The 224,095-nt window shown below is 56.6% G+C and overlaps 20 protein-coding genes across 39 annotated transcripts; 14 read left to right on the top strand and 6 right to left on the bottom strand.

The window, feature by feature from the left end:
- The first annotated feature begins 255 nt into the window (after window positions 1-255).
- Window positions 256-1,593, top strand: C2CD4C (C2 calcium dependent domain containing 4C). The gene has a single exon (XM_061356063.1). It carries the CDS (start codon window positions 332-334, stop codon window positions 1,571-1,573), a length of 1,242 nt encoding a protein of 413 aa, XP_061212047.1. The 5' UTR covers window positions 256-331; the 3' UTR covers window positions 1,574-1,593.
- A 16,035-nt stretch (window positions 1,594-17,628) lies between these two features.
- On the top strand, window positions 17,629-30,234 carry MIER2 (MIER family member 2). Of its 7 annotated transcripts, XM_061356053.1 has the most exons (14): window positions 17,662-17,716; window positions 20,569-20,688; window positions 21,207-21,294; window positions 21,822-21,973; window positions 22,346-22,531; window positions 23,148-23,271; window positions 23,897-24,006; window positions 24,650-24,719; window positions 25,856-26,022; window positions 26,709-26,790; window positions 26,891-26,985; window positions 27,753-27,880; window positions 28,789-28,925; window positions 29,588-30,234. In XM_061356053.1, the coding sequence occupies exons 4-14, from the start codon at window positions 21,830-21,832 to the stop codon at window positions 30,055-30,057; spliced, it is 1,713 nt and encodes a 570-aa protein (XP_061212037.1). In that variant the 5' UTR covers window positions 17,662-17,716; window positions 20,569-20,688; window positions 21,207-21,294; window positions 21,822-21,829; the 3' UTR covers window positions 30,058-30,234. The 7 variants fall into 7 exon arrangements, with proteins under 7 accessions (XP_061212036.1, XP_061212035.1, XP_061212033.1 ...); XM_061356052.1 differs by lacking the exon at window positions 20,569-20,688 and having other exon boundaries at window positions 17,629-17,716; window positions 22,406-22,531; window positions 25,871-26,022; XM_061356051.1 differs by lacking the exon at window positions 20,569-20,688 and having other exon boundaries at window positions 17,629-17,716; window positions 22,406-22,531.
- A 3,883-nt stretch (window positions 30,235-34,117) lies between these two features.
- On the top strand, window positions 34,118-37,671 carry PLPP2 (phospholipid phosphatase 2). Its single transcript, XM_061356047.1, has 6 exons — window positions 34,118-34,289; window positions 36,314-36,465; window positions 36,696-36,973; window positions 37,044-37,101; window positions 37,188-37,364; window positions 37,456-37,671. Exons 1-6 carry the CDS (start codon window positions 34,238-34,240, stop codon window positions 37,591-37,593), a joined length of 855 nt encoding a protein of 284 aa, XP_061212031.1. The 5' UTR covers window positions 34,118-34,237; the 3' UTR covers window positions 37,594-37,671.
- A 6,408-nt stretch (window positions 37,672-44,079) lies between these two features.
- On the top strand, window positions 44,080-56,706 carry LOC133213653 (transducin-like enhancer protein 1). Of its 8 annotated transcripts, none has more exons than XR_009725855.1 (21): window positions 44,080-44,215; window positions 44,511-44,633; window positions 44,977-45,125; window positions 45,706-45,769; window positions 46,181-46,225; window positions 49,732-49,794; window positions 49,983-50,057; window positions 50,734-50,929; window positions 51,225-51,241; window positions 51,495-51,599; window positions 51,740-51,784; window positions 51,978-52,133; window positions 52,333-52,465; window positions 52,547-52,722; window positions 52,798-52,874; window positions 53,498-53,747; window positions 55,068-55,315; window positions 55,423-55,566; window positions 55,641-55,791; window positions 55,982-56,058; window positions 56,366-56,706. XR_009725855.1 is itself a non-coding variant. In XM_061356057.1 (21 exons), exons 2-21 carry the CDS (start codon window positions 44,610-44,612, stop codon window positions 56,471-56,473), a joined length of 2,274 nt encoding a protein of 757 aa, XP_061212041.1. In that variant the 5' UTR covers window positions 44,080-44,215; window positions 44,511-44,609; the 3' UTR covers window positions 56,474-56,706. The 8 variants fall into 8 exon arrangements, 7 of the variants coding, with proteins under 7 accessions (XP_061212041.1, XP_061212040.1, XP_061212045.1 ...); XM_061356057.1 differs by having other exon boundaries at window positions 49,983-50,024; window positions 55,419-55,566; XM_061356056.1 differs by having other exon boundaries at window positions 55,419-55,566.
- Window positions 56,707-66,293: 9,587 nt separating this feature from the next.
- TLE5 (TLE family member 5, transcriptional modulator) lies at window positions 66,294-71,349 on the bottom strand. 2 transcript variants are annotated; one of them, XM_061356083.1, is made up of 7 exons: window positions 71,243-71,349; window positions 70,895-70,992; window positions 69,913-69,976; window positions 68,213-68,257; window positions 67,880-67,942; window positions 67,018-67,092; window positions 66,294-66,549 (listed from the first exon to the last, which is right to left on the bottom strand). In XM_061356083.1, the coding sequence occupies exons 1-7, from the start codon at window positions 71,267-71,269 to the stop codon at window positions 66,331-66,333; spliced, it is 591 nt and encodes a 196-aa protein (XP_061212067.1). In that variant the 5' UTR covers window positions 71,270-71,349; the 3' UTR covers window positions 66,294-66,330. The 2 variants fall into 2 exon arrangements, with proteins under 2 accessions (XP_061212067.1, XP_061212066.1); XM_061356082.1 differs by having other exon boundaries at window positions 66,296-66,552.
- A 7,630-nt stretch (window positions 71,350-78,979) lies between these two features.
- On the top strand, window positions 78,980-92,093 carry GNA11 (G protein subunit alpha 11). Its single transcript, XM_061356080.1, has 7 exons — window positions 78,980-79,205; window positions 83,468-83,652; window positions 83,883-84,037; window positions 84,934-85,062; window positions 85,766-85,895; window positions 86,737-86,890; window positions 87,752-92,093. The coding sequence occupies exons 1-7, from the start codon at window positions 79,070-79,072 to the stop codon at window positions 87,940-87,942; spliced, it is 1,080 nt and encodes a 359-aa protein (XP_061212064.1). The 5' UTR covers window positions 78,980-79,069; the 3' UTR covers window positions 87,943-92,093.
- A 2,641-nt stretch (window positions 92,094-94,734) lies between these two features.
- On the bottom strand, window positions 94,735-96,485 carry LOC133213706 (cathepsin G-like). Its single transcript, XM_061356129.1, has 5 exons — window positions 96,414-96,485; window positions 96,184-96,331; window positions 95,723-95,864; window positions 95,403-95,636; window positions 94,735-94,881 (listed from the first exon to the last, which is right to left on the bottom strand). The coding sequence occupies exons 1-5, from the start codon at window positions 96,475-96,477 to the stop codon at window positions 94,744-94,746; spliced, it is 726 nt and encodes a 241-aa protein (XP_061212113.1). The 5' UTR covers window positions 96,478-96,485; the 3' UTR covers window positions 94,735-94,743.
- Window positions 96,486-98,500: 2,015 nt separating this feature from the next.
- On the bottom strand, window positions 98,501-99,849 carry LOC133213705 (mast cell protease 1A-like). Its single transcript, XM_061356128.1, has 5 exons — window positions 99,760-99,849; window positions 99,551-99,683; window positions 99,318-99,453; window positions 98,937-99,188; window positions 98,501-98,728 (listed from the first exon to the last, which is right to left on the bottom strand). Exons 1-5 carry the CDS (start codon window positions 99,836-99,838, stop codon window positions 98,597-98,599), a joined length of 732 nt encoding a protein of 243 aa, XP_061212112.1. The 5' UTR covers window positions 99,839-99,849; the 3' UTR covers window positions 98,501-98,596.
- Window positions 99,850-104,826: 4,977 nt separating this feature from the next.
- S1PR4 (sphingosine-1-phosphate receptor 4) lies at window positions 104,827-106,011 on the top strand. Its single transcript, XM_061355725.1, has one exon. It carries the CDS (start codon window positions 104,827-104,829, stop codon window positions 106,003-106,005), a length of 1,179 nt encoding a protein of 392 aa, XP_061211709.1. The 3' UTR covers window positions 106,006-106,011.
- Window positions 106,012-107,599: 1,588 nt separating this feature from the next.
- NCLN (nicalin) lies at window positions 107,600-115,699 on the top strand. Of its 4 annotated transcripts, none has more exons than XM_061356075.1 (16): window positions 107,600-107,870; window positions 109,389-109,579; window positions 109,792-109,936; window positions 110,552-110,646; window positions 110,863-110,943; window positions 111,082-111,185; window positions 111,283-111,371; window positions 111,524-111,663; window positions 112,229-112,407; window positions 112,568-112,655; window positions 112,739-112,777; window positions 112,881-113,044; window positions 113,618-113,671; window positions 113,753-113,831; window positions 114,513-114,612; window positions 114,810-115,036. In XM_061356075.1, the coding sequence occupies exons 1-15, from the start codon at window positions 107,687-107,689 to the stop codon at window positions 114,570-114,572; spliced, it is 1,692 nt and encodes a 563-aa protein (XP_061212059.1). In that variant the 5' UTR covers window positions 107,600-107,686; the 3' UTR covers window positions 114,573-114,612; window positions 114,810-115,036. The 4 variants fall into 4 exon arrangements, with proteins under 4 accessions (XP_061212059.1, XP_061212061.1, XP_061212058.1 ...); XM_061356074.1 differs by lacking the exon at window positions 114,810-115,036 and adding an exon at window positions 115,071-115,699 and having other exon boundaries at window positions 107,601-107,870; XM_061356077.1 differs by having other exon boundaries at window positions 112,884-113,044; window positions 114,513-115,036.
- A 2,481-nt stretch (window positions 115,700-118,180) lies between these two features.
- Window positions 118,181-120,277, top strand: LOC133213668 (activated RNA polymerase II transcriptional coactivator p15-like). The gene is made up of 4 exons (XM_061356084.1): window positions 118,181-118,269; window positions 118,381-118,497; window positions 118,672-118,780; window positions 119,848-120,277. Exons 1-4 carry the CDS (start codon window positions 118,195-118,197, stop codon window positions 119,925-119,927), a joined length of 381 nt encoding a protein of 126 aa, XP_061212068.1. The 5' UTR covers window positions 118,181-118,194; the 3' UTR covers window positions 119,928-120,277.
- Window positions 120,278-124,189: 3,912 nt separating this feature from the next.
- Window positions 124,190-145,776, top strand: CELF5 (CUGBP Elav-like family member 5). Of its 2 annotated transcripts, none has more exons than XM_061356079.1 (13): window positions 124,190-124,498; window positions 129,895-129,977; window positions 135,979-136,027; window positions 138,532-138,660; window positions 139,070-139,149; window positions 139,803-139,949; window positions 142,422-142,566; window positions 142,985-143,131; window positions 143,529-143,591; window positions 143,670-143,753; window positions 144,111-144,254; window positions 144,341-144,505; window positions 144,997-145,776. In XM_061356079.1, exons 1-12 carry the CDS (start codon window positions 124,216-124,218, stop codon window positions 144,466-144,468), a joined length of 1,482 nt encoding a protein of 493 aa, XP_061212063.1. In that variant the 5' UTR covers window positions 124,190-124,215; the 3' UTR covers window positions 144,469-144,505; window positions 144,997-145,776. The 2 variants fall into 2 exon arrangements, with proteins under 2 accessions (XP_061212063.1, XP_061212062.1); XM_061356078.1 differs by having other exon boundaries at window positions 135,979-136,030.
- A 1,800-nt stretch (window positions 145,777-147,576) lies between these two features.
- On the bottom strand, window positions 147,577-153,021 carry HSD11B1L (hydroxysteroid 11-beta dehydrogenase 1 like). Its single transcript, XM_061356081.1, has 8 exons — window positions 152,887-153,021; window positions 151,094-151,272; window positions 150,661-150,791; window positions 149,970-150,081; window positions 149,635-149,726; window positions 149,200-149,293; window positions 148,283-148,448; window positions 147,577-148,049 (listed from the first exon to the last, which is right to left on the bottom strand). The coding sequence occupies exons 2-8, from the start codon at window positions 151,188-151,190 to the stop codon at window positions 147,878-147,880; spliced, it is 864 nt and encodes a 287-aa protein (XP_061212065.1). The 5' UTR covers window positions 151,191-151,272; window positions 152,887-153,021; the 3' UTR covers window positions 147,577-147,877.
- Window positions 153,022-153,025: 4 nt separating this feature from the next.
- Window positions 153,026-155,311, top strand: MICOS13 (mitochondrial contact site and cristae organizing system subunit 13). The gene is made up of 4 exons (XM_061356085.1): window positions 153,026-153,151; window positions 153,999-154,155; window positions 154,531-154,582; window positions 155,110-155,311. The coding sequence occupies exons 1-4, from the start codon at window positions 153,123-153,125 to the stop codon at window positions 155,205-155,207; spliced, it is 336 nt and encodes a 111-aa protein (XP_061212069.1). The 5' UTR covers window positions 153,026-153,122; the 3' UTR covers window positions 155,208-155,311.
- An 851-nt stretch (window positions 155,312-156,162) lies between these two features.
- On the bottom strand, window positions 156,163-167,698 carry LOC133213661 (scaffold attachment factor B1-like). Of its 2 annotated transcripts, XM_061356072.1 has the most exons (21): window positions 167,381-167,698; window positions 166,131-166,218; window positions 165,862-165,926; window positions 165,573-165,779; window positions 165,113-165,175; window positions 164,543-164,570; window positions 163,134-163,632; window positions 162,653-162,702; window positions 161,026-161,126; window positions 160,288-160,437; window positions 160,116-160,192; window positions 159,859-159,998; window positions 159,473-159,564; window positions 158,999-159,105; window positions 158,588-158,881; window positions 158,204-158,341; window positions 157,710-157,752; window positions 157,197-157,318; window positions 156,973-157,085; window positions 156,812-156,863; window positions 156,163-156,527 (listed from the first exon to the last, which is right to left on the bottom strand). In XM_061356072.1, the coding sequence occupies exons 1-21, from the start codon at window positions 167,567-167,569 to the stop codon at window positions 156,398-156,400; spliced, it is 2,748 nt and encodes a 915-aa protein (XP_061212056.1). In that variant the 5' UTR covers window positions 167,570-167,698; the 3' UTR covers window positions 156,163-156,397. The 2 variants fall into 2 exon arrangements, with proteins under 2 accessions (XP_061212056.1, XP_061212055.1); XM_061356071.1 differs by lacking the exons at window positions 165,113-165,175; window positions 165,862-165,926; window positions 166,131-166,218; window positions 167,381-167,698 and having other exon boundaries at window positions 165,573-165,801.
- A 75-nt stretch (window positions 167,699-167,773) lies between these two features.
- Window positions 167,774-182,438, top strand: LOC133213672 (scaffold attachment factor B1-like). The gene is given in 22 exon segments (XM_061356087.1): window positions 167,774-167,801; window positions 167,803-168,105; window positions 168,895-168,982; window positions 170,576-170,640; window positions 170,729-171,007; window positions 172,107-172,169; window positions 172,927-172,954; window positions 173,911-174,409; window positions 174,845-174,894; window positions 175,471-175,571; window positions 176,053-176,202; window positions 176,296-176,396; window positions 176,857-176,993; window positions 177,129-177,217; window positions 177,744-177,880; window positions 178,459-178,752; window positions 179,255-179,392; window positions 180,114-180,153; window positions 180,656-180,768; window positions 181,444-181,550; window positions 181,778-181,844; window positions 182,056-182,438. Coding segments are annotated over 22 exon segments (2,994 nt in total). The 5' UTR covers window positions 167,774-167,783; the 3' UTR covers window positions 182,183-182,438.
- A 1,456-nt stretch (window positions 182,439-183,894) lies between these two features.
- Window positions 183,895-185,220, top strand: LOC133213671 (cocaine- and amphetamine-regulated transcript protein-like). The gene is made up of 3 exons (XM_061356086.1): window positions 183,895-184,285; window positions 184,816-184,899; window positions 184,992-185,220. Exons 1-3 carry the CDS (start codon window positions 184,160-184,162, stop codon window positions 185,097-185,099), a joined length of 318 nt encoding a protein of 105 aa, XP_061212070.1. The 5' UTR covers window positions 183,895-184,159; the 3' UTR covers window positions 185,100-185,220.
- Window positions 185,221-186,070: 850 nt separating this feature from the next.
- MAP1S (microtubule associated protein 1S) lies at window positions 186,071-192,951 on the top strand. The gene is made up of 7 exons (XM_061355724.1): window positions 186,071-186,197; window positions 187,424-187,525; window positions 187,909-187,991; window positions 188,615-188,755; window positions 188,929-192,097; window positions 192,186-192,403; window positions 192,487-192,951. Exons 1-7 carry the CDS (start codon window positions 186,071-186,073, stop codon window positions 192,640-192,642), a joined length of 3,996 nt encoding a protein of 1,331 aa, XP_061211708.1. The 3' UTR covers window positions 192,643-192,951.
- Window positions 192,952-196,014: 3,063 nt separating this feature from the next.
- FCHO1 (FCH and mu domain containing endocytic adaptor 1) lies at window positions 196,015-205,171 on the top strand. The gene is made up of 28 exons (XM_061356089.1): window positions 196,015-196,148; window positions 196,601-196,693; window positions 197,276-197,367; window positions 197,446-197,520; window positions 197,626-197,767; window positions 197,851-198,003; window positions 198,105-198,209; window positions 198,482-198,580; window positions 198,661-198,757; window positions 198,851-198,895; window positions 198,994-199,066; window positions 199,145-199,166; window positions 199,246-199,300; window positions 199,387-199,565; window positions 199,649-199,673; window positions 199,763-199,825; window positions 199,919-199,961; window positions 200,074-200,165; window positions 200,265-200,840; window positions 201,696-201,814; window positions 201,905-202,010; window positions 202,090-202,201; window positions 202,287-202,442; window positions 203,232-203,364; window positions 203,455-203,654; window positions 204,191-204,255; window positions 204,336-204,500; window positions 204,936-205,171. The coding sequence occupies exons 2-28, from the start codon at window positions 196,667-196,669 to the stop codon at window positions 204,956-204,958; spliced, it is 3,042 nt and encodes a 1,013-aa protein (XP_061212073.1). The 5' UTR covers window positions 196,015-196,148; window positions 196,601-196,666; the 3' UTR covers window positions 204,959-205,171.
- Window positions 205,172-210,343: 5,172 nt separating this feature from the next.
- On the bottom strand, window positions 210,344-217,786 carry MEX3D (mex-3 RNA binding family member D). Its single transcript, XM_061356046.1, has 2 exons — window positions 217,259-217,786; window positions 210,344-211,624 (listed from the first exon to the last, which is right to left on the bottom strand). The coding sequence occupies exons 1-2, from the start codon at window positions 217,764-217,766 to the stop codon at window positions 210,366-210,368; spliced, it is 1,767 nt and encodes a 588-aa protein (XP_061212030.1). The 5' UTR covers window positions 217,767-217,786; the 3' UTR covers window positions 210,344-210,365.
- Window positions 217,787-224,095: the final 6,309 nt, after the last annotated feature.

Genomic DNA, 224,095 nt, shown 5'->3' with positions numbered 1-224,095 from the left:
CGGCGGCGGCTCCGCTCCAGGTGCGGCGGCTCCGGCAACTTCCCGGTCCCGGCGGCGGCGTCGCTCGCTCGCTCGCTCGCTCCCTCGGTTCGCTCCGGTTCCCCGCGCCCTGTCCCGCAGCGGCTCCCCGGTGCGCCGCGGCCGCTCCGTCCCATTGCGTCCCATCGGCGCTACCGGTTCCTTCCCCGTCTCTTCCCGTCCCCTTCCCGTCGGCGGCGCCGGTTCCCCCCCCCATTTGTCCCCCGGTGCCCGCTGGTCGCTCTTCGGGCCGCCGGTCCCCGGTGACGCCGTTCCCCTCCGGTCTCTTGCAGCCCCGCAGCCAAGCAGCAACATGTGGCTCCTGGAGCGGCTGCGCGGCGTGGCCGAGAACGGGTCCCGTGGCGCGGGGCCGGAGGATTCCCCCCGCGGCTCCCGCTACAGCAACGTCCTCACCCCCGACAAGATCCCCGACTTCTTCATCCCGCCCAAGCTGAGCGCGGCGCCCGCTGAGGCCGAGGGCTCCGAGCCCCCCGCGACGCCCACCCTGGGTCCCTCGGCCTCGGAGCAGGACCTGGCCGGGCGCAAGCCCCCTCGCAGCCCCCGGGCCTCCAGCCGTCCCCGTGCCCGCCACATCATCCAGATCGAGAGCGCCGAGGACTGGACAGCCGAGGGGGGCTTCGGCACCAACGTGGACCCGCAGGCGCAGACGGCCATGTCGCTGCCTTATGTACCCAAGGCTCAGACCTCCTACGGCTTCGCCACGCTGGTGGAGAGCCCCCACACGCGGCGCAAGGAGTCCCTGTTCCACAGCGAGCACAGCAGCCTCTGCCCCTCGCCGGCCACCTCGCCCAGTGCCCAGCGCAGAGCCAAGCTCAACGGGGACAGCGGTCCCCGGGGTCCCGCAGACCTGGGTGCAGCCCTCATGCACCCCGGGCGCTACTTCAGCGGCGGCGAGAGCGACACCGGCTCCTCGGCCGAGTCCTCGCCCTTCGGCTCCCCGCTGCTGTCCCGCTCCGTGTCCCTGCTGAAGATCTTCAGCCAGGAGAGCCAGTCCAAGATGATCAAGCTGAAGCACTCGGTGGCCCGCAACAGCTCCTTATCCACCGACGACAGCTCCGCCGACACCAGCCCCAGCGCCCAGCGCCGCTCCCGCAGCGCCCCGGCAGGGACGCAGCCTCCGACCGCGCTGCTGCCGTTGGATGCTCCGCGGGGCCGGGATCGGGAGCAGAGCCTGAGGCTGAGCCGCGGTGGGAGCCTGCGCTTGGCCGCTGAGTACGACCCCTCCAACGCCCGCCTGCGTGTGCGGCTCGTCTCCGCCGAGGACCTCTACGATGCTCTGGTCGATGTGCGCAGCATCAACTGCTGCGTCTCGCTGTGCCTCAACCCCGGGAAGCTGCAGAAGCAGCGCAGCACCATCGTCAAGAACAGCCGCAACCCCGTCTTCAACGAGGACTTCTTCTTCGATGGGCTGGGCCTCGGCCACGCCAGGAAGATGTCCCTGAAGCTCAAGGTGGTCAACAAAGGCAGCAGCCTTAAGCGGGACACGCTGCTGGGGGAGAAGGAGCTGCCGCTCACCACCCTCCTGGCCTTGTAGGTGCTTGCTGCAGCCCCGGAGGGAGCGCTGACCCCCTGCCCTGCTGGAGGTGTGTGGGTCCCCATGGGGATGGTGGCACTGCCAGGGGCTCTGCCAGCTGCATCCCTCCTTCAGCAGGGCAGGCAGAGCCCCTGCTCCCCCCACCCTGCTCCCTCCTGGAGTCCTGCTATAAGCAGGGAGCCACCATCCTGTCTCCATCAGGAAGGATGGAGGCCACCTCCCAGGCTCTGCCCTCCCTGGTGCCCGCACTCTGCAGCTGGCCAGCACGATGCTTGGAGGTGGGTAGGTCTCTGTAGCATACGACCAAAGCCCCAGCTCCTGCAGTCAGGTGATCACATCGATCTCAGCTTTAACTTAAGACAAGTTTCCAGTCTTGGGAAGCACGGGGGTGACCCAGGAGCCGGCTGAGGGAGGGATGAGCCCGGTTTGAGGCTTCTGAGCCCTTCCTGGGCTCTTTCCCAGCCCTGAGGGCCTGCAGATGTGCGAGTTGCCTTGGTCCGACACCTGCAGCCTCCCGGGACACCCTCCCTGTGTCCCGTCCCCCCCCCAGCAGCATCCCTGCTGCTGATCCCTGCAGGAAACTGCTCACGGGGCTGCCCAAACCCAGGAGCGGCCGGATCCTGCTCGTGCGCATCCCTACCTGCAGGAGGGTGATGCCAGGAGGGTACCACTGGGGCTGGATGATGCTTCCCCTCCATCCCCTGTGGGGCTAAGGGGTGTCAGCACCCACCGGGCAGGAGGGATGTGTCCCATGGGGCCACAAAGCTGCTGCGTGCAGTGGGACCTGCAGGGCTCTGCAGTATCCCTTTGGTCCCCATCAAATGCTCCCATCCTTTCCCATCCCGGCTGGAGGCACCGGGAGCCTTGTTGTTGCTTGGTGTGGTGCTCCCTGGCCTCGGGCTCTGCATGTCCCAATGGAAGGGAGCAGGATCCGCAGCGCTCCCATCCCTGCCTGTTGCAACACGCGTGGACACCCGCACACACGTGTCCCTCGGTGTTAACCTCTGTCGCCGGCAGTTGATGTTCCTTCCTTGTCCTTTGCAGCAGATGGCACGTTTCAGTGTTGGCTATTTATATCCCAGGCTGATCTTTCCCTGCCTGTAAATACATTGCAGGTACTCGAGGCATGGTTCTGGTAGCGCCGTGTTTGCATGTTGGGGGGTGTGTGTGTGTATTTGGGGTGATCGTGGCTGTTTGTTGAGCTTGTGGCTGAAAATAACCCGTGTAGGAGGGAAGGGAGCAGACGCCTTCCTCCTCCATGGGGAAGCTCCCACCTGAGGCATCCCACCATAGCCCAGGAGCCAACATGGGGAGAGCCCTGACCCCCGAGTGCCGTGGGGGGCCCTGGGGGCAAGAAGGGGACCCTGCTGCTGCCGACGGCTCTGTGCATGTCCCATTGGGATGCTGTGGTCCCCAGGGGTCTTGCATCCCCATGAGGCTGATGGGACCCAGGGGAAGGGAAACAGGAGCTGGGCAAAGTTTTTGGTGCCCTATGAGAGGGGTTGGGGGTGATGCACCCCCACGGCAGAGCCTTTGGCTTTGGGGAAGGGGGATGCTGAGAGCAGGGTCCTGGGATGCTCCTCAGGTTGGGGCTGGCCCTGGGGGAGACCCAAGGGCCCGGGGCTTGTGCTGTTGTCCCCATGCCCCCCCCACCCCGGGCTCAAGTGGCCATCACAGAGCCCTGGGCTGTGCTGCTGCAATGTGGGAGCTGGGGCTATGGCCTGGCTGGGTATTTCCTCCCTTGTAGCTCTTTTCTACTGTTCCTGCTTTGATATTTCTGTGGCTGGATTTAATGATGCATTTTTGGAGTGGAAAACATCAATACGTCTCTATTGATATACCTGGCTGGAATGGTTCTTTACAGATGATTCCCCCTTTTTAGTGCAATAAAGTCATTTCTAACACAGATGCTGCTGTTGCTCAGGCTCCTGGTTTCCTCCCAAAGATGTTCCCTTCCCTTTTCACTGCCGTGGATGTGGAGTCCCCCCCATCCCTGTTAAATCCCTGTCTCCTTGTGCTGGGGAAGCGGAGCTGCACCTCTGGGGCTGCCATGGGGCAATGACAGCGCTTCCCCATGTCGCTGCCCTTTCCCAGCAGGCTCCATGTGCTTCCAAAGCTCTTTCCCGATCAGCCGTGGGGTGAGGTGGAAGCAGCTCTCCCTGGGGAGAAGTGGGAATGTGGGGAAAGGGGCTGTTGTGGACATTGCCTGTGTGGGGATAGGGAGAGACCCTTCCCATGAGCATCCTTCCTCCTCCTCGGCTGTGCTGGTGATGAAGGATGTGATGCTGGGTTTGGGCTGTGGTGCCGCCCTTGGGGTTGCTCTTTGGGAGGCAGCTGAGCTCTGACCCCATGGCAGAGCAGGGCTGGAAGTGATCCCTGCTGCTTCCCATCTCCACAGCCCATTGTCCCTCCAAACCCTGGATTGGTGTGAAAACCAACCCGATGCTATGGAGCATCCGACGCTATGGAGCATCCAATGCTATGGAGATCCCCGATTCTCCATAGCACAAGGACTGTGTGTGTCGAACGAGCTGCTCCCGGGGCATCCATTGGCCCATCTCCCTCCCCTGCCCCGGCTGTCAGCATTCCCATTGCCCTGGGATTCTTTATCCCCACTTCCCTGTGCTTTTAACCCCCTGAAGAAGAGAGGGAGGCTCTTTTGTTCACTAAATGCCATTCTTCTGCTTTCTCCTCTAATAATCTGTCACTGTGGGGAGGAATCAAAGGCCGGGAGCACCAAAACAGCTCCTCCTGCCCCCACAGGGGTAGGGGAGGCAGCGTTTGGCAGGTACCAGGCTTCTCAGCCCTGCTTTTTCTAGAGGTGTAAAGCAGCAGCAGCCCCTCGTGAGCCGAGGCTGATGAAGTTGGTGCTGAACCCAAGAGGATGGGGTCAGCCTCAACGCACGCAAAGTGCCTGGGAAGTGTTCAACAGGGAAAGCGCTTGGAAGCAGCCAGAGCTGGGGAGTGAAAGGGGCATCTTGTGGGGGCAGATTTAACTCTGAATTTGTAATGGATTCATTGTGGGATGGAAACGCAGCTGCTTCCCAAGCTGGGGTCAGGCTGGGATGAGCCTCTCCCCTGGGAGCTGGCTGGGAGGGAGCAGGGGGATACAGCCCCTCCACACAACACAGCCCCACTGAGGGATGCTCCAGCCCTGGGAGCCTGCCCATGGCCGGGGTTTGTCTCCATGGACCCGGACCTGCAGGATCCCTGCAGGAAACTGAGGCAGAGGATGCGGAGGAGCCGGTGGCAGCCGCGCATTCACCTGGGTTGATGCACACACGGAGCTGGGCTATTTTTAGTCCCTGTTTTTCCACAACGGGAAGGACTCAACTTGAGAGAACATTGCCTGGAGCTCGCTCAGCAGCGGTGGGAGGCACAGGAGGGGCTCAGGGTTCAGACACAGCCGGGCTGCGAAGCAGGAATGGGGCTCCCCACGGTGTCCCCACAGAAGGACCCCAATCCCCAGTGGGTCCCCACAGTGGCTCTATCCCCACTCCAGGTTTTGGTGCTGTTGAGGTTGAGGGAGCCCCGATTCCCGGCTCCCCCCCCTGTATTCCCAGCCTGCCCGTATCCATGTGTTGCCCCCCCACCTCCCCACCCCACCCCTTGCGACCCAGCTGCCGATTTACCGGTTTGGTCAGAAAAAGCATCTTCCCGTTGCCTGGCAACGCTCGGCCGCCTGGTCCAGCGCCGGGGGCGGGCTCCGTGGTGGTGGTGGTGGGTTTATGGGGGGGCTCCTCCTCACCTGCAGCCCTCACCGGGGCTGTTCGGGGCTGGTGATGGGCACGGTGCATGTGAAGCGGCAGCAGCAGGGTTTGCATTGCCAATGCTGGGGGGGCTGCGTGATGGCATTTGGGGGGGTGCCATCACCCCTCATTGTGCTCCCAAGGCAGCAAACCCAGCAGCAACCTGTTGCCTTCCTGCAGGACGAGATACAGGTTGGTGAATGGGTGTTTGTTGCTATCAGATGGGACAGGGTGACAAAAAACTGGGTTCCTCTTGGAGCGAGACCCCTGCATCCATCACCCCCCCAACCTCCCGGGGCAGTGATGGGGGACCGGTGACTGTGGTGTGGTGGCCATTGCCACCAGGAGTTGTGCTGTGCCGTGGGGGTCCTGTGCTGGAGCTCTGGGATGTGGCCCTGGACAGCCAGCGTTGGCCGTTGGGATGTGCTGGGAAGCAGTGTGAATGCCCTGGCTGCAGGAGAGCATCGGCCTCCCTTGGTCTCCTCCTTGGCTTTATTGTGAGCATTTATCTTCCATGGCAGTGTGTCTGGTTTAAAGCAGAGAGAAGAGACTCCCACTGCTCCAGGGAGGAAAACAGAACTTAATTGAATCCCACAATCCCTCATAGTCACATCAGGCGTGAGAGGAAGCCGGAGGAGAGCGATTCCCATTCCCCCTTGTGCTCCCATGCCCATCCAGGGGATATGGACCCCCTCCCACCCCCGGGCCGGCAGCAGGGACAACCTTCGGCTCCTCCTTGGTGGGTCTGTAGAAGCCATGGGGTGGAAGCAGCAGCTCCGGGGTATCCCCAGGGCTCTGCCTGTCACCGCCAGCCCCGGGGCACCCGTTTCGCTTTGCTCTCCTGCTTTGAGGCTGCCAATCCAACAAGAACCTGGGGCTAGATCCTGCCTCCGCAGCCAGGGAACAGCGGGGAGAGGATGGGAAGTCAAAGACATTCACGCAAACCCCTGGAGCTGCGTGGCTCCGAGGATGGATGAGTGCGAGGGCAGACGCTGCCCTGCAGGGTGAGGGATGTCTCCCTGCCTCTGCTCGCTGGCTCCGGTGCCCTGCTCCTCGCTAGAGCTCCGAACGCTGCCTTTCAAACGTTCGCAAAATGCCCCCAAAAGCATCAAACAGGCCCAGGTGGGAGGCAAAGAGAAACGGCACAAACAAAGCAGACGGGAGGATGCGTTAAACGCCAGCAGCCGCCGGCAAACACGCGAGTACAGCGCAGGCGGCGTTCGGGGCCACGGGCTGTGCCCAAGGGCTGGCTCCTGTGCGAGGTGGGGGGCGTTCGGGATGTGTCATGGGGAACCCCTGCAGCACGGCGTTGGGAAGGGCTGGGAGATACTCTGGATGCAGGAGCGGGGTGCGAGGCCGGGTTGGGACCGCCTCTGCCATCGCAGGCCGGTGATGCTGGACACAGCGCAAGGGAGCTCGCCTGGCATTGCCATGGAAATGGAGATAATGGAGCGGGGAGGGCCGGGAGCTCCGGCAGCCGCAGCTTGACAGGGAGATGCCTCCGGCCACCATCATCTGCCGGAGCAGCGCCGAGAGTTCCAGCTCAGTGCCCATCACAACACATCCCCTGCCTGGATGGCAGCAAACACGTCCCTGCGGCGGGTGAAGCCCTCAGCCCCCCCTTGTACCCAAGACAACGGCAGAGGTTGCATCGGGCAGCCCCTAAAAACGCCTATTGAAACCCTCCAACGTCCCCGCTGCCAGGTTGGGCTGAATTCGCATCCGCAGCTCCCGATCCAATGCAATTGCCAGCTGAGATTGCTGTAATCACTAATCTTATCAAGCACATCAGTGTGGAGTGAGAGCACCGCAATTAGCACGGGCAGGAGCCGCAGGTGAGCTGCTGCTCGGGGAGTATTTATGTCACTTGTGCCAGGGGAGGATGTGCTTGATTGATGCTTGCTGGGGCTGAGCTTTATCCACCCCGGGCAGAATGGGATGAGGCAACGCCAGAGCCATGGGGCTCTGCAGGAAGCCGGCTTCTGCTGGGGAAGGATTTGCCTTTCCTGTTCCCCCATCACCAAAACCCCCGAAGAAGAGGGTGAAGAGTCCTTGAGCAGCGCTGCTGTGCCTCGGCTTGGCACAGGTGGTGAATACCAGCCTTAATCCTGGCTTTCCTGGTGCCATCACTCCTGGCTCCATCCCAGCCCTGCTTGGGTCCCCCTCACTGAGCTGATGGAGATTTGGTGGCCTGATCCCCAGCAAAGCATCTCCCTCTGCAAGGCCATGGGGGAGGCAGCTCCTGCTCCCCATCCTCCTACAGGCAGCACAGTGGGGACTCATTGGTGTGCACCCCCCACCCAGTGTGAGCACCCACATTACAAGGCCCCAGAGGAGCTGTGCTGGGGGCACTGTGTCCCCCAAACCCAGCAGATGGGTATGAACCTGCTCTTGATGCACAATCTCTTCCCTTCCCACCAGCACTGGTTGGCATTGGGTGCTGGGAGCTGCTTTGGCACTGGGACCATTCGCTGGGTGCCATGGGCAGCTCCATGCCCATGCTGGCAAAGCCCAGAGAGCAGGACCAGGATCGGGCTGGATGTGGCTCATTTAAGGGGGGGCTCAGCCCTGGGTACCACTGATGCCAAAGAGTGGTGCAGGGAGGCGGGGGGTGCTCGGGCATCCCCAGGAGCATCACTGATCCCTGCGCATGCGGGTACCCCCCCGATGGCACGCGTTTGGGGGTGTCGGGGTCCCCCCCCTCGCTGCAGCTGCAGCGGCTTTAGGGTGGTGTTGCACGGGCACCTACCAAAAGCTTCTCACTTTGCCACCCCCAGCCGTCTGTCGCTGCTGACACTCCCTGACAGGAATAAACTCCAGCACCCACCATATGTTTGCTGCTTCTGCTGCCTGCGCTCACTTGTTACTATATATTTCCAACGCCTCTGTTGGTCCCCAGTGGTGATGGGGTTGGGATGCTGGGCTGTGGGGCCAGCGGAGCTTCTGGCATCCTTGCGGCAGATGGGGCTGTGGAGGAGCTGATGTGCTCTGTAGGGAGCCGGAGGTTTCCGTATGGGTCTGGTGGCTCTGGGGCTGGGCAGAGCTCAGCACACCCGAGCTGGAGATGGTACCTGGAGCTGATGGCATGAGCTGTATCATAAGTCTTTCACTGGGATGGGGACATGAGCCTGTGTGATGGCTCTGGGTTGTGCCCACAGGATGGTCCCAAAGGAAAACAGCATTCCAGTGTCTGAAGGGGGCTATGAGGATGCTGGAGAGGGGCTCTTCATCAGAGGCTGTAGTGATAGGACAACGGGTGATGGGTTCAGACTGAAACAGAGGAAGTTCAGGTTGAATATAAGGCAGAAGCTCTTCCCTGTGAGGGTGCTGAGGCGCTGGCACAGGGTGCCCAGAGAAGTGGCGAATGCGACATCCCTGGCATCCCACATCCCACATCCCATGCAGAGCTTTAATTGAACCATGCAGCCTTGACTCCTGGTTTGAATTGCAGCCTAAGGAGGCTGGGGCAGCAGGAGAGGAAAACACGGAGCTGCAAGGAAACACCTGGGGAAAGAAAAGAGCAGTTACTGGTGACTGATGTGTCCGGGGCTCTGTCCTTATGTGCCACAGCACCAGCAGAGGGGAGCTCTTCCCCGCACTTGGCAAGCGGAGCCATGCGGAGCAGGGTGAGGGGAACGGATCCTTCCTGGGCCCGTGCTGCTTCCGTGTTATTGTTAACCCCTGGTGCACAAAAGCTGCCCCTTTCCCCCCATTCCAGAGGGGATTTTGCCTGTTTGCACAGGCAGGGTCATAGAATCCCAGCCTGGTTTGGGTTGAAGGGACCTTAAAGCTCCTCCAGCTCCAACCCCTGCCACGGGCAGGGACCCCTTCCACTGGAGCAGCTCCAAGCCCCTGTGTCCAACCTGGCCTTGAGCACTGCCAGGGATGGGGCAGCCACAGCTTCTCTGGGCACCCTGTGCCAGCGCCTCAGCACCCTCACAGGGAAGAGCTTCTGCCTAAGAGCTCAGCTCAGTCTCCCCTCGGGCAGGTTCAAGCCATTCCCCTTGGCCTGTCCCTACAGGCCCTTGTCCCAAGCCCCTCTCCAGGTTTCCTGCAGCCCCTTTAGGCACTGGAGCTGCTCTAAGGTCTCCCCTTCAGGAGCCTTCTCTTCTCCAGGCTGCCCCAGCCCAGCTCTCTCAGCCTGGCTCCAGAGCAGAGCTGCTCCAGCCCTCGCAGCATCAGCATGGATGGGGCAGGGGAGCGAGGATGCAGATGTGGGGCTGGGGACAGGGATACCCCAGCACAGCTCAGCACCATCCTGCTCTCTGCCATCGGGGTGTCCCTGTGGTCAATCACGCAGCTCGGATGTGCTGCCTGGGCTTGTCCTCCCTACAGCACAGGCTGGGATCTCACTCCTGAACTCATTGACTTTGAGCATCTTGGAAACCGGTGCTTGCAAACAAGCCAGGAGGAACAGCAGCAAACAAGCCCGGCCTCAGGAATGCGGCCTCATCCCACACTTTGGATCCCCCCCGTTCTCCCCCTTCCCTCCTTTGCCAAAGGGATTGAAGCTGCTGTAATAAAACCAGGGAAGAAAGCAAGCTGTAGCCCCCACCTTGACGCAGGCACCATGGCAACTGGATCAAGGGGACACCTGTACATTTCCATTCCAGGCTCCCACTATCTCAATAGGCAGAGCAGCACTAATTAGAATCCCAGCATCAGCAGCAGGAAAGGAGGGAAGGAGCCCGGGAGCAGGGCACTGGGGTTCAGAGCACACCAGCACTGATGGGCACCGGGGGATTCTGCCTAAGAGCTCATCTCCATCTCCCCTCGGGCAGGTTAAAGCCATTCCCCTTCTCCTGTCCCTATAGGCCCTTGTCCAAAGGCTCTCTCCGGGTTTCCTGTAGCAGGGCTGGATCCTGCTGCGGTGCCTGCATGGCCCTGGCACTGCCTGCACCATCCAGGGAGCTCCTGCATCCACCCCCATTCCCCCCATCATCCAGGCAGGCCCCAGCATCCTCATGCACATCTCCTGGGCTGGTCCAGCACTGATGGTGTCCAGGAGCCACGCTCCTTGGGGATTGGGCTGGATTGGGTGGTTTTAACCATTTCCCCATGTTCTCCCACTGGGCATGTGACCCTCGGCAGGCATTGAGCCACCATCTCCCTCTGGTTGGTGATGGATGGGTCTCAAATCACTCCTGGCCTGAGGCAAAAGCATGGGCTCACACCAGGAGGGATGGCTGGGGCCGGAGCCGGGTGATTCTCCCAGGAGGCTGCTTGTTTTCTCCATCCAAGCCATGGAGGATGCTCAGCAGGAGCCGTTGTTCCTCCTCCTCCTCCTCTTCACCCATCCCCGTGTGCTGAGGGATGCTCCATCCCCAGCCAAGCCCTGCCACGGGGCTGCAGCACCAGGGGCCGGGCGAGCGCCCTCATCCCCATCCCCATCCCCATCCCCATCCTCAACTTTGGGGAGAAGAAAATTCCTTGTTTCCATGGGAACCAGAGCAAGGAAAGTTTCTGGGGCTGCAGCTGGGATCGTGCCCGGGGGCAGGGGGGAGAGGGGTTTGGACCCGCATCTCCCCCCTTGGGGTGCCCCATTCCCACCTCCTGCACCCCGAGGTGCAGGGGAGCACCGGAGCTCCTCACCCCCCCGCTGCGGGGCTGTGTCAGGAGCCGTCTGACATCAGCTGAGCCGCGGCCATGGCTCCGATCTGCTCCTCTCCCCCGAGGCGAAAGCTGCTGCTGGGGGAGCGGGGAAGGGCTCCGGCAGCATCAGCATCGCTGTGTGTGGGGCTGGAGGGTCCCAGCAGCACCGGGCCCTCCTCACCGGGCCCTCCCATCACTCAGCAACCGGTTGGCAGGGCCTGGATGTCGGCAGGGGCAGAGATTTGGGGCAGCTTTAGGGGTTTCCTTCCTCCTTTATAACTCCTGACTCTGGGACACTCAGGATGCAGGGAGCAAGGGCAGCAGCTCCCTGTGGAAGGGGCATCAGGACCCCTCTGAGCAGCTGCCTCCCCCCTCCAGGGACATCCATCCTTCTGCATCCCTCCCTTTGCCACTGGGTACCAGGTGAATCCCATCTCCCTCCTTTGCCCCCAGGTGTTTGGAGTGGATTTGGGAGCAGGATGTGAGGAGCACAGCGGGCACCCCACACCTTGTGGGTCCTTGGGATGCTTCTGGGGCTTCCTGCTGGTCCCCAGGGCACCACCACCCTCTGCAGCCCCACAGGATGAGGCCAGGACCCCCGACACCCCCCATATCCCCTCCCCAGACCTTGGAGATTGCCTGGAGCAGGGGGTTAATGACGCATCCAGACAGAGCCTGACCTTTCCACCTTCCAGCTTCACCTGCAGCTCCCTTTTCCCTGCCATTATCTGCATGGGTGCCTGTGGATTTCATTTCCATATTCATGGTGCTTTAATGACCATGTAATATCTTTATGTTCTGCAATTAAATGTGAAATCTTTCTTTTGTGGGGTGTCCCCCCCTTCTGCAGATCAGCATCTGCACAGGATCATTTGTGGCATCTGAGCAGAGAAAGGGGAGGCTGGGCAGGAGGGAGACTGGGATTGATGAAGCCTCAGAGAGCAGCTCCACCACCAAACGTCCTCCTTGCCATTGAAACCAATGAGGGTTGGGAGGGAGCAGCTCTGGGCCACCCTTTGGGGCAGCTCCTGTGGCTTTTGGAGTGACTTGAAGCCATGGAAGCACAAACGTGAACACACAGGGCTCAAAATGGGCAGCAAGATCCAAAGCGTGACTGAAGCGCTGCTGGTGTCACTGTGGGTGCAGAAGGGTCCTGTGCCCCATCCCACCCCAATGGGACCCCCAGAGCCTCTCCATGCAGTGTGTTGGTCTGTCCATCCCCCATCAGGCAGCCCTGGGATGGAAAGGTTGCCTGGAGCAGGGCAGGGAGATGGAGATGGAGAGCTCATTCCAGCTCCTATCGCTCCATCTCCATTCCCAGAGCTAATGGGCATCTCTGCCGGCTGCGCCATCCCCTCCCTGGGACCCTAATTGGGTTTCAGCCCTGCGAGATGGATGGGGCTGGGCGGAGAGCAGAGCAAGGAGGAAGAGGAGGAGGCAGACACAGATCCCCCCCCCCTTGCCCTCCATCACCTCCTGCCCCTCTGCGTGCCCATGGGGAGCCCTTGTGTGAGGTGTCTCCCATCACATCATGGGGTGGCTGTTGGGGACGGGCAGGGCATCCCCAGGGAGCAGAGCTGGGCTGTACCCAGCGGGTGGGTGGTGATGCTGAAGCCCCCCCCCTTCCTTTCCCCCCAAGCTCTATGTGGCTCCTCTCAGCCTCCCCCTCCTTTTCCCTCGGTCCTTTTGAAGCTGCAGCTGTGAACAAGATGTTTGTGAGGCTGAGGCGCATTGAATAAAGATGGGGCTGCAAAACACCTTCTCCCGGGGCTGCCGGCTGGGAAGGGCAGCGCTGAATTCATTGGGAATGCTGCCAGGCGCTGCGGGAGCCTCAGCCCGGGCAGTTGGAGCAACACGTGCTGACACCCCACAGACATGTGTGACAGCCCGTGTCCACCCCCTGAGCACATGCGTGTGCATGGGGGGCAGCCACATGTCCCATCAGGCCACAAGTGCCTGCAGTGACACACGTGAGGGACCCTTGTCCATCCTGCACCCATCCCACAGGTCCTGGGGGGGGCTCCTGGGATGTGAGGATGGATGCAAGATGTGAGGATGGAGCAGGGCAGGGTGGTCAGGATGCTCCTTCCCAGTGCCATCACTGCATCCCACTGCTCCACAAGGATGCAGGGCTTCCTCACCCCCATAAGGATGACAGGCACCAGGATGAATGAGTCCCTCATCAGCACTGCTTCATTCAGCTCCCTCTTGGAGTCAGCAGCTCAGGGTACCACATGGCAGCATCCGAGCTGTGCCCATGGCAGCATCCAAGCTGTGCCCATGGCAGCAGGGCCAAGGGGGTGCTCAGAGCACTTTGTCCTCAGTCTGTATTTCAAACCCAGAACCTTCCCTGGGTGCAGGATTGATCCCATCAACCCCACAGCAAAGGGGCCATGGGGGAGGCTGCAGTGTGGGGTGGTCAAGAGGGTACCCCATGGTGAAAGACCATGACTTGGTGCAGGAGGGGCTTTGTGTTGCTTTGCTGTTCCCTTGGCTCCAGCTCCAGGCATTCCCACACCAGCAGAGTGTGCTCGGAGGAAGCAACCATTCCCTGTCCCCAAATCACTGCTATCCCGGTGCTGGCCTTGTGGGAATGTTGACATCTGGAGATGGATTTGCCATCCCAGTGCCACCGCACACTTGGCAGACACGAGGAGCTGCAAAGCCTTCACTTGCCTGTTGGAACTGTCACATCCCAGCTTCCTGCCTGTACCCGCGATGCCAGCCCGTATTCCAGCACCTGGGATGGCTGTTACCTGACCTGCAGGGCTAATCCCTTAGGGCTGCACTGGAATTCCCAGTCCCATGGCAACGCCATCAAATCAGCTTGTCAGGATGGGATTGGAGGTGAATTTGGAAAGCTAGAGGTTGCTGCAGGAGGGAGGGAAAAGGAAATAGTGCCCATTTGGGATGCTATGCTCCATTTGGGATGCTATGCTCCATTTGGGATGCTATGCTCCATTTGGGATGCTATGCTCCATTTGGGATGCTATGCTCCATTTGGGATGCTGATGCAGGCACGGTTGTTATGGGAGCTGTGAGACAGGAGGCATCCAGGGTCTCTGCTCCACATGTCGCCTCCCCAACACCTTGTAACAGTTGGAAAGATGGATCTTGGACTTGGACCAGGCTTCCACGTCAGGGCTGTAGTGGCTGAGGAGGAGAGGATCAGTAACAAGTGGATTGAGCATCACAGCGGCATTCCCTCCAGGAAGCCCATCCCTGCATCACAACCAGGAGTGAATGACTACCCCTGGAGAGTCATCACCTCGGTCAAGGGTCTTTGGGCACTGGTGCTGATATCACCATCAGGGACAGAAGCTTCTCTTATGCTTGTAGCTGTTGCACTTCATAGGAGTTCCCAAAATGCTTCCTGTATGATCTGTTTTGACAAGGGCTGTAGGGACAGGACAAGGGGAATGGCTTTAAGGTCCCATCCAACCCAAACCAGGCTGCGATTCCATGAGGTTGGTGGCACCTCAACCCCTCCACCCTCTCAAGTGGCCATGCTGGGATGGACAGAACCTGCACAAGGGCTGCACAGACCATACGTGTTCAATGAGCAGCTCACAGTGCTGGGGTGGGGGGGTCCCGAGGAGCTGGCACGTTCCAAAGCATAGAGGCTGTTGGAAAACCTGAAGCAGCAGGTTATTTGTGAGGAGCAGAGCTCCATCTAGCATCCATGGAAACTGATGCTTCTCCACAGCTCCATTGAGAGCTACTTGAAATGGCCAAAGCTGTTCTCCTATCTGTTCACAGCCTCAACCGACAGGAAACTTAAGTGTTTCTTTACAGCCAAAGCTTGTACACACAGCTCTCACCTCCTCTGCATCGCCAGCATCCTTCGTGCCTCCAGCAGGACGTGTTTGGACACAAACCCCCACTTTCCCAAGGCAGGGTTAGTCCTTTCCCAATCCTGCTATAGGGCTTTTTTTCCCTTTCAAAGCTGCTTTTTGAACCCATGTAAGCCTTTACTCGTATCTCCAGTCCCTTGTGGCTGCGCTGTATCCAGTGGATAGGTCTTTGCTGTTTTGTCTCCAGGCTGTAAAGCTGTTCCAGGAAGCATCATTGCTTACCAGGTACAGCCCAGGAGGGCAAGGCTGATGTGGTTTAGAGGCAAAGCAACCCTGGTTTTGGGCAAAGTCCCTTCATCCTTCTATGCTTTGTTGTCTTTGCCCACAGAGCAGCAGTTGTAAACTGGGGAGCATCACAACATCAGTGGCAGGCAGATGGAGAGCTCCAGTCACCAGCATCCCAACCCCTGCTTGGGGTTTAAAGGCCTTTGAGAAGCTCAACATCAACATCAGGCAGCAGAATGGGTACAGGCAGTGGGGCTGAGCTGCTGCCCCCTTCCCCACTGTGCTGGGGTGCCCCTGGCTGGGTGCTGGGTGCTGGGTGCATCCCTTCCTTCCTCACTGACCTTGGGCTCTGCAGGGCTGCTGCTCTCATCTTCTCACTCCTCAATGTGGCTGCAAAACTGCTCAGGGCTTCTTTATCCCTCCCTTCCTCAATCTTATCCCAGAGGTGCTTCCACCATCGCGGATGGGCTCAGCCTTGGTCAGTGGTGGCTCTGCCTTGGACCTGGCTTTATGGGTTTTATGGGATGCAGGGAAGCTTTGAGCAGCTACACACAGAAGCCACCCTTGAACCCATGGGCTGCCTGAGCTGCTTCCCACATCCCATAGGGAAGCTCCCGGAGCAAACTGCAAACAAAAGACCTGAGAATCCATGCCCATTCCTGGTCCTGAGGCAAAGCCTTCCTGCTTTTTGTGGGGGGCAAAAGACCTGGGAGGCAGGCAGGAAGCAGCCCTGAAAGGGAACTATTGGAATGGAATAAAGAGCATCTGCAACGTGTTAGTCCTTTGAGAAGGGAATAAAGGGCTGCTGAAGTGCGCTGGGGCAGGGCTCAAGGGCCACCACTTCAGAAGCACTTGAGGATGCTTTGCTTCCCAAGCTCAAAAGCCTGAGTGAAACCGGGTGCGGAGGCTGCTCCTGGGGAAAGGAGCTTGGGAATCCTCCCTGGGCACAGCTCTATGGGGGCATCACTGCTGTGGGACAGAGCTGCATCGACTTGAGCTGAGTGAGCATAGAACCAGGGAATGGGTTGGGTTGGAAGGGACCTTAAAGCTCATCCAGTCCCAACCCCTGCCACGGGCAGGGACCCCTTCCACTGGAGCAGCTTGCTCCAAGCCCCTGTGTCCAACCTGGCCTTGAGCACTGCCAGGGATGGGGCAGCCACAGCTTCTCTGGGCACCCTGTGCCAGCGCCTCAGCACCCTCACAGGGAAGAGCTTCTGCCTAAGAGCTCAGCTCAGTCTCCCCTCGGGCAGGTTCAAGCCATTCCCCTTGGCCTGTCCCTACAGGCCCTTGTCCCAAGCCCCTCTCCAGGTTCCCTGCAGCCCCTTGGGGCACTGGGAGCGGTGTCACAGGCGTGCGCTGCTAGGTTGTGCTCAGCAGCCCTTCAACAGCACAGCCCCAGCCGCTGGTGCCAGTGCATCCCTGGGGCTCCGGGGCACGGCCATGGTGCAGAGCCAGCATCCTGGGGCTCCAACCCCAATTCCCCCCTTCCCTCCCGCTAACTGGGATCCAGCAGCTGCTGAGCAACACACAGGGCCACTGACTGCTTCCTGCAGAGTGCAGCTTGGCGAGCAACTGACTCCGTGATCAATTGACTCCAGTGATCAATTGACTCCAGTAATAGATTGACTCTGGTGATCAATTGATTCTGGTGATCAATTGATTCTGGTGATCCATTGACTGATGATTGATTAACTCTGGTGATCACTGACTCTGGTGATCGATTAACTCTGGTAATCGATTGACTCTGGTGATCAATTGATTCTGGTGATTGATTGAGTCCAGCAATCGATTGACTCTGGTGATCGATTAACCCTGGTGATCAATTGACTCTGGTGATCAACTGACTCTGGTGATCAGTTGATGTCGGTGATCAACTGACTCTGGTGATCAATTGATGTCAGTGATCAATTAAATCTGGTGATCAATTGACCCCAGTGATCGATTGATTCTGGTGGTTGATTCTGGTGATCGACTGATTCCAGTGATCGATTAACCCTGGTGATCAATTGATTCTGGTGATTGATTTATTCCGGTGATCAATTGATTCCAGTGATCGATTGACTCCGGTGATCAACAGCCTCTGGTGATTGATTGACTCCGGTGATCAACAGACTCTGGTGATTAATTGATTCTGGTGATCAACTGACTCCAGTGATCTATTGACTCCGGTGATCAATTGACAGATGATCAACTGACTGATGATCAATTGACTCCGGTGATCAATTGACTCCGGTGATCAATTGACTGATGATCGATTGACTCCAGTGATCAATTGACTCTGGTGATCGATTGACTGATGATCGATTGACTCCAGTGATCAATTGACTCTGGTGATCGATTGACTGATGATCGATTGACTGATGATCTATTGACTCCAGTGATCAATTGACTCCGGTGATCGATTGACTGATGATCGATTGACTCCACTGATCAATTGACTCAAGCTCTGGCTGCGGGCACCGCTCCTCCCTCCGGCTCCGTCTCCGGGGCCGCTCCCTCGGTGTCACCGCCCCGGGGCCGTTCCGGGGCCTCCCCTCCCTCCGCGGCCTCCCCTCCCGGCCCCGCCCCGCCACCGGCTCCGCTTGGCCCCTGACCCCTGACCCGGCCCCGCGCCGCCGCGCCCCCCGGCGCTCCCCCGCCCTCGCGGCGCCGCAGCCAATGAGCGGCGGCCGCCTCATCCGGGGCCTGAGCCCCGCTGCCGCTCGCGCTCGGCCATGGCGGAGGTGAGTGAGGAGCAGCCGGTGCGCTCGTGATGGGCCTCGGGCCTCCCCCGGCGGAACCCGGAGCCCCGGCACCCCCCCGGCCCCGGTACCCCCGAGCCCCGGTACTCTCCGGGCCCTTCAACCCCAGGCACTCCCAGGCCTGCATCCGGGCGCCGCGAGGGGTCCGGGTGCTGCGGCCGCGGGGGGCACTGGGACCAACCGTGGCCGGGCGGAGGCCAACGGCCAGGGGAAGGGGCCTGGGCGGGACCAACGGCCGAGCCTGGGGAGCAGCCGCGGGGCTGCCCGGGCCAGGCCTGCGGGAGCGGGGCCGGAGGGATGCGGGTGGGTCTGCGGGGTTACGGGGATGGAGCAGAGCCCCGAGGATTTAGCCCGGTGCAGTGGGATGGGAGGCGGGGGCTGAGGGCTGATGGAAGGGGGCTCAGGAGGGTTGGAGGTGAATGATGGGGCCTGAGCAGTTGAAGAGTGCTGCTGGCCAGGACATAGGAGCAGGAAAGGCTTTGGGAATGGTTTGAGTGCTGGGAGAGGGAGACCCACCTTGAGAGGGGGTCCCACAGTGGTGTTTGCTGGGTACATCGTGCTGAAACACTGCTGCCATCGCTCCACTGCGCTCCGGCTGCTGATGCTGTCCCCATCACATCTTGCCACGTCCTTGAGATATCCCCACCCTGTTGTAATGGTCGTGGTGGCACATCGTGGTTCACTTCTATCATGAGATCCTTGTGGTGACCACGCCGTAGGAAGAGGACACTGGGAGAGATTGAGATTTCACTATCAGGGTGTTCCAGCACTGTGAGGAGGAAGGTGCCATCTGGTCTTTCATCTATTTGCTCTTCTTAGGGAGATGCAGGAGCTGCTGGTGTCCCACAGATGAGGTTGGAGTATCTGCAGCAGTGTGTGATTGGGACACAGGTTTTCCTGAGCTGTGTCTCTTGTCCTGTGTTTGTTTGCTTGTTCAGGTGCAGGATGAACCCGTTTCCATCCGTTTCACTTCCCTCTGGCTACAGCTGGAGTTTGTAGAGAAGGGACCCATGTCAAGTAGTAGGGGAAAGGCAAAGGAACAAGGAAGGCTTCTCACTGGGTTTGAAATCGGGGTTAAAGTAGCTCAGGGAGCCATGGGAGTTATTGAAGATGTAGCACTGGAAAGGGAAACCTGCTCTCTTCTTCTTTGCTTCCTTGTGAGGGTGGTTTCAACCTGTAGGTGTTGGGCTTGGTGATCCTTATGGATCCCTTCCAACTTGGGGTACTCCATGACTCTCTGCAAGATGTTCTCTGGTAGTGCTCTGGAGAAACCCAGTTTGCACACATACCTGAGAAACAGAGATTGGCACTGCCCAAAATGAATGGAATTCACCCCTGCGCCCTTCCCTGCTGACCAACCTTGCCACCAGCCAGAAGAGCATCTCCACCTGGACCAGGAACTCCTGACCTGGAGGTCCCCACCAGCACCTCAGTGTCTTTCTGCCCTGTGTAACGCTGTTGCATGTTCCATTTCCTATGTGATACCTGGATTTGAAGCATTGGACTGCAGCTCCTCACCTTCAAACAGGACAGCTCCACATCCCCTGGCTTCAGGAGTCAATGGGACTGGGAATATTCTCTCTGGCATCGCTCATGTTTTGAAGCCAGACCTGTCTTTCTCCCCTGCTCCTTTGACTTGTTTCTGTTGGCCTCTGTCTTTGTAAACCATCAGAAGGCTCATTAAGATCAACACCTCTTTACATCTGGGGGTGGAGTGGGCTATTGGTCACTTATTTCTCCTCTTCTCATCCCAAATCTGGTGGTGCTGGTTATTTCATGGCAACTCCAGCTCAGAGCAGCTCCCACTTGCCCTAATGCTGCGGTACTACTTTGGGGAAATAAACTGCTGAGTTGTGACCCTGTCATACTGCCTTTCACTCTTCATTCCAGCACCTGATTGTTAATATAAGATCTCATCGCTCCTGAAGGATTCTTGACATCCTTTCAAGCTGGCCCAGCCACTGTGACAGATTCAGGCTTTGCTTTCAGAGGCCTTTACGTGCAGCTCCTTATCGATCCCTGTGTGAAGGAGGTGCAATCCATTGACACAAAGATGAGGGTTTCAGGAAAGATCACTGGTTTTGTGCTTGGTCGTGGTCCAGCAGAGCCCAAAAAAGAGGCACTGCTACTTCCTTGAGTTCCAAAGCTGTTGCCTGGTATGAGCATGCTCCAAATGGAGCCTGTCTGAATCCTTTCCATCCCCTTCTCCTTTCATGATCCCATAAACTCCTTGCTTTTCTTTCAGCGACCACCTCTGGGCTCTGCCTGCAGCTACAGTGGTCTCCAGTGGGGTTCTCATGCCTGGGGACAGTAATCTGCAGCATTGAACCAGAAGCATCCTCTTTTCCCTGGTCCTGGTAGGAGAGGGAGCAGGAATTCCACAGCTGCTTCGCACATCCTTCTCCTTCCTCCTTCTTGAGCCTTCTTTCTATGGCAATCTCTTTCCAGGCCAGCCATCGTCTTAGTGATAATTAGACCTAAAAACCAGCTGCCTCTGTTGCTATGGAATTTGCAGTGTATGTGTTGGTACCTGAAGGCTCCAACTCCAGACCCAAAGTCTGGGGTAGCTTTTCTGGTGTACTCTTTGCTTTATTGTTAGAGGATGCATTTTGGTGTGAGGCTGGGCTGTGCTTTCACTTGTAAGAGCCTCATGGTGTAGCACTGTAGATGTCCTGGCTCCCACTGAGGAGCGCCAGTGCATGGCTGTGGTTGTTAATGGCTGAGGATCATAAACTGATGTCAGTGGTGACTGAGGGACTGTGATTCTCTTCTGCAGTTGGATGCTCTCAGTCACCCATAGGCCCTGGTTAATCCCCTGCTTGCTCCCTACCTAGGCTGAGCTTGATGAACAGCATTTCCATGCACAGCAGCCCAAGCAGCAGCAGATTCTTTGCCAGGCCTCAGCTCATTCTGCTCCCTGAACTTCTGACCAAGCACTGAATGCCAGAAAGCAGGTGCCTGTTCTCAGTATCTACTTGTCTCGCCTTTTCCCGTCTCACCTGGACCATCCCCAGTCCTCCCAGGCTCCTTTGTTGCCTACTCAGCACTAAATCTCTGTACTCACCCCTTGGAGCCTTCTGGATGTGGTGAGGAGTTAGGCAGAAGCCAGTGAGCTGTGGCTGCCTCCAATGGGGCAGCTCCTAAAAATGCTGCCTTCAGACAAGCATCATGTGTGCATTTAGAATAAGGGTCCAAGTAATCCTGTGAGGGAAGATGTAAGCCAGAAAGATCTTAAACTGGTCAGAGGAGAAATAGTTAATGCAGTGCTGAAGATAAAGTGGAAACAGCTCCATACACAGAGATCAAGGGGAAGGTGATGGAGCTGGGGGGGAGCTGTGAGATACACTTGAGCTCGTGCTGCCCATGTGGGTTTTGTTATCTTTGGCTTTGGGATGACATGAGCTGCATTGCCTGGCGGGGTCAGCTTTGAGGAGATGTCTCAGGTGTGTCTTTCTCTTCTCTTCTCTTCAAGGCCTCGGTTGGGCGGCAGAGCCCCAGGGTGGTGCCGTACCCAGCGCACAGCCTATGTCCTGCAGAGCCTGCCCTTCAGACTGCAGCAGGTACCTGTGGTTTAAGTCTGTGTCTGTCTGTTGGCCCCGTTTCCAGAGGAGACAGAGCTCCTGTGCTCAGCCTGTCTGTTCCCTTCTCCTTCTGCCATCTTCCAAACCTGTCAGTGGACTCCCGTGCCATTTGACAGGGAATATTAGAGATGCCAATGCTCCTGTAAGTGCCCATTTGCCCATTCTTGCTATAAGGGGTGATTATCCTCAGACCATCCTGGGTGAAGGAAAGGCTGCCCCAGCCATTCACATGTTGTGACACCAGGGAATCCAGTTGGGACAGGCACACAAATACCCCGAAACCCCTCAGCTTTCAGTCACTTGTGGACTTGAATGTGTGGAGAACCCAGCTTTGTAATGTGGCTCTCCTGGAGTGACTTCAGAGTTGGTGCTCCCCAGCCCCTTTCTACCTCATCTCCTCTGTGTTATGGCTGCACACACACAAGAAGGGATCATCCCAAGCTTTGTTGCAGCTGCACATTTGGTCCAGGGTGGTGCTAGCATCCAACTTCTTTTAATCCCTGCAGTTGTGTCCATGGGCTCAGCTGATCATCGACTGAACTTAGCAGAGATCCTTTCACAGAACTATGGTGTACGGGAAGAAAGGGAGGAGGAAGATGATACTCAGGAGAAGCAGAAATCTTTAGAAGAGCTGGAGAAGAGCTTCAGTGCCTCTCAGGTAAAGGCAGCGAGGGAGGGGAAGAGGGGTTTGGGTTTGCTTTTGGATTTGCTTTGCTTCCTCTGTGCTGTCTGGCATCTCTTCACCAGCATGGAATCTAGTATAAAAACTAAAGATAATGATTTGATAGTATGTAATAAATGCAAAACAATTAAATGTAACATAGAGATATAAAAAGAAACATACTTTTTAATGCCCTTGGCTGGGGTAAAAGCTTCTGGCTTCTCCCCACCCCTGAGAAGAGCAGGTTATGGTGGGTCCTGTTAGGCCTCAGTGCCTCATTCCTTACACAGCATGACCCGAGGCGGTTCAGAGCCCCCAGAAGAGCAGAGGTGCCTTGACTGCCTCTGCATATCTCTGTGTTCACTGCAGCTGGTGTTGTGCTCGGTGATTGTTCCCTTCCTGATGAAGCTTTGTCCTCCTCTCGCTCAGAGCAGTGAAATGCCATTTGAGGAGCTGCTTGCACTTTATGGCTATGAGGCATCTGATCACATCTCGGAGCAGGACAGTGAGAGCAATGATATTACTCCAAATCTCCCAGATATGACTCTGGATAAGGTAAGAGCAGCTCTCTGCTTGGTGTGTGCTCTTGGTGCTGTTGGTTACTGGGCTGTCTGGAGGTTGAGGCATACAGGAGCTCTTTTCAGCTGGGGTTCAACTGATGCCAAGGGAAGGGGCCTGCCTAGGTCTGGTGTCCCAGTGAGGAATGCCAGCAGCAGCAATGTGAACATAAAGAGTTTAGAGGAGAGAGCTGTTTAAAAAGACCACTGTAAAAACTCTTTATGGAACCTGGGTTACAAGTCTGGGCACACAGATGTGGCTCTGGAGAATCAGGGAGGGTTTGTACCTTGCCAGGTGAAGATGTGGCTCCTCTTCTAGCTACAGTCTATGGAAAGCTCTTTTTCTCCTTCCATCAACTATCTGCTGTGAGGGGAGCTCTACAGAAAGGGCTACTTGCTCGTCCTCTCTCTGGCTTCCATGGGAAGCCACTCTTGACACTTGTAAAAGAGCTTCTAAGGAAAATAATCTGGGTGTGGTGGGGAGAGTGAGGGAGCATCTGTCTTTGGGGTTTGAATTGGCCGGGAATGTTTTACTCTAGGCCTCATACCCCCCCCACCCCTCCTCTATTTTCTTCATTTAAACATATTTTTCACTTTCTTGTTGTTGTTAAAAGGAACAAATAGCGAAGGATTTGCTTTCAGGGGAAGAAGAGGAGGAGACACAGTCTTCAGCTGACGACCTGACGCCATCCGTCACATCGCACGATGCATCGGACCTATTCCCAAACCAGCCTGGCTGTATGTGTCCCTGATTTCTAAGTAATTGGGGTTTCTTGCTTAGATGTCATGTGCAGCGTAGAGCAAGAAGGGATTGCTTTCTTTTATCACTCAGTTTCTTGGCATCAGTTTCTCCACTTTCCTTCTGGGGGCTGCAGATAACCAAACCTGAGTGCCAATGGTGCTAAGGAGTGTTGGTGAAGATGTGATAGAGTGGAGATGAGGGATAATTGCTTTTGGGTGTAACTCATACCATCGAGAAAGTGAGAACTGCTTTGCTACCTGCTGTGATTGCAGTCTGAGAGATCAGCCCTTGATCTGACATCTCTAGAAGTGAATAAATGCAGTAGTATGAGTGGTGTGATATATTGTGGCAGTTCCTACATATGGGAAGCCGAAGTGCAGAGAGGGAGACTTGGCACAAAGTGGTCTTATCCCGTCTGCTACCCTGCAGAATGAAGGAGCCTGAGCCCCCCAAGTTGGTCAGCAGCACCCATGTAGCAAGGGGGCAAATCCTTGTATTTAAACAGGGTAAGTTGTCACTGTGGATCCTGGTGAAAGTAGCTTTAGGACAGAAAATGAAGGGGAGGGAACATAGAGCAGTAGGGGGTGGAAATAACTATAGGTGTTTTCCTTTCCCACAAAGCAAACAACTTCCTTGCTGATGAAGACAAAGAGCCCTGCTCATCTCCATGTGCTTCCTCCATGGCTGAGGATTCGGAGGAGGATTCCATCCCATCCAATGAGTGTAAGAAGGTAAATGATTGGGGCACGTTGGGAAGGGGAGCCAGTGCGTGGATCTGAGGAAAACGTGACACCAAAACCAAGGAATTCTATCTCTTTTCTTTTTCCTTAGCACCTTGTATTGTGTGAAAGGTGGCAGCAGATGTGGGTTACAAGAGGTACTTTTAATCCAATCTTGAAACCTGCATCTGAAGTTATCTTCTGCTTCAGCTATGGCAAATGCTGCTGTGCCTTGGCAAATGAAAACTGCAGCCTGTAGCCCTATAAAGGTGAAAAGCTGTGCAATATTCCCAGCAGGATTTACAGAGGGGGCAGCACCATAGGAAAGAGAGGAGCAGACTTCCAAATACATCCTAGTTGTGAGGGTTGCAGGAGAGCTTCTGCATGACTTTATCTCCAGCTGAGCTGCTTGCCATATATCTTCACCATTAAAACTATGTAAATGCCTCCAGTCCCCACAGTACCATCTTGTTGGTAGTAAATCTTCTTAGTTAGCCTATAAAATACTCAGGGTTCCCTAGAACAGTGACAGGGGGGATTACTGATACATAAAGCAGCCTCATAGTGTTCCAGCCCCTAAATCATGAAGTGCGCCTCTGGGCCTGCGTGGAGCCTTTTCCATTTCCATTTACCAGCATCTCTGGTGATGTTTCAGGAGATCATGGTTGGACCTCAGTACCAAGCCACTGTTCCTATCCTCCACTTGAACAGGCATGGGGAAAAAGGTAAGAACCTGCTTTCTGTGCCCTGTTTGGATGGAGGGCTGCTGTATTTGGGGGGCCTTCATTTGGAGGTTGTGTCTGATAACCAGGGTGATACCAGCAGCAGCTTGTGGGGTTTCTGAATGAGGTAGCTGACAGAAAGCCCCGTCTGCAGAAATCCCTTGTTTCCTCTTTAGGTCTTTTATCCTTGCAGACTGAGCAGATAAGTTCCAGGGGATAAAAGTGATCTGTTTTGCAGGGCCTGTTTCACATTTACCTGTACAACTCTCAGAAGGTTTCCATGTATCAGTACTCTAGCCTTCTGTATTGAGAGCACAGATTTAGTGTGTGTTTTCCATGTTTGCATCAATGAAATGAAAGTAAACTGATAGCAGATCTCAGTGGGGACCTCTGTGCTCTGTCAAGTGCCTCTGACCTGATTTTAGTGATTTTACAGGGCAGAAGGGTTGGTTCCTTTGCCTGTAGAAACCAGTTCAGTCCAGGAAGTGCTGGTGTTTTCATTTGAGTAGAAAAATCTCAGCATTTCTGGTGGTTTCCTATTGCAGAACCTTTTCTTCTTGCTTCCTCTATGCTGTCACTTCACTTCAGCATCTCTCTGCATTCTTGTGTGCTGTGTTCTCATGTAGAAAGAGCTTTGAAAGCTGAAAGGGGCAAGAATTACTTGGTGGTCGTGTGTGCTCCTGCTATTCTGTGTGGGTGAAGCAGCTCCTGGAGGACTGTTACAAGCTGTTAGGGGGACATGCAGCTTTCCAGCTGCCTAGTTCTGTGTGTAGGACAGGGTTTGAGCCTAAGCCAGGGTTGTAGCTCAAAGCTGCCTTCAGCTCCCACTCCTCTTGTTTACTGCATGCAGGAAAAGACACCTTAGAACTTAGGGGTTTATAATAATGAATCAAAGCAACAAGCTTTGGTAACAAAATCCTTATCAACCAACTCTTCTGAAGAAGTGGAAGCCTGTGCTAGGGCTTCAGAAGAGGTATAGGGAGCATTAAGCATCTCCACCTCCTGTATTCCCAGCGATGGTTGCCATCCCTAGTGCCAGGCTGTGGGACCAAGCCCAGGTTTCCTCCCTCCTTCTCTCTCTCCTGTGCAGACCGTTCCTGAAAAGCAGTGGAATTCTCTGTTTGATTATCTTATTTCAGTGCTTTTTCTGTTAGCCTATGAGAATGAAGATCAGCTGCTGTGGGACCCAAACATCCTCCCTGAGAGAGAGGTGGAGGAGTTCCTGTACCGCGCAGTGAAGCGGCAGTGGGACGAGGTGTCCAGCAGCAGCCTGCCAGAAGGAGAGATGGTGAAGGACAATGAGCAGGTAAGTATGGGGCTTCCTGCAGGGATCCTCTGTTCCTGATTCATAGAACCATGGAATCCCAGAGTGGTTTGGGTTGGAAGGAGCCTTAAAGCCCCTTGCCACGGGCAGGGCCCCCTTCCACTGGAGCAGCTTGCTCCAAGCCTCTGTGTCCAACCTGGCCTTGAGCACTGCCAGGGATGGGGCAGCCACAGCTTCTCTGGGCACCCTGTGCCACAGGCCTGCCTGCCTCAGTGCTGTACCCCCAGCGCAGTCACAGGTGATGTGACATGCATGTAACAGGCTGGGTACTGTTTTAACTGTGTTCTCCCAGTCTCCCAAACCCAGAGCTTGCAGCAGGGTCACCTTTTTGGCTCTGTCCTCTAGAACGGTGTCTGATTCTTCTGTGAAGCCAGCAGAAGATCAAACATTTGGCTAAGAAACGAGAGCAGTTGTGTTTCCTCTGGTTAGCCAGGTTAGATTCTCACCCTAAGTCTGCAGGGGGGCAGAGGCACCCCAGAGACCTGCAGAGCTGCAGTCCTAGGGTTTGTGATCCTGTGCCTCCAAAAGTGGAATCATCTCTGATGGACACAGTGGGGTTAATGGCAAAGTGGCTCCTGGGAAAAACAGCTGACAAAGGTGAGGCTTGAGCAGGTTGGTTTGGGATGTCTTGCTCAGGTACATGCTGGGATCTTTTCCTTCTCTTTTAGGCTTTGTACGAGCTGGTTAAATGCAACTTCAATGCAGAAGAGGCACTGCGGAGGCTACGGTTCAACGTGAAGGTCATCAGAGGTGAGAACCCCCTTGCTTGGGGTCTGCCCCAGACACTGAGGCCTGTGTAGAGTCTAGAACGAGCTCCATCTCCTCCACTTCCACTTTCTCTCTGCTCTAGATGAGCTTTGTGCCTGGAGCGAGGAAGAATGTAGGAATTTTGAGCATGGCTTCAGGGTCCATGGGAAAAACTTCCACCTTATCCAGGCAAACAAGGTAAGGACATTCCCCACCGCATCCCACTAAGACGGAGGAAAGGAGGCACGTGCCTTGGCACCAGAGGTATGTAACGAGCCTCAGTTAATGCAGGAAGTTCAGGACTGCTGAGTTCCCATCCCAGGCTTTGTGTTGACTCATGCTATAGCAGGTGATGGGCTGTTCACTGCCCTGCTCTGCCTTATTTTCCAGGTGGGAGAAGTCACAAACACCACTGACCTGCATGAGTGATGTCAGTTAATTACTGATTAGCCCTTTCTGGAGTCTCAAAAGTTCTTTCCAAACTCTCAGCCCTTGCAGTGCTTCTGTGAATGAGTGAGTTGAGCATGTGGATGTTTTGTAAAGTCCCCTGGGGTCCTCTAGAACCAAAGATGCTGTTGTAGGGAAGAGCTGGGCCCCAGGACATACGCTGCTGTGCTGGGAGTTGGCAGAACCAGAGAGTCCAGTTCTACTGCTGATTAATTGTGGGCATGTTGATGCTGGCCAGTGAAAATGGATGCAGGTTTGCTCTCTTGATGGTAAACGTGCTGCTGGAAGCGCAGGGATGCCCTGCACCAACACTGGGCTCTGCAAGAACAACCGTGCGCTGTGGGGAGCCCTTTCTCAGGGCCATGGAAAGCTCACTTTGTGCTGCTGTTGGGACAGCTTAGATGTGTCCATAGTGCTAGAAATGACTGGAATGCACTGGAATTTTTCCTCTGCTGCTTAAATGGGAGGCTGCTCCTTGCTCCATGCCTGGAATTCTCACTGGGATCTCTTCCCCTCAGGTCCGTACCCGGTCAGTGGGCGAGTGCGTGGAGTATTACTACATGTGGAAAAAGTCGGAGCGTTACGACTACTTCACTCAGCAGACACGTTTAGGAAGGAAGAAGTACGTCCTCCACCCTGGAGCCACGTGCGTGGAATATTCTCACCCTAAACTTAGTAATTCTAAGCTCCCCGTGAAGATTCCTGCTGCAGAGCACCTCCGCTTGCTTCTCTAGAAGGTTGCTGGGGTGGGAGTGGGGAGGGATGCGCTGGATGCTCCCCCTGCAAGTGTGGGGAGGGGAGAGGAAGCAATGAGTTGCTTGGTTGGGCTCTTTGGGTGTCAGAAACCACTTTGCATTCAAGGCAAACAGAAGCCCCCAAGTGAAGGGCAAGGGCAGGGATTAGGGAAGGCAGCTTTTGAAGTGCAAAGTTACCATTTCTGGTGGTTTGGAACCTGAATTTGTTCCTTTCCCTGCTGCCACCCTTGGAGGCGAATTCCTCGCTTGGAAATGCATGCAGGTAGGGAGGGCGCTGGGCAGAGAGGCAGAAACTGAAACGTTTGAAAGGTCAAACTGAAGTATTTCAGTTGAATGCATTAAATCCATAGATGAAGTCTTAGATACTCACTTTTTATTGTGATGCAAGACAGGAAAATAGCTGGAATCCCAAATCCCTCCAGGATGGGAATGTATGTTCCCATCACTTCCCTTTGCTGGCACACCAGCATTGCCACAAGCCACCCAAGGGTTCCCTTTAGGAAAGCCTTTGACCATCTATTTCCCTTTGGAAGGGGCTGAGGCTCAGAGCTCCGATTGGGAAAGCTGCGAAGCCCCTTCAGGTTTCTCCCAGGCTGATCTTGGCCACCCTGAGCTACCTTCAGTCATCTCAGTGCTGTTTAAACTGGGCTCTGCACACCAAGGAGGGATGGACATTGGTTCCAGTGATGTCTTTACAGTCCTGTTGCTTTCTTTGTTGCTGGGTTGTGATCCCAGCCCCGTTTTCCCTGCCTGCATCCCCACTGGCAGGGGTGGCAGTGCTGTCTGTCTGTCTCCACAGGGATTACACCGACAATGACTTGGATGGGGGTGAAGTTGAAAACTCCACTCGTCCTCGGAGCTCCCCCCCCATTCCCTCTGGAACTGGCTGCCTGGATTCCCACTTCAGTCAAGACCAGATAGCAATAGAGAGCACAGGTAATGTCCTTTATCTTCTCTCTGCCATGGGGATAACTCATCTCCCTCACTCAGGGGGTCTGTGCTGCGTTTGCCTTTCTCCCATTGCCATTATGGAGCCGTTGCTCTTCTCCCCACACCTTGCCAATGGGTTCAGTTTGCCCTGTGCCAAAGAGTAGAGCTTGGTATGAGCAGAGAAGACTTTGGCTCTACCTTGACCAGTAGTGACTGAAAACTGCTCCAGAGGCTGATTTATGGCACCAGGAATTGGGCTGTACCTGGCACTGCTTCCAGAGGGACCTGGCTGTGAGCAGCCACACAGGGAGTCCCAGATGGGTTCATTCCCTCATTGTCCCGCTGCAGATGAGGCCTTTGTGTAGGCATCTCGCAGGGGCTGCCAGCATGAGGGGATAGACTTCAGATTTGCTTTATCTTGGAGTGTCTCTGAGATTCCCTTTAATTTCCATAGAAACACTGCTGGCCTCCCATCTGCTGGCTGCATCTTGCCCTCCTTTGGCCCTGGGTGGCTGTAATAAACCTTTGTGCCAGCAAACAAATACTGATGGGATTTAGGCGGGTTTGAAGTGGAAGCTTGGACTCACTGCAGCTTTTTGTCCCTTATCCCTTCCCCTTTCTCCCTCCCTATCTCTTGTCTGCCTGTCCCCTCCCTATGGGATGCACAGAGCCCCTGAGCGTGGAGAGCACTGCCTGCAGCCTGGGCAGCATGAGCGAGTCGGGGCAGGGCTACGAGTGCAGCACTCCTTCAGAGACCAACTGCTCCTTCGACCCCCAGGAAGAGCCATCCTCAGGCACCCCCTCGGCTCCCTGCCCTCGCCACCCCACAACCAGCACCGAGCCGCGGCTCTTCCCTCTGCCCCCGGCGGCCCCAGCACAGGCAGAGAAGCAGGAGCCATTGCAGAGCTCTGCTGGGACACTAAGCATGGACTTCCCTCTCCCTGCAGACATTAAGGAGGCTTTGCCTTTAATCGCTGGCCCTGTGGATTTGGACAGAGAGCCAGAGGTGGCCCCTGCGCAAGTGTCCTTATCGGTCACAGAGTTTGGCCTCATCGGCATCGGAGATGTAAATACTTTCCTGAGTGCTCACCAGGCTTGTCCAGCTCCTGTGGCTCGGTCAGAGCCTTTGTCACAGTGAAAAGCTCCACTCACGGACTTGTCACAGAGCCAACAAGGACATTGAGCTGACTGACTGAAATCCGGGAGCTTCCACTGTTCCACAGGGACAGTTTGGAGCTGTTGGTCAGAACCCGTCTTTCCATCCTCCTTGATCCAAGTGAAACCAAACACCTTTCTGCTCCAGTGTGTTCTGACACCAGCCCCCAAAGCTGGTGGCTGGCTGTGGTGAGGGGGGGGAGATCACTCACCCCCTCTTGCCTTGACCCTGTGTCACCCCAGGTAATGCCAGGCTCAGAGAGTCCCTGCCTTGGGACAGGGGAAGTGGCCTTGGCCCCAGAGATGCTTTGAGAGCAGGGATGTGTCACCGGTGCCATGGGGACGAGGGGTGCAGGATGCAGTCTGCAGGTCCAAGAGCTTAGGACATGCCCAGGGAGCACGTTCCAAGGGACAGGCATGGCCATGCCAGAGGAGGAGGATGAGGAGCCTTCGCCCTTCACCCACAGGTAGTGTGTTGCAGTGGAATCATCCTGCCCATTCCCATTGTGGGTCCTGGCACCCTGATGGTGATCTCTGCCTGCTGCTGTGTGTTCCTGCAGGTGGGATGCAGCTGGAGGCCGGCCTCAGGTCCTGGCAAAGGGATCCTGTGTGGGCTTAAGTCTTTCTCACCTCCCCTTGCAGGGAATTGTCCTGGGAGGAAAGGGAGTTTCTAGACACCCCCCCAGAGTTGTGCTGCTTCGGTGCTCAGTGATGAAGGACTTGGTCCTTGTGAGTGCTGCAGGGCAGGAGGGGAACATGCAGATGGAAAGGTCTGGAACTTCCCAGTTCATGCAGCCATCTCAGCTGTGGGAGGAGGAGGAGGGCACCAAGTGTAGGACCCTGGTGCCAGCATGGAATCGCAGGCAGGAGAGAGCATCCCTGCCCCTTCCTGCAGCACAGGGAAAGCTGTTTTCCAAGAGGAAAGTCCCTCTTTACTGCCATTAGCAGTGGCCAGGGAGGTGACAGGGCTGTGCTGGAGGCCGGAGCCACTTCGCTTCCCGGGTGTGTTCCAGGGCTTGGGTTTGCCCCTGGCTTCAATGCACGTGTTCTCCTTCCCCTTTTATCCATGCGGGAATGCTGTCCGGCTGGCGCAGACCTTCCCTCCTCCGCTTGTTTTCCACATTTGGGAAGGGGTTGAGGTTTTGTGCTCGGTGTCATTGAGCCCTTTGAGCTACCATCAGTGGGTCTGGACTGTGACTAAACCCATTAACCCGCATCCTGCTGTCGCCAGCCCTTGGGAGGTGATGCTCAGCCCCGCAGGGGAAGGGATGACAGCATCACACCTTGTGGCTCCTCTTCCAAGCCCCAGGCTGGTTTAATGGCAGGGCTTTGGGGTGAGGGGTGCTGAGCTCCATCCATCACCGTGTGATAACCGGGCTCAAGGGGAAGGCAAACACATGGAACCACCCGGCTCTGAATCCTCTTTCCTGGCTGGAGAGGAAGCTCCTTGGAGGAAGAGGAGCAGAGGGGAGGGCCAGGCCTCTCTGCCAGCCACAAACAGGCTTAAGTTTTCCCAATCCCTTCTTTCTTTGGTTCATTTCAAGGCCTCCCGAGGCAGGGATCCCTTATTTATGTTCTCCAGTGCTGTTTACAGTCGCATGGGCTCCTTCACCACCGGGGCCCTGCTTTTCCCACCCATCTTCCAAGGGAGAGGAGGGCAGGAAAGGGCTGGGGAAGAAGAAGCAGGGGTTTGGTGGGGTTTTCTTTCTCCTTTACAAAGCACATTCACTTTGAGCCACTCCTGCTGCTGGACTCATTCCCCCCCCCAACCCCTACACTGTGAAGTGAAACTGCCTTGAAGCCCCCTCACCGCTATTTATTTAATTAAACCCCTCATTTGAAAGTGAGCAGGAGCCTCTTGTGCTGTCGGAGCTGCAGAGAAGCAAGAAGAGGATCCTCACCTCGGCCTCATCCTGCCCTGGGGCTGTTGGCCGTTCAGCGTGGAGGGCAGGAGGCTTTGATGCTCATACAGGTGCCCTGGTTCCTTTGGAGAGCCTGTGGTTGTGGTAAGAGGAGGAGGGACTCATCCCTCCATCCCTCCCTCATTGGCTTCAGCCAGAAACAACATCCAGCATTCCTGCTGCTGCTCCTCTGTGTGTTGCTCCCCATAAAGCTTCCCTTCTCCAGCTCTTGCCCAGGGCTTTGGGGGTGATGGCAGCTTCCATCTCCATCCCTCAGCTGGAAAACCAGCAGGAAAAGGGCTTTGGGAGCTCTCCTGGCTCTGTGTTTCCCCAGAAGCAGCCCTGGGAGCAATGGGTCCCTGTCCTTTGTCTCATCGCATCCTCTAAAGGCCCTTCTGGCCCTGGAAGGTGCAGGACCAGCGGGACCAAACCCCCCACCATCACCACTGCATCCTGCGGGGACGCTGCGGGAGCGGCGCTTCGACGGCAGAGGGGGCACCGGCACCGGGACCGGCTCCTTTCCGGGGCACCGGACATCGGATCCCGCTGCAGTTGCAGCCCCGCAGAGCGGAGCATCCGCATCCCCCGGGATGGGTGCAGGACCCCACGGGAAGCACAAGAGGAGTTGATGGTTCCCTAATGGATAGGGGCCAAGTGCCAGCTACACCCCCCCCCCCCTCCGGCCCTGCAGGGCTCAACCCCTGCTCAGCACCACACAACTGAGCTGGGATCATGGGGCTGGGCTCTTCCGGGGTGTTTCCAGCAGCCCCAGCACGCTATAGGGCAAAGTCCTGCCCATGGTGCTGCTCCATGAGGCCACTCCATGGGCACGGGAGCTGCTGGCTTATTTTGCCCCTCTCTGCCCTGCTGCAGCAAGGGGCCTGCAGTATGGGGTTGTGTGACCCCATTGGGCAGCATCCTGTCCTCACTGAGACCCCAAAACAGCCTGGTGGGAGGCTCAGCACAGCCAAGGCCTGCTGGGGGCTGCGATGGGGGTGAGCTCAGTGTGGGAGGAGGCTGTGTTAAACCCTGCATCCTCCCCACCCAGGGCATAGCTTGGGCACCCCACAGTGCCATCAGGCCCCTTGCCTCTAGCATCCCCCCCAGCATCTTCTCCAGCATCCCCTCCAGCATCCCTTCCTGCATTCCCTTCTGCATTCCCCCCAGCATCCCCTCCTGTATCCACTTCTGCATCCCCTCCAGCATCCTCTCCTGCATCCTCCCCTGCATTCCCCCCAGCATCCCCTCCTGTATCCACTTCTGCATCCCCTCCAGCATCCTCTCCTGTATCCTCCCCTGCATTCCCCCCAGCATCCCCTCCTGTATCCACTTCTGCATCCCCTCCAGCATCCTCTCCTGTATCCTCCCCTGCATTCCCCCCAGCATCCTGCTTCTTTCCTGCCCTGGAGCTCTTCCCCTCCCACCCCTAGGACCCGGGGCCCACAGGCCCACACATGGGGTTGGAGCAGAGCAGGGAGACCCCAGCAAGCAGCTCTTGGCCCTCTCCTTTAATCCCACAGCACCTCAGAGCGTTTCCAGCTCCGTTGCTTCCCCCCACAGCCCCAGAGCCTGCCCCACACCCCCAGACCAGCCCCATGGCTCCAGGTGGGTGCTTTCCCTGTTATTTGTTTCCTTCCGTTCCTGATTGAGCCTCGGGCCTGGAGCAAAAGAGTTCCGGCTGCCCCCAATCCCACCGGGGACCCGTGTTTGACCCTTTGCTCCCATCCCTGCTCTGCCACATCCCAGCAGTGGGATCCGGCACCGCCTGAGCCTTGGGGAAGCGTTGTCCCACGTCCCAGGGGTCGGATCCTGCCTTAAAACAGGAGCTCTTCCAGAGGGAAAAACCGGGCCTGGGCCAGCCCCGCAATCCCCCCCGCGGCCCCGCCTTCTTCCACTCTCGGTTTTCCCTTTTTCCCCCCATTTTTCCCCCATTTTCCCTCGGGAAAGGAGCCCACAAGCGGCCTCACCCCCTCCCTCCCATCCCCGTTCCTCGGGGGCAACCGGAGGTACCGGGGGGGGGGAGTCCCCATCTCCCCACACCTGCCCCAGCCCCTCCGCAACCCGCGGGCGGGGGCAACCGAGCGGAGCTGCCGGTGCCGCCCCGTCCCGCCCCAGCCGCGCTCCGCTCCGCCCCTCCCCGTCCCGTCCCGTCCCGTCCCATCCCGTCCGCCCGGACTTTACCTCCCGGTCGGGCCCGGCTCCGTTCCGGGCCATGTGAGGAGAGGAGCGGGGCCGGGCCGCGGGGCCGTCACCGGCAGCGCGATGGAGCGCAGGAAAGTGTTCGTGGTGCTCGACGTGCTCTGCCTGGCGGTCGGTGAGGGCTCGGGACCGGCGGACCCCGGACACCCCCCAACTCCTTTCCCCGACCCCTTCCCTCCGGTGGGGCTGTACCGGGTGGGGGGGGGGTGTCTGAGTGCCCCCGGTACCGGTGCTGCACCTGAGCGGCCCCACCGGCGCCGTTTCCCTTCCGCGGCGGGCACCGGGCCCTACCCCCGGAGCTGCGGGGCCCCGTCGGGGATCGCAGCGCTTGGAGCGGGCGAGGGGGGTTAGCGTCGAACCGGGGGTTGGGAGCGGCGAGCGGAGGGGTCCCGCGGCGCTGGCCCCGTTCCCCTCGGCCGTTGCCCCAAGGGGGGGGGGGGGGGGGGTCCAACCGCCCGTTTCTAAACCGGGGAAGCTGCGAATGGAACCGGGTTAAAAATGAAGGCCCCGGTCGTAATTCCGGCCTCAAGGCGCGGGCCGGGAGCTGGGAGCCGGGGGGGGGCGGTCCTGGGTTTGTTTGGGTCCCGTTTCCCTGCTCTTGTTTTCCGGGAAGCGTTTGTGGAGGCTGGGATTGAGCAGGGAGGGACTCGGGGTCTGATCCGAGCCGCGGGGGGTGCTTGAGGTGGGTGAGGAGGAGGCTGCAAGGGGGGGACCCATGCGCATCCATCCATCCATCCATCCACATACATACACATACATACATATATATACATACATATGCATACATACATATACATTCATACATACATATACACATATACATACATGTACACACACATACACGCATACATACATATGCACACATACACATCCATCCATACAGATACATACACACACATATACATACATATACCTACATGCACACATACATACATACACACACACATATACACATACACACATACATACACACACACATACATAAACACATACACGTACACGTATACACATACACACACATACAAACATACACACATATACACACGCATACATATATACATACACACATACACATACATACATATACCTACCTACATACACATACACACGTATACATACACACATACAGATACATACACACACATACATATACATACATACACGTACATACACACACATACATATACACATACATACACATACACACATACATACACACACATACATACACACACACACATACACACATACAGATACACATACACACATACACATGTACACACACATACATACATACGTACACGCACATGCATACACACACACATACATACATACATACACACATACACATACGTACATACATACACACACATACATACATACATATACATACACACATACATACATACACACATACATACACATACATACATACACACGCACACACACACACACCGGGGCTTGGTCCCGGTGGCTCCGCCCGTTTATTCCCGTTTCCCCGGGGGGGGGGGGTGGTGTTGGTGCGGGCGGGGCCAAAGGTGCTTGTTCCCGGGACACGGTGGAACCAGGGGAGCCGGAAGCCGCTGGGAAAGGCGGAACCGGGATCGGAGCCCGGCCTCAGGAGGGGCCGAGCATCCCCAGGAGGTTCCTCTTTGATGGGCACGGATGGGGCAGACCCCCCCCTCCCCTTCAAACCACGCTGATGCCGGGGACCAACCCATCCCAACCGGTTGCAGCATCCCTCCAGAGCCCGGAGAGCATCAGGGGATAACGGAATCCTCACCCCCCCTCATCTCCAGGCATTGGCTCCCCTGGGAGCCGATGTGAGGGTCCCGCTGCTCTGAGAGCCTCTCCTCGGTTCTAACGAGCTGCATCCTCCTGGGCTCCTGGAAGACCCTGAGCAATGGGGAGGAGAGGGCACAACATCAGCACCAGGGAGCTGTGGGGCAGCCCTGTGGGTGCCCCGCCGCCATCTCCCGTGGTATCTGGGCGCCTCAGGCAGCTGTGGGCTGTGATAGGGCTCTATCAGCATCAGGGCGAGTCCTCCTGGCCCTGGGGTGCGGGTGGCTCCGGATGGTGTCCCCTAGGGGGTGCCTGTCTGTGTCCCCCCCAACTCCTCACCTCTCCTCTGCCTTGCAGCGTCTCTGCCCTTCATCATCCTGACGCTGGTGAACTCCCCGTACAAACGGGGCTTCTACTGCAACGACGACTCCATCCGCTACCCCTATAAGGCAGACACCATCACCCACGGCCTCATGGCCGGGGTCACCATCACCTGCACCGTTGTCATCGTAAGGAAGCATCATCCCCTTCCCTCTTAGGGGTGGGATGCTCCCATTGGTGTTACCCAGGAGCAGGGGCCCAGTGCACCCAATTGAGACCCCAATTGGGCCCTTGGGTCAGGAGCTCCCTTGGGACCTTCATCCCTGCAGGGAGCGGGAGGCACTGGGAGCATCCCATACCCATGGTGCTGGGGAACTGCTTGGTACCCCCAAAGCCCCTCAACCCTTGTCCTTTGCAGCTCTCATCAGGGGAGCTGTACCTGGTCTACACCGAGCGCCTCTATTCCAAGTCGGAATTCAACAACTACCTGGCTGCCCTATACAAGGTGGTGGGGACCTTCCTCTTTGGGGGGGCCATCAGCCAGTCCCTCACTGACCTGGCCAAGTACATGATCGGCCGCCTCCGGCCCAACTTCCTGGCTGTCTGCAATCCCGACTGGTCCAAGGTGAACTGCTCCATCTACGTGCAGCTGGAAAACGTCTGCCAAGGGGACAGCAGGAACGTCACCGAGTCCAGGTGAGTTGTGGGGCTGGGGGATAACGATGCTCTCCTGCCATGGGGCCTCACCATGCCTTTTGCCCCATAGGTTGTCCTTCTACTCGGGCCACTCTTCCTTTGGGATGTACTGCATGATGTTCCTGGCGGTAAGTGCCCCCATGGACCCTGTCCCCCTCACTCCCAGTTGCCCCCATACACACACTGGGTGACGGCTCCCCAATTCCCTATGCAGCTCTATGTGCAAGCCCGGCTGGTGGGGAAGTGGGCCCGGCTGCTGCGTCCCACCATCCAGTTCTTCCTCATCACCTTCGCCATCTACGTGGGCTACACCAGGGTGTCCGACTACAAGCACCACTGGAGCGATGTGCTGGTGGGGCTGCTCCAAGGGGCTCTCATTGCCGTCCTCATTGTGAGTGTCCCCCTTGCCCCCCCAAAACACCCTGATGCTCCATGGGATGCAGCGGTCCCCAAGCATCTCCTTCCCGATGCTCTCATCCCAGGTCCGATACGTATCCGACTTCTTCAAGCAGCGTCCCCCTCAGCCGAGTGATGGGAAGGACCCAGAGCGCAAACCCAGCCTCCCACTCACCATGAGCGACCCCGACCGCAATCACTACAGCTACCGGGGCGCACCGTGAGCCGCGCTCCGCACCGGGCTCCCTATGGAACACCGGCTCCCTATGGAACACTGGCTCCCTATGGAACACCGGCTCCCTATGGAACACTGGCTCCCTATGGAACACTGGCTCCCTATGGAACACCGGCTCCCTATGGAACACTGGCTCCCTATGGAACACCGGCTCCCTATGGAACACTGTCTCCGGTGCCGCTTGCTGCCGCAGGTACCTGCGGGTTATCCCTGCCTATCCCCACTCCCGGTGTTCTCCATGCCCATGGTACCCCTGTGCTGGCTGGGGCCCAGTGATCCCAGCATCCTGCCTGCGGGAAGGGAGCTCCTTGGTTCCCTATGGGTCTGAGTCACGCTCCAAAGCTTCCATCCCGGCTTTCCATGCGCGGGGAGGGGAAGGGAGGCACATGGGATGGATTTATCGGGCTGGCAAATGGCACGGAGCGAAGAGCAAACTCCTCGGGAAGCCTGAGCTTGCCTGGGCTGTTATCCCTTGTCCAATGATCCAGCCTCATGAGCACAAGGAGGGCGGCTGCAAGGATTAAAGCAATCCAGACCTCTCTCTGTTCCCTGATTCCCTTGGAAAGCAGCGCTGGTTTCCAGTGTGTGAGCGCAGGGAGCATGGGAAGGGCTTTTCCCACTTCCTGATGCTGGGAGCAAGGGATTCTTGCACTCACCGTGCTTGGGGATGCTCCAGCCTTTGTCTCTGCTGCAGCTTCAGCTGATGCTTTAGGGGGTAGCGGGGGGGGAAAGGAGAAGCTTTCTGTGGTAAAGGGAAACCGATGGGGATGTGGGATTCCGAGCACCTCAGGAAGGACGGGAATGGGCCACGGAGCGGGTCCCAGTGCAGCTCTGGAGCCTTTTCCTTTATTCCACACGTTTTCACGATGTGTTTTGATACAAAAGTGCGTTTTCTAAATGAGATCATCCTTAAAGAATGTCCGTGTCAGGCCTGGTCTCTTCCCCCATGGATGCTCCCGGCCTTGGGGTGGATGGATGGGGCTGAAGGGAGTCTGCAGAGCCCCATTCCCATGGGAATGCTGGTCCCATGGGAGCAGCATCCCCCTGAGCTCCTTGCTCACGGTGCCCCCATGCGCTGCTGCCTTCGAGAGGCTTCTCCTTTGCTCGGCCGAGCCTTGGAGAGGTGGGAAGAGAGCAGGATCCAGGCTCCATCCCGGCTGGTCCCATCCCTGCTCCCGGGAGCCTCCGGCATTCCCGGCTCCGCAGCGAAGGGGGAAGGGAAGGGAAGGGAAGGGAAGGGAAGGGAAGGGAAGGGAAGGGAAGGGCAGGGAAGGGAAGGGAAGGGAAGGGAAGGGAAGGGAAGGGAAGGGAAGGGAAGGGAAGGGAAGGGAAGGGAAGGGAAGGGAAGGGAAGGGAAGGGAAGGGAAGGGAGAAGCTCTTGGAAAAAGTGACGGGTTTGTGCCTGCAGCTCCCTTGGCTGCTCCGGCAGCGCAAGGACAGAGCCTTGGCATGGGATAGGGATAGGGATGGGGATGGTGGCAGCAGCAGGAGCGGAGCCAGGGGCCTTTCAATGGGCGGCATTGGGAGGCAGCGCCAGGCTTGAGGGTGAGCTGAGGCTCCTCCATTGCCCCCATGTCACCCGCTATGGCACTGGGAATGCTGTCAGCTCCTTCCATCCCGGGTTCTGCAGGGTACCAGGGAACACTGGGCTCAGCTCTGCCTCTGGAACCTCTCACTGATGCTGCTGAGCGTGGGTGACTCCAGTCTGGACAAGCCCTTTGCGGATGCTGCTTTGCTCCTGCTCCCCACAACGGGATCCTTCCCCCTTTCCCAGCCCTGCAGGCTCTGGGGTTAACATCTGATGGTGTCAAACAAAGCCAGGGGGGATGAAGCAGGAATCGCAACCAAAGGTTTGGGAAGGAGCAGCGGCTCCTGGAATTGGGAGCAGGAGGCACAGCCGGGGCTCCCTTTCCCCCTTTATCCTGGGCTTTGGTGCTCAGCAGCTGCCCCAGCTCCTGGCACGGTCCCACCGGCTCCTCTGTGCAGCCAGGAACGTGCCTGTTCCCTTCCCTTGAGATCTGATTTCACCCCTTTGGATGCGGCTCTGGAAAAACCAGCTGGGCCACAATGCTGCAGTGTGCAGCTCCCAAGGGCAGGGCAGGCTTGGAGCCGAGGGAGCGCGGCTGCTCCTTCCCGGATGGATGCACGGTACCAGCCATGGGAAAGGGGCTGAGACCGGATCAAACTCGTGGCGTGCCGAGCCCGGTGTCACCTGCACTTGGTGGTGGGATGCAGTGCCCCGTGTGGACTCGATCCATAGGGATCCCTGATGCTATGATCCCAGGCTGCTCCTCTCACATTCCAGCCCTGGGTTGTGACTGCGGTGCCCAAAGCCCTTTGTAGCCTGCTCTGTAGGAGCCACGGCTCCCATCCTGCCTGGGACCTGCTCCCCAGCGGCACCAGCTCCATCCCAAGGCTCCTCCTTCCCAAGCCGGGCTCCGGCTCCGGCTCCGGCTCCAGCCCCGCTCGGAGGGGCCCTGCGCTGCCTCCCCCAGCCGGTGCCTCCCTCCTTGTGCCACGCAGCATCCTCCTCCCTGCTCCCTGGCACCCGGTGCTCCCCCATGGGCCCTGTCCCGGTCCCCTGGCTCCAGCCCCGGCTTTCTCCTTGCTTGTTGGCTCCGTGCCCCGGCCCCTCGCTTCCCGGTGCCCGCTTCCAGGGGCGGGCAGAGGCAGTGCCAGGAAGGATGTTACTCATCCCATAAACATCCCGTTCCCTGGCCCAAGGCCCCGGGAGGAGGCCGCAGCACAGCCGGGGCCGGGGATGGGAAGTGCCCCCAGGGGCCGGTGCCCGTGGTCCGGAGCCGGGCGGCGGCAGAGGGCGGCAGGAGCCCGGTGGAGCCCGCTCCGCTCCCGGCGCTCCTCGCAGGCCTGGACCCGGTGCTGCTCCTCCTCCTCCTCCTTCTGCTTCTCCTCCTCTCCTCTTTCTCGTCCTTTTGCTCCTGCTCCTCCCTCTCCTTTCGCCTTCTCCTCCTTCCCTTTTGCCTTCTCCTGCTCCTTCTCCCCCCTTTCCTCCTCCTCCGATCCCATCAGTGCCGCCTTCCCCCCGCTTTAATCCATGATTCCTATCAAACGCGGCGGGTGCAGCCGCCTCCTTTGATCTGGCTGCGGAAGGGAAGGAGGGGGCAGAGGAGGAATTAAGCAGTGAGGGCAGGAGGAAGGGAGAAGGGGAAACCCTCCCGTGGGAGGTGGTGCAGGAGGTGCCTCTTTATCAGGCAAGACCTGGCCCAGGTCAATGTCCCAGGGAGTGAGCAGGGCCACATCCTGCTTTGGGTCTGGGGCTGGGATGGAGCTGGGACTGGAGATGGAGCTGGGAATGGAGCTGGGGATGGGGAAGGAGCTGGGGATGGAGATGGAGCTGGGAATGGAGATGGAGCTGGGGAAGGAGCTGGAACTGGGGAAGGAGCTGGGAATGGAGAAGGAACTGGGAACGCGGATGGAGCTGGGAATGGGGATGGAGCTGGGGATGGGCATGGAGCTGGGGATGGGGAGGGAGCTGGGGATGGAGCTGGGGCTGGGAATGGAGCTGAGGATGGGGAAGGAGCTGGAACTGGGGAAGGAGCTGGGGATGGAGATGGAGCTGGGGCTGGGGAAGGAGCTGGGGATGGAGATGGAGCTGGGGATGGGGATGGGGAAGGAGCTGGGACTGGGGAAGGAGCTGGGGAGGGAGCTGGGACTGGGAATGGAGCTGGGGATGGGGAAGGAGCTGGGGATGGGGAAGGAGCTGGGGATGGGGAGGGAGCTGGGAATGGAGCTGGGGATGGGGAAGGAGCTGGAACTGGGGAAGGAGCTGATGGAGCAGATGGAGCTGGGGATGGAGCTGGGGATGGGGATGGAACTGGAGCTGGGGCTGGAACTTTGGGATGGAACTGGGGCTGAAGTTGTGGTTGAAGCTGGACCTGAAACTGGGATGGAGATGGAGTCAAGGATGGAGCCGGAGCTGGGGATGGAGCTGGGGAAGGGAATGGGACTGGAATTGGAGCTGGAGCTGCAGATGGAGCTGGGGATGGAGCTGGAGCTGGGGATGGAGATGGAGCTGGGAATGGGACTGGAGCTGGGAATGGGACTGGAGCTGGGGATGGGCCTGGAAATGGGGCTGGAGCTGGGGATGGGAATGGGCCCAGAGCTGGGGGATGGAGCTGGAGCTGGGGCTGGAGCTGGGTCTGAGGCTGAGGCTGGGCCTGGGCCTGGTTCTGGCTGCCCTGCAGGACCAGCAGCCGCGGTGGCAGCGGCACTGGGAGCTCTCCCCCCCGCACAGCCCGGGCCCTGCTCTGGCACCAGGCGCTGGAGCCGGGCCCGGAGGCGCAGCCAGAGGGGGATGAGCAGCGCTTTGCTTCCCTGCGCTGCCAGGGCCGGGGCCGTGCTCCCTGCAGACGTTGGCTGTGGGATGCTGGATGCTCCCCCCCTGGCTCTGCGCATTCCCGGCCCCCTTTCCTAGGGCATTCCCAGCAAACCCTCTCTGGGATCACTGTGACAAGAGACCTGGAGAGGGGCTTGGGACAAGGGATGCAGGGACAAGCCAAGGGGAATGGCTTGAACCTGCCCGAGGGGAGACTGAGCTGAGCTCTTAGGCAGAAGCTCTTCCCTGTGAGGGTGCTGAGGCGCTGGCACAAGCACGGGAATGGTTGTGCTGGATGGTGCCATCAGAGCCCTGTTTCCAGGATGGGATGGAGGAGCTGATGTGGAGCATCAGTCTGCCTTTTGGTCTTTGATTTCCCTCTTTATCCCTTACCATGACCTTGGCCAAATGCTTTCTCCTCCCTTTGGGATTTATGGCCCTTTTCCAGAGCGGATCCATTCTGGCCACCAAAATAGACCTTGTGCTCTTATTCCATTTGAATACATAAGAAGGGCTGGAGATGGTTCTGCTGCTGCTCCCCCCAGCCCCAACCTCCCTCCCTCCCCAGAGCACAAACCTCTGTGTGGCTGGTGCAGAGCCAGGAGTGGGTGCAGCGAGGGCAGGGGCATTCCCAGCCTTTTCCAGCTCTGGAATTGGGGCTTTCCCATGTTTGCCAAGGGGTTTATTATGGTTCTGCTCTGCTATTAGGGCCTGGAGGTGAGCTGTGCTCACTGCCCATGGCTTCTTGGTCCCTGTATCCTGATGGTGATGGGGATCCAGGGACCCAGCCCAGCCCCTTGGGGCTCATTGGGGCTGCAAAAATCAAACACCCAAATGGGATCAGTCCCGTTGCTGCTTTCCCTCCCCATCGCCCCGATGCGGTTCCTGCTTCTCTGCCTGTGTATTCCAGGATAATTCGCTTCCTGATGGATTTTCCCTTTCCTGTTACATGTGCAGAGCCCAGTTCCTGCTCTGGGCAAGCGGTGGGTGCAGGAAGGTGATGCCAGGGGTGCATCGAGCACCAGCTTGTGGCCAGTATCAGTGTCCCTATGGGCGAGCACCACCAGAGCCAAGGGCTGCGGTTGTTCTGCCTCCTGCTTGCGGGAGAGGCTTTGCCCACCCTCGGTGTCTGCGCATGGATGGGTCCAGAGGGGGCTGGACCACGAGGACCACGGGGATGGAGCCAGGAGCGGGACATTTCCCTTCTCGAGGCTTGAGGGGGAGGAAGAGGAGGAGGAAAAGCCAGAAATCCCATTGGAAACCCCAGTTCCCATTGGAATCCCCAATTCCCATTGGAATCTCATTGGAAACCCCCGAATGTGGGTTTGGGGATGGACACAAGGTGGGGGGGGGGGGGTCGGGGGTGGCCGGACTGCATTGGGGATGGGGGATGCTGAGGCCTTTGCTGGTGAGAGATGGGGGGGTCCCTCATGGGGGGTTCACTTATAGAGGGTCCCTTATGGGGGGTGTCACTTATAGGGGGGTCCCTTATGGGGGGTGTCACTTATAGGGTGTCCCTTAAGGGGGGGTTCCTCATAGGGGGGTCATTTATGGGGGGTCCCTCATGGGGGGGTCCCTTATGGGGTGGGGGTTCCTTATGGGAGGGTCCCTCATGAGGGGGGTCACTTATGGGGGAGGTCCCTTATGGGGGGGTTCCTTATTTAGGGGGGGTCACTTATAGGGGGCGTCCCTTATGGGGGGGGTCCCTCATGGTCTGGGGGGCTCATTAGAGGTTGGGGGGGGTATGGGGGCTCTGGGGGTCCCTCACTGTGGATGCTACCGGTAACGTGGGACCCCCCCCGTGACCCCGCGGTCCCCTCAGGGTCCCCCGGTCCCCGCCGGCCCCGCAGGGGTTAAATCCCCTCTGCCCTCCCGCGCCGCCTCCTCTTTGGCTGCTCGGCCTCCCTTAGATTGACACTTCCCTCGGCGGCAGGGCCAGGCTGACCAATAAGAACGCGGCTCCTCGCGACCCCACGTGGGGGCGCGCCGCTCCCGCGGTGCTCCCATTGGCTGCCGGCGGGGCGATCGCCCGCACGGGCCAGGCCCCACGTGGAGCTGGCGCTGGCGCTCGTTCATTGATCGCGCTCCGCAGAGCGGCTGCCGCGGGAGGGGCGGGGCGGGGCGGGGCGGGGGCTCGGGCTCGGCTCGGCTCGGCTCGGCTCGGGTTCGGACTCGGGTTCGGCTCGGCTCGGCTCGGTCCTGCTCGGCTCCGCTCGGCCCGGCCCGGCCCGCCCCGCCGCAGGGGTGCGCGCCTGGGTCCGGGTCCATCAGCGCGGTGAGTCCCGTCCGTCCCGTCCCATCCCATCCCATCCCGTCCCGTCCCGTCCCATCCCGGTTCGGTGCCCGTAGCCGGACCGGGCCCGCCCTGCCCCTGGGCTCCCTGCGGCCGGGGTCTGGCCCCACTCGGGGCGGCGGAGCCTGCCCCGCAGCCGTCCCTGCTGCGGGGCTATTGTCTGCGCCGTGCGGGAGGGCGAGGGCCTGGGGTGAGGGCGGGGGGAGCCGAGCGGGGTTCCGAAGGGGTGCACGGAACCGGAGCCCTGCGGTGATGACTCCCGGTGTCTCTCTCGCAGGGGCTGATCCGGAGGTGAGAAGCATCCCCAGGCCCCATCCTGAGGCTGCGGTGGGGCCCGGAGCAGCCAAAGGGGTCCTGGGCCTGTTCGGTGCCGACGATGTTCCCGCAGAACCGGCCCCCGGTGAGCCCGCACCTCGGCCTCGTCCCCCCCCTGAGCCCCGGGCAGGGCCTGAGCTCGACTCGGGTCGGGACAAACCGGCTTTGGGCCCTAAAAGTTGTGCTCCGCGGTCCGGTGCCTCATCCCAAAGTGATGCCGAGCCCCGGCGCTGTCGGGTCTGGGTCCCATGGAGCCAGATGGGGATGGCTCTGGGGCTCTATGGTGCCAAAGGCGGAGCAGGGCTGCCCTGGGCAGGGACTTCTGCTCCCCCATTACTCCTGCCCTTGTTGCCCAAAGCCCCCCTCAGGGACTCGGCAACCTCTCAGGGCCACCACCGGTGACCAGCGGGGTCCCCTCCTGTGCCCAGGCCCATCTCCAGGCACCCTCCGCTGCCTCGGGAGCCGCCGTGGCCGCCAGCGCCATCCCCAGCACCCCGCAGTCCCTCAAGCTGACTTACCCGGAGACCCTGGACCGCATCAAGGAGGAATTCCAGTTCCTGCAGAACCAATACCACAGGTGAGGAGCGACCGGAGCTCGGGGGGCTCTGGTGGTGCTGGGCCCATCACCGGTGCTGGTGAGAGCCGGGCTCCCCACGGCGCTGGGCATCAGAGGACCAAGCACCACCATGGTCCCTTGAAGTGATGCTGTTTGAGGGAGAAACTCGGCCTCCTCCTGCCGAAAGCCCCGGGATGAGGGTGCTGGCTTCCAGGGCTCCATTCCCCCCGGGATCACCTCCCCTTCCTTGCACCAGTGCCGGGCAGAGCAAGGTTTGAAACGCAGCTCGGCTTTGCGGCTCGCTCCATTTGGGAAGCAGATGCTGGGGAGGGGGTTAAAACTCCGTGCGGATTGCTTCCTGACGCCTGGATTCCCTTTGCTGTCCATCTCCTCTTTATCATCCCCTTCCCAATCCTCTTTTCAGGTGGTTTCCTGGGCTTGTGCTGGGAGATTGGGACTGAAGCTGGGAGCAGGAGGCTGAAGCACATGGGGCACTGGGGGGGCTGTGCTCTGTCCAGCTTGGGATACCTTGTCTGGAAGGTCGGGGGGGGGGGGTTCCTCTCCCTCCTTCCCTCTTTCTTTCTTCTCTTTATTTTTACAGCTTGAAGTTAGAATGTGAGAAGCTGGCAACGGAGAAAACCGAAATCCAGCGTCATTATGTCATGGTCAGTGCGCTCCACCTGAGGGCAGGAGGGTGCTGGGGGTGTCTCCTCCGACCCATCAAAGGATACACGGCCCCGGGATGCTTTGCCTTCGGGTTGTGTGGCCAGGCCTGGAGCTGCGGTTCTTGCGGCTCTTGTTGGGTGTTCTTCATCCCCCAAAGCAAGCAGATGGTGGTGGTGGATCCATTCCCGTGCTGGTTGTTTCCTTTCCCATGGGCAATAAAGGGGAGGATCGCGTCCATTCCGCAGCCATGTGCTGGAGGGACCTGGGGACCATGTTCTCCTGCTGGCCTGGCCACAGCACAGGCATCCATGGCCAGGCTGAGCCTGTGTGCCAGCGCTGGAGAGGGTTTTGTGGCTGTGATTCCCCTGGGCTCTCCATCCAATGCTGACGCTGCCTTTTCTCTCTCGCAGTACTATGAGATGTCCTACGGCCTCAACATCGAGATGCACAAGCAGGTGAGGCTGGGTGGGATGGGAGCATCACCCTGGCTCTGTCATCCCAGCTTTGTCATCCCTGTCCCCATCTTGCTCTCTGGGCCCTTCAGGGTCCTCCATTCCCATGTGAAGTTGCTCCCTGCTGTAACCCAGGGGAAGCTGGATCCCTCCTCCATGCTTCAGGAGCTCTACATCATGTCCTTGGCCTGTCTCCTTAGCTCTCTGCTCGCTGGGTCCAGGCTGCATGGCCCTGGCTGGGTCTCCCCATGCACTTGTTGTGGTGCAAGACTCGCGCATCACCTTGTGAGCAGCCACCTGGGGACCACTGTGAGGGATGCAGGGTGATGAGGAGCACCCCGAGGTGGGAAGGAGGAGGCTCGGGGCTGCACATCCCCCCCCTTGCTGCCTCCCCATCCATCCCTCTTTCCTCCCTCCCTCCCTCCCGCTGCGCCGCGCTCCGGGTCACCAGCTGCTCGGAGACAGAAGGTTTCTTCTCATCTATTTTTAAAGAGGCTGCGGAGGAGCCGGGCGAGGCGCGCTGCAGCCATGGCCTCCTTCCATCCATCCTTCCCTCCCTTCCTTCCCTCCCATCCATCCATCCATCCATCCATCCCCTCCCATCCTTCCCATCCCACCCTGTGCCCAACGCCAACTGTTGCGCGGTAGCACGGCACTGGGATGCTGGTCCCTGTTCCCCCATTCCAGGCTGATGGTTGGGTGATGATAAAGGATGAGGAGGATGAGGATGAGGAGGAGGTGTGAAGCTGCCCTTGTGAGCAGCAATGCTGAGGGTCGCCTCATCCCAGTGCCCCCTTCCCGGAGGCCTCCCTGCTCCCCTCATCCGCCTGCTGGGATTGATTCTGCCATGGAATGGTGCGGGTGCGGGTGCGGGTGCGGGCCCCAAGTGCTGCCCTTTCACAAGGGCCCCTAATTCTGCTCCAGCAGCCAGCGGCCATTGCGGGAACACCGGGAGCCGCCGGTTCCCCCCCATCCCCGCGGTGGCAAGGTCGGGTCTCTGCGTTTCCTCCCTTTGCCCCACATCCAGCGCTGCTGCCCCTATGGGCACGGGCAGGGCTCCTGAGCACCCTTAGTGAAGGCATCGCGGTGCCGTGGTCCCCTCACAGCATCCCCCGGTGATGCAGCGCTTGCCCCGGTGTGGGGCTGGGGCTGGCTGCGGTGGGGCAGCATCAGGCAGGGAACGAGCAGGAGCTGTTGGCGTTTTGATGGTGGTGGCTCTGCTTTTAGCACGGGGAAAGGGCTCGTAGCTCTTCATAAAACCACCTCCCCGATGAGCCCGGCCTTGGGCTCGCTCGCCCCGAGGCGGAGGGGAGGTGGCGGCGCTGGGAGAAGGAAGGGGGGGGGCCGCAAACAGCGCGATCGTTTTTCATGCTGAGAGCGTTAAAGTGCCAGTAAATTGCACATTAACGAGTGCGAGTGAATTGGAGGCAGCTCTCCCCAAGGAGCTGCTGCCCATCAGTGCATTAGGGAAGAGAATCCATCACTGCCGGCCCCGGGAGACAGCTAAATCCTTCCTAGAACTGCCGGCTGCCAAATCTCCTTTCCCTCCCCTTCCCTTTCTTTCTTTTCTCTCTGTTTCCCCTCCCTGGGAAGGGGAAGCGAGGGCGGGTGTGGGATTGCTGCTGCTCAGTGTGGGGCTGGGAAATGCAGGTCGGTGGCTGCTCTAGGTGGGGGTACCGGGGTCTGTGTCCCCATCCTGGCCATGCTCCTGCGGTGCCGGCCCGGTCCTGGTGGGAAGATGCAGGGTCAGCTCCATCCTTGGCTGTTGGGTTTTCCAGCCTCTGGTCTCATCATGGGGCTGACAATAGGGTTCAGGCTCGACCCTCTCCTCTCATCCAGGGCTGGCTCCGTATCGGTTCCGTCCTGCCTACAGGGATGATGCAGGGATTGATGCCTGCGTCTGGGGGAGAGCTGCGGGTCTCTGCCCCTCTCTGGCAGAGGTGAAGACCCCCAACGGGCACCCCGCAGCCCTAGGGATGTGCTTGCGGGGCCAGGGATGATGTAAAGCCTCTGCTGTCCCCTCTGCCGGGCTGTGGGGTGCAGTGGGAGCACGGCACAGCATGGAACGCTGCCGCTCTCCCTCCCCTCTGCTCGCGGTGTGCTCCTGATTGCCGGTGGCACTCGAGTGCTGCAGGAATCAGCAGCTCTATGGAGAGCATCTCTCCAGGCTTCCTGCCGGCCGGGAGGGCAGCAATTACCGGGCCCGGTGCCGGTGGGAGGGCGGAGGTGAGACCCCGGGGGGCTCGCCTGGGTCGGTGCCGTGGGGCTCCATGGCCTTGGCGAGAAGGAGGCTGAAGCCCTCAGGGTGGGGATGGAGGATGCTGGAGGGATGGCATCAGGAAGGGCCCCCCAGGGGGTTTCTGCTCCTCGGTGCGGGGAATGAGCACCAGCGCCTAAGGTCGTATTAGAGGGGTTTATGAACGTGTAAAACACAGCGGCTGCTGAGGTGGGGATGGGAGGGGGTGTCCTGCAGTGCGGGGCAGCTCTGCCCTCAACCTGATGGGTGCTGCATCTCTCACTGCACCTCTGACTGCATCTCTGCATCTCACTGCATCTCTCACTGCATCTCTCACTGCATCTCTGCATCTCTCCATCTCACTGCATCTCTCACTGCATTTCTGCATCTCACTGCATCTCTGCATCTCACTGCATCTCTCACTGCACCTCTGACTGCACCTCTGCATCTCACTGCATCTCTGACTGCATCTTTCCATGTCACTGCATCTCTCACTGCATCTCTGCATCTCACTGCATCTCTGCATCTCACTGCATCTCTCACTGCATCTCTGACTGCATCTCTGCATCTCACTGCATCTCTCACTGCATCTTTCCATCTCACTGCATCTCTGCATCTCACTGCATCTCTGCATCTCACTGCATCTCTCACTGCATCTCTCACTGCATCTCTGCATCTCACTGCATCTCTGACTGCATCTTTCCATCTCACTGCATCTCTGCATCTCACTGCATCTCTGCATCTCTGCATCTCACTGCATCTCTGACTGCATCTTTCCATCTCACTGCATCTCTCACTGCATTTCTGCATCTCACTGCATCTCTGCATCTCACTGCATCTCTGACTGCATCTCTGCATCTCACTGCATCTCTCACTGCATCTCTGACTGCATCTCTGCATCTCACTGCATCTCTGACTGCATCTTTCCATCTCACTGCATCTCTCACTGCATCTCTGCATCTCACTGCATCTCTGCATCTCACTGCATCTCTCACTGCATCTCTCACTGCATCTCTGCATCTCACTGCATCTCTGACTGCATCTTTCCATCTCACTGCATCTCTGCATCTCACTGCATCTCTGCATCTCTGCATCTCACTGCATCTCTGACTGCATCTTTCCATCTCACTGCATCTCTCACTGCATCTCTGCATCTCACTGCATCTCTCTGCAACTCTCACTGCATCTCTGACTGCATCTCTGCATCTCACTGCATCTCTCACTGCATCTCTGCATCTCACTGCATCTCTCACTGCATCTCTTCTCCCATCAGACGGAGATCGCAAAGCGCCTCAACGTGATCTGCGCCCAGCTCATCCCGTTCCTGTCACAGGAGGTGGGTAACCCTCAGCCCCCAACTGGGCATGTGGAGACCTCCATTGGGGCACAGGGAGCATCCCTCCAAGGGGCCTCGGGCCCTGCGCATTGGGCCGGGCTGGGGGGCCCTGGTTTTGCCCCGTTCCATGCGGAATCCCCGCTGGGGGCCGCGGCATCACCCGGTGCCACGCTCTCCTCTCCCCGCAGCACCAGCAGCAGGTCGTCCAGGCCGTGGAGCGAGCGAAGCAGGTGACTATGACCGACCTGAACGCGGCGCTCGGGGTACGTCAACCCTCTCTGCCCACCCCATCCCACGGGCACCGCTGCTTCCCGTGCTCCCCTATAGGGACACGCACCCCAGCACCCCTCGTGCTGCCTCCTTCTGTGGCTCTGGCAGGGATGGGGACATGGCCATAGAATCCCAGCCTGGTTTGGGTTGAAGGGAGCTTAAAGCTCATCCAGTGCCACGGGCAGGGACCCCTTCCACTGGAGCAGCTCCAAGCCCCTGTGTCCAACCTGGCCTTGAGCACTGCCAGGGATGGGGCAGCCGCAGCTCCTCTGGGCACCCTGTGCCAGCGCCTCAGCACCCTCACAGGGAAGAGCTTCTGCCTAAGAGCTCAGCTCAGTCTCCCCTCGGGCAGGTTCAAGCCATTCCCCTTGGCCTGTCCCAGGATGCTGCTGCAGCGGTGTCAGAGCAGGGCACTTGGGTGACACGCTGTGTGTCACTGTGGCTTGGGTTGGGGGGCTGTCACCCCCATCCCCATACCCCAGTTATCCCCTCCAAAACACAATGCATGGGTACGGGTAGGGTTCCCTGTCCATATGGATACAGGTAGGGTCCCCCATGCACCCCAGTAGCTCCTGTCACAGCTGGGAGGTAGCAGCAGGAAGGATGCTGAGAGCCCAACCTCCATCCTGATGTGTTCCTTCGGCTCCACTCTCTCCCTCTCCTCCCCAGCACCAGCTCCAGACCCAGCACCTCTCCCACCACGCTCCCCCCATCCCTCTGACCCCCCATCCCTCCGGGATGCAGCCCACCGGCCTCACCGGCATCAGCACCGCCTCGGGGCTGCTGGCGCTATCGGGGGCACTGGGGGCCCAGGCCCAGCTCCTGGCCAAAGATGACCGAGGAGCCCATGACACCGAGCCCAGGGGTGAGTCTGGGGGGGGGGGATGAGACTGGGGTGACCCTGCTGGGAATGGCTGCTGCTGGGCCCTGGGGTGCCACCAGGGCTTGTCCGTCCATACCATGGGGCTCTTGAATGGGCTGGTGGAGTCAGGGGCTTGGTGGCCATGAGGGGTTTGGGATGAATATGGGGGGGGGTCATCCCTGCTTGGGGGCCATGAGCACCCCAGGAGGAGCTTTCTGGGGGGCTCATGGCAGTGGCACAGTGTGTCCCTCCTTCCTTCCTCCCTCCTCTTCATCCTCCTGCTGTGCCACGGCGACAGAGCGAGACCCCGGCCCCGTAAGTGCCTTTTCCTTCTCTCGCACCATCCTCCTCCATCCGGGATGCTGGGAGCTGGTGGCCATGGAGGGGATGGGGTCCCGCTCCCCATCCAAGTCCCTGCTGCTGGGGACCCCTTCCCCGTGTCACAAGGGCAAACCACGCTGTGTCCCCTCCTTGCTCCATTGGCAGCAGTGAAGCCCAAGCTGGGGGCTCTGCATGCCCTAGGAGCCAGCTCATGTCCCCTAACCCTATGTGCGTGTCCCCATCCCAGAGCTCCCTGGCACTCCCCAATGGGGATCGGGCACGAACCATCTCCGAGTACCTGAGCAGCAGCAAGAAGAGGAAAGTGGAGGAGAAGGACTTCGGGACGGACTACGTGAGCCTGGGGCTGGGGGGGAACGGGGTGGCCTCATCCCCATGGATGTGTGTGCGGAGCCATCCGTGCCCCCAGCGCATCCCAAGCAGGCGCTGGGGTGACCTCGGTCCCTTTGGCTCCAATCGGCCCTTGTGTTGCAGGGCAGCGACGCAGACAAAAGCGAAGACAACCTGGTGGTGGATGAGGTCAGTGCTGGGATGGGGCTGGCACTGGGATGTGCTGCTGGTCCCTCTCCCCAGACTGGGGGCTAATGGGCTGCTAAAGGTGGAGGTGGGCAGCATTGGGCCCCCCATTCACGCTGATGGTAGTGATGAGCCCCAGGCTCCCTCTTGCCTGTGGGTACCCCTGCCTGTCCTGCTGACCCCCCTTTCCCTACAGGACCCCTCTTCCCCACACAGCGTCCACTCCTACTCATCCCGGGAGAACGGGGTGGAGAAGGTCCCTGTGGGGAGGAAAGAGGCCGCACCGCTCAGCCCCACTTCCATGGCCTCCTCCAGCAGCGCATCCCCATCCCGGAGCAAGGATGTGCCCACGGTACGTGTTCACTTGGGGGATGTCCCTGTGATCCCACTGCTGCACAGGGCTCCACCTCCAGACCCATGGGGTGAAGGCAGCGCTGGGTTTCCTGCTCTGTTCCATCCCATGTCCCATCGAGCTGACCCTGTGGGGTTGGAACACCCATGGAGACCCCCATCTGTAGTGTGATCATCACATCTTCCCCTTCTGTTTGCAGGGGGACAAGGCAGGGACACCCAGCCTCAAGTCCAGCACCCCCACATCCCAGGGGGATGCCACAGCCCCGGGCTCCAGTGGTACCCAGCAGTTTCGCCCCACAACCACTGCCAAGACCCCCGTGGACCCATTGGGTGAGCTTGGCCGGGATGGGGACCCGGGTGGGTGGCTCCAAGCTCCATCCTCTTCCCTTCATCCTGCATCTCCCCCCACAGCCCTGAGCCTGAGGAACCCTCTGGGGGTGCAGAGCCCCTACTCGGCCGCCTTCGGCATGGCCCATGCAGCCGTTAACGGGGACATGGCCGGGACCGGACCCTACGCCAGCCTCCACCTCATGTCCCCACAGCTCAATGGGGCCGCAGCCACCGGCAGCTACGGGCGCTCTCCCCTGGTGCGTGAGCCCCTTTGCTATGGGGTTGTGGGGGGCCGTGGGGTGCGAGCTGCTCTGACCTGCTGTCCCCTCCAGGTGGGATACGATCCCCATCCCCACATGCGCGTCCCAGGGCTGGCGGCTGGAATGCAAGTGGGGACATCAGGGAAACCGTGAGTGGGGCTGGGGGTCAGCAGGGGATGGGGTGCCCAGGGCTGGCAGGGAGCATGGGATGGGATGGGGTGGAAGGGACCTTAAAGCTCATCCAATGCCATGGGCAGGGACCCCTTCCACTGGAGCAGCTCCAAGCCCCTGTGTCCAACCTGGCCTTGAGCACTGCCAGGGATGGGGCAGCCACAGCTTCTCTGGGCACCCTGTGCCAGCGCCTCAGCACCCTCACAGGGAAGAGCTTCTGCCTAAGAGCTCAGCTCAGTCTCCCCTCGGGCAGGTTCAAGCCATTCCCCTTGCCCTGTCCCTACAGGCCCTTGTCCCAAGCCCCTCTCCAGCTTTCCTGCAGCCCCTTTAGGCACTGGAGCTGCTCTAAGGTCTCCCCTTCAGGAGCCTTCTCTTCTCCAGGCTGCCCCAGCCCAGCTCTCTCAGCCTGGCTCCAGAGCAGAGCTGCTCCAGCCCTCGCAGCATCTCCATGGATGCTCCCATTGGAGCTATTCTGGAGCAAGAGCCTCCTGCCCTGTGCCCAACCAGGCTGCTCCCAAACCACCCTGCCCGTACCCAACATAGCCCTGGCTGCTCCATGCACACCCCTGGGCTGGTTCTCACCATCCCTCTCCCTTTCCAGCGCCTACTCCTTCCACGTCAGCGCCGATGGGCAGATGCAGCCGGTGCCGTTCCCCCCGGATGCCCTGCTCGGCTCCGGCATCCCCCGGCACGCGCGGCAGCTCCATGCCCTGAGCCATGGGGAAGTGGTTTGTGCCGTCACCATCAGCAACTCCACCAGGCACGTCTACACCGGCGGCAAGGGCTGCGTCAAGGTGTGGGACGTGGGGCAGCCGGGCACCAAGACGGCCGTGGCTCAGCTCGACTGCTTGGTAAGGATGTGCCACCATGGATGGGCTCCCTGCATTGAGGATGGGGGGGGTTTGGAGCATCATTTGTGACCCTGTTTCTAACTGGGGTGGTTGTGGATGATGGCTCCATGCTGCCGGTGCTGCGCTGCCCAGGCTGTTCCGAGCATCCCAAGCTCTTGGGGGGGCTTTTCCATCGCCACCGCTTGGCACTGCTGCATCTCACACTGTCAACCCTCCCTATGGATGGTTCCTACAGGCTGGGGCATCACTTGGGTTCAGCTCTGTTCTGTTTCTGCCTGCATGGGTCTGGCTGGATGGAGAGAGATGGGATCCCTTGTAGGAATAAATCATAGGATGGTTTAGGCTGGAAAAAGACCTTTAAGCTCATCATAGAATAGTTTGGGTTGGAAGGGGCCTTCAAAGGTCATCTGCTCCACCCCCTCTGCAATGAACAGGGACATCTTCAACTAGATCAGGTTGCCTGGAACCACATCTGGCCTGGCCTTGAGTGTCTCCAGGGGTGAAGACATTCACATCCATCACCTCTCCAACCACTGAGCCAGCACAGTGGGGACATGGGTAAACCATGTCCCTAAATGCCACCACCACTAAACCATGGCCCCGATCCCTTCAGGGGTGGTGACTCCACCACTGCCTTTTGCAGCCTCTCCCAGTGCTTCCCAACCCTTTGGCTGAGGAAATTTGCCCTAAGATCCCATTTAAACCTCTCCTGATGCAACCTGAGGCTGTTTCCTCTTGTTCTAGGAGGGTTCTTTAGTAGGTGTGGGGACTTGGCCACTGTTGCCCTGGCCCTTGAGGTCCCCTCAGTGGCTGTCTCAAGAGCTGGCAGCTTCCTGAGGTTTCCTCATGTTGGGAATGCCGGTGCCAATCCCAGCACAGCCATCAGCAGGGGGGCTTTTTAACCTGGCTTCTTTGAGGTTTGTTTTCAATGGATTTGGGAATCCCTGTGCCCGCTATGAAGGGCCCAAACCCAAACCCTCCCCTCCACTTGCTGGCCTTGGGCAGCCTGACGAATGTTATTCCTGGATGGTGCTGACCTTGAAGATCCCCATGCATAAACAAGGAAGTGACTGAGTCATGATCATTTCCAGCTGCATCCAAAGTTCAGGAACGGGGGGGGAAATGATGGTTTAGTGCTCGGAGCCATTGGAGCTGCAGCAGCCGCATCTTTCAGGGATGCTGCGGGTGATGGTCCCTAAGGACATGGAATGATTTGGGATGGAAAGGACCTTAAGGTCACCCCTGTTCTGACATCTGGGATGGGTGCAGAAGGGCTGGAAGGGAAAAGGGGATAACGGGGTCCTGCCTCTTGCACCCCAGAACCGCGACAACTACATCCGCTCCTGCAAGCTGCTGCCCGATGGCCGCAGCCTCATCGTGGGGGGGGAAGCCAGCACCCTCTCCATCTGGGACCTGGCGGCCCCTACACCCCGCATCAAGGCCGAGCTCACCTCCTCTGCCCCTGCTTGCTACGCCCTGGCCATCAGCCCCGACGCCAAGGTCTGCTTCTCCTGCTGCAGCGACGGCAACATCGTGGTGTGGGACCTGCAGAACCAGACCCTGGTCCGGTGAGCGCGGTGCTGGGATGGGGGGCACAGGGCACACACAAAGCACTGTTGGCAGCCGTGTCCTCACCTGCTCCCTGCCCTGTTTCCAAACCCTCTTTCCCAGGCAGTTTCAAGGCCACACGGATGGAGCCAGCTGCATCGACATCTCCAATGATGGCACCAAGCTGTGGACCGGGGGGCTGGATAACACAGTGCGGTGCTGGGACCTGCGTGAGGGACGTCAGCTCCAGCAGCACGACTTCAGCTCCCAGGTAAAGGAATGGGGCTTGAACCAAGAGCCCCATTGGGATAATCAGGACCTTCCTGACCCTGCTTTCCACCCCAGATCTTCTCCTTGGGCTATTGCCCCACGGGGGAGTGGTTGGCGGTGGGGATGGAGAGCAGCAACGTGGAGATCCTGCACGTCACCAAACCGGACAAGTACCAACTGCACCTGCATGAGAGCTGCGTCCTCTCCCTCAAATTCGCCTCCTGTGGTAGGCATGGATCCTTCAGGCTTGGATTTGGGACCTTGGGATGGGTCTCCTCTCCCAGATGCATTTGATGGGGGCAAAGTCTGGCTCCGTGTGTGGATGCCAGTATTGGTTGGGAGAAGGGGTGTTCTGGAGCAACCCCTATGGTAGTGATGCTGGGATGATCCTTTTGATCCCTTCTGTCCTCCCATAGGGAAGTGGTTCGTGAGCACGGGGAAGGACAATCTGCTCAATGCTTGGAGGACGCCCTATGGAGCCAGCATCTTCCAGGTATGGGAAGGTTGCTCTAAATGTACATAGTAATATAGAGAGAGCTATAGGGAAGTATATAGCAATGTATTAGCAGTCAGAGCATCATGGAATGGTTCAGGTTGGAAGGGACCTTAAAGCTCATCCAATGCCACGGGCAGGGACCCCTTCCACTGGAGCATCTCCAAGCCCCTGTGTCCAACCTGGCCTTGAGCAGTGTCAGGGATGGGGCACCCAGTAACCAACGTGCTCCCTGTGGGGTTCCCCATGACGGGGCCAGGTCCTTGCTCTCTGTTTCCTCTTCTCCCTCCCTTCTCCCTTCTCCCAGTCCAAGGAAACCTCGTCCGTCCTCAGCTGCGACGTCTCCACCGATGACCAGTTCATCGTCACCGGCTCCGGGGACAAGAAGGCCACAGTCTATGAGGTCATCTACTGAGAGCAGGAGGTGCCAGGCAGACACACGGACACCCCATGGATGCACGGATAGATGGGGAGGGGGGGGCTCTGCCTGCCCTGCTCCTGCCTTCCCAAAGCGGATCCGGGCCAACCGAGGCGGAGGAGCGTGGCCAGGGCTGGAGGTGGCCCCGGGCCGGTGTCACACAGGGCTGGGTGATGGCAATGGGGACTTGCTCCTTGGTTTGGGCTCTGTTTGTTGAATGGGGGGACCTGGGGGGGGGGGGTATTAAGGATTTTTTGGGTTTATTTGGGGGTTTTTTAGTTTATTTTTTCACTTTTGGGGGGTTATTTTGGTGGGGGTTGGTTGGGGAGGCACTGGGGCCATGGGCTCCATCCTCAGCACCCTTGGGGGAGCCTCCTGGGCTGTATTTAATAATAAAAGCAAGCAAAAGCAGAGCTCTGCCTGGTCCTGAGCAGCTCCCTTGATGCTGCATGGCCAAGGGATGGAGCCAGGAGGGGATGGAGCCAGGAGAGGATGGAGCCAGGGCTGGGGAGGCTCTGCCATGGCAGGAAAAGCTGCTTCATCACTGGATCCCCAACTCCCCTTCCCAGCCCATTGCCCCATGGGGCAGCACTGGTTGGGGACCCCTGTTCCATGATGGGGTGTGATGGGAGCTTCTGTTCCCCCCACCACAAGGGCTCCTGCACTCCAGTTCCATGGGCTTCAAGGGGTAGGGATGCACAGCTCTGGGATGGCAGGGATGCTCCATGCCAGGATGGCAGGGATGCATTGCTCCAGGGATGCATTGCTCCAGGATGATGTTTCAATCTGGGCTTTGGGCTGGTGCTTAGACAGGAGAAAAGGAATAAAAGAAAGAAATAAAGGAAAATCAATTCTCTGAGCATCCCCAGGGAATTCTGCAGGCAGCTGCATGGAAAATACCTGCAGAGCCCGGCTGCTGCCTGGCAGATGATTCACATCCCACCGAGGGCATGGAGCTGGGTACCAAACATCCAGTGCAGACGTCTCCTCGCCCTCCTTTGGGATGGATGGACCACAAAGGAACCCAGAGCCACATTCCCAGCCCCGCTGCCCACCCCTGGTCCCTACCAGCCTCTGGTCCTTCTTCTTGATGGGTGTCATGCTCTGATTGGAGGGGATGGATACAGGATTCCCAGGCATCTCCCAGATGCTGGGTTCCAAGGGGGGGTCCTGGGGGAAGAAGGGGTCTCTGGGGAGTGGGAAGCCTATTCCCTCTGCACAAGGGCAGGAATTCCAGCTCCAGCACAGGCAGGGAGCTGAGGAAGGGCCTCTTGGCAGCCCCTCACCAGCATTCCAAAGGCACGGCCACCCACCAGGAATCACACACTCCATTAGGGCTGGGATCTTTATCACCATCATTACACCAAGGAGCAGTTTTAGAGGGGCTGTTATGTGCAAATCCTGGTGTTCCTTCCAGTGCTTGGATTCCTTTGGGAAGTGGCAAAGGACAAAATGGATCAAATCCCAATCACGTGCGGTGATTCCAGGGGAGGAAAAGAGATGCTCCCAAAACCAAGAATAGCTGGGGCTGGGATCTGCTGCGGTGGCCAGGGAAGGCTGTACTGGGAATGCCTGGAATTCCGCACTGGGACACGGGCAGGAGCTTGGTGTGCTCATATTAAAGCTGCTCTAAGGCTAAGCACTGTATGGGATAGCCTGTGAGCTCTCCCGCAAAGGCAGCCCAGCATTCCTGCCTGTTCCTGCCACCTCCATGTGCACAAGCTGCCAGCCCGGCTCCCTGGGGCTCTCATCCCAGCTTATCAACCTCTCCATATGGGATGTGCCGGGAAAAGGGGCTGAAAAGGGATTGTGAGGCAGAGCCAAGCCTGCGGCTGGCAAAGCTGAGCCCTGGCTGGCATCAATCCACTGCTGGCGCATGGTCCAGGAGGATGCTCCTGCCCAGAGCCTCATGGTCCAAGGCTGGACCAAGGGGAAGGGGATGGAAATCACATCCCATTGTCCATGGGCAGTGTGGATTCTCTGCTGTCTAAGGGGGGGATGAGCACATGGGTTGTCCTTGGGGAATCTCTATCTGCTGTGCTTTGGAATCTCTTCCCTGCATGTAGCAGTGGAGGGAATGAGCCATCCACCCATCCAAGACATCCCGAATAACACCCACCCTCTTTCCTTAGGAAGCCACCTCCAAAGCCCTGCTTGGAAGCCCTCTGAGGCTTTCACATGGACAACAACAGGGATCCCACTCTGGGAAGATGGGCCAGGAGTCTGCTGCAAACCTGGGCACTTGGGGATAGTTTTCACTCCTATGGATCACATCAGCATTGGGAGAGAACAAACTGGTCCCAGTCTCATTTCCCCTGGGAAAGGGGATGGAAAGGGATGTGGTGCCTTGCACTCAGCACCGCATCTCTGCTCCACACCATGGATGTGACTGTGGCCACAGCACCAGGGATTAACCCACCTTATTCTGGGGGGCTTGGCACCCTCCAGCCCTGTGGGGGGGATCTGTGCCCAGGGGATCTGCTGCTGGAAGCACACCAGGAGCAGCCAGAACAGCCCCTGGAGGAGCCTGCATAGGAGCATCACTGCAGCTGCTGCATCCCTGCCCATTCCGGGTCCATGGAGCCAGCAGCCAGGCTGGGCTGCGGAGTTAACTCAGCCCAGGAGCATCCCGAGCGCTGCTTTAATGATGGTTAAATATTGATGCTGTTTGTAAAGCACTCCGTGATCCTGAGAGGAGGCGGCACCCGTCAGGATGAGGGATGAGGAATGACGAGGCACTGCCGGGCCCTGCATCCTCAGTTCCTTTTAGGGGTCCCACAGGGGCTCGGAGCAGCATCTCCCCTTGGCTCCAGGCATCTGATCTCTGCTTGGTGTAAACCTTGGTGAGACGGGGACCTGGGTGCAGGGATCTGGGAATGTCATTCCCAGTGTCATTCCCACGCTGGGGACATGGAGAAGCACCAGGAAACAGGGACAGCAGGATTCCCTCCCATGCACCTCTGGGATGTCTGCCCTGCATCTTCTCCCCCTTACTTCAGTTGTCCCCATCCAGGTCCTTGGTGGCCACCAGTGTCCCCAGAGGGGCTGGAGCCACCTGGGTGCAGATGGCACTCGGCCTCTTGGCAATCCCTGCCTGCAAGAGGAAACCGGTATCACCATGGAGGGATGGGAACGGCTCCGAGCCCCATCCCATCCCCTCCATCCAATCCCCCCTCCCCAGCACCTCTATGGAGGAGCCCAGAGCTCCCACCTCAGTGTAAATCCCTGTGCATCCTGATGGGATTTCCCAAGCTGCTGCCAAGGGAGGCCCCTGCCCACGGACCCCCCCAAATCGGCTTTCGGCTCCCACCCCCAGCGCATGGGAGGGATCCCGACTCCTGAATCCCTCGGTGGATCCCGGCCAAGCCGAGGTCTGGGAGCTGTCAGTGCTGTCCCAGCCCATGCTGGCTTTGTGGGCTGGCAGGGAAGGAACGGAGCCACCAGCGCTGGCCACGGGCCACCAGCACCGCTTGCTCCCTTCTGCGCATCCAACCCAGAGCCAAGAGGGATGCGAATGGATTCAGCTCCCCCCCTTCATCACCCTGAGCTCCCAAAGCAGGGAATCCCAATCTCATCCCTCTGCTTTGTGTAGGGGGGCAACAGCACCCAAGGGGACCTGCACCCACACAGAGCTGGGAGCTGGACATGGGATGAGCTCCTCAAGCCCTTTGGCCATCACCTCTTCAAGCACTTATCACCCCGTGGGCAGAATCCTGCATCCGCATGGCTTGGGATACCCCTGGATCGCAGTCCTGGGGGGGGCAGTGCCAGCCCTGGATCCCAAACCCAGCTCCGGGTCACAGCCCCAGCGGAGCTGGGATATAGGGATGGCAGGAATGCGCTGTCGGGGCTCCAGGCCTCTCTCCCTGTTAACAAAAGGAGCAAGCTCGGAGGGGCTGAGCCAGCTGGAGGAACATGGCAGTTGACTTGGCACTTTGTCAGGCACTGCTCCAAACTAATTTCCCTGGCAGCGAGCCCGCGATGACGGGATTGATAACTCTGGAGAGGGAAAGCAAATTAACGCTGGAACAAAAGGGGAAGCAGGAAAAGGGTGAACTCCCCCCCCCCCCACCCTCGGCTCCGGGAGAGGGAAAGGGGATTAAGGAGAAAGAAAAGAGAAAGACAATTCCTTTGCCTCTGGGCTCCAGCTCCTGCTGTTTCCTCCAGGCTCACTCCTGCTTCTGGCGCCCCAGGGAGCTGCTTAACATCATAGAATCATGGAATGGGTTTGGGTTGGAAGGGACCTTAAAGCTCCTCCAGCTCCAACCCCAACCCCTTCCACTGGAGCAGCTTGCTCCAAGCCCCTGTGTCCAACCTGGCCTTGAGCACTGCCGGGGATGGGGCAGCCACAGCTTCTCTGGGCACCCTGTGCCAGCGCCTCAGCACCCTCACAGGGAAGAGCTTCTGCCTAAGAGCTCAGCTCAGTCTCCCCTCGGGCAGGTTCAAGCCATTCCCCTTGGCCTGTCCCTACAGGCCCTTGTCCCAAGCCCCTCTCCAGCTTTCCTGCAGCCCCTTTAGGCACTGGAGCTGCTCTAAGGTCTCTTGCCCAAACCATGGTGTTGTCCCCTTTGGGGGACCCAAACCCCTGTGGCTTTTGGTCCCCATTCCCACTGTGTCCCCCCCATGTCAACCTTCACCCAGCTCAATGGACAACACAAACTGGGGTGGTTTCCCCTTGGGACCCTCACTCAGGACCTGCCACCCCAATTCCCAGCTTCACACCACCCCTCTGCCCATTCCCTCACACCAGAACCCCCTTTTCCAAGTTCTCCTGCCCCAGTTCTCCCTCTGTGCTGGGTCCCATGCACCCCATCCTGCCCGGACACCCCATTCACCCCTGTTCTCTGGAAGCCCACCCCGGTCACCCCATCCCTTGCTCTCACCCAAATGGGGGGTTCTCCACCCACAGCCCTGCTCCACCCGCCCCTCAGCTGTGGCATTGAGCCTGCAGGGACTGGAATTCCTCCTTGATGTTATCGCAGCTTCCCAGGATCGGGAATTCGAAGGGATTGAGGCTGCGCCTCCACCATCTCCATGCTCCCGCCTGCTCCCGGTGTGTACCAGGAGCCATCCCTAAGGAATCATCCCGAGTGCCCTGGTCCCCGGAGCTCCACGGGCGATACCGGACACGGCGGGAGGGTGGGGGCAGCCCTGGAGCTGTGACCGAACGGAACCGACCGGGCTCTGTTCGCATTCCCGGGGCTCCCCCTCGCACCGGGACCACCCCTCCCGCCCGTCCGGAGCGGAGCCGGAGAGGGAGCATCTGCATTACCCCAGGAGTGGCACCGGCAGCCGGCGGGGCCATGGGGACCACAACCGAGAGGGGGACACGGGGCGCTGGACGCGGGGGTGCACCGGGACCGGCACCGGTACTGGGACTGGGACCGGGAATGGGACTGGGACTGGGACTGGAACTGGGATCGGGACCGGGTCCGGGACTGGGACTGGGACCGAGACCGAGACCGAGACCGAGACCGAGACCGGGAATGGGACCGGGACTGGGACTGGGACTGGGACTGGGACTGAGACCGGGAATGGGAATGGGACCGGGACCGGGCGGGATGTGGGAGGGACCACCTTGGTTGTGGGCGGGGCCTCGTCGGACGTGGGCGGGGCTTCACTGGGTGTGGGCGTGGCCCCGCCCCCTCTCTGTATCTTAATCATCCTCACGACCCTCAGCTGCGACGGCCCCTCCTGCCATTGGCTGGCTCTCCAGCAGCGCTAACCAATCGCCCTGCGGCGTTCCCACATGGGCTCGTGACGCCTCGCCCTTGGAAGGCCAATGACAAGCGAGCGGAGGCACCGCGGGGCACGCTGGGAGTTGTAGTTCGCTACCGGTGGCTCCGGGACCGGCGGCCTCTGCCCGGGTCCTGCCGCCCGGTATCGCCGGGGCCCGCGGGGCTGGAGCCGGTTCCTTGCTGCGGGCCCGGGCCGGGGCGGGCGGCGGGGCCGGGATCCCGGGGCGGGGCCGGGAGGGAGCGGAGCGGGTGAACTACGCTGCCCACAAGGCCTTGCGGCTGCCACTCAAAGTAACGTGGGGCGGTGGAGCCCGGCGGCGGCTCCGGGGTCCGTCCGAACCCACACGGTTATAAGCGGGCAACGGGACCGTCTCCATCCCCCATAGCGTCCGTGGCTATTCCCAAGCTCCAGCGCCATCACCTCGGTGTGAAACCTCCCCTTCCCGTCCGTGTAACCTGCGCTAGGGCTGAAGCCTGGAGCTCTGCTTTAAGTGGGTTTCCCCTCATCGGGTTGGGGTTTACTTAAGGAAAGCGGCTTCATTCCCAAGCTGGAGCCGTTCCAGCTCGTGTTTCGAGGGAAGGAGGCGCTGCAATGACCGGTTCCCTGCCCCAGGAGCTCCAGGTAAACCCGGAACAGGCACCTCGGGAATGATGGAAGCCGCACACGTCTTCATCACCCTCCGTTAATGATTGACGGGGGCCCTGGAGCGGGACGGGCTCTAACCCAGAGGTGAATGCGCTGGGGCTGAGGAGGAAGGAGCCAGGGTTAACCCCTTGCAGCCCCAGGCTGCAGCGAGGGGAGCGGGTCCCGCTCCTCCCTTGGGATGCAGGGATCTCCAGGATGCTCAGCCCCGGGCTCCACCGCTCCCTTGAGCCCCAGGGGATGCGGGTTTTTGAAATCAGTGCCAGGAGCGAGAGGCGAGGGCTGGGAACAGCCCCTTCTGCTGATAACCAACCCAAACCCCAGGCTTCGGGATGCCCGGGAGCGCCGTTTGAACCCACAGCCAAGGAAAACAGGGATCAAGCCCGAGGATTCCACCCCTCGGGTCCTTCCTTCCTGGGGCACTGGGACACAGCACCCTGAGCTCTGTGCTGCGGGGCCAGGAGATGACCGCGATGCTTCAAACCCATCCCGTTTCCAGCTTGAATGAGAAGCCTTGAACTCGCTGGAGCTCAGTTCCTGGCACCAGCATCAATGTCCCTGGGTATTTACACCAGCAGCTGGCACAAACAGGAGCTTTCTCCTGCCTGGAGCCTGGCCTGGAACGAACACGAGCTGGGAAAGGAAAGGCAGGGAAGGGATTGGCAACGAGGCAGCAAAAGCCGAGCCAAAGCTGTCCAGGGACCAAACCCAGGTCCCAGCCTCGGTCTCCCCATCACCATTGGGGGGACAGCACCCACAGAAGGGCCACGGGAGCCCTTGGAGCAGGGGGTGGTCTCTGGCTCTGCCTTCGATCCGGGTGTTGGCTCCTGTTTGCACTTCCCAGCTCTGAGTGGGCTTGAATTATTGATGCCTCTTTTAGCTTTTATCTGGCGCTGACTGCAGGCAGGGGCTCGGCGTTCCTGCATTAGTGATGGATTGGGAAGGAGGCCCCCGCTCCGCAGCATTCCTGGCTCGAAGGCTCGGCCATTGTCTCAAGGAAAGCTGAAAACTGAGCAGGGAGGGGGATGCGGCGGGGTTTATCCTATGGGATAGGAACCTCCTTCACTCAGTGAAGAGCCGGCGCCGGCTCCCCTCGGATGCAGGTTGATGACCCCCAAACAGGTGGAAAAGAGGAAAACATGGGAATGAGCAGAGGTTTGCCAAGCCCAGGGCAGCTGGAAGCAGGAATCGCTGCCAAACGCAGGCTAAATGCTGGGCTGCTCTGAGGGATGCTGATGGTCAGGGTCCTGCCCTCCATCCCCATCTTCTCCATCCCCATTCAATGAGCCAGGGTTTTGCTGTGTGTTTCCAAGGCTCCCGGTGCCAGGAGAGCTGATTCCCAGCCCTCTTCCCATCCTGTATCCCACACAAGGATCAAGAGTTTCTCTGCAGGAATCAGGCTGAAACCACCCAAAGAACGGAGCTTTGGAGGGTCCACATCACCCACCAGCACCAAGCGCTTGTTCCTCGTTCTCCCATAGGAAAGAGCCAGAGCAGGGGCAAGGAGCAGCCCCAGCCCAAAGGGTTTCCACCAGGAACCTGCTCACCCAGCACCCCCGAGGCCCTTGGAGCAGCTGCAGGACCATGGGATCTGGATTGGATCATGTGGGTGAGGTATCCCAGGTGGGATAACGGGAGCGTTGCCCATAGGCTCTGTAACCCATCCAAAGCCACAGCAGGGCTGTGCCAGGCCTGGATCGAGCCTCCCACCATCCCCTCCATCCCCACTTTGCACCAGGGAAGGTGTTGCAGGTGTTTGTGCACCTCGCCCCATAGACCCACAGCATCACCCCAGGGACAGAGCCTGCCCCAGCCCTGAGCTGGTTCAGCAAATCCCATTAAATCCCAACCTCGGGGCTCATCCTGATGCATGCACGGTGGCCACTGCTCCCCTTCTGGCTCTCACCAGGGTCCCATTGGTGTCACTGAGACCCCTGCAATGGTTGCTTCCCAAGGGAAGGATCTTTTCCCACTCCATCTGGTCTGGGAGATGCACAGGGATGCTGTTACCAGGCTCTAATGCTGGAGAGCCAATTCCATCACAGCAATCCCAGCCCTAGGGCACCACGGGTCAGATATTCCAGAGGGACCTCAGCATCCACAGGGAAAATGAACCCATAGAGCAGAGATGGGCAGCCCACAGGGCCCATTCCATGCATTACCAAAGCACAGTGCTCCTGCTCCAGCCTTCCTTGCTCTTTATCCAGAGAACTCCAGGACCCTTTTGCCATCACCTCCAGCTTGTTCTGGCTATGCCCAGGGATTCCTCCTTGCCCTGGCTCTGTCAGAGTCCAGCCAAAGCCCTAGCATGGGTACAGAGCTCCATGAGGATGCTGTAGCGTTCCAGAGCGGGATGCAGGCAATGAAGATGCGCTTTGTTCTGAAGCCAGAACCAGAGGTACCAACTTAACCCCCCTCCTATGGCGACCCCAAGTCCAAGGTTTCCTGCTCTCCCACCGCCATTCCCATGCGGAGGAGCAGGAAACCCCTCAAAGCCACCCCATAGGTGACAAGAAAGCAGAGCTTTAAACCAACCTTCTTATTTCTTTATTTGAAAGGCACAGCTTGTACGTCCTCGATACAGCATCTTCAGGTTCCTCTTATTACAGGTGATGAAACACAAAAAGCAAACCGAGATCTTCCTAAAGGACTATATACAAACCCCAGGCCCTCACCTCAGCTAATTCTTCCCTCTGGTTTCGTTCCATTGGTGGGGTGTTTAGAAGAGATGCTAACACATGGAGACCAGAACAGAGAAAAGCCACTGCATCCTCTACACAGGGATGGGGAGGAGGGACCAGGATGGACTCCAGTTCTGCCTGCACCCCCCCAACCCTGAGCCCCCCTTGGAGCTGGGTGCTGTTCCCAAAGGGAAGCGGATGGTGGAGGCTCCATCACCAGCCCCGAGGCCAAGGAGCAGCCGAGGAGCAATCCCATGGGAAGGGTTAAGAACGGATCCATGCAGAACAGCAAGGTGCCGGCCTGGAGTTAGTGCAGGAGGAGCATGGAGGGAGAGGGGGGGGAGCGATGCGACGAGATCAAGAGCGCTTGGGCAAGGAGGAGATGGGATCGGGGCAGGGAATTGTGCAGCTCAAGGGGCAGCTTTAAATACCACGGAGGGGAGAGAGCAGAGGGGAGCCACTAAGGAGCAGGGATGCAGCTCCGGAGCAGCCCAAGCCAGGCTGTGGCTTGGCAATAGGGATAAGGGAAGCCAGGCTGGGCGCAGGGAGAGCACGATCGGCCACACGGTCACTGCTACGGCTGCGGGGATGGGGATGGGGGACATCATCCCCAAGGCTCTGCTTCCAATGGGAAGAGGCCTGGAAAAGCTGCCACCAAACCCCCCCCCATCCCTCCCCTTCCCCGGCTTTTGCTGCACAGCAACTAGAGAGAGATACTGCATCTTGCATTAACCCGCCTCCCCCCCCCACCCCACAACCAAACCCCCCCCAACCCCAGCCCCCTTGGTCGCTCTAATCCGACTTCTCCCCATCGTCGTCTTGGTGGGCGTCCCCATCGTGGCCGTTCTTGTCCTCCTTGGAGAGATGAGCTTGGGAGCCCAGGGCCGACAGCGAGAGCAGCCCCGTGCCGGCGCTGACAGCGGGGAGCGCCGGCGGCTGCAGCCCCACGGGCAGCGGGGTCAGGGGCAGAGCGAGGGCTTGGAGCTGCGAGAGCTGATGGGCTTGAAGCTGCTGCTGTAGGGAACGAGGGGCAAGGCAGGGAGAGAGCAGAAGGGGCATCGTCATTTGGGAGCGCACTCGGAGGCAGGGATGGGGATGCTGGAGGGAGGCTGAGCCAGGCTGGAAGCTCATTCAGGGGCCTGGCGAGCAGCAGAGCCTCCATGGAGAAGGGGAAAAGGAGATTCCCGAGGCTCTGGGGCAGCAGGACATCTGGCCTCAGTGCTCCAAGGATGCAGTTAAAGCCCTTGGGAACAGATGGTGTTCGCAAACCCAAAGCTCCTCTACTTGCATCCCGCTGGGATGGAGGCTCCGGTACCCACATCCTAACACACCGGCTCAGCGCATCCCTTCCTCATCCATGCAGCACCGCACGTGGAGCGGCCCGTTCCTATCTCCCACCTCCCCTGCTCAGCTCTGTCCCAGCACCCCAAGGCACCGATTCCCATCCCTCCAAACCCAAGCTAAACATGCATCACGTACACGGATGATGGAGTTCAGTTCTGGTGCTGTGACCTGCTTGGCCCGTTCGATGGCCCCCAGGACTTGCTGCTGATGCTGTAGGTGAGGAGAAAACAGAGGGATTCGGGATCAGTTCCAGTGGGAACAGGGAAGGAGAACCCAGGTCTGACACACACAAGGTGATGCAGAGCGAACAGTGAGCCCTAAACCCAGCAGCTCTTGGGAAGCTCCCGAATCCTTGGGACACATCCTGGGTGCAGGCAGGAAAAGCAGCTCTAGCACACACTTTAAAGGGCAACTGCCCTTGCTCATCCGGGAGCACAAGGTCTCCAAGCTCCAAGCCTGTCCATCACACTCCAGCAAGTGGATTCTGGTTCCCAACAAGTGGATTCTGGTTCCCAACAAGTTGATTCTGGTTCCCAACAAGTGGATTTTGGTTCCCAACAAGTGGATTTTGGTTCCCAACAAGTGGATTTTGGTTCCCAACAAGTGGATTCTGGTTCCCAACAAGTGGATTTTGGTTCCCAACAAGTGGATTCTGGTTCCCAACAAGTGGATTTTTGCTTCCCAACAAGTGGATTTTTGCTTCACAACAAGTGGATTTTTGCTTCCCAACAAGTGGATTTTTGCTTCCCAACTTGGCAGCAGGACAGGGCTAGGGGAAGGGTTTGCATTACGATGCAAAAGGCTTCGTTGTGGCTTTGCTGTCAGGCGGCTCTGATGGGATCCGCAAGCCACTGCATCCTTCCCAAGCACAGGAAAACCACAGCCTGGCCCCAGCCCTGGAGCTGCTCAAAGGCCTCCAGGCCTTGAATCCGTCCCCATGCAGGGCTGAGAGCAAGGGCTGAGGTTTCCCATCCCAATCCCAAGGCCCAGGACTCACCTCTTGGGACAGGTAGGGCAGGACCTGAGCGCAGATCCCATTTAGCCTCTTGACGATTTCAGCCTGGAAGGTGGCAGCAGCAGAGAGGAAAAGCATCAGGAGATGCTCAGCATCGCCTGCCCCAACTTCCCCATCCCCACAAGCTGTGGCTGCCCCATCCCTGGCAGTGCTCAAGGCCAGGTTGGACACAGGGGCTTGGAGCAAGCTGCTCTAGTGGAAGGGGGCCCTTCCTCCAATGGGATACCCCTGGAGTGACTGAGGGCAAAGCAGAGCAGCCAATTCCCACCCCTTCCCCTTGGAATTCGAGCACTTGGAAACGCCTCTCCCCCCTACCTGTTTGTGCATTTCAATATTGAGCCCGTAGGACATCTCATAGTACTGCAGAGCGGGAGAGAACAAGAGAAGCTGTTAAACCTCTACCAGGTGAAGCAGCTCCATAGAGCACTGCTGGAAACTGCCACTGCTTTCCCAAGCAAGGTGTGCTACAACGGCTGAGCAAGGCTCAGGGCTCCATAAACTTCCATATCCACAGCCAAAAGAGGCAGTTGGACTCCATGAGCTTTGCCTGGCCAGCATCCTAAAGCCCATGTGGCTGCTTCAGCAGCAAACGGAAGGGATCACAACCAGGCTTCACCAGTACAAGCAGCACATCCAGCTGCACACAGCTCCGGATGCTTGGGAAGAAGCCCTATGGAACACCCCCCCCCGAAACCACACCATATCCAATAGATCCCACCCAGACCCCCATCCCTGCACAGCAGCAACAGGCAGCTCCAGAGCAATCCCTTGGCAGAAGAAGCTAATTCCTGACCCCTGGAAGAAGCTGGTTGAAGGCTGATGCTTGAGAGCGTTTCGACATCGCCTCCCCTTAGCCTGCAGGCTGCAAGCCTGATGCTTCCAAAGGGAAGGAAAACCCCACATTTCATTTGAGGAGAAGGATGCTGCTGGGTTGGTACCAATGCCATAAGCCTGGAAGCACCTGGTTCGGCATCTCCCTGATCCCAGCCTGCTCTCACCCCGCTGCTGGCTCTCTCTAGGCCTCTTTGCATCCTGGAGACGGAGCAGGAAGCAGGAGCCCGACCCCCTAATAGTGACTTATTCAAGCAGAGCAGCTGGAGCAGGATCCCTCCTCTCTGCTTCCCGTCATTCCCTGGGATGGGAAACGGCGGCTCCGGCTCAGCCCCGCAGGATGAGGCAGGAGCTGCTGCACCTGCAGAGCCCCCAGCGCTGCACAAGGAGCTGCAGCCCTTCCCTTCTGCTGCTGCTGGTACCCGAGCCCATGCTGGGGACTCCCCACCTGAGCTGAGCATCCATGCGAGGCCCAGGAGCAATCGCTTCCCTGTTAATCCACAAGGAAAGCTGTGACCACTTCTCATCCCCAGCCCCAAGCAACCCTTGCTCCCCATAGCCTGAGTCCAGCCATGCAGGAGGACGGAAGGACCAACTCCATCATTCCTGGTTTGCAAGTCCTAACACCGCTCCAAAGAGCATCTTTCTACTCCTTATCTCTTCCTTCCAGCAGCAAGTGGGCACCAGCTCATCCCTATGGACAGTATCACACCTCCTGGGAGCTCCTTGATGGGAATAGAGCAGCTTGGCATCCCTTCCTCTCCTACAAGGGCTCTTCCATGCACAGGAGCCCAGAGATGCTACCCTTTCCTGGCAGATTTATCCTTGGATCATGGCTAATCCTTATCACACCTTATCAAACACAGGCCACGACTCCCCTGGAGCCCTGGACCTGCAGCTCCTTCTGGTGCTTGCATGCTCTCACTTCCCCCAATCCATAGGGACTAAGGCCAAGGACCACCCCCCATCACCATCACAGAGCAGTCAGCTTCCCAATCCCATTCCCTGGGTGCTTCCCTGCACTTCAAGCCCACAAAACACAGGGAAAGCCCCATTTGGAGCCAAGTCAGACCTCGAAACCTGGAACTCCATTGGGCAAAGGCTCCGTGCCCATGTGGATACAGGCACCAGCATCCCACTGTGTGTCCCCCTCCCATACCCATAGCACCGGGGCCGGTCCTCACCATGACGTAGTGACGCTGCATCTCGGATTTCTCGCTGGCCAGTTTGTCACATTCCAACTTCAAGCTGGAAAAGCCAGAAAAGAGTCAGGAACCCAGAGCCAGGAGGCGAGAGGCATTGATGGCCACAGAGCAGCTGCTTCCTGGCTGCTCTATGGGGTGGGCAGAGCCAGGCCGTGCCTGCGATGCTCCCACTACAGCCCCACTGAGATGAGCTCAGGAGAAGCAGCACGAGGTTATCCACGGCCGGACACCATCCTCTCCCTCCCCATTCCAAGCAAATCCAGTGGTGGGAAGCAGAAAACTGGGCACAAGCCAGCCCAGGAAGGGGTTTGCCTTTCCTCAACTGGCAGCTGGGGACAGCTTCTGGCACGGGCCTGCCTGCAGCACTCAAAAGGATGCTCCGGTCCAACTTCCAAAGCAAAGGCAGATCCGTTTGGGAATGGTGGGAGGGATCCATCCAGGAGAAAGGATTCCCCCCCCCCCCGTTCTTCACACCCTTCAGGAAAGTGCTGCTGCTCCCAATGTTTTATGAGGCTCGGGCCGGGGTTTTCTGTTTCCAACCAGAAACAGCTTCACCTACACAAAACCTGCTTCTTCCCGAGCGGATTAAGTCCAGGAAGGTGGAGGGTGTGGGATGGCCTCCCCTTCCCAGCGGGAATGCTCCTTGGGCTCCTCCACTGGCACTGGGAACACCAGGAAACAGCCATTTCCCAGCAGTTTCAGTGCTGGAATGACACCGCGGCAGAGCCGGTTGCGGGTCAGCAGCGGGATTCCCACACATATCCCCCCCCTAGGAGAGCGTTTGGATCCCAGCGCTCCCTCTTAGCACCAGGAATGGCAGCCAGCGAGGAGAGCCTGGGCCGAGGATGCGGAGGGGAGGATGCTCGCTCTCCCGTGTGGATGCGCCTGACCCCGTGCTACGGGCACCGCATCCCTCATCCCGCATCCGAGACCGGGGCAGAGCGGCGCGGAGGGCACGTACCTGTGGTACTGGGCCTGCAGGAGCTGGAACTCGTCCTTGATGCGGTCGCAGGAGTCGGAGGTTGTGAACTTGAGCTGCTGCGGCAGGTGAGAGGAGCCCTGCAACGACCGGACACAGCGCTCAGCGCCGGGGCCGCACCGACGGACCCCCCCTCCCTTTCCTTCCCCTCCATCCATCCATCCATCCATCCATCCATCCCCACATCCCCGCCCCGCGCTCAGGCCCGCAACGCGCCCAAGGTCACCGATGGGGCCTCCCCGTCGGTACCGGCCATGGGGCGACCCCCGAGGGGTCCCGTTGTGTGTCCCCGTTCCCCCCCCCCGCGGTGCCCGGTCCCCGGCCCCGTACCGAGTGCCGGCTTTGTGGAAACATCATGTCAGGCTGCGGAGCGGCCCGGTCCCGCTCCCCGCTCCCCGCCCCGTTGGCCCCGGTGCCCGCTCCGCTTCGTTCCCCTCCGCCTCCGCCGCCTTTGTCCGCGCCGGGCCCGCGGCCGTCCCGGCCGCCCCGTTCGCCCCTCGCCGCTCCCGCCGCCGGCGCCTATTGTCTAATGGCGGCTGCGGCTCCGGCTCCGTCCTGCGGCTGCTCGGCACCACCTGCAGCCGCCGCCGCCTCCCCGGCCCGGGCGGGCCCACGGCCGCTCCCGCCCCCGTCGGTCCCCGCCCCCGTCGTGGCACCGGCACCGGGGCCGTGCAACCGGACGGGGCCTTTCCCCCCCGCTTCCCTGCTCCTCTGCTCCTCGGGTCCTTCCTCGCTGCAGGGGTCGGGGCTCGGTCCCACTGAGGCCCCCCCCCCCCCCCCAACCAAGGCCTTGGGGGTGATGCTGGGATGGAGCGGGGTTACCGGTACCGGTACCGTTGGGCCAGCCAGGGGAGAGAATCGCGGTGCCTGCATCCCGGCATCGTTAGAGGGAAGGGGAAGCTCCAGTGTGAATGGAGCCGCTGCTCCGGTTCCTCAAACCCTGATGTGACACCGCAGGACCCGAACTGTTCCATGTGGGATTCACCATCCGAGGTGGCTGGGAATCCATCTGCAACCGGCCCCAAGCAAACCTCCTGTCTCCCAACAGAGAATGAGGCCAAGCTCTGCCCTAAACCCAGTGCCTGAGGAGCGCTTGGTGTCCTGGGGGATCAACCGCATCCCTACGGAGAGCAGGGAGCTGGGGATTTAACCACAAAGTCATCGCTGGAAGGACTCTGTGGCCTCCTTCAAGCCACACACGCAACCAGGGCAGAGCTGAGGCAGGATCGGATCCTTGGACACCAGCCTGGGAATAACGGGCAGGAAGCGGGTTGGCACATGGGGAGATGCTCAGCGCCTCTCCTGGTTCAGAAGCACCCCCAGTTGTGGTGCTGGTGGCTGGGCCTGGCCTCAGCATCAGGGTGAGGGTGCTGAGGCGCTGGCACAGGGTGCCCAGAGAAGCTGTGGCTGCCCCATCCCTGGCAGTGCTCAAGGCCAGGTTGGACACAGGGGCTTGGAGCTGCTCCAGTGGAAGGGGTCCCTGCCCGTGGCATTGGATGAGCTTTAAGGTCTCTTCCAACCCAAACGATTCCATGATTCCATGATTTTATAACTCACGGTTGCTCCCTTCCAAGCAGGAAATGAAATGTTCCTTTATTGGCTTTTATGGTGGCTACAAAATGTTCCATTTTCTCCTTTTTTTTGGTTGTTGTTGTTTCTCTTTTTTTTTCTCCTTCCTTTCTTCCAGGAAATGCTCTAATTTATGGGATAATCTTGGCAAATCCCAATCCAGGGGAACACAAACTCGCTTGTGCCTTGTAAATGACTCTTTAATGTCTGTCTCCAGTCTGTGTGTGAAGAAGGGGGAGTTTAACTTCCCTGAGCACGGCCTGAGCACAGCAAACCACACATGGAGGAGCATCCCTAACTCCCCTTGGTCCAAGGGCTTGGTGCTGGAGGCTGGAAAGGGTCCCCAGCACAGGACAAGCAGGATATGGGGTTGGAGGAGCCACTTGCACCTCTCCCATGGGATCCTGCTGGGAATTGACCCACCAGGGAGGAAGGTGCTGTGCCTTTAGCATCACTGCAAGGCGCTCTGGTACCCATGGGGAGCTGCAATGTGCTTGCTGGCCTCCCCTAACCAGAGCTTCCCCACACTGAGTGTTGCCTTCCACCATGTCCTGAGTGTGCCCAGTTGGAAGCAGGAGGTGCAGGGCTGGAGCATTCCCATGTTCCTACATCCCATGACATCCATGTCACACTCCCCAGGTCCCCTGGGCACTGGTGACCTGCAACAGGGATGTTATATTCAGCCTTGCTAATGGAGCAATGGGCTGTCCAATGGGCCCCAGCAGGAAGGGCTCATCCAGGGATGTCTCAATGAGCCCGGAGCAACTTCCCATCGTTCCCAAAGGGAGCAGTTCAACAGAGGGGCCCCAAATAAAGCTGTTTCATGAAGAGCCTTTGTAATGGTTCAGCTCTATCCCATGTAACAGCGCTGGTGCAAGACAGATGCTTCTCTGAAGCTCTGGACTGAGTCATCTCAATGGCAAGGTAGGCTCTGAGATCCTGCTTTTATCCTGGGAATAAGGGCTCTTTTACCTGGAATTAAAGAGGAATCAAGCCAAAACGACAGGACCTCATGGAGGTGTCAATGGCTCCTCCTTGGCCTCTCAGTGATGGGCTGGATGCTGTGGACTCTTTCCAGTCCCACCAACCTCATCCAACCTCAGCTGCCATCCACCCACCAGCTCCTAACAAAGCCCATCCCTATGGAAAGCCCTCTCCAGGCATCTGGGAGGTGTTTTATGAGGCACAGAGCTTGCTGTTAGCCCCATGCCACACCACTGATGCTTCTCCCCTTCCAGCTTCCCCGTTTTCCCAGCCCAGCTTCCCTGGCAATGCTGAGCTCCAGCTCCCTGCCCCATCCAGAGCAGCTCCGGTGGGAGCTGAGGCCACGCTGGCCCTTATCAGCCCTCTTATCAGAGGGATTATTGGCTTTTTATATTAAACCTTCTCCAGATAGCCTAATGCAATCGACCGTGCGCCTGGCAAGGGCTGTGATTTATAGGCCATGTGTCTCTATGGTCTTCCCTTCACATAGAGGCTGTTTCCTCCTCTTCCTCCCCACCGCCACATCCAGCCAGGCAAATCCTCCTGCTGTAAGGAGAAGCTGGAGTCTTCCCCACATTCCAGGCTGCCCCATGGAGGAAAGATCCCCCCATGGCACTGAGCCCATGCAGGTGGATGAGTGCCCAGGTAGGGGATGTCCTTAAGACACTGGTGGTGACAGCAGTGCTGGTGGCTGCATCCGTGTCCCCTGGCATGCTTCCCCCTGTCCATTGCCACTTCTCCCACCTCCTCCTTGCAGGTGGGTGCTGCATCCCTCAGGGACACACAGTGAGGCACAGCCTGTGCCTGTGGGCAGAAAGAGCCTTGCTCCAAGGAAAAGCCATGCTCCAGGCAGGCTTTTTACAGCGGGTGCAGCATTCCCAGCCTCTGATCCCGTCTCAGCAGGGATGTGAAAGGCTCCGTTCCTCTCCTTCCCCTCTGGTTCGGCTGCAGACCCATGAGGGGTGATTCTCCCCCTTTCTCCCAGGCAAAGCACAAGGAGCAGCGGTTCATGCTCCAAGCAGGAAACAGGAAAGGGATTCTGCAGCTGGAATTGCCTCTCCTGGGCTAGGACTGGGCTGGCATCAAGCTCCAGGGAAGGAATAGAGAAACAGGGAGCTTGGAGCTAGAGCAGGTCCAGGGGAATCCAGACCTTGTCCAGGAGCAGGAGTTGAATCCCTGAATCCCTCTGCAAACCAGACAGAGCCTGATGGTGATCCTAGGGGCTGGGATGAGCAGAGAGGCTTCTGCCCCAGGCCTGCCATGGCAAGGCCTCCCACCTCTCTCCTGTTTTCCTTGCTGGACAAAGAGATCAATCTGAAGGTCAAAGGGATCATCCAGGCTTTCCTCCTGCCTAATACAAGGCGGATAATCCCTCCTGATGACCCTACATCCCATTCCTGCTGCCCCTGGGCAGGATCAGTGCTGGTCTGCAGGACGGGAGCTCCAGCAAAGGAATATTGCCATGAGTGCAGAGGTTTGCAGTGACTCCAGAATGGGAAGATGGATTGAGATTGCTGCACCCTGCAGAGCCTGCACTCAGCATTCCAGGTAGGAGGAATATTTCTTCCTGACCTCAATTTAGGTCAAAACAGCGGAGAATGAGGATTGATGGCACGAGGAGACTGCGTCTGGGTCCTTTTGCAGCTCATAGGTACTCCTGTAGTGCCTCCTGTGGCCTCCTGGGAAGCATTTACCTCCAGTCCTGGATCCAGCCCCAGTATAAGGATGTGGAGCTGGTGGAGCGAGGCCAGAGGAGGCCATGGAGATGCTGCGAGGGCTGGAGCAGCTCTGCTCTGGAGCCAGGCTGAGAGAGCTGGGCTGGGGCAGCCTGGAGAAGAGAAGGCTCCTGAAGGGGAGACCTGAGAGCAGCTCCAGTGCCTAAAGGGGCTGCAGGAAAGCTGGAGAGGGGCTTGGGACAAGGGCCTGTAGGGACAGGGCAAGGGGAATGGCTTGAACCTGCCCGAGGGGAGACTGAGCTGAGCTCTTAGGCAGAAGCTCTTCCCTGTGAGGGTGCTGAGGCGCTGGCACAGGGTGCCCAGAGAAGCTGTGGCTGCCCCATCCCTGGCAGTGCTCAAGGCCAGGTTGGACACAGGGGCTTGGAGCTGCTCCAGTGGAAGGGGTCCCTGCTTGTGGTAGGGGTTGGAGCTGGAAGAGCTTTAAGCTCCCTTCCAACCCAAACCAATCTGGGACCTATGATTCCCAGACCAGGATCTGCAGCATGGGGAAGGGGATGACAGAGCTGGTCCTGGTTTACACAAGGTTCTCACTGCTCACACTTCACTGGTATGAAGGTGCTTTCATGTATTAAACAATACATCCCTTTCCTTTCCCTTCCTGTGAGAGCTGGGATGGCAAGCACTGCCCATGCACTGCCCAGGGTTGTGTTAAGCAGTGGCAGGGCCCCATCCTGACCTGCTCCCCTTGGCTCTGGAGGAGAAAGAGGTGCTGGAACTGGCAGCACCTCTGGCTTGCAGTGCCCTCCTGTGGGAGGTGAGGCTGCTGTGGGTGCTCCATGCTGGGGCTGATGGAGGTGAGTGCTGGAAGCTGTCCTCCTTGGAGCACATCCTCTCTGGGCCTGGGTTGTGCTCTCAGCAGCAACAAGCCATGGACTCCTCCAAGAGATCCTTCTCTGCTGCTGGGGTCCCAGGGCTGCAGGACCATCAGCAGGGCTCCAGGGAGGATGGACAGCATCCCCTGGCACTGGAACAGAGCTGCTTTGCCTTGCTTTAGGCCTTCAGCACCAGGAATTAACATGGGGCCATCTCCAGCAAATCCACAGAGCATCCTGACCCCCTCTTGCTGCCCCTCTGCAGCACATCCCTCTGTGGGGGTGTGCGTGCAGCTCAACCGGGTGCCCAAAGCACCTGGTTTCTGCAGCAGGATGGCATCAGTTCTCTCTGTCTGCTTGCAAGATGCTTTTCTTTAGGTAAGGAAAAGTGAGGGAGCAGCTGCAGCAAACTGCAGCTGGCTTCTCCCTGCTCCAAGCAGCTTTTCCATGAGGGCAGGAAGGGAAGGAGCAGACAGAGCATTGCTGCTTGGAGACCACCAGCTCTGTCATTCCTACCTCCACAGAGCAGGATTCATTAGAGCTGAGGCCTGGCAGTACAAGCCAATTGGTCCAGAGGCTGGATGCAGATGTTGTTCCTCCTTTTCCTATGGCAACCAGTGCAGGAGCTTCTGGCCTTTAGGTTTTGCTGCTGCTCAAGGGAAGAGAACCCAAACAACAGCCCCTGGCACATAGCACCTTGTGGTGCAAAGCAGCCTGGCAATCCTGGTTGGTAACTCCTGAGCCAGGATCTATCTTGCACTCACAGCCTGAGGACAGGGAAGGAGGTGAAGTGACTTGCTTAAAGCCAGAGCAGTGTGGTAGGAACCAAAGGCTTCCTGCTTCCTTCAGCACCATTCCTGGCTGGAGTTCCAAAGGGTGACTTGGAGTCATCTGCCAGAGGAACAAGTCCTTCACCAGAGATCAGTAAGGAGACAGGGGTCTGAGGCATGGGATACCTGGAAGAGAAAGCAGGAGAAGGGAAGAATGGAAGGGAATTGATGCTAGGAAAAGCCAAACTATGGCGAGACCACTGGAAAAAGGAGTGAGAATCTTCTGTTCATTGAGGCCAAGAGCTGAGGGGAGCAGCACTGGTAGAAGAGCAGGAGGAATCGCAGTGGGAAACAGCCTCCTGCTTGGGAGCATCTCGTGTCTGTGTCTCCATCAGGCTGCCATGGGGTAGGGACCGGCAGGTAACCAGGGAGACAGGGATGTAACAGCTCTGTCCTGCTGCTGTCAGCGGTTACACACAGAGCTCCAGGCAGAACAGGCAAGGATAAGGGGAGTGACCGCAGCCAGACCAGGCAGTGATGGAGCGGGGCATCCATACGGGCTCCAAAACACCTGCAAACAGCAGAGCTGGGGTGAACATCGGCATTAAGGAAACTGAAAACAAGACAAAGAAACAACACCAGATGGAGCAAGGGGAAAGTGGGAAGAGACTTCTCCTTTGGGACCTTTTGTACATCAGTTTTAACTTGCCACAGAGGTCTTGCTTTGCCTCTTCCCCTCCTCCTGGACCAGCAGGGACCCTGGTGTCCATCCAAAGGGATGGTGCAGTGTGTGGATATGGCCATGGTAAAAGAGAATCTATGGAACTTCTGCAATTCCATCTTTCTGCATGGGGAGGGCACTGGGTCCACAGTGTCTGTCAGCACTTCCTGCTCTGTGGGTGATGCCTGACTGAAGGAACACGGTCCTGGGGTGACTGGGATACAGGGCTGGGGCTCGGTTGGTCCTGTTTGAGCCCCCCAGTTCTGGAGGGCTGTGGGATGAACTGAGGTTGGGAACCAGCCTGTACAGGTGGAAGACAGGAGACAGAGGTCCCGAGTGTGTCTTCTGCTGGGGTATGGTTGGGTTCCTCATGAAGGTAAAGCAGCAAGGATGGATGCATGGATGGATACATGGATGGATGCATGGATGGATGCATGGATGGATACACGGATGGATACACAGATGGATGCATAGATGGATGCATGGATGGATACATGGATGGATGCATGGATGGATACATGGATGGATGCATGGATGGATGCATGGATGGATGCATGGATGGATACATGGATGGATACATGGATGGATGCATGGGTGGATACATGGATGGATGCATGGATGCCATGGCTTGGGCTGACATCAGGCTGCCTCGGGGCTACCTGCCACAGGGCCCTGCTAAGCAGCAATGTGGACACCGCGGCTAAAGGCAGCGTTGAGACCGCGCATGGAGCGACGGGAACAGGCCCGGAGGCGGCTCCCGGAGCTGCGGGGCCGGATTCAGAGGCGGCCCGGGGCCCGCCGGGCACTTCCCCCGCTGCCGCAGCCGTGGGCGGGCGGGGCCTGGCGGGGCCTGCGCCCGGGGTGGGCGCTGCCCTGAGCCGGGCCGGGGGTGCCGGGCGGCGGCCGGCGGAGGGAGCCGCGGCCCCGCGGGGTGAGGTGGGGCCGGGCCGGGAAGAGCCGCGGTGCCCGCTCCGCGCTCGGCCTGTGGAGAGAGGCCGCGGCCCGCCATAGCCGCCTGGCCGCCCCGCCCCGCCCCGGTCCGCCACCGTCCCACAATGCCCAGCGGCCCCCGCCCCGCTCTGGGAACGCGGGTCCGAGCGCCCCCCCTCCGCCTCCCCCATGCCCGGCCAACCAAACTTGCGCTCCGGTTGGCTGCGGCGCCCCGCCCCGCCGGCTTAGTCCCGCCCCCGCGGCACTCCGCGCTCTGCCATTGGCTGAGCGGATGTCAGTCAGCGCTTGTTTTCGGCGGCAGCGGGTTGGGTTGCGCCGGCTCGTCGCTGGCTCGGCGGGGCCGTGTGAGGAGGGAGCGGCGGCCGCAGCCGGGCGAGGGCAGCGCGGAGGGGGCCGGCGGCGGTGGCGGCGCTAGGCCCGGCCGCACGTAGTCGGATCCGGATCCGAGGCCGGGGCCGGGCCGGGCCGCGCCGGCGCGGCGGAGGGCGGGGGGGGGGGGCCGGGAAGGGGGCGCGGGGCCGGGCCGCGCTCCCGGCCGTGCGGAGGCCGGTGGTCGGTGCCCCGGGGGGGTGGGGGGGGTGGGCGGGCGGGGGAGGCCCGGCCTCGGCGCCACCATGACTCTGGAGTCCATGATGGCCTGTTGCCTGAGCGACGAGGTGAAGGAGTCGAAGCGCATCAACGCCGAGATCGAGAAGCAGTTGCGGAGGGACAAGCGCGACGCCCGCCGCGAGCTGAAGCTGCTGCTGCTGGGTGAGAAGCGCCGGGCCCGGCCTGACCGCGTCAAGTGGGCCTGGGCCCTGCTCCGGCCGCGGTGGCTTGACAGGTCCCGGTGGCCGCGCCTGGGCGGTGGTTGTTGGAGGGGGGGGGTGGCTGGGGTTGCCCCCCCACTCGGTGTGTGTGTGGGTTGGGGGGGGATGTGTTTTTGGCTGCCCTTTGTGTGGGTTTTGCGGCGCGTTCGGTGTCCAAATGGTGTTTGACATCGGGAGGAACTGTGAGGGTGAACTCATACAATTGATATCGGGAGGGATTTCGGCTCTCCAAGATGGGTGTGTGTGGAAATGGGCTCGAGGAAGTGCTTCCCGTAGCCGGCCTTTTATCAGCGGGCAGGATCCAGGGATGGAGTTGATGCTTTTCGGTATCCATAGAACCATGGAATGGGTTGTGTTGGAAAGGACCTTAAAGCTCGTTCTGTTCCAGCCCCCTTGCCATGGGCAGGGACACCTTCCACTGGAGCAGGTTGCTCCAAGCCGCATCCAACCTGGCCTTGAACAGTGCCAGGGATGGGGCAGCCACAGCTTCTCTTCCTAGGGAAGAATTTCCAGGCCTTCGGTGAATGTGTGTGGAAAAATCGGCTTCCAGCTCCTAAAGCACAGAATCCCCCTTGCACCACCCAGGGAGGGCTGGTGGGGTTGGGAGCTTGGGGGAGTGGATCTGAAGAGAAACAAAGCCCAGGAGAGCTGTGTCTGAGGAGGAAATGGCTCTGGTGCTCTTTGGAGGTAGAAATCACCTGTGCAGTGATAAGGGTGTAGGTGTGAGGTGGAAATGGAGTGGTGGTGCAGATGGATAAATAACTGTTCCACGTTGAAGTAAGGGTTATAGTGATGGGGGATCAGTTCCAAGAGCAACCAGCTAAGATTTGAGGCGTTTAGGTCCTCTTTCAGCAATGAGTTTGATGTCTGGGGAGCCCTCCCATTTGGACTTGTGTTTCAGTTTTCATGGCTGCTGTGATGTAGTGTTGCTTGTGCATGTGTCCTGCTTTGTGTCTGAAATACCCCGTCGTCTCGAGCTGAACCATGGAGCAGATCTGGATTGAGCTTATTGGGGTCTGGTGGGAGCTACCTATTGAGGTAGGCTGGGTTGGGAATGATCCCTGGGGGAACAAATAGCCCACTTGATGGGAATGAAGTGAGGCTGGGGCTGCCTCTGGAGGGCTGCCATTGTTGTGGCGTGGCAATGAAGGGAAGGCCAGGGCTTTCCTTCTCCCCCTGAATCCTCGGTGGTTAACGTGTTGCTGTGCTTCAGGTGAAGGGTAATAGCCAGGGCTTGATGTCTGTGCTCTGCAGAGCTGCTGGGGCAGCTGCTGTAAGCCATCGGGTACATGGCTTCCATGTGTCTCCTGCTTCCTGACAGCGGTCCCGCAGAAGCAGCCGTTTCAAAATAGGTTGGCACTATAGGATAGATCTGGGTTAAGAAGATCCCACTGGATCTAAAGATTTCACTTTAGGAATGATCCCAATTGCTCAAGAATCCTTTCTGCTTTTCTGCAAGATGCAGCTCTGGGCCATTCAGCATCAGATTTGCAGAACAAAAGCTCTATAGGAGGTGGTTAATATTGAATGAGCAACGTTCCTGGTTCTGGGATGTGTCTGCTGGGTGCTTTGCACTGGAGACAGCACAATTCCCACCTTCACTCGTGGCAGGTAGTGAGTGTTCTCCCTCCTTGACGTAACTGTGCTTCCAGGGGTTTCTTTCTTGCTATTACGTGGAGCTCTTCCATCCACCACTGTTAGGGATGGTGTTAGTGAGAGGCCTCTCCCAAACCCTCAAGATTCCAGAGGGAATTTCTGCCTCCCAGCAACTTCATTCATTTTCCTTGTCACTTCGTTCAATGACAGTTTGGTGGTTGAAGCCTAAACCAGAGCACTGGGGTGAGGGCCAACAGTGGGAATTGCTGATGCACCAGGTAGTAAGAACTCTGCTTTCAAGGGGTTGGACATTGCCCTCTGGTATAAGGTGGTTGTTCCTCTTTGTACTGGGTGGAGAGGGGGGGTTCAGCGTGTTGACTGAAGAATGAACCTCCAAGTGCCAGTCAGGGGTTGTTCCCAATGCAGGGTGAACTGTTGCTTTCCCCCCTTTGACAGGTGAAATGGGGAATTCACATTGCCTCAACGTTAGCAGATGCAATAAGGTTACTGTGCTCTGCAAAACCTCGGCTGGGTGAGAGCAAAAAGCACCTTTAACCCAAAACCCAACCCCAAAGATGGGTGCTGGTGGATGACAGGAGAAATCTGGGTTTGAGCTCTGGGCTGAGTGGCTGGTGCTGAGGTTTCTCATAGGTTTGTGCTATCAGAATGCTTTGAAGCACAATGTCTTGTCTTCCCCCCCCACTTTTGGTCGCTGTGGTAAGCACCGAGGAAGCATTTCTCACCACAGTGAGAGAAACCACAAAAGATTTCAGTTTCCATTTCCCCTCTCCCATATTATGGGATAGCTTTGTGTTTGAGAGCCTTTGCTGCCTGTTAATGGTATTTCTAATGTTCATTCCTCTCCTTGCTGATGGGATTCTGTCACATCTCGGCTATGGGGGGAGCTGATTTGGTTTAAATGGGCTTTTTCTGGTTCCATGCTCCCTGCTCTTATGGGAGCATATTTATATGTTTGCCTTTTAGCCTCGCACTATAAACAGGAGTAACTGAGAATCTACCTCTGAGTAACTGTGGAGTGTGATGAATGACATCCAGGCTTCATACAGCAAGTCCCTGCTGTGAGGATACCTGATGGTGAAAGGACTTGTTGCTTATGGGATAGGATTTAGTTTTTGCTCTCTGTGAGTTGGGCCCCTGTATTAAAGAGTTTTTTTTTGTGTATATATTCTGTATATGGATAGCAAAGGTTTAGAAGACTGATAAAAGTACTTGAGAGAAGCATCCATAGTGGATGTTTAAGCTGTTGGCTGTGGATGCCTTCCACTGGAGCAGCTTGCTCCAAGCCCCTGTGTCCAACCTGGCCTTGAGCACTGCCAGGGATGGGGCAGCCACAGCTTCTCTGGGCACCCTGTGCCAGCGCCTCAGCACCCTCACAGGGAAGAGCTTCTGCCTAAGAGCTCAGCTCAGTCTCCCCTCGGGCAGGTTCAAGCCATTCCCCTTGGCCTGTCCCTACAGGCCCTTCTCCAGGTTCCCCTTTAGGCACTGGGAGCTGCTCTAAGGTCTCCCTGGAATCATGACTCTAACCAGGCCATGTATCAGCATCGATACTTTACCTGCTGATGGGTTTTCTCTCATACTTACGGTGTTAGAAAGTTCCTCCCCTATCTCTTTATCTCCTCTGTTGGCCTTCACGTGTTCAGCAACACTTCTCCGGGGCCATAAATGTAGGAGTGGGAGGACCTACGTCGCTGAGCGTGCAGGAAACAGCGACTGGGCCAGGCTGAGTGTGCTGTGTCTTTCCCTCCTGTGTGCTCTAAGTCCTCGTGTCCCTGGGGCAGCAAACCCATGGTAGAAGGAACTGGTAAGCCCTGCTGAGCAGCCTGCAGTCTGTAAGGCCTTAAGACCCAGTGCATAGAGCTGTGAGCAGCATCCTCCTTTGCTCTCCCCTCGTGTTAACTCTGTAATGCCCGGAGGGCACAAGCACTTGTAGAGGTATCTTGCCCAGTGATGATTATCATTTCAGCCCAAGCATCCTGTTTGCACAGCAGTTTGGGATGCTGAGCAGATCCCCTTCCGTAGCTGCTCCCATCAGCCGGAGAATCCCGTTGTTTCTTGAGCTCCTTTCTCCTTTAGACCTGATTTATTTCAGTTGTGTGCAGAGAAAAGCCACGTTTTCTGGAAGATCAAGAGCATTTTGTGCCAAACCCCAGCGAAACGCCCGAGCAAACGGGCCTCCCCTCAGCCTCTCCATTGGCAGCATCACCAATTGTGGAGCGCGCTGCTGGGATCGGAGCATCTTACTGGAGTATCTGGGAATAGGTCAGGTGTGACGGACCAGGGCCTTTTGACGCAGAACGGGTGGGAGGAGCTGTAACGTGAGAGGTGGAAGAAGAACCAGAGCTGCTTGTGAAGGCTGCTCCGAAGGACAAGATGTCTTCCTGTGCTCTAAGCTTCATGGTAGGGATGAGCTGGACCAGCCAGAGTGGCCTTGAGGATCCTGGGAAGCAGCTCTAACAGTGCTTGGAAGCTGTGTGTGCTTGGGTAGAGCAAGTGGAGCTTTGGGGTGTGATGGGATGGATGTTAGATGCTTTCTTCCTCAGCAAACCTTGCTCCTGATGGCTCTTAACTGTCTCTTGCATTCCATAGGCACTGGGGAGAGTGGAAAGAGCACGTTCATTAAGCAGATGCGTATCATTCATGGCTCAGGCTACTCTGAAGAGGACAAAAAAGGCTTCACCAAGCTGGTGTACCAGAACATCTTCACTGCCATGCAGTCTATGATCAGGGCCATGGAAACCCTGAAGATTCTGTACAAATATGAACAGAACAAGGTAAGTAGCTCCCACTTTTTGCACGTATCTTTAGGCACTTCTAGGGCTTGACTCCAAAGTTCCTGTTCCCTTGTGTCCTTCTGCATGGCAGTCTTTCCCATAGATGTTGTGTGCTCAAGGACTGCTTCTTAGGACATTTTGGCCTCTCTATGACCAATAGCCCCTGCTTTTGACCCCTGACAACACCCCCTTTTGAACTTCTCTTTCTATCTTTCCTCTTCAACCTCCAGGCCAATGCAGTGCTGATCCGGGAAGTGGATGTAGAAAAGGTCATGACATTTGAGCAGCCCTATGTAAGTGCAATTAAAACATTGTGGAATGACCCTGGAATCCAAGAGTGTTATGACAGGAGAAGAGAATATCAGCTTTCTGACTCAGCTAAATAGTAAGTACCTACTCACTGGTAGATGGGAGTGATGCTCTAACAAATAATACCTGTCCAGTTGTTTAATGGAAGCCTAGAGTTGGTTCCAGAGAGCAGGAATACTGCTGTGGATTTCCCTGTGTTATTTAAAGTACCTTCTCTCGGTTTCCCTGACGTGGGTGAGTCTTGCTGGTGCTTTAGACAAGCTGCACAGCCTCTGCTGGCCACGTGGATTGGGATAAAAGCTGTAGGCACATGAGAAAGGCAGAAATATCTTTAGGAAAAGTGAAGCTGAAAGAGCAGTGGGAGCAGGAACTTGGGAACTTGTTTGAATCTGGCTCCACAAGGCCAAGAGCTGCACTAGAGAAGCTGTGTTTGTTTTGGGGGTAGATACAGATCTGGAAATTCCTCACCATTTCCTACTTTTCCTAAGGTAAAGGATAAGATGGGTTGTGGGGGGTGATACAGGCACATCTGCTTCTGGATCTGCCTGAGTCTTGAATCAATACCTTACACCATCTAGCGTGGCCCTGGCACTTAGGTAGCAGAAGTGTTGCTCTCTCTTCAGGTTTGTCCTTTGGTCTACATGGATTTGTAACTTACTGGTGGCTGGTTTGGCAGATGACATAGGTTTGCTTGTTACTAAATAGAAAACCTCAGATGAGACTTAATTCTCAACCATAAGCATCCCTGAACTTCAGCTTTCTCTGCCTGCCACACTCCTTTGCTGTCCTTGCTCTTGTTTCTCCCCGAAGCAGATGGCTGGTGAATTACTGCTCCCCAAAGATTTATTCCCATATTTGAAGTGATTCAGGTGACTTTTGCTTTTCTTGTTGAGCCAGGGAAAGCCTCAAGGGGTTGAAATATGTGTCTTTATGTGCTGTAACCTCGGGCAATATGTCTTTCCCTTCCTGTAGCTATCTCAGCGATGTGGATCGTATCGCTACCCCAGGATATCTACCAACTCAGCAAGATGTGCTACGGGTTCGAGTTCCTACAACTGGGATCATAGAGTACCCCTTTGACCTAGAGAATATTATCTTCAGGTACTGAAGGTGTATTCATGTTACAACTGAACTCAGAGAGGGGAGAGATGGCTTCAGGATTGCTTTAGAGTGGCCTGGTGCTTGAGTGGATGTATGTGGTGTGATGTTCTGAAGCATCTGCTGAAGGCTGCTCCTGCCATGGGGATGGTGTAACGTGTTCTTCTGATGAAGGGAAAGCTCCAAGCTGTGGAACAGAATCAGTGACACTTAAAGCCCAACTAACCATCTTGCAGGGATCTTGGGAGGGATTGTGTTGCATGTGAGGAGTGAACTGGTGAGAGCTTAAGCCACCGAGGGGATGGGGGAAGGCTTGGCCTGGGAGTGAAATGTATTTGCCTTTAAGAACGCTGAGCTCAACCAACCTTGACCAGTTATTTCTCCTTCAAAAAGAGACCACTTCTGGTGCAGAAATCCTTCAGAGGTGGTTTTCTGTGTCCTTGTGTTCTCAGGATGACACCAAAGCTCACTGCCTATGCTGGCTGCAGCACCAGGTGGCATTTGGTGGCCATCCTGTCAGTTGGATGTATTTCTGGAGCAGGGTGGTTTGTAAACCTGAGGGTTTTGTTAGCAAGCACATATTCCATCCCCATGCCAAGTTAAACTGAGTGGTAAAGAGCTACGATGCTTCTCATCATATGCTGGTCCTGTTCAGCTAGGGAACTGCAGCCACTTCTGTGCTACTATGTGTGTTTCTCTTCCTCAGAATGGTGGATGTTGGAGGGCAAAGATCGGAACGAAGGAAGTGGATCCATTGCTTTGAAAATGTGACTTCCATCATGTTTTTAGTAGCACTTAGTGAATATGACCAAGTTCTGGTGGAATCTGATAACGAGGTAAGCCAAAAAATGGGAACCCAACAGGAAGGTGCAAAGAAAAGACGAACATCTTTAGCTTCTGAGGCTGGTACCAAAGTGGGATTAGCATCTGTTGCTGGTTTTGGTCTTCTGTTCATCCTGTTGCAAAGGGGACATGAGCCTTGGTAGGTCATGATGTCCCTGAGGATAGAGAATGTGTGGAGCATTTGGATCATCAGGAACTTCTCGAGTAATCCTGAAATACTGTGAAATTGCTGAGTTCTGTGTATCACAGTAGGTTAGAGATTGGAAGGGACCTCAAAAGATCATCTAGTCCAATCCCCCTGCCGGAGCAGGAACACCTAGATAAGGTTACACAGGAACGTGTCCAGGCGGGTTTGAATGTCTCCAGGGGTGGGGCCTGGGAATGCTCCTAAACCCCCTCCATTCCTCCTTTCCACACTGAGTGACTCCGTGCTGTGACTGCTGCCTTTTTAGATAGTGCCTGCTCTCTTTGAAGGTGTGACACTGAATCTTTACACTTGCTAAGAGACTAAAAAATGCCATTAGGTAACAGCAGTTACTCCTTTTTTACAGACAAAACATGTCCACAGAGTCCTCTCACATGACTCTCACAGCATAAAATGACTGTTAAGGCTTTTGATCTCAATGGTTTGCCAATTAAATGAAGCTGGAATCCATTAGATCTTCCATTTCCTTTCTATTTACTGGTGCAGCTTGAGCCAGAGCCTACCTGGAGCCAAAGGATTCTGCATCCAGTATCCAAGATTCTGGATTGCTGCAGATTGGAGTGCAGGCAGCAGAAAAGCATCTCAGTGTGCTCCTTTGTGGAAACAAGGCTTTCTCTTCTCTCTTTCAGAACCGGATGGAAGAGAGCAAAGCCCTCTTTCGAACCATTATCACTTACCCATGGTTCCAAAACTCTTCTGTTATCCTCTTTCTCAACAAGAAAGATCTGTTGGAAGACAAGATCCTTTATTCCCACCTTGTCGACTATTTCCCGGAGTTTGATGGTGAGTGGTTTTCAAGGAGGAACGTTCTTATCTAGAAGAAGGGGTTGGAGGTGGTTTGGACAGAATTGTGTTGGGTTTTGAAAGATACCTCAGCCCTAGAGATGGGCAAAACATCTGAATTGGGGAAGGAATAGCTAGAGCAAGGAGAAGATGGCACCAAAGTAGCTTAATCCTATGGAGGTAACTGGAATCTGATGGAATGCGCCTCTGCTAGATGAAGAATGACTCCTCCTGCCCTCAGGATGTGCTTCAGGGTGTTATGGAAGTCTGGCTTTCCTACCTGTGTGCTTGTGCAGAAAGCCAGTTCATAAACCCCATTCGCTGGTGTACTGGGCACTTCAGTCCTGTAGTCAGGGGGTGATGTGAGGCCTTGTTTTAAGAAACTGCCTGGTCCAATACCCAGCTTGTTCAAATGAGGGTGCTGCAGATCTCAGTAGTGAATTGTGACTCATGTGCCATCTGCAGCTGTGGTCAGCCAGGGTTGATGTGAAGCAGAGAAACTGCTCTTGGCAGCAGAACTCCTCAGCCTAAATCATGCTTCAGGCTCTACAGTTGAGTTCATTTAAAGCTGGCTGGTAACATCTGCCCAGGGCTTTAGATCCCCACAGGGTAGATTGAGATGAGCTGTTCCCTGTGAGGGTGCTGGGACACTGGAATGGGTTGAACAGAGAAGCTGTGGCTACCCCATCCTTGGTAATGCTCAAGGCCAAGTTTGATGGGGCTTGGAGCAAGCTGCTCTAGTGGAAGGTGCCCCTGCCCATGGCAGGGGGTTGGAAGTGGCTGAGCTTTCAGGTCCCTTCCAACCCACCCCAGTGTGGGGTCGCTGGGTCAGTGGGTAACTGGTGTCTCTGTTCGCTGCAGGCCCGCAGAGGGATGCGCAGGCAGCCCGGGAGTTCATTCTCAAGATGTTTGTGGATTTAAATCCCGACAGCGATAAAATCATCTATTCCCACTTCACATGTGCCACAGACACGGAAAACATCCGTTTCGTCTTCGCAGCTGTCAAGGACACCATCCTACAGCTCAACCTGAAGGAATACAACCTGGTTTGACCCCGCTCTGCTCTCAGCCCCGTCGAGAGGCTTCGTTGGGAAGAAAAGACAAAACAAGAAAGTTTCCAGACAACAGGAAAACCACAAAAGTTTTAATTCCTTTTTTTTTTTTAATTTGTTTTATTTTTTTTTCCTTTTTTTTTGGGTTTTTTTTTTGATGATGTAATGATTGCAAATTGTCTGACCTGTGGAGTGGCACGTGCTCAGTGTTACCCTGGAGTCTCATGTCTCTGTCCACAGAGTAGCTGATTTCCTATTTTAACAAGATCGCTTTTCTTTCACAAGTTAACGGGGATATGCCTCATCTCTTCAGCACCTTGCTTACTTCTTACGTTCTGCCAACTTAAAGCAGCCTCATCTTGAGCTTTCCTTCGTTGCTTCGCCACTTTTTGCCTCCCCCTGCCCCTTTCCTCCCCCCCCCGTTTTCATTCCCATGGTATATATATAAATATATATATAAAAACAACCCCCAACTTTCCAGCTGAGATTGTGCATTCACTGGACTGTGGGAGTGCAGAATGCTACTGGGCCCTTTGCCTTGTGCTATGGGTGCCTCTGGTGTCAGTTGTTAACCCTGCTTGCTTCTTGCCCTTCCCTTTCCCTTCCCCAGGACACGCTCCATGGTTCACTGTGATGAAACGTTGGGGAGGAGCAATTGCTCTCCAACCATTGTGCAAAAAAGAAACCCCACACAAGAAAAAGGCCAACCACAACCACCACCACCACCACCACCAAAAGCCATCACTTTGCCATTCTTGATATGTTCTAGTTTTGAGTTATTTTGTTTCTTTATCAATGATAAAAGGTATGGAGACTGTGATTATTATTTTTTTTTTAAATTATTGATGTTCTATACATAGTTTGCTACGTGTTGCTGTATTTTGTTCATGGACTACAAATGATGGAAGCTCTTGGAGCAATAGCTGCTGAGCCTGGGGAAGTGCCTGACTGTAATTGTTCTTTCGTTTTCTCTGTTTTCTTTAGGTTTGAATTTTAGGTTTGCTTTTCCTTTTGGTTTCTCACACACATCCCCACATCCTCCCCCTCCCCACACACCACAAGGGCTCCATTTGCAGAGGGCAGACTTAGGTCTTGGCGAGTAGACAGCGGTGGTGTGTGACATGGAGCGGCTTCTGCGGGCAGCGCAGCCCCAAAGCGCGCCGAGGAGTTGTGGCATTCCAGCATCACGCTTGGATGGGAAATCTCTCTAGTCTCGTGCCACCCTTGAGTTCTTTTCTTGCTGCTAGTAGCAAACAAGCCTTGATTATTGTTCTGTGCCAGTGTGTTCAATTGACTGTGTAAGAATTCCTTGGTCCTGTCCAGCTCGTAGGTTCATAGGAAGGACCAGAGTTGGTTCGTGACCAACTTTGGGATGGAGGGAGGATTCTTACTTGAAAAGCTTGAGGATGGAGGAGGAGGAGCAGTTCTCCCTCTCCTCTTTATGCATTCCCCATAGGCACATGCTGCTGGGTTTCTCTTGAGAGGAGTAGGGATCCTCGTTGGAAGACTTGCACACAACCTTGCTCCAGGGGGATGTGTGCTGTGTCGTGGCGCGGTGGGAGCAGGGAGCTCTGCTGTGCTGGTAGCAGGAGAGCAGAGAGCAGGCTTTGCTGGTGCAGGGTGGAAGGTAGAGCAGCAGCAGTTGTGGATTCTAGATGCCAAATGGAACTCCACTGAGCGGATTGATGTGAAGCCTTTGCACATCGCAGAGCTGAGGCAAGTGAACGGATGTGCTGCCGAGCTGCTGCCAGCCTGGAAAGTAACTGCAGTGGCAAGGAGCAGGGATAGGAAGCAGGGAAACCTGCCCCACCGCTGGCTATGTGTTGTTTAGCATCATCAATGCTTCTCTTTCAATTCCAACCAGTAGCATCGGGTCCAAATTCTCTGGCTCAAGCAGGTTGCCCCCGTGAAGGCCTGAAGGTGAAGACATGAGCTGCACTGTTGAAGGGGGCTGTTGATATTTTGTCTCTTTTGTAGACAGAGCACTACATCAGTGTTTTGCACATGTAAGAGTCAATCTTAACTGTCTGAGATGCTTTGATCCAGAACACTACAGTAGGGAGGGACAGCGTTGTTGTTTCTAGGTCCCTCTTGTGAGGGAAGCCTCTGATGTCTCAGAGCACTACAGGAGAAAGGAAGCTCTGCTCAGAGCCATGAGAGAGCTCGAGGTGGAGCAGTAGCCATGGGACCAACAGTTGAAGAGCCAGTGTGGCTGAGCAGTGATGCTGGGGGGAAGCGCAGCATCTCTTTAGAGTAGCCACGCTCTGGCCTGCATGGAACACTTGGGAGGAAGGAGAGGGATTCCCATGTGTCAGACAGCTTTGCATCAATTTTACTGCTTGGTTTTCTTTTTTGTCTTTATGCCAAAACGATCCATTTTGTAGAAACTGTCCTATAAAGAGGAATTTATAATCATCCGGGTGTATTCGAAGCGCTGCTCAGCCCAAGCAGATGGCAGCAGCAGCCTCTTCTGTGATCCTCTTGGAGATGGTTCACACTACAGCTATTGCCAGCCCAAAGCTGGCGCTGAGAGACACAGGTTCTTGGGAATAACTTCCCAGAAGTTCTTTCCCAAGGTGAATGATGGTGGTACTGCCACTTGAATCAGAAACTCCTTGGGTTTGTATCCTCCCCTTCTTGAAGTGCTGCTGCCCTGGCACAGGAGGAGGGAGTTTGGCTTCTGTCTCTTGCAGAAGGACTCTGTTGTGTGGGAGCTGTTGAGGCTGTGGGCACGAGGAGTTAGGGAGGGGTGAGTACCTTGCTGAGCAACTCCTTGGTGTAGCTGTTGGCCTGGTGACTGACTTGGCATGGTGGTTACTGCAGAGGGAAGGGGAGAACGTTCCGCGATGGCTCTTAGGAGTTCTGAACCCTCCTTTGGAATGAGGCAGGGAATGGGTCAGCCTCATGTGTGTGTGATCCAGAGTTGGCCATGGGCTGTGTTCCATGTGAGGACATCCCACTTTTGGCTTGTCTGAGCACGAGGGAGCTCGTGTGCCTCTGGCTTGGCCAGCGCCGCGTTGGTACCGCGCTGGTTCGCATCTCTCTTGGCTGGTCCTTTGGCAAAGGCCTGCCCTAGTAAAAGTGCCAAGCCCGAAACCAAATTTGCCTCTTTTCCCCCTTTTTCCATAAGCGAGGCCAGTTGGAATGTTCCACAGGTTGAGACCTTCAGGAAAGAGGTGGAATTGGGTTCTTTGGGGGGATAACCTCGCATCTTGAGCCCGCGGATATGGTCTCTGGGCCAACCTCTGCTCTTTGCTCTGCTGAAGAAACCAACTTTGAAACGTGAGGTGAGGAGCATCCCGCTTTTCCTTCTGCCATTCCAGATGGATTGGAGCAACAGCCCCTTCCCGCTTCAGCGTGTCACATAGCTCCTTGCCCTTCTCCCATCTCACGGAGGTGGATTCCTTGGTTTCTTGTTGCTTCCTCGCAGTTGTCGGCCTTGCCTTCCACTCTGGGTTTTCTTCATGTGTTTTCTTGGTTTTTAAAAAAGAAAAAGGAAAAAAAAAAAGAGAAAAAATGTAAAAAAGTAAAAAAAAAAAAGGTTAAAACCCCCACTTCTATATATATATAAAAATATATCTAGAGTACTTGCCGAGTGTGCTGCCCGTTGTGTCGTTCTGTACAGAGCCCAGGTCGTGAGAGTCCAGCCGAGATCCAGTGTGTTCTGCAGCACCCAGTTATTGAAGAGTATGGTTCGTGCCAATGCCCCTTCTTTAGTAGTGCCAGAGACTCTTGCCAAGTGCCAATGTGGTGGAACTTCTTCGGTTAGACTTGTACCTTCTCATTGCAGACCATTTCACCATTAGCCTCTTGAAAAGGAGCCTCTCTCCGACGCTGTTTTTAAACCTTGTCCTTTGCAGTGCATGTATTGTTGTGCGTGTTGGGGTGGGAGGGAGGGCAGAGGGGAGGGGAAAGGAGTTGCTGAATAAGATACCCACTGTCCGGATCTGTTCAGGCTCCAAAGTGTCTCATTCCAGTCCAGGAGTGGGTTTGTTTCTTGCAATGATCCCATTCCGACTGCTGGGCAACAACCCCCTTAGGGCAGAAATCTCGGATGGAAAAACAAACAAAAAACCACCATGGATTTTCATATCTTTCTCCTGAAATAAAATTCTCTGTTTGAAATTGGAATAAATTTTGTTCCTAAAAGCCCTGCTGCTCCTGGATTGTGTTTCTTCATTCCTTTCTTTTCTGCTTGGCTCCAATAGGACCACTGTGGGACCTGCAGCTTGTTGAGGCTCAAAGCCCTGCTTGGAAAACCAGGATTCAGCCATAAAACAAAGTGGTTTGGTCACTAGAAGGTAACATATAGAGTATCTCCATACAGCACCGATGTGTGCTCAGGGGATGACTCGGATTTGAAGCTGTGGGGACTGAGTTTTCCAGGATTTGGGAGCAGAATTGCTCAGTGGAGTTGTTAGACTGCCTCTTCCTGTAGTGTTCTCCCAGGGTATCCATTCCCAATAGGAGGAATGTGGGAAGGAACCCTGCTTCCAGTCTTGCCTGTTAGCAACACAGACTGAAGCATGGACCGCTGCTCAATCCATCCCTTCAGGAGCCTGGGGGATGCAGGCTTGCGGTGGTGTTTTGACAACGGGGTGTCCCGGGATGGAGTTCCTGGAGTTTCATCCTCCTTCCCTAGGGTCATTCCCCAGGAATTCCAGCTGAAATCATTTGGGACAGGCGAGATGCTTGAATGTCCTTGTGTTTGCAGGAAGCTGCAGCCAGAGGAACCTGAGCTTCATCTCCAGCCATGGAAGACCCCCTCCAGCACTTCCACTTGGCAGGTACCTGTCCCCTTGCTCCAAGCCTTCTCCTTGCACAGGGGGAAGGCCCTGGGAGCTCGATGTCCTGCTGGGAATGCTTTATCCCAGCTGTGGTTGGGGGGCTCTTGGGAAAAGCAGCTTTGGAACATCCTGCATCACACTCACCTACACCAGCCCCTGTGGGCTCCAGGTGGGAGCAAGCTGCTCTAGTGGAAGGTGTCCTTGTCCATGGCAGGGGGTTGGAACTGGAGGAGCTTTAAGGTCCTTCCCAATACAAACCAGGCTGGGATTTGGGCTGGGAAAGCATCTGGATAAGGCCAAAGTGGGTGAGGATGTGGCTGGCGGCTCTTCTGCACCGCCCCAATGGGTGCTGTTCCCTGCTCCCAGCCACCACTGCTGCTCCCTTCATCTGGGCTCTGGATCTATAGCTCCTGGCCATGGAAATAAAGGGTGTTGGTAGGAAGCATCCAAAAAGCAGGTCCCTCCTGCTCTGCTGGTTCATGGAGACCTTCAGTGAGGCTCTTGGTGAAGAAGAAGGGGGGTGTCAGATGGGAGCATCCTTGGGAAGCTTCACACCAGCTTCCCAGTGTTTGCTTCAGAGCAGCCTGAATGGTGGGAAGAGCCTTGGGGAACGAGCTGCCGTTCCCAGTTTAGCCACCAGTTCACTTCCAGCCTGCAGATGGGGCTTTGCCTCTAAAGGGCTTGGTTTGGATCGTTTCAGCAAGGTAGGGCCTTGAAGAACACGTCCTGTTGGTAACCCATAGAGGGCATTGTGGGCATGGAAACCCACGGCACCAACCTGAGCATCCCCAGCTGGTCCCCAGTAACTTTGCTCATAGCTTTTCCTACCTATGGGAACGACTGGGAGGAGTTTGGAATGACTGGGATTGGCAAGTACCTGCTCTCTTAATCCCTTTGGTCTGGGGTTTTGCCCCCAGAATCATGGTACATGGGTGGAAGGGACCTCAAGGATCATCTGGTCCAACCTCACCAGGCTCAGCGTGACCTATACTGCACCGTGCCCAGCTGAATGGGGATGTCCAACACTGGGGAATGCAGCACTTCCCTTAGGAGGTGATTCTAGTGCTGGTTGTTCCCATAGTGAACTGTGTTCCTCTTGGGTCCACTCGCAATCTTCCATCTTCATTGTGTCCATTGGAATACGGGAACGTGGTGCCTGAGCCCTCAGCTCTCTCAGCCTTTCCTCTTGGCTTTCCAGGCCTTGGATCAGCTTCGTGGCCCTGCTCCCAGTTTATGGGTCCCCAGTGAGCTCCTCCCTCCCTCTCTCTGGTGCTCCAATACCCAGTGATCCCTGGAAGCTTTTGGGGGGGATGCTTCTGTCCTTCACTGCTGCCATTGAATCCCAGCCTGGTTTGGGTTGAAGGGACCTTAAATCTCCTCCAGCTCCAACCCGTGCCAAGGGGAAGGAACCCCTTCCACTGGAGCAGCTTGCTCCGAGCCCAACCTGGACCCTGCTTTAAGGGAGCCTGAGGGAGAGGAGGCCACGAGGCTTTCCTTGCCCCATAACCAGGTTTTACCCCTATTCGGGCGCAGGGCAGACCCTCCCGCCTTGGGCTGGAGCTGTTGGAGCAGAGGAAGCATCCGAGGGAATTCCAAACCACAGCAAGGAGAGAGGCTCTCCGAGGCAGACACCATTTATTGGTTCATGTGTTCTCCCCCCACTGCAGCTACAACAGGAGGGGAGGAAGCAGGCAGTGGGGTGCAGAGGTTGGGCATGGGAGCTGCAGGAGTGAAGCAGGAGCTGAGATTGGGGCAAAGCATCCCCAGGCAATGATGTCCTAAAGGCAACGGGCAAGGAGGAGGCTGCTCTTTGGATCCCCCCCTTCTTTCCTTCCCCAAGAGCCCCCAGGGCTGCTTCACCTCACCCAGAGCTTGAAGGAAGGGGAAATGGGAGCGGGATGCGGTGGGAGCCACGGTTTGGCTTTGGCAGGGAGGAATCCCAGCTGTGTCCATAAGGAACAGTGGAAGGTGCTTCCTAGGGAGGAGGGAAGGAGGAGCAGGAGCAGGAGCAGGGTCACGCTGACTTAATGATGCTGTTGATCCAGGTCCGGAAAGGAGCAATGTGTGTGTAGAACCCGGGCAGGTGTTGGTGCCGGTAGGAGAAGATGCCGTAGGCTTTGTTGTTGCAGACCAGTGGGTCCCCAGCATCACCCTGGGAAGAGGAGGAGGGGAAATCACTGCTTTGTATGGGGTTTCCCCTAGGAAATGGGGTCTTTGCATCTGCAAAGAGGGAGGCTGCAGAGCTGCTCCAGCTTGGAGCCCTCTGGAAGGGACCAGTTAAAGCATCCCTTTTGCCCTTCTGCGCCTGCAGAGCACCATAGGATGGTTGGGATTTGATGATGGGAAAGGTCTTTTCCAACCTGGTGGGTTCTGTGCTCAGATGCACTCAGATCAATGAGGACATTTAGAGCAAACCCCTCTTTGCTGCGGGGAAAACCAGGATCCCCTCTGCTTCACCATGGGCTGAGCACAACGTGATGCCTGCGGTCAGCAGGACCATGAGGGGCTGAGCCTTGGAGAGCAAGACCCTTGTGCCAGGATAGCGGGAGAGGGATGCGGGAGAGGGATGCGGGAGAGGGATGCAGGAGAAGGGAGCCCGGATGGGGATGGAGGAACAGGACAAGAAGCAGCGCTTGCAGATGGTACCCAAAGTGCTTTAGCCCAGGGACTGACCTTCTTGGGCCACGTGGAGGATTCATTGCGGGCACAGATGAGGTTCTGGGCCAGCCCAGGGTCCAAGTTCAAGCAATCCCTTGGCTTGACGATGGTGACACAGACTTGGTGCAGGGTGGCCGTGGCCGTCGTGTGGCTCCAGCCCTTGACGCTGCACTTGGTACCCCCGAGCTCCTTGTCCATGTCGAAGGAGATGGTCCTGACGTGGTGGTTGGTGGTGGGGTTGCCCTTCAGCTGCGACAAGGGGGCAAAGGCAGAAGTTAAGAGCTCGGTCCATGAGGGATGAGGCTCTGTGTTGTGGCAGATGGGACCGTGAGTACCTTCAGCAAGAGGATGTCGTTTCCCTTCCTGGGGCTGGTGAAGTGCGGGTGGCGATGGTACTGCTGCACCTCGAACCTCTGCCCGCTTGGCTCTCTCCTCTGGACCGTGTGGGCTCCCAGGATGACAGTCAGAGGCTTGTAGCTGTTGAAACCAAGCCCAAGGTGTGACATGGAATCATGGAATGGGTTGGGTTGAAGGGAGCTTAAAGCTCCTCCAGCTCCAACCCCTGCCACGAGGAGGGACCCCTTCCACTGGAGCAGCTTGCTCCAAGCCCCATCCAACCTGGCCTTGGGCACTGCTTTAAGGAATGATGGGAGCGCAGGACATGGCCTTGCCCTGCCCCTTGAGCAGCCACAGGGATGGGAAGAGCTCAGCCCCAGCCTTGATGTGACCCCAAGCCTTGGACCCAGCCAGGAGCCATCACCCACCCCATGGAGGTACCACCCCAGGCAGAACTTACTCCAAGCACTGAGCCGCCGTCATCACCCAGCTTGGGGCCACCAGGAAGCCCCCACAGGACTGCTGGTTCTTTCCTTGCACATAGGCCATGTAGGGCATGGGCTGGCTCCTGGCCTCGTGGCCTCTGTTAGTCCGGGTCCAGGCAGAACCTGCAATGGATGGAGCCGAGGCTGAGACGGGAGGATGCAGGATGCGCTCCTGGACCTCCTCCTTCCCCAGCCCTGGACTCACTGGTTCGAGGCGCTGGGCTCGTCAGCAGCAGGATGGGGAGCAGGAGGTGCTGCAGGTCCTTCATGGTGGGTGCCGTGGAGGTTGAGGTGCTGCCGGGGTCCCCTCAGCACCCACTTGGGGCTTTTATAGCCCGAGCTGGGCCTCCAGGAAACCACAGAAATCCGACAGATCTGATTCACACCGCTGCAAACTGCACGTCTCAGCGATCCCAGAGGGGAATTCACCCTTGGGCATCAACCCACCTCTACCCTGCGCCTGCCCCATGCACTTCTAAGGCCAGGTTTTAACCCCTTGCCTTTAAGCTGGGAGCTGGAGGGACCATCGCCAGCCCCATCGCTTCGCCTCCTCCTCCCCTCCAGCCCATGGCAGTGGTTGTCGTGCGCTTGCAAGCAGGTGATGTTATCAGGAGCTCTGCAAGAACGAGATCTGCCACTTGATGAACCAGCCCTGAAGATGCTGCAGGGGCAGGGAGGGACCCTCCTGCTCCTCCTCACTGGGTGAGGTTCCTGCCCCATGGAGCTAAGTCGGGGTGAGGGCATCTCTAAGACCACACTGTGTGAGGACAGATGGACCTGCAGGTGGGGGCATAGTGATGGGTTATGGCAGCCCCATGAGGGCTGTTCCACCACGAGGTCCCAACTTTGGGCTCTGCTTTGTGCAGCAAAACCCCATTCCAAGGGGTCCTTCCTGGATGTCATCGTTCACCATCGCTGCCTCTTGGAACCAGTGTGGGAGACGTCCCCGATCCCAGTGCTCCCATTAATGGAGACGGGGCCACGCATTTGGGATCCTGCCCCTTCCCTGGAGCCGGTTGAGTCCCTCAGGGTGGCAGATCCCTGCTCTCCCTCCCTCAGCCCCAAGCATCCCATTGCCTCCCCATTGACACCAATGGAAAGTGGACGCTGGGCGCATCCGCAGCCGTTCCTGCTTTGGGCTCTGACGCAAGGGATCCGGATGGGGAACGGGGCCGCTGGTGCCCGTAAGCTCCTTTTCCCCTCTGCCCCCGCCCCGGCAAGCCCTGGGTTGAGCTGTTCTCATGCAAAGGCTGCAGCAGCCCCGGCTTCGAGGAAAACCCTGACGTGAGAGCGCAGATAAAGCCCTCGCAGGCTCTGTGCTCACTGATCTCACTGATAGCAGCCACCAGCAAGAGCCTGGGCTCTTCCCAGGCTGCTCATGGAGCTTTCCTTCATCCCAGTAAGAGCAGGGAGCTCCTGGAGCATCCGGATGGAGCTGGGAAGAAGCCGAGCATCCCATTGCCTCAGCTTCTGTGCACTGAAAATCCCCCCATTGGGTTTCCCCAGCACAAAGCAATCTGAGCTCCTCTTGGACACGGACACCATCACCCCATACCCTTATCTACCGGTGCCTCTGCCCCTCATCCTGTCCTCTCCTATAGAAGAGGTGCCACCAGGAACCGGTTGGAACAGCGAGAGCAGGGTTTGGGGTTTAGGCCATGGAAGGAGAGGCTGGTGCAGGTCACTGAGCCTCCAGTGCAGGGCCTGCATGAGGATGATGTGGAGCATCCTTTGTGGGATGGGGCCGTTGCCAGCCCTGCTCGCAGGGCACCGATGGGGCCGAGCATCCCTTCCTGAGAGGAAAGAGTTGGGTTTTCCCACTGTTGTTGTCATGGGAGGCAAGGAGGAAGTGGCATCGGAACAGGGACTTTTGTGAACCCGGGTCTGTTATCAGCCCTTTCAGGGACCGTATCAGTGCCTCTACCCAGGACATCAGGGAATCCCAGCCTGGTTTGTGTTGGAAGGGACCTTAAACTCCTCCAGCTCCAACCCCTGCCACGGGCAGGGACCCCTTCCACTGGAGCAGCTTGCTCCAAGCCCCATCCAACCTGGCCTGAGCATCCCATTGCAGTGATGGAGGTGCAGAGAGCTCTGCCCCATGCCCACCATCCCCAACCCGCCCTGCTCCTGGGGGCAAGGCAGAAGACAGAAGGGACACGGTGGGAGATGCAGCTCTGCCTTTACTGGGGGTAAGTGCATGGAGGGGCGATCTGTGATGGAGACGGGCTCTGTTGTAGCATCCGGGGTGATGCTGGTTCTGCTGGGATGGGCCAAGCGGCAGCCTCAGGATGGAGGGACCCTGGTGTGCGCTCATCTGGTCCCTTGGGATGCTGAGGAGGGGCTCAAGCCTTGAGCAGGGATGAACCGGAGCAGCCTCCGGAGCTGTGGCTACTTCATGGTTTTCCTGATCCAGGGCAGGTAGTAGGAGATGCGGGTGTAGACCCCGGGGGGAGCTTCGTAACCAAAGGACACGATGCCTTGTGCCACCCCATTGCACACCAGGGGCCCACCTGAATCTCCCTGGGGATAGAGAGACAGCCTTAAGAGACCTCTTCCTTGCAGGAATGGGCTTCCCCTTGGGGAATACCAGCGGGGTTGTGGCTCTGGAGCAGGGGATTGCAAACCGTGGTGTCCGAGCATCCATATGGGATCTACGTCTCCAATCACCCCTATTGGGAACCAGCATCTCCCAATGCTTCAACAGCCCCCTCCCGCCCCATTCCCATACCTGGCTGGAATCCCGGAGCTCATGGAAGCTGCCGGCACAAACCATGCCGGTGTCGAGGTGCGGGTAGAAGCGGACGCAGCTCCTGCGGCTGTAGATGGAGACTCTGGTTTCAAAGAGCCTGTTGGTCGCCTGCTCCTCGTCGATGAGGCCCCATCCGGCTACACCGCACTTGGTACCCGTCGGGAGGTCGCTGCGGCCTTTGGGTAAGGGGATGGTCTTGACATAGTCGTTGAGAGTGGCCTTTGCCGTCAGCTGGGGGAAGGAAGGGGTTTGGGGATGGCTGTGAGCGCACACAATGGGTATGGATGCTCCTATGAGGAGGGAACGTGCTCCCAAGCCTGTGGTTCCCTCCCATTCCTTGGGTTGCCCCAAGAGCCTTGCCTTGAGCAGCATGATGTCATTGAGGTAGGTGTTGGGGTCGTAGCCGGGATGCTGGTGGTACCTCTCGACCCCGCGGACCTGCTGGCTCCGCTCTGGCTTGTGGATGTTGTGAGCCCCCAGGATCACTGTGATGTTCCTGCCCGTGGGGAAAGGGGAGAACCCACATTGGGGCTCACCCTCCTCGCCCTCCCCACCTGCTCCGAGGGGATGCGGGGGCTCTATGGGGTACCCACCCCATGCAGTGCGCCGCTGTCATCACCCAGCCCGGCGCCACCAGGAAGCCTCCGCAGGCCATCTTTCCTACCTTCAGGAATGCCATGTAAGGGTGGGAATGGGGCTGAGCCTCGTGGCCCCCCACGATGTGACCTGCAAGACACCCCCACTGCTGTGAGCCCGTGCCGTGGGGCAGACCCATAGCAGCACCTCCCAGCTCCCCTCTTACTGGCATCAGCCCCTGAGAGCAGCAGCAGCAGCAGCAGCAGTGGTGCTCGGGGCCGGCGCATCCCGTCCTGCAGCCACATGGATGCTCCTTCAGAGGTGGGTGCATCCCAGTGAGCAGGAGCTGGTTTTATACCCTGGGAGCAGCCAGAGCCGGCAGCCAGGAAGCCATGTGTGATGGGCTGATAGTGCTAATCACAGGGCAGCAGCAGCCCTGTGTGCCGGGGGCACTGATAGAGCAGCACACAAGGACCAGGGGCATCCTGAAGCCTCAGGGATGCTGCTCAGGTTGGGGATCTCTTCTTCCCTGCAGGCAGATGGCATCCACCAGGTCCCAATGGGGTCCTCGAGCTCTGGCCACCAGCCTGGCTTCTGCTGTGCCTTTGGGAGCTCACAGCATTCCTGGTTTGTGGATGCTGCGAGCCCCTGGGATGATGCTGCCACCCGTGCCCATTGCAGCAGAGGGGAGAAGGGGGAAGCCTTCAGGCCTCTTTGTGCCACTGCTGCATCCTCAATGGGGGACATCCTCAACCGAACCCTTTGGGAGCCTTTGCCTGCCCCACTCTGGATGCTCTGCCCCAGGGTCGCTGCCATTGCCGCTTCCCCTTGCCCTGGGTAATGTGGGATGTGTTTAAAGGCTCAGCTGAGCACCAATCCTGCTGCACTTGTCCCACCTGGTGCTCCTGAGCAAAGCCACCATTGAGCTGCCCCTGTTCCATAGCAGCGACCGAATCCTTGTGCCACGGCCCTGGGGTCAGGACATCCACGTTGCTTCCAGCCCTGGTGGCTGCTCTTTGGGTTCCATCGCGATGCTCTTGTGATGGGCACGGTGCCTGAGGAGCTGCCTGACTCCAGGGCCAGGTTCTGCAGCAGACAACAGAAACCAGACAGCGGTTCCGTGCCCCTAAACCGCTCGGTATTGTTATGTACAACCAACAGAAGGAGGAGAAGCAGGAGGCGGAGGAAGTGGTGTGCGGGACACGAACTGATGCTCTCTGCGTGATGCAGCAGCACTGGCATCACTGCAGCAGCACTGGCATCACTGCAGCAGCACCGGCATCGCTGCAGCAGCACTGGCATCACTGCAGCAGCACTGCAATCACTGCAGCAGCACTGGCGATCACTGCAGCAGCACTGGCGATCACTGCAGCAGCACTGGCGATCACTGCAGCAGCACTGGTGATCACTGCAGCATTGGCATCACTGCAGCATCACTGGCAATCACTGCAGCAGCACTGGCGATCACTGCAGCATCACTGGCAATCACTGCAGCAGCACCGGCATCACTGCAGCAGCACTGGCAATCACTGCAGCATCACTGGCATCACTGCAGCAGCACTGGCAATCACTGCAGCATCACTGGCATCACTGCAGCAGCACTGGCAATCACTGCAGCAGCACTGGCAATCACTGCAGCAGCACTGGCATCACTGCAGCAGCACTGGCAATCACTGCAGCAGCACTGGCGATCACTGCAGCAGCACTGGCGATCACTGCAGCAGCACTGGCAATCACTGCAGCAGCACTGGCATCACTGCAGCAGCACTGGCAATCACTGCAGCAGCACTGGCATCACTGCAGCAGCACCGGCATCACTGCAGCAGCACTGGCAATCACTGCAGCAGCACTGGCGATCACTGCAGCAGCACTGGCGATCACTGCAGCAGCACTGGCGATCACTGCAGCAGCACTGGCATCACTGCAGCAGCACTGGCATCACTGCAGCAGCACTGGCAATCACTGCAGCAGCACTGGCGATCACTGCAGCAGCACTGGCGATCACTGCAGCAGCACTGGCATCACTGCAGCAGCACTGGCATCACTGCAGCAGCACCGGCATCACTGCAGCAGCACTGGCAATCACTGCAGCAGCACCGGCATCACTGCAGCAGCACCGGCATCACTGCAGCAGCACCGGCATCACTGCAGCAGCACCGGCATCACTGCAGCAGCACCGGCATCACTGCAGCAGCACTGCAATCACTGCAGCAGCACTGGCAATCACTGCAGCATCACTGCAGCATCACTGCAGCATCACTGCAGCATCACTGCAGCATCACTGGCATCGCTGCTGCCACCGCCACATGCGGTGCCCCTGCACAGGGGAGGTGCTGGGCTCGGGTTGGTTTCCTCTGGCACCACACCCGGGGTCCCCACCACGGCCCCCCCCTCTGATTACCCAGAGCCCATTTCCTGGGCGAGGGCTGGTTCCAATCTCACATCCCCACATGAACTTGTCCAGCTCTGGGGCAGCAGCACAAGAGGGACCTGGAGCTGTTGGAGAGAGGCCAGAGGAGGCCATGGAGCTGCTGCGAGGGCTGGAGCAGCTCTGCTCTGGAGCCAGGCTGAGAGAGCTGGGCTGGGGCAGCCTGGAGAAGAGAAGGCTCCTGAAGGGGAGACCTGAGAGCAGCTCCAGTGCCTAAAGGGGCTGCAGGAAAGCTGGAGAGGGGCTTGGGACAAGGGCCTGTAGGGACAGGCCAAGGGGAATGGCTTGAACCTGCCCGAGGGGAGACTGAGCTGAGCTCTTAGGCAGAAGCTCTTCCCTGTGAGGGTGCTGAGGCGCTGGCACAGGGTGCCCAGAGAAGCTGTGGCTGCCCCATCCCTGGCAGTGCTCAAGGCCAGGTTGGACACAGGGGCTTGGAGCAAGCTGCTCCAGTGGAAGGGGTCCCTGCTTGTGGCAGGGGTTGGAGCTGGAGGAGTTTTAAGGTCCCTTCAACCCAACCCAGGCTGGGATTCTGTGATCTATGAAATGAAACCACCCCAGTGCCAGGATGGGTTTTAAACCAACCCAACTCCACCCTTCCTGGGGCACAACAACATCCACCATCGGTGCAGGGATGCTTCAGCTGAGCTTGGGGCTGCACAGCGGGGCCAGGGTGGGGTGGGAGCCCTGTGGGACAAGGGATGGGGCTGCCCTGGTCCATGAGCCCCCAGGCAGAGCCACATGGGAGCTCTGTTTAATCAGGATGAACAGACAAGCTCTAATCGGGCCTGAGCAGCAGCAGAGCAGGAAACCCTCAAACAAGTCATCAATGTGTTATCTCCTCTTGGTAGCTGCTGCTTTTGTCCTCCATATCTGTTCATGGTCCCCACGGTCCAGAGCCAGATGGGAGGGATGGGATGCTCCAGGTTCTTCTCCGGCTGTCCTGGTCTGCAGCCCAATGCTTCCCTATGGACACAAGGTGCTTTTTCCTCCCCGTTGGCAGGATCCTGCATTGGAGGGTTCCAGGTTTGTGCTGTCTCAGCACCCAGGCTCCCCCCCTCTGCCTCCTGTGGTCCCCCCAAGCCCAGGGCTCAGCACTATCAGGGTCCTGATCTGAGGGCGAGCACTGTCCTTCCCCTGCCCCTGCATCTCAGAGGAAGAGCATCTCAACTGAAAGAGCAGCAGAGGAGAAGCACCAAGATCTGTGTCTGTGCAGATAGGGATGGGCAGGGAGCTGCTGCTCGACAACAGGAACCCCCTCCTGTGGCTGAGGGCACCTCGGGTTTGATGGGAGCAGTGGTGGCCAAGGCCAGGTTGGACACAGGGGCTCGGAGCATCCTGCTCTAGCGGAAGATGGCACCAGGGGTTGGAGCTGGATGAGCTTTGAGCTCCCTTCCACCCAACCCAGGCTGGGGTTCTCTGCTTTGCCCCCCTTGATGTCCCTGATGAGGAGCTGGTTCTTGTCTGATCTCTGCTCACGCGCTGCCAACAGCTCGAGCAGCTCCTTGGGCCCTGGCAGGGCGAGCGGCTCCATCCCTGCATCCTTTGGGCTGTGCGGAGCATCCCCATCATTGACCCTTCTGCCCCCAGCGCTGTGCCAGGGTGCCCAGAGAAGCTGTGGCTGCCCCATCCCTGGCAGTGCTCAAGGCCAGGTTGGACACAGGGGCTTGGAGCTGCTCCAGTGGAAGGGGTCCCTGCCCATGGCATTGGATGAGCTTTAAGGCCCCTTCCAACCCAACCCATTCTCTTTGCTCTCCACTTGGGGACCTCCCCATGGCTTTGGGGGGGGGGGGGTGAGAGCAGGGAGCAGCCACAGCTTTAACCTGAGCTCAAGGTGCTCTGGGTGTTTTCTCTGTGCAGTTGCCCTGGGTGGGGTCCCCCCCGCACAGGGCTGTGGTTGATGCTGATGTTGTAACTTCCCCTTTCCCACTGGGGTAGGTAGAACCCTCTCTTGTTTTGCACAAGGAGCCTGCTCCCTGCCGGGCCATAGGCACGCATCTGGAGAGCTGCTGGACCTCAGCGGGCAGCGGGAGCCTCGGCCGGGTACCACTGGTGAGTGCATCCGGAGGATGGAAGCGCTGTGTTGGGAGCAGCATCCTCACATTGAGTTTTGCAGGCACGGGGTCAATGATGGACAGTGATGTTCAATCACAGCAAGGGGGAGCAGCTTTGTGCTTCCCTGTCCTGGATGGTGGGAAGCTCCTGACCTATTGCTGATGGGTGCTTGGAGAGGTGCTGGTGGAGGCTGCAGGGCTCTGACTGCTGGTTCCTATGGCCCTGGGCTGCCTGGACTTGCTGCATGGACAGGGCAGGATGTGGATGGATGTGTCCTGAGGGAGGCGCTGGGCCCACGGGGAGCCTGGGCAGGGATGTGCCTTGGGTACATCCCATGGGTGGTAAAGGGGTAGTTGCTCCCTGCCAGGCTCAGGGGTGAATTGAATGGCACCAAAGGCAGAGCTCTTGGTGCCTCTGGGTGCTCTCAGTGGCTTTGCTGAGCAGCCCAAGCCCAGGCAGATGTTTTCCCCTGACTCAAAGCGGTCCCTGACACATCATTTCACTCCTGTCCCACCTTCCCAAGCAGAGCAAAGCTGAGAACAGCCACAAACGATGATGTTAGGGACGATGTCAGTGCTGTGACTCGCATCAGGAAACTGCATTAAACAACAGGAAGCCCATGCTCATGCTTGGACTTACAAAACACCTCACCCTCCTCTCCCCTTCCCTTCCAGGGCTGCGGGCAGACAGGGCTCTGGCTCACATCTCCACGCTGTACAGAGCTGCTGGGCTCAGCCTGCTCCAGCCACAGCCCCTTCGTGCCTCTGCTCTGCTCCCAAGCCTTGGTCCATCCTGCATCCCGAGGCTCTGAGGATGGATCGTCCAGAGCTCTCCCTTCCCCTTGGCTCTGCTCAGTATCCTGAGCTCAGACTTGACAGGCAAAGCTCCTGCTTGGAGCTGGCTGCCCTGAGGAACGTGAACATCATCCTGCAGCACTACAACTTCACGGGCAAGCTGAGCAACAGGCAGGCCGGGGACGAGGGCACGGGGCTCATCCGCACAGCGTTCGCCATCATCAGCTGCATCATCATCCTGGAGAACCTGCTGGTGCTCTTGGCCATCCTGCGGTGCCTGCGAGCGCGCCGCTGGGTCTACTCCTGCATCGCCAGCATCACGCTGAGCGACCTGCTGGCCGGGGCTGCTTACCTGTGCAACCTCTGCCTCTCGGGCAGGAAAACCTTCCAGCTCTCCCCGCAGCTCTGGTTCCTGCGGGAGGGAACCCTCTTCACGGCGCTGGCCGCCTCCACCTTCAGCTTGCTGGTGACAGCCATCGAGCGCTACAGTGCCATGGTGAGGCCCATTGCTGAGAATGAAGCCAGCAAGACCCTGCGCTTACGTGGCCTCATAGTGGGATGCTGGCTCTTGGCTTTCATCATCGGGCTGCTCCCGCTGCTGGGATGGAACTGCCTCTGCCACTTGAGCGCCTGCTCCGTCCTCCTGCCTCTCTACTCCAAGAACTACATCCTTTTCTCTGTGGTCATGTTCAGCATCATCCTCCTGGGGATCCTCGGCCTCTACATCTCCATCTTCCAGCTGGTGCAGGCCAGCTCGAGGCAAACCAGCTCGAGGCACAGCCGCAAGCGGTCCCTGCGCTTGCTCAAGACCGTGCTGATGATCCTGGGGGCCTTCATCATCTGCTGGAGCCCCCTTTTTGTCCTGCTGCTCTTGGATGTCTTCTGCGAGCCCCGGAGCTGCGCCCACCTCCACAGCCTGGACTGGACCTTGGCTCTGGCCATGCTGAACTCAGGGGTGAACCCCATCATTTACTCCCTGCGTAGCGTGGAGGTTCGCCGCGCCGTGGGGAGCCTCCTGTGCTGCTGCTGCGTCCGCATCGGCCTTTGTGAGCCCGGGAGCTGTGTGGTGGTCACGGACATTAACTCGGGTTCATCCACCGAGAGCTCCCTGCGGTACCGGGAGAGCTTCCGCAGCGCCCGGCCCCGCGCTCCGCTCTCCAGTAACTCCAGTATGATGAGCAACCTGCCCAGCCTCTGAGGGCGAGCAGGAGGGTGCCCCACTGCCCACCAGGACCTGGCCCGATTGAGGCCAACACAGGCGGCTTGGGTTGATAGAGCGTGGCTCCATCCCTGTTGTTGGCTTTCAGCCTGGGATACGGCTCCGGTGGGGTGGGAGTGAAGGATGCGGGCACGTCCCTCTGCTGGGTTGGAACTGGACCCTGTTCTATGGATGATCCCTTTCCCCACACCAGTGTTTGCAGGAGTCACTGCAAGAGTCATCATCACAAAGGGACCGCGGTGGGGTGGGACTGAAGGATGCGGGCACATCCCTCTGCTGGGTTGGAACTGGACCCTGCTCTATGGATGATCCCTTTCCCCACACCAGTGTTTGCAGGAGTCACTGCAAGAGTCATCATCACCAAGGGACCGCGGTGGGGTGGGAATGAAGGATGCGGGCACATCCCTCTGCTGGGCTGGAACTGGACCCTGTTCTATGGATGATCCCTTTCCCCACACCAGTGTTTGCAGGAGTCACTGCAAGAGTCATCACCACCAAGGGTCCACGGTGGGGTGGGAGTGAAGGATGTGGGCACATCCCTCTGTTGGGTTGGAAGTGGACCCTGCTCTATGGATGGTCCCTTTCCCCACACCGGTGTTTGCAGGAGTCGCTGCAAGAGTCATCATCACCAAGGGACCACGGTGGGGTGGGAGTGAAGGATGCGGGCACATCCCTCTGCTGGGCTGGAAGTGGACCCTGTCCTATGGATGATCCCTTTCCCCACACCAGTGTTTGCAGGAGTCGCTGCAAGAGTCATCATCACCAAGGGACCGCGGTGGGGTGGGAGTGAAGGATGCGGGCACATCCCTCTGCTGGGTTGGAACTGGACCCTGTTCTATGGATGATGCCTTTCCCCACACCAGTGTTTGCAGCAGTCACTCCAAGAGTCATCATCACCAAGGGACCGCAGTGGGGTGGAGCAGCCGCAGGCTCCTCCAGGGGATGGAAGGGACTGATCCTGTCCCGTCCGGAGGAAGGGGTCGCACAGGAGATGTTCTGAGGGTCTCCACCTCCCGATGGGCTGGAAGAAGCAGAGGAGGCAGCTCAGGAGCCGCAGCTCAGCAGTCACACACAGATCCTCCCCCGGCCTCATGCCCCACTGATGCCTCTGCCCCTTCCATGTAGCACGGGAGATCCCGAGTTCCTGCAGCTCCATGGGGACCCGCTCCGGGGTGGCTTTGCCCCCGCTTGGAGCCCTTCGCTTTGAGGCCGGGGCTGGGAAGCTCCAAACCAGCCCCAGGGTCCGACGGAGCCCGGTTCGTGCCTCGCATTCCCCCTTCCCCATTCCCGCACCCGCCGCGCCGGGCAGCCCCCCGCTCTCCCCAATAAACGGAGCTGCTGGAACTGGAACAGCCGCGCCCGAGCCCTCATTCATGGCCTGGGGGGACCGGTACCGGCAGCGCCCTCCATGCCCAACCGGGGCGGCTGGGGGCAGCAACGGGGCTGTTACCGGGGTGGGGGGGGGGCCGGTGCTCGCCCGTCGGAGCGCCCCCTGCAGCGCTTACGAGAGCACGAACGGAGGCGCCTACAACTCCCAGCGTCCCTTGCGGCGGCGCCGCGAACTACATCTCCCAGCAGCCCGCGGGGCGGTGCGTGCCGTGCGTGGCCGGTGGAGCGGGGCCGCAGCGGCGGGGCCGGGGCCGGTGCCGTTGCCGCGGCGATGCTGGAGGAGGCGGGCGAGGTGCTGGAGTCGGTGCTGAAGGCCTCGTGCCTGCCGCTGAGCTTCCTGCTCTTCGTGCCCGCCGTGCTGCTGCTGCTGCTGGGCCCGCCGCCCGCCGCGGAGGCCGCGCACGAGTTCACCGTGTACCGCATGCAGCAGTACGAGCTGGGCGGGCAGCCCTACGGTGAGACACCGGGATCGGGCCTACGGGAGGGCGAACCCTCCCCCCCCCCTTTCGGTCCGTCCCTTCCTCCCTGCCTCCCTCCTTCCCCTTCAGCGATGGGGGGGACCCGCCGAGAGCCCCGAGCCCGGGGAGGGGCCCAGCGCAGGCCGCAAAGCCGCGGGCGGCCCGGGGAGGGCGGCCAAGCACAGGCCGCGGGGAAGGCGCAGCCGGGCCCCGTCGGGCAAAGCCCAGGCTCAGCGGGAGCAGGAGGGGACCCCGCAGGGTGACCCAGGGGTTGGCCGGGGCCTCCGCTGTGCCCTGGAGGCTCCTGCGTGTGGGGTTCACTCCGCAGCTCTCTGGCTTGGTGCTGAGCTCGTTTCTGTGCTGCCTTTGAGCCCTCAATGGCTCTTGGCTCTTCAGGCTTCAGCAGCACCTCCATTCGGGAGTCTGTCCTTCTACAGCTCCTCCCTTATGCTACCGGTGACCTCCAGCTCCTCCGTTCTGTTGCTGGTTGTGCAACACCTTCCTTACAGTCAAACCTGTTCCGTGAATCGTTGAAGTGCTGGAGCTCTCAGCCTCCTCCTCCTGCACTCGCTAACCCAGAGCCAAGCGGGGTTCCTGACTCTCCCGGAGGTACCTCCACGTTGTTGAGAGCCTCGCTGGGTCCCAGGCAGATGGGCTCGTGGGTCTCCTGCTGTCTCTTTGTGTGGTGGTAGATCATGGTTGAGAGAGCTGGGCTGGGGCAGCCTGGAGAAGAGAAGGCTCCTGAAGGGGAGACCTTAGAGCAGCTCCAGTGCCTAAAGGGGCTGCAGGAAACCTGGAGAGGGGCTGGGGACAAGGGCTTGTAGGGACAGGGCAAGGGGAATGGCTTGAACCTGCCCGAGGGGAGACTGAGCTGAGCTCTTAGGCAGAAGCTCTTCCCTGTGAGGGTGCTGAGGCGCTGGCACAGGGTGCCCAGAGAAGCTGTGGCTGCCCCATCCCTGGCAGTGCTCAAGGCCAGGTTGGACACAGGGGCTTGGAGCAAGCTGCTCCAGTGGAAGGGGTCCCTGCCCGTGGCACTGGATGAGCTTTAAGGTCCCTTCCAACTCGTTCTCTGGTTCTATTTATACAAGATGTCCTTGTGGTCTGCTCTTGGAGAGTGCTGGAGCTGCTGGATAGCCTCCAGGCTGCTGCTTTCCCAGAGGACTGCATTTTCATGTGGGGGATTTGATATGCTGGGACTGAGAGCAGGAGAGAGGGAGCAGTTTGAAGCAGGCTGCACAGAAACATCCTGGTGCCTGAGCCAGGACAGCCTGCGTGGCTGTGGTGGAGAGGAGCCTTGGGGAAGGCTGTGTAGTGCTGCAGGAAGGTGAGTTTGGCAGGACGTGGCTGCACGGGTGGATGCAAGGCAAACCCCCAGACCTCTGTCACTTCTTGGATGAAGTGGAAGGGGCACGCTTGGCTCTCTGCAGGTCCTGGCTGCTCAGAAGCTCATCACACTGGCCCTGAGAAAGGGCTGGGCTGGAATCTCTTAGCCAGGCTCTTGCTGCTGTCCTGCAGGCACCAGGAGCGCGGTGCTCAACACGGAGGCGCGCACGGTGGAGGCGGACGTGCTGAGCCGCCGCTGCGTCATGATGCGCCTGGTGGATTTCTCCTATGAGCAGTACCAGAAAGCTCTGCGCCAGTCCGCGGGTGCTGTGGTCATCATCCTGCCCCGAGCCATCTCCTCTGTCCCGCAGGATGTCGTCAGGGTAAAAACCAGCACGTTCCCTTTCTCTTCCCATGGGAGATGGAGTGGAGGTGGGGTGGGGGAGACGTTTGGGTTGCTGCAGGACTGAAAGCTCCTGGTTTAGTGCACGTGCTCTGATTTCAAGCTTGGCTTCCTCTGCTTTGGAGGTTCATTTTGCTCTGACCTCCTGCACCTTTAGCAGCTGCTGAGTCTCTGTCTCTTTTCAACCCTCAGCAATTCATGGAGATCGAGCCGGAGATGCTCGCGATGGAAACCATCGTGCCAGTCTATTTTGCAGTGGAAGATGAGGAGCTGCTGTCTATCTACGAGCAAACCCGGGCTGCTTCTGCCTCGCAGGGCTCTGCCTCAGCTGCAGAAGGTGAGTTCTAACAAGTGGGAAAGGTTCAGAGGAAGGACAGGCCTGGGCCCACCTCTGGGAGCAGTCTGTTGTGTCATGCACCATGAGCCAAGGGTCTGCTGCCTTCATGTTCTGTCTTTTTTAAAGCACTTTAAGGTTTAATGGAATTAAAACACAGTACAAGAGAGTATTAGAGTATTACCTGGCTGAGTTTAGAAATACAGCTGTGTGGAGCTTCACACTCTTGCAAGTGAGAGAGAAAGCAAAACTCAGGTTAAAACCAGCACTGAAGATGTTAAATGACTACAGTGTGGTGGGGTTTGGGAAGCTTTCTGTCTGCCCACAGGTCAGTTCAGTGCTTCCATGTATTCCCTTGTAAAGACCTTTTCTATCTTAGTGACCTGCTGCTTATGATGAACTTCAGGATTGCTGGAGAAAGGGGTTTGGTTTAGCCAGCTCAAAATGCTGGGATTTGAGGACAGAATGGAAGTGCTTGGTCACCAGGTTTCCATGTCAGTGCACAAGCAGCAAGTGAGAGGGCTTAGATGGTTTGAAGCTGGCCTCTCCAAAGCTCAAAACGATGGAAATAAGGGATGAAGCTTCCCCAGAGGCACATTTCTGTCTGGTTTGTTCTAGTCCTGCTGCACACAGCAACTGCCAATGGCTTCCAGATGGTGACCAGCGGGGCTCAGAGCAAAGCCATCAATGACTGGCTCATCCCCAGCGTGGAGGTGAGTTGTGGATGGGTTCAAACTGCAACACTGGTGGGATACCATCTTCTGCTGGGGCTTCATTTGGACTGGTAGAGGAAGTGAGGGGGGTTCTCAGCCAGAGAAGTATCTGAAGTCCTCGGAAGAGAGGCTGCTTCAGGCCCAGTGTGAGTGTAGAAGTCTTCGTACAGGGGACAGGAGGTGATGCTGGGTGACACTGACCTCTTTCCTCTGCAGGGAAGGCTGACAGGGCTGGGTGGAGAAGACCTGCCCACTGTTGTGATAGTTGCCCACTATGATTCTTTCGGAGTGGCTCCAGTGAGTATCTTTCCTTCTTGCAGCTCCTATATGGCCTCTACCCCTGTGGGTTTTCTTGGCCTTAAGGAAAGACGAGGTGGCCTATCCTGAAGGCTGTTACAGTGAAGGGTTGTCACCTGGTCTCCCTTTGTCCTGCAGTGGTTGTCACATGGGGCTGACTCCAATGGCAGCGGGATCTCAGTGCTGCTGGAACTCGCCCGGCTCTTCTCCCGGCTCTACACCTACCGACGTACACACGCGGGGTGAGAACCTGCCCTCTTCCTGCTTCAGTGCTCCAGGCTGAGTCCTGTAGTGTGGAGTGTGATGTGCTAACACTCTCCTGTCCTCTTTGACCTGCAGGTACAACTTGCTGTTCTTTGCATCTGGAGGTGGCAAGTTTAATTATCAAGGAACCAAGCGGTGGCTGGAAGACAATTTGGATCACACTGGTGAGGAGGGGGCTGCGTGTTCTCTAGCAAGGCTTCTTAATACAATGGTGTTAACGGGAATATGAACCATCCTGGGGGAATCTCCTTGCTTTCTGGGGATGAAAATCCCAGCATAAAGCAGAGCAATAAGGGTTTGGATTTGTCTCTTCCAGATTCCAGCCTGCTGCAGGACAACGTAGCATTTGTTCTCTGCCTCGATACTCTGGGCCGAGGCAACAGCCTCCACCTCCATGTCTCCAAGCCTCCCAAGGAGGGCACTTTGCAGCATGCGTTTCTGAGGGAGCTGGAGATGGTAATGAGAAGTGTTATAGGTAGATGGGGAATTCGGGACTTAATGTGGGGAGCTGCAGCTCTCCAAGAGAGGAAGGAATGAAGGAGGAGTTGTGCCATTGAGGGATTTCATGTGGTGTTGGTTTGAAGTGCAGACAAATCCTTGTGCTGCAGTCCCAACTGAAGCAGACTAGATCTGCATTTTCCACTGCACTTTCCTGTGGCTTGGTGCTTGCAAAAGCTCCCCTGTAGTGACACTAAACCAGCTTTTTCATAGAATCCCAGACTGGTTTGGGTTGGGAAGGACCGTAAGATCATCCAGCTCCAACCCCTCTGCTATGGGCAGGGATGCCTCACACTAGACAGTGTCACCCAAGGCTCTGTCCAACCTGGCCATGAACACTGCCAGGGATGGAGCATTCACCACTTCTTTTCTGACGTTATACCAACTTCTTAATGGCAGTAACTGCACCTTAGAGGTGGAAGTAACTGCATCTTCTGGAACACAAACCAGCCGGGTCTGGGCAGTGTGAGCTGGGACTGTGCAGTGGGCAGTGACACCCTGGATGGCTTGTCCTTTGCCTCAGGTTGTTGCCAGCCAGTTCCCAGAGGTGAAGTTCTCCATGGTGCACAAGAAGATAAACCTGGCTGAGGACATGCTGGCGTGGGAGCACGAGCGCTTCGCCATCCGCCGCTTGCCTGCCTTCACCATCTCCCACCTGGAGAGCCACCGGGACAGCCGGCGCAACAGCATCATGGACAGGAGGTGGGAGACCACCTCACATCCAACCTCAGCACTGCTGCTGCTGTGCTGATGGGTGAAAACCCACTGGGAGATGGGCTCTGGATTGCTGCAGTGGGAAAGGGGAGTTCTAGAGGAGTTCTAGAGCCACCAACAAGTCTATAAGCCCCTTCTTCTGCTTTAGGTCACGAGTAGACACTAAGGCACTAACCAGGAATACCAGGATCATTGCTGAGGCTTTGACAAGGGTCATCTACAACCTAACAGACAAGGTAAGAGCTGCCCATAGGGCTGTCTGTCACATTTGTCCTGCCCAAGCAGGTGCCCTGTACCAAGGGTTTTTATTCCCTTGCAGGGCGCACCTGCAGATCTGCAGATCTTCACGGACCAGATGGTGAGCAGAGTTTTTCTTTGTGGGAAGAAGGAATCAAGGGTCTGTGAGAGGGGCCCTGGTCTCGGTGCTTGACTCCTTTTGCTTTGGGGGTGTTTTCCTGCAGCAGATCCAGCAGGAGCAGCTGGAATCAGTGATGGACTGGCTGAGCAGTCAGCCCAGGGCGGCGCAGCTCATCGATAAAGACAGCACCTTCCTCAACACCTTAGAATATTATATGGGTCGCTACCTGAAGGATGTCAAACAGCATCATGTAAAGGCAGACAAAAGGTAAGACAAGGAGTGAAAGCATGCACATTGGCTTCCCCCCTCCAGTGCTTTTGTGTCCAGCTTCTTGGCATGGAGCTGGAAGTGATTGGTCCTTCCTTCTCTCCTGTCAGCTTTGGTTCATGCTCTCTGTTGTCCTAGAGAAAGCTCTTTCTCATCCTCACACCACAGTAACAAGTCCCAGCAGCTCCCTCTGTGTGAAGAGCTTGTTTTGGTTCCATGCTTCCCACTCTTGAGTGCTGCTTTCCTCGGGATGCAGGGAAAGACTCGGGTCCCCTGGAAAACTTTAGTTGCAAGGAGGCAACCCTGCTGGGGTTGAAGCAGTTTAATGACCATGGTGAAGCATCTTCCATGGGCTGCTCTGAGACAGCTAACAGCATGTTCTGAATGGTACCCTCAGGCCTCTGATGGTAGGAAAGGAAAGACTTAACTAAAACCAGTTCAAAACTGGAATGCAGGTGGTCAATGCTTCCCTGGTTCTGTCTGGATGAACTCCTTGGGAATGAGGGGCTTGGGCTGTCCTTGCTGCAGTATTGAGATGCATTGTACAACCTGAAGGGATTCTTCTTTTCACAGGGACCCTGAGTTTGTGTTCTATGACCAGCTGAAGCAGGTGATGAATGCATACAGGTATGGAGCTCTCTTGAATGTAGGGAGCTGTTGCCTCCCTCTGTAGCTGCAGCAATTTCAGGTGTTCTTTCTTTGTCACAGGGTCAAGCCAGCAATCTTTGACCTGCTCCTGGCTGTCTGTATCGCCGCCTACCTTGGTGTTGCCTATGTGGCAGTGCAGGTAAGGGGGGAGAAGCAGGAAATGGGTGTAGTATTTCCCTCACAAGTCACATTAGCTGCAGTAACTGGTTCTCACACCCTCCCAGCACCACAGTTGGGACAGTAATGCCACCCCGCTCTAAAAGCAGTAGTCCAGAATAGCTCTTTGATGTGGATGTATTTTGAGTACCTGAAGGCCACCTCTTGCCATTTTAGTTCCCTTCCAGAAGAAACAAAACTGCAGCCAGAAAATGAAAAGACTTTATCAAGTGCTTGCATCATCTCCAGGGGGGTGAGATGGGCACAAACACTTCTGTGCAGCTCCGAGTTGTAATAACTCCTCCTGTTGCACCAAGTGCACCCTGTCCTCAGGGTGAGAGTGCTCCGTATGATCCGGACAAGGTGTTGCATTTGCCCAGTGGGATTGAGTTAAGCCTTCTAGTAAGCTTCCACAACACAGCATGGTTGAGGTTGGGAGGGTCATGCAGTCCAATCTCCCTGCTCACCTTAGATGTCTCCTGAATATGTCCAGGGAAGGAGATTCCACAACCTCTCTGGGCACCCTACTCTGGTGCTCAGTCCCCCTCACTGTAAAGAGGTTCTTCCTCACATTTAGTTTGTGCCTGTTGCCTCTCTGTAGAACACAGTCATTTCATGAGTATTGATAAGGACTGATGGTTACTTATTTTCCTTCTGTTCCCAGAACTTCGGTCTCCTTTACAGGATGATACAGAGATTATCCCTTAAAACCAAGCAGCAGTGAAGCCCCAAGGCACCACCCAGACAGCAGCACTGAGCCATCGGTGAGCCCATCAGGAACTTTTTCTGCCTTCCATTGAATCCTGCTGGTTTTCTTCCTCTGTCTCCTCTTTGCTTCTCTATAGAGGGGAGGAAGGCAGAAAGAATGTGACATTTTAACTCTTGTGCACCTTTGAAGTGCTTTTCTTCACCTTCTTCCCCTGCATTTGCACCATGTCTGGTTTCCTTTGCTTTTGGCAAGGGACAGGCTCAGAGACATCAGGAGTTCTGCAGGTTGATCCAACACTGGCTGGTTCTGAGCAGCTTCTGTGAGTGTAAAAGCGAGTCCAGCACCTTCATGGACACACATGTCATACTTGGAAACTACAGAGTAGAGTGATGTATAACCTCTGCCCAGCAAACAGGACTCAGAGCAGTTGTTTAAACCAAAAAGAAGTGCACATGAAATTAAAGAGAATGCTATTAGCATGGTTTCTTATGGCACCTCTTCCTTATCTTCCAGGCCTGGCTTTAGGAAGGTGTGTTGAGCAATTAGACTGTGCAATAACTCCCTCCCTTCAAGGAGCTGCACTGGAACTGATCTCCGCTGTTACTGGCAGGATGAGGCAAGATTGGTCAAGCAGGTTCCTTGCAGTAGGGTTTGTGCCAGGGCAGATTCCCTCCTGTCTCCAGTGGAAGATGCACTGTGCTGGGTACTTGGTTTCTCTGGTCCTTGAGCAGGTCACAGCTGCCATCGCTCTGTACCAACCTCTGGCTTGGTTTTGAAGAGGTGTTCTACAGGTCCAGCTGCTGCAGGGCCCTATCCTGTGCTGTTCCATGTATTTAAATGAACTGGTTGTATTAATAACAAGAGCAACCCAGCTCCTGCTGAGCTCTGGTCTGTAATCCCTTCACTCTCCATTCCTCAGCTTTCACCTCCAGATGGGGTCTGGATTTTGGGGGGGTTTCCCATGTTCATCTGCATCTCAGGGTCTCATTTCATGTTTTTCAGCTCTTTATTAGTTTTGGAAACACTGTTCCTGGCCTGCACGTTCCCAAAGTGCTTGTTGCTGTCCTTTCATGTGCTGCCCCCAGCGTGTATGGAGGGAGGCAGGTCCCTTTAGCCATTAAAAAGCAAAACAAACCTCAAAAGGAGTTTCATGAATGTCGTTTTAAACATGGCTCTTTCTAGAACAATACCTAAGAGAGCATCTCTTGGAATACACACTCTCTATTACTTTTATCCTTGAGCAAGGCTGAGTTTAACTGTGCTGCTGCTTCTGGCTGGAGAGCCAAGTGTTGTTCAGAGATCAGGCTTGGGTGCTCAGGAATTGTCACCTGAAGTTGAAGCTCAGAGTCGAAGGCTTCCACCAAGGCAATGTGGTAACAGCTCTGTCCCTGTCAGGCTTGTAGCATTAAAGCAGATCTCGACAGGGAACTGTTCACACTCCTGATGCAGGGCCTGGAGCCAGTGGCAGCCCTTTAAATGAAAGGTTCAAAGAGGTAGAGGAGGGGAGTTCATAAATCTGAGGGGCACATAACGATTTGTCCTGTAATCTGGATGCCCTTTGTGTAGATGGCTGCTAGAGAAAGTAGTTTTTACTATGGAAAAGGGCTTCTGCTTCTGGTCCAAATGCATGGGCATTGAAATACTCTCCACTCCCATCAAATTCCAGCTTTCTCAGAGCTGGAGCAGAGCGAACTCCATTTCCCCCAGTGCTGCTTCCTTTGGGAAGCTGACAGCGAAGCTTGTAATAGACCCTGCTATTCTGCTAGGTTTGGAAAACCCAAGGAAAAAAAGAGTGCTGAGCCATAATGCAGCACATCTGCTCAGTTCTGCCACTGCCATGAGCCATGAAGGCAGAAATACAGCCACTGTTCTGGTGAAATAAAAGCTCACAATACTGCAGCAGAGCTCCATGTAGCTGGTTCTTGTTGCCCCTGTTTTTACTGAGCCTTTTTGATCAGGAGTTTCCATGGCGTGTAAGGAAGAAGCACGGAAAACATATGTCCACATGGACACGAGTGGCTGGCAGCGGATGCTTCTAGCCAGAAACCCCTTGGCTTTGCTCTCTGCCTGGTGTTCCCTGCTGCCCTGGTGCTGTCAAAGTCTGCACCTCCAAAAACCTGCTTTTCCAACAGGTTTTAAGCACTGAAGCTGTTCTTTCTGCCCACTCCCACCCTCACAAGCACTAACGGGGACTGCGTGCGGGTAGCTTGGACGGCTGTAGTCCGTCTCCCAAACAAGAGGCTGCTGTGTTGCTCTGCAGGAAGTGCTACTGCACAATAGGAACTCTCTACTCTTGTACTCCGTGTGAAGAGGAAAGGCCCTGAAGCCAAAGCAGAACCGGGTATCCCACTCCCTGTGCCTGAAGGCATCACCACAACCTCTCCAGAATGCTTGAAACCACCCCAAATTGGGGTGGGGGTGGTTTGACATCACCCACCCTCCTGTTGTTCACAGCACAAAGCGGGTTTTCCATTGAAAAGCCATTCACTCTTGATCGAACTGCTCCGAAATGATGGGGCTGCTCCTCGGTGTCCCTTGGGGGAGCTCCGGTTTGGGCTCCAGGTTGGTGTGGTTTTGTTTCCATTTGGAATTCTTGGATGGCGATTCCAAGGTGATCATCTGGAAGACCTGCAGCTTGGGAACAAAGTTCTCCATTGCTTCTCTTTCGTTGTGACCTAAAGAACAAATGTATGTTGAGTGACTATTTAAAAGCTAATAGAAAATTCAATGCAGCTGATTGACCTATGATTATTTTCCTTTTTTTTTTTCCTGACTATAAATGTAATAATATTTAAGTATTTCCACGTTTTCCCTTCCCTTCTTCATTTGTCCCTTTCATCCCTTGGAAAAACCCCCAATAAACCACATGAGTGGGCTTGATGAACAGATTTGAGTGGAGAACTGGTTCCTGCTGGAAGCTCCCAAAGCCCTGGAATCTCCTGGCCTGATTTGAAGGGATAAACATGGATTTCCATCCTTTTGGCTTACATCACCCCTCCTATAGAGTCCAAAGCCAAATAGTAGGACAGAACCCATTTAGGGACCCTGAGCAAGATTCCAGCCCCCCTGAGGTGAGCCAATTCCCATCTATCCCAACTGCTTGGAAGCAGTTAAAAGCTTCTATGGAAGAACGCTTCAGCCTCTGCCATCATAAATGACTCTTGGAACACTTGGAAGCTGTTTGCTCATATGAGAAGCATTGCATGAGGTGTGTTCCTTGACTCCTGCAAAACACAGCGGTCATGGAATGGTTGGAAGGGGCCTTAAAGCCCATCCAGCCCCAAGCCCTTTGCCACGCACCTTGCATTCGGCCGAGGGGCCGGCGGCCATGGCGACAGCCCGCTCCCCTCACGGCCCGGCCGTGACGTTGGCGGGGCGGGGCGGGGCGGGGCGGAGCAGCGCGGCCGCGATTGGCTGGCTGGAGGACGTGATGACTTGGCGGGAAGAGCAGGGAGCCGCGCGATTGGCGGAGCGGCGGCGGGGAGGGGCGGGGCTTGGCGTTTGGAGAGGACGGCGGGACGGCAGCGCGTTAGGCGAGCAGCGCTCCGGCAGGTACCGGCAGGGCCGGGCCCGGTTGGGCCCGGGGCGCTCTCCGCCTGCTGTCGGTGTCTCTAACTGCACGGTTCTTCCCCATAGGATGCCCAAAGGCAAGGATGTGGTGGGGGTGAGCAGCTTGGAGAGCGACCAGAAGGAAAAGGATGGGAAGGAAAAGGTTAGCGGCTCTTTGGCGGTGTGACCGGCACCGTGTGGGCTGTGGAGGCTCGGGTAGTGCCTGCCTGCGGCTCCTCACCCCACTCTTCAAAGCGGTGATTTCTCTGCCTAGAAAAGAAAGAAAGAAGCGGCTTTGAAGGCAGAGAAAAAGCTGAAAGCAGAGGCCAGCTCTTCAAAGGTGATAGAAACCCCAGTGGGACAAGGTGGTGAGGAGGGGGCCATGTTCCAGGTACGGAGGGCAGGGAGCCGCTCTTCCTCCATCTCTTTATACCCACCTTCCCTCTACCTGCTCCCGTTGTAACAGAGCATTCCCATAGCGAGGATGGCAGCCGGGGTCCTTTCCCGGCTCTTGAGTGGCCCATGTGGCTTGGCCAGGTTCAACACGGGCTCTGTGTCCCTGCAGATCGGGTACATGCGCTACGTCCGAGTGTCCTCCTTCAAGGGGAAGGGCCTGGTGGACATCAGGGAGTTCTACACTGACAAGGATGGTGATGTGAAGCCAGGGAGGAAAGGTACCGGTGATGTTTGGGGTGTTTATAATGGCAGGGAGAACCCCTCCAAAGGTAAATCCACTCTTCCCAATTGAGGTGGGATAGGAAGGGTAAGACCCTTCTAGGTCCCTCTTAGGAGTCTCCAGTGCTGCTGTGTTGGGTGTTCCTTATCCTTTAGGTGAGCTGTGTGGTGATGTGCTATAGAGGCAGCACTACCTGAGGAGGTGATGGAAGTACTGGGGAAGGGAAGACACATTCTCCTCTGGAGCTGAGGAGTTAAGGCTCAACTCAGGCCTTTTGCTTTGGAACTTTGATACTTGCCTCATAGTTCTCATGCTCTGCTCTCCCATCACCTGCCCTGGGTGTTGTGCCTGACAGAGACTGGGTTGATGTGGGCTTTCCTGATGAACCTTTTGGTCCTTCCTATAGGTTGCTATAGGGCAGGCACACTGGCTTCAGCTCAATTTGCTTCCTACCCACTGCACGTGGTTTTCCTTCCAGAAATGAATTTCCTTTGGAGAAGTTACAAGTCTAAATTGCTCCCTCAGAGGGAACTGCGTAGCCTGTAATGCAAATGGGAAGCAAAGCCCTCCAGCTTCTCTGTGCCATTGGGAGCAGGGAGGGAAAGGAGCCTTGTGGACTCCTTCCAGGCTGGAAAAAGCACACCCACAATGTAAGAGATCTGTCAGTTAAAACAGAGAGGATGGAGGAATGGTGCTTTTCAGTGAAATACTGCCTCTGCTTTCGCAAGAGCTCTTGGGCCCTGATCTTTATCTAGAGAATTTAATAAAGCTCTGGCCCCACTGCTTTCATGTGATTGTGAAACAAGGAACAAGTTGACATCTGGCTGGACCACACACCAGGACTCTGCTGCTGCCTTGGCTTTGTAAGGGAGAGGCCCAGCACATCAAGATCCCTGCTGGACCTCAGAAAGAGCCAGTTCTTCTCAAGGGTTTAAGCCACACGAGTGATTTCTTGTTAGCAGCTCATTTAAACAGAGCTGGAGTTGGCATTGGTTCCCTTGGGCCGTTGAAAGGAAACTGATGCTCAACACCTGCCTCCTCTGAAGCCTCTCCTACTCTCTCTAGGGATTGCCCTGTCTGCAGAGCAGTGGAACCAGCTGAAGGAGATCATTCCTGAGGTCGATGCTGCAGTAGAGAAGTTCTGACACAAAGGATCTTGGACACCTTCAATCTCTTTCCTTCCCCTTAAGTGCACTGATGAGTATAAAGGCAAAGATTCCCACCTGAAGCCTTCCCCTCACCTCACTGGGGTTTCCTCCCTGAGGTGGTGGTCATGCTGAAAAGACTCTTCTGTTTCCAAGGAGTAGCTTGTAATGAGCACTGGGAACCAGCACCAGTGCTTGAAGTGGGACTTGGGCACATCTGGTCCCAAGCAGACCTGAGATCTGTGCTGGTGAGGGACAAGAGGTGTGGATGGCTTCAGCCTTGTGGGATCCTTTACCTGGTGCTGTCTTCCACTGGGTTGAGTGTTGAGTAAGGTGGGTTGTACACCTCACGTTGGCTTCCTCCTTGTTTCCTCTGTGTGTCGGTCAGCCTTTCTGGGTAAAGAAAGGGGTTGTTGTGCTTTAGAGACTGGTTGGCTGTAGAGGGTGAAGGTACACACAATAAAGGTGCTTGCATTAGAAAACGGCCAGAGTAGTACCTCACAGCCTCACCTCCTTGTTTCAGGCACCCTTCTTTGCAGGTTGCTATTGGGCTTCCCTTTCACAAGGAGAAAGCTCTGTGATGTTTGCTCTCATGCAGCATTCCCAATAATCCTGCTGGACAGAAGCAGCCAAGGGGGCTGTTCCAGGTGATGGGAAGGGCAAGGGAGACTGCGAATCGTTCCAGGGAACTGGTGATGAGGAGGTCTATTAAATAGAGGGGAAATGAAAGGCCTGAGGAGGAAAAGGAATATTCCTTTCCCTGTGGCAGAGAAAAATGACAAGCTCTGGGAAGAGAGGAAAGAGGCTATTTTGTGCCTGAGCTCTAAATGGATCCCACTCTGGGCTCAGCTGCAGCCTTCCTCAGCAAGACTTTTCCAGACTCTTCAACAGCTTGCGTCTTCCATCTATTTTTGGGTTCTCTCTTGCCCTGGTTTCCATAGTATCCGAATGCTTCGTGCTCTTAAATATATCTGACACTTGCAACACCTTGGTGAAGTAGGAGGTACCAAGGCCCTTGCTCTGTGGAGGTGCAGGGGCTGCACCAGCTCAGGGCTGTGTGGAAGATGTGGGGTGGAGCAGTGAGTTGAAGTTAGGCTTTCCTAAAGGTGGGATTTGTCCCTGGACTAAGGGTAGCAAGGAAGAGATCATCTGTCCTCATAGAACTGTCTCTTCAAGGCAGTTTTGGAGAGCTCGGTGCTGTGGCTGCTCAGTGGAGATGGGTGGAGTTGATGGCTGAGGTGTTCTCCTCTCATTTGGCGTTAGCTAAGTCTCTGCTGCTTCTTCTCAAGTATGAGGAAGAGGAGGAGGACACCAGGCTGTGTCCCAAAGCCAGGTTGCTCATGCTTGAAAGCTTCCTGTGGGATACTTCTGCCTTAGCATTCCGAGACTGAAGGTAATGGGAAGATGAAAAGCAAGAGGGGATGGTAAAGAGGAGAGGATGGAAGCTTCTAGCAATGGATCTCCTGCACAGGGAAGGTGTTTTTCCCTGGAGCTCTTCATCTGCCTGCCTTGGAGCACTTTGCTCTGCACAACCTTTTGCTCCAGACCAGAAACAATCACGTTATAGGAATGAACTTCTTGAGACAGGATAATGTTGCTTAGGGTTTTCTCCGCCAGGACTGTTGTAACTTGGCCTTTGGCTCTTGGGGAGCAGATAGGGAAGGAAAAGCAGCTTGTTTTGAAGGATCCTTGGCTGATTTTTCCCCTCCTCTCTATTTCATCTCGGGGCTGTTGGTTGGATTTCTGTCTCCTAGGTGATGGAAACGCAGAGCTCCAGCTTGGCTTTTGTCCTTTCCTCCCTGCCTTTAGGAGCTGGAAGGAAAGGGCAAGCACTCCAAAAGCAATGTGTAGCTTTGCTGCTCCTATGTCCCCTCTTGGAGCCCTTCTCTGCTGGGCTGGATGTCCCTCACTTTTTCTCTTGTCTTTTGGCCCCTGTCTAAATCCAAACGCTGGCCACAAGCAGCAGTGATGTGCTTTTCACTCGGGTTTTATCACTAGCAAATCTCGCCCTGCAGAAGGGAATCCTGGGCACTCAATGTGCTCTTCCTTTTAACAGCTCTTTTGGTGGAGCAGCATCTCTGGTTTAGGCAGAATCTGGCTCCTTCCTCCTTTGGGAATGGTGCCTCTGAGCCCTGCTGTGCCCTTTGCAGCCCACTCAACGTCAGCTGCAAAGGGAACCTGTCACGTCCCTTCTTCACCCTCTCTTGATGCTATGACTGTGCTTTACCTGCCCCTTACCCCTGTTGCTGTTTGTGTAAGTGTCTGCCTGGCTCTGAGCTCTTTCCAGGTCCTCCAGTTCTGGTTTCCATGGACTCCAGAAGCTCCTGGATGTACTTTGCCTTCTCAGCAGGCATTTCCCACCTGAGGCACTGGGTCCCTCGAGCTCTAACATGAGCCAGGAGCAGCTTGCACTGCAGGAGCTGACAGGGAAAAGCAGGCTGGGCATGGGAAGGTGCTTGGAAACATGACATGATTCGTCCAAGGTGAGAGCTTTGCTGCTGTTGTCACAAAGGTTTCTTGGCTTGAGGATGGTTGAGCTGTTGAAAACGAGAGCAGCTTGACCTGGCATGGGTTTCCCAGTGGATGTGTCCCGATGGATGGCAAAACCCTGGCAGTGTTTGCAGGAGATGTGAACCATCCTGACCAGTGTGGGGAGTTCTTTGGGGCTATTTCAGGGCTGGTTTAGGAGTGGTGTCACCCTCAGCCACAGCAAGAGCCCTGCAATGGCCCCGAGGTTCAGGCCAGGTGCTGAGGGCCTTTGCAAGGCCATTTCAGTGATGATTCCAGATCCAGCCCCTGCTGGGGCTCAGGAAGGGTTCAAGGCCAGGCTGGACCCCAGTGTTCCAGCAGCTCCATGTGCAGGTGGGGACAATGGAGGAAGAAGGGTACAGAGCTGGAGCCTGGAGAAGGGCTGAGGTTCTCTCCAGAGCACAAGAGAGGAAGGGATGCACAGTACTTATGTATGGAGGAGCACCGTGTTCCTCTGCTTCTGCAGGAGCATCCCTCACTCTGAGCATGACTTCAGCCTGGTGGCTGCTCATACATGAGCAGTGCTCTCTGTTTTTCTCATTTCTGTCTGGGATTGGGATCCCTCTGTTTCCCCAACCCCTTTTCCTTGACCTTCCTTGCACGTATCAGCACTGAAACGTGCTGCAGTTCCCATTGCAGGGTAGAACCAAGCCTAGCACATCTGGGTACTATTGGTACATGTGGGCTGCTGTGGGGGCCTCCATCTGCCTGTAGCATCCAGGGCAAGAGCAGAGTGCCCAAGCAAGGGGAAAAGAGGCTGTGTTGTGCCTGCCCCACAGTGGTGGCAGAGCCGAAGGAGCTTGGCCTGAGGGTGTGCAAAGAGCTCCTTTGGCTCTGCCATGGCGGTGGCTGCACACTATGCAGCAAGCACACATCCTCCTGGCTCCGGGTGGGAATCCCTCCATCCTATCATCCCCCCATCATCCCCTCCATCATCCCCTCCATCATCCCCTCCATCATCCCCTCCATCATCCCCTCCATCATCCCCTCCATCATCCCCCCATCCTCCCTCCATCCTCCCTCCATCCTCCCTCCATCCTCAGGGCCAGGATAACGGCAGGTCCCGTGCCTGCGGCACAGGAGATGCCCGCTGGGGTCCTCAGCATCGCCCCTGTGTAGAGCGGAGGCGGAGCTGCCGGCCCGGCGGGGACGGGAGGAGCGGTCCTTGTCCTCCGGGAGGAGCCGGTAGCAATAATGGCTGCTGCAGCGTGGGGCCGCAGCCGGCTCCTGCCCATCTGCTGCTGTGTGATGGGGACCCGGCTCTGGCAAGCCGTGGGGAGCCGGGCTCGAACAAAGAGCTGTGGGGCAGAGGCAGCGGGGCTGCTGCATCCCCTCCCTGTCCCAGCCTCAGCGCAGAGCCCCATTAGAGCCCCGCTTTAACCAACCCCTTCCTCACCCGGAGGAGAAGGGGGCAACCCCCGGGACTTGGTACCGGGCACCCCGTGCCCTTTGTTAGCACCGCACCAGCGACCTCCTCCTTTAAGGACCCTCCTCATCCCATCACCGGGGCCGAGCACACCCGGGCCCCATCAACCCTACAACCCCCCCCTTTTTCCCCCTCTCAACCCACAGCATCCGGACCCCCCCCCCCCGTTTCCCCGCTCCATTTTGGGGTGCCCCGCCTCAGCTCCCCGCGCGCCGCCAGGGGGCGCCGCAGTGCTCCTCTTTGTGGCGCGGCGGCGGCGGCGCTGGCGGCGGGGCCGTTCCCAGCCGCTGCCTGTCCCCGTCCCCCCCCCCCTCGCCCGCCCGCCGCCGGGGCATGGCCAGACTCACCGGGGGCGAGGCGAGGAGGCAGCCGCCGCCGCCGCTCCCAGCGCCGCAGCCGCCGCCGCCGCTCCGAGCCTCCCCCATGAGCAGCAGCGGCGGCGCGGAGCCCCCCCCCCCGCAGCCCGACAGCATGAAGGACCTGGATGCCATCAAGCTCTTCGTGGGGCAGATCCCGCGCAACCTGGAGGAGAAGGACCTGAAGCCGCTCTTCGAGCAGTTCGGCAAGATCTACGAGCTCACCGTGCTCAAGGACCGCTACACCGGCATGCACAAGGGTGAGCCCGGCCCCGCGGCAAGCACAAAGGGCGATGGGGACCGGCTGCCCCCCCTACACCCCTTCCCCTGCATCCCCCTGCATCCCTTGCCCCGCATCCGCATCCTCCCCGCGGGCACCCGGGGCCGTGACACCGGTGTTGAAGTGTGTGTGTGTGGGGGGGATGCAGCCGCCCTCCGCCGCGATGCGCTTCCGAAGGCGCTAACAAAGGGTGTCGGTGCGGGGCTGCGGTGGCCGGTGGCGTTGCGGGGGGGGACGACACACACGACACAGGTCTTCGGTGCGGGGTCGGGATGCGGGAGGGGTCTTTCTGTGATGGGAATGGTTTGGTGATGCTGGGAAGTTTGGGGAGGCTCGGTTGGGTGGGAGGGAAGCTGTCAGGGGCAAGGCCAGGTTGGATACAGGGGCTTGGAGCAAGCTGCTCCAGTGGAAGGGGTCCCTGCCTATGGCAGGGGTTGGAGCTGGAGGAGCTTTAAGGTCCCTTCGACCCAACCCATTCCATGGTTCTGTGTTTTGGGATATCAGCACCCTTCTGCGGAGCTGCTCGAGCCCATCAGAGCAGGTGCTTGGGATCTTGTGATCCTCACAGCCCCAGCCATGACTGGGAATTCCTGGATCCTGTTTGCTGTGAGAGCTGAGAGAGGGATCCCAGCCCTGCTCCATGGCACGGTGATCACTGCTCCATGGCACAGCAGCCCTTGCTCCATCCCTGCTCCAAGGCACAGCAATCCCTGCTCCATGGCACAACAGCCCCCGCTCCATCCCTGCTCCATGGCACAGTGATCCCTGCTCCATGGCTCAGTGATCCCAGCTCCATGGCACACCAGTCCCTGCTCCATGGCACAGAGATCTTTGCTCCATGGCACAACAGCCCCTGCTCCATCCCAGCTCCATGGCACAGCAATCCCTGCTCCATAGCACACACAGAACAAGCCCGCAGGAGCCTCCTGTCAGCCCCATCCTGGGCCTCTGTACCCTGAGCCCATTCCCGATGGGCTCCTGTGCTGGTGGATGCTGGAGGGAGCATGAGTTCCATCAGTGCTGGTGCCTCTGGCTGCCGGTGCAGAGGGAATGGAGGAAGAGCTGGGGGTGCCATGGCCGCTCGAGCCAGTCCTTGGTAGAGAGCAAAGGGGACAGCACAAAACTAAATGTGGTTGCAAGCAAAAGGCCAAATCCAGCACCAGCACCAAAGGAAAACCCCTCCTTGAAGCCTTGGGTTCCATTTGGGAGCTGTGTCTGGTTGGCACTTGGGAACCACAGTGCCACGTGCTGGGTTGGGGGGGCTGCATCCAAACCTGCCATCATCTCCATGGGTCCAAACCCATCGAGGAGGAGATGGACCCGAGGCAAGAGGCAATTGCACATTCCATTGCAGTTGACCCATGTGTGTGGTCCGAGGTTGGGTTCGAGGCAGGGACCTGCCTCTTAGCTATGGGAATGAGAGGGGGCAAGCCCTGGTGTTAGCCACACCGGGGTGACATCAGCAGGGTGCTAAATGCAGGATTCCTGCAGGAAAACGAAGCTCTCCCTTTGGTGGTGATGGCTTGGAGCGGGTGCAGGGGTTGGTGTTGCTCTGCCCTTGCCCACAAAAGCCTGTTGAGATGTGGGGGTTCTTCTGGTGGCTCCTGTGCGGTTCCCTCTGCCCCTCCCTGCCTTGTTTTGGACCCAGGGAAAGGGATTCCTTTCACTTTGTTACGTGTGGACCCTCCATCTGCTTTGGGAATAGGCACTATTCCCCTCCAAAGAAGCCATTCCTCCATGAGGATGGATTATAGGGATAGCCCCATGGTCCAGCCAAGCCTGTCCCCTGCCTTCCCCTCCCATCCCTTAGTGCTGCCTGCGTTGCTTTAGGCTCTGTGCAAGGCCAACCTTGTGAGGAGCTCCCATCAGCATCCTCAGAGCTACCCCCAGCACCCAGTGCAGCCCGGAGCAGTGTAAAGGATTGGGCACATTGGGATCACTGCGCTCCCTCCTGCACCACGCCGGAGCCATGCTCTTCCCGGGGCAGATTCCCTTCTCTCTCCCCGTGTTCCCTGATCTGCAGTGAAATCCAACTGACAGCTCACATGCAGCTTCCATCTGCCTTTGCCTTTGCTTCCCCTGAGCAGGGAGAAGCAGTCGGGGCTTGCTGGTACAGCCCAGCGGCTCCATGCAGCTTGATGTGGAGCTGAGCATCTGCCTCTGCCCCCCCGAGGAGGATGGAATGGGGCCTGTGGTGTGCAGGCAGGGCTGGATGGGGCTGTGTGAACCCCAAAGCCCATCTCAGAGAGATGCTGATGCTCGAGCCCATCTCATAGAGATGCTGATGCTCGAGTCCTGCTGGAACCACGAGCACCGTTATGAAACGGGGGCTGTTGGAGCCTGCCTGTTCCTGTCTCAGCAACCTGACTGCTGGTGCTTGGTCCTGTTCCAGCCTCCCCATATTATTCATGAGGCGGTTTTTCTCTCGCTGTTAATCACCGCTCCATTTGCATGTTAATGGCAGTGTTTGTCTTACAGCTGATAGCTCCCTGGGAGGGACGGGGAGGCGTTGGAGCAGGCGCTCGCTCGGAGCGGGTCGCAGGAGGCCGAGCAGGGAGGATCCAGTGGAAATTTTTGGCCTCTCTGTTCCAGATTGGGCTGAAGGCAGCTCCTCCGCAGGCGTCAGCGGCGCTCTCCTGGGTTTCCATGGTAGGGAAGGTGGGGAGAGACTGGGCTCTGAGGTGTAAACCGAACGGCAGGGAGAGGAGCAGCATCCCCAGTGGAGGAGCATCCATACAGGGACACAGGGGTGGCTTCTCCAGAGGACAAGGAGGCAGCGCCAGCCCCTCTGATGGGCTTTGGCTTGGGTTCTGCAGGCTTGTGGATAAGCTCCTGGTTGGCTCCGTGCTTCCCCTGCTTCATGTCTGGAGTAACGTTTAGGAGCTGAAGGGGCTGTAAATCCCAGAGTTAATGTGTGATTTGTAGGGATATATACACACATATATATATATGTATGTAACTGCAGTCTCTTCTATGTGGAGCTAGGCTGGGTTCTGCTTCAGGGAGCTGGAAGCCTCCTGGAGGCAGTGGGAGCAGGGTGATGTCACCCAGGGCTGTGCGGACACAGAGGTTCTTTTGGGATCCTTGGCAGAAGGATGCTGGCACTAAGTCATGGTCACATTTAACACCTCATCTTAACAGAATGGTATGGGAATGGTACAGGAGTCAGGATGGGGATGGCACTGGAGTCAGGATGGGGATGGCACTGGAGTCAGGATGGGGATGGCACAGGAGTCAGGATGGGGATGGTACTGGAGTCAGGATGGGGATGGCACTGGAGTCAGGATGGGGATGGCACAGGAGTCGGGATGGGGATGGCACAGGAGTCAGGATGGGGATGGCACTGGAGTCAGGATGGGAATGGCACAGGAGTCGGAATGGGAATGGCACAGGGTTCAGGATGGGGATGGCACAGGAGTCAGGATGGGAATGGCACAGGGTTCAGGATGGGAATGGTACAGGAGTCAGGATGGGAATGGCACTGGAGTCAGGATGGGGATGGCACTGGAGTCAGGATGGGGATGGCACAGGAGTCGGAATGGGAATGGCACAGGGTTCAGGATGGGGATGGCACAGGAGTCAAGATGGGAATGGCACAGGATTTGGGATCAGAGTGGCACAGAGACAGTGCTCTGGGCCCTGTTATGATTCCCCCTTTCTGTGGGGACCCTGGGCACCCTTTAACCCCACATCCCGTGTCTCAGCAGTTGGTGTCCCTGACTTGGTGCTGGAGGTGCCCCAAGGGACATGACCTGAGCTTGCTGTTAACTGAAGCAGGAAATAGGGCAGGGAGAGCGATGGGTCCCTTTGTACCTCTGTGGGCATCTCCTCATCCTTGAGTGCATCCCTGGGTAACTGCCTCAGGCTCAAAGCTTTAGGAGCCTGAAGAGCCCATGGATGCCGTGGTGAGCAGAGTCCCATCTCGGCATGGAAACGCTTCCTAGAGCTGGGAAAAGGCAGCTTTCCTTGAGCCTCTGTAAGCTTCAGGCACATGGATGAAGGCAGGGACCAAAGGGGAGGCTGTGGCAAAGCCAGGGCTTCACTGGCTGCATCCTGAGGAGCAGCTTTAGGGTTTGGCTTGCGAGAGGCAGCGATGGATGCTCAGTGACAAGCTGAAGGGACGTGTCCTGCTCTGCGTGGGATGTGAAATGCCACTGCGGAAGGAGGGGGATGCGGGAGGGGGGCTCTTCTGCACTGCTTTGCCCATCCTCATCTGAAGGAGCTCAAGTGATGGAGCTCCAGGCACGTCCCTGGGGAGATCATTCCACACTCCAATGAATCTCTCTCTGCTAGGAAACGTTTCTTGATCGCCAGCCAAATTGTGCCTTTGCTCCGTTTCGTTTCATTACTTTTAGCATCCGAGCACCCAAAACCGATCCCTTCTCCTCCTGGAGGGGCTGCGATGCCTCCCCCTTCCCCATGGGCTCCGGTGCTAGGCTGAGGTGCCGAGGCAAATCTCAGGATCTGGCTTTTTCCATGGGCTTTGCATCCTGCTCCTTACGGGATGCGCCATGCGGTGCTGGTCCCTGGGTTCCCCTTGTCATGTGTGTGTCTATTTGTGTCTGTGCGTGCTGTAGGGGTGGATGTGTGGCACTGAAGCCTCTCTCTTCCTGTAGCTTTCCATGATGCCATGCGTCTGGATCATGGAGCTTTCATAGCAGCCTGAAATCCCAGGTGCTTTTCCTCTTTCCCTTTTATGCCTTTGGTACCAGTCATCATTATGGTCACGGCATCTCCTCTGGTCCTCCTGGTCTGGGCTCTTTCTCCCACAGGCAATGGTAGCTGTGTTTCGCTCTCCCGTTGTTCCTCACCCGTTTCCAACCTCGTTGGTTCCCTGGGACCCTTCTCCATGGCTTTTACAGGCCTTGGATGGGGCCTCAGGTTGTTTCTTTGTCCCTAGGATCACCCCCCAACCTTTGTCACCCCCCTGGTACCAAAGCACAAGGGGCTGCCCTGGGCACTTCTCTGTACCTGAGCAGGGTAGTGCTGGAGCAGGGCAGCTCCTGCAGTTACAGAGCCATGGAATGGGTTGGGTTGGAAGGGACCTTAGAGCTCCTCCAGCTCCAACTGGAGGGACCCCTTCCACTGGAGCAGCTCCAAGCCCCTGTGTCCAACCTGGCCTTGAGCACTGCCAGGGATGGGGCAGCCACAGCTTCTCTGGGCACCCTGTGCCAGCGCCTCAGCACCCTCACAGGGAAGAGCTTCTGCCTAAGAGCTCAGCTCAGTCTCCCCTCGGGCAGGTTCAAGCCATTCCCCTTGGCCTGTCCCTACAGGCCCTTGTCCCAACCCCTCTCTGGGTGCTTCGGTCACCACCAGAGCCTTGTATTGATGCGGATCTGCACCTCCCTAACCTGACCCTTGCTGTCCCCTCCACAGGCTGCGCCTTCCTCACCTACTGCGCCAGAGACTCTGCCATCAAAGCCCAGACAGCACTGCACGAGCAGAAGACTTTGCCAGGGGTAAGTCCCAGGGGATTGTGCCCATGCCATGGGCAGGGAGGGGGAGAGAAGTGCCTCAGATTGATGCTCCTGCTTGTGTGGGTTTGGGGCTTAGAACAGGGATGCAGGAGCCAAAGCCTGCCCTATGGTAACTCCAGCCAAGCCTCTTGGGTCTCTGTGCTGTGACCCCGGTGCTGGGGATGAGCTGGATCAGCTTCTCAGGAGGAACCAAAGCACGTTTAAACAGGAGAGATGCAGGCTGGGTGTAAGGGAGGAGCTCTTCTTTGTGCCCAGGGTACCCAGAGGAGCTGCGGCTGCCCCATCCCTGGCATTGTTCAAGGCCAGGTTGGACACAGGGGCTTGGAGCTGCTCCAGTGGAAGGGGTCCCTCCAGTTGGAGCTGGATGAGCTTTAAGGTCCCTTCCAACCCAACCCATTCCATGGTTCTATGCCTTGGCACATCTCATTGTTTGGAAGAGCAATGGCTTTCTATAGGTTAGACCAAGACTCCTGAGCAAGCTCCTGCATCCTCCTCACCCTATGGCTGGTGCTGGGAGCAGACTGGTAGGGACTGGAGGCACTGTGGAACGGGTCCCTTCTTCAGGGAAGTGCTTTGGGATCGCTGCTCTTCCCATGGTGATGTGATGGGAGAGCTTGGCCTGGGCAGTTCCTCAGGGCTGAGGGGGTTGATCCAGCCCCTTGGAAGCATTGGTGTGGAGGTGAGGAGGCGGCCGAGCTGGTACTTGTAGACAGGAGCTCACAGGAGGCCCCATGTGCTCAAGGCAATGGGATAATTAATGTAAACCCGGGTCTCCAGAGAGGGGTTGGGAATTCTTACCCATAATATTCCCTCTTTAACCCACACAGGTCTGGAGAGCTCCCCTCCCCTTGGCACATCCTTTCCCACTCGTGTTCCCCTGTGCTCCTGTTTGCATGGGAAGGCTGGAAAATGCCCCTAACTCAATGGGATCTTTGGAATTCCAGCTTATCCCAGGACAACAAGGGGGGAGTGAAGATAACCAGGTGCTCAGATGCTGTTTGAGGTCATTTTATGTGAGGGCAAAGGGGTTTTCAGGCTAAAGCCATGGAGCAGACGTGTGCCCAGGGCAAGGTTGGGCAGCATCTGGCAGAGTAAGTGCAATGGAGATGGAGCAGTCTCTGTGCAGGGGATGCAGAGGGACTTTGTGTTGTCCATGTGAGGTTTGGTGGGTTCAAAGCTGAGGTTTGTGCAGGAATTGGTTGTGTTCTTCACTGCTGATGCTCTCGGTCACAGGGTGCAGCAGGGATAGGGTTTAAAGCATTTTTGGCTGTGATGTGGTGCTCTAAAGGCTCTTCATGGTGAGGGAGGTCTAAGAAGCTGCTTGGGAACAGTGAGGAGCCTGTGCTACCCCAGTGCTTCCCAACCTGTTGGTTTGGAGGCAGCTCATGGGCAATGGGGTGCAATTGAGCTCCGGGATGAAGCTGCAGCTGAGCTGCATCTGGAGCTGTTTCCAGGCTGGCAATGCACCGCTGCATCACATCTGGTTTCCCTTTGGGAAGTCCCTCCATGAGCCAGGAGGCAGGATGCTGCCAGAGGGGAACAGATCCGCATCCTGATGCGCCTGTGCTTGGACATGGGCTGGGTGACCTGGTGTGGCTTGAAGCCCCATTTTCCTATCCCAGTTTGCTTGTGACTGGTAGTATCACCCATCCCTCGCCCCCACTGATCCCAAGGGAACTGATTTGGGGAACAAAGCCATGGAATTTCCCCTCTGTTCATATCCCAATCATCTCCTGCTGAACTCTATGGCAAAGCCTCCCACCAGAAGCATCATGAGGACCATAGTGCAGGACAGAGCACAGGATGTGCTGGACCACACAGCACTTGGGCTGTGGTTGATTTCGGGTTCATTTGAACCTCTTCATCTCTTTATTGCACCCAGCAATAGCAGGAAGGAATTTGAAGGCATCAGTGTAAGGGTGACACAAACTCACCTGATTGCATGCCCATGCATCAGAGGGATCCAACAGGCATGGAAGGGAGCTTGGTGATGGTGCAAAGCACCCTCAGATGCCACAGGAACCTTCCTTTGGTCTCCCTGCAGTGGTTGATGCCAACAGTTCATGAACCTGGCCACAAGCAGGTGGGTTTCTTAGTTTAGACTTGGGATTTGGTAAGGGCAGAGCCATGGAGATGCTCTGCTGGGGTTTCCAATGGGCCCTTAGGCTGTGAGCAGGACTTTGAGCATCTCCTGCAGGTCTGTCCCTGGGTGAGCCTGTGCCCACAGAGCGCAAGGAGGGATGGAGCTTCCCTTGCACAGGGGTAAAGTCCATCCCCAGAGGGGCTGATCCCAGCCTGGCCCCCTCATCCCTGCCCTTCCCAGCTCTTCCTGCCTGTGCGCTGTTTCCTGGTGCTCCCCCAGGAGCCCTGCCATTAAATCAAAGACTCAACAGGGATGGAAGAACAGGATGGAACCCGGCATCCTTTGTGGGCTGGGGAGAGACCCAGGGAGAGGCTGCCCAGCAGAGGGAAAGGCTTTGGAGCTGGGAAGCAGAGAGGGAATGAAGCCCTTTGGGCTTCCTCCTCCAGCCAGGGCAGTGCTTCACTGGTGCACTCCTCCAGGGGCTTGGCTGCAAGGATATCAGAGCTCCATGAGCCTTTGATTCCCGATTGTGCCTTCACTTTGGTGCCTTCCAAAGGGAACCGGAGGGGTTATTAATGGCCTGCAGTGAGCACACCCCACGCCGCAGCTTCCCCAGCTCTTGCTTTGTGTCTCTTTTCATTTGCAGCCAGCCAGTTGCAAATGACATCAAATTGCTCCTGGAGAAGAAGGGGATGGAGAGCAGAGGGAGGAAGTGGAAGGGGGGGATGGCTGAAAGCAGCCGTTCTGCTGGCAAGGTGCAGCTCCAGGTTTGTTTCTATGCAGAACAAAAGGGGCTGGCTGAGAGGTGGGCAGCAGAGTGGCAGGAATTGGTATTGATGCCCACAGAGGATAGGGGCAGTGATGGGGGGGACTAAAAGCGGCTCCATCAGGGGGAGAACTCATGGATGCAGCGATGGTTTGGGAACGGAGGGCCATGGGGATGGAAAAGTACAGGGAGCAGCAGCGTTCGAGTGGAGAGAGGCTCTGGGGATGCACCAGGGCTTGGATGCTGCAGCGCTCGCAATGATGGCACAGGGATTGATGCAGAGCTTGGGCAGGGACATTCCATGGGCAGGAGGAAGGGCTCAGCGTGGGCCATCCGCCAGGATCAACATCCATGAGGATACAGGGGAAAGTGGGTGATTGGGTTGGTCAAAGCATCTCATCCCCCCTCCCCTCTCTGTTGTAGCTGCTGTGAACCCAACCTGGACCACTATTCATGCTAGCTTCTTCCCATGGAGATGGGAAGGATGTTCCCATCTTCCCGTGAGGATGCTGCAGCTGGCAAAGCTGGGAGACATGCTGAGGAGTGGGCTGGAATGTTTGGATAGGGATGAAGCTGGCTCCAGTTCGTGTTTGAGGCGGCCTCTGTGCTTTGAAGCCTTGGGCAGGATGGAGAAGTGATTCCCATGTCCATCCCGCAGGCTGTGGTGGGATGGGGATACAGATCCCACAGCAGTTTGTGTTGGAAGAGGCCTCTGGGCTCTCTGGTCAAAGCAGGGCTATACAGCAGATCACTGAGGACCTTCTCCAATGGAGTTATATCTCCAAGGAGACCCCACCATCATTCCAGGCCTTTTCCAGGCTGGAAGTGCCTCAGAGTGAAATGGTTTATCCAAAATCAGCCATAACATTGGATGTTCAGCCCAGAGCAGAGGTAGCTCTGGGGGTGCTCCTGGTGGCAGCAGGATCGGGCCTGTTTCCAATGGGTTTTCCCATGGGCACGTCATTCCTGAGGAGGTTTTGCACTGCTCGGACTCTTAACGGTTGCCATAGGAACTGGTGCAGTGGGAATTGTGTGTGTGCAGCCATGGAATTGTGTGTGTGCAGCCATGGAATTGCGTGTGTGCAGCCATGGAATTGTGTTTGGACTCTGCACTTCAGGTGCTGCTGCCACAGGTTCCCACAGGACCTTCCTCCCCACACGCCTCCATTCCTCCTGGAGCAGCATTCCGGGTTATCCTTGTCTCCTTTATAATGGGATGGGATGGGGTGAGCCCATGAGGAGCTGGGGCAGGATGGTGCTGGGTGGGAATGTTGTGTTTGTGTGCGAGGCAGCTTTCTCGGCTCAGGGATGGATGGAGGGAGGGATGGATGGATGGATGGATGGATGGATGGATGGAGGGATGGGTGAATGGATGGATGGGTGGATGGATGGATGGAGGGTTGGATGGAGGGTTGGATAGATGGACAGACGGAGGGAGGGAGGGATGGATGGATGGATGGAGGGAGGAATGGATGGAAGGATGGTGGATGGATGAAGGGATGGATGGATGAAGGGATGGATGGATGAAGGGATGGATGGATGAAGGGATGGATGGATGAAGGGATGGATGGATGGATGAATGGATGGATGGATGGATGAATAGATGGATGGATGGAGGGATGGATGGAGGGATGCAGGGAGGGATGGATGGATGGATGGATGGATGGATGGAGGGAGGGATGGATGGATGGATGGTGGATGGATGGAGGGAGGGATGGATGGATGGATGGATGGATGGATGGATGAATAGATGGATGGATGGAGGGATGCAGGGAGGGATGGAGGGATGGATGGATGGATGGATGGATGGATGGATGGATGGATGGATGGATGGATGATGGTTCTGGGCAGGACCAAGGTACACTGAGATGTCAATGGAAAGGTGCCAGCAGGGCACCTGAATGCTGAGACTGGCAGCAACCCAGCATCATTCCCAGCCAGCAATGGAATCCAAAGGAGCCAGGCAGCAGTTGGGTTGATGTGCTGTGCACAGCTAGAGCTGGTGTTTGAACTGGCCACAAGAGGACCAGCCCCAGCCTGCAGTCTGAGTGCCCAGGACCTTCTCAAAGGCCTTGGGTACCTTTTGGTTCCTGGACGAGCCAGAATCATGCACAGGCTGTGGGTGCCCCATGGGCTGCGCTCCCAGGTACAGGCTGTGGATGCTCCATGGGGTGCCCTGCCCCACATGTGCACGTTGGGAGGGGGCAGCCCTGGCTCTGTGCCCCATAAGCGGGCTATGGGGCAGGGAAGGGTATGGACAGATGGGGAAGAGGGGGGGGGACCCCCCCAGAGATCATATCGAAATGTCTCTTTTGTGCAGAGCGCAGGGAATGCCCCCAAGAGCTGGTTGCCATGGCAACCACAAATGTCAGGTTCCATGTGGTGAATAACCGTTTCCATGGCAACCCCTCCTTTATCCGAGGTGCTGGGAGCGGGATGACAGCCCTGCTGGGGGAGGGGACCAGGACATGGCCCCAGGTACCAGCCCCCCCCCAACCCGCCTCCCCCATCCTTCCCCTCTCCTTGCCCCAAGCCCTCAGCACCCCCGGGTGGGTGCCTGCTCATGGAGGGGAGGATGCTCTGGGCTCTGCATCCCTCCCTCCTTCCCTATGGATTTGCTGCTCCTAGAAGCCAAGAGCCGGCTCCATCCCTCCTTCTCTTTCCCCATCTGTTTAGCTTAATCCTGGTTTTGCATCCCGGGCAGACACAAAGCTATCGCTCAGGGCTCAGGAGCAGGGAGGAAGGAGGAGGGCAGATGCCCCTCAAGGCTCCATAACCAAACCCTCTCCTCCCAGTTCACATCAGGGCTGATGCTGGGACACTGGGAACACCACCAGCTTCCAAACTGCTGCAGCCTGGGAGCAAGAAGAGCTTCCAGGCATCATCTCACCTTTGGCACCCTCACAGGCTCCAGCCCCTGCCCCTGGAGCATCCCTTTGCCTCTTGCTGTGTCCAAGCTTTATTCCCGGTGGCATCTCCAGGCAAAGCAGCTGAGCAGGGAAAAGCAGGGAGCAGTTTCCTGCTGGGAAGCCTGAAATCCACATGGTCCCTCCTGGTGCCTCCATCCCATGCCCAGTGATGGGAAGGGGCACAAGGGCCAGGCTCTAACCCTCTGCTTTTCTCTCTCCTCGCAGATGGCGCGTCCCATCCAGGTGAAACCGGCCGACAGCGAGAGCCGTGGAGGTAGTTGTCATCTCTCCTTGGTCCTCCCTTGTGCTCGGGTCCTGACCTTGCCTTTGGGGGCAGGAATTGGTTTAGGGATAGGTTTGTGATGGGGATCCTCCAGCTTGGTAACCTCCCTGCTGCTGCCTCCACCTCTGCTTGGCCTCAGCCCCATGGTGCTGCAGAGGCCCAAGTGATGCTGTAGAAGTCGGGCTGCGATGGGGAAATAGTGTGGGAAGGGGAAGGATGCTGAGTCCTGAGATGAAGGTGCCATCGGCATGCAGGGACCAGTGTGGTTCTGTAGAAGTCAGGCTGCGATGGGGAAATAGTGTGGGAAGGGGAAGGATGCTCAGTCCCGAGATGAAGGTGCTGTTGGCATGCAGGGACCAGTGTGGTTAAAGCAAAGCATGCCAAGCTGGATGTCTGGGGAGCAGGAGCATCTCTGTTAATGCAGTGGGGAGCTCACAGCAGCTTGGATACCTCCTCCATTGGAGAGGGTTTGCAGCTCCAGCCCTTCCAGGTGGATGAGCTCATCCTGCTGCTTTCCCTTGCATTCCTTTCCTCTCCATCCCTGCATCTGCCTCTCCATGCCTCTGGAAGGAGGTCACTGATGGGATAGCTCGGACTGTGGGGCAGCACATCCTGCACTTGGGCAGCTTTGGAGAGCTTTGGCTTTCCATTTGAGGGCTTCCTTCTGAGCAGTTTGTTGTCATTCCCCGTTATTGCGTTGGCAGGAATACGAGCTGTAATATTGGATAGGAGCGTGGGTGCTTGTGGCTGTGTGAGCCTCTGCTAAAGGGGCTGCAGGGAACCTGGAGAGGGGCTTGGGACAAGGGCCTGTAGGGACAGGCCAAGGGGAATGGCTTGAACCTGCCCGAGGGGAGACTGAGCTGAGCTCTTAGGCAGAAGCTCTTCCCTGTGAGGGTGCTGAGGCGCTGGCACAGGGTGCCCAGAGAAGCTGCGGCTGCCCCATCCCTGGCAGTGCTCAAGGCCAGGTTGGACACAGGGGCTTGGAGCTGCTCCAGTGGAAGGGGTCCCTGCCCGTGGCACTGGAGGAGCTTTAAGGTCCCTTCCACCCAAACCAGGCTGGGATCCGATGCAGTTTGGCCTTTAAAGGCCACACGAGGCCGTGGATTCGAGCCACTTCCAGTGCTAGAAACGAGGAGACTGGGCAAGAGCCTCAGATGGGGCCCTGGGGGATGGAGGGGAACGTGCATGGCCCCAACACGTGGTGCCCCACAAGAGCTGCTCCGTGGGGGGCACAGGGATGTAGAGCAGCTCCTGCAGCATCTGCATTGGGGTGGGAGGACCCCCACATTGTCCTGCTCTTTCCTCCTGCTCCCCAATGGCCTGGAGGCAGCATCAGTGTGCGATGCCAGGAGTGTGTGTTAACACTGTGGGCACGCATGGGACCAGACCAGTCCAGCAGCATCCCATTGCCATCCCCGCTTGGGATGCATCCCCCGAGGCAGGGAAGGAGGCAGGAAGGGGCCGTGGATCCCTCCCCACCGTTGTTTTCCAGGTCACTGCCCTCTTCCCACAGCAGCTTCCTGACGTGCGTGCGTCACATTGCATCGCATTCCATGGAAGCAGCCCCTTCACTGCTGTCACGGGCAATGAGGAATCCTCTGTCACTGCTCCTGCCCCATCATGATGGCCCCCGGGGGTCACCCCGCATGTGTTGGCTGGGGGGGGGGTCTCTGTAACTGGGTTTTAACACTGTGATGCTCTCATAGGGGGTGGTACCCCAAGCCCTGCTCTGTGCCGGGCTCCAGTGATGGGGATGCAGCACCACAAACCAAGCTTCCCACCTCCACCCTTGGCCATCCCAACAGGACCGGGATCCTCACTTCTCCTTCCTAATGGAGGAACCCAGAGCTCCAAGTTCTGGATGTGTTGGGCCCATGGAGAGGGGCAATGGGGACCATGGAGCTGTTGGTTGGCCCTTACCCAACTGCCCTGCATTTGGCTGGTCCTGTGTGGAGGCAAACAGGGACCTGGGACACCAGGATGTATCCCAGGCAGCTGGGGATGGAGGTACTGGTTAGACTGGGGTGGGAAGCGCAGGTTGGAGCTGAGATGCTCCAGGTTAGTAGCTGGATGCTACTAACAGCATCTAACTAGGTGCTACTAACAGCATCTAACTAAGATGCTCTTAGGTTGTAGCTGTGGAAGTGGTGATCTTGGGGAGAAGGACAAGGAAACAGGAGCCCTGGCTTGGCCTGATGCATTTCCTAAGGTGCCTCTTGGGTCTTCACATGTTGTTGGATGAGGCCCAGGCAGTTTTTATCACCATTCCCCTTGGATCATCTAAAGGAAAGGATGAATGGAAGGAAATCATCACCGTTTGTTTTCCTTTGGGGGGGAAGCCACAGGAACCTTTGCAGTGTGAGGAGCTCGGGAGGATGCTTCACACTCACCCCTGGGAGCCAGCAGGCACCCATTCCCATGGCGGGGGACTCTGGATCCTCCTGCTTTGGACTGGAAGCCTCATAGAAGGTTGATGTCTCTGTGTTTGCCCTTAGGGGACAGGAAGCTCTTTGTGGGCATGTTGAACAAGCAGCAGTCTGAGGATGATGTGCTCCGGCTCTTTGAACCCTTTGGGGTCATTGATGAATGTACAGTGCTGCGTGGACCCGATGGGAACAGCAAAGGTGTGAACCCCACTGTGTGCTGGTCACCGGTGCCTCCTTTCCACTGGGACCATGGTTCCCCCTCCCCATCACCTGGGAGCCTGTATCCCAGTTGTGCACAGGGAGCTGTAAGGATGGATGGGGCAGGATGGGATGCGGAGGGGCAGCCTCTAGGCTCGCTCTGGGGCTGCAGTTTCTGTACCCCCAGTGAGGAGGGCATAGGGAACCATAGGTAACCAAGGGCGGAGATGGTGGCACCATCCATAGAGTCCCCATTGAGACCCTTCCAAGAGAGAGGACTCGGGCTGAGCCATCCTCTTTGTTCCCTGCCCTCTTGGGAGAGGTTTCCCCTTGCACACTGGGGCAGAGGGGCGCGATCGCAGCATCTCCATCACCGCCACCTCCCTGTGCTCCTCGTGTCCCTCTCCAGGCTGTGCTTTCGTCAAGTTCTCCTCGCACACCGAGGCTCAGGCCGCCATCCACGCGCTCCACGGCAGCCAGACCATGCCCGTGAGTATAAGCAAGGCTCCCCCCTCCTCTTCCCACTCCTTCCCATCACCCTGGTGCAGGGATCCACTGCCCAAGCTTCTCCCACAGCTCGTGTGGTGGTGGGGGGGGGGGGGATGCACATCCATGCTCTCCCCTTTGCAACCCATCCTGTGCCAGGCTGCGGTCTGGGTCTGTGTCCTGGTAAAGGCTGGAATAGCAGAGCCAAGAACCAGGAGGTGAATTGGCCTTGGAGATGGGCCAGGAGCCTGGTGGCTGAGCCTTCCCTATAGGCACCTTCCAGGGAGGGAGGGCTGTACCACTGGGGCCTGGTCCCTCTCTCAGGCTCTAACCTGGACCCTGCAGGCAGGATGGAGCTGCAGCATCATCAGGCCCATGGTGGGAAGATGCTGCCCGTGCCTCCCACGATGCTCGTGGCTGCCCCAGCAGCACCCATGGGTGCCCGTGCTTGGGTGCGCGAGGGGCAGGGTGGATGGGGAAGGGCACAGCCCCGCTCCCAGGCAGCTCCTGAGCACTTCCACAGCAGTGCTTGCTCTTCTGCTCCTCTTCCCACTCCTCTCTGCTGCCTGTCCGGCCCCATCCTGGCGGCTGCCTCTGCCTCTCCCTGCCCTCCTGTCCCCCTGGCTCCTGTCTCTGTCTCCTCTCTCTGTGCCTAGGGAGCCTCCTCCAGTCTAGTGGTGAAGTTTGCTGACACAGATAAGGAGAGGACCCTGCGCCGTATGCAGCAAATGGTGGGGCAGCTGGGGATATTCACTCCATCTCTCACCTTGCCGTTCAGCCCATACAGCGCCTATGCGCAGGCTGTGAGTATCCCGCGGGGGGTGCGGGGATGAGCACTGCATGGGGAGCTTCCCAGCTTCCCACCTTCGGGAACCAGCCTTGAGGCATCCCCATAGGAGTGAGCTGGGACCTGGTGGAGGTGGCTGGGGCAGGCCAAGAGGGAGCCGGGATCCTTGTGTCTCATGAGGATGCTCAGAGCTCTGATTCCCGGTGATGCTGGAGGCATCCGGGAGCTCCTCCTCTCCCATGGCACCCATGTGTGTGTGTGTTCCTTTGGTCCCAGAGCCCTGCACCCACCTCCTGCTCTTTGTTTCTCTGCTGTCCATGGGGTTCTCCTCTTGCTGGTGTCACTGGGGGGGGGTGCAGGATGCTGGAGGGGGGTCAGGGGGCTTGTAGCAGCCTGGTCTCCTCTGGCAAGGCTCTGCTCTGGGCCTTGTGCCTTGGATCAGGAGCAGTTGCCATGGATGGTTGAGGGAGGTCCAAACCCCCCTCCAAGCCCCTGCTCTGCTGTGATGGAGCATCCTTCAGTGACTGACACTTTGAGGTCTCTGCTCCCAAGCATCGAGCCCATGGGAGGAGGCTGGGAATGGCTCAAAGCACGAGGGATGCTCCTGGTAAAGAGGAGATGCTCTTCCTGAAAGCAGTTGTGCAGGGAAAGCAAACGGAGCCGTCCTTCCCATGCACACGGACACCCCCTTCACCTTCCCTGTGTCCCCCTCCCACCTCCATGGCAGAGAAGGAATCGGTTCTCAGTTGTTGGCATCCCCAGTGCCATCGGAGGGTGTGGAGAGCATGGAGCAGCAAAGAGCAACACGTGTCTGATGCTCCATTGGTTCCGTGGGGAACCAGACCTTGTCCAACGCAGAGCACTTGGTTCTCCTTGGGTAGTGAAGGTGAGAGCGGCTACACCAGGCTCCCAGCAGAAGGGGTTAGAGGGGAGAGCCCTTCCTTTGCTTTCCACCAGCCCTGTAATGCACAAGCAAGCATGGGGGGATCTGCTGTGAGAGGTGCTGCTGCCCTGGCACATAGGGAAGGAGGCAGGAGTGGAGCAAGCAGTGATGCTCTGATGGCAGAAGGTGCCTTGTGCGTGGTCCAGGATGGGGAGGGAAGGAAGGAGAGCAGCGATGCTTGGTCTTTAGGTGTTCAGAGGCTCCTGCTGCTGCCAAGAAGCCCGTCAGGCCCAGGCTCTGCTCCTGCTTCTCTGCATCTTCCTCCTCCTCACTTGTGTCTGTGGATGTGTTGCTTTTGATTCTCCACTGCCTTTCCTGCTCTGTGGCTTCATCTTGGCTTTCCCCTCGACCCCAGACCCAGTCTCCCACTGAGTTCTCCTCCTTTCCCTCTTCCTTTCCACTAGTTCTGGTTCTCTCCTTTCTGAGGCACAAACCTCACACCTCATTGCTCCCCCTCCTGTGTCATCCCAGTCTTCGCTCTCTTCTGGACGACAAATCCCGCCTGATTCCTTCCCAACACACCAACAGCTTCCTCTCCCTGTTCCCATGGGATCTGGGGCCTCACCAAGGCAAAGCAGCCCCAGTGCCCAGCCTGGGAAGATGAAGTGCAGAGCTTGGGGTTGGCTTGGTTGGTTCCCAGTCGGATGCTTTCCATTCATCTTCGCTGCGTTTCCCTTTCAAACCGGAAGCAATCCCAAACTCGGGGCGGGTCTGAGGCTCTTTGGAGCTCTTCAAGTCAGGGGTTCAAGGGGCAAACAGGAGCTGATGGAGTCTGGAAGGGAAAGCAGGCGGAGGAGTTCCCCAAGTGCTCAACTGTTCCTTGGCTTTCACAAACCAATGAGTCCTGACCCCAACCCACGCTTGGTTCACCCCCTTCCCCTTCTGGTTTGTGGTCCATGATGGGTGTTCCATGTAAGCAATGAGAACAGTCCCAGGGTGCCCGTTTGGAGCAGGTCCTGCTCCTGGCACTGCACGGGCCTCACTGATGGGAAAGGAAATCAGGATTCCTTTAGGGAATAGGAACCGGGTTCCTGCATCCTCCAGAGGGAACATTCCCCTTCCTGAGCTCCCTGTCCCTGCCATTAACACCACAGGGAGCCACTGGGTGAGGTGCTTGTGGGGTGGATGCCCTCTGGCATCAGCCCTTTGCTGTGGGTGAAGCCCCTCTCCTCCCACAGTAATCGGCTTCCGCAGGGATGCAGGAGCTGCAGTGGGGTCCATGTGTGCTGCGGGGCACTGGGATGCGCTTGGAGTCAATGTGGGGAGGCTTTGGGCTCTTCCCACTTCTGCATCTCCTCAGGGACCCTCAGGCTCTGTTGCCACCCCTTTGAGCATCCCCCCATGGCCCAATAGGACCACAAGGACGTTCTTCCTCCTGCAGGTCCCTTCCCTCTGCACTGATCAGGAGCTGCCACCCCGCAGGCAGGGACCGCTGCAGCGGCACAACCGTGGCTCATGGGGCAGGGCCTGGGGATGGGGATGAGCTCCATGGGTGTCCCCACGGGTGGCTCTGAGCAGGGTCTCACTGCCTGCCCTGCCTTGCAGCTCATGCAGCAGCAGACCACGGTGCTCTCCACCTCTCACGGCAGTTACCTGGGCCCCGGCGTCGCCTTCTCGCCGTGCCACATCCAGCAGATCGGCGCCGTCAGCCTCAACGGGCTCCCCGCGGCCCCCATCGCACCCGCATCAGGTGAGGGGGTTCAGCACCGGGGTCCCAAGGCCCCCCACATCCCTCGGGGTGGATGAGGCCGCTCTGGTCCAGCAGCCCCTTGGCCCCCAATGTGTTCAGCATCCTTGTGCGCTGCTGCTGTAGCTCGCCCTTCTTAGAGCGACGAAGGAGCTGCTGGGGTTACTGGTGTTCACCCTCATCCCCCCCCCTACCAGCAGCAAGGGGATGCCCGTTGGGTTGTCCAGGGCTGTAGCACTCAAAACCTGGGTTAGAACCATCCCATCCCCAAGCTGTGCCAGCAGCCAGGATGATCCCCGCTCCTCACCAGTGCTGCCCATGATGGCTCCATGTGTCTGTGTCACCTCCACCTAGAGGGGACGATGGCTTCATGGAAGGAGGGAGCTCAGCTCCCATGGGATGTCCTCTTCTTGCTCTGCAGGGCTCCATTCACCGCCGCTCCTGGGAACAGCAGCCATGCCCGGGCTGGTGGCCCCCATTTCCAATGGATTCACTGGAGTGGTGCCATTCCCAAATGGGCACCCGGCCTTGGAAACGGTTTACACCAACGGCCTCGTGCCCTACTCAGGTACATCAGGAACAGAGCCAGGCTGGGGGAGAGAAGGCTCCTGAAGGGGAGACCTCAGAGCAGCTCCAGTGCCTAAAGGGGCTGCAGGAAACCTGGAGAGGGGCTTGGGACAAGGGCCTGTAGGGACAGGGCAAGGGGAATGGCTTGAACCTGCCCGAGGGGAGACTGAGCTGAGCTCTTAGGCAGAAGCTCTTCCCTGTGAGGGTGCTGAGGCGCTGGCACAGGGTGCCCAGAGAAGCTGTGGCTGCCCCATCCCTGGCAGTGCTCAAGGCCAGGTTGGACACAGGGGCTTGGAGCTGCTCCAGTGGAAGGGGTCCCTCCAGTTGGAGCTGGAGGAGCTTTAAGCTCCCTTCACCCCAGCCCATTCCATGGTTCTGTGTCTCCCTGTTCTCTGCAGCCCAGAACCCTTCGGTAGCAGAGACCCTGCACCCGGCCTTCACAGGAGTCCAGCAGTACGCAGGTACCGGCCTCCCTTGCCCCCCTCAGGCCCTCTCCTGCTGGAGCAGGTCCTCAGGTGAGGGGTTTGTTGTGTCTGCAGCCGTGTACCCGACCACCACCGTCACCCCCATCGCCCAGAGCATCCCTCAGCCACCTCCCGTCCTGCAGCAGCAGCAGCGAGAGGGTGAGTGGGGCTCATGTGTCCATGATGGGGGGGTTTGTGTAGCACAAACCACAGCCCCAGCACTAAGCTTTATCCACTCTAATCCTGGAGCTGGGTCATGGAACCAGCCCTGTCTCTGTCGAGGGAAGGGCTCAGAGGATGCTCGTGATGCGAAACCTTCCTGAGCTGGATGCTGCCAAGCACCAAGGGGTTGGAGAGCATCAGAACATCCAACTCGGACTTCATCGCTGTGGGCAGGGCTGTGAGAGGCAGTGCTGGGGTTCTCCTCCAGTGCTGTGCTCTGAGTTGAGTCTTTCCCTATGGGGGGGGGTCTCTGTTTTGTCCCTCCCTGTTGCCCCCCCCCCCCAATGCCTGCAGGTCCTGAAGGCTGCAACCTCTTCATCTACCATCTCCCTCAGGAGTTTGGAGACAATGAGCTGATGCAGATGTTCCTGCCCTTTGGCAACATCATCTCCTCCAAGGTGTTCATGGATCGTGCCACCAACCAGAGCAAGTGTTTTGGTGAGTGCTGACGCCACCGAGGACGAGGAGGACCCTCACGGCACCAGCAATGCTGTCACTGTCCCCACGTCTGTCCTGTCCCGCAGGCTTTGTCAGCTTTGACAACCCATCCAGTGCCCAGACTGCGATCCAGGCCATGAATGGCTTCCAGATAGGCATGAAACGCTTGAAGGTGCAGTTGAAACGACCCAAGGATGCCACCCATCCCTACTGACGGCAGCGAGCACGCAGGAGGCACTTCTGCAGCACAGGTAACGCTGCGTGAAGCACCCTCGTGGTGTAGCATCAACCCAGTGCTGGGGGCAGCGAGGGCCTGCTGCTCCCCCATAGAGCTGAATGTGGCAACCCAGGAGCTGCAGGTGGGGCTGGTCGAGGCCATCAAGGCTGGGTGGGAGGCAGACGGGTCCAGATGAGGTGTCTGTGGTCCTAGGGATGCTTTGGTCTCCTTTCTGACCGCTCCCCAAAGCACTCATCTTCCCCAGTGGTTTTGCTTCATTGTACACATGCCCTGAGGCTGCAGAAGATGCTTTCCAGGGTAAGAAAGGAGGATCCTGTGATCCAGAAGGATCCTAGGAAGGCAAAGGGAAGGCGAGACCCTACGGGGGCCATCAAAGGCTGCTTCAGAGTGGAGCTGCTCCATCCTGGGCCCCTCTGCTTGGGGTCTCCTCACTCCATGGTTAAGCCTGAGCTTTGCCTCAGTGTCCTCCTAATGTCCCCATTCCCTCTTTCCCTTTCTCTTCAGGTGAAGGGAAAAGTCCAGAGGAAGAATTTCTGCTTCAGGTTGCTTTACAGAGAGGCCAGTAACTTTCTCAACTCTTTTGCCACCAGCCCCTTTCCCTCCTCTGCTCCCACCTCCCCGTCCTCCTCCCCAAACCTTTGCCATTAAAGAGAAGGCTCAAAGTCTGCCCAGCAGGAAGATTCTTGCCACGACGGACTCGCACATTTGCTGCTCCCGTGGTGCAGAGCAAAGGGACCAGAAACCCGGCAGCCCCCAGGGGGGACACGAAGCTTTTCCTCTCGGGGTGGGCCTGGAGAACATGGACCAAGCGTCCCTCATCCCTCCTGCCCCATCTCCCGGCCCCTTTCCCAGAGAAATAGAAATATATATATATACAGCCTCTATTTTTGATGAAAGTGGCTCACAGGACCAAACTTTTCCATTCAGAGACTGACTCCTTGCACGAGGGATTGGATGTTCAGGGCTTGCCTTTGCGGGGGTCTCCTCCGCCAGCGCTGCTCCTCCTTTGGGAGGCTGTTTGGATGGACATGGAGCGGGGATGTCTCTGCTCAGCAAGAAGCAAGGAGGAAGAGAACTACACACATACCTCGGGGATTAGGGCACCGCTGCTCGGCTTGAGTCGCTCATCCACCGACCTTAGCACCAGCCTGGTTAGAGGATCTCGAGAGCTCTGACCTTTCCAAGGGCTGCTGCAGACAAAGCTCCTGGGATTTGGTGCCAAAGCCTTTCCCGATGCTCCTGGGGTAGGCTGTGAGCACAGGAACACAGGCCCTTGTCCTGCAGGAACTGGTCGTGGCTCTCTTGAGCAAGGCAAGAGGAGGCAGGGACAGGATCCAAACCCGCTGCCTCCCTGTGTGGATGGAACCGGGACAGTTCCGATTCCAGGCACCCCAGGACAGTTTCTCCGTGTGGATTTAGCCAGAGGCCTCTCCTCTTGCACCTTCCCGAGCAGCCACACGGGGCTGTTCCCATCCTGGTTTCTCCCTCCAGGGACAGATCCCATAGAAACAGCGACATCCACAGACCCAACAGCTTGGAGCTGGACTGCCCACCCCTGGGGAAAGGGGGTGTCACAATGGACAAGGCCCAAACCCTGGACCAACTTCAACCACTCTCGTTCTGTTTCGACCAAACTAAGGCAAGAAAAACCAACAATCCCAACCTTGGGAATGATTAGCTTCACTGTTCTAGTTTGATAAGGTACTGAGAACATTCCTGTGTGTGTGTGTGTGTGTGTGTGTGTGCGTGTGTCTGTTCAGGGGGTGGGCTGGGGTGGGGGGGGAGAAGGGGTGATGCTTGATGCTGAAGTGCGCTATGGGGACATCAGAGACCCTCGAGTCATCCCCTTCCAGCTGCCCTTGTGTTTGTGGCACTGTTTGGACCCTCACCTCTCCCTCGAGAGCTGAGTGGGGCCCTGCGAGGCTCCTGTTCCTCTAGTCCATGTTTACTGATTGTAAATACCATTTTTATACTTAACATCTATTCCGGACGTGATTTGTACAATGGACTTTATTTCTGCTACAAGGAATTTCCTGAGGTTTAAACTGAATCTAATTTTGAACAAAAGAAAAAAAGAAAAAAAAAGGAAAAAGAAAAAAAAGAGAAAAAAATACACACACACACACAAAAAAAAAAAAAAGAAAAAAGGACCAACAAGTGCAAAAGTGGGGAATAAAAAGGACTTTTTTGGGCCATCCCGGGCCAAGCGGCTTTCAAAGAGCGTTTCTTCCCTCGCAGTTACTGGTGGGACTGGACGATGTTGCGCTAAAGCTTCGTCAGTGTCAAATTCCTTAACTCTGGTCAAAAAACAAAAAAAAAGATCTTAAATTTATTTAATAAAAGTTTTACTTGGTAAAGAACGTCCTGGTCGAGCTGCTCGGAGCTGTGGGGGACACTGGGCAAAGCCCTGCAGGGAGGGAAACGCGGTCGCATCCCAAAGCCTTTCATAGGGGAGGGATTGTGGAATCCCAGCCTGGTTTGGGTTGGAAGGGACCTTAAAGCTCCTCCAGCTCCAACCCCTGCAATAGGGACCCCTTCCACTGGAGCAGCTTGCTCCAAGCACCAGTGTCCAACCTGGCCTTGAGCAATGGGGCAGCCTCATAGGGAAGAACTTCTTCCTTAGCTCCGTACTCTAGGCCTGAGTTTAAGCAGTATTTAGCTATTCCAATCAATTCTGACACTGTTAACCTGTTCGGTTTTCAAAGCTCCTTAAGGTTCCTTCAGGATTAAGGAGCAACACCATAACCATCCTCTCAGCCACCGAGGAGTCCATGGGGGAGCTTCTATCCATGGAGGATTCAAGCAAAACCTGCTTATTCTTAGCTGCCATGCCATGTATTCCTAGGAATAATGTGTTAGGGAAGAATTCCCTCTATGTTCTTTCTCCAGTGCAGGAATCATGAACCCATCTTGGCATTTACAGCAAGGAAGAGCTGATTTAACAAGAGCAGACATCTACCCCAGGGCCTGTGCTCAGAGGCCAGGTCCCAGCCTGGAAGCACCAATGTGTGACACCAACACCCATAGGAAAAATAGTTTAATTAAAATCGATAGGAAAATTCTAAGAAACAAGTTTCACAGAATCCCCAAAACCCAAGAAGTGGAGGAGGATGGCCCAGGAATGCCCAGACATTCCAGGACCTGCTGTAAAACCGAGGTTAAAGCTGGAGCTGAGAGAAGACTGGAGGTGGTAACACCAGAGAGGAGGTGAGGCTGAAAGAGGGGAGATGGTGGAGGACTAAGATGGAGTGAACTGGGAGAACCATGTGGCTGAGGTAGGATTAAAGGGAGCCCAGGAAAAGTCTTATGGAAAGAGCTAATGGTGCTTTGCCACCACCAGGGCAGGAATGGGAGCTGAAGGGATGGGAGAGGAGCCTGGGCCTCCCTAAGGACTGTAGAAGCTCTGTAGAATGGGGTCACAGGGGAAGAGCACCCCGAGGCAGCAGACGAGGTGCAGCCAGCCTGGGTAGAAAACCTCCCTCACACGCATGGCTCCCCCCTGGATGATGGCGAGCGCCGCATCGGGAGCAGGAGAAGCAGGAAGAGACACCTTCCCCCTGGAAGCAAACAGCCAGAGCATCACCCCGAGCCAGGCAGCCCATGGCAGGGGTGTGCCTGTGCACACTGACCCCCCGGTGTCCCACATGCTCACGTTAAGGTGGACACAGAACCCCCACAATGCACCCAACAGATGAACTCATCCCATTACACATCTGAATGGATGCTCACCCCACCATGAAGTGGCTGTGGTGCAGGTTTGGCTCCATCCCAGCCTCCTCCCCACACGTACCTGGTGCTCTCCAAGGCTGATTCGGTGTCGATGAGGCCCAGGATGCAGAGTGTGACTGAGATGTTCTTCTTCTGCATGGAGAGCTCGTGGCGCAGGGAGCTGAAGAATCCATCCAGGGCAAACTTGGTGGCAGAGTAAGAAGTGGTGAAGGGAGTGGGGATTTTCCCTGGAAAGGAAAAGGAAAGAATGGAAAACACCAGGAGCCTGGCAGGAAGGAGGATGGTGCCATGGAGGGGGAATGTGGATCATCCTGCATCATCGACCCATGTTTGGTTTGGGTGAGTTTGCCTCTATTTCTAGTCACAAATAGGCGCTGAGGCAATTCCAGCCGGTTGTGGGAGCACATCCCAGCACAGGAGCCACCTCCTGGACAAAGGGAGGAATTGTCTTTTAACTTACCCACTAACCAGGTCCATGCTGGGCTAAAAAGCCCCGTGTGCTGCTCTGCTGCAGCCTTCCTTCCCCATGACACGCAAACACATGGACCACGACACCAGGGCATGTCAGGGCACAGGGCAGGGGCAAGCCTGAAGCTGTGTATGGTGATGCAGCTCCCTGGAGTGCACACTGAAGCCTTTCTCTTGCTTTTCCATCCCAAACAGGCAGTGCAGCCACTCAGCAGCCTCCTGATGGCCAAAGCCAGAAGGTTTTAGAGTAGGGAGATGACAGCAACACAGGAGGGATGGGACTGGATGTGAGGGGCAGGAGCCAAGGATGCAGATCTGGGCACACGGTGAATAAAGAGCAACGTTCCTTTACCCCATGAAGAAGGTCTCCAGAAAACAAGAGCAGCCACTGTCCTGTTTGCTGCTATAAAATGCACAGCTTGAAAAGGGGTTGAAGGACACAGGGAAACACAAGGTGTTGGGAACCACCGTGTCCACAAGACCAATGGTATGGCAGTTAAAGGCACCAACCTGTGAGGGAAGAAACAACCACCAGAGAGCCTTGATTCTTCTCCAGGGTGGGCAGAGCTGCTGTTGCGAGTGCCACGTAACTGAAGAAATTCACCTGGAATGGGAAAAGTAGATGTGGAAGAAGCAGGAGGGTTTGGAGGGAAGGTCAGCATGAGCCTGAAGCAGCTTTCATCAATCCCTGGGATAATGGGAGATAAGAAGGATGGAAGGAAGGAGAGAAATGAAGTTCTTCCCAGACATTTCTCCACACACACATACAACACTGGAGCAAACCAGTAATAAAGCCTTGAAACCACTTCAAACACCAATGAAAGAAAAGGTTTGTTCTCAACCATTGCCACAGGCTTGAATTTGCCTTTGAGCTTCCCCAAGCCATCCCAGGAGAAGCCAGACTCACCCAGTTCCAGGTGAGCTCTTCCTGCTGGGAATCCTCACCTGCATGAGCCAGCGGGTGTACTCCACATCTCCATCCCACATCTGGAAACGGGTCATGCCAATGTGGTTCAGCACCAGGTAATCCAGGCCCCCTATGGACGGGAAGCACTCAAAGCAAGGGGCCAGGCCCAACCAGTCCTTTCTCCACACTCTTCTCCTCCAGCATGAAAAGCAGCTAAAAGACAGTTGCACCCAGACTGGAACTCCCAAACCCCACTCCCTCCAGTCCTGAGCATCCCTCCCAGCGAGGAACATGGGGAAACTGAAGCAGGAAGCTCCAATAGGAATGAGAACTGTCTGTATATCGGAAGCCAAAGAGATGCCCAGCTGCTTACCCAGCTTTTGGACAGCAAACTGAACCACCTTTTCAGGCTCTAAGGGGTCTGACATATCTGCAGGGATATAAAATATCTTCTTTGCTCCAAGTGTCAGGCACTTCTCCATCACCTTGAAGAAGAACACACAGGCAAAGGTTAAACTCCATGGACTGGGAGCAGGGAGAACAGAAGTAAGGACACTCTAAGGTACACGGGTTTCCCCATCATACACAGTCAGAGAGTCAATTCTGAACAGAAACACTTTAAATCTAGCTCTATTCAGCCCACTGAGTGCTCATTTGGTATCCAGACTTTGTTTAACCAGACAGTTAACCCTTAGCAGGATGCAGATTCACTCTACTTTGGAAAAGGATCAAGATTCACCTGAAAAAGAGAGTCTTCTTCAGGAGAACTCTGCTGGAATAAGGGTTAGGCTTTACATTAAGTTCTTTTTCTGCCAGAATACCTAGCAAGGCTCTAGCAGTGTCCATCTTTCATAGTTCCTGTGCTGAGGATGGCCAGTAATGACACATAGTTTAGCTATTTGCTGAAACACTACCAGTAACTAAGCTGGTTTTGTTCAACAGCAGCTCTGAAGGAGAATCTATCCCACTGACAACTGCTTTGTTGGTTGGTGGTGTTGGTGGGGTTTTCTGGTACAAGTGCACGTCTCTTTGTCTTCCCCCCCTCCCCAGAAGGAAGCTCTTACCTTCTGCAGCACAGCTTCCCTCCGAGCAGTCAAAACTATTTCAGCACCAAATCTGGCATAATGATATGCCATCTGCTCTCCAATGCCAGCACTGGCTCCAGTCAGGAGGACACGGGCACCAGACAACCTCTCTTGTACAGGGGAAAGAGAATAAGAGAAGTAAGTGAAGGAAGCAGGAGAGGAGCTGCCCTTAACTGTTGGCAGAGCCCTAAAGCAGAAGGGTCTAAGTGGCAAAGTACAGGTCATTCCCCCACCCCAGACAGCAGGATCCCTTAGAAATGCTGTTAGAACATTTTGTCTTCCTCTTTGTTTCAAGCTTCCCCTTATTTCTGGGAATGAAGCTCCCAGCTCTGGGCAGGAATGAGACCACCAGTCAGGGTTTCTCTCCTGTGACTTCCATTCCAGTTTGGAATGACCCCCTTGCTGAGCCTACCTGGCTTAAAGGAATCTTTCCAGAAGATAGCGAGGAACCCAATTACGAACGCTGCAGCACAAAGCACTTTTCCAATGGGCTTCATATCCCTCCACATTGTAAAGAGCAAAGTGAAGCCTTGAAGCTGAGGGCTCCAGCCCAAATAGTGCAACCTCTTTCCTCTGAGGCTGGAAGCCAACCTGCAAGAGGCATGGAAAGACCTTTTGTGTCCTGCATAGCAGAGAGGAGCTGGGAAGAACTGAGAGTCCACTGGGAGCCACCTTTATCAGCAATGGAAGACAGTGAGGACAGGGACAATCTGCACTTGGATAAGAAGCTGCAAAGCTGTTGTGTCCCTGTGGAAGGCAGGGAACACCAGTCCTGGGAATGGTTCATATGTGCCTAAGAAAGGCAGGGCTTGGCTGTGCCATGCAGTGCAACTCCCTGTCCAGAGGGAGCAACCCTGGAGAGACTGAAACCTGCTCTTGGACAAGAGGAGGGATCCAAAGAGGGCAGGAAGCAGAAGAGCTCCCAAAATCATCTCATCTGTCTTCCTTTCTTGCTCAATGAGTCTTTCCTCAGCTTCCACTTGCTCCAGGACAACTGCTTGTGCCATTCAGTGCACCTTAAATGAACTGGACTGGGGGAATTACCCTGAAAATCATAGAATCATGGTTTGGGTTGGAAAGGACCTTAAGGTCATCCAGTTCCAACGCCCTGCATGGGCAAGGACACCACACATCAAACCATGTCACCCAAGTTAGAGTCATAGAACAGTTAGGGTTGGAAAATGCCTGTCCCCAGTGCAACACCGCACTTGTGGAGTCAGCACCAGGTCCTCACTTAAACCAGGACCTGAAAGTCTAAGTTCACAGTCAAAGCCTTCACTGTTCTGTATTGATGCATTCAGGTTCTCATAGGTGCATTTGATGTAAAAACACATCCAAACTGAACAGTAAAATGTAATAAAAAAGCTGTAAAATGAGTAACCGATCCTCTCTTGTCCAAAAGAACGTTACCTGCAGCTGCCCCCAAGACTTTACAACAGAGAGCAAACAGAGCTGAGAAACCACCCCCAGATGTGCTCTGCCATGCTTTGAGACTCATCCAGGCTTGTGTTACACAGTGGTGGCCGAGGAGGCAAACAGGTGAGGGATTTCCATCTGGATTTGTCCCACCAAAGGCACAACCAAACCTTGGGGACACCACCAGCATCCCCTTCCCAAGCAGAGCACCATAAACCAGGCTGGTTCTCTGTGAGGGTTGCTGTCTTCACACGCCTTTTAGCAGCCAGAATACAGTGAACAGAGGAGGTTTTGCACAGCTCTGGGGGGTGTCTTCTGCAAAACTCACTTGTTCTGCACACAGTTGAGGTTGTTTGGGGGGGCAGCACGGCAGGATGCGGCCAATGCTTAGTGAGGGAATGGGATCCCCAGTCTCACCCAGGGTACAGGGAGGAGCATGGCCTGGGTTCTTTGCAGGAGTGTGGCCTGGAGAAGATAAACAGGGAACAAATAGGGGCAAGTGTGATGCTGAATCGCTGAAAGGTTCTAATATAGATCTTGAAGCTGAAGTGAAAAGCAGAATGTGATTTGATAGCACATGGGTTTCTATTTCCATCCATGTCTTTCACTCCTGTTCATCCCCATTTCATTCCCTATCAGCAGCAGGGGGCCGGCAGCACTTCAACCCACCTCCTGCTCGCTTCAAGCTGCACAAAGCACCACACGCGGCCTGCTCTGAACCGGCGGGGATTGCCTTAGGATTAAGCCTGGAGAGCCAGCGCTGATCGCAGCCGCCGCAGCGAGCCGTACCTCGGGGTAACCGGCGCTCCTCACTCCGCAGCACAAGGGCCAAGCGGCGGTGCCGACAGGAAGCAGCGGGGCTGAGGCAGCGCGATCCCAGCTCCCGACATGTCGCGACAGCGCACGGTCGCCGCTCACGCGGCCCCCTCAGCGCGGCCCCGCCCCGTTGCCATGGCGCCACGCAAGGGAGGGCGGGGCCTCCCGTGCCACGTGACCAGCTCCCACCGCCCCCCGCCGCCGCCGTCATGGCCGCCAGGCTCGTCCCCGTCCTCAAGTGAGTTCCCGTTCCTCGCAGAGCCCCGCGCTGAGGGTTCGCGTCCCCTCCTCGCCCCGGGCACCGCAGCGCCCCGCAGCCGCCGCTCACCGCGCCCGGGGCCTTCCCCCGGGCCCGTGTCCAGGAGCCCGGCTCGGCCTTGTAGCGCCCTTGACCCCGTGTGGCGCCGCGGCCTCCGCCGGCAGCGGCTCCGCGTGTGTCCGGTGGGTTCGGCAGCGCTGGGCTGCTGAGGGAGCAGCCGCGGAGCACAGGGACCGGGGGAAGGGGGAGAACGGGAGGGGTGGATGGAGAACGGGGAAATCCCCTTTCCGCAAACACTTGTGAGTGCATGGGTTTGATGTTGGCTCTCTCTTGCCTCTCTCAGTGGCTCTATCTGTGTGTTTTATATATATGTATGTGCTATAGCAGCCTTCCGGCACCTAAAGGGGCTGCAGGAAACCTGGAGAAGGGCTTTGGACAAGGGCCTGTAGGGACAGGCCAAGGGGAATGGCTTGAACCTGCCCGAGGGGAGACTGAGCTGAGCTCTTAGGCAGAAGCTCCTCCCTGTGAGGGTGCTGAGGCGCTGGCACAGGGTGCCCAGAGAAGCTGTGGCTGCCCCATCCCTGGCAGTGCTCAAGACCAGGTTGGACACAGGGGCTTGGAGCAAGCTGCTCCAGTGGAAGGGGTCCCTGCCTGTGGCAGGGATTGGAGCTGGAGGAGCTTTAAGGTCCCTTCCAACACAAACCATGTATTATTCTGTGAAGATAGCAAGAGCCACTGGAGTATTGGTGACCTTCAGATTTATCATTGAGAGACACAGTGATTGTTATAACAGGAACTGAACTGTTGCTGCTTTGGATCCCTCCAGGTTTGTCATCAAAGGAGGCCTGGCTGGGGGTGCTGTGTACGTGGCCTATGACCAGGGGCTGCTGGGCAGCGGCACACAAGGTGCTGAAGCCTTCAGGAAAGCTCAAGCAGCGCTGCCTCCAGCCATCCAGGAGTGGATAAGTTACACAGGCTGGGAGGTAAGGGCTGTGCAGCCACACAACCACGTCCTTGTAATGAGGGGGAGAGAACACTGGGGTGGTATTGCAGTTCCAGTGATGCTGTAGAAGCACTGAAAATGTTTTGGTGAGGATTGAAATGGAAGGAGGATGAAATTTGAAATGTAGGGGGGGGACAAGGAGGCAGCCACAGAAATGGGTTTTCAGGAGTCCTGCCTTTTGCCCTGCATTGTAATGGGGGAATGAGCAGCTTGAAGCTTCATGTCTGATCCCGTTTGGGACTCATGGAGAGTAGGCACCCGAGTGTCTTTGAGACCTGAGGTCAAGGTGATGCGGATCCTGTTATAAGGGAAACCCCTGGAGTGCTGATGTTTTCTCTCTCTTCTCTCTTTCTAGCTCCCACCCATTCCAAAACTTGAGTTTTCCCCTTCCGATTCCTGGAATAAAGGTAAAATAACTTCTCACCCAACTGTGAAAGGAGCAAGGGCCTAGAGGGATGTAACTTATACCAGTCTTGTTTCAATACTGTGCTAAATGGAACGATGGAGAAGGAGGCAATAGATGTTCTAGCTTGGTGGAAGGAGCACAGGGACTAAGGAAGCTCCAGGTTTTGCTACTGACACACTGATTTTGGACTTGATTTCATGTAATTGTGAGGGAACACGGTCCACAAATACTGTGACATGTCCAATGTCACCCATGGCAGGGCTGGAAATACAATGGAACTTAGCTCAGTCCTTTGGTTCAATTGTCTATCCCTTACATAGGTCCTAAGTTGGGATTTCCCTGTGTCCTGAGTGCTACTGAGCAATAAAACCTAACCCAGGAATCATTCAGGCCTCTGTGCTTGAAAGCTTCTGAGCTGGAGCTAGATCTTTCTCTCTGTGTTTAAAGACATCTCCAATGCTAGAATAAGGTTAGGAAATGTGGCCGGAAGGATGCTCCGGGGATAACTGTGCTCTGCTCTCCCTGCAGGAGTACGGATGGTGATGTCTGCCTTGTCCGTGGCTCCCACCAGGGCCTGTGAATACACTGCAGAGGGCTGGAAGTACGTGAAGGACCTTGTCAAATAGCGTCCCCATTCTCCAGGGTTGTGATTCTCTCCATCCCATGTTGGCTGTGGGATGAGGCTGAGTCCAGCCCTTGGAAGGGCTGCAATAAAAGACTTTGGAATATCCATTTGTATCTGGGTTGGTTCTGGCCTAGGACTGGGATAACTGTGTTCTCTCACCAGTGGTCATGAAGTGCAGCCCCTGCTCTGAAGCTGCTGAACCGATCTGGTTGTTACTCCTGAACACCCTCTGATGCAAGCCAAGCCAACAAGAGGGAACAGATGTAAGCTGAAGAAGGAGTGCCTCTGCCACATAGAGCACGTTAGTGAGGTGAAAGCTGCTCCTGTGACTTGTTACACAATTGGGAGTAACCACTGCTAGTTGCAGTACTTCTTGTTGATGACTGTGTAATAGAAGGGAATTGGTAAGTTTGTGATGGGAGATTAGTATTAGCTGTAGTAACCTGAGTGCTGCACCACACCAGGCTTTGCTTCTCAGGCAGGAGGATTAGTCCACCTCTGATTGTAATGACTTTGGTTTTCTCAGCATAGAGGTTTTGTGCTTCACTTGGTTTCATTTTAAGGACCAGAAGGGTTGGGGCTGGGCTGGAAGTTGTCCTTCCATTGCTGAGCCTGCCACCAGCTGCAGTCACTAAGGGCAGTGAGTAAGGTGGGCATCAGCAGTTATTATCGTCACTTGTTTGGTTTTGATTCCTTTAACAGACATTTAAAACCATCTGAATGATTTGGGCTGAAGCCTGCAGAAGGGTTTCTTACACTCAGGGAAGTTGCATTTGCTGCTTGGAGAACAATGTCCTGTGTATTTCCAAGTCAGTTTTGCAGCACCAGGTTCAAACTTTGATCATTGCTTCCCTCATGTAGGGTAATCAAGTTTTGGGTGCTTCATCTTTGAAAGAAACCCCTGTGGTTTAATACACAACTGACTCAATTCAGGTTTCCAGGGACTATTAAAACAATTACCTGTAAACTGGCTTTTATTTATGGAAAATGGAATGCTTCATTAACAAACATTTTAAATGGGATATGAACAACACATTACAAAACAAACGAGTTCACATTGGGTTGTGTGAAATAACATGGTAGCAGCTTAAAAAAAATGACACTTAAGAGTAGCCCACCAGTTACTATGAATGGTAACCTTGGGGAACAGCCTCATTTCAGTTGCCACCTTGAGTTAAAAACTAAAGACATTCAGTAGCGACGGTTGAAACGAGGGTCATTGGGTCTGTTTGCTCTCTCCTGGCCGGCAAAGCCTTCCCCCTGCATTCCTCCTCCGTGCATCATCTGACTTTGGTTGCCACCTTGCATGAAACCTCCACGCCTAGAAAGGGATTCAGACATGTTAATTGCAGCTGTGACTCTTGATACGATGGGGATAGAATGGTTATTGTAACGGTTCAGTGGAATTGGTGATAGCAGGTTGAGAGAATGGCTGTTCTCTTACAGCTCTTGGTGTGATCTTTCACTCTTCAGCAACATTAAAACCATGGGAGCATTTCATCAGTCCTCGACATTTAAAGAAATCAGGTAACTGATGCTCACCCAATTTAAGTAGAAGAGATGCCCCTTCAAAGGAAAACCCTCTGTTCTCTCTGAAGTCCTTACCCTGACATGCCTCCACGATGGATCACATGGCCAGGTCTGCCTCTACCGCCACCTGAAAAAGTTCCAACGCTTCCTTTAACTCCACAGCAGTAAGTTTTCCTTCATCCCCATGGATGGCAGCGCCTGTCTTTCCTCCTTTACACAGCACAACTGCAGCTCACCTTGCCATCGCTCATGATCTCGCCCCATCATCCCTCCATCCACGCTGCTCTGCCACGAACGATCTTGATGTCCTTCAAACTTGCGGCCGTGATCTCCCCAGTCCCGTCCGTCCCTGTGGGAGAGTGGAATTCATCCTTCTCACGTGAGCCAGAGCACACACAGTGTTTGACTTTTAAAGGGAAAGCAGCAAAATCCCAACTGATCCTCAGTTTAATGCACTGACCGTGACTGGGGGGGCATCCCTCTGCTTTCACTCATCCTTCTGTCGGATCCGTAACTACCCCAGCTTTCCCGGGAATCTCGTGAGTGGCGGTCTGGTCCTCCATGGCGCTCATCTGGATAGTGCTGAAAGACAAAGATCACTTACAGGGCTGCCCAAACCAGGCTCTTCAGTTGTTTCAAGTTGCTCAGCTGTCATTACTGCACCCCAGAATCATTTAGGATGGAGATCATCTAGTCCAACTTCCGCACTCCCAGCAGCATCAGCCAGGGCAGGCCATCCTGAACAGTCTCCCATCAAGTTTTGAGTATCTTTAACAGCTTCCCCATGCAAGTCACTATGTGACCACCTCCACAGCTCAGTCATTGAACTACGTTTCATCTTATTAAAGAAAACAAGCCAATCTGGTTGTCAAGAAGATACTTAATTCTTAACTACTGTTCTGTCTGACACACACTACAGAAACCAAGGCTGTAAGAAGTGAAGATGTTTCTGTAGCTTTGTAAGGCAACTCACTTGTCCATCCCGATCTCCCATCATTGTCCTGGATCCGTCTCTCCTGCAAACAGACAATCACAATCAGACTGTGGTGGTAAAGATCCAGCAGCCTCTAAAAATCCATCTATGTAACAACACAGGTGAAAGATCCTGCTTCCACGGAGGGCCAACATCATCTACAAAAGGCACAAAGAGCTGGAAGTTATGGAGACCATGTAACGTTTTGGATTCCTGAAGAACCCGAGGTATAAACCAGAATATTCTCAGGAAGGTGCCAGGTGCCTGCAATATTATTTATGATTCTCTGCAAGCAGAACACTTGGAGCCAGCCTGCCAAGAAGGTTTAATTCATGGTACAGGACAGAGCTCTTCATGGGGATGTAAGAAGTTTGCAGCCACTAAGCCACACTTACAAACTGAAATGCAACCCAAACACACAAGTAAAGACAGGAAAATGTCCTATTACATCTATTTCTGTCTTCCAGGGAACATTGTGGAGGGCAGACACCAACCTGTCTATTGAATGGTCTTGGTACCGGCCACGATCCCTGTGGTCAAAGTCGTGGAAGCGATCCTGGCGGCTGAAGTCTGAGTGGTACCTGTCATTCATTGCCATTCGTTTTGCCTCTGGCCAGTACGGATCATCTCTCCTGAAAGAAGGAACATGCTCATTTTAGTCGGAGTAATCACTTTTGATACTGTTTCTCCCATTCCAAGGCAGAAGGGAGTTCGAGCAGATAGTCCGACTGAGGCTATTAAACACGCTCACATCCATGCCATCACCAGCTGCTGACAGATGGAAGCTGAGAGCACATGGAGAACTTTTAATAGCACAGACAGGTGAGCCAGAACCTGGCAGTGTTTTCCACTCACACCATTTCTCTTGCTGGCTTTACCTGCCATCGATGTCATACGGTCTCCTCATGGCAGAGCGCCGCTCCTGCTCGTAGCGCAGCTGCTCGTGCTGGCGCCGCAGCTCTTCTCTTTCCCTCTGGATGCGATCCTGTTCCCTCCTCCTCTCATGCTCTATGTGCATTCGTTCCCTTTCCAGTCTTTCTCTTTCCATCCGTTCCCTTTCGAGACGCTGCCGTTCGATTTCCAGCCTCTCCCGAGCGATCTCCAGCCTTTCTCTTTCCTCTCGTTCCCGGATAGTCTGCAGGTGCTGCTGCCTCTCCCGGCGCTCCCGGGTGCTGTTTGAGCACACACAGAAGGTCACAGATCTGATACTTCCATAACAAAGGAGGTTAGAATGGAAAAAGGAAAAAAGCCAGGGAGGGGAAGCACCCGAGGCATTTCCCTGCTCTTACCGGCGCTGCTCTGCCTCCCTCATCTTCCTCTGGGCTTTGATTTTGTCAAATGGCACAATCCCTTGTCTCTCCCTGCTCTCTGATTTGCGATCCTGGCTCTTGATGCTCTGGATTTGATATTGAAAGAGAGAAACTCAATGGAGTACATTTACAAAAGGACAACTATCCCAAGCAATACTGAGCTCCATTTCCACTCATCCAGATCCAGGTCCCCTCACTTTTCAAACAGGCTATTCTTTTAGTGTTACAGACACACCTTAACAGTGCTACTGCCCACGTGTTTGGGGGGGTTTCAGTGCTGAATGGTATCAGTTCAACAAAAGGTATTTTACTAATTACCATCTAAATCCACATTTTAGTAACTCCAACTGGACAAGCCAGTAAGACCACTGAGGGTTCCATGTCAGTTAGCAGGATTCAGTGCTTGTTTCTAAGGGAGACTGACAACCTTTCCCATGCAGAAACATGACTTACTCGGTCTTTTGATGTAGTTGATGTTTTCACACTAATAACAGGTTCTCCTTTGGATTTATCCATTACTACTGTTCTCTCTGTTCCTTTACTTCCTAAATCCATCAGAGGTTGAGGGGAAAGACATGGAAAAGAACAATGAAACTACATAACTAACCCTACTCATTGCTCTCCAGAATGTCAAGACAGGCATTTAACCCTCTCTTCAAAAACCATTCTCCACTACACCTTTTCAAGTGCTTCTGTTGAGCACAACAGTGTCAAACTCCCTCCCCTCCACCTCTTTATACCTTCTGGATTTCCCATTAGGAGCCAGAACTAATTCCAGACCACTGGCAGTCCTTGGGAAAGAACCTTCTACTCTATGAAAAACAGAATAGCCAAATTACCTGACTTCATAGTTTTAGGTTGATCTGATGAACCTGGCTTCAGTTCCTCTTTCTCTTTTTTTTCCTTTTCATCTTTGTCTTCTGTCTTTTTAGGATCATCTTTTTGGTCAGATTTCTCATCCTTTTTAACACTGCCAGGTCTATAGGGAGATACTGGTATAGATTAGACTATACAGAGACAGAAATGAAAGGAGAATGCTAGCAATACCAAAACAAAGCAGCAAACACCTCTGGACAGAGGATTTCCAGAACAGTACCTCTCAGTGGCTGTTTCTTTCTTTGTTTCGTTCTCTTTTTTATCACTTAGCTTCTTCCCAGCGGGTTCACTTTTGGCCTGAAATGTATTTTGCACATCATCAGCTGAGAATGTGGCCTCCATCATTCGTACAATGCAGCAGTAGTGGGGTATCTTTGAGGACCAGTACTCACTTTTTCTACAGAGATTATCTTCCCATGTAACTCTGTCTTGTGGAGGTGAGTGATGCACTTGGTGGCTTCCTCAGCTGTTGACATGGTGACAAAGCCATAGCAGCGAGCACCGGGGCTGCGAGCATTGGTAACCACTTTGGCACCTACCACCTTGCCAAAAGAAAAGAGGGATTTACACTCCCTGGCACAAGTGTTGTCACAAGGAACATTACAAAGGTTTTACTTAGTCCCATGGCTTTCAGGCAGACTCAAAGCTATGCCACACTTCATTTTTTGTACCTGTTTGTAAAAGTCACATTTAAATTAGGGAGCATTGTCAGTAGTTCAATGTTCACTAGCAGGCTGTTGCACAAACTGGTTTCTTTAATGTGCTGACAGGAATCTTTAAATAGGCTTCAAAGTTCTGACAGAAATCCATATTTCTGTCTCTGACATTAATTTTCTATTGAACTAACTCTTTCCAGCTCCCATCTGACAGGGACATTTAACCTGCTAGTTGCTTTGTCATTAATAAACAACTGCAGGAGCCTCCCCACAAACCAAGGCTCATAAAGTGCATTTTCTCTGCTTGGAAGCGAGCGACAGCAGGAAGGAGTGGGCATTCAGCATGTACTTTGGCCATTTTTTCCTTGCTACCACACAGTATTTTTGACCATTTCATTCCTTTCACTGGTATTTTCAGTGTCAGGAGCTTAAGAAGTGTTATTAAGACAGTTTCAAATGAAAAGAAACCTTTACCTTCCCATATCTGCTAAACAGATTCTTCAGATCTGTAGCCCTGGTAGTGGAAGCCAGGCCACTCACCCAGAAGTTTCTACCAGAACCACTGGCAGTGCGACCTGAAGAGGAAAACAGATCAACCCAAACCTCCAAAACTTTGTTATTCCAACAACTCCTTTGGATTTAGAAAGGAGCAGTTCCACCAAATCTTTCATATTTTTATATCAGAGAGCAAATGAAATGACACACCGAACATTCTCCCCTCAGGATTCACATTCCTGAAAGCAAGAAGCATTGAAAGTGCAAAAACCTGAAGCTGGAACCACAAGCTTTGAGGCATGCAGCAGGTTATGTCTTGTGCTCCCTGACTCCAAAGCAACGTTGATGGGATGCAGACTAACCATGGGAAGACATCCACCATAAAGCAAGAAAGTTTCCTCTCCTATTTGTGTCCACACGGATTCAACAGTTGGGGTAGGAGTCTGTGTGTGACTTTAGTTATAGGGGTTAGAGAAGACCCAGCTTCCTCCAACCGTGCAAGAGCTACAGAACACTGAACAAATCTGGCACCTAAACTAGAAAGATCCTTTGGAAGAAGGTCCGTAGGGGCAAGGACATTATCAGACATAAAATTCCTGAAGACTGTTTGGAACGCAGACTTTGAGGAGAGTCTTGCCAGTCCACAAAAAATACACTGAAGACCTTGGGCAAAAGACACCATGTACACACCTTTTAAATGTTCTAAAATAAAGAGAATAAAAGATTCCAGACTGTCAGCAAGAGGGAAAGAGACTCCAATGGAGCTGACTGTGAAGTAGCTTACAGAGACACGTATAACCCCAGATCTTGGAAGAAGCAGCTGTACCGTAAACCTCAATTAAAACCAAATTCCTCTTGTCCAGTTGACAGACACAACTAATAATGAGTTTCTTGACTATGACAGGAATTGCAGGAAGTTCTACACCCACAGTGCTGAACTCCCGGCCTGCAGTATACAAGGAGAATGCTAGCAGTCAGTTGCCTTGGTCAAGATAGGAGGGAACAGAGAGGTGGGATGAGCTGCAGAGACTCAGCAGCCTGATGTATGAAAGGAAGAAGTATAATGAAAAGAAGGAGCAGCAGACAGTGCTGATCAAGGCATTTCCATTTGGTTATGAAGCATATTTACACCATGAACTGGATCTGTGTGGACAAAGATTTAATAGCATCAATCTAACCTGAAGACAGTATTAAGCTTGAAGTTTCTGTGGTATTTAAATACATGAAGACAAGATCCAAATGACTTCAGCAAAACAGAAGTTCTGAAGAATCCCAGCTGTAAAGCAAACGTAACTGAGGAAAGCACCTGACTCAATAACCACTGCAGGCAAGAATCTTCATTGCCACGCAGGACATACTTGCCATGTGTTACTAGCTACCCTGGAAGACCAAGACACAAAAGGCTGGGACAGATGCCCTTAGAAAATGTATAAAAGGAAAACTGGGGTTCTTTTTGCATGAATTGTTTAAAAAAGAAACAGAAAGAAATTACTCTTTTATGGTTTTTAACAACTGCAACGTGCTTTTCCACTGAAGTAGCCCATCCAATACAAAGCCAGATTCTCCAAGCAAGCATTGAAGTTCTGTTTTCTTAAAAGAAACCTACCTTTCTCATCCTTTGGTATTATCTTTGCATCTCTGTCCTCCTCACCGGGGCTAAAGACAAAACACCACGTTATTTCAGTCCGAAAGAAAAAGAGTTTCACTAGAACTTCTGAAAAATGCTAAAATTAAATACCTACCAGAAAATATGTTGCAAATGAAAACACACCTTTGTATACTTGATTTAAGAAATCTGACAGGAAATAATGAAGTCAGATTCTTAAACAGACTTATAGAGACATTTACAAATAAGAGTAATTTAAGAAAACAACCTCTGAAGGTTGAGGAAGGAAAAGAAATCAAACCCTCTTTGTGTTTAAAAACCAACAACATACAAAATCTGCCCATGGAGAAATAAAACAGACTCTTTAGGAATAGGCTACAATTTCATCAGTCTCGGTGGCCAATTGAAGGAAACAGCTTTATGCGCGTCACGTACCCAGCCATGACAAAAAGATCTGGTCTAGAACGGAGAAAAAACAAACCTCTTTTTCTGATCACCGCCCTCACTGGCTGAGGACTCTTTAGTAGCAGGGGGTTCCTCTGAATTAGCTTTGTCTTCTGCTTTCTTGGCATCTTCTTTGCTATCTTTGGCTTCGGGACCTGCGCCTTTGCCCGCTGGTTCCCCACTAGAGGCTTCCAGGCCTGGGGAGCGTTTGCTACTCTGATCGCTCACGCTCTCTACTACTAAAGAGTCAGAGTCCGGCTTCGCTTCCTCTATTGTCTGTTCACTTGTCTCCCCTTTCGCTACAACTAAACGCTTTGCTTCCTTCCTTGCCATAGCTTGGGCCGCTTTGCTGTCCAAATCTAAAGCATCTTCCTCCACCTGAGCGCCACCAAGAGCGTCCTCTTCCTCTGCCAGCCTCTTGCCTGGCACCACGTTACTGGCTTCCTGTGCATGCGCCCGCTCCGCTTCGGAAGTTTCTTCGTTAAGGAGCTCAGATTTACAAGTTTCCCCCAAAATGTCGAGTATTTTCTCATTTTCTACGGATTTAACAGGAATAGAATGGCACAAGATTTAATCACCAGGGAAATACAGCAATCACAAACGTGGAACTGGCATGGCTGCCACACTAACACCAAGAGAACTTCTAAGCTACACAGAGATTGGAAAACCCTAGTGTACACAGTGTTACAAGCTACCCTACCTGCTGTCTCACACACTACCCAATCAGCCCTACAGTGTTAACAGGGAAGAAAAATGCCCCCAACAGATTTAACAACAACCTTCTGGCTCATCCTTGATATTCTTCATGCAATCGTTCAGCTCTGTTTCTTCTCTAGTTAGCTTCCAGAGTCCCAGATGTTTAACTGAACGTATCAAGACACTGAGGGTTCAATTTTTAAATTTCTGTGAAATTCTTTTAGCAGACAGTCCAACATGAGAACTGGGCATCTTCTGATGGTGCATGAGTGTGTTTGCAGTCCAGAAAGTGAAAAGTATCTGTATGAAATTTCCATGAAGAAACTCTCTTCTTTCTTCTGTATCCAGTAACTAAACTTTACATTTTAATGCCCTGCAATATCTTTTTACTGCTTTCACTGCCTCTTTACTTAGTAACAGAGTTTTAGGTGTGTGCAATATCACAAGATCTGTTTACAAGTAGAATCTTTAGCTTTTAAACTGTGATTAACTTCTCTAAATCCATTTATGTAGCTTAACAGGTTTTTAAACCATTTCATTTCACTGGAAATATTTCAAAGATGACAAGCATTACTTCACAGATCTGGGGATATGATTGGGTTTCCAATCTCTATGACCCTGCATGATCTGGATTGTCCATCATAAAAATAATGCAACTTATGGTGTTTTTTTTTTGCCTGGGGTTTTAATAGTTAATGGTTTAAAAAGTATTAGTTGAAAAGACAGGAATATGTTTTTCTTTAACAGTACCTGGCTCCAAGTGTAGCTGCTCCATTTTCTGTGTGGGAAAAGAAAACCCAGAATGAGGATTCTATGAAATGTATTTGGTAACACAGATCACAGACTGATCACACCCTCCCACCCCATCCCAAGACTGAAAACTACACAAATTCACCTCCTACATTTCGCACTTGTCACCATCCACTGGAACTTCGGTAATTTTTCTGGCACATTAAAGCCTAATGAAAACATCAGCCACAATAGCATTCTCCAATCTAACTTGGAATGTTAAAGACACAAAGTGCTTTCATGTACCACATCAACTGCAGAGCAAAACCCAAACCCAGCTGCTACTTGATATAATCAGCAGCAGAAAGAAATTCATAGCACAAGACCATTTTTGTTTGCCACAAAGTGGGAGAAGTCTTGCTAGCTGACTGAAATTGGGGACAAGACCCAGGGGGTTCTCATCTGACAGACTGCATCCTGAGCAAGCCCCTGTATGTCTTGGATTCTGCTTCCATTCCATGTTATGGTCATGTTTTCTTAGAGTGAATACTGACAAGAACAATCTGAAACACAGCTACTTATTTCATTTACCTTCATTTCTATTAAATCAGAAGAAGAGGCATCTAAATTGTTTTCAATTTCATCATAATCTTCCTAAAAAAGTAAAAGAGGAATTACAGCACTTCTTGCAAAAAGTACCATTCACTTCTGCTGAAATACTGCATGCAATTCTCCCCAGCAATCACCGGTGAAGTACCTACCAGTATTTGACTAATTCCAATTGCTCCTTCAGATTGTGACCCAAGAACAAGGAGCAACGTAAGTATTCTTGATGATTAATATCTTTCCCCCGTCACCTTTCCTTTTCATTTCGACATTGTCTATATCAAAGTTACTCTCATTTAGAGAGGAAATTTATTTCACATCGCTGTGGTTACTGCACAGAACATGTTTTTCTATTGTCCCATGTTGTATTACGCTGAAATAACTCGCTCATATGCCCATAAACTTATTAAATCCCTTCTGAAAGGTTACAAAGATCTCTCCTCACCTCATTTTCCGTTAGCTGATCTGGAAGTTCTTTCATTTCTGCTTCGACATTGTCTTTATTATCAGACAGAGAATCAAGGATATTATCTGGACTATAGTCTTCTCCACAGTCCACAGCACTGCTGTTATCTATTTCAGCTTCATCTAACACACTGATATCCATCATGTCAATGTCTTGCAGGGTATCCAGACTAGCTTCGATATCATCCTACAGAAAGAAAAAGGGTGGATATGTATTTATTGCAAATGACAAACGTTAAATGATGTCTTAGCAACATGATTACACTTGCCTGCCCATCTCTGGAATTTTCCTCTAGTCCATTGTCTTCAACACCTTCTTCTTCTGATTTTCTTCCTAAAAATAGTATCATTGAAGTGAAATACAGCACTAAACGTCATAACATGTCTACTCTTCGCTGAATTAAATTTGACACTGAACTTGTTTCAACCAGCAATGATTAAAACCCTGATTCACAAGTCCAATACTGAAACAGAAGGAATCACCATGGGGCTCTGAGTTCTAGCTACATGGAAGCAACGGCGACTGTATTTGTCATACCTTTACTAGCTCTTTTTGGCATTCTCTTGTTGGTCAGTTCGGAGGCCACAGGAATTTCATCAGGATCTCCCCCTTCCTCCTCGATAGCCTGTGGGACACAGCAGCATGACATCCAGTGCACAACAGTGCAAAGATCTGTGCTGAGAACAGTGCTGATAACACAGGGGGGTTGTTGTTAGCACTCACAGTGTCAAGACCTGCTTTTCCTCCTGCCCTGCAAGCAGGATGGGGGTGTGTGACAAGCTGGGAGGGGACACAGCCAGGACTGTGGCTCTGACACACCACAAGGATAGTCCAGACCGTAGGATCTCATGCACAGCAACAGAACTGATGGGGCTGCTATGACTTCAGGTTGGACGAGGCCTTGGGTGATATGGTTTAGTGCGAGGTGCTCCTGCCCATTGGCAGGGGGGTTGGAACTTGATGATCTTAAGGTCCTTTCCAACTCTAACTATTCTATGATTCGGAGACTCAGCACCCCTCGCACTGACAGCCAGCAATTGTTTCTTTTAGTGTCACCTGCTTTCCTTGGGTGGGTTTCTTTTCCCCCTGAGTTTATCTTTCCCTTTTTAACATTATTAATTTCTCTTTACCACAATCCACGAGTTTTCTTTCTCTTTTACCATTCCAGTTCTCCCTCCTCATCCCCACCCGTGCGATACTCACCTGCCTATTCAGGTTAAACCCCGTTTTGGGGGCATTTTCACTCAGAAACCTTAGTGTGTCACCCTAACCCAGGTCATCCCACCAAGCAGCCGTTGGAAACATTCCATAGCAAAGTGCTGACCACACAACCCCACAGAAAGCTCAGGCTGAGGAGCAAAGTTCCCTTCCTCTGTCAACAACGCTCTTTATTCATTAGATAAGCTTAAAAGCGTATAAAACGGGGAGGGACCGCCGCAGGAACACGGGCGCACCCCACACACAGTCTCCTTCTCAACCTCTGGGACTATTAGAACCCATAAACGGATCAGGATCGACTCCCGCTGGTCTGGACTAAGGAAACATGTGAAATTACATTCCGGAACGGAAGCAAATATGGATTTAAGCGAGGTTTGGACACAGGAACCGAGGGGACGGGCTGGCGAGGGGGGGGGGTACGGGACGACACGACAGCGGCTCGCGCTCCCTCAGGCCCCGGCGCGCGCATGCGCCCAATCCCTCAGGCCCGGGACAAAGGACCCGGATGACATCTCCTTTTCCCCCCTCCTCCGCCACCGCCCCCTTCCCCCGCCGTGATCGCGCCTCACCTTCTTCAGTCGCTCCATGAGGACGCTCTTGTTGCCGCCGCTGTCCAAGTTACGGCGCTTGAGCTCGGCGCGGAGGTCGATGACCCGCAGCTCGCTCAGCCGCCGCGTTTCGGGTTCTGAGCCCAGAGCCGCGGCCGCACCAAGGGATGTGAAGTCCCCTAGCCCGGCCGCTGACTGACTCTCCGCCATTAAGGCACCCTTCGATGTTTCCACCGAGAGGCCGAACGCGGCACAACCGAGCACCTCACCTTTAGATCGCGGCGCAAGATGGTGGACAGGCCGAGGCGCGGCGGGGGAGCGGGCGCGCAATGCGCAGGCGGGGAGGGGCGGGGCTGGGCGAGAGGGTGGGCGGAGCCGTGATTGACAGCTCTGACGCATGCGCGCGGGGCGAAGTGGAGCGCGCATGCGCTCCGCGGCTCCTCCCCGCGCCCCCGCCTTTTACCTCAGCGCCTGTTGCGCTTGCCGCCATTTTGTGCCGCCGCGGCGGCTCTTTGGTTGTGTTCACGGGCGGTGCGAGCGGAACGAACGGCCCCATGGCGGACAGCCAGCCAGCGGCTGGGCCGGGAGAACCCGCCTCTCTGTGTGCGGCTGGGCTCCCCGGTTCGGAGCCTGAAACCCGGCGGCGGCTGAGCGAGCTGCGGGTGATCGACCTGCGCGCCGAGCTCAAGCGGCGTAGTTTGGACAGCGGCGGCAATAAGAGCGTCCTCATGGAGCGGCTCCGGAGGGTGAGCTGAGGGCTGTGGGGGGCTCGAGGCCGGCCCACCCGGTGCCCCGAGGAAAATGGCTCCAAACGTCTGTGGAGAGTGGACACCGGGCTTAAGGGGACAGCGGGGCCGGGGAAGGTTAATGTAGAGGCCCCACCGGTCCGTGACGAGCGGGGCTTAGATGTGCCGGGCCCCCAGACGGCGGGTGTCCGGGGGTAGCGGTGCGCTGTCTGTGGGGGCAGTTTGTGGGGTTGGGTCTCTGTGGGTGTCTGTTGTTCCTGACCATGCAGCGAGCCCCCCACCTCCTTCCTGGACCCACACAGCACAGCGTGTCTGCCGGGTGTCATATCCTTATGCTATGCACTGAGCATGGATTTAAGGTCCTGTTCGCTGTCTGCTAGGCTTTCTGCTCCGTGCTGATTCTTTCTTGGCTTTCCACATCGTCCCTTGTCCCCTTAGGAGCTTTTGGCACGTTAGCGGCATGCGGGTCACCTCCGTTGAACTGGTGCTTGTGGCTCCTAGGGCCGGGCTTCTGACGCTGTCGCGACACCGCGGGTCGGGATGGACTTTTTCTGCCTCTAGGTCATGCTTCTCGTCAGAAACCGTCCACCAACACCTTCACACTTTCCTGCGTGCTCGTTGCTTTGCTCTGGTGGGCTTTGGGTTGTTGCCTCTTGCCTAACTCAAAGCACTAGGTTGTTGGTTTGGTGGGTTTCTGCCTTGGGTGGCCTGCTTTTCAACTTGACATAATGCACAAATGGGATTTGTAGGTCTGTCTTGATATCTGTTTTTATCTTTTCCACTTAATAGGCTATTGAGGAGGAAGGGGGGAATCCTGATGAAATTCCAGTGGTTTCAGAAAATGTCATGAAGAGAACTCCAAAAAGAAGCAGCAAAGGTACAGGGCAGTTAGGGGGGATCTTCCACCCCATCCCCCTTGAGTTTTCTCGGGACTGACTCACAGAATGGAGCCTTGCTGGTCTTTCTTTTCCCCGAAGTCTGCTTTTCCTTTTGGTTTCATTTTGGCACTGGTGCTGGCTGCTTTGCAGTCTCAAAGCTGTACCTAACATTGCATTTAAGGTCCCTTCTGGCCCAGACCATTCTGTGATTACTTGCATCAGCCAGTATTGAGTAAAAGCTGGTTACTAAGCACAGTTCAATATGCTGTTCCTTTAATACCCTATGTTACTGATACTCTTCCTCCCCATTTGTGCTCAGGTTTCTAGAGCTGAGTGGTATGGGGTTAATCTGGTCCTTTATTGACAGAGCTTCGTGTGATTTAATAAGGCAGGAATTGGGCCACTTGAAGTATCTGTTGGTTTGTTCTCAAGGTTCTCTAAAATTTATAGCAGGAATTCAGAAATAATATTTGAAGCAGTGTCAGTCCTTTTAAAATAAATGAACCTTTATTTTTTTTACATGACTACCTTTATAAAGGGTTTTTTTTGAGGTAGAAATGCAGTTTCCAGCAAATTTATAAGAACCTGTGTGGCGTGTTCTGCTTATTCTTCTAGCGAATAGCCTCATTTTTCTCCCTAGAAGGCCAGTTTTAACCAATTTCAGAAATTGGATCTGTTTTCAGGCTTTCTTTGTACAGATTTTTTTTCTCATGGTGAGACATAGTCTTAACATAATCCTTATTTTAAAGTATTTTTTCTAAAATGCACATAGTTTGAGCTTGTTTTGTAATGAAAGAATGATGAAAGTTTTGTATCAGGGCTGAGCAGAATGAGCAGTTGAGATGAAGGGTTTTAATCGTTAATTTTAACTTTTTTTAACATGTAAATCCACAAGCTGAAGCTCCAGTGTTTTGCTGACTAATTTGTTTGACCCAGATTCTTGTCATTGGCATGATCTTAACATTTGCTTGCAATCTCAAAGGTGAAATCTTAATTGGGATGAGAAAAGTCACGTGTGGGTAAAATCAGAGAGGTCTTTTTCATTTTCAAGCCTCTGACAGATTGTCCTGGGATGTTTGGTGTCGGGATGGACATAGACAAGATGCTCCTCTCAGCTCTAGAACCCCTTTCCCTTTTTTGTTATAATGTGCTTGTAGTTTGGGGATGAAAAATCACGTTCCTATAAGGTGACACAACAGTTCTTGTTGGACGCTGAAGCCAGCGTCCTGTTGGCAGTAACAGCAGAGCTGACATTAGATGTGCAGCTGCTGAAGGGAACACTGCAAAAACACACACGGGGGGGTTGTTTGATTGCTTTTCTCTTCTTTCTGGTAAATGCCTGTAAAGAAAGAAAAGGTTGAGCTAATGATTACTGCAATAGCCTCAGCTGGGGAGTGCAGTGGTGCTTGAACTCATGACAGACCTTGGCCTGTAGCTGTTTGTCAGTCACTGAGCTGGGATGGACACTCAGTTGTGGCAGATCAGGAAAAAAGCAGATAACTAAAGTGAATGGCATGTGAATCTGATGGCAAAATGAAGCTTGAAGGGGGGACATATTGTGGTTTTCATTCTAATGATCATAATGTTGTTAGGACGTAGACCTGATGACGAGGGAGTAGAAGATAATGGTCTGGAAGAGGACTCAGGAGATGGACAGGTATGTGAGGCTGGGTTTGATGGGAAGTAGTGATAGTGTTGCCCACAAGTTACCATGACTATTATATGTGCTTTTTTTCTTTCTACAGGAGGATATGGAAACAAGTTTGGATAACTTGCAGGATATCGACATGATGGATATCAGTGTGTTAGATGAAGCTGAAATAGATAATGGCAATGCAGTAGATTGCGGAGAGGATTACAGTGCTGATAATATTCTTGACTCACTGTCTGATAGTAAAGAAAATACTGATGCAGAACTGAAAGAACTTGCAGATCAGCCTACAGAATATGCTCTAGGTAACTTGGAGGCATCCCCACAATTTTCAGACATTAAAGAAGAATCAAGAGAAATATCAGTAGTGATGGTATGCATCTGTTCTGTGTGTGGAATCGGTCTTTTTTTCCTTTATTTTTTATTTTTAAGTAGCAAACCAGTAGTTAAAGAGTATTTGCAACAATTTGGGGTTCATGGGCATTGCTTTTACTTTTACATATCTGTGGAAATAGATTTTCAGATGGTTGTAGATATGGGTCTAGAAATGACTGGCAGTCCAGAGAGCATTCATTCGAATCATGCTTTGAACTCTGCTTCACCTTCTGTTTACATTCCCCTCTTCGTAGCTTCACTTAGAAGGACGTGAGGCCTGCAAATGCTGCAGCTTTTCTTCATCTCAGCTGAGCAGCAACATTCTGGCAACTATGCTCCAAATGATCTTTCTCTTAAGAGAGAGTCTCGCAGTTCCTTCTTGAAAGTAGTTTTATGTTGACTTTCTATATTCATCTGCCTGTTGCACTGCTTATATGACATCGTCCATCTGGGCTAGAAGATAATTTCCCCCTCCAAAGTCAAGTGTTTATCTTCTGAAATGTACCTCAAAGCATTTAAAGGAGGTTATTTCTGCCCCATCTCATTGGGAAGTGTGACTCTTGCTTGTGCATGTACATTGTGTTGTTGGGATGGACTACAAGATCCTAATTTGGGGAGGGTGGTTCCCTCCCCAGATCTGAAAGTTGCAGAAATGAGCTTAATTCTATCCCTAAGCAGCTCCTGCCCCACACAGGCAACTAGAAATACCCACAAAATATTTCCTTTCAGTGACTGAATTACCATGTCCAGGTCAGCTCCTGCCATCTTTTATCACTAAACAGTTAGCAAGTCCCATAGACTTTTTGGCTTTATGTTGTTGCTGTAAATAAGAGATAAAGACAAGAGAAAGTTTGCTGTTGGAATCCCCATCCTTAAAAGATTTTGATGAGCTGCCCATCATATGAGAGGTAATGAGAAAGCTTGGGATTGGGAAGAGGCCTGAGAGTCAGGTTTTACCCTTCCTGGTTGATTTGGACCAATATATTTGCTTGATACCACTTTTCAGTGAAAACAAAAGCTTTTCTTTCTCATCCATGTTTCGTTCACAATACCATTTTTTGAACGGATAACAAGTTATCTTCTGTTTCCTTTCATAGGTGGAGGTTGAAGATGTTGGAACCACTTTAGATGCTGCTTCAGCTGATTTAATCGTAATAAAGGTAAATGGCAACCCAGTTTTTCTTTACAAACGCAAAAGGCTTAATATGTGCCTTGTATATTAAATGTAGTATTATATCTATTAAATATATTAAAACTGTGTGCTGAAACAGTGTATGTGCAGGTAGTACACAGTGAGTACACATCGCTCAGCTCATACCTCTGTGATGCATGTTCCATGCTGAGATTGGGAAGTAGACTGGATTCTTTTTACCTGTTGTATAAACCAACTCAGTACCTTAACATTCTGTTTAACTTCCATCACAAGTGTACGTATCCCATGAAAGCTGAAACCAGTCTATTCCTGAAACACTGGCTTGGTTTCCAGCTCGCTCCTGGTAGGTTAAGGAATTGTAGCTCCAGGTGGAGCTAGTGTTTGTATGGATGCTGTTTTCAGAGCGCAGACTTCTTACTATAGACTCTAGAGAAGGGCAACACAAAGATGAGCTTTGCTCTGCTGCTGACAGTTGTTGATCTCTTACCCATGGGAACATGCACCATGTGTTCAATATTTGGAGAAATACCAAAGTTCTTACACATCTTGTAAAACTTGAAGATGTTAAAAAGTAATGTTAAACCTTCTTGGGAGAAAAGCTCTTAAAAATCTATGTTTTCCAAGTGGAAATAGGCTAAACTATAGTAACTCTTCCCCTAAATTCTTTCCTGTATTGAGGAGGTTGGGAGTTGTTATTAAGAATAACATGTTGCCTTCTTACAGAGTAGTGATACTTCTCCCTTTCTTACCCTTTTTCACTGCAGGAACTTGAAGTGTTACCTTTGGAGCCAGGTACTGTTTTTTGGGGTGGGTTGTTTTTTTTTGTAGTTTCTTGGGGTTTTCTGTTTTGTTTAAAAGCCGAAAAAAAAAAAGTCCTGGGGGCATTGCAACAGTTTCATTCTTCATTGAATTCTTTTTTTGTGTCCCTGGTTATTTTAATGCATTACTGTAGTGTACGTTGTTATGGTGGACAGTCCAGGACATGCAGGGTCATGGAGATTGGAAACCCAGTCATATCACCAGATCTGTGAATAACCACTTTGGGAAAACATGTCTTTAACATGATTCAGAGGTTCCAGAGAGCTGGTACCTAGAGTGGAGTTAAGGAATGAGCCTTAAAGATGTAAAGGTTCTGCAAACAGATCTTGTGATATCACACTGTGCTGTAGTGCTGTGAATATCAAGACAGGAGCATAGGTAATGCAAAGCTTTGGTACAGAACTGCAATTAAATGAGTGACTGGACTTCAGAAGAAGGAACACACTGTCATCACAGGAATTTCCTATGGATCCGAGTTGATTTCTGGACTGCAAACACACTCATGCACCATCAGAAGACGCCCAGTTCTCATGTTGGACTGTCTGCTAAGAGAATTTCTCAGAAATTTGGAAATTGAACTCTCAGTGCCTTGATACGTTCAGTTAAACATCTGGGACTCTGGAAGCTAACTAGAGAAGAAACAGAGCTGAACGATTGCATGAAGAATATCAAGGATGAGCCAGAAGGTTGTTGTTAAATCTGTTGGGGGCATTTTTCTTCCCTGTTAACACTGTAGGGCTGATTGGGTAGTGTGTGAGACAGCAGGTAGGGTAGCTTGTAACACTGTGTACACTAGGGTTTTCCAATCTCTGTGTAGCTTAGAAGTTCTCTTGGTGTTAGTGTGGCAGCCATGCCAGTTCCACGTTTGTGATTGCTGTATTTCCCTGGTGATTAAATCTTGTGCCATTCTATTCCTGTTAAATCCGTAGAAAATGAGAAAATACTCGACATTTTGGGGGAAACTTGTAAATCTGAGCTCCTTAACGAAGAAACTTCCGAAGCGGAGCGGGCGCATGCACAGGAAGCCAGTAACGTGGTGCCAGGCAAGAGGCTGGCAGAGGAAGAGGACGCTCTTGGTGGCGCTCAGGTGGAGGAAGATGCTTTAGATTTGGACAGCAAAGCGGCCCAAGCTATGGCAAGGAAGGAAGCAAAGCGTTTAGTTGTAGCGAAAGGGGAGACAAGTGAACAGACAATAGAGGAAGCGAAGCCGGACTCTGACTCTTTAGTAGTAGAGAGCGTGAGCGATCAGAGTAGCAAACGCTCCCCAGGCCTGGAAGCCTCTAGTGGGGAACCAGCGGGCAAAGGCGCAGGTCCCGAAGCCAAAGATAGCAAAGAAGATGCCAAGAAAGCAGAAGACAAAGCTAATTCAGAGGAACCCCCTGCTACTAAAGAGTCCTCAGCCAGTGAGGGCGGTGATCAGAAAAAGAGGTTTGTTTTTTCTCCGTTCTAGACCAGATCTTTTTGTCATGGCTGGGTACGTGACGCGCATAAAGCTGTTTCCTTCAATTGGCCACCGAGACTGATGAAATTGTAGCCTATTCCTAAAGAGTCTGTTTTATTTCTCCATGGGCAGATTTTGTATGTTGTTGGTTTTTAAACACAAAGAGGGTTTGATTTCTTTTCCTTCCTCAACCTTCAGAGGTTGTTTTCTTAAATTACTCTTTTATTTTTGTCAACTGCAAACCAGAATTGTCCGGTTGAGGATATGAATCCCATATTTCCTGTCAATCTTCCATAAATTTGCACAGATAGTGTTTATTTCAGAACTAATTTACTGGTAGGTATCCAACTTTTAGTGCACAGTCTAGAATTAATGATCTTTTTGCATATGGGTATTTGAATAACGTGGTGTTTTGTCTTTAGCCCTGGTGAGGAGGACAGAGATCCAAAGATGATCTCAAAGGATGAGAAAGGTAAGTTCTGGATGGATTTTGCTTTGTTTTCTTAAATATACAAATTACTTGAGGGGAAAAAATGTTGTGGGGCCAAATCTAACCAAGTTTGGAGTTCAGAAGTTCATTTTTGCAGGATGCAATGCATGTATTGATGTTAAGATTGACTGGGAGAGGTAGAAGTAAACTGGCATTTGGAGCTACTTACAAACACCAGAGAGGGACTTTTCATCAGAGTCTGTAGCAATAGGACAAGAGGTGATGGATTCAAGCTGAAACAGGGAAAGTTCAGTTCAGATTAGATGTAAGGAAGTTGTTCTTTACTGTGAGGGTGCTGAGGCCCTGGCACAGGTTGCCTAGAGAGGTGGTAAATGCTCCATCCCTGGCAGTGTTCAAGGCCAGGGCAACATGGTCTAGGGTGATGCATCCCTACTTGTGGCAGGAGGCTGGAACTGGATGATCTTAAGGTCCTTTGCAACCCAAACCACTCTGTGATTCTATGAAGGAAAAAAATAGTGGGGTTTATTTTTTTAAGGTCATTACCATTTGTGTTCTTGTGCTTCATGGTCTTTTCTGTTTGGTTTGTTTGTACCTTAGGCCGTGGGGGCAGTGGCTCTGGCAGAAACTTGTGGGTTAGTGGTCTTTCATCCTCTACTAGAGCTACAGACTTGAAGAATCTGTTCAGCAAGTATGGAAAGGTATGGGGCAGATATGTACATTAACAAACCCTTACAGCTATTTCTAAGGGTGACCTTAAATTTAGCTCTTATTTTTCCTCATGAATAACTGGGGAGGGTAAGCACTGACATTTCTTGTGTTCTTCTGAAACTCTTGTGTCTGAAAGTAGCTTTATGAGGAGGGTTGCCTGAAAGTCACGTTTTGGAGAATCTCTGTGCAGAGACATGTAAAAATGGGGTGTCTCCTGACAGGAGAGACTGGTGGGTTGTCATCAAGTCTGCTGAAGCCTAATTGTATCTCTTGGGTGTCCAGTTGATGCTGGTTTAACCTGTTCCATTTTGAGGGAATGAAACAGAACAGTTCCTGTGGCAGGGGGCTGGAACTGGATGAGCTTTTAAGGCCCTTTGCAACCCAAAGCATCGCATGATTCTATGCAATGATGATTAGGATTTATCTGGCAACAGATCTGCAAGCACAGAATGATCTGGTTTTTCCCCAAAGGTGGTTGGTGCCAAAGTGGTGACCAACGCTCGCAGCCCCGGCTCCCGCTGCTATGGCTTTGTCACCATGTCAACATCTGAGGAAGCCACCAAGTGCATTAATCATCTCCACAGGACAGAGCTGCATGGCAAAATGATTTCTGTAGAAAGGGTAAGTGATGGCTATTTCATGACACTGCAATGAAAATTAAACGGGGGCAAGTCGCAGGTCTTACAATACAAATATTTGTGCTTCAAATTGCAGGCAAAGAATGAACCAGCTGGGAAGAAGCCTTCAGACAAAAAGGAAGGGGAAACAAGGAAGGAAAAAGACAGGCACCATTCTTCAGAGCCCAAGTCTGAGAAGTAAAGTGGTTTTGGGTATTTTTTTGGTGTTTAAAGACCACTCACTTGAACTGCAGCTGTGTGAGCAAAGTGAACAGTAACTAATAAATCGCAGTGTCTTGCTTCACTCTGCATCTGAAATGTAGGAGTAATACTGGGAAAGATGAAATAGGTGGTGTCCAGCAGCAAGTGCATCTTAATTTGTTCTCTGTTCAGAAATCTGAAGCTTTTTTAGGGGTTAGTATCAAATCTTGTCAGTTTTATCAGGAGATACCCAGTCAGCCTGTTCCTAGCTATAAACCCTGCAGTACATGTTGGCTTCAGCACAGCAGATGTAAGGGTTGGGAGTGGAGGTTTTGGAGAGTACTTGTTGTGTTGAGGGTGTTTTTGGGGGGTGGGGGGGTTTACATGGTTGGCTTGGTCAGAATGGGTGTATGGCACTTCTTGTTAGGTCCCCTACTAAAGCAAAGTTTACCTCTAGGTCTGTTGGTGTTAAGAAGGAGGAGAAGCCTGACAAAAAAGATGATGCTAAGAAAGCAGAAAAAGATGAAAAAGAAGGAAAAGAGAAAGATGACCAAAAGGCAGGATCCTCTGATAGATCCAGGGCAAGCAAGTCAGGTAATTCCAGCTGCCTTTCAACAAACCTCAGTAAAATCCCTTTTTACTGCTTTAGTATCCCAATGGTTTGAAATTCAACAAGGATTATTGAATCTCTTACACGATATTTATTATTGAATGGATTTTGTTTTCTAGCGAGTCGAGGAACCGAGAGGACAGTGGTGATGGATAAATCAAAGGGAGAACCAGTTATTAGTGTGAAAACGTCCACATCAAAAGAGAGGGTAAGGACAGAAGAAAGCCTTTATGTCAAAATACGTGACAAGCAGCTATTTATGCATGTAGTTGAAGGGGGTTTTGCCTCTTGGGAACAGTTCTTTTCTCACTTTTAGAAAGCATTAGGGTGTTCATGATGCTGTAGAGGTAAATGCTGGTGCTTCACCTTCTTCATAGCTTTTGTTAGTGCTGTCTCAGTCACAGACAGAGAATTGCAGTGTGAAAATAGTGTTAAGATGATGTGTTTCCCCAAGTATGGAGCGTAGTGACTGGTGACCTTTAAAGCCACATATCACTTGCCACCGACACAAGTCACATCATGTGCCTGAAGTATTTATATATACAGAAACCCATTAAACTTGTAGCCAAAGGCAGGGTGCTTTTCCCTGCGTGGCTTTCCCATGGAATTCCAACATCTCTGGGAAGGTGGGCTGTCTGTTCTGCTCAGGTTGGCACAAGGTAGGCCTTTTATGTTGGGATTTCAGCTGAAAAACATTCCATGTTGAGCTCCTGTGTTGTTTTGCTTGAACTCAGAGTACAAAGAGCCAGGATCGCAAATCCGAGAGCAAGGAAAAACAAGATATTTTATCCTTTGATAAAATCAAAGAGCAGCGAGAGCGGGAGCGGCAGCGACAGCGGGAGCGGGAGATCCGGGAGACGGAAAGGCGCCGGTGAGTTCTCCCACATTCCCCCTCGCCTTTGGGGCAGCATTTGGGTTTCCTTCCTTCCTCTGTGTTTGGAACAGGCCATGGCCTTCCAGCAGTAGGATCTCACATGGATTTGGTGCTAATCTCTTGATCGAGCATGAATAAGGCAAAATGGTGAAGCTTTTTACCACTAAAATCTGTCTTCTCCAAGCTTGTGCTTTTCAAGAGGCTCTTGTGGAGCAGTAACCTTTGTAGGTGTTTCCAGGTCCCCTCCATTTGCATTTCCATGTTTGACTTCTTTCCATGGAAGCTTGTAAATGCTTTTTCTGTTTGTCAGACTTCTGTCTTAGGACCTGTGAAAGCTTTCTCAGGGCTGATGGAGATACTGTGCTACTCGCACAGAAAGCTCATCCTTGCTTTTCATCTAGATCTTTCTTCCCTCCCCCCTAAACTAAATAGCTGTGATTTAGATGAGCTCATTCCCATTTGAGCAGGTAGTGGGAAGAACAGAACAAGAAACCCCACTATAACAAAGAAGCCGTAAAGATAAAGCTGAGACCGAAGCTCCTGGACTGACCCCAAAGTGTCTCTGTTTCCCTCAGAGAGCGAGAGCGGCGGGATCGGGAGCAGCGGCTTCAAGCTATTCACGAGCGGGACGAGAGGCAGCGGCTGCAGAGGGAGCGGGAGCGGCTGGAATTCCAGAGGCAGCGGCTTGACAGAGAGCGCCTGGAGAGGGAGAGGTTGGAGAGGGAAAGAATGCACATAGAGCAGGAGAGGAGGCGAGAGCAGGAGCGGATCCAGCGGGAGCGGGAAGAGCTGCGGCGTCAGCAGGAACAGCTCCGCTATGAACAGGAGCGGAGATCTGCCTTGCGGAGGCCTTACGATCCTGATGGCAGGTAATGATAACCATGATGGGATCCCAAACTCCAGTCAGAGCATTGTAAAGCCTTTGTAAATTGGGAGTAAATTGCTGAAGCAGTTGTGGGAGCTCACAACTGAAAGACTATTTCCGTATTGCTTTGAACACTTGGATATTGAGCTGGAGGGGAAACCAGATGTTCATTCTCTTCTCACTGTGAGCACCATTTTATTACAGCAGGTTTAAAGCTCTTATATCACAAAGAGGAGTGACCAAGAGCAGAAACTGCTGGTTGGTTCTGAAGCGGGATTGCTTGATGAGATACTCATCCTCTTCTTGCATCAGCACATGCTGAACTCAAGCTTTAGTGTCAATGCACCTCACCTCCTCTGAAGTGCAGTGCAACTGAAGCACCCAGGAGTTCCTAGATATAAGTCAAAATCAATGGTTTGGACAACTGCATTGAATGAAGTTTGCTCTCATGTGATCAGGGAGGAAGGTGGGTTTGGGATCACTACTGATGGTGACCTCCTTTGCAGGCGGGATGACCCGTACTGGCCCGAGGCGAAGCGGATGGCGCTGGACGATCGGTACCATTCTGAGTTCAGCCGCCAGGATCGCTTCCATGACTTCGACCACAGGGATCGTGGCCGGTACCAGGATCATTGTTTGGACAGGTTGGCAAGGAGATGTCTTTTTTTTTTTTTCCCCCCCTTACATCTTCGTGAAAATGAGTGTCTTTTTGTGGAAGGGTGCCAAAAGAGAAGAGCAAAAGAAACAACCTGGGGTCATTTCTTGTGTTTAATTTCATCCGTGCTTGCAGTCCTGTGTTTCCATTGGGTTTGGACATGCTGGAAAGAGGCTGCATAGAGATTATAAGCCAAGTCCTAATGCAGTCTGCCATCGTGCCAAGGGAGATCCCAGAACTGCTCTGGAGATGGATGGAAACCTGGTTTACAAATCCCTGTTCATTAGCCTGAGCTTGAACCGTTTCCTTTTGCTTCAAAGCCTTTCCTGCTTTCAGGTTTGCAGCCCAACTAGTGCAGCTGTTTGGTTCCACAGTTCTGCATTGTGCTTATTGAGACTTCTGTCTTGCTTTGCTTTTGCTTGAAACTCATTTCTCATAGCAGAAGGGTCACTCTGTCTTCTCCCTTGGAAGCATCAAGGGCCTGCCCATGCCTCGGTGATGCTTCACATGCCCTTATTACAGTAATAAGTGCCACTTTGAGCTCTTTGTGTGCTGTGGAACACAAACTCATTTGAGTATCTGACCACTAAACACACATTGGCATTCAGCTCTACAGCCTAATGAAGATAAACTTTCCTGCCCTATTTCATACAGACATTGGCATTAGGATCACTGTGTGGATTCAACCAAAACTTCTCTTTCTGTTCCAGAAGAGACGGTTCGAGGGGGATACCGGATCGTGATGGGCAGGTGGGTGATAACCAATACCCACTGCACTTGAAAGCCACACAAGCCAACCCCAGACTGGAAAGAACACAGTGCACACACTTCCTACTTCACCCATCAGAGGGGTCCCTTCTCTGATGTGTATCTGTGAGATAACGGGTGTCCTAATTGCACAAGGGAGGTGACTGTGAAAACCAGTTCCCCAGTGGTGTGCAAAACCTGTCATATCTGAAAAAGAGGTAGGAAGGAGGCAGATACTCTATGTAAACATGAATGATCTGGAGTTAGAATGAAGCCTCAAAGCCATCCTAGAAACCAAAAACCACCCTCCCCAACTAAAAACCTTGCATCAATGAGAAGGTGCTGTAAAGCAAACACCTGGAGCGAGCCATGGGACCAGTAAACCCAGAGGCAGGTCCTGCTCTTTCTGTCAGCTTATAGAATCCAAACTGGGAGGAGCTGGTTTTATGCTCTTGAAAGAAAACCTGTATCAATGCTGAATATAATGGTTCCATTTGCTTTCCAGCACTACCCGGAGGAGCGGCATGGAGGGCCCGAGCGGCATTCCCGGGATAGCTGGGGTGGCTACGGCTCCGACCGGAGGATGAATGAAGGGAGAGGGATCCCCCCCCCAACCCGGTTAGTGATTCCTTGCTTCTTCACATTGAAGTTCTTGGTGTGAACCTTTGAAGGGCGACACAAGTGAATCCTGTCTCCAGATGGAAGCACATTCCCACGTGTCAGGAGAGCGTTGGGAGTGAGGAGAGAGGCGCTGCCCAGTTTAGCTCGGCTCCTGACGGGTTCTCTCCTGAATAACTTTCTCTTCTGCAGCTGAAATTCAGCCCCATCCTGGATGCTCCAGTTCCACCTCCCCCAGTCTCAGCTGGGCTTAGGGCTCAGGGTTTAAGCAAACTGGAGTCATCATCTCCAGTGTTGGGGGTGGAGAACTGAGCCCCATCTGGTTCTATCTCTTTAAACCAGCCAGTCAAGCGGGGCACAGTCCAGAGGCATCATGTCCAGTTCTCCCTCAACCAGCCCACCAGGCATGGCCTAAATCCACCAGCCAGTCAAAGAATTGTTCCATGTTTAAGTACATCAGTCCACTGTGCTGCTAACGCTGTCTCTGTGGAGCAAAGAGGCGCTTTGTGGTGTGGAGGATGCTGTCCAACAGCTTCTCTTTGCCCAGTTGTTAACTACAACCATTGGGTCTTGGTTAACCATGGAGTAGCTCCGGATGGGTGCAGGGTTTGGCTTCCCCCTGTGCTGCTCAACGAAGAAGGGACCCACTAGAAGATGTTCTTTTATGTTTTGAAGAGCTGGCCGTGGCTGGGGAGATGATGGCCCAAGGTTAGAGGGGCACCGAGATCGTTCATGGCAGGGCAGTGTGGCTGGAGGAGTGATGGGACGGGATCGTGAGCAAGGTACACTTGCTGCTTCCAGTGTGGTTCCCCCTCTTCCTGCTGCTCAACTTCCAGCAGCAGTTCCAATTCCTCAGCAGCATTGCCAAGAAAGCAAATGAAATTCTGGGAAGGAGGTGGTTTTTTCTTAGGAAAACACAAAAGTCTGTCTTTTTTTTCTTTTTTCCTTTTTTTTTTTTCCTTTTTTTTTTTTCTCCTTTTTCTTTCCTTTTTCTTTCATTTTCAATTAGGTGGTGATAGAAGCATGCCTGGTCAGTCAGGACCAGGCCATGTGGTGAATCGAGGAGGGCTGTCAGGGTAAGGAGCTTTGTCAGAGTGCTTCTCATGTCGTGATAATAGTTGCCCTGTCTAACAGAAGACATCCCTGTCTCAGTCATGACAAAACACTTTCCGCCTTCTCCTTAACTTATGGATTGGCAAGTAGAAAACTCACCCAAAGCCACCTCGTTGCTCCGAGCCCCCTGCCCCTTCCTGGCCTCATCTCAGGGGGGGTTGCTCTTGGTTGCAGGCGCGGAGGCTTCACCCAGGTTGGGAACCAGAGCCAAGTCCTGCCCAGCACCGGGATCCAGGGAGTGTTTGTGGGACAGGAGCGGCTGCCCCGGCCCCCGGAGCCACGCTTCACCCGCCGCTACTGAGAGCCCCCATCTGCCCCTACAGAGCTCAATCTCTATTTTTCTTTAATTGACAACGAGTTGTGACTTTTATGCCCCTTGACTTTGCCAGGAGAGCAGGAGGCTGCTGCTGCCTCGTAGCCAAATGGTAACTTTGCGTCAGTTTGGTTTTATTCTTTTCTTTTTGTAATAAACGTCTTCTTGGTCAAACATCCCCTCACGTTTCCGGTAGTTGAAACATTCCATTTTGCAGTAACAATAAACTCCGTTTTGGCTGCTCCTCTCTTGGTCCTAGAGTCCTTGGTGTAGGGGGCTGGGAGGGCATGGAGGAAAGAGATGGTTCATTCACTCCTGTTCAAGTGGAAACAGTTTTGGGGGGTAAGGGAGGGGATGCTCCAGGGAGACCACCCCTAAGGTCCAGGAGGGATATGGAGCTGTTGGGGTGAGGCCATGGAGATGCTGAGAAAGCTGGGCTGGGGCAGCCTGGAGAAGAGAAGGCTCCTGAAGGGGAGACCTCAGAGCAGCTCCAGTGCCTAAAGGGGCTGCAGGAAACCTGGAGAGGGGCTTGGGACAAGGGGCGGTGGGGACTACATTACCCAGAGAGCATCGCGCTGAGGGGGCGTGGTCAGTGGCGTCGCGGGCGGGGCTTGAGGTCGTGCAGGGTCATGGCCGAAAACGCGCTGGGGGACCCCCTAGGGGTGCTGAGGGACACTAAGGAACCCCATAAGGGGCTGTGGCACCCCATAGGGATGCTGAGGGACACGAAGAAGCCCCATAGGGATGCTGAGGGACACTAAGGAACCCACAAGGGGCTGTAGCACCCCATAGGAATGCTGAGGGACACAAAGGATCCCCATAGGGATGCTGAGGGACACTAAGGAGCCCCCTAAGGGGCTGTGACACACCATGGGGATGCTGAGGGACACTAAGGAGCCCCCTAAGGGGCTGTGACACACCATGGGGATGCTGAGGGACGCTAAGGAGCCCCATAAGGAGCTGTGGCACCCCATGGGGATGCTGACGGACACGAAGGAGCCCCACAAGGGTCTGTGGCACCCCATAGGGATGCTGAGGGACACTAAGGAACCCCATAAGGGGCTGTGGCACCCCATAGGGATGCTGAGGGACACTAAGGAACCCCATAAGGGGCTGTGGCACCCCTTGGGGATGCTGAAGGACACTAAGGAGCCCCATAAGGGGCTGTGGCGCCCCATAGGGATGCTGAGGGACACTAAGGAACTCACAAGGGGCTGTAGCACCCCATAGGGATGCTGAGGGACACGAAGGAACCCCATAGGGATGCTGAGGGACACTAAGGAGCCCCATAAGGGGCTGTGGCACCCCATGGGGATGCTGGAGGACTCGGTGGAGCTGCGGGATATGGGGAAGGGGTGTCTGGGATGCTTCATCCCCACCATCCACCTGTGATGAGAGCGTGTCCTGCTCTCCCCTCGCAGGGACAGCGAGAGACGCTCCCTGCATCAGAGCCCTGGTCCGGGGCAGGGGGGGGCGCTGCAGCACCCGCTCTGTCCCCGCTCTGTCCCCCCCCGCTGCACGGAGCCGTCTGTGTCACCATGCACCAGCCCCGAGGGACCCCGCTCTGTGCCGCCGCCGCAGCCGTGTTTGCTCAGGGAATGGATGAGCAGCAGCCTCGGGGCTGCGATGGGGAGGGCTCAGTCCTGGGGGAGCCGCTCTGTGCCCCCCGGCTCTCGGGCTTGCTCCGCATGGACGTGGTGGTGACGTCGCTCCCAGCCGCTGCCTTGGGGCTCGTGTGTCCCATGGGATGCAGCTCCCAGGGATGTGTCTCCCCCATCCCCTCGGTGACAGCGTCACGGTCTGGGGGACACACACACGCACCCGGTGGGTGCCTGCTCCCCGCCTGCGTCAGCGGGTGTTTGCCCACGCCAGGGGCTGTGGGGTGAGTGCTGCAGGAGGGGGTATAAAGGCCCTTTGAGCCCGGCACATCCATGAGCATCCAGGGACGCATCCGGCACCGGGAGGATGGGAAGCGCTTGGCTCTACCTGCTCTGCCTGGTTGGATCCGGCCTCATCCTGCTGGGCACTGCGGAGCCGGGGCTGGGGCCGGCTGAGAGCCTACCCAGGCAGCAGCGGGAAGGGACAGAGCTGGTAAGGGGCAGAGGGAGCGTTGCCTGCAGGGGATGAGGCCTCAGCATCCCCTGCATGACTCTGGGGCACCTTGAGGTGTTCCTGCTCCTGCTGCCCTGCTTTGGGGGCTGGTTCTGGCCGTGCTGAGGAGCCCCAGGGTATTGAGGAGGGGGAGACTGAGACCCCACCACTGTTTTTCCACCTCTGGATGCTCAGGGAGCTCCTCACAGTGACTCCTGCAGGGACATCTTGCAGTGCTTGGGTTGCTCTGGGTTGGGTGTGATGAGGGGAGATGCTGTGCAAGGTGATGGGTGCCAGGGAGGGGTCGTAGGGGCTTGCACCTGGGTGGTGGAACCCATCCCAGCACCACAAACCCCTTGATCCCTCCAGCAGGGATGGACCCTTAGCCAGGCACAGGGTGCACCCTTAGGGGATGGGGCTGCTGGATGGTGGGAGAGGATCCAGCACCAGCATCCGGAGACTTGGGGGGTGAGGCGGGTCCGGAGCCCCCTGCGCACCCCAAGGGGGTGACCCTGTGCTGTGTGCTGCAGGTCGAGGCGCTGCAGGAGGTGCTGGGGAAGCTGGGGAGCAGGGAGCTGCCGGCGCTGGAGAAGAGGCTGAGCTGGGTGCCCTTGGTACGGCCGGGTCGGGGGGGCGGTGGGGATTGAACCCTGGGGCTGGACCCTTTGGTGGGTCCAGCCCCGGTGCTGAACGGTGCCGCCCGCAGTGCGAGCCCGGGGAGCCGTGCGCAGTGCGGAAGGGGGCCCGGATCGGGAAGCTCTGCAGCTGCCCCCGCGGCACCGTCTGCAACCTCTTCATCCTCAAGTGCTCCTGAGGGACCGGGGATGCTGCCACCCGCTGGGATGCTGCTGGGGGCTTGGAGGTGCCTGCTCAGCGCCCTGGTCCCCTGGGGTGCTGCGGGTGCCCAGGGCCACATTAAATGACTTGGATTCACAGCTCCTGCCTGCTCTTTGGGGGGTTCTGGGCTGGGGGCCTGGGGTGCGTCCCACCCTTCTATGGGTCCATGTGGGGTGCACGGCAGGGGCACGGGGTGGGCTCAGGCGGTCTTGTACCCATGGCACCGGTTACTGCTGCTCTGCTGGAGGCTGACGGGTAGGGAAACGCTTTGGGAAGAGAGGGCGAGCATCCCCCATGCCCTGCGCTGCACCGCACTGCACATCCCATGGCCGCTCAGTCCCGCAGCGCACTGCGCTCACTGCACATCCAAACCTCGCACTGCACATCCCATGGCCGCGCAGTCCCGCAGCGCACTGCGCTCACTGCACATCCAAACCCCGCACTGCACAGCCCATGGCCGCTCAGTCCCGCAGCGCACTGCGCTCACTGCACATCCAAACCCCGCACTGCACAGCCTCGCCCCTGCGCTGCACCACACAACCCCATCCCAGCACTGCAGTGCACTGCACAGCCCCAGCTCCGCGCTGCTTCTCGTCGCTGCATCGACCACCCCCAGCTCCACACTGGGCTGAGAACCACTTGCACGGCACCGCACCGCACCGCACCCCTTGTATTGTATTGTATTGTGTTGTGTTGTATTGTATTGCATTGCATTGTATTGTATTGCATTGCACCGCACCGCACCGACAGCCGGACCCCACCAGAGGCGACCCCACCCCTCCATTGCCCTTTTAAGGCCGCCCCCCCACCTCCGCTTTCCCCCAGTCCGTTTCCCCCGCCGCGCTATCCGATTGGTTGGCGGTGACATCAGTGGGCGTGGTTTGCCGGCGGTGACGCTGCGGGGGGGGCGTGGCGTGGCCCGGCTCAGGCGGGCGGGGGGCGCCGAAGATGGCGGCGGCTCCGGTAGCGGCGGCCGCTCCTGCGGGCCCGCGCCGTTACTCGCTCTTGGCCATCGTGGGGGGCGGCTGCCACCGGCCGGGGCTGCTGGCGGCCGCGCTGCAGCAGCTGGAGCGAGGTGAGCCCGCGGCTACCGCGGCCGCACGGCCCGGGATGCTCCGCGACTCCCGCCCGGAGGCACCCGGGCCTGACCCACCCCCCCCCCCCCGACCCCTGCTCCCCTCCGCTCATCCCGACCCGGAGCCACCCGGTCCTGCCCCGAGGCTCCCGGGTTTGGAGCCCCCCAAACGCCCTCCCAGCATCTGCCCCCCCTTAAACTCCAGCATCTGCCCCCCCCCACCCCATTATCTGCCCCCCCAATCCCAGGATTTCCCCCTCCCCCAAACCCCCAGCATCTGCCCCCCCCAACCCCAGGATCTGCCCCCCAAACCCCAGGATCTGCCCCCTCAAACCCCCAGCATCTGCCCCCCCAACCCCAGGATTTCACCCTCCCCCAAGCCCCCAGGATCTGCCCCCCCAAACCCCCAGCATCTGCCCCCCAAGCTCCCAGGATTTGCCCCCTCAGCATCTGGCCCCTCTCCTGTCGCAGACCCCTCCTCCGTCATCAGCCCCCCCAGACCCCAGCATCTTCCCACAGAGCCCCCCAGCATCTGCCCCCCCCAAGTGCTGCCCCACACAGGTCCCTGTGATCTGCCCCCCCCCAGGACCTTGCCCCGTGCAGCCAAGGGGGGCTCACCGAGGGGGTTGCCCTAGACCATGGCATCAGAGCACCCCATGGAGCGGCTCCCCCAAGTCATAGTTGGGGGGGGGGGAACACCCCACCATGGCCCCAGCACCTTGTGCAACCCCTGAGGGTTCGTGCCTTGCGCCATCGGTGGCTGGGAGCCGTTGGGGACACCCCCAAACCCCCCCCACAATGGGGTCCTGAAGGGCTTGGGGGGGGGGGGGGATGCTTTGGGGTTTCCTGCTCCCCACATTGGGCACCAGCTCCTCTGGCACCATTCATTCCTTTAAATAGCACTTGGAAGCATGGCCCCAGGGCTGGGATTTGGGTTGGGAAAGCTGGAGCCGCCCTAAGTCACTGCACAGGGCGCTCAGCACCGGGTGCATCCCCCTCCTACCGGGGGCTGCTTGGGGTTGGGGTCACCCCGAAAGCCACCGGGGTGACTCGGGGGATGAGGATGGGGAGGGACCCTGCAAGGGGATGGGGCTGCTGCTTGCACAGAGTGGTGCTGCAGTGTGGGTGCTGCAGTGTGGGTGCTGCAGAGTGGGTGCTGATGGGTGCTGATGGGTGCTACGGGGCTGAGCCCTATCCTGTCCGTCCCCCCCTCTCCACCTTCCAAGGGATCCGCTCCTGGGACATCGACCTCTCCTCCTGCAACCTGGACGAGCAGCTGAAGCTCTTCGTGTCCCGGCACTCGGCCACGTTCTCCAGCATCGTGAAAGGTAAAAGCCTGGGGGGGTTTGGGGGGCACAGACCCCCCGACACCCCCCCCCCCCAGGGTGAGGTCAACTCATGGGGTGCGTTGGAACACAGGAACAGGCTTTGCTTTATGCCCCCCCCCCCATGGCCAAACCCCGTGATCGCCCCATGTGAGAAACCACTTCCTTCCCCACCTGGGGCAGGATGGGATTCCCATGGGAGGAAGGGATAGGAGAAGGAGGGGACTGTTCTAATGCCTCTTCCCCACTGTGTCCCCTTTGTCGCACCCCCTGCAGTGTGTGTGGGGGGGCTGTGGGAGGTGTTGGGTCTCCAGTGGGTACCAGTGTGTCCCTGTCTGTCCCATTCCCATGGGATGAGGGTGGGTGTGAGCCCTGGCTCCCTGCAGGTCAGCGGACCCTCCACCACCGCGGGGATGTGCTGGAGACCCTGGTGCTGCTCAACCCCTCTGACAAGTCCCTGTGTGATGAGGTGAGAATGGAGGGGGGGTCAGGACATGTGGCCATGGCCCCTTTGGAGCTGCTGGCACAGGGGTGCCACAGGATGGAGCCTGGTGGCATCTCCGTGTCCCCTCCATCCCTGTATCCCCTCCACCCCTTTATCCCCTCCACCCCTTTATCCCCTCCATCCCTTTATCATCTCCATCCCTATGGCCCCCCTCCACTCCTGGGTTCTGCCTTCATCCCCATGCCCCTTCATGGTTGTGTCCCCTCCATCCTCGTGTCCCCCTTCTATCCCTGTGTCCCCTCCGTCCCTGTATCCCCTCCATACTTCTATCCTCTTCATCCCCGTGTCCCCCTTCCATCTCCGTATCCCCCTTCCATCCCCGTGTCCCCCTTCCATCCCCGTGTCCCCCTTCCATCCCCGTGTCCCCCCCATCCCCGTGTCCCTCCCATCCCCGTGTCACCTTCATCACCCTGTCCCCCCATCCCCATGTCCCCCTTCCATCCCCATGTCCCCTCCATCCCCATGTCCCCCCCATCCCTGTGTCGCCTTCATCACCCTGTCCCCCTTCCATCCCCATGTCCCCCCCATCCCCATGTCCCCCCCATCCCCATGTCCCCTCCATCCTAACATCCCTGTCCTCTCCTCAGCTGCGGAATCTCATCACGGATGTGTCCCAGCACAAGCTGCTGGTGTTTGCGGGGCCCTGCGTGGAGGACACGGGGGAGCTGATGCTGCAGACAGGCTGCTTCTCCCTGCGGGACTTCATCCAGATCTTCACGGACAAGGAGGTGCGGTGCTGGGCACCCCCACGAGGGACCTGCCTGTTCCCCCTGGCCCTGGCTGCATCCTGCCCTTTGGGGTGGGAGTCCATGGGAAGGGTGCCCTGTGCTTGCCAAGGGAAGGGGGGCTGAGACACGGCACCCCTGGGTGCCACATCCCTCCTGATGCTGTCCCCTCACAGGTTGGGGAGATCCTGAGCTCTGCAGACCCCTCCACCAAGGCCAGGTTGACCATCAGCTGCCCTGACTTTGGGGAATGGAAGGACTCAGGCTTGGACCATCACAACCTCCAGGACTTCATCGAGCTGCGTTACAACCCGGGTTGCATCCTACCGGAGATGGAGGGGCTGGAGGAGTTCATGGAATACCTCTCGGAGTCACTGGAGCCCCAGTCCCCCTTTGACCTCCTGGAGCCCCCCACCACGGTGGGCTTCCTCAAGCTCTCCAAGCCCTGCTGCTATATCTTCCCTGGTGGGAGAGGGGACTCTGCTTTCTTTGCTGTCAACGGCTTCAACGTTCTGGTCAACGGAGGCTCTAACCCCAAATCATCCTTCTGGAAGCTGGTGCGGCACCTGGACCGCATCGACTCCATCCTGGTGACGCACGCAGGCACCGACAGCCTGCCCGGTGTCAACAGCCTCCTGCAGAGGAAACTGGCAGAGCTGGAGGAGGATCCATCCCAGGGCTCGCAGGGCAACGGGGACTGGGCCAAGAACCTCATCTCCCCGGAGCTGGGCGTTGTGTTCCTCAACGCCTCCGAGAAGCTGAAGGACATCGAGGGCAACTCCCGGGTGCTGAAGAGCTGCGATGAGGCTGCCCTGACCCTGCACTACCTGGAGAAGCTGGGCATCCGTCCCAACCTGCTGGCGCGGGACAGCGGGCCCCGTGCAGAGCCCACCGTGCTCTTCCAGAAGATGGGAGTGGGCCGCTTGGACATGTACGTCCTGAACCCCGTCAAGGGCACCAAGGAGCTGGAGTTTCTCCTGCAGCAATGGTCCGGTAACGGCTACCCCAAAGAGCAGGACCTGCCCCTGCAGTGCTTGACCTCGGTGTGCGCCCTGCTTGTCTGGCACCCCGTCAGCCCATCCGAGAAGATCATCCGGGTCCTGTTCCCTGGCTGCACCCCCCAGGGCCGCATCCTGGAGGGGCTGGAGAAGGTGAAGCACTTGGAGTTCCTCAAGCACCCTGTGGTCACCAAGAATGACCTGAAGGGGCCGGTGGCTTCCCAAGCGGAGAAGCCGCTCAAGCAGAGGAGGGCAGAGAGCAAGGAGAGCCTCAAGTCTGCTTCCAAGCTCAGTTTGGTGGATGCTGGGGCGCCGGTGCCAAAGGAGAAGACTCCAAAGGTGGAGAAGAAGGAGGTGAAGGCAGTGACCAAGGAGAAGCCAAAATCCCTGGGGGAGACGGCCAGGGCAGGGTCAGAAGAGGAGAGAGCCAAGGATGCTCGAGCCAAGCTGGACTCTTCAGTGGAGAAGCTGAAGGCGGACGCAAAGCTGAAGGTGAGCAAGGAGAAAGCGGTACCCAAGAAGGAGCCTGTCCCCCGGAAAGAGGAGAAGAAGCCGCAGAGGAAGGATGAGGGGAACGAGGTGAAGGCGGAGGCCAAGAAGGAGGTGAAGGCGGTGAAGAAGGAGGTGAAGGCTGAGACGCTGCGGAAGGATGCGAAGGAACCCAAGGTAGAGGCCAAGGCTCCTGCCAAGACCCCAGCACGGAAAACACCGATCCCAGAGGCCCGCAAACCCCTGGCCAAGGCTGGGAGCATCAAAAAGCCCCTGGTCAAGAAGGAGCCTGAGAAGCCCAAGGCCAAGGCGCCACAAAGGGATGCAGGGAGCAGGAAGGAGCCGGGGACATCGGACTGCTCCAAATCCTCCTCTCCTGAGGACATGGGGCCCGAGGCCACACCAGGGGCCGGCAGGAGGAAGGAGGAACCCACTGAGGGTGAGCTGGAGCCCCTGCCGCTGGAGAACGGAGCGGGCAGGGGGCCGGGGGGGGACTCCTCCTGCCTGGAGAACGGCCTGGAGGACCCCGACAGCCCCCAGCGCTTCCGCTATGCAGAGAACAGCCCTTTGCGAGCCGTCTGCCCCCCGTCCCCCCTGGCCAAGACCCCCAAGAGTGACCGCAGCGTCAACTTCGACCTCACACCCACCGGGATGCTCAACCACGGCCCTGAGGGTGCCGAGGATCCCTGCGGCAGCTCCGAGGAGAAGACCTTGGAGATGATGTCCCCGGCCAGCTCGGGGCTGGCCAGTGCTGGTCACACTCCCTTCCATCAGTCCCCGGTGGATGATGGTGCAGAGGAGCCAGGCACTGGCACCAACCGGCAGCCAAACCCATGGCCTCCGAGCGGGGGCAAAGCACCGCAGGATGGCTCCGGCTCCGCCGGCTGCCTCTCCCTCAGCCCCTTCAAGGATGATGTCCCCGATGTGTCCCCCACCATCACCACCCCATCCCTGCCGGCCGAGGTGGGCTCCCCGCACTCCACTGAGGTGGATGAGTCGCTCTCGGTCTCCTTCGAGCAAGTGCTGCCCCCCGTTAGTGAGTCCCCCCCGGATGAGGGCAGGCGGTCCCGGGGGGGTGCCGGGGGCACACCGGAGCCGGATGCCACCACCAAGGGTGGGTTATCACTGCCGCTGCGGCCGTGCCACCACCCACCGTGGGCTGATGGCGATGGGGGGCCGCGGCCCGGCCGCCGCTCTGACTCACCCCACGACGTGGACCTGTGCCTGGTGTCACCCTGCGAGTTCGAGCACCCCAAGTCGGAGCGGTCACCCTCGGCCGCCGCCAGCCCCCGGGAGCTGTCGGACAGTGACCCCTCACAGGAGCTGCTGCAGCACCGCAGCCGGGGCGAGACCCCCCCGACCTCCGTCAGCGAGTCACTGCCGACCCTCTCGGACTCCGACCTCCCTCCGGCCGCCGAGGACTGTCCCTCCATCCTGGCCGATGGGCTGGAGTCGGACGAGGACTCGGAGCAGCCCCATCGTGGCACAGTCAGGGCCCGTGACCCACTGCCGGCCCCAATGAAGGATCCCTGCCCCATCCCTGCCCAGCCCGGTATCTGCATGGTGGACCCCGAGGCGCTGCCAGCCGAGCAGAGCCGCGCTGGGAAGAAGGACCCACCCGGTAAGGTGAAGAGGACCCTGTCCCGAGCGGGCTCAGCACCCACTGCCCCAAGGGCTGAACCCCCCCGGCACCCCAGCTCGACCCCCAAGCCCAGGACCCCCGCCAGTGCTGCCCGTGACAGCGGGGACAAAGCCAAGCTGCTCCTTGGGGACAAGAAGGGGCTTTCCAGTGGGGACACCCGCACCACGGGGACCACTCGCAGCGCTGGAGCCCGAGCTGGCCAGGCTTCACTCGCAGGTATGGGGCTGGGTGGGGATAGGGGTGCTCCAGCTCCCGGTGTCCCTGTCCCCATGGGTCTCACAGTGCTGTACCCCCATCCCTCCAGGCACACAGGCTGCAGCCCCCCCGAGCCCCCCTGTCTACGTGGACCTGGCTTACCTGCCCGGCTCCTGGAGCGCCCGCACTGTGGATGAGGAGTTCTTCCGGCGTGTCCGGTCCCTCTGCTACGTGGTCAGTGGTGATGACCACCTGAAGGAGGGGGTCCTGCGGTCCCTGCTCGATGCCCTGCTCACCGGCAAGCACCAGTGGGGCACTGACATTCAGGTGAGCCCCCCCCCCCAACCCCATATCCAGAGCAATGGGGTCACCCCCTTCCCAGTGCAGTGACGGTGATGGTGTCTTTGCAGGTGACCTTGATCCCAACCTTTGACTCGCTGGTGATGCACGAGTGGTACCAGGAGACCCACGACCGGCAGCAGGAGCTGGGCATCACGGTGCTGGGCAGCAACAGCACCGTGGCCATGCAGGATGAGACCTTCCCTGCCTGCAAGGTGGAGTTCTGAGGGGTTTTGGGGTGGGGGGGGGCACAACAGCGTGGGCTTCATCCTCATCCTCTTCCTCCTCTGTGAGCCTCCCCCAGCCCCCATCCACACCCAGTGTCTTGGGGCTGCATCAGCCCTTGCCCACTGCGGCTCAGATGGGAGGGAGATGGGATCGTTTTGCCCCCCCCCGGACTGTGAGGGGCTCCCCCCAGCCCACAGCACTCACATGCTGCACCCTCCCATGCCACGTGGATCCTGCATGCCCACGCCAGAGCCATGCACTCCTCACTCTGCACCCACTGCCATCCTTCAGGGCGGTGGGGGGGGCTGAGGGACAAGGATGGGGGGACCCTGCCTTTTTTTGGGGGGGGACACAGTATCCATGTGTGTGTATGTGTGCGTGTCCGCATCCAACAGCGGTGCTCCAATGAACAGGGTAAATCTTGTCATTTGCTGTTCCTACCCACCTGCCCCAACCTTGGACAAGCCACTACTGCCATCCCCCCCCCCCCGGCATCCACAGCCCTGCCTTTGGGGGGCTCCAGGTCTCCTTTTTGGGGGGCTGTGGTTGCTGCTGCCATGGGCTTAGTCCCTGGCCCCTTGTGTCTTTGTGTGTGTGTGTGTGTGTGTCCCCATGGGCACAATCAGCCCCTGTGGCTGCCAAGAGCAGTTCTATGCCCCCCACTTCACATGCAGCAGCTTTTGGGGGGGGGGGGGGATGATCGTGGCCTCCCCCCAGCCTGAGCCCCTTCATTCACCTCCAAACTACTGGAAAGCTGTTGAGAAACCAAATGTTCCGGGTGGTTTTTAAGGGGGTTTTTGTGAGTGGAGAGCAAAGAGGGGTTTGGGGGGGGGGGGGGCATGTCAGATCCTCCCCCCCCCCTCCCCTTCACACACCCCCCCCGGAGCAAACACTAAACCTGTTTTATAGGAGGCTCCTGGCGGCTTCTTTTTGTAATGACTTTTTAAGAAAAAGCTAAAAAAAAAAATAGAAAGAAAAAGCAAAAACTTGAACAAAAACCAAACGTGGTTCTATGGGGGGGGGATGGGATATTTGGGATATTTATCTGTAGCTCCCCCCACCCTGGGGGCTTTTACCTTGGATTGTATTGTCCTGTGTGTTCAGGGAAGGGGGGGACTGAATGTTTCACCTGTAGTGCTTTATATATTTCTTTCTTAGCTGGAAGCTGGGTTGGAAGGGGGGGGGGGTGTTAATTCTGCCCCCCCAAACCCCTTCCCATGGATGCCGGCACACTCCCTGTCTTGCACGCCACGTTAATGTGTTGAAATGAGCATTAAAGAGAGGATAGCTCCGGCCTCGCTGCCTCCTGTGCTGCAGGGGGGGGGGTCCCTAGGACTGTGGGGAGGGGGGAACCATGGGGTGCTGCAGGAGGGTTTGGGGGTGTTGGTTGGGAGGGTGTGTGGGGTCGCATCCTGCACTGTGCAAGGGGATGGGGGAGCAGAGCATGGCCCCGGGGGGGTGGTGTGGATGTGGGACTGAAGGGGGGAGATGCGGGGCTTGTGGGGAGGGGGGGGATGTGGGTGGGGGGATTGGAGCAGGGCTGGCGCGCCAGCGCGCTGAGGATGGATGGATGGATGCGGGGTTGCCATGACAACTGCATCCCCATCCCCATCCAAACGCCCCCGGCCTGCAGAGGAGGGGGCTGCAGCCGCTGCCCCCGCACGGGGAGGGGGGGATGGAGCCTCATTGGTGCTGGGGGGGGGGGGGGCTGTCCCACGGCCCCGTGTCCCGCTGATGGGGCTGAACCCCCACCTTGGACCATGGAACCAAGCCCCACCCTCACCCCTAAACCCACCCCCAACACTGCCCCCCCCTTCCCCAAAACCTCCCCGGTGGGGCCGTGGCAGCGCCATGGGGAGGGGGCTCCGTGCTGTTGGGGGGGCCCTGGTACTGAGGCCGGTTGCGGCTGCAGCACCGAGGCTGGGGGGGGAGCGAGGCTGTTCCCGGTGCTGCCGCTGTCACCGTCCCGCTCCGGCACCGCAGGACAAGGGACAATGTGGAGCCCGCCCATCCCCGGTTCCCCCGGTGCGGGGCCGGTTCCCATCTCGGGACCGGGGGGGGGGGGGGGGTTGAGGTTGATTTCCCCGGTTCCCGGTCCCCACCGCCGGGAGCAGCCCCCGGCCGCGCAGCTGCGCCCGGTGTCAGCCGGAGCCGGGGCATGAGCTCAGCGGGGTGCGAGGCACGGGGTGGCACCGGCGGCACCGCGGCGGCTGCGGGGTGCGAGCGGCTGCACCGGGCGCCCCGTGGGGATGGGGCCAGCACCGGCACCCGGTGCCGGTGTCTCGGGGCCCGCCCCGCATCCCCCGCATCCCCCCCCCAAAACCCCGCGCTGTTGGGCGGCGGCCGCTTTAAAAATGCAAATCAGCCCCCTCCCCTCTCGCGGCGCGGCGGCGGCTCAGCCAATGAGAAGCGGCGGCTGCTGGCTGCGGTAACCGCTGCCGGGCGCGGGGGCCAATCGCGACGAGGCGCGGCGGGAGGGAGGCGTGGCCTGAGCCACCCCCGCCCCCGGCGCGGTCCCGTCCCGGAGCGCGCGTCTCGGAGCGGGCGCGGGGCGGCGGCGGAGCGGGAGCGGGATCGGGAGCGGGGCCGGGGCGGGAGCCCCGCAGGTGAGTGCGGCCCCGCAGCCGCCATGGGGAGCTCCCAGCGCCCTCCGCGGCCCCGCGCACCGGAGCGGGCTGCGGCACCCCCCGCTCCCGCAGCATCCCCCCCTCCCCGGGGCAGCCCCGTTACGGCCGGACCCCTCCCGCGCTGTGTGCGGGGCTCCCGCTGTAGCGCGCCCCGGTGCCCCCCCTTGTTTCTCCGTGCACGGTGCGGCTCCCCCCCCCCCCCCCCCCCTTGCCCTCCCCACATCGCCGCTCCCGGTGCTGCGGGCTCGGTGCTTTCCCTCCTTATTCTGGAAGGAGCATCCCCCCCCCGCCCGCCCGCCCTGCACGGGGGGTGCCGGGGTGCACGGTTCCCCCCGCTCCGTGAGCACCCCCCTTGCCCTGTAGCTGCAGCCCGGGTGGGTCCAGCCCCCCCGCAGCTCCCCGCACCCCCGCCGGTGAAGGTCACCGCTGCGGTGCCCAAGGGCTGCCCTATTGGGGTGTCCGGGGGGGGGGGCCCTGCCGCAGGACGGGGCGATGCTGAGTGTCCCGTGTCCGTGTGTCCCCCCCTCCGGTGCCCCCCGTTCCGCTCGGGGCCGCTGCCGCCTCCGGGGACTTTGGCCTGGGGGGGGGGGGGGGGTTCGCGGCTGCTGCGGCCGCTCGGGACCGGACGCGGGCTGGGGTCCGGTACCGGGGTCCCCCCCTCCCCTCCCGGCCCCGCTCCTGCTCCATCCTGCCCGGGGGGGGGGGGACGGGGACCGCGCTGAGCCCGCCCCACTCATGACACAGGTGGCTGAGCCCGTGCGGAGGCGCTGGGGGGGCCGGGGGCTGTGCCCTCACCTCTCCTTGTCTCTTCCCTCCCCCCAGACCCCCTGCGGACAAGGATGATCGGGGGGGGCCCTGGAGCCCCCAAGCAGCCCACGGTGAGTGGGGTCCGTCCCCCCCATCCCACCAACCCCCAGCCATGCACCAGCCTTTGAGTTTCCTGTTTATCTCTGATGGGGAGCAGGGCCGGGGGGGGCACAACTTGGGGGTCCCCTGATGGGGAGGGGGGGTGCTCCGATGTGGGACCCCCAGCATGGATGAATGCGTTTGGGGTGCAGCAAAAGGGGGGTCCCCGTTTGTGAGGGACAGAGGCTGCCGGGGGGGGGGCGGGGTTGGTTTTGGGGGGGCCATTGGGAGCAGCCGCCACCACGCAGCAGCAGCAGCAGCTCATCTATTATTCAGCTGCGTATCTGGTGTCGGGCCCAAGCACTGCCCCAGCGGCCCCCCCCCGGGCGCTGCACACCTTGGGGACAGGGGTACAGCCCGGGGGGGGGGGGGTGTCCTCACCGAGCCCCCCCCCCCATCCTGATAAGAGCCAATGTTTCCATAGGGCATCGGGAGCTGAGCTGGGGGGGGGGTCCCCACGCTGCTGTCTCCCCCCCTTTCCTCCTCCAAGATGTCCTACTTCACTGAGCACTTCTGGGTAAGCCTGGACCCCCCCTATGCGTGCCCCCCCACCATGGGTGCCCCCATCTATGGGTGCCCCTGCTCTTCCCACAGCTCTCGGAGGGGGGGGGTGGTTCATGACCTCCATTTGGCCCAACGCCTTCATTAACGCTGTGTGTTAATTGCTGTGGGGAGGGAAGGGGGTGATGGGTTCCCATGGGCCACCCCCCCTGGCCATGGTGCTGTCCCTGACCCCCCCCTTTCCCCATGGAGATCCCCATCCCAGCACTGGGGGGGGGAAGTTGGCATCGCCAGAGCGTGGCTGGTGCTTCCTGGTTCATCTCTGCCGGTGTCTGGCATCTTCCTGCATCACCCCCTTCCCCTTGCCTCAGTTTCCCCATGTGGGGCCACCTGCACCCTGCACCCACCACCTAGATTGGGGTGGGGTGGGGGGGGCAAGCAGGCAGCACCCACAATAGCACCCGGGTTAGGGGGGGGTGAGGGGGGGTCAGGCCACCCTGTTTGTGCTGTTTCCGCCCCAAACGGTGCTTCCTGTTGTGCACCGCGGTGGCAGCATCCCGGGGGGGGGGGCACTGGGTGGGATTTGGTCCCCCGCCAGGGCGAGAAGAACCACGGCTTCGATGTGCTCTACCACAACATGAAGCACGGGCAGATCTCCACCAAGGAGCTGGCTGACTTCGTCCGTGAGAGGTACCTGGGGTGTGATGTGAAGGGGGGGGGGGGTCCCCGCTATCGCCCGGTGCCATCCCCAGCACCTCCTGTCCCCAGGGCTACCATCGAGGAGAACTACGCCAAGGCCATGGTGAAGCTGTCTAAGATGGCCACCAATGGGACCCAACTGGGGTGAGCAGGGGGGCTGAAGCACCCCGTGATGGTTGAGAAGGGGGGGGACCCTGCTCACCCTTGCCCTGGTGTGTCCCATCCTTGTTCCCCGCACCCCGATCCCAGGACCTTTGCGCCGCTCTGGGAGGTTTTCCGCATCTCCTCGGACAAGCTGGCCCTTTGCCACTTGGAGCTGATGAAGAAGCTCCACGACCTCATCAAGGAGATCTCACGCTACGGCGAGGAGCAAGGCCGGGTGCACAAGAAGGTACCGCATCCCCCCCCCCCATCCTCCCCATCGCACCCCAAAACCCCTGTCCCCCATTCTACCCTATGTGTTTCCCTCCCCAGTCCAAGGAGGAGGTGTCGGGGACGCTGGAGGCTGTCCAGATGCTGCATGGGGTGGCCCAGTTGCTACCCAAGTCCAAGGAGAGCTACCACAGCAAGTGCCAGGAGTACGAGCGGCTCCGCAAGGAGGGCACCAGCCAGAAGGAGATCGACAAGGTCGACCCTGCCCCATGTCCCTGTCCCCATCATAGGGATCCCGGTCCCTTCCCCACCATGGAAGTGGGGGGGATGCTCATTCCCACCACCCCATCCCACAGGCAGAGCTCAAGTCCAAGAAGGCCGGCGAGGCGCTGCGCAGGGCGGTGGACAAGTATAACGCTGCCCGCGCCGACTTCGAGCAGAGGATGCTGGACTCGGCCATGGTGGGTGGCACCGGTGGCCTTGGGGACCCCTCTCTCCATGGGGCCAGGCCACCCCAACTGAGCCCCCATGCCCTGGTGATGCCAACCATGCTGAGCCCCTCTTCATGTTGACGCCAGCCCCGTTCTCAGGGGGCTGAGCCCCGTTCCTTGGGTTGTGCCCCCCCCTGCCTGGGAATTCTGTTCCTTGTGGATGTGTCCCCATGGCTAAACCCCCATTGCCTGGGCATGGAACCCCTGGGGACACCCCCCCTCTTCCTCATCCCTGCTCCCAGCGCTTCCAAGAGGTGGAAGAAGCCCACCTGCGCCACATGAAGGGTCTCATCGGCTCCTACTCGCACTCTGTGGAGGACACCCATGTCCAGATAGGGCAGGTGAGTCCCCAGAGGGGTGAACAACAAGGGGGTCCCCCCCTTTTTACTGTGTCCCCCTCATCCTGCTGCTTCCTTCGCAGGTGCATGAGGAGTTCAAGCAGAACGTGGAGAACATCGGCACCGAGATGCTGCTGCGGAGGTTCGCCGAGAGCAAGGGCACAGGGAGAGAGCGGCCAGGTGAGGGGGGGGGGTCCCCCCTTTCACACCGGGGTGATGCTCCCCATCCTTGCATATGAGGGTCCTCGTGGCTCATCCTGCTCTCGCCTGCAGGGGTGCTGGACTTTGAGGAGTACCGGCTGGCCCCAGCGCTGGAAGGCAAGTACGTCTGCGCCCACAGCCCCATGGTGGGGATTGTGGGGTCTGGGGGGGGGCTGCTCACCACTCTGTGCTTCCCCCCCCCAACTCCTCTCCAGGACCCAAGAGGAGCCGTAGTAAAGCTTTCCGTATCCCTGGGTTGAGCCGTAAGGAGAGGGACCGTGATGCTGGGTAAGATCCCGCTCTCTGAGCATCCCCGCATCCCTTCCCAGCTCCGGGATCTAACACAACATCCCTGTTGTTCCCTAGGGAATCCCTGGATGCCGAGGTGGTGAGTGTCCCCGTGCCAACGCTGGGGTTGGCTTTCCCCACCCTGGGAAGCAAACACCTCCCTGAGCATCTCCCCGCAGGGCTGCCCGGAGGTGGATGAGGACGGGTTCACCGTGCGCCCCGATGTCACCCGCAGTATCCTTGTGTTGGAGCAGACGGGGGGGTGGTGGTGTCAGTTTTGGGGTGTCTGAGGGCTGGGTGTTGCCTTAACGGGGGCCCAGCCGAGGGGGAGAACCACGGCTGCTCCTCCAGCGATTCCGACTACGACGAGGACGAGCCCCGCAAGTTCTACGTCCACATCAAACCCGTGCAGCCCCGGGAGGCACCCGGCAGCGCTGAGGCCACCATGGAGCAGCTCAAGGCCACTGTGGGGAACCTCATCCTGCCCCCCAGCATCGGGGTGAGCTTTGGGGGGGATGCCAGGAAGGGTCCCCAAGGACTCTGCTGGGGCCAACTTGACGCCGGGTCCCCATTCTCTTGCAGGGCACCGTCAAGAGGCAGTCATCCCGTAAGTGCCACCCCGGGGGCTCGGTGCAGGTTTAGGGGACCCCCCTGGCTCCATGTCCCCCAACGCTGCCTGTCCCTGTCCCTCCGCAGGGCATGCAGCATCTCTGACCCCAGCCCCGAGCGATGTGGACTCTGAGGGCACACTGGCAGCAGGTCAGGCTGTGCTGGGGTTATGGGGGGGGGGGCAGTGCTGGGTTTTGGGGTACGCTGGTTGTGCAGCACCCACCGTGTCCCCTCTCCCCATAGGTGACAGTGCAGGGAGGGGGTGCCCAGCGGCGCAGATGAGCAGGTACAGGGTGAGGGGTGAGCGGGGCGCTGTGGGGTGATGCCACCCCCAATCCCCCCTCTGAGGGGGGGTCCGGATGGGCTCTGAGCCCCCCTCCGCTCTGTGCCCTGCGCAGTGGCCCTGGGAAGGCTCCCCCGGCCGCCGCCCCCCCCTCTGCTCTCTTCGGGCCCCCGCTGGAGTCGGCTTTTGAAGCGGAGGAGTTCCCGGGTGAGGACCGGGCCGGGGGGGGGGAGGCAGCGATGGGGCAGACCCCGGGGCTCGGATGCTCTGGCGCTGACCCTGGGGATGGGGGGGTTCTCCCCGCAGCCCCCCGCTCCTACGTCCTCACCTCCTCATCCTCGCCCTTCTCCTCCTCGTCCCCGGAGAACGTGGAGGACTCGGGGCTGGATTCCCCATCGCACCCCGCGCCCGGACCCTCCCCGGACTCCAGGCCTTGGACACCGCAGCCGGGGACCCCGCAGAGCCCCCTCCCCAAGCAGGGCAGCTCCCCCCCACCCCCGCCGGCGCTGCCGCGGCCCCGCAGCCCCTGCGGCCGCCTCCCGGAGCCCCCCGGCTTCGCCGTCTTCAGCGGCCCCGGAGCAGAGGGGCTATGGGGGGACGCGGCGCGGGGGTCCCGGGGCCGCAGCAGCCGAGCGGGGCCCCGAGAAGCCCCCTCCCCGGACCCCTTCGGGGAGCCCCTCCCCTGGGTCCGGCCCCGCAGCCCCGGTGGGGACCGGCCCCGTCCTTCCTCCAACTCCGCTTCCTCCTCCTCGTCCTCCCCGGCGCCGCCCAGCGCGGGGGGCTCCTGCAGCCCCTCGCCATGGACCTGCCAAGGGTCGGGGACGGGGTCGGGGTCGGGGCTGAGCGAGGGCAGCGCGGCCGTGGCTCCCCCCCCACAGCCGGGTGAGTGATGGGGGTGCAGGAGCTGCCCCCGTTACCCTTAGCTCTGTGTCGTACCCCCCCCCCCCCCAGGGTCTCACCTTAAGAACAGGGCTGAGACCGGACCAAACTCATTGCATGGCTGAGACCTCATAGACCCCCCCCGGGAGGTTCTGCCATGGTGGTACCCCAGCACCCAGCTCCCCATCACTGCATCCCCAGCTCCCAAGGATGCTCAGACCCCCTGGGAAAACCAAAACTCCCATTTACCCAGCACCCAGCTCCCCATCACTGCATCCCCCAGCTCCCAGGGATGCTCAGACCCCCTGGGAACCCCAAAACCCCCATGTACCCAGCACCCAGCTCCCCATCACTGCATCCCCCAGCTCCCAGGTATGCTCAGACCCCCTGGGAACCCCAAACCCCCATGTACCCAGCACCCAGCTCCCCATTGCTTCATCCCCCAGCTCCCAAGGATGCTCAGACTTACTGGGAACCCCAAAAAGCCCAAGTACCCAGCTTCCCATCATGGCATCCCCAGCTCCCAAGGATGCTCAGACCCCCTGGGAACCCCAAAACCCCCATGTACCCAGCACCCAGCTCCCCATCACTGCATCCCCCAGCTCCCAGGGATGCTCAGACCCCCTGGGAACCCCAAACCCACATGTACCCAGCACCCAGCTCCCTATTGCTGCATCCCCAGCTCCCAAGGATGCTCAGACCCCCTGGAAACCCCAAACCCCCATGTACCCAGCACCCAGCTCCCCATTGCTGCATCCCCAGCTCGCAAGGATGCCCACCTATCCCCAGGAAAGCACCCCCATACACAGCTCCCCATCACCACCTACTTCTTTATCCCTTCTCCCCCACCCCCCCCAGATGCTGCCCCCACTTGGCCCAGCGCAGCCCCCCGGGATGTCCCACTCGTGGCCCCCCCACGCCGCTCCCGCACCAAGAGGCCGGCAGCCGGTCCGGCTGCGGGCAGCAACAGCGACCTGGTGCGTGGCCAGGGATGTGGGGACCCCCCCCTCATCATGATGGGGGTCAAACCCAGACACCCCCCCCTCCGATGCTGTCTTGCCTTGCAGTCGCGCTCACTGAGCCCCTCTCCCTCCTGGAGCTGCGGCCCCTCACACTCAGCCCCGGCCAGCCTGGGCGAGCGCGGCTTCTTCGCTGTGTCCCAGCCGGCGCTCGGTGGGTTTTGGGGGGTCGGGGGGGGGTGTCACAGGTTTTGGGGGTTCCAACCGAGCTCTGATCCTGTCCCCATCCCCAGGGCTGTCGCGGGGTCCCAGCCCCGTGGTGCTGGGCTCGCAGGATGCGCTGCCCGTGGCCACTGCCTTCACGGAGTACGTCCACGCGTACTTCAAGGGGCGAGATGCTGACAGGTACCGGGGGTACCGGGGGGGGGGGGTCAGGGTTACCCCCCTGAGCACTGCACCCCATTGCTGACCCCCGGCCTGTCCCCGGCAGCTGCCTGGTGAAGGTGACGGGGGAGCTCACCATGTCCTTCCCCGCTGGCATCATCCGTGTCTTCAGTGGGAGCATGGCCCCCCCAGTGCTCAGCTTCCGCCTGCTCAACACCGGCGCCATCGAGCAGTTCCTGCCCAACGCCGAGCTGCTCTACAGGTACCTGGGGACACGGTGGCACTGCGACAGGATGGGGACACCCCAGCTGGTATTGGGGTACCCGGGATGCAGGGACCGTGGTGGATGCTGGAGAGCTGGTAGTTGGGTACTGGTGGATAGTGGGCACCCTGGGAGGTGGTGGTGGGGTACAGAGAGTGCCAGGGGGGCACAGGTGTCCTAGGAGGGGACATGAACACTGATGGGGAGCTGTGTATCGGGGTGCTTGGTTTCCTGGGAACATCCATGGGAGATGCAGTGATGGGAAGCTGGGATTTTGGGGTTCCCAGAGGGTCTGAGCATCCTTGGGAGCTGGAAGATGCAGTGGTGGGGAGCTGGGTACCAAGGATCCCAGGGGTTCTGAGCATCCTTGGCAACTGGTAGATGCAGAAATGAGGAGCTAGGTACCAGCGATCCCAGGGGTCCTGAGCATCCTTGGGAGTGGATAGATGCAGTGATGGGGAGCTGGGTACCAGGGATCCCAGGGGTCCTGAGCATCCTTGAGAGCTCGTAGATGCAGTGATGGGGAGCTGGGTACCAGGGATCCCAGGGGTCCTGAGCATCCTTGAGAGCTCGTAGATGCAGTGATGGGGAGCTGGGTACCAGGGATCCCAGGGGTCCTGAGCATCCTTGAGAGCTCATAGATGCAGTGATGGGGAGCTGGGTACCAGGGATCCCAGGGGTCCTGAGCATCCTTGAGAGCTGGTAGATGCAGCAATGGGGAGCGGGGTATTCGGGTGCTGTGTTCCCAAGCTGCCCAGGCACCAGTGCTCACTGACCCCATCCTGGCAGCGACCCATCCCAGAGCGATCCCAGCACCAAGGACTTCTGGCTGAACATGGCTGCGCTCACCGGGCACCTGCAGAAGCAAGCGGAGCAGAGCCCGACCGCCTCTTACTACAACGTGGCTCTGCTCAAGTACCAGGTGAGCCCCTGGAGGGGACAGAGCCGGGTCCCCTGCTCCTGGGGGCAGCAGGGTCCCGCTGACCCCCTGAACCCCCTCCGGTCTCCCCAGTTCTCACGGCTGGGCCCTGGTTCGGCGCCGCTGCGGCTCTGTGTGCACTGGGACTGCGCCCCGGGTACCACGAGGGTCAGCATCGAGTACGGCTACAACGGGGCTGCACTGGCGCTGCCCGTGCCCCTCGCCAACGTCCACGTCCTGCTGCCCGTGGATGAGCCCATGGCCAACCTGCGGCTGCAGCCCGGGGCCAGCTGGTGAGAGCAGGGGGGGGATGAAGGATGCACAAATGCATCCCACAGGGGACCCTGAGCTGGGAGATGTGGGTGCTGATGGGTGAGGGAGGTGGGATGAGGGTTATGGCAGGATGGGATTGGGGACATCATTGGGGTATGGGTGCTGATGGGTGAGGGATGTGGGATGAGGGCTAAAGCAGTATGAGATCAGGGGGCTTGGGGACATTGGGATGTGGGTGCTGATGGGTGAGGGAGGAGGGAATGAGGGTTAAGGCAGGATGGGATCAGGGGGCTTGGGGCCATTGGGATGTGGGTGCTGATGGGTGAGGGAGGTGGGAATGAGGGATAAAGCAGGATGGGATAAGGGGACTTGGGGACTCTGAGATGTGGGTGCTGATGGGGTGAGGAAGGAGGGAATGAGGGTTAAGGCAGGATGGGATCAGGGGGCTTGGGGACTTTGGGATGTGGGTGCTGATGGGTGAGGGAGGTGGGATGAGGGTTAAAGCAGGAGCGCATCAGGGGTCTGAGGCCTTGGGGCCATTCCTGTGTCCTGGCAGGAACCTGGAGGAGAAGAGGCTGCTCTGGAGGCTGCTGGATGTGCCCGGCGCTGCGGGGCAGGGAGGTGAGGACAGAGGGGACTGGGAGCCGGATCCGGGCTCGTTCCCCACAGCCCCCCCAACCCCTGTGCTGTGCCCCCCCCAGGCTGTGGCCAGCTCTCGGCCAGCTGGGAGCCGCTCTGTGGGCCCAGTAAGCCCAGCCCCGTGGCAGCGCAGTTCAGCAGCGAGGGCAGCACGGTGTCGGGTGTTGAGGTGGAGCTGGCGGGCGCCGGGTACCGCATGTCACTGGTCAAGAAGAGGTTTGCTACAGGTAGGGCTGGATGGGAGCAATGGGGGGAGGACAGGGTTCTCTCCTCATCCTCTGTGGCCCCAGGGTACATGGGGTCCCTTCCTTGCAGAGGAGAGGGTTCATTCCTTACTCTTTGGGGCGCATGGGGTCCCTTCCCTGCTCCTCATCGCTCTGGGATGCATGGAGTCCCTTTCCCAAGGTGGATGGGGTCCCTTTTCTAGAGCGCACTGGGGTCTCTTATCTGCTCCCTATGGCCCTGGGGTGCATGGGGTCCCCTTCCTACCACCCCAAGCTCCATTTTCCCCTTACTGGGTGATGCCCCATAGCAATGCCCCATAGCGATGCTCACCTCAGGAGGGTGCAGGTTGAGCCCTGGCCATGGGGCAGTGATGGTCCCTGTGCTGGATACGTGTCCCCAGCCCTTTGCAGCCGCCTCTCACCCCTTTTCCTCCACAGGGATCTATCTGGCGGGGTCCTGAGCTGACCCCCCTGGGCTTCCCCCTTGGTTGTGTGTGAAACACTGGATGGAGGCCGGTTGGGGAGGGGGTGCTGCCCTGTAGGAGCCCCCCTCCTCTCCCTCCTCATCTCCCTCCGGCCCCCCTGCTCCATGGCTGTCACTGCATCCCCTTCGCCCTCCCCTGTGCTGTGACGGGAGCAGGAGCTGCTCTTTTATTAAACACTTTATTTTCTAACCCCCCCTGCCACTTGGCTCCCACCTGCGTCGTACCCCGGAGCCCATCCCTATGGCCTCTGGGCTGCTCCATGGGAATGGGGCTCTGGGATGCGGGAAACTGAGGCAGGGAATGGGTGGTGCTCGGCTGAGTGCTTGTATCTGGGGGTGCTGCTGCCCAATCTGCAGTGGGTGGATGGAGGGAGGGATGGATGGAGGGAAGGAGGGAGGGAGGGAGGGAGGGAGGGATGGAGGGAGGGAGGGATGGATGGAGGGATGGAGGGATGGAGGGAGGGATGGAGGGAGGGAGGGAGGGAGGGAGGGATGGATGGAGGGAGGGATGGATGGAGGGATGGAGGGATGGATGGAGGGATGGATGGAGGGATGGATGGAGGGATGGATGGAGGGATGGATGGATGGATGGAGGGATGGATGGAGGGATGGAGGGATGGATGGAGGGATGGATGGAGGGATGGATGGAGGGATGGAGGGATGGATGGAGGGATGGATGGAGGGATGGAGGGAGGGATGGGTGGAGGGAGGGAGGGAGGGATGGAGGGATGGAGGAATGGATGGATGGAGGGATGGAGGGAGGGATGGGTGGACAGGCAAATGGATGGATGGAGGGACAGGCAGATGGTACCTGGCAGGGATTGTTTCCCAGCAGCACATCCCTTTGCCACCGGGCTGCAGTGCTCCTGGCTGCAGGGGAGGTGCAGGGTGAGGGTGGCCCCGGGCTGCCTCTGCAGACAGGTACCGGGGCAGCTCAAGCTCTTTGCAGTGCTCCCAGAACTGTTTGGTGCTGATGGGCTCTTGTTGGGGTCCCCGTGTGCTGCCCAGGGGACCCCTGTCCTGGGGCTCCATCCCTGAGGGTCAGGGCTGCTCACAGCAAACCCGGGCACCCAGGACCACAAAGGGGACCCCTCTCTTCAGTGATGCTGAGCTCTCACCCTGGGCATTGCTGAGTGCCAGCATCCTGCACCTGGCCCCATTTCTGCGTGGTTTTACCCCAAATCTGCCCTCCTGTGGCCAGAGGAGCCCTGAGGAAGAAGAAACAAACCGAACTTTACTGGAACCCCAAATCCCACCCGGATGGGGGCAGCGACAGGCAGGAGAGGGGGGAAAGGGGAACCAGGGGGGCATTACCTGGGGAGGGTGATGGGGACTGGGTCCCCTCATGCTGCACCCTCCGCTATCGCTGCAGCCATTGAAGCATCCCCGCGTTGTGTGCCTGGTGCTGGGGAGGAATGGGGGGAGCAGGGGTCGCTGCCCATAGGCTTTGGTCCATCCATCCCGCAGTGCCTCCACCTTGGCTGGGAGCACCGGAGGGCACCATCGCCCATGGAGATGCAGGAGGGAAAGCGAGGAGCCGCGCTCAAGGATGCCCGAGAGTGGGCAGCAGAGAGTTTGGTTCGTTCCGAGGCTTCTGCTGCTTGGGACTTCGCTGCCGCTGCTTGACAGAGCTGAGAGCAAGGCTGCGGTTTGGGTTCCTGACAGGACCTGGAGCTGGGGCTGACATCGATCAGTGTCAGGCACCTCTGTGGGGATCTGATGCCGTTCGACTCGCCTTTATCATAGAATCAGTGAATGGGTTGGGGTGAAGGGAACTTAAAGCTCCTCCAGCTCCAACCCCTGCCACGGGCAGGGACCCCTTCCACTGGAGCAGCTTGCTCCAAGCCCCTGTGTCCAACCTGGCCTTGAGCACTGCCAGGGATGGGGCAGCCACAGCTTCTCTGGGCACCCTGTGCCAGCGCCTCAGCACCCTCACAGGGAAGAGCTTCTGCCTAAGAGCTCAGCTCAGTCTCCCCTCGGGCAGGTTCAAGCCATTCCCCTTGCCCTGTCCCTACAGGCCCTTGTCCCAAGCCCCTCTCCAGGTTTCCTGCAGCCCCTTTAGGCACTGGAGCTGCTCTAAGGTCTCCCCTTCAGGAGCCTTCTCTTCTCCAGGCTGCCCCAGCCCAGCTCTCTCAGCCTGGCTCCAGAGCAGAGCTGCTCCAGCCCTCGCAGCATCTCCGTGGCCTCCTCTGGCCTCTCCCCAACAGCCCCATGTCCCTCTTGTGCTGCTGCCCCAGAGCTGGATCAGGGCTGCAGGGGGGGTCTCCCCAGAGCACAGCAGAGGGGCAGGATCCCCTCCCTGAGCTGCTGCTCCCGCTCTGGGGGTGAAAACTGTGCTTGGTCCAGCTCCCCAGCAAGGCAATCGTGGATTTTAGTCTGAAATCCCAGCTGCACACAAGAGCATCCCTGCAGGCGCATCCAGCTCATCTCAGCCGCTCTCCTCTGATAGAGCCCCAGGCTGGCACTCAAACAGGTCCATGGGCCCTTCGGTCCCATCCTGGCTGCTGGTTGGGAACGTGGCTGAAGCACAGGGTGGGACCTCAGTGACAGCACAGGGGATGCTGCGCCTCTGGCCCTGCTTTCATCAGCAGCCTCCAACCCCACCGGTTACATCCAGGGGAAAGGTCCCTGCTGAGGGGCTGCCCTGCAGCCAGAGGGGTGATTCTGGATCCCCAGCAAGGAAGCAAGAGCCCCTCCTGCCCCCTGCTCGCAGCAGAAGCGCCCTGGACAGGCAGTGCTGGACCGGGGCAGAGGGAGGAGAATGTGGGGCAGGCTGCAGGGGTTAAAAGCAGCCAGGCCAGTTGGGCAAGGAGCAGCACCAAACCCATGAGGAGCACCCTGCCAAGGTGCTGCGCCTGCCAGGCTGTGGGTCCCTGCGTGCCCTGTGATGCTGCATCTGGTACCCTGCATCCCTTCCAGTGGGGAATGACCCAGACACCTGGAGCCACCCTCCCTGCCCCAGTCTTTAACAAGCACCTAGACCCAAACGCAGGGCCCCATTGCACCCCTTGTTCTGCCCCACAAGGCCTCCCAGGGCCATGAATGGCACCAACCTGGGACATCCTGCGAGCCACATCTGGGGCTCCCACCCACCCCACCAGGACACTCCAAGGGCACTCAAAGACCCCTCCTTTGTAGGAGACCCCAAAACCGGTGATGATGAAAACCTGTGGCCATGGCACCAGCAGTGTCCTGAGAGCTGCTGCTGCCCACTGGTCCCCATGGCACCCATGGGTGCTGCTGTTTGTGGCTCACAGAACCACAGAATCAACCAGGTAGGGAAAGACCTTCGAGGTCATCAAGGCCACCCCTAACCCATGGCACCGAGAGCCTCGTCTACGTGGTTTGTGAGCACTTTAAGGGATGGTGATTCCAGCACTGCCCTGGGCAGCCTGCTCCAAGTCCCTACAGTAATAGGTGCTGCTTTCCATGGGTGCTACTGCCAGTGATCTCTGATGCTCCTTGGCTCCGGGTCCTCACTGCCTATGGGTGCTGCTGCCCATGGGCTGCTTCTCCCTCTGGGTCCTCAACTGCTCCCAACCAGCATCAGGTCCCCACACATCCCTGAGGGTGCCAGCTCTGGCAATGGGGGATTGGAACTTGATGATCCTAAGGTCCTTTCCAACCCTAACTATTCTATGCTAACGGATGCACTGCAGCGGATCAGCACACACCGGCAGCAGGGCGATGAACACCCCCTAAACCCCCCCCAAGTGCAATCCTGCAACAGGGAATACACAAAGCCACTTCCCAATGCAACCACTGATTGATCCCCAATGGCCCCAGGGCTGTCAGCAGCATGTGGCTCTCTAACAGATCACAGCATGTGCAGCCCATAGGCACAACGGGAGAACTCCATCATCAGCTGAGCTCCCAGCTGGGGAGAAAACAGGCACCCAGACAGCCCTTTGGTGGCTCATGCTTCCCAAAAGGGTCATAGAATCATGGAATGGTTTGGGTTGGAAGGGACCTTAAAGCCCATAAAATGACACAGGCAGGGGTCACTTCCACTGGAGCATCTCCAAGCCCCTGTGTCCAACCTGGCCTTGAGCACTGCCAGGGATGGGGCAGCCACAGCTTCTCTGGGCACCCCCTCAGCACCCTCAAAGGGCAAAGCTTCTCCCTAATATCTATGAGATTCCTTATTACCCACCTAAAGACGACAGCACCCAGGGATGCAGCAAGGCCCTGCGCTATTTGAGGGCCCAAATCCAAGCAGGGAGCCTGGTCCTGAGGATGCTGGAAGGGGCGCGGGCAAGTGAAGAGACCCCAGTGAGCACAGGACTTCGGATATAGTAAAAAGTCTTTATTAAGAAGGCTTTGAAGTCAAAAAATAAAACTCTTGATACAATTTTCATAACCGTCAAGTCAGCTCAGCAAATATATAATCAGTACTTTAGCCATGGAAGGTTAAAGGTCCGTTATTTTCTTTTTATTTAAAATAAAATATATTTTAGTCTTTAAAATTTATTCCATAAAGTAGATATTTTGCTATAAATTCCCTACATATACAGAAAGAGGTAAAAACTGAAAAAAAAAACCAAAACAAAACCAAACAAAAAACCCCCCCCAAACCAACCAAAACCCCACCAAACCAAGCACGAGATAAAGGAGATCGCATCTGTCTGCAACGTGGCGCGGTCACTGCATCCCTCCACCCAGCGAGGCCCCACGGCCCCGACCCCTGCCCTCGTGTCCCACGTTTTTGGGGCAGTTTTCACATTGGCAGAAGAGAAGGTAAGACCTGCATTACAAAACCAACAATAGAATATATATAGATATGTATCTATAGAATCTATAGAGGTGACAAAAATAATAATAATAAAAAAGGCTACGTACAAAAGGAACGAGGACAACAACAAAAAAAAAAAAGAGAGAAAAAAAAAGGCTTTGAATAGAAGGATTTTAAAAAAATAAAAAGACAACCCTCGTGTGTCCTAAAAAAACTCAAAAAGTGCAACCGGACCTTTTCTCTCTGGTTTATTTCACTTTGCACACTGAATACTGCTATTTGGGAAGGACTGTGGAAGAACAGCCGGGCTTCCTCCGCCCCACACCATGGCCAGGAGGGGGGTTTGGGGGGGTGTGTGTGGAGTTAAAGCTATTCTGTAAACACTGGAGATGCCTCCTCACTGCCCCTCATCATCATCATCTTCATCATCCCCATCCCTCCCGACCCATGGATGTCCTCCGCAGCCGCTCCCCTCCCGCCCCCCCCCCGCCCCGTGCACCCATCGCATCCGTTATTATTAAATAAAAAGGTTGATTCCAACAGTTTTCCAAGTCCTTAAAAAGCCAGGGTGGAGGTTGGGGGGTGATGGGGTGACGGGGGGGGTGTATGTGTGTATGTGGTGATGGTGGGGATGGGAACGAGCCAGCCCCGGCTAGGAGAAGATATGGATGGCTTGCGTGGCGGGCGTGTGGCACGCGGGGCACTCGGGCTCGGCCTTGCCGCAGATGCGCATGGCGCACTCCATGCAGAAGAGGTTGTGGCCGCAGGGCACGAGGGCGGCGATCACCTCGCTCTCGAAGCACACCATGCACTCGCGGGAGCTCTTGCGGTGCCCGTCGGAGCTGCTGGAGTCGGTGGGCGAGCCCGATGCGGCGGAGATGCTGCCGGGTAGGGAGGAAGAGGAGGAGTAACCGGTGCTGTTGGAGAAGGAGGACAGCGAGCCCTGGGTGGGCAGCCAGGACAAGGTGCTGACGGGGTCGCTCTGGATGCGCCGTGCCAAGGGGTGGTCCAGCCCCGCGGCCCCGCTCTCGGGCAGGGTGGGCGAATGGCGCGGCGTGGCCGTGCCGCTGTTGCGTCTCTGAGAGCCGTTGATGGAGGAGCAGCTGCTGAAGGCTTGCAAGGGGTTGCCCGAGCGCTCGAAGGGCGACCAGATGGTGGTGGTGGGCGTCGTGAGGTCGAGAGCCAAGAAGTCAAAGCCAAAGTCGCACTCGTCCGAGCCCATGGGCTCGCTGAAGGTGAAGCCGCCGCCGGTGCTGTAGGGGCTGGTGGGGCTGGCGTCTGCCACCCGCCCGCTGTAGTAGGACTCGGTGGAGGTGCTGCCCATGGAGCTGAGGCTGTCGTTGCGCAGGGTGGCGGGGGGGCGGTGGGCAGGGTGGGGGGCTTTGGCCCAGAGGCTGCCTGCGCTGCCCTGCAGGTCGAGGCAGACGTCGGTGCCGTTGGAATGGAAGTCGTTGTCCGCGTTGACGTCGATGAAGGAGCCGGTCCTCATGGTGATGTGCGCCTCGATCTCCTCCCGAGCGCGGTCCACGTTCTCCGGCATGCCCGTCACCTCGAAGACGGGCTCCTTGTCCCGGCTGGGGGTCACAATGTAGGTGTGCGTCTGCTGCTGGATGCGCTTGATGGTGGCTCCCTTCGGCCCCACCACCAGCCCCACCACGCGGTACGGGACCCTCACCTGGATGGTGGTCTGCCCCGGCAGGTTGGGGGGACCCTGCATCGCCCCCGTCAGCCCGTTCACTTTGTTGCGTGTCGCCCGGATCATGGAGAAGTGCTCGGCGGCAGAGAGGATCTCTCTCTTCGCCATCTCCACGTCCTCCTTCCTCCCAGTCACAATGAAAACGGGCTCCTCGCCCCTCACCGGGGTCTTGATGTAGGTGTTGGTCTTGGCACGAAGGGCTTTGATTTTGCAGCCTGCAGTGCAACAAGAAGGGGACAAAAGCACCCATGGCATGTTAATAGCTGAGACCTTGAAGGCCCTCCCCGTTCACCCTGCAGGGATGGGGAGATGCAGGACCAACAGGAACGAGCGGGTCCCTTTGGTTCTGCACCTGACACGGAAAGGAAGAGACCTTAGAGCAGCTCCAGTGCCTAAAGGGGCTGCAGGAAAGCTGGAGAGGGGCTTGGGACAAGGGCCTGTAGGGACAGGGCAAGGGGAATGGCTTGAACCTGCCCGAGGGGAGACTGAGCTGAGCTCTTAGGCAGAAGCTCTTCCCTGTGAGGGTGCTGAGGCGCTGGCACAGGGTGCCCAGAGAAGCTGTGGCTGCCCCATCCCTGGCAGTGCTCAAGGCCAGGTTGGACACAGGGGCTTGGAGCTGCTCCAGTGGAAGGGGTCCCTGCCCGTGGCATTGGATGAGCTTTAAGGTCCCTTCCAACCCAAACCAGGCTGGGACCCTATGAAAAGCTTGTTTGGATCCTGCAGGATCCTCCCAGCCGCAGCTAAACCTGAAGCCCAGCCCTGGCCAAAGCCCATCAGAAGCCAGGATGAGGGAGCTGGGTCTCCCTGCCTGGGTGGAACAGGAGGGAACCCCGGGGCAGGTGCTCCCCGTTCCGGACAGACCTGCTCCCCAGTGAGGAACATCATCCAGCAGCAGAGCCCGCTGGGATGCAGGAGACCGGGACTGTGCTGCCGGTGCTGCCCTGTCCCTTCCCTGCCATGGAGAGCTGGGCTCTGGTTGCGAGTCCCGGCAGTCCCTGGCCACCCAAAGGCTTCAGCTCCATACCAGGACTGGGTGCTGCTGCTTTCACCCTGGAGCTGTCCCTGGCTGGGAGCACAGCACCGCTCCCTGCATCCCCGCACACTCCATCCGCTCTGCCTGGGCTCTGCTGCACACCCTCATTGCATTCTCATGACCAGGCACTCGGCCCTGCTGCCACCCTCCAACAATGGCACATGAGGACCGGGGATGCTGTTTCCCCCCTCTCACCATCCCCTAAGATCTGCAGGGCACCCAAAGCAAGGCCGGCAGCGCACTGGGATGGAAGCTGCCCCATCAGAGCCACACAACTGCCCCTGTCCACTGCAAACCTCGCTGCTGCGGATCCACATGGATAAAGAGCTGCGCTCAGGTGGGGAGAGCCCAGCTCTGCACACAAACCCAACGCATCCCCAGAGCGGGAGCAGCAGCTCAGGGAGGGGATCCTGCCCCTCTGCTGTGCTCCGGGGACACCCCCCCTGCAGCCCTGGTCCAGCTCCGGGGCAGCAGCACAAGAGGGACCTGGAGCTGTTGGAGAGAGGCCAGAGGAGGCCATGGAGATGCTGCGAGGGCTGGAGCAGCTCTGCTCTGGAGCCAGGCTGAGAGAGCTGGGCTGGGGCAGCCTGGAGAAGAGAAGGCTCCTGAAGGGGAGACCTCAGAGCAGCTCCAGTGCCTAAAGGGGCTGCAGGAAACCTGGAGAGGGGCTTGGGACAAGGGCTGTAGGGACAGGGCAAGGGGAATGGCTTGAACCTGCCCGAGGGGAGACTGAGCTGAGCTCTTAGGCAGAAGCTCTTCCCTGTGAGGGTGCTGAGGCGCTGGCACAGGGTGCCCAGAGAAGCTGTGGCTGCCCCATCCCTGGCAGTGCTCAAGGCCAGGTTGGACACAGGGGCTTGGAGCAAGCAGCTCCAGTGGAAGGGGTCCCTGTGCGTGGGAGGGGTTGGAGCTGGAGGAGCTTTAAGGTCCCTTCACCCCAACCCAGGCTGGGATCCCATGATCCACACAAGTGTGGATGCTTCTGACAGGTCTCCACAAGCCCCCACCCAAGCTGTGCAATCACTGCCCCCATCACTGCATCCTTACTCAGTGAGTGCAGCAGATCCCTGCTGGAAGGGGCTGTGGGGAGGACACGGGCAGCACTGATGGATGCTCCCAGCGCAGGCACATCCTCACCGGCACCGCCAGCTCCAGGGCCCTGCCTCAACCAAGGGGCCGTGGTTTTGGCATCCCCAAGGCTGCACTTCCCCAAAGGCCGTGCCCAGCTTTAATGATGAGAGGGGGCAAAGCCGAGGTGCAAACACAACCCCACCGAGTCACAGCCCCTCGCACCAACCCCAGAGAGCACCCATGGTGGGGCTGGATGCTTCCCTCCAAACCTCCCATATTGGATCTGCAGCCTTCCCTTTGACTGTGGCCGGCTCCAAGCTGCCCATCCCATCACGCTCCGCACCCCATGGGGCTGCAGGACCATGGCTGGTCCTGTCCCAGCACCCTACAGGCTGAGGAGGCACCAGCTGCAGCCAAGCAGCAGAGTCCCAGGGGGATTCCTGCTGGAAGGAGGTGGGGATGGATGGGGCAGCTGCCCTTCCTCAACACCCTCTCTTGGCACCACCAAAGAGGACTTTGCCCTCCATCACAAGCCCCAGATCAGGGCTCCAACTATTACAAGAGCCCGTTTGTGGCTTGGAACTGAACGATCTCAAGGTCCTTTCCAACCCAAACCATTCTACGATCCTGTGAAAGCACAGCGCAGGCTGGGGAAGCACGCATGGAAGTGGCTGCATCCTCAGGATGCAGCCCTCAGAGGGCCTTGGGATGCTGGATGAGCAGAAGCTCCCCATGACGCAGCCACTGAACCCCCCCTGTGTGCTGGGTGCACCCCCAGAGCAAGAGCAGCAGCTCAGGGAGGGGATCCTGCCCCTCTGCTGTGTGAATGGGAGACCCCCCCTGCAGCCCTGATCCAGCTCTGGGGCAGCAGCACAAGAGGGACCTGGAGCTGTTGGAGAGAGGCCAGAGGAGGCCATGGAGATGCTGCGAGGGCTGGAGCAGCTCTGCTCTGGAGCCAGGCTGAGAGAGCTGGGCTGGGGCAGCCTGGAGAAGAGAAGGCTCCTGAAGGGGAGACCTTAGAGCAGCTCCAGTGCCTAAAGGGGCTGCAGGAAAGCTGGAGAGGGGCTTGGGACAAGGGCCTGTAGGGACAGGCCAAGGGGCGTTAAAGCTCCTCCAGTTCTCAGCCCCTTTATGTACTGGGAATCCGATGCAAATCCCCCCTGGAGTTCCTGGCTTCCACAACCCAGGGAGGTGGGAAGAGGCAGCCAGGCCAGTCTCAAAGGCTGTGGCAGGATGGGCACAGGACACCCAGCAGCAGCCCAGGGCTGAGGAATACAAAGGGACCGATGGCAGCCCCAGCAACCTGCAGCAAGTTTACTGATGCTCAGGCGGGCCCAGGGACCAAGCCCTGCTGTCTCCATGTGCATCCTTCCCTGGATCCCCCCTTCGAGCATCCCAACATCTTCTATGAGCTTTCCCAAAGCCTTCACAAAGCTGCACACCGTCCCTGTGTATCCGTGATGGGGAAGCAGAGCCCAGGAGAGGAGCCATGGCTGGCTCCATCCCATCAGAGGCATGTGGTGTCAGAGGGGAGAGCAGAGCCCATCACCTCCTACAGCCTCATTGGGCAGAAGCTGCTGGAAACACACCTCCAAAGCCAGGACACCAGGGAGGGAGGACGACACAACGCTGACATGCAAGAGCCAGGGCAACTTCAATAGCCAGCCTGCCCCATTATCCCTCTCTCCATTTTCCCCTGGGAAAGAAGCCAAGAAGACATGGATCTGCTTTACCCAACCTCTACCTGCTGGGCAGCTGCTGCTCCCTTCTGGAAAGTGTTAAATGAGTGCATTTAGAGGCAAGAACACTGAAGAAAAAGGAGAAGCATCCAACAGCCTTCATAGGACTGACACCAAAGAGCAGCCCCAGCCACATCCTGACTCTGCTCAATGGCTGGAAGGGGCCACCAGGACCAAAGCACCCCAAGAGCTGCCCCTCAGCACATGATGCATGGGGAGAGAAACCCCTGCCCAAAACCCTTGCAGGGCACCTGCTCCCCACCCTACCCCTTCCTACGCTCTGAGCACAGCATCACAAACATCACAGCATCACAATCGCCTGCTCCCAGGTCAGGGGGCACAGCAGAGAGCAGCTGGGGTTAACAGATTCCATACATGCCCCATCCCATGCACACCCCCTGCCAGAGCTGGGAATGCCAAACGCTGAGCCCCAACCCTTCATACCCAACAACCAACACAGCAGGGACCTGATGTGGGGTCTTCATGAGCCATGGGAAAGCAGGAGAGGGGCAGGAAACAAGAAGGGAAACCCTTGGCTGAGCAGCTCCTGCCCATAGGCTGGGGCAGCAGCGGGGGGCTCTGGTCCATCACTGGTCTCAGACCCCAACCCTCAGCATCCCGGGTGTAATCACCCCTTTGGCAGCTCTTTTCCAGCAGCCCCATGAGCCCGTGGAGCTCAGCAAGCACCCAAACTGCACGAGGGATGCGGGGCAGGTACCTTGGAGCACGTCGAGCTTGTCAGGATGCTGGAGGCGCAGCACTGGGACCTCACCACAGCCCAAACACCCGACCCCAATTGCTGCGAGGAAGGGTGGCACCCACCAACCCCAAAGCAGCCATTCCTCCAACCTCCTTGAGCCAATGTGCTTCCCAATGGAGGCCAGCATCCGTTACGGGTCTGCCTTCAACCTGCTGGTCCTGCAAATCCCACCGGTGAGGCCACCAAACCCATGTCCCCATCCAGCCCAGGCAGCAGCAGCAGCAGCATCCTCCGGAGCAGGGCACTGTGTCTTGCTCCTCTCCTCCGGTGCCATAAGGGGCTTTGGGGCCCCGGCCCCGGCATCAGGGTGGTGGGACCGGTGAGGGGTGCGTGGAAAGTTGGGAGGTTGGGAAGCGGGGCCGGCTGGGAGGCGGCGCAGGCCAATGGGAAGCGCAGAGCATGATGTCACCACGCTCATCACAGCATGGCTCTGGCTAACAAAGAGAACAATGAGGCTGCCCAGCTCCCCGCTTCCCCCTAGGAAAAGAATCCCCCCGAAGCCCCTTCTCCCGCAGCCCCACGGCTGAGGATGGGGATGGCCGGGGGGTCAGCGCAGGGTTGGGGTACCACAGCCCTGCGTGGTGAAACCACCCCAGAGGTCAGGCTCCCTGCATCCCAACTGCCCATCGCCGCTGGGATTCCTGCAGGCAGCAGCTCCTGTCCCGTTTATTCCCTTTTTTCCCCCCTTTTAAATCCCCCTCCCTTCGGGTCTTTTTCAACCCTCATTCTTATTTCCTAACGGTGGAACTTCGGTGCAGCGCTAACCGGGGCTTCCTCCAGACAAAGCCCGCACTAGGCACACCCACCATGGGCTGGGGCTGAGCCGTGCCCAGGTGTCCTTTGGTGACAGCTCAGGGCTCCCCATCAATGATCACTGATCCACCGGTGCCGTTCACACACCGGAGCAGCAGGGTTGAGACCGGGGAGGGGGGGGAACCCAACTACAATAAACCCAAGGCTTCCACGGGGAACTTCCCGTGGGCACCAAGGGCTTGATCCCCCCCGCAGCCGGTTCCCTGCTCCGGATCGGCTCTGCTGCACGTTCAGAGCCGGCGCGGTGGGGACCGGCACAAAGCGGAGCAGCCCCGAGAACCCGCGGGAGGAGTTGGAGGCCCGCGGGATTTGCCGCCGTTAAGTTTCCGCCTCCGCGTTACCGGGGCACGGAGACAAAGCCCCCAAACTGACCCAAATAACGCGGGGCCGGGCCGGGGGGTGCCTGAGGCGGGCCCGCGGTGATGGGCGGTGTTACCTTGGCGGCCCACGATCTCGGCGACGTGTTCGGAGCTGGGCACGGGCACGCACTCGGTCATGTTCACGCTCTTCTTCCTGCTCCCCAGGGCGCCCAGCGGCTCCAGCAGCGCGGCGGGCGCGGCGAGGTGCGGCCCGAAGTTACTGAAGGCGGCCGGGGGGGAGGCGGTGCCGGTGGCCGGGGGGGAGCCGCCGCCGCCACCGCCGCGCTCCCGCGCCTGCAGGCCGCCCGGCCCCGCGCCTCCGCCCGCCGCCGCCTCCTCCGTGCCCGCGCCGCCCGCCTCCGGCTCCTCCAGCCCCAGCAGCGAGAGCTGATCCAGGGCGAACCTCAGGGCGGCGGCTTCCCCCTGCGCTGCCGGCGGCGGTGGCGGCGGCACCTCCCGCTCCCGGCCGGGCTCGGGCTCGGGGGGGTCCTGCCCGGAGGGCGGCGCTGGGCTCAGCAGCGCCAGGCAGCGCGGGGGGCCGCGGCCGGGCTGCCCGCCCTCGGGCTGGTAGATGGAGCCGGGCATGGCGCGGTCTGGCCGGGGCGGTGCCGGTGCCCGCCGCACACCGCCTGCCCCGCGCGCGCGCGCCCCCGCGCCGCGCCGCGCCCCGCCCCGACGTCACCCCGCCCCGACAATGGGGGCCGCGCCCCGCCGCGCGCAGGCGCAATAGAGAGGACACACCCACCCCCAAGGCCCAACCCCCTCGGGGAGGAGGCCCCGCCCCCCCACTGACACGGGCCACGCCCCCTCTGCTGTCCCCCCCACCCCACCCCGGGAGCGCAGGGAGCAGAGGGGGGGATAGGGATGAAAGCGCCGGGACCCCCCCTCCGCTCCGCCCGTCCGCCGGCGCCAGCACCGCTGGTTCCTATCGCAAAGCGGCGATCAGCACCCAGGAGGGCGGGCGCGGAGCTGCCGGTACCCGGCTCTTCACACCGGCTCCACAACGCTCCGTCAGGAGAAGGCGCGGAGCAGGATGCCGAGAGCCGCGGGTCCAGCACAGAGCAAGACTGGAGCGATGAAGCTGCAGCAGCAACTGGCAGCACCCGGGTGGGGTGTTCCTATCCCTCCATCCATGCATGCCTCCATCCATCATCCATCCATTGTCTGTCCACTCATTGTCCATCCACCTCTCCACCCATCCATCCACCCACCCATAACTCCATTTGTCCATAACTCTGTCCATCCCTAACTCCATCCATCCATCCATAACTGCATCCGTCCCTAACTCCATCCATCCATCCATCCTTGCTCCCTCCCACTCATGATTTATCAAGTGCTTGAAACGATGGAGCTGCAGAATAGCCATTGTTCAAGTAGCCAAGGGCTATTTCCTTCTTCCAGGTTACAGAAGTGGTGACACTACTATGGCTGCCCCATCCAGTGTTCAAGGCCAGGTTGGACACAGGGGCTTGGAGCAAGCTGCTCCAGTGGCAGGGGTTGGAGCTGGATGAGCTTTAAGGTCCCTTCAACCCAAACCAGGCTGGGATTCAGAGCTTTAAGGAACCCTTCCTGGCAGTGACAGCACAGCATACTGCTGTATTGTAACTACAGAGACCAACTATCAAGCTCACCCCTTACCTCTAATGCCCGGATGCTCAAATTCCACAGGTCCCCTTCTCAAGCTTCCAATTCTCACTTCTCACATCATGGTCCTTCCCAGTCGCTGCCTTTAGGACCAATTCAACCATTCAGCTTGGGATTGGGTTTAGTTGCAAGAACCACATGTTTAGAAACCACCCCACTTCATTCACATTTCACAGATCCTGGGAAACACTGACTCATTAACGCTGCTGCTCAGTGGTCCAAACACAGGAGCCACGTGCTCTGTCCTTGTGCCTCCACGTTTTGCCCTTCAACTGGTACACTTCCCTATGGAAAGGGACCTTCACCTTCTGATACTCTGAATAAGTCACCCTAAACACCCATGGGATCTTACCAGCAAGCCAACAGCCACCAGGAACTGCCTCTTCACTTCCCATTTCTCTTACCTGCCAACTAAACCCAACACCTTGGAGCTGCTGTCATGAGAACAGGGAACCAGCTCCTTCCCCTCCTCTTTTACGTGCAGAGGTCCTGGCAGTGCCCCTTCACCAGCTCCTGCTGTCTGGGTGCAGCACAAGTGCAGGGACCTCATGGCTCCATCTGATGGAGATCTGCCTGTGTCCATCCATCCATCCATCCATCCATCCTCCTCTGTACTTACACAGATGCATTGACCTCATGGCTCAGTTTGATGGAGATCTGTCCGTGTCCATCCATCCATCCATCCATCCATCTCTGTACTTACACAGATGCATTGACCTCATGGCTCAGTTTGATGGAGATCTGTCCGTGTCCATCCATCCATCCTCCTCCATACTTACACAGATGCATTGACCTCATGGCTCCATCTGATGAAGATCTGTCCGTGTCCATCCATCCTCCTCCATACTTACACAGATGCACTGACCTGCTCACAGCTCTGGGAATTCTCCCACTTCAGACGTGTATTCCCCATGACCGGAGCCGTTCCAGGAGCTGGCTCCAGGTGTGTTATGGAGAGTTCACACCTACTGAAACTTCTCCTCCAGGCACAGATGCAGTAGAAGCAGATTTGAGCCACACAACCTGGCTGTGAGACATTTCCCCCTCTCACTGCCCCAAATATCTAACCGAGTAAGTCGGGATCCCCACTAAACTACTAGAAATAGTGGGTTCTGCATTGCTGGAGACCCAACAGTGCAACCCCTCCCTTAGGAGCTCCTCCCAGTTCCATGAGATGCAGAACCACCACGATGTCTCTGCCAACTTCTCAGGCCAACCTGCACCAACAGAGAGGACCACACCAGTACCTGAACTGTTCGGAACGGCTCCTTCTGGCCTTGTTGCAACCCCAGCACTAACACGCTCCTTGCCACCATGGCACCATCTCATGAGAAGCGCTGGATGCGAGCTTTGAAATCCACCTCAGCAATGGCAATGCTCTCTCCAGTGCTGGTTTTGCCTACCCTGTGCTGCCTCGGTCCTTTTGGCACGTTACTGCATCCAGTAACACCCAAAGATGCTGCCAGTTGTTATTTTAAGTGCAAACTTGTTTTGCAGATGCTGTGCCCATGAGCTGATCCGTTTCCAGAACCTGCTCATGCTTTCATCTTGGATTCTTCATTTCACTCCTGACACCAAGCTGCCTTTGGGTTTGGGGCTTTTTAACGTGGGTAATGAGCAGGTTTAAGAGACTTGTGTCTTCTCTGACTCCTGTAATCCACCTTCAGTGTTCACCAAAGAAGTTATCTGACACAGCTCCACTTCTTTACCAGAACACAACCACAGAGAAGAGCCAACTTCCAAGAGAGCAGATCCTTGCTTGCTGCTCCCAAGCCCACCCCTCCATGTGGTTCCCCCATTTCCCATCAGGGGTCATCACAATTGCTTCAGCTGCCTCTAAATCATGCTGCCTCTAATGGGGATTGTCATACGGTCTCTGACCATCCACAGAACAAAGATGTCCCCCAGGATGACCAGTACAACCCTCCGGAGACGTACAGGGAATTAAAGAACACTGGACTAAAGCAAAGTAGAGGTCTAGCAGCCCATGAAGGCTTTTTCTGCAAGGGGAAACAGCAATATACTCAAGCAGAGTATCACCACAGCTACAAAAGCCCTACTCCCCTGAGTACCATTTACAACAGCCACCCTCACTTCAGGCCAAGTGTGCAAAGGCAGAAGTTACACCACCTTAACCAGAACATTTCTTCTGCTATAAAGAGCATCCTTTTGTAGACCAACCCTTAAAGAGGGGATTACTCAACACACCGTGGGGGGGGGGAAACCTGCCTATCCCAAACCAAAACTCCCATTGTTCATCCATTTGCCTACTTCACAGCACATGAACCAAATGCTATAAATGGGATCCAAAGTTTAGGGGTGGGGAAAATACTTCCCAAGAACTCCTGTAGCTGCTCCTCTGACTCTTTGGGAGATCAAACTCTGCTTTCTGCACTGTTCTTCCAGCACATGCAAACAATGCAGGCTCTGAGCCCAGTGCAGAAGAGGTGGTGCAGCTCAGAGGAACAGAGAACAAGTCCTTACTGTGTGTGGGAAGGTTTAAGGGAGTATTTCAGCACATCAGGAGCTGAATCACTGCGTGTAGGTGGAGCCAGACGGATTGACAAGATCTGTAACTTGAAAAATGACCTAAGTCTGAGATCAATCATCTCACAAAGGAGCTGACTGGGGGAACAACATACGGGGAGAGCTCAAGGTGACGAGGCTCAATGTCAACATGACATGCAGGAACTGCATGAGAGGCACAGCGTAGAGCTGACCAACTGCTATCCTGAAGGCATCAACCACCCCAGCAGCCTTCCTTCTGTTACCTCTCGGTGTCACCAACACGTTACCCAAATGGATTTGCCTACTTCAGCAGCCCGTAACAAAGGCATTTTAGGGGAAGCCATTAGCAAAGGTCTCGTTTTCATGCATTACATTAATGAATGCTCAGGCTTTCAGGTAATGTCTTCTGAGAAGTTGTGAGAGCAGCGACTGGATGGAAAACCAAGAATTGATTTCAGATCAGACAAAAGCATGAGACATAAGAGACGATACACCAAGCTTTACAGCCCTTCGGATCACTAACCCCCATTAAACGGGCTCGATAGTCCAGTTCTATCTCCTGGATTAGCCTCCAATTACAAACAAAAGCCAGTAATAACCTTTCAGTATTCATCTCCTTCCAAAAACCCAAACCTAGGGGTCTACTTTGCAGAAGACCTGCAATTTGTATATGCAAATAAAACCAGATTCCTACAGCTAAGAAGTTCCAGAGTCTTGCCACTGGAGACACAGCAGTGCAGAGGTTGTTCACTGCCCTGCTATTCCAATTCTGCAAGGTCTCGGGATGGCTCCACAAAGGGAGCTATTTCCATTTGTGACTCTGCAAGGTCAGAGAAACCCACTTGACACTGAAGAGGTTTCTTTAATGAATTAAAGAACCATCATTTTACCCTTCTTGGCAATGGTCATTATTAATTAGCAGCAGGAATATTGCCTTGGTAGTAGTATTTATTACCAGCAGTGAGTGATATCAGTACTCATCAATACTCACTAACCCCGACAACTTCAAGTGCAATCTGCTGGGTCATTCTGAAGCTAAAAATGGGGCTGTTTTCCTCCCTGTTCTCATAAATGCTCCATCTGTAACTTCACCTCCCAAACGCTGTTCTGTGCTGGCTTTTCCACACACTCCAACCAGTCATGGGATCAAGCTGAAGGGCAATGGCTTTCCCTCATGAGTTCAAGGGAACAAAGTTGATCCCTGCTAATCTGAGAACAAATCCAAGTTTTAGCTCCCTACATCCCATGCAGGACAGCATTTTCAGTGCTGCAGAATGAGCACACCAGCCTCCCAGGGCTATCTGCACACTTATTTAAAGCAGGGAGCTAAAATATGCAATGCTGGGAACCACGACCAGCCAACAAAGGAAAAGCCTGTTATGAAGCAGCTCCAGTGTCTGCAGTAATTCCTGTTCAGAGTGACAACAGCCAAGAAAATGCATTTTATTAGACAGGGGGTAAGTGGTATTATCCAAATATTTGCATGGGCATCTGGGCTCTTGGGAGGTTCTTAGAACATAATCCCAAATAAATAGGATTGTCTGCCTGGAGAATTAATCCTGAAAAACTTACTTTTTCTTTATAAAAAAGTTATAAAGTTTTTTATAAAAAACTTTATAAAGAAAAACTTACTTTTTCTTTATAAAGCTCCCCCTTTATAAAGGTGTTATCCCACCTTCTGTTTGTGGAGCTGTTGGAGTGAGGGCAGAGGAGGCCATGGAGATGCTGCAAGGGCTTGCAGCCATAACACCAAAGCCTCCATACATGGGGTTGTACATCCTACATTCCCAGAGTCCAGCTATGTCACTCGAGACTCTTTTCCCTTCCCTTCCTGGGCTCAGTTTACAAGCAAGAAAACTCCTCCCTTTTCTTGCTCAACAGCTAGCTCAGCAAGCCCAATCTCAGACGTGCATCAGGCTAACCTCTCCTGGGCAGAAGCACCTACAAAAGCTCTGCAGCCCAAAGCCTATGCACTAATAACCATGCAAATTAACTGGTTTTATTGATTCCAACTAGAATTCAGTAAAAATAACACTGGTGACACAAACAGGGAGGCAATTGCATTCCCTTAACCCTTTTATCTCTCCAAACTAAAAAGTAATGGAGCCATCTTAATGGGTTAGCTCCAACATGCTGCACCTGATAAAAGTCAGAAGATCTCAATAACAAGGAGTCTTTTCTTTACAAAGTTTCCTTATATATTATGGGCAAAGAGGATGAATCTGTACCAACAGAAACATCCCAAGTTTAGTAGAAATAATGAAAATGGCTTACCAGTGCAAACTGTGCAGGACAAACCTAAGGCTATTCCATGTTGCAGCTTCATATTACAGCCATTTATGATATTTGAGGGCAACAGGGAGGTGCCATTACCACTGATGGAAAGAATAAGCAGCTTCAAAAGCATTCCCTCACTAGTACTTCTCCAAGCAGATGAACTTGACCTTAGACAGAATGATGCACAACAGCACTGTTAATACCTATATGAATAAAAGGTAAGTTTTGCCATAACTCCTTTCAATTACTTAAGTAAGGTCTTTACTAATTATCTCCTTAACAAGACACACCTCAAGTAACAATTGCTTTCTCCATCCTGGGGACACATTCAGTGATGGCAGACCACTATGTGCCCATCAGTCACGTCCATGGCAGTGGGCTGTGATAAGACAAACTAACCAGTTGTTACTGCAGCAACAACAGAAAGACATCGGGAAGAAGACATCAGGCCCATTTAAAAGGAGTATTTTATTTACTTACCTGTC

The sequence above is a fragment of the Neopsephotus bourkii genome, unplaced genomic scaffold, assembly GCF_033783945.1.
Source record: "Neopsephotus bourkii isolate Nb327-2 ecotype Australia unplaced genomic scaffold, CSIRO-AGI_Nbou_v1 NB_838, whole genome shotgun sequence".
In the NCBI taxonomy this organism is placed as follows: Eukaryota; Metazoa; Chordata; class Aves; order Psittaciformes; family Psittacidae; genus Neopsephotus; species Neopsephotus bourkii.
Note: the sequence above shows the minus strand (reverse complement) of the source record. Positions and strands in the feature narration are given on the sequence as shown.

Coding starts and splice junctions, on each gene's coding strand:
- PLPP2 (XM_061356047.1), top strand. CDS start 34,238: ATGGAGCGCAGGAAAGTGTTCGTGGTGCTCGACGTGCTCTGCCTGGCG. Junction 36,466..36,695: donor TCACCTGCACCGTTGTCATC/GTAAGGAAGCAT, acceptor TGTCCTTTGCAG/CTCTCATCAGGGGAGCTGTA. Junction 37,365..37,455: donor CTCTCATTGCCGTCCTCATT/GTGAGTGTCCCC, acceptor CTCTCATCCCAG/GTCCGATACGTATCCGACTT.
- MAP1S (XM_061355724.1), top strand. CDS start 186,071: ATGGCGGCGGCTCCGGTAGCGGCGGCCGCTCCTGCGGGCCCGCGCCGT. Junction 186,198..187,423: donor GCTGCAGCAGCTGGAGCGAG/GTGAGCCCGCGG, acceptor CCACCTTCCAAG/GGATCCGCTCCTGGGACATC. Junction 192,098..192,185: donor TGGCCAGGCTTCACTCGCAG/GTATGGGGCTGG, acceptor CCATCCCTCCAG/GCACACAGGCTGCAGCCCCC.
- LOC133213661 (XM_061356072.1), bottom strand. CDS start 167,569: ATGGCGGAGAGTCAGTCAGCGGCCGGGCTAGGGGACTTCACATCCCTT. Junction 160,193..160,287: donor AGATAATCTCTGTAGAAAAA/GTGAGTACTGGT, acceptor AATACATTTCAG/GCCAAAAGTGAACCCGCTGG. Junction 156,864..156,972: donor AGATCATGAGCGATGGCAAG/GTGAGCTGCAGT, acceptor GAACTTTTTCAG/GTGGCGGTAGAGGCAGACCT.
- C2CD4C (XM_061356063.1), top strand. CDS start 332: ATGTGGCTCCTGGAGCGGCTGCGCGGCGTGGCCGAGAACGGGTCCCGT.
- GNA11 (XM_061356080.1), top strand. CDS start 79,070: ATGACTCTGGAGTCCATGATGGCCTGTTGCCTGAGCGACGAGGTGAAG. Junction 84,038..84,933: donor CTTTCTGACTCAGCTAAATA/GTAAGTACCTAC, acceptor CCCTTCCTGTAG/CTATCTCAGCGATGTGGATC. Junction 85,896..86,736: donor TGGTGGAATCTGATAACGAG/GTAAGCCAAAAA, acceptor TCTCTCTTTCAG/AACCGGATGGAAGAGAGCAA.
- MIER2 (XM_061356048.1), top strand. Junction 24,007..24,649: donor CATCCAATGAGTGTAAGAAG/GTAAATGATTGG, acceptor GTGATGTTTCAG/GAGATCATGGTTGGACCTCA. Junction 26,791..26,890: donor CAACGTGAAGGTCATCAGAG/GTGAGAACCCCC, acceptor TCTCTGCTCTAG/ATGAGCTTTGTGCCTGGAGC.
- LOC133213706 (XM_061356129.1), bottom strand. CDS start 96,477: ATGAAGGACCTGCAGCACCTCCTGCTCCCCATCCTGCTGCTGACGAGC. Junction 96,332..96,413: donor GAGCCCAGCGCCTCGAACCA/GTGAGTCCAGGG, acceptor CATCCATTGCAG/GTTCTGCCTGGACCCGGACT. Junction 95,865..96,183: donor ACGGCGGCTCAGTGCTTGGA/GTAAGTTCTGCC, acceptor TGGTTTCAACAG/CTACAAGCCTCTGACTGTCA.
- LOC133213705 (XM_061356128.1), bottom strand. CDS start 99,838: ATGTGGCTGCAGGACGGGATGCGCCGGCCCCGAGCACCACTGCTGCTG. Junction 99,454..99,550: donor ACAGCGGCGCACTGCATGGG/GTGGGTACCCCA, acceptor CCCCACGGGCAG/GAACATCACAGTGATCCTGG. Junction 99,189..99,317: donor ATGACATCATGCTGCTCAAG/GCAAGGCTCTTG, acceptor TCCTTCCCCCAG/CTGACGGCAAAGGCCACTCT.
- CELF5 (XM_061356078.1), top strand. CDS start 124,216: ATGGCCAGACTCACCGGGGGCGAGGCGAGGAGGCAGCCGCCGCCGCCG. Junction 136,031..138,531: donor CAGCGAGAGCCGTGGAGGTA/GTTGTCATCTCT, acceptor GTTTGCCCTTAG/GGGACAGGAAGCTCTTTGTG. Junction 143,592..143,669: donor AGGAGTCCAGCAGTACGCAG/GTACCGGCCTCC, acceptor TTGTGTCTGCAG/CCGTGTACCCGACCACCACC.
- MICOS13 (XM_061356085.1), top strand. CDS start 153,123: ATGGCCGCCAGGCTCGTCCCCGTCCTCAA. Junction 154,156..154,530: donor TAAGTTACACAGGCTGGGAG/GTAAGGGCTGTG, acceptor CTCTCTTTCTAG/CTCCCACCCATTCCAAAACT. Junction 154,583..155,109: donor TTCCGATTCCTGGAATAAAG/GTAAAATAACTT, acceptor CTCTCCCTGCAG/GAGTACGGATGGTGATGTCT.
- FCHO1 (XM_061356089.1), top strand. CDS start 196,667: ATGTCCTACTTCACTGAGCACTTCTGG. Junction 199,566..199,648: donor TCCTGCCCCCCAGCATCGGG/GTGAGCTTTGGG, acceptor ATTCTCTTGCAG/GGCACCGTCAAGAGGCAGTC. Junction 203,655..204,190: donor CTGCAGCCCGGGGCCAGCTG/GTGAGAGCAGGG, acceptor GTGTCCTGGCAG/GAACCTGGAGGAGAAGAGGC.
- MEX3D (XM_061356046.1), bottom strand. CDS start 217,766: ATGCCCGGCTCCATCTACCAGCCCGAGGGCGGGCAGCCCGGCCGCGGC. Junction 211,625..217,258: donor CGAGATCGTGGGCCGCCAAG/GTAACACCGCCC, acceptor GTTGCACTGCAG/GCTGCAAAATCAAAGCCCTT.
- NCLN (XM_061356074.1), top strand. CDS start 107,687: ATGCTGGAGGAGGCGGGCGAGGTGCTGGAGTCGGTGCTGAAGGCCTCG. Junction 110,647..110,862: donor GGCTCATCCCCAGCGTGGAG/GTGAGTTGTGGA, acceptor TTTCCTCTGCAG/GGAAGGCTGACAGGGCTGGG. Junction 113,045..113,617: donor CATGTAAAGGCAGACAAAAG/GTAAGACAAGGA, acceptor TTCTTTTCACAG/GGACCCTGAGTTTGTGTTCT.
- S1PR4 (XM_061355725.1), top strand. CDS start 104,827: ATGGATCGTCCAGAGCTCTCCCTTCCCCTTGGCTCTGCTCAGTATCCT.
- HSD11B1L (XM_061356081.1), bottom strand. CDS start 151,190: ATGTGGAGGGATATGAAGCCCATTGGAAAAGTGCTTTGTGCTGCAGCG. Junction 150,082..150,660: donor GGGAAGCTGTGCTGCAGAAG/GTAAGAGCTTCC, acceptor TTCTTCTTCAAG/GTGATGGAGAAGTGCCTGAC. Junction 149,294..149,634: donor ACACCCGCTGGCTCATGCAG/GTGAGGATTCCC, acceptor TTCCCATTCCAG/GTGAATTTCTTCAGTTACGT.
- LOC133213653 (XM_061356056.1), top strand. CDS start 44,610: ATGTTCCCGCAGAACCGGCCCCCG. Junction 49,795..49,982: donor TCCCGTTCCTGTCACAGGAG/GTGGGTAACCCT, acceptor CTCTCCCCGCAG/CACCAGCAGCAGGTCGTCCA. Junction 51,785..51,977: donor ACAACCTGGTGGTGGATGAG/GTCAGTGCTGGG, acceptor CTTTCCCTACAG/GACCCCTCTTCCCCACACAG.
- TLE5 (XM_061356082.1), bottom strand. CDS start 71,269: ATGATGTTTCCACAAAGCCGGCACTCG. Junction 67,093..67,879: donor TGCCCTACCTGTCCCAAGAG/GTGAGTCCTGGG, acceptor CCTCACCTACAG/CATCAGCAGCAAGTCCTGGG. Junction 66,553..67,017: donor AACTGAACTCCATCATCCGT/GTACGTGATGCA, acceptor CGTTCCCTACAG/CAGCAGCTTCAAGCCCATCA.
- LOC133213668 (XM_061356084.1), top strand. CDS start 118,195: ATGCCCAAAGGCAAGGATGTGGTGGGGGTGAGCAGCTTGGAGAGCGAC. Junction 118,498..118,671: donor AGGAGGGGGCCATGTTCCAG/GTACGGAGGGCA, acceptor GTGTCCCTGCAG/ATCGGGTACATGCGCTACGT. Junction 118,781..119,847: donor TGTGAAGCCAGGGAGGAAAG/GTACCGGTGATG, acceptor TACTCTCTCTAG/GGATTGCCCTGTCTGCAGAG.
- LOC133213671 (XM_061356086.1), top strand. CDS start 184,160: ATGGGAAGCGCTTGGCTCTACCTGCTCTGCCTGGTTGGATCCGGCCTC. Junction 184,286..184,815: donor AGCGGGAAGGGACAGAGCTG/GTAAGGGGCAGA, acceptor TGTGTGCTGCAG/GTCGAGGCGCTGCAGGAGGT. Junction 184,900..184,991: donor GGCTGAGCTGGGTGCCCTTG/GTACGGCCGGGT, acceptor TGCCGCCCGCAG/TGCGAGCCCGGGGAGCCGTG.